We start from the raw sequence: 288,358 nt of genomic DNA, 5'->3' as shown, positions 1-288,358 counted from the left end.
AGGGATCTTGGTGTGCAGATACATAGATCCCTTAAAATGGCCACCCAAGTGGACAGGGTTGTTAAGAAAGCATATGGTGTTTTGGCTTTCATTAACAGGGGGATTGAGTTTAAGAGTCGTGAGATCTTGTTGCAGCTCTATAAAACTTTGGTTAGACCGCACTTGGAATACTGCGTCCAGTTCTGGGCGCCCTATTATAGGAAAGATGTGGATGCTTTGGAGAGGGTTCAGAGGAGGTTTACCAGGATGCTGCCTGGACTGGAGGGCTTATCTTATGAAGAGAGGTTGACTGAGCTCGGTCTCTTTTCATTGGAGAAAAGGAGGAGGAGAGGGGACCTAATTGAGGTATACAAGATAATGAGAGGCATAGATAGAGTCGATAGCCAGAGACTATTTCCCAGGGCAGAAATGGCTAGCACGAGGGGTCATAGTTTTAAGCTGGTTGGTGGAAAGTATAGAGGGGATGTCAGAGGCAGGTTCTTTACGCAGAGAGTTGTGAGAGCATGGAATGCGTTGCCAGCAGCAGTTGTGGAAGCAAGGTCATTGGGGTCATTTAAGAGACTGCTGGACATGCATATGGTCACAGAAATTTGAGGGTGCATCCATGAGGATCAATGGTCGGCACAACATTGTGGGCTGAAGGGCCTGTTCTGTGCTGTACTGCTCTATGTTCTATGTTCTATGTTCTATGTAATGAACACAGTATTAATCATCTGCTTTTATATTGCTGTATTAATAATACTGTGGCTACAAATGGCAATTAACGGGTTGCAGATCATTTCAATCTCTGCACACTAGGGATCATTGAACATCAGCTAATCTGCCATAATTTGTCTTGAAATCACCATTTCAGATGGCAAGCTTCACGTTTAGTGCCTGCACCTGATTTAAAGACACAACTTTTCCAATAATGGATATTTATAAGCAAATTCCTCACTTCACAATCTACACATTAAAGTGAATTCCAGCTGTTTTTCCTAACCCATTGTACTATGGACTGTTTAAAATTGCCTTCCATGTCACTAAACATAAAACTATATCTAATGTTGTTCTTTCTGGTTAACTAGCTAACAGTCAACAAAGTGATAGTACTAACCACCCATAGGTCAAACAGAAAAAACACACTCGAGACTAACCACCAGACCGAACACATGCAAACATCAAAATGCCCAAACTAGAACTGGAAAAATACAGTCCCTTGAGAACACTCAGTGAAGGAATGGGAGAGAAAACAAGATGGGGACAAAAGAGAGCTATGAAGAAGAAGGACGTAGGTAGTAGAAGGGGAAGAAGGAGAGACCAGGAGAGATGGGAGGTAGGGTTATGAGGGGAAGAGAGAAGAGGATGCAGGTGAAAAGGCAAAGACGGAGGGAGGAGCAAAAAGAGGGAGTGGAGGAAAATGAAAGGGGGAATGATGGGCAGAGGAAAGGCGAAGGGGATAAGCAGGAGGGGGGAAGGATGGAAGGGGGAGGAGTAAGAGGGAAAGGGACATGGAGGAAGGGTTAAAAAAAGGGTGAGGGAGAGAGTGAGAAAATAGATTTGAGGGAGGGAGCAGGTATTGGGGAGGAAGGAGAAGGAGCAGTATCGTGAGAGAGGAGGAGAGAAGGGAGATCATGATAATGATGGGTCAGGAAAGGAGGGAGTCATTGAAAGGTGAACCCCAGGATACAGTCTTAACGGAAACGAAATACATATAATATTAGTAAACAAACACATTTAGAAAAAAAAGGTAATTTTATTTTTGTATGTTGCTTTAAACTTTATCCAATTGCCTACACTTGGTGTTTTTTTTCTTATTCTCTGGATTCTGGCAACTTTTGGAGAGAACCCAGTCTAGTCGCCCTATCCCCAACAGTATAAAAACTTGCCTGCAATGTGTGAGCTGTCGTCCGGCTCTGCCTGATCAGATAGAAAGCGCTGTTCTCTGCCTGCGGCTCCTCTCGCACTGGCGGCTCATTCACTGCTAGGTCGCCCTTTTGAAGCCCAGACACACTTTTCCTCATACGTCAGGCTCTTGACACACACACAGGGGGAAAGCTTTTAAATCAGTCGGCAGTACAACCCTCTCTGTGTTTGCCCCACCGTCGCCTACCTCTGCACATTGTAAACCTAAAGGCCGATTAAAAACGCAGGGACAAATCGATGCAATTTCATGCCAATTAAAACGAAGCTTTTATGTTTCTATTATCAATGATAAATCTCCATTCTGTACTCTAGCTGAGCTTTGAAATGTATTTTCCACATCTCCCATTGTAAACTTTATTTTTGTAAAAAAAATCAACTTGATCATGGATGTTATGACACATTTCTGGAGTAAGTAGGATTTGAACTCATGTAGAGATACTGTCACTGCGCCTCAAAGTCTAAAACTTGTATTGTATTGCTGTGACATTCCAGTGAAGGCCCTTAGGTATCCTTGTTAAGGCAACTTTGCTTTTCTTCGTGCATATTAATAATCTAGACTTGGGGGTAAGGACACTTGAGAGTACGAATGTGTAGATGACACAAATTCTGAACGTGTTATGAAACTGTGAGGAGGATAGTGGGAGGTCATTTCTGTTGAGAGTTGTTGGTCTGCATTCAACTGTAATCTAGGGAAGGATGAGAGTTCTTATACTGCAGGCAAGTTTTTATACTGCTGGGATAGGGAACTAGAGCAGGCTCTCTCAAAAAGTTCCAAGAACTCAGAGAATGAGAAAAAAAATCAACAGGTTGCAAATTGGATAAAGACGAAAGCACCATACAAGAATAAAATTATGTGTTTTATTAAAATATGTTTGCTATCTCCCTAAGAATAGATAGGGTTTTTACAGCTATTCAGTGCTTTCATAGTCATTATGAATGAAATATTTTATGACAGATTTATTCTACTGAGGCAATGATGGGATCTGAACTTGTATCTTGTGTTGGCATATGTTTCAGATCTAGATTACTATCTAATAACATTACCTTTAGATTCCTCTTAAATGCAGTTAGTCTATTCACCTCAATTTGTCTATCAAGTAATCAGTTTTACATTCTATGCTCCCTCTGGTTAAAAACTGGAAGAAATTGTTAAAAGACGGGCAACCTGATTTTAAACAAAGGCAACTGAAAGATGGGATCATGCAATTAACATTTTAAATAGATGGAAATAGATACAGTCTCAATTAACTGAACAGCTTGGAGTTGGAAACAAGTTACAGAGAGAGATTGAGAAGTATTCTATTCTTTCTCTAGTTCAAGAGCATTATCTCCGTTGTCTGCAGTCAAACTTCATGAGAGACCTGAAGAAAACCAGTTCATCTTTCCTGTGACTGTTGCTGTAAACGGTAACATTTAACTGGGCAAATCAGAGACTTTTCTAAGGAAACCAACCACCTTCTACCTTTTACTTAGCAGTGGAAGCATTCTGAGAAAGATGATTGAAGTGTTGACAGAAGAAGTCATAAGGATCAATTTTCAACACAGCTTCCAATTCATTGCTGTTAACTTTGCAGAAGTTTTACCATCATTTTTTGCTGCCTCTCCTTGTCAATGGTAGCCTTTTGTGTGAGGTAGCTTCTGAAGAATGGGAAGTGCGCAACATATTCCAAGATCTCCTGTTTGATATGGGGTAGGCCATTTGGGACTGAGATGTGGAGAAATTCCTTCCTCCAGAGCGTGGTGAGCCAATGGAATTCCCTGCTGCAGAAAGCGGTTGAGGCCAGAACTTTGAATGATGGAGTTAGATGTAATTCTCAGGGCTAAAGAGGTCAAAGTCATGATCATTATGAATGGCGGAGCAGGTCCTAAGTGCTAAGTAGCCTACTCCTGCTCCTATTTTGTACATTTCTCTGTAATTTGTCCATCAAGCTGTCTCACGGCTTTCAGTTCAAATGTCCTACTGGTGAGGCAGAGCAGCAGCAGAGGAGGAAGGAAAAGGAAGCAAATCCCAAATTCCAGATCCTGGTGTGGGACATCCAGCTCACACATGCAAAGGTATACATGTTAAGAATTAGCCTGTTTGCCAATACGACAGCTCATGGCAGATATGTGCAACCTTGAGTGTGGCCATCATGCTTGAATCAAAAGATTCCTGACAATGGAGAAGGAATTCCACTCTTTCAATTTAACTCAACCAGCAAGGAGGTCAATGGACTCAGAGCCCTGATCTCAGCTCTTCAAAGCGCTGACCACAAATTAATGAATGTGTGGGTTTCCTCCGGGTGCTCCAGTTTCCTTCCACAGCCCAAAGATGTGCAGGATAGGTGGACTCGCCATGCTAAATTGCCTGTAGTGTTCAGGGATGTTTAGGTTATCTGGGTTAGACATGGGGAAATGCAGGGTTAGGGGGCTGGGTCTGTGTGGGATGCTCTTCGGAGGGGCAACGTAGACTTGTTGGGCCGAATGGCCTGTTTCCACATTGTAGGAATTCTGAATAATGTGAAAGGTTTCTAAATGTTTTATCAAATAGGTAGCTTTTAAGAGTATGTTAAGAATCAGAGTGAGGTAGACAGAAAGGACATTTAAGGAATGAAACTCAAGCCTAGATTGCTAAAGGCATGTTCACTAATAGTGGAGCATGGCATTCAAGGTCCATCTTTTAATCTTTTTTTAACTCACTCACTGGATGTGAGTCCTCCTGGCTAGGCCAGAACTTATTGCCTCACTCCCTGGCTTTAGTTGCCCTTGAGAAGGTGATGATGAACTGCCTACTTGACCTGCGGCAGTCCATGTGCTGTACGTTGACCCAGAATGCCCTTCAGGAGGGAATTCCAGGATTTTGATCCAGCAACAGTGAGGGAACAGTGATACATTTGCAAGCCAGGATGGTGAGTGGCTTGGAGTAAAATTTGCTGTTACTGGTGTTTCCATATATCTGTTGACCTTGTCCTTCTAGATGGAAGTGGTCATGGGTTTGGAAGGTATTGTCTATTTTTGTACCTACTATTTGTACCGAGGTACTTTGTACCTAAGATGGTACCATGTATTGGTGACATTGTACACTTATACTCTACTCCTGTTCTTTCTACCTTGAGTACACTTGACAAATAAACCTAGTTCTGAAGATCTTTGGTGAATTTCTGCAGCGCATCTTCTGGATTGTACACACTGATAATACTGGGCATCAGTGATGGAGAGATTGAATGTTAGTGGATGTGCCGCCAAACCGGAGGGTTGCTTTGGCCTGGATGGTGTGAACCTTCTTGAATGTTGTTGGGGCTGCACTCATCCAGGCAAGCAGGGAGTATTCCAACACACTCCCGAATTGTGTCTTGTAGATAGTGGATAGGCTTTGGAGAGTCAGGAGGTGAGTTATGTGCTGCAGGATTCCTAGCCTCTGACCTACTGTTATAACCATTGCAGTTATGTGGCGACTGCAGTTGGGTTTCTGGTCAGTGGTAACCTCATGATGTTGACAGTGAAGAATTCAGTGATGGTAATGCCATTGAATGTCAAAGGTGATAGTTAGATTGCCTCCTATTGGAGAAGGTCATTGCTTGGCATTTGCGTGGTTTGATTGTTCATAGCCATTTTTTAGCCCAAACCTGATATTGTCCAGATCTTGCTGCATTTGAAGACTGACTGCTTCAGTATCTGAGGAGTCATGAGTGGTGCTGAACATTGTGCAATCATCGGTGAACATCTGCACTTCTGACCTTATGATGGAGGGAAGGTCATTGATGAAGCAGCTGAAGATGATTGAGCCTAGGATACTATCCTGAGGAACTCCAGCAGAAATGTCAACCATCTTCTTGTGTGACAAGTATGACTCCAACCAGCAAAGAGCTTTCCCTCAATACCAGTTGATTCCAGCTTTGCTGGGGCTCCTTGATGCCACACTCGGTCAAATGCAGCCTTGATGTCAAGGGCCATCAATCTCACCTCACCACTGGAATTCAGCCCTTTTGTCCTTGTTCCTGTTTGAACCAAGGATGTAATGATGTCAGGAGCTGAGTGGCTCTGGCAAAACCCAAACTTGGTACCTGTGAATATATCAAACTCATCACTCAGATGTTTGCGTGTTCAAAGCCTGAATGAAAGCAGGACTGAGGTGGCATTACAGTGCCAGGGCAGCCATCTTTCAGATAAGATGTTAAATACCTTTAGGTTAAATCTGATCTCTTGGGTGGATTTGAAACACCCCATGGCAATGTTCAAAAGAGAGTACGGGCATTCTCCTCGGTATCCTGGTCAATAATGCTCCCTCAATCAATGTCACAAAACAGAAACAGATTTGGTGATCTTTATTATCATCTTATTGTTGGTCAGACCTTGCTAAGTGCATTAGACGTCACATTTTGTCTGTGACAACAATTCAAAGTGCATTTTTAACTGTAAAATGCTTTGGAACACTGATGAAAGGCATGTAAAATGGGTATCCATTCTATGGGTTCACTGACTAACAGGCCATAACTGGCTGTACCAGAATCCATGGTGGTTTCAATTTTACAACTTTACACCAGTTTACCCTCCACTTGCAGAGCAAGAAATAGCATTTGCATTGTGAAGGACTCTCAGTGCTCAGTCATATCACCATCTTTGATCCTACTAATGGCTCCAGGACGAGATATTAGTTTATCTTTATAGCACATGAATCAACTCACTTACTGGACTGGGAATCAATGTCCTTTCATAGCATCGATGTTTGTGATAACTGTCTGAATATATCCATATTTTGCTTCTTAATATTTGTTTACAAACTGTTTTTGCCATGATTTGCAACTATTTATGCACCTCCTTCACAAAACTGTTTAAGTCTATTAGTACAAGTAACACTTGATGATATTCATCACATGGTAATTAATCCCTTGTTAAGGCAAAAATAATATAAATATGGAGATAACCCTCGTGAATATACAGAACAAGAACTTAACATGTTTGTGTGAGTGATCCCAGATTTCTGTGTAAATGAAAATGACTTCTTTTTCAACAAAGGGTGGACTTGTATTTATATAGCACTTTACACTGCCTCCAGAAGCTCCAAGGCAGTTTACAGCCTATGAAAGACATTTAAAATTTAGTCAATGTAGGACAGTGGTTCTCAAAGTCTTATGGGTGCTCTCATCCTGAAAAACTCAAGGGTCTAAAATCTGCCAAATCCCAAGACCTGATATCTGTGTTCTCAGATTTTGAAAGTGGTAGATACAGGAAAAATGATTGCAATAGTAATGACCTTCCGCGATTCTAGAACAGTTCCAAAGATTGGAAGTTAGCAAAAGTATCACTAGTTTTCAACTAATAAGTTAGCTTAATATCAGATGTTGGAAAAATGTTAGAAGCTATTCTTAAGGAATGTTTAACAATGCAGCTAGAAAAGCATAGTATGATTACAAAAGGAAAATTTTGTTTGACAAATCTGTTATTTTTTTAAGGATGTAATTAACATTGATAAAGGGTATACAGTGAATTTACCTGGACTTCCCAAAGGTATTTAATAAGTCACCACAAAATGATCACTACAATAAGGCAGGGACATGTTGGAATTGTGAATAATTTATTAGCATGGAAAGAGGATTGGCTAATGGATGGCAAGTAGAAAACAGGGATAAATGGGGTATTTTTCAAAATGCCACGATGTAGATAATGACATCCCACAGTGCTGAGATCTTAGCTATTAGCAATCTGTATGAATAACTTAGATACAGAGACAGAGAGTGATGGCCCAGATTTTCTGTTTGCAACATCATTATTGTTGAAGACTAGATGTGAGTTACACATTGGGACCATGCAGACATCATCAAGCAGATGACTGCACAGTTACGGACCGGATGGGGCAATATTTGGAACAGTCCAAAAAAATGACCCAGTTTGAAAAGTGTCAGACACATCAGAGGTTTCCCCTGACAGAGCTTAATAGATACCCAGATCGATAAAGAGTTAAAACCTATTTAATCATTTTCCCCCTTCCCCCAAATAACTACGGAAGCCCAACCCCCACTGTGGACTCCAGAACTCTGCAGCAGACTCCTCCCACACTTGCAATCCAAACGCCCAACGCTGGCCTGACTCTTATGTGACTCCTAGGAGCAGTCAAGCATTGACTCAATCCATCCCTACATGTCAGACCCCAAATTTCACCACCAGGCTGTCACTCAGGGAGGAGGACAGAGATAGAGAGGAGGGAGTAGGGAAAGCAGGAGCATAGAACAAGCCAGAACACAGAGCGAAAGCAGAAGCACCAAGACAGCAGGGACACAGAGGGAGGAGGAACACAAAGTGAGCCAGAAGAAGAGTACAGAGAGAGAGGAGGAACAGAAAGTGAGCAGGAACACAGAGAGAGCAAGAACACAGAGACAGTCGGAGCACAGAGAGAGCTGGAACAGCACTGAGTGAACAAAAGCAGCACTGAGAGAGCAGGAGCACAGCGGGTGAACAGAAGTCCCAGCAGACACAAGAATAAAGACAGTCGAATCACTGAGATGTTATATTTTTGTCAAACAGAAGAGGAATATAACAACTACACTTAACGATTTGTGGAACAATAATGAGGACTCTTTGATTAAAGATAAAGATAGTTCCCTGGGAACTAAGTATAGTACATGTGACATCTGCCTCTGTTGCTCAAAGACTGTGTTCAAGCCATGGGACAGATAAATTATATCCTGTCACTGCATGGAAGATTGACAATAGTTTAAGATACACACGCTCAATAGTATATGCCATCTTGTCACAATATTCTCCTTTATTTTAACTGACAGTTTACTTTGAATGAATCAGCCTATTAAATAAGAACAAAGGGAAGGTGAACATTGTGTCCATTTGCTGATACAGCAATCACAAAGGAATGAGAGACAGAGTAGGAACACAGAAAGAGAGAGCAGGGTCACAGAGAAAGAGAAAGGGTGCAGGATCACAGAGAGAGAGAGAGCAGGAACAGAGAGAGATAGGGAGCAGGAACACACAGAGAGAGAGAGAGAGAGAGGAGGGTCACCGAGAAAGAGTAAGGGTGCAGGATCACAGAGAGAGATGGAGCAGGAACACACAGAGAGAGAAAAGGAGCTGGAACACAGAGAAAGAGAGCGAGAGAAAGCAGGAACACACACACACATAGAGAAAGACACGGCAGGAGCACAGAGAGAGAGAACAAGAACACACAGAGGGAGAAGGGGTTAGCAGGAACACAGAGAGAAAGGGAGCAGGAACATAGAGAGAGGGAACAGGAACACAGAAAGAGAGAGAGAGCAAGAACAGAGGGCATAGGATCACAGAGAGAGAGAGACAAAGAGAGTGCAGGGTCACAGAGAGAGAAAGAGAAGGAGGATCAAGAACACAGAGACAAAGCAGGATCATGAAGAGAGAGAGAGAGAGAGAAGATAGGCTCACAGACAGACAGAAGAAGCATGGAGAGAGAGAACAAGGAAGAACAGGATCACCAAGAGAGTGACAAAAGAAGAGGAGGAGCACAGAGAGAGAGAGAGAATGCAGCAGTATGCACCGGATCAGAGCGAAGTGGGATCAGTGCTTGGAGGGATGATAAGATCTGAGAAGAGGACATTCACAGAGAACATCTGGAGCTGGCAGTCTGTCACTCTATCCTCACCATCATATTCTGGGCATGCACCTAAATTGCTCACCTATGCTGAGCTATGGACCCCATGATAACCTAAGTTGTCTTCAGCTTGTGACCCAAGGAGCAAGTGGTCCCCAACAAACCCTGCAGCTGTACTGAGCAGGCCATCTGCTTCCCTGATGCTGAATGAAGATAAATACCAGCCAGGACATTGAGGAGAGCTCCTTTTCTCATCTTTGAAATATCATCTTGTAGAATCTTTCAGTTCCCTCCAAACGGAACTTTTGTTTTCTTGCAGTCATGTTGCTGTAATGGTTATCCAATTACAGTTATTTCTATTTGTGTTGTCAATTAATCTGTTTTGTTACAAATGATGCATGCCTTCAAATGCAGAACTTTTAGTTCTTTTTTTTAAATGATTTATCTGTTGGTACACATTGTAGGTTTGTGTACTCCACCCATTTTCTCTCATAGTCTGATAATCATTTCCCCTAGCATTGTCTTGTTCTCTTACTTTATGTTCACTACTTACATTATCATATCATCCCAAATTTGATCTCCTGCCCCTATCATTTAACTTAAAGCTCTCCCTGTGGATAGGGTGAATGGCCAAGATCTTCTCCCCAGGGTAGGGGGTCCAAAACTAGAGGGCACAGGTTTAAAGGTGTAAGGGGAAAAATTTAAAAGGGACCTGAAAGAGAAACTTTTTCACACAGAGGCTGGTGCATGTATGGAACGAGCTCGCAGAAGAAGTTGTGGAGGTGGGTACAATTACAACATTTAAAAAGCATCTAGAAGGGAACATGAATAAGAACGGTTTAGTGGGATATGGGCCAAATGCTGGCAAATGGGACGAGATTAAATTAGGATATCTGGTCAGCATGGACAAGTTGGACTGAAGGGTATGCTTCCATACTGTATAACTTTATGATTTCTGTGACCCATGACAGATGGAACTGGGCTTTATGACTGAGCCTCCATTGTGGCACTTTCCCAGTTCTACAGTCACGTGTCAGCCTAGAGTTGGTGCTCCGGTATTTGGAGTGGGCCTTGAATCCAGAACTCTTGGACTTAGAAGAGCAAAAGCTGCAGGCAAAAAAAAATTACCAGCAGTAATGGAAAGTTCTGGAGCGTAGGAGGTTGAGAGGCGGCCTTATAGAAGTTTCTAAAATAATCAGAGATAAAGATATACTTACTGGCAGTTGTCTTTTCCCAATGACGGGGGATTTCAAGACTGGGAGGCACATTTTTAAGGTGAGAGGAGAGAGATTTAAAAAATTCATGGGGGTAAATTTTTTACATTGAAAGTCATTCGCATGTGAAATGAACTTCCTGAGGATGTGGTGGATGTGGTTACAACTACAACATTTAAAAGATATTTGGATAAGTACATGAATAGGAAAGCTTTGGAGGGATATGAGCCAGGAGCAGGCAGATAGGGCCAGTTTAGTTTAGGATTATATTTGGCATGGACTGGTTGTGCCAAATGGTCTGTTTCCAAGACGATATGACTATGGCAGGAATTATTTGATAAGAAATAGGAACAGCAGTAGGCCATTCGGCCCTTCGAGCCTGCATTGCCATTCAATGCCACGATCATGGCTGATCCATTCCTAACGTCCACTTTCCTGCCTTTTCCGACAATCTCCCATGATTCCTCTATTAATCAAGAATCTATCAATCTCAGCCTTAAATATACACCGGAACTCTGCCCCCCACAGTTCTCTGCCCAAATTAGCATCTCTTTATACTATGACATGCCCTCTGGACATAGACCCTCCCAAGAGGGGAAACATCCTCTCAGCATTTACCCTGTCAAGCCCTTTAAGAATCCTAAATGTTTCAATGAGATCACCTTGCATTCTTCTAAACTCCAATGAAAAGAATCGCAACCTGTTTAGCCTTTGCATATAAGATAATCCCTCCAGACCAGGGATCATTCTAGTGAACCTTCTCTGAACTGTTTCCAATGAAATGATATCTTTCCTCAAATAATGAGACCAAAACTGCCCACAGTGCTCCAGATGTTGTCTCACCAGCATCTTGTACAGTTGCAGTAAGATTTCCCTTCTCATACTTCAACCATCTTCAAATAAGGACCAACATTCCATTAGCCTACCTGATTACCTGCTGTACCTATGTGCGAGCTTTCTTTGTTTTGTGCACAAGTACTCGCAAGTCCCTTTGCATTGCAGCTTTCTGCAGTTTTCCTGTATTTAAATCATACTCTCTTCTTTTGTTCTCCAATCCAAATTGTACAACTTCACATTTTCCCACTTTATACTCCATTTTCCCACTTTATACTCCATTTGCCAACTCCTTGCCCAATTACTTAACCAATCAATATCTATCGTTAAACTCTTGTTTCTGTCTCACTGTCTGCCTTCCCACCTACTTTTGTGTCTTCTGCAAATTTGCTACAGTATATTCGCTTCCTTCCTCCTAGTCAATAACATAGATTGTAAACAGTTGCAGTCCCAGCACAGAACCCCACTGGTCATGGGCTACCTACCTGGAAAAGAACCCTTTATTCCCCACTCGCTTTTTCCTGCCCTTTAGCTAATTCTCTATACATGCCAGTATACTACCTCCAACACCACAGGCTCTTATGCCTTAACCATTTGTGAGGAACCTTGTTGCCTGCCTTCTAGAAGTCCAAATACAGCACATCTTCTGGTTCCCCTCTATCTAGTCTGATTGAGACTTCCTTGAAAAACTCCAATAAATTAGTCAGACATGATTTCCCTTTCATGAAGCCATGGTGATTCTGCTTGATTATATTATCATTTTCCAAGTGAGCTGTTATTACTTCCTTAATAATTGACTCCAACAATAGATAACAAAGTATGAAGCTGGATGAACACAGCAGGCCAAGCAGCATCTCAGGACCACAATAGCTTTTGTGCTCCTGAGATGCTGCTTGGCCTGCTGTGTTCATCCATCTTCACACTTTGTTATCTTGGATTCTCCAGCATCTGCAGTTCCCATTATTTCCAACAATAGATGTTGGGTTAATTGGCCTATAATTAGCCACTTCTTGCCCCATCCCTTTTTGACTAGGAGTGTCACTTGGACAGTTTTCCAATTCTCCAGTACTTCCATGGATTTTTGGTAAATTACAACCAATACATTCACTATCTCTGTAGATGCATCTTTTAGCATCCCAGGATGCAAGCCATTAGGGCCAGGGAAACTTATATGCCTTCAGTCTCATTAGTCTGTGTAATCCTACTTGGTGATGGGACAGAGGATGAAGAGGAAAGGTAGATGGTGGAAGATCAAAGAATGTAACTGCAAGTTATCAAACTGAGAGAAGAAATTAACTTTGCAGGTATAAATACATTCAAGAAAATCTGCGCATCTTATAGTTTTATTATAATCTTCTGGAGCTGGACTGAACATTTGATGTTAAATAAGACACAGATTGTGACATGGGGAAAATAGTACGCCATTGCTTCTTAAGCCTGTTCTCACATTCAATTTGATCACGGCTGTTATTCTCAAGCTATTTGCTTGCCTTGGTTCTATAGCTTTAATCTCCTCACTTAAGACAAATTTCTTTTAAATCTGTTTTGACATTTTGAATTGACAATGTGGCTTCAACAGAGAAGAGAGTTCCAGATTTCTACCACACTTTGTGAGTAACAAAGGCCTTTTAGGGAATTAAACTGAAATAGAAGGGAGTAGGCACTTTATGAAAGAAGGGAGAATAGGAGCAATTTCTGACAATCATCCTTTTAATTACTTAACCCACGATTTGTGTGTTCAGTTAAGGAAATCGAGCTTGAGGGGCACTCTTCAAATTCTTTACTCCTGCATCAGATGAGCAAGGGCAGATTCTCAAGCTTTCCATATGGCTAGTAAACGTATCGAAGATTCCAATAGGATGTGTGCCTGGGCAAAATTTAACTGGGCTTTCAGCAATGTGCGCTATGGTAAGATGTGTCGGAAAATCATCAGAGAGACCTATCTCAATACCGAGAACATCTCGCCATAATGCGTTTGCTCTACTCAGGCAACGTGACAACGTACTCACTAGGCAGTATAGTGTCCCCATTAGGCACTTGTTATTGCTTATTAAATGCCTTGTTAACAGCACAAGTCACCATGGATTGCAGTCTTACCATACTTGCCTGCTGATGACACCACTGTAGTGGGTCAGATCTTAAACAATGACAAGACAGAGAACAGGAAAGAGATAGAGAGCTGTGTGTTAAAAATAGGGTGTCCTATTTAAATTGCGTAAGATTAGAGACAAAGAACTGTTAGAAATCTGAGCTAGCCATTTTGAGTGGACCGGAAGCACTGTATCACACAAAGTGTGGTAGAAATCTGGAACTCCCCTCTCTGTTGAAGCCACATTGTCAATTCAAAATATCAAAACAGATTTAAAAGAAATTTGTCTTAAGTGAGGAGATTAAAGCTATAGAACCAAGGCAAGCAAATAGCTTGAGTATAACAGCCATGATCAAATTGAATGTGAGAACAGGCTTAAGAAGCAATGGCATACTATTTTCCCCATGTGACAACCTGCGTCTTATTTAACATCAAATGTTCAGTCCAGTTCCAGAAGATTATAATAAAACTATAAGATACCGGAGCAGAATTAGGCCATTTGTCCCATCGAATCAGCTTCACCATTTGATCATGGCTGATATGTTCCTCAACCTCATTCTCCTGCCTTCTCCCTGTAACGCTTGATCTCCTTCTTAATCACAAACCTATCTGTCACTGTCTTAAGTGCACTCAATGACTTAGCCTCCACAGACCTCTGCAGCAATGAGTTCTACAGATTCACCATTCTCTGTCTGAATAATACTTGAGCATCTCAGTTTGAAGCAGTCATCCCTTCACCGAGGCTGTGCCCTCCAGTCCAAGTCTCTTCCATTGGCAGATATATTTTCTCCAAGTCCACTCTATCCAGGACTCACAGTATTTTGTCCATTTCAATAAGATCACCCCACATCCTTCTAAACTGCATTGAGTACAGACCCAGAGTCCTCAACCACTCCTTGTTTGACAAGCCCTTCGTTCTTTTGTACCTCCTCTGGACCCCCTGCAAGGCCACACATTTTTCCTTAGATACAGGGCCCAAAACTGTTCAAAATATTACAAATGCAGTCTGACCAGAGCCTTATACAGCCTCAGCAGTAGGTCTCCACTGCTGTATTCTAGACCGCTCAAAATGAATGCTAATGTTGCATTTGTCTTCCTAACTGCCAACTGAACCAGTATGTTAACCTTAAGAGAATTCTGAACCAGGGTTCCTATGTGCCTTTGTGCTTCAGATTTTCACAGACTTCCAGTATTTAGAAAACAGTCCTTCCCTCCAGTCTTCCTAACAAAGTGCGTAACCTCTCACTTTCCCACATTGTATTCTATCTGCTAGGTTTTTGCCCACTTTCCAAGCCTGCCCAAGTCTTTCTGCAACCTCCTCACTTCCTCAACACTACCTGTCCTTCCACCTATCTGTGTCATCTGCAAACTTAGCAACAATGTGCTCCAATCCTTTGTCCAGGCAGGCTGGCTATAAGTTACTCTATTGCAACTGCCTATCTGTCAGTAAGGGCAGGGGAGTTGGTGTCATGGGCAGAAAATGACTGTGATTCTTCATCCCTTGACTTGATTTAATTCCATTCTGTGGAAAATGTCTAAACTATGTTAGCCCTCAGTTAAGCCAAATAATGTTTGAAATCCACACCATCTTGTGCCTCCTCTACTCATTTTTAGTAGCTTTTTATTATGAATGAACTCCCTAACTTCTGTTTGAAAGGGAGTTCGACTGTGATCTCACGGGAAGGTTCTTGCATTTAGAATCAAACTCTTTCTGTTAAACAGCAAAAGGGAGGAAGCTTTTAATTCTCCATTCTGCAATGCATTCTGGGAAACAATGCCAATATTATGGTCAACTGACATGCAGTATTGCTTTCTTTAGTTCTGTTAATCCAGTTTTCCTCTCCCCTTTAGGGAATAATGCAAAAGCTTTGGAAGGATGAGTAGGCTGATTCATTAAACTGTTGGACCCTGTCTTGAAATGTTGATGACCAATGTGGAGTGGGATTCAAACACGCTGCCTTTTGGTTCAGAGGCAGAACTGTGAACTAGGGGACCACAAGATTACCATAGACATGTTCGCATTCCCCACATCTTCAGGGAACATGGGCCCCGCAAGCATGTCAACTCCTTTACCCATTGTTTCTCCAGTGTGGATGAAACTGGGATGATTCTGCTGAAGTACACAAGACCTTCCCTCTGCCTTTCAAGTGATCCATCAGTCAATTCTGCCAATTTTTTAAAAATTTCTTGACACACTCTGTCCTCTGTGTCAGAGGACTTTAGGTTCCAGAATAATTCCAGAGACCAACGTTTGTACCAGTGAAAAGGAAGGACTGTAGGAAAAGGGATAATTAGCCATGAACAACTAAGGAAATAAAGGAGGGTATCAAATTGAAAGCTGATGTATTCAAAGTAGCAAAGTTCGTGGGAAACTAAAGGATTGGGAAATCTTTCGAGGTCAACGGAAAGTCACGAGAAAAGCTATAAAGGAAGGTAAGCTAGATCATGAGAGTAAACTGGCTCAGAATATGCACCATAAAGATCAGTCATGAGGTTATTGAATGGTGGACCAGGCTTGATAGGTCAGATGGCCTACTCCTGCTCCAATTTCTTGTGTTCTTAGGCAAAAGCCTAGCCAGCACTTATGCTGCACTGCATGCCTGAGAGGATCAGCACCAATGAAGGTGTTGCTTTTCAGATGAGATGTCAAACTGAGACCATATCTGTACTCTATTGTTTATTATTTCATGGAACATTTATTGCCCTTTCATAATTGTTCTTCAGTTGATGAGAGGTTATAGGTTTGGAAGATGCTGTGCATAAAGGCCTGGTGAGCTGCTGCAGTACATTTTGTACATGGTACACAATGCTGCTACTGTGCATCATTGAGGGCTTGGTTAATGTTGGATGGGTGCCAATTAAACAGACTGCTTTGCCCTGGATGGTGTCAAGCTTTCTGAGTGTTACAGAATCTGTACTCATCCAGCTGTATGAGAAATATTTCATCACACTCCTGACTTGTGCCTTGTAGGTGGTGGACAGGCTTTGGGGAGTCAGGAGGTGAGTTACTTGTTGCAGGATTGATCTGATGTTGTAGCTACAATAGTTGCATGACTGGTCCAGTTCAGTTTTTGGCTAACAGTAACCTCCAGAATGTCAATACTGCAGGATTCAGTGATGGTATTCCATTGAATGTAATAAAGCATAAAAACTTAAAGTTCTAATAGTAGGCTGGGACCTTTTTGACTGGAGCATAAGGGGTTGAAGGGTGATCTTACAGTGGCTTATAAAATCAGGAGGAACATAGATAAGGTGAATAGGAAGGGACTTTTCCCGACAGTGGGGTGAGTTTAGAACTGGACAGATATTTTTAAGGTGAAAGAGTGAAATTTGAAAAAGGAAATGAGGGGCAACTCTTTTTTTACAGAGACTATGTGAAATGAACTGCCAGAGGAAGTGGTGGATGTAGGTACAGTTACAACATTTAAAATATATTTTCATAAGTACATGAATAGGAAAGATTTGGAGAAATATGGGCCAAGCGCAGGCAGGTGGGACTAGTTTAGTTTGGGAACAGGGCTGGATTGGACTGGTTAGACTGAAAGATCTATTTCCATGCTGTATAGTTCTATCACTCTAAGAAGAGCAGGGTATTTCTCTCCCAGTATCCCGATTCGTTTGTGTGCATTGATTGTCTGCCATGCTCTCTACATTAAAACATTGTTTGACCTGCCGAAGTGGCTGCATTGGTTGTCCTGAAGCTCAGATAGGTACTGCTGGATAAACTTAAGTGCTTCATTTCCACAGATAGTTGCTCCTTCGTGTAAAAGCTGGTGAGGCATTTCTAGTGATCAAGGTGTAGAATCCCTGCCTGAATTCCTTTTTTGTCTACTGATGTCTTTCCAAGAACCAGGGCTGTCTTTGCTTTGGGCCATGGTCGGGGAAGACCATTAAGACTTTTGGAAAACTGAGACAAGTGATTAAACTCCCCACAGAGGGTGAAATACCTGTGACCCCAGACCAATGAGGCGATGACAGAATAAAGGCCATGATGCAAAGGTGAAAGGTTATCAAGTTTGGCTCTCTTTAGTCAACAGTCTCCTGGGAAAATAATAGTAGGTCACCTGACTCCAACAGACCAATGAAGTTGCTCGCGTGGAATTAATGAAGATTGCCACATGCCAATTAAATTCCTGGAAGGCCATGCAGACAAAACAGGATTCAAAAGAGGAACCCTACAATATTTTGTTTAATAAGAAATGACATAAAAACATTGAAAATGAAACACTGCAATCCAAACTCAGATTCCTGAACACAAGCCTTAATTCAGAGCTCTTGACATCATGCATAATTTGTGTATGAGCTGTTAAAATGAGCAATTGGAGAAAAATATAAGGTGACATTTCACTTTAACTGTTTTGGGTGTAATGTAAATTGCAGAAAGCAAAAGACATTAGGACAGTTTAAAAGTTAAATGTGCCATTTGGCCAACACTAAATTGAAATGTCATATGAATCAGTTCATCTGCATGTTATTCAATGAATCCACCTGCTGTGGAGGAATTGAGAGAGCAAGGACAAGTAAAGTATTTCAATATCTATCAATACTTTTAGATGACTAAATATTAACGCAGTTATGCACAGGTGAATGCAGATTGTGTTTGAACAGCTGATGACATTGCATCTCAACCCTGTCAGGGCTGATAATGAAACTTCCTGGAGATGCCTTTAGTTGAGCTAACACAGGAGATTCTGGGGTCTGCAGGATGCTGCTAAAGTACCTTTCAATTCCTGAGAGCGAGAAACCGATCCAGATGTTTCTGAGTTGGGTCAGAGAGGGAGAGGAGATCTATTCTATTTCACATCCCATCCCAAAGACTTGAGCTCAGAAGCCACTCTCTGTCACAGTGCTGGGGGCACACTTCACTGTCAGAGGTGCCATCTTTGCAACATTCAACTGAAGCCCTATTTCTCCTTTCTGCTAAAGGTAAGAGATTCCACTACATGGTTTCGCAGAAGAGAGAAGGGAGTTTTCTTTGGCATCATATTTATTAATATCTCTAAAACACGATAACCCGTTGTTATCACGCTAGTTGTTTTACGAGGTTGGGGGAACCATACAGTATGGAAACAGACGCTTTGGGCCAACTTGTCCGCGGCGACCATCATCCCAATCTGACCTGGTTCCATTTGCCAGCATTTGGCCTGTATTCGTCTAAACCCAACCTATTCATAGGTGCTGTAGTGAACAGTAAAGAAAGTTACCTCAGTACAAAAGGTGGGCTAATGGGCCAAGGAGTGGCAGATGGAGTTTAATTTAGATAAATGTGAGATGTTGCATTTTGATAAATCAAACCAGGGCATAAAATTAATGGTAGTGCTCTGGGAAATGTTGCTGAAAATGACCATGTGTGACCCTTGCTGTGTGAAAACTGACTGCTGCATTTCTACAGAATGCAGTTGAGTAAACACAGGATTTAGTTGGCTGTAAGGTGCTCTAGAATGCTCAGAGGTCATGAATTGTGCTATGTCAATGCAAGCTCTTTTCTCACCGCAGCTTGAATTTGGATATTTTGTGATCTGTTTCCCAGAAATGCAAGAATGTGGGAACAGGAGTTGATCATTTAGTCTGTTCCATCATTCAATGAGATTATGAGTGATGTTATGCTCTAACTCTTCAGAATCATAGAATCCTTACAGTATGGAAGCAGGCAATTCAGCCCATTGAGTCCACACGACCCTCTAAAGAGTATCCCAGCCAGATCTAACCCTTCCTTCTCCCTGTAACCCTGCATTTCCTATGGCTAACACACCTAACCTACACATCCCTGGACACTATGGGCAATTTACCATGGCCAATCCACCTAACCTGCACATATTTGACTATGGAAGGAAATTGGAGCAAACCACTGCAGAAACAGGGAGAATATGCAAACTCCATACAGACAGTTGCCCAAAGATGGAATCAAACCTGGGTCCCTGGTGCTGTGAGGCAGCAGTGCTAACCACTGAGCTACCATGTTATCTCTATAAAACTCTATACACCTGGTTTTGGCTCACATCCCTCAATGCCATTGACTCATAAACATTTCTTTTCAAGTTCAGTTTTAAAATTAAGAATTGATCTAGTATTAATTGCCATTTGTGGAAGGGAGTTCCAAATTTTTACCATCCTTTATGTGAAGAAAAAGTCTAGCTCTAATTTTTCTGATTCGGTCTCTCTAGTCCCAGAGTCCCCAGCTCTTGCTATTAAACTGTCCCTGCCTGGCACTAATCTGGCATTGGACTGGTAACAAGAACAAGAGTTTGCATTGAAAAAGCCCCTGTCAAATTATAAACAGTCTGCAGAGTTTAAAGAAAACAGAGCACTACACCTCAGCATTCCAGATTCAGCTGGCTGCCTAGACTTCAGCATTGCTGTAGTGTTGTGGAAGAGATGTCGGACTGAAATGAAAAGAATAGATGCAAATAATTTGAAATGACCTTTTCTGAGGTGAACCTTTTACAGGCTGATGGATACCAATAACCGGGAATTGAACTCTTGGAGTCAAACAGAGTGGAAACAGACCCGCTTGCGCAACGTGTCCATGCTGATCAAGTTTCCCAAATTAAGCTAGTTCCGTTGGCCTGCTTTTGGCCCTCTAAGTGTTTTCCATTCACATACTTGCCCAAATGTCTTTTAAATATTGTAACTGTGCTCTTATCTACCACTTCCTCCGGCAGTTCATTCCGTGCACACACCACCCTGTCTGAAAGTGTCCCCTCTGGTCCCTTTTAAATCTTTCCCCTCTCACTTTAAGTCTCTGCCCTCTAGTTTTAAACACACCTACCCTCGGGAAAACACCTTCGCCATTCATCTTCACCATGACCCTCATGATTTTATACACCTTCATAAGGTCAGTATTGAACATTGCTAACTATCTGTTAGATTAAGTAGTGCAGTTCCTGTGTTCTCTGTGCTTCCCCACTGTCTACATACTATCTGGAACCTGCACGCAGCTCAGTCAGTGTCTCAGCCTATATATAGTCATAGTTACAGTCATAGAGATGTACTACATGGAAACAGACTGTTCAGACCAACATGTCAATGCTGAGCAGATATCCTTGATTAATCTAATGCCATTTGCCAGCATTTAGTCCATATCCTTCTAAACCCTTCTTATTCATGTACCCATCGAGATGCCTTTTAAATGTTGTAATTGTATCAACCTCCACCACTTCCTCTGCAGCTCATTCCACACACGCACCACACTCTGCATTAAAACATTGCCCCAAGGTCCCTTTTAAATCTTTTCCCCTCTTATGTTAAACCTATGCCCTCTAGTTATTGACTCCCTTACTCTGGGGAAAAGATCTTGACAATTCAGCATATCCATGTCCCTTATGATTTTATAAATCTCTATAAAGTCACCCTTCAGTCTCTGATGCTCCAGGGAAAATATTGAAAGCCTATTCAGCCTCTCCCTGTAGTTCAGCATGATGGCTCAGTGGTTAGCACTGTTGCCTCACAGCGCTAGAATCCAGGTTTGATTCCACCCTTGAGTGACTGTCTGAGTGGAGTTTGTACATCCTCTATGTTTCTGCCAGGTGTTGTGGTTTCCTCCCTCAGTCTAAAGATGTACAGGTTAGGTGGATTAGCCATGCTAAGTTGCCCATAGTGTCCAGGGATATGCAGGCTGGGTAGATTAGCCATGGGAAATGTAGGGTTACAGGTAACAAGTAGGGGGATGGGCAGGGGTGGGATGATCTTTGGAGGGTCAGTGTGGAGTTGTTGGGTTGAATGGCCTGTTTCCACATTAAAGGGATTCAATGATAGCCCAAATCCTCCGACTCTGGCAACATCTTTGTAAATCTTTTCTGAACCCTTTCAAGTTTCACTACATTTATGGAAGCAGAGACATGGCATGGGTTAAGGTGGGGGAATTAAACTGTTCAGGGCAGTGAGGTGGTGACCATCCTTGGAAAGTACTTAGCTTCTTCTGGTGCGTATGTGTGTGAGCCGAAGTTGTCAGTCAGTCTTGAGCGGGAAGGGGAGGGAGAGTTTAAAAAAAAAGAGGACTTGCATTTATTTTGCTCCTTTCACACTCTCAGGACATTCCAGAGGACTGTATGGAAGACAGAGCACTTTCGACATACACTCGCTGTTGCAATGTAGGGAGCACAGCAGCCAAATTTAGCGCGGCAAGATCCCACATGCAGCCATGGAATAACCGTACTGATTGCCTGTATTGGGAGTTGACTGGGGTCTAAGGCGCCAGCCGCTGTTCTTCAAAATCATACTGCCAGATCATTTGCATTCACCCGAGAGGGCAGGTGAGGCCTTAATATAATTTCGCAATCCTGAAAGACGGTGCCTCTCCCTGAACTGCACCAGCAGCATCGGCCTAGATTATAAACTCAACTCTTTTGAATAAGGCTTGAGCCTACAGTTTTGTTTTGACTTGGGAATTAGTACAACCAAGAACAAAATGATCATCGACAGTAATTTGGAAAGGGCTTTTTAATTGAAGAAAGTTGTTGCCAGTCACTTCACAACTAAGATTGGACTCCAGGGGGAATGGATGTGGGGTATCATTAGGAAAGGTACTGTAATTTGGGCAGGCTTTGAGGAATCATTTGAAAATGAGCTGGGGAATGTGGTGAGGCTGAGGGGCATAATAAAGAGGGCAGAACTCCATTCTGAAAGCTATCTGGCAGAGTGAGGACAGTGGAGCAAGGTGCAGTGTACCGGCACAGCAAGAGTGAAAAGGTAACTGGATGGATGTACTGTCAAGGAGGCCGTATGAAGTAGAGAGGAAACGGAAGAATGCTTTGTATCTGTTGAGGTAACCAGGCAGTCAGATGAAGGGTCTAGGCCCGAAACGTCAACTTTTGTGCTCCTAAGATGCTGCTTGGCCTGCTGTGTTCATCCAGCTCCACACTTTATTATCTCAGATTTTTCAGCATCTGCAGTTCCCATTATCTCTGATACACTTTCTCCCCTTTCCCACTTTCTCACCGTCACCAACACTGCAACAAAAAGAAAACAGGGCCAATGGGGAAAAATACTCTGAAAGATTCCTCTAAACCCCTATTCAATTATAGTCCAAGAGATCCCATGTTAACTGTAAGGACACTTACAATGTAGTTTCTGCCTTTCATGGGAACCACTCCAGTTCTCTCTGAAGATGGGGTGTGGAGGTGGCAATGACATAAGGGAAGGGTTTGCAATAGCTATGAAGTCAGGATATCAGCAATGTTTCCGAAGGACAGTAGCATTGTTGAGATTAAACTAAGTGTGATGCTTGAAACTTACCTCTCGTGTGTGGAGACTGAGAGTGTGCATCACCAGCTTGAATGAGTCTTTATTACATTGAATATCCAAGCATGGAATAGACCATTCAGCCATGCCAGTGGCTTCTTTCAGTGTTTTTATTCCATACAAGCTTTCCTATTTATCTGACCCTGCTTGCATATCTTCAATTCCTTTCTCCCTGGTGCTTATCTAACTTTCCCTTAAATGTATCCATGCTATATGTCTCAACTACTCCACATGGTAGCAATTTACAAATTTAAGCTACTCTCCAAATGTAATTTAACAATGACTTTAGAGTCATACAGCACAGAAACAAACCCTTTGGGTCCAACTGGTCCATGCTGAACATAATCCCAAACAAAACTAGTCCCACCTGCTTGCTCCTGACCCATATCCCTCCAAACCTTTCCTATTAATGTATTTATCCAAATGTCTTTGAGTTAATGGTTGCTGGCTTTTCCCTAGGGTGGGGGATTTCAAGACTAGAGGCATATTCTTTAAGGTGAGAGGAGAAAGATTTACAAAGGACATGAGGGGCAAATTTTGTTACACAGGGGATGTTTCACATGTGGAACGGACTTCCAGAAGAAATAGTGGATATGTGTACAATTACAAAATTTAAATCTTAAGTGACACTATATTTCATCTCCCCACAGTGGAAATATCTTCACTACACCCATCCTGATAAATCCCTTCATAATTTTAAAGCTCCATCTTGAAAGACACTGCTCAGTCTTCCCTTCGTTTTAGGGTAAAGAGCCTTAGTCTGTGAAACTTTCTGGATAGTTTTAGGCTCCCAGTTCTTGCATCATCCTCACTAAGCTTATTTGAAGAATCAGAATAGTCTTTTTCTCTTTGAACTGAAGTCAACACTGAACACAGTGAGTCTGGACATTTATGAGCATTAGGTAATTGATCAAAATACCATTTATTTATTTGGCTCGAATTGGTACAGCAAAATCCATACTGTCTGGTTTCTTTATTGACTGGTTTACATTGATCAATAAAGTTGTAAAGTTGACATTTAAGTCTGCTTTCACATAATCAATTTTTTGATTGATGCCTTTGTGTCAGCAAAGTCTTGTGGATAGATTTGAGACATTGGCCTTGAAATGTAACAATGACCTTATAGTAAGCTTTCTGATGGCGTTACTTGATGAAAGGTTTTATTCCTGAGATTAGGCACATTTATTTTAGCAGAAACTTGCAGTGTAACCTAAGACAGTGCAATTCTGAGTCCATTTTGAGTGGAATTCACCACTCTGGATGCAACAGGAACTCTAACCCTGTAAATGTAAGATACAGGGTGCAAGCTGAGTAAAACGGTGAGCAGCACTTACTATCACAGGGCCTTCTTACCTTGTTGAGGCCATTAAGTTTCTTCCAACCATGACTGCCTCATTCCAAGCAATCTGCACCATGCCTAGAGTTGGCTTCCTTACCTTGTTCCATTTTCTGGACTGTTTCTCAATATTCAATATTTAAAAATTGTTAAAGTGTCATGGAGTCATGGACATCCACAGCATGGAAAAGGCCCTTGGAGGATGAAAGAGAAATTGTCTTGCCTCAGAAAAGCTACAATGCCATTTGACCTGCGTTGACCAGTGATGCTGCCCATGCATCTTACACATCCTCCAAGAGACCTGAGAATATTTGTGAAGGCCAATGCCTTAAATGAAAGAGACTATAATTGCTGAGGGGTTTGGGACAGATGACACGAAAGAGTTAAAGGCTCATGGTTCAATGTTAAGAAGGGTAGTACGATAGAACTTGGCGAAGTGTGGAGTAAAGGGTTGACCAAATCTTTGTTCTAAGATTGGCTATTAAGCATGTGTGTAAGGAGTTATGTCATTGTGATGTCAGATCACATGGAGCCTGAGCCTGTTGGTTCTAAAAGATGGAGTCTCTTTACAATCCCTTCTCTATAGTTCTGTATAACAAAGACCGTTGATGTTCATTCATAAGCGTGCAGGCTGTAGCAGCATATGAGCTGCTCAGAAAGTGAACTGAAGAGCCTGTCAGTTGACAAAAGCTGCTAGCTGTCCTGTGAGTCCACTAATGGGCCCGTGAGTGCAATCAATGTCTCACTAGTCCTGGCTGCCCTCATCAGTAGTCAGTCTGATGCTTTACCCTCCAAATGGGTTAGGCAATGAGCCAGTGAATGTGATTTGCAGCAGAGATCTCCCACTGGCCCTTGAAAGGAACCCGAAGTATTGAAATTCATTGCATTATCATCTTTAGTGCCATAGGTGTTATTTTCCCAACTCCCTCCTCCCCAATCCCCACCCAACCCTGTGACTGTGAGAGTGTCACAAGCAGATATGACTACTTGCTTGGAGAGAAGAAGCCCCCAGGACACTGATCAGAAATGTGTAAGTAGTTTAAGTGTTACCTGTATGCCCTTTTATCGGGGTAAGCTCTGCCCCTCGGGCAAAGCTGCTTACCATCCTCTGTACACCCTCTGGCCCTTCAGCATCAGCCTGGCACTCAGTGATACCTCTGTAGTTTGCTGTTGTCGTTAGGCAGCTGCCTTGTCCCTCTCTCTTTCTCACCTCCTCTTCTCTTGAGTCTACACGGGGATGAATCACTGTTATACCTTCCTGTTGGCCTTCCCTGTAATGGTGATTCCAGGTGGCATACCATCTTCCAAATCCTCCCCTCCAAGGTGAACAGAACAGTGCTCAAAGTGAACCTAGACCAGTTCCCTCACCTGTTGTAACTGCAGACTCCAAATCTACACTGGCTTGTTCCCATTAGCCCTTCTCTCCTGCCTCTGCGCTATTCAGCCAACCATGCTATGAACCCCTCCCTCATATTTCTGTCCTTGTTTCTCTCGTTGGTTGGTCCTGCACAGGTGGGGGCAGGGGAGTATCAGCCCAGCAGCACAGATGGCATCTGAGGATAGGTGGTTTTGATGTTGATGTTGAATTAGAGGGGGTAAATTTAAAATGGAAATAAGGAGACATTTCTTCAGCCAGAGAGTGGTGGGCCTGTGGAATTCATTGCCATGGAGTGCAGTGCAGGCCAGGATATTAAATGTCTTCAAGGCAGAGATTGATAAATTCTTGATCTCACAAGGAATCAAGGGCTACGGGGAGCGTGCAGGGAAGTGGAGTTGAAATGCCCATCAGTGATAATGGGAACTGCAGATGCTGGAGAATCTGATTGAAGGGTCTAGGCCCGAAACGTCAGCTTTTGTGCTCCTGAGATGCTGCTGGGCCTGCTGTGTTCATCCAGCCTCACATTTTATTATCTTGAAATGCCCATCAGCCATGATTAAGTAGCAGAGTGGACTCGATGGGCCGAATGGCCTTACTTCCACTCCTATGTCTTATGGTCCTGTGGTGGAGTCTGATATAGATGGTGGCGAAGCAGTGGTGGAGGGATGGTGGCACTGGCATCATTGATGGTGATGAGCTGCCTCAGGACTGGTGTGGTCATAAATCACTCAGACATAGCAAGAACAGCAGATCTGGAGTCAGATACAACTCGGTAAACCTCTCCCTACAGTAAGAAATTCCTACCTGTGCATGGAAAAATAGGAGCCAATACTCTTACACTAATTGACCATGATCTTGATTTTGATTTTATTAGTTTCTGAAGAAGTGTCCCGACCCAAAACGTCAACTTTCCTGTTCCTCTGATGCTGCCTGGCCTGCTGTGTTCCTCCAGCTCCACATCGTGCTGTCTGAGGACTGGTGAACTATCTTCAAGCTTCATCTTTCTTTTTCTTTCTTATTCTTAAATTATCCGAAATGGCGCCATTTCATGGTGATAAATGAAAGCTTTTCATTGTATTTTGTTATATTCTAACTGTAAAATACATGTGACAATAAAATCAAAATCAAAATCATGGCCAATTAATAGAAATTTCTAACAGGACTAGGCAGTGTATATGCAGGAAGGACGTTCCCAATGGTGGGGGAGCCCACAACCAGGGATCATAGTTTAAGGACAAGGAGTAAGTCTTTTAAGACTGAGATGAGGAGAAATTTGTTCACCCAGAGAGTGGTGAGTCTGAGGAATTCACTACCACATAAAGTGGTTCATAGAATCCCTACAGTGTGGAAACAGGCCCCTCAGCCCAACAAGTCCACACCAAAGCTCAGAGCGCCCCACACAGAACCATTCCCCAAAAACCCATCTAATCTGCACCTCCCTGAAGACTACTGGCAATTTAGCACGGACAATCCACCTAATCAGCACATCTTTGGACTGTGGGAGGAAACCCACACAGACAGAGGGAGAATGTGCAAACTCCACACAGACAGTCACCCGAGGCTGGAATTGAACCCGGGTCCCCGGTGCTATGAGGCAGCAGGGCTAACCACTGTGCCACTATACCACCCTTGGTTGAGGCCAAAACATTTGTACATTTTCAAGGATGAGATGGAGATAGCTTGTGTGGCTAAAGGGATCAAGGGGAGGGAGGGGGGAGCAGTCTTAGAGTCTTGATTATATTGAATGGTGGAACAGGCTCAAGGAGCTAAATGGCCTACTCCCACTCCTATTCCTACATAGAACATAGAGCAATACAGCGCAGAACAGGCCCTTTGGCCCTTGATGTTGTGCCCATCTAAGCCCATCCCCCTACACTATCCCATCATTATCCATATGCTTATCCAAGGACTGTTTAAATGCTCCTAATGTGGCTGAGTTAACTACTTTGGCAGGCAGGGTGTTCCATGCCCTTACCACTCTCTGAGTAAAGAACTTGCCTCTGGCATCTGTCTTAAATCTATCACCCCTCAATTTGTGGCTATGCCCCCTCGTACAAGCTGACATCATCATCCTTGGAAAAAGACTCTCACTGTCCACCCTATCCTTCCTGTAATGGGGCGACCAGAACTGCACGCAGTATTCCAAATGAGGCCACACTAGCGTTTTGTACAGTTGCAGCATGACATCACGGCTCCGGAACTCAGTCCCTCTACCAATAAAACCTAACACACTGTAAGCCTTCTTAACAGCACTATCAACCTGGGTGGCAACTTTCAGGGATCTATGTACATGGACACCAAGATCCCTCTGCACATCCACACTACCAAGAATCTTTCCATTGACCCAGTATTCTGCCTTTATTCACATTTACCCACATTGAACTCCATTTGCCACCTTTCAGCCCAATTCTGCAGTTTATCCAAGTCTCCCTGCAACCTGCAACATTCTTCCACACTGTCCACCACTCCACTAACTTTAGTGTCATCTGCAAACTTACTAACCCATCCACCTATGCCTGCATCCAAGTCATTTATAAAAATGACAAACAGCAGTGGTCCCAAAACAGATCCTTGAGGCACACCACTAGTAACCGCACTAGAGGCTGAATATTTTCCATCAACCACCACTCGTTGCCTTCTTATAGAAAGCCAGTTTCTAATCCAAACTGCTAAATCTCCCTCAATCCCATGCCTCCATATTTTCTCTAATAGCCTACCATGTGGAACCTTAGCAAAGGCTTTACTGAAGTCTACGTACACCACGTCAACTGCCCTACCCTCATATTCTCAAAAAACTCAATGAGGTTTGTGAGACACAACCTGCCCTTGATGAATCCATGCTGACTATCTCCAATCAAATTGTCGCTTGCGAGATGATTTTGAATCCTATCTCTTACAAACTTTTCCAAAACTTTTCCTACAACAGACGTAAGGCTCACAGGTCTATAATTACCTGGGTCATCCCTACTGCCCTTCTTGAACAAGGGCACAACATTTGCAATCCTCCGGTCCTCTGGTACTAAACCTGTTTAAAATGAGGACTCAAAGATCAAGGTCAAAGGCTTCGCCACCTCCTCCCTAGCTTCCCAGAGAATCCTCGGAAAAATCCCATCCAGCCCAGCAGATTTATCTACCTTCACACCTTCTAGAATTGATAACACCTCCTCGTTACTAACCTCAATCCTTTCAATTCTAGTAGCCCGTAACTCAGTCTTCTCCTCTACAATATCTTCCTTTTCCTGAGTGAAAACAGATGAGAAACATTCATTTAGCACCTCTCCGATCTCCACAGGGTCCACACACAACTTCCCACTTCAGTCTTTGACTGGTCCATGTCAGCTGATGTCCCCTCCTTGCTCTTCTTAACTCTGTCTTTAAATCCTTCCTAGCTAATCTGTAACTCTCCATCGCCTCATCTGAGCTATCTCGTCTCATCGTCACATAAGCCTCTCTCTTCCACTTAACAAGAGTTACAATTTCTTTAGTAAACATCAGTTCCCTTACCTTATCACCTCCTCCCTGCCTGACAGGGACATACCTATCAAGGACGCGCAATATCTGTTCCTTAAACCAGCTCCACATTTTGACTGTTTCCATCCCCTGCATTTTGCTACCCCATCCTACGCCTCCTAAGTCTTGCCTAATCGCATTATAATTGCTCTTCCTTCATCTATAACTCTTGCCCTGTGGCATGTTCCTATCCCTTTCCATCGCTAAACTAAACATAAACAAATTATGGTCACTCTCTCCAACGTGCTCATCTACCACTAAATCAAACACCTGGACTGGTTCATTACCAACTACCAGATCCAGTGTGACCAGTGTGGCCTCTCCTCTTGTCGGCCCTTCGACAGACTGTGTCAGGAAACCCTCCAGCACACATTGGAACTGATCTATCTGACGTACTAGAGTTACAGCATTTCCAGTCAATGTTAGAGAAGTTAAAGTCTCCCATAATGACCACCCTGTTCCTTTCACTCCTGTCCAGAATCATTTTGCCAATCCTCTCCTCCACATCCCTGGAACTTTGCAGAGGCCTATAAAAAAACTCCCAGCAGTGTGACCTCTCCTCTCCTGTTTCTGACCTCAGCCCATACCTGTCAGTAGACAAGTCCTCATCAAAAGTTCTTTCAGCCACTGTTATACTGTCCTTGACTAACAAAGCCACACCCCACCCCCCACCTTTTAACACCTTCCCTGATCTTAATGAAAGATCCAAACCCTGGAACCTGCAACATCCATTCTTGACCCTGCTCTATAAATGTCTCTGAAATGGCCGCAACATCGAAGTCCCAGGTATGTATCCATGCTGCAAGCTCGCCTACCTTATTCCGGATACTCCTGGCGTTGAAGTAGACACACTTCAAACCAGCTTGCTGTCTGCCAATGCACTCCTGTGACAATGAGATCCTGTCCATGTCCTCCCTACTCTCTTCCTCCTGTGTACTGGAACTACACCTCAGTTTCCCATCCCCCTTCTGAGCTAGTTTAAATCCACCCGAATAGCACTAGCAAATTTCCCACCCAGGATATTAGTGCCCCTCTGGTTCAAGTGGAGACCGTCCTGTTTGTAGAGGTCCCACTTTCCCCAGAATGAGCCCCAATTGTCCATGTATTTGAAGCCCTCCCTCCTGCACCATCCCTGCAGCCACATGTTCAGCTGAAATCTCTCCCTGTTCTTTGCCTCGCTATCAGGTGACACGGGTAACAAACCAGAGATAACCACTCTGTTTGTTCTAGCTCTCAGCTTCCACCCTAGCTCCCTGAAATCCTGCCTGACATCCCGATCCCTCTTTCTGCCTATGTCGTTGGTACCTATGTGGACCATGACTTGGGGCTGGTCACCCTCACCCTTCAGGACCCCAAAGACACGATCTGAGACATCACGGACCCTGGCACCTGGGAGGCAACACACCAACCGTGAGTCTCTGTCGTTCCCAACAAACATTCTATCTGTCCCTCTATCTATTGAGTCCCTAATGACTAACACTCTCTTCCTATTCCCCCTTTCCTTCTGTGCAAGAGGGACAGACTCTGTGCCAGAGACCTGCACCCCTGTGCATGCCCCTGGTAAGTCACCCCCCCACAACAGTTTCCAAAATGGTATACTTGTTTTTCAGGGGAATGTTCCGATCTTTGAAAGAGCTCATTTGTGCGTGACCTTGGTGTAAACTTTGCTATGCAATTCTGCAGCTTAGCAGGAACACTGGCTACCAGGTGAGAGGAGGGATGTGAGGCATGCAGAGGATTTGAGCACAGGGTTGAAAATTATAAATTTGAGACCAGCTTATACTCTATGACCACACAAGGCCTAGAATATATCACCTCAAAGATTTCCTGGGCAGCCTCTAGCCCTGACCTCTGAGTCATTTTCCAGTATTTCTCCATTGTTGGGTCCTATAAACAGGCTCCTTTAGTCCCACAAGTTTTCATGGGCATAGCTTATTGGTTACGTACTATGCCAGTTCATTGCTTTCCAATGCTTGACAGGTAAAAGCCAATTAGGTTCATGGAGACCCACTTGTCAGCAGCCTTCTGGAATTTTCTCCACTGAAGGCAAAAACCAGCTAATCGAAATGGCAGTGACATCCCTTCAGCACTTGTGGGTGGGGGTGGTCGCTGCTGAGGCAGCCACAGCAGGGGGCTGGGCTGTGGAAGTTGTCCCACATATTGAACTGCCTTCTCATTCTCTTAACTACAGCAGTAGCCCCTACCTCTTCTGCCCCCAACTGACCCTCCAGCTCCGGGAGCCGGCACTGCGGCCTCAAATTAGCCACAGTTGACCGTCCTCTCAAAAGGATATCTTCCAGACCGCTATTTCTGGCCACATTTGAGCACAGCCATGGGTCCAAGACCTGGGAATGAAAATTAGGCCCATTACTATTGGTGTCTTTCTCCAATTGGATATACCAGACCTGTTGAGCGCTTTCTGGCATTTTCCTCAGGGTTTTCTTTGGTCTACTGATATCCAGTGTGCAGCACTTTTTGCATTTGTGTCAGTGGAGATGTGTCTGTGATTTTAATGTGAACAATATCAATAATAATGTACTTGTGATGCTGTTGGCATATTACATCAGAATAGGCAATTGCAGTGAGGCACTCTCTAAATGTTATCAGTCATTTCTTATTTTAGCAGCAGTTTATCATATGAGGCAACTCAATGTTCTACAGTGCTGTGAGCTGTCGGCCTGCTCACATGTGAAATATAAGAATGTAAGTAGGTTGTTCGGCCCATCTGAACTGGTTTACTTCAGTAAAATCACGGATTATCTTCTCCTTCAGGTCCACATTCCCACACTACGCAATACCTGTTAATTACCTGAGTAAAAAAAAAACGATGCCATCCGAAGGTTGCAGGAACAGAACCTCATATTTCGCTTGGGAACCCTGCAGCCCAATGGTATCAATGTGGACTTCACAAGCTTCAAAATCTCCTCTACCCCTACCGCATCCCAAAACCAGCCCAGCTTGTCCCTGCCTCCCGGACCTGTCCTTCCTCCCACCTACCCCCTACTCCCACTTCTATCTCCTACCTGCTGGCCTCATCCTGCCCCCTTGACCTGTCCATCCTCCCTGGACTGACCTAGCCCTCCCTAACTCCCCACCTACACTCACTTTTACTGGCTTCAACCCCCCCTCTTTAACCTGTCTGTCTCCTCTCCACCTATCTTCTCCTCTATCTATCTTCTATCCGCCTCCCCCTCTCTCCTGATTTATTTCAGAATCCCCTTCCCCTCCTCCATCTCTGAAGACGGCCCGAAACGTCAGCCTTCCTGCTTCTCTGATGCTGCTTGGCCTGCTGTGTTCATCCAGCTCCACACCTTGTTATCTAAAAATCTGTCAATCTCTCTCTTGAACGTACTCAATAGCTGAACATCCACGACCCTCTGGGATGGACATTCCCTTATCCCTCATTACTGGGGATCTGATTCCCCCATTATTCCTCGTCACTAGGGAGCTGACTCCCCCATTATCCCTCGTCACTGGGGATCTGATTCCCCTATTATCCCTCGTCACTAGGGAGCTGACTCCCCCATTATCCCTTGACACTGGGGAGCTGACTCCCCCATTATCCCTTGTCACTGGGGATCAGATTCCCCCATTATCCCTCGTCACTAGGGAGCTGACTCCCCCATTATCCCTTGACACTGGGGAGCTGAGTCCTCACCCCTTGCTAATGCTTGCTGCACTACTTGGGACTGTTTCTGTGCATTGCTGACTGCCACCAACTGGGGGGCTGGCAATAAGTGAAACTTTTCTGAATTGCCTGCTGTGTTTGAATGCTAACTTTCTATGATTTATACATAACCAGGATCCTCTGCCTACCAACACTTCCCTGTCTTCCATCATCTAAAATTATTCTGCCTTTTGGTATTCCTTTGAAAGTGGATAACAATATCACTCCAGAGTATATCCACCTGCTGTGTTCTTTTTCACTCCATCAATGTCTCCATATTTCTCTGCAGCTATTTGGCATCTTCTTCACAGAATACTTTCCTATCTAACCTTGTAACATTAACTTGGACACATTACACTTAAATCCCCTTATCTAACTCATTGAAGTATGGATACTGAAGAGTCCCACCCAATTGACCGACACCCACCCTCCTGTGAAATTGCCTAACCAGAGGAGAAGTTTTGCCAGAGTCAAAATGGAGAAGTGAGTTACTGACTTCCCTGATACAGCGGAATATTAATTTAAAACATTTTAAACTGGGCAGTCAGTTTGAAATGACAGGCAAATTAATATTCACAGAAGATGGACCTGCTGCAATAAGACACTACCATTTCAAACCTGGGTCCAATTTTCAAGGGGAGGGGAGAAATATTAAGGAGGCCACTTGGCCCATTGTATCCCTGATGGTATTTCACTGGAATGATCCCAAACTATCTTGTTGCAGCTCTATAAAACTTTGGTTAGACCGCACTTGGAATACTGCGTCCAGTTCTGGGCGCCCTATTATAGGAAAGATGTGGATGCTTTGGAGAGGGTTCAGAGGAGGTTTACCAGGATGCTGCCTGGACTGGAGGGCTTATCTTATGAAGAGAGGTTGACTGAGCTCGGTCTCTTTTCATTGGAGAAAAGGAGGAGGAGAGGGGACCTAATTGAGGTATACAAGATAATGAGAGGCATAGATAGAGTTGATAGCCAGAGACTATTTCCCAGGGCAGAAATGGCTAGCACGAGGGGTCATAGTTTTAAGCTGGTTGGTGGAAAGTATAGAGGGGATGTCAGAGGAGGTTCTTTACGCAGAGAGTTGTGAGAGCATGGAATGCGTTGCCAGCAGCAGTTGTGGAAGCAAGGTCATTGGGGTCATTTAAGAGACTGCTGGACATGTATATGGTCACAGAAATTTGAGGGTGCATACATGAGGATCAATGGTCGGCACAACATTGTGGGCTGAAGGGCCTGTTCTGTGCTGTACTGTTCTATGTTCTATGTTCTATGTTCTAAATGGAGCACCTTGCTCTCTTTCACCGCTGTGCATATCCAACTGTTTAAAATATATCATTGCGGTCACATGCTGGCAGATCCATGGATGATGTGAAAGGATGTGCACAATGATAACTTTAGCTCAGGCCCAGAAGGACTGTGGCTTGAGTTTATGCTTGAATCTATTAAAGCCAATACTGGAATTCTCTAAGTCAGAGCAGGTAGTCAGGATGGTTCCCGTCCTGCTCTCTCACAGCCAGCAGACAACTGGGAGATGATTGATGTCTTGCTCTGTGCAGACAGGCAGCTGGCACACATTGCTATGGATCCAGTGGGCAGGGTATGGTGAGGATGGCACACCCCACCCCCTCTACTACTGTGGAGGGCGAGGCCACCAGCTTCACACAGTTAGCCTCTCCACACAAATAGCCTCAAATCACAAAAGCTATTTAAAAAGCAGCGAGAACTCCTCTCTCCCAGTGAATCACACAAACCACAAGTGATAGAAGGTGGTCTTGTATTGCAGTGGGTAGTGTCCCTGTCCCTGGGCTCCGAAGCTCTGGGTTTCAGTCCCAAACCAGGACTGATTGGAATAGTCAACATGGCTTTGTGCATGGGAAATCATGTCTCACTAAATTGATTAAGTTTTCGGAGGAAGTAATAAAGAGGATTGATGAAGGCAGAGCAGTGGACATGATCTATCTGGACTTCAGTAAGTCATTTGACAGTGTTCCTCCTGCTTAGCAAGGTTATGTCACATGGAAAACAGGGAGAACTAGCCATTTGGATACAGAACTCACTCAAAGGTAGGAGACAGAGGGTTGGGGAAGGGCTGTTTTTCAGACTGGAGACCCGTGACCAGTGGTGTGCCACGAAGATGAGTGCTGGGTCCATTGTTTTTCATCATTTATATAGGAAGTATTGTTAGTAGGTTTGCAGATGCTTTTGCAAAATTCATGGTGTAGTGGAGAGCGAAGAAGATTATCTCAGAGTATAACGGGACCTTGATCAGTTGGGCCTATGGGCTGAGGAGTGGCCCGTGGAGTTTAGTGTAGATAAATGTGAGATCCTACATTTTGGTGGGGCAAATCAGGGCAGGACGTTTACACTTAATGGTAAGGTCCTGCGAGTTTTGCCAAACAAAACAACCTTGTAATACTAGTTCATTGTTCCTTGAAAGTGGAGTTGCAGGTAGATATGATGGTGAAGAAGGCATTTGGTGTGATTGCCTTTATTGGTCGGTGCATTGACTATAGGACTTGAGAGGTCATGTTGCGGATGTACAGGACATTGGTTAGACCACTTTTAGAATACTGGATTCAATTCTGGTGTCCCTGGCATAGGAAAGATGTTGTGAAACTTGAAAGAGTTCATAAAAGATTTATGAAGATGTTGCCAGGGTTGGAGGGTTTTTGCCTATAGGGGCAGGCTGAATAGGCTGGGGCAATTTTCTCTGGAGTGTCGGAGGCTAAGGGGCGACGTTACAGAGGTTTGTAAAATAATGAGGGGCATGATTAGGGTGAATAGCCAAGGTCTTTTCCCCTAGGTTGGGGACTCTAACACTAGTGTACATAGATTTAATGTGAGAGGAGAAAGATTTAAAAGGGACTACTTTTTCATGCAGTGGGTTAGGCATATGTGGTATGAGCTGCCAGAGGAAGTGTTGGAGGTTGGTAAAATTACAACATTTAAAAGGCATATGGATGGGTATGCAAATAGAGGTACATGGGCCAAATGCTGGTAATTGTGACTAGATTTATTTAGGAAATTTGATCAGCATGGATGATTTGGACGGAAGGGTCTGTTTCCATGATGTACATCTCTATGATTCCATGACCTGATGACCAAGGATAGTGCGTTCATAGCATAGCAAAACATGTTTTGTACCATTCTGTAATTCCATCCCATGTCTCCATGGTAAGAGCAGGATCATCTCCTGCCCATCCATCAATGATGTAGACTGGTGCGCCATAGCTATGGCCTCTGGTGATAGGCTGATGATCTAATCAAGGAAATGTGAGCAACATAAAATGGAAGCATGTGTCCATCTCCCTCATGTACTTCCAGTCACAGGAAATCTAATATCAATTAGTACAAAGCTAAGTACTGAGACTTCAACACAGCATAGAGAGAGAGAGCAAAAAGGCGAGATAGAAGGAGAGAAAGAGAGGTAGACAGCAAGAAAAAAAATATGGCCAGGTTTGGGCTCCTGCACTTCAGCTTGAATGAATGAATGATTTACTTATTGTCACTTGCATTTTACAGTCATAATACAGTAAAATACAGTGAAAAACTTCAAAATTCACTGCAATCCATTCTGAATAGCTTAAAAATAAAAAGATACAACTAAAACATAGTCTTGAGGTGGCTTATCAATGACCACTGCACTGCCATCCCTCCTCCACCACCTCGCCGCTGCCTGCACTGTCCCCAACATCAGAGTTGCCACTGGGCCCATCTTGCCAATGCCACTGCTGACGTGGGGCCTGTGCTGAGAGCACGCTCGCCCCGCAACCATCAATCCCCAGCTCTGCTGCAACCCCACCAACACTAGGAGTCTTCGCTCTGGGCCAACGGCAACTAGGAGTCTCTGACTCTCCTGCCGCCGCCACCTCGATGGCAGTCCTGCTGCAGCCGCCCTCCTCAGAGATGTTCCCTTGCCAGCACCATCTTGAAAAAGTCACTACCTCCAATCGTTGGAAGAGCTTTGCCATCACCAGGGCTGAATGCTGGGAGAACATCCCTGCTGCTGCGGCTGCCTCCAGTTACCATGCAACCCACATCCACTGCCACCTTTCCCTGCTGGAAAGAGCTGTCATTCTATGCATGGCCAGCTCTAGCTGTTACGCCAATTTTACCGACTAACCCGCTGCAAAAGCCCCCAAAGAAAGGAAAAATGAAGGAAAAAGAGAAGTAAAAAGAAAAGTGGAAAAAAAGGGAAAGCAAATATGTGGGAGCGGTTGAAGTTGGGGAAAGAGACCACACATGTCTTTGCTACTCCACTGCCATCTTGAATTGACTTCAAACCCAGCGGACAGGGGCAAGAAGTGAGAGGATATGCTGAGGCCCAGGATTGAGGAGCTCTGCATTTCAGTTTTAGCTGAATGCAACCAAATCATCGATGCAGACAATGCCATTACATAACCCTTCTATTCCTAATTCTATCTGCTTCTATTTTAATCTAAACCCCAAGATATAATACAGCAAATTTTGTTTTAGCCAGCACGCTCGCAAAAATTATATGGACCTCAAATACTGCGATCTACTGCGATGTCTGAGAATTTATGCTGCAAATAAATATAACAGTGATGTGTATGCCCCCTGCATTACATTTCTGTCACTTACTGTGATTTTACATTGACTTTAGGAGGAGTGTTGATTTTACATAGATTGTTTGAGGGACGTTGATGTCTCTGATGTCTCAAAGCCTGGTTAGGGTTTCCTGTGTTATGTGTACCTCTTGATTATCCAGGATATTGGATTAACTGGCACTGTCCTGGTTCCAAAGATATTGGTTAATGAAAAGTTTGCTTGTAATAACAGATCACATATATTTATCACACTCTCCCTCAAAGAACAATGAAAACATCTCCTTTAAGTGGGATTTCAGTTTGTCTTTATCACTCTTTCTGTTGCTTAACAGCAATTATACATTCACATTAAATAACTGTATTCTGTACAAGTCTATTTTGATCACGGCATTCTGTTGCCTTTATATTTGCTTTTGACAAAGTTTACACTATAATATTGTTTTTGCCAGCCACGTGAATGTTTATTTTTTAATTGTATGGTTGCATCCTTAAACTTCAATGCAACCATCCTAATTTTTTCGTCGCAAAACCGCTTCAGAAAAAGATTGTATAAATAACAGACTTTTCAGAGCTGATGGTTAATTTCTGGAAAGTTGTTGGTGTGTTTTTCGTTCCAAATGAAGTGACTTTTGGTTGTTTAAGTCCATCTGGTGTTATAAAAGCTGCCATTTCTTTGGTTATATCAGTCTGTGGAACTTGCTAATGCCCTTTTCACAAGTGAACACTTGTCACGAATTGCTCGTGTCCAATTTCTCAATACTAACATCCAGGTGTGGAATAGAATAAGAATGCTGTAGTTACTGCATTGACTTCCTCATAATCCATGGACGATTTTGGTGCTCTGTCCAATTTCAGCATCGTCATGACATGTGATCTCCAGACCCAGCTCAGTATTGTTATTGTCCATCATTAACTTGATTTCTTCCCTGGTTTGAGCTAACGTCTTTGGATTGAGTCAATAAGGATGTTGGTTCATGTGTAATGCATTTTCTACATTAACATAAGGTATAGTCAAAGAATTCTTTTCCTACTTAGTCACCCAAATCAATTTATGAGTCTGTAATGGCCTTTGCAAGACATTTCAATAGTTTTCTGGAATGTAGCATAATAGTTTATCTGTGATAATGGGAACTGCAGATGCTGGAGAATCCAAGATAATAAAATGTGAAGCTGGATGAACACAGCAGGCCCAGCAGCATCCCAGGAGCACAAAAGCTGACGTTTCGGGCCTAGACCCTTCATCAGAGAGGGGGATGGGGAGAGGGTTCTGGAATAAATAGGGAGAGAGGGGAAGGTGGACCGAAGATGGAGAGAAAAGAAGATAGGTGGAGAGGAGAGTATAGGTGGGGAGGTAGGGAGGGGATAGGTCAGTCCAGGGAAGATGGACAGGTCAAGGAGGTGGGATGAGGTTAGTAGGTAGGAGATGGAGGTGCAGCTTGGGGTGGGAGGAAGGGGTGGGTGAGAGGAAGAACAGGTTAGGGAGACAGAGACAGGTTGGACTGGTTTTGGGATGCAGTGGGTGGAGGGGAAGAGCCGGGCTGGTTGTGTGGTGCAGTGGGGGGAGGGGATGAACTGGGCTGGTTTTGGGATGCGGTGGGGGAAGGGGAGATTTTGAAGCTGGTGAAGTCGACATTGATACCATTGGGCTGCAGGGTTCCCAAGCGGAATATGAGTTGCTGTTCCTGCAACCTTCGGGTGGCATCATTGTGGCACTGCAGGAGGCCCATGATGGACATGTCATCTAAAGAATGGGAGGGAGAGTGGAAATGGTTTGCGACTGGGAGGTGCAGTTGTTTAGTGCGAACCGAGCGGAGGTGTTCTGCAAAGTGGTTCCCAAGCCTCCGCTTGGTTTCCCCAATGTAGAGGAAGCCACACCGGGTACAGTGGATGCAGTATACCACATTGGCAGATGTGCAGGTGAACCTCTGCTTAATATGGAAAGTCATCTTGGGGCCTGGGATAGGGGTGAGGGAGGTGGTGTGGGCACAAGTGTAGCATTTCCTGCGGTTGCAGGGGAAGGTGCCGGGTGTGGTGGGGTTGGAGGGCAGTGTGGAGCGAACAAGGGAGTCACGGAGAGAGTGCTCTCTCCGGAAAGCAGGCAATGGTGGGGATGGAAAAATGTCTTGGGTGGTGGGGTCGGATTGTAGATGGCGGAAGTGTCGGAGGATGATTTGTTGTATCCGGAGGTTGGTGGGGTGGTGTGTGAGAATGACGGGGATCCCCTTTGGGCAGTTGTGGCGGGGGCGGGGTGTGAGGGATGTGTTGCGGGAAATGCGGGAGACGCGGTCAAGGGCGTTCTCGACCACTGTGGGGGGAAAGTTGCGGTCCTTGAAGAACTTGGACATCTGGGATGTGCGCGAGTCGAATGCCTCATCGTGGGAGCAGATGCGGCGGAGGCGGAGGAATTGTGAATAGGGGATGGAATTTTTGCAGGAGGGTGGGTGGGAGGAGGTGTATTCTAGGTAGCTGTGGGAGTCGGTGGGCTTGAAATGGACATCAGTAACAAGCTGGTTGCCTGAGATGGAGACTGAGAGGTGCAGGAAGGTGAGGGATGTGGAGATGGCCCAGGTGAACTGAAGGTTGGGGTGGAAGGTGTTGGTGAAGTGAACTGCATCTACTGTACCCGGTGTGGCTTCCTCTACATTGGGGAAACCAAGCGGAGGCTTGGGGACCGCTTTGCAGAACACCTCCGCTCGGTTTGCAATAAACAACTGCACCTCCCAGTCGCAAACCATTTCCACTCCCCCTCCCAATCTTTAGATGACATGTCCATCATGGGCCTCCTGCAGTGCCACAATGATGCCACCCGAAGGTTGCAGGAACAGCAACTCATATTCTGCTTGGGAACCCTACAGCCCAATGGTATCAATGTGGACTTCACCAGCTTCAAAATCTCCCCTTCCCCCACCGCATCCCCAAACCAGCCCAGTTCATCCCCTCCCCCCACTGCACCACACAACCAGCCCAGCTCTTCCCCTCCACCCACTGCATCCCAAAACCAGTCCAACCTGTCTCTGCCTCCCTAGCCTGTTCTTCCTCTCACCCATCCCTTCCTCCCACCCCAAGCCGCACCTCCATCTCCTACCTACCAACCTCATCCCACCTCCTTGACCTGTCCATCTTCCCTGGACTGACCTATCCCCTCCCTACCTCCCCACCTATACTCTCCTCTCCACCTATCTTCTTTTCTCTCCATCTTCGGTCCACCTCCCCCTCTCTCCCTATTTATTCCAGAACCCTCACCCCATCCCCCTCTCTGATGAAGGGTCTAGGCCCAAAACGTCAGCTTTTGTGCTCCTGGGATGCTGCTGGGCCTGCTGTGTTCATCCAGCCTCACATTTTATTATAGTAGTTTATCTCACCATTTTAGTATTTGCGTATTATCGAATCTAATTACTGCAAGATCAACTATTGAATTTTCAATTTCTGATTCATCTTCCAAATGTTATTTCACTTCCTATGCGTTTCATCAATGTATATACACTTTTCTTCAGACTATCATCTTTGTCACAATACCTTTTGCATTTGATAATGTCCAATCAAGCTTACTTTTAATGTCTCCCAGAGACACCAGTAACACCCTGTCTCCAGCCAACAAATTTCTGATATTTAGCATTTTTAGTTGCTCTAGCTTTCACTGTTTGTCGAGCGTTTTGTGAATGTCTTTTCGTGAATTCACATGGTGTAGTTTGTTTATTGGAAGTGTAGTCCCTAATCCTTGGTTTCTATTATTTTATAATTAAATTGGCTTCTCACTTCATGTCCATGTAATAGTTTAAAAAGCTTCAATCCTGTGGGCTCATTTGAGGAATGCCTAGTAGCAAACAGTATCAAATGAATCCCTCTGTCCCAGTCATCGGGGCATTCCTGAAATAAGGCCTAAATCTTCAAAGTTTGATGCCTTTGTTCTAAGATTCCTTCAGACTGTGGATATAAACTAAAGATCTAAATTGGTTTACTCCCAAACTGTTTGTTATTTCTTTGCATATTTGTGTCATAATATTTGAACCTTGATCTGATTTTATTTCTTTGAGTGAGCCACAACTTAAATTTAAAAAAAGTGAACTAACCTTTCTTTTACCCTTTTTGCAGTAACAGTTTTAGTTATGGGTCCTGCACAATCCACAAAGACCCTGTTAAATGGTTCTTCAAAATCTGCTATCAGAATTAAAGATGCAGGTTTAAATGATGGTTGGGATTCACCTGACAAGCACAACTGTCTGGCAAAATGTAACCACCTATTTATATAATCCAGGAGAATAACAATGATGAAATATTTCATCCTGTGTTTTACTAACATCTAAGCAGCCTGTCAATGGAATTCTGTGAGCCACTCATAAAACTTTGTTATGATGCTCAGATGGAACTGCCACCTGAGGGGCTACTGCCTGCTCATCACTGGCTTTTGGTTTGATTTGATTGTTATTGTCACGTACCTAGGCACAGTGAAAAGTTTTGTTTTGCATGAAGTACAGGCAGATCGTAACATACTGACAGTTGAAGTGGTTTCTAGTTCCTCATTAACACTCAGATATTGGTTCTGATTCAATCAACTTCTGAGTAGACTGTTTCTTATAGCTCCCAATTTAAAATCCATTTGTTGCATTTCTACTAAAGATGAGTCAAGTTTGTCAGCAATTTTCCCTTTTCTTCATTTTTTTAATGTAAACTTACAATTGTTTTAGATAACTGATTTGAATTTTTTTCATGGATACCACCTCTTCCTATCTCACTCTACACACCTGAGATCTAGTCATAATTAGAAAACAATGTAGATGTTCCTCCTGTGATATCTCAGTTTCCTTTACCTCTACAGGTTGTTGCAGCTTCCTCAGTGAGGTCAATAACTTTGAACCAGTCAAGGCACTGCCCAAAGTGGAACCAATTTCTTCTGTTGGGATTTGTTCCACTATGTTGACCACAATTCTTCTATTTACTAATTCACTCTTTGTTCCAATTCCACACGATAAGGCAGGTTTGTAACCTCTACTTATGCCTAAAATTAATACTTTCTCTGCCATTAATCCCTCAGGAAGACAAATTGTATCATCAGCCGGTATCAATTACTGATTTGCTGCAATCTCTTTAGTATTTTTAATGGTCTACCTCTTTGATTTGAACCACAAACAAGTACTCCTCCGTTTCAAACAAAATATTTAGAACTTATCTATAATTGAGGAAGAATTTTCTATAATATCTTGAGTAATCTCTCCCTTTTCCTACTCCGATTCATTTCCCAGTCTCAGCGATCCCATCTCATTCCCAACAGAGCCAAACTATCCTATACACAACAGATACATACAAACCCAATCCCAACAGATGCAAGATCCAAACAATCTGAATTCTAGCACATCAAAGCCATCTCAATCCCAACAAATCCTGACCATTTCAATCCTAATGGCTGCAATTCAGCACACCTCAACAGGGCCAGATGCACCTATCCCTACACATCCACATCATCCCAGGTCAGCAGACGCAAGTAATGAATGGCAAATATTGAAAGTATGTCCAATCTAGAAGATTTCAATCTCCCATTCACCAATGGTATTGGCATCTTAAATGAGATGAGTGAACAGCAGGACTGTCCTGGTACGCTAATGAATTATTGTTATTGTCTGCATAAACCAAGCTCACAGATGTCTGAACAAGTCAGCAAGGAGGCATCAAGTAGCACATAGGTGCATCTAGATCACTTGTAGCAGGATGAAGATTGCTGATTTAGAATTTACATGATCGTCATGTCCTTTGGGGAAATGCGACACAGCCTTCCACTCCATTACTTTTCCCCACTTTGCACTAGGTATAACTAACATGAAATAGCAATTCAGGAGCTCGGCCTGAAAATAATCTTATAATGTGGGAGACCATATGCTCCATTACGGCTCCTTAACAAGGATGTCCGATTAGTTCGACTTTCCTACTCTTGCTTCATTAACTTTCAACACTTCTCCTTCAATTATTTAACCAGTTCCTTTTTGAAGGTGGCTATTGCATCTCATTCCCTCATCCTTTCAGACGGTATATTTCACTGGTAAAAGCTGTCAGTTATTGTAATCTTGTGCTCTGCCAGTGGAAATCATTTCTCCCTACGATTTGCACTATCATAACCATTCTTTGTACATTTTCGAATACCAATCCCATTGGTTGATATTAAAATGCCCGCTTATGCATGGATATTTCAGCTAAATGTGCGATGTGCAGTGAATTTTGCAGAGCAGCTTCTCATCAAAGTGTTATTTAATCGGTGGGAATTATAATCTGTCCGTAGAGAAACCTCACTTCATAGTTTATGATCTTGCCAAGAATGAGCTTTATAACCTATAGCTGCAGTGCAGTTCCCTTATATCCAATACTTGAGCATAAGTCAAATTTTGCTGCACTCTTGTGTATCTTAAGAGTTGTTAAAATGATGTCCTGTAACATGATGAATAACAATATTAAATATAAATTAGTCCAATCATTTTTCCTTTAGTCTGGTGACCTTTAATGAAAATAAACCTGGTGCTGACATATTAATAAAGAACTTGTAAGTCATTCCAATCATGGCATTTCATTAATAAGTAAAATTTTAAGAACAGAAGTGAACCAAGTATATTAAAAAATTTCATGATCTTCAAGTATTTAGCAGTTCATACTGTGAATTTTTCGTGTCTGTGTGTGGATAGCTGTGTGCAATGCACATTTTTGCATAGTAAATAAAAATGTAATTGTTAATCTTTTCTTTCTTTGTTTTGTTCCCATGCACATATTAGCATATTCCTGCTGAACATAATCTTGAATTTCTCAATGAACAAATCAAGCCCCATTACGTTGCTACATGCAGCATCCCAGCTATAGCCAAAGTTTTCTGTTCTCTAGAATGGCTAATGTTATATACAGTACTGAAGCAGCTGCTATTGAGTGGGTGGAGTTGGCAAGGCAGGTGTCCATTCCAGTGCCACGGTCTAGATACTATTTCCATTGACCTCAGACTGAGAAAACACATCTTCTTGAGGTTAGCAATCCACTGAGAAAGATAGTATTCCTCCAGGGTTGCGCTGGAGTTTCTAGGGATTAGAAGTTAATCTCCAGGATGAGTGCTGGGCATTAAACAGATACTTTCTCTGGCCATAAAAGTGTTGTTGGTGGTAAAGAATAGGCTGTATGAATAGATGTTTCTTCCCTGCCAATCCAATCTGCTCTCTTTCCAATGCTTGGGAGAAGGTGATGAATTTGGGGCCTGGGATGTGAGGGAATTTGGAGGGAGGCAGTCATAAAATCTCCACTTACACACACTACCACAGGTGACTGCCTGCCAGGAATATCCCAGTTCCAATGGGTGGGCTCTTTCTGGAAGATAAAATGCCAGGGCTTTCCATTGCAGGGAGCAGTTGGCTAATGCTGGCAGAAGTTGACTGTCATCACTGGGGAAGATTGCCCAGGAATGTAGACTATCTGGGAATGGTGTCTATCTCGAAATAGAGTCTCTGATGATGGGGTCTGTCTAGGAATAGAGCCTGTCTCAGAAACTTCCTAGGCTGGGGAACGACTGTGGGTAGCAACTGTCTGGCAATGGAGACTGTTTGGAGATGGAGACTGCTCATGTTGGCGGTCTTAATTTTAAAGTATGGGATTTGAGATTCTTTTGTCTGCAATTGGTGCCCATCTGGGCCGGAGATTGTCTGGGGATAGAAGAACTGAGCTTTTCCTCCTATGTTTAGTGCTGTTTCACTGAGCTGGGATATTCAGTAAGGTCAGTGCAGTGTGGAAAAGAGACAGTAAACATGTCTCACTGTCAGCCACAGGTTGCAGTTACTGATTTCTTGCCGAGATATTGAATGACATACTGCAATTAAATCCAGAAAGCCCTCATGGAAAGGGTGCTTTATTTATCATAATTTCTCACCTGTCAACTCCAGAAATAATCCCTTAAAGCTTTTCTAATTCTATGTCATGACTGTTCCTTCCACCACTGGTACACTGGGCTGTACTGTGTCTTATCAAAATAATTTACTAGAGAAACTTGTTACAACTCCTTTGACAGACCTTTCCAAACCCGTGACCTCTTCATCCTTGAGGGACAGATCAGCAAATGCTCAGGAGCAACTCCAGCAACAGACCATCCTGACTTAAAAATCCTTCAATGTCACTTGGTCAAAATCCAGCAACTGCCTTCTTAATAGTACTGTGGGCATACCTACATTCCAAGAACCGTAGTGTTTCAAGGAAACAGCTCACCACTGAATTTCTTCAGAGCTAATAGTGACAGGCAATAAATGCTGGGCTGGCCAGCAATGTTCCAATACCAATTGTGATTTTTAAAATAATTATTCTTGCAAGTTTTAAACCCCCATTTATAGTTGAAATAGAGATAGTTTTAATACCTGTAAACACTTAGAAATATCTTTTAAAAAGAAACACAGTTGATAATGTGCTGGACCAGATAATGGATATTTGTGCTGGGAAATGGAACACTTTCCAACTTGAGTGTCCAAGGTCCTTGTCAAATATTCTCAATGTCAGGTGTAATAAGCCATATTTGATGCAGAGATTGGTTCCCATTGTACTGCTTCTTCAGGGACTCCTATCAGATTGTCATTTGTAGGGTTAATCCTACTGTCTTTTGCTCTGTGAGTCATTTGCATTGCCAACAGACTTCAGGTTACAAGCAAAGCTCATTATTAAGGTGAGAGCTACTCAGATGGCGATGTGCACTAGCAGTGGATGTGTGCTCCAGAGGATTTTCTCACATTGGTGCTCCCAGAAGAATTACATCTGCAACATTCCCATGCACAGTGAACAGTCCAGAGAAGGTTAACTAGGCTGATACCAGGTATAGAGCACCTACTTTATGTGGAGAGGTTGAGTAGATTGGATTTGTACCCATTGGAATTTAGAAGAATGAGAGGTAATCTTGTTGAAACATACAAAATTCTTAAAGGATTTGACAGGGTAGATAAAGGTTGTTTCCCTTTGTGAGAACATCTAGGAGTTTGAGGGCATAATCTCAGAATAGAGGTCACATATTTAGGACAGAGATGAGAAGGATTCTTTTTCTCTGAGAGGGTAGTGATTTTGTGGAATTCTTTACAACACAGAGAGCTGTCAAAGCTGGATTATCAAATATATTCAATATTAAATATGAGATCGATTTTTAATCAGTAAGGAGATCAAAGGTCATAGGGAAAAGGCAGCAAAGTGGAGTTCAGGATTATCCAATCAGCTGCAATCTCATTGAATGGCAGAGCAGATTCTATGGACTGAATAGCCTACTTCGGCTCCTATGCTTTATGGTGTTATGCAATGTTTACACCAATGAAACAATCTGATCACTGGACAGGTCACTCTCACAGAACATTTCCAGTTTCTGGCACCTTTTCTTGAGTTGGCTATTTTAGCACCAAATTATTGGCCACCTTTTCCATCAAACTATATAGCACCCTGGGTAAAGAGCTGTGACACACAGATCAATTGGGAGAAAAAAGTAATTCATAGCCCAGGTCCCAGATAAGAAAATTCATAGAGGGACAATCTGGCAATGAGTGCAGATTGAAAGAATGTAACCCAGATAATGCAGCCCAGTGTAAACACACCTTCGACCAGTCTATAATCACTGCTCAGTGGTGGATTTGACAGACCTATCTTGTCGATGTTTAACTTTTTTGTACCCGTGCACAGGTATGCAGAGCAAGATTTTCCAAGCCAATTGTCTCAAATGTCTCAACCCATTAAGTAGAAGTTTTGTTGCCTGGCATTTTGTTCCATTTTGCAAAAACAGGAAGGTAGAGCTGAGCTGGACTGACAGAAGAAGCCACAAGCTGGCTAGGTAAGCATTCATCATCAAACATCAACACTGCAATCTCTAGTTCTCGCTGTGGGTCTGGTCTTCTCACTGTGCCAATCAGCTAATTTCTACCAGGGGCTGGACTGAACTATTCTGGCCTTCAATGGAACCCACTTAAAATTCATGGGTAATGGGTCATCTAGTGGTCAAAGCGATGAAAACTTGGCCACCAGAAGGGGCAGTTCAAAACAGAGAAGGCTGGGAATGTCTGAAAGGGAGGCAAATAAACAAAACTTCACAAAATAAAAACACCACACTTAGATATGCAACAGAAGGCGTCCTGAATATCATGGATCAAGAGCTGGAAAGTGAATTTAGCTCAACCACCATTTCCCACACACATGGTCCTCTCCTGCATTTCAAATATTATAATGTTTTGAATATTTACTTAGAATGTTCACCTGATTGCCTTGAAACACCCCTCGTATATATATAAACACAGATAGGTACAAGGTAGTGAAAGAGAAAAAAAATCAATTTGTACTTTTCCATTTTTTTTAACTGTCCCTTTTTTTGTACATCCATATATGTGATATTTTGTACAGCTTCTGCTGCTGTCATGGCTACAAACTAGAAAAAAAAATCTCTGGCAGTTCGAAGCAGATAAAACCAATGTTGAGTGGATGGACCTGAGATTGGATGAAAGTGTTGACCAGTCACGTTGCCTGTTGTTAAGGAAACATAAAGACACTCATCGAAGGGTACCATCTCTTTTCCCTGTTGAGTTTTCATTTTAAAGTTTATTTCCCATGCAGTTACCTCTGGAAGAAGAATGTCATGCCATGAGAGAGCAGTGTCTGCTTCAGGAACAACAACATAAAAATGGGAGAGGCAAACAAAATAAACGACGAATTGATGTGCAGCCAATGCCTCAGGAACGCTTGATCTTTGTCATGTGCCTCCTTCTGCATTGCAAGTGGACTTTCCATGAAGTGAGAATCCTATTGTCTTGTGTGTAGTTTTCTCCTCTCTGCTTCTATGTGGTTGAGGGTTGACTAGGCAAACCATCTCCTCCACCTCCTCAGGGTGGGGGGAAGCTGGGGAGGGGTGGGGGAGTTGAAAGATATCCTCCATGTCTTTAAGAATAACTCCACCTGCCCTTCCCCCTCCTCACTGCAAGGGGGAAGCAGAAATCTCGAGTCAATGTGACATTCTTGGGAAGCTCTGGTCTTGTTGCTCTGTCTGTCTCTTTGTGTTCCCTTCTGTGAGGAGTTGACGCTGAGCAACTGTTCCCAGAATCCACAGGTGATGAGATTGCTTCACCCCCCCCAACCCCCCCACAACCAGCCTCTTTCCCCCACCACTTCAAATTGCCCCAACCTGGCTAGGATCATATCTTCGCTTCTTGACATTTCTTGCAGTGTCCAGTAGGAAGTGGAAGTGGAGAGGAGAAAGGAAGTGGGAGAAGAAAAGATCATTAGTAACAGTATATGGGAGCTCCCTGATATGCTGCCCTTTACAGGTGAGCCCCTCATTCTAAAGCTTTGGATAACTGGCACAGTGGCAATGGCACTCCCCCAGAGAGGACACAGGGATGCCAGGCTGCAGCTTTAGGCATTCGATCTCCAATCCAACTGAAATGAATCAGCCTCGAGTCCTTTCTGCACCATGCTGCCCATCTCAGCCTCAGTTTGGCTTAAATGGCAGATAGATAGGTGCTGGGATGGGTGAACAATGCATGGGCAAAAGTCCTTCTAATTTCCTGCTCCCCCCTGCAGAGTGTGAGACAGCAGCTCACACAAGGCACATCTGGCATATCTGGCACATCTCACGGGTGCTAGATGTGAACCCATGCCCTTCATTCCCATTGGCACAACTCAGAATGTCAACAGGGTCGTGCCAGGTTGGTAGATACCTCAGCCCAACCACCCCTCGCTCCCAGTCTCAAGTCAAGCAAAGTCACTTTGCTTTTTGACAAATGGGTGCTGCCCTACTATATTCCACCTCCCAGCCTTTGATTCGTTCCAAATTAAGCTTTAGACTTGAGGGGCCCACGTAGAGTCAGAGCACAGCCAAGCAGCAGAACAGGCTAGTGGTCACACTTACACATCACACCTACTGTGACACCCTCAGAAAATGGACAGAGCCGTGACCATTGCACTTTAAGGGATTTACGGGATTCTGGAGCTAGCAATGGCTGTCGGACTAATTTTTCCCCGCTCAGACTATAATCGGCTCTTGCCAGGCACTGGGCTGTCCATTCTCCCAGGAAGAAGGGGAAGGTGGTGGAGGAGGAGATGGTGGAGGAGAGGGAGGAAATAAAGCTTATTTCTTTATGAAAAAAAACAGCAAGACATCACAAAGCAATGGATATAGGGGCGTGCTCCAAACTCCCCAAAGTCTGGCTTGATGTGGGGCATTTAAGCAAGGCCTCATGCTAAGGCATCTCAACCTATTACTGTTTTCTCTTCCTTCCAAACCATGCCCAGTACCATTAGAAATGGCATGCAAAATGAACCTAGGAGAAACCAGTGATTTTAAAGTGTGTGCGCCCACACAAACAGTATACCAGAGGTTACCAACTAAGTGGACAACTGGAAGTTAGCATTCTATTAAGGCTACTTCTTTGCATAGTGATGAAAGCTCACTACTATAATGATATCTAGAGTTGCCAACTCTCCAAGATTAAACAGGACACTCCAGGAGTTGAATACTGATCTCCAGAACACTGTTGCAAGCAACACAAGATAGAACGTGCTTGCCAAACCTACAATTGTATGCCTTTTAGCTTTTGTTTTCTTCAATCAATTTTACTCAGCAGTTACAAACAACATACAGGAGTGGGAGTCAGCGACAGGAATAGCTGATGATTGTTCATATTATTCCAATAGACCCCTGAAGAGATGGTGTGCTTCCTAGCTGAAATCAGGAAGATGGCGTCCATAAGGATGAAGATGTTGGTTAGATCAATGGAGAGGGGTTTTGAGTAGGGGCCATGGATTCCAGGAATAGATGAAAGGAGAGTTGGTCACTCTAGGTACAATAATAATTGCAGAAGATTTGTACTCAGACATTAGAGACCTATTTAGTTACTTCCCTCCATGTCTTGAGGTTTCCCTCCCAGCTAGTAGACTGTGATTGAAATGCCCTCACGTGGTTTGAGCATACAATTACATCTCCTATTCTTGCTGGGGATTTGCCAAAGATTGCTTTTTTTAAAAAAAACCAAGGTGTATCTCATCTCGCAGACATGGCAATACTTGTTCTTGATTACCATGATCAAAATACTCATCTGCTCCACAAGACACCCGAGTTGCTGCTTATAAAGTGTTCTGTAATGGTGAACACTGACTCAGATCATAGAAAAACCAAAGAAGAGAAGCCTCATTGGCAAAGACGCCAAACGCATGGACTTTGTGGGATTGTGCCAAGGTGAGGTCACCATATAAGAGTGCACAATACTACAAACGCCCAGTTACCAAACTCTCCAAACACCACCTGCCCAACCTCCATTAATACCGTCCCAATGGTGGGGAAGCAAGTCATGCTTAATCCCGAAGGATTGCCTGAGATAGGGTCTCCCAAAGTGGAGGGTTGTAACTCTGAAGGGAGGGTAGGGGGGGTGGCAGGGAGAAGATGGTTCATCAAGGCTGCAAGCTGTGAGGCTGCAATAACCACCATGGTGTTCTGATTGAGTTCTAACGTCAGTGTTTGTCCCCTAATAGATTGCTGCTGTCACAGACTACTGCGCACACAGTCTCCTCTCTCTCGGTCTCCCCTTTCATAGTCTCCCATGCTCACAGTCTCATTCCTTCAGTACCCCCACCACCCCCCCCCCCCGCCCCGCCCCAACCCCGGCCATCAATGCTTCTCTCAGTCTCCCACACTCCCAGTCTGACAAGAGAAACACAGTTACTCTGACAGACAACATCAACAATGCAGCATCCCTCATACACTGACAATATCAATGTAGATTTCATGCTTCAGTCACTAGACTGGGGTTTGAACACACAACTGTAAGATTCAGAGATGAGAGGGCTGCCCACTGAGGAACAGTTGCCATAGTTGGGGAGATGGAACCAGCTACTCCTGGTGTCTGAGCCATGGAGCAACCAGATAGAGTCACTCCATGAATCAACAACCGAAGTGTCCAAGCCCTGTGTTTAGGCTTGCAGCTGCTCTCCATGCTTTCTCTCTGGATTTTCTGACATTAGGCCCAGCTGGGGACACATCTGTGCCAATGCATAGGTGAGCAAACTACAGTACAAAGAACCTCAGTAGATTTAAAGCAAGAACTGGACAGGTCTTTGTAACAAATGCAATTAGGGAATAGCAACAAGGGAGATAGACCAAAGTTCCTCTCCTGCCCGAAAGCCTTACATTGCAACTTCAAATGAAATGCTACCAGCTCAGGCACTGATGGACACAGTGCAGGGATATGCAAACTCACTGATTCCTGGAGTATACCCAAGTGCAGGGCAGTGATTGTATGCAAACCTATTTGATTCCCTGAAAAGAACTGGGTGGGTAGTATTGCAGTGTTAATGTCACCAGGCCAAAAATTCAGAGACTGAGGCTAATACGATGGGGGAATGGCTTCAAATCCCACCACGATCGCTGGTGGAATTCAAATTTAACTCATAAATTAGGAACTGAAAGCTTAGCAATGGTCACTGACTGTTACTAAAAAAAATCATTCCCTCTATGGAAGGGAATCTGCAGTCCTTACCTAGTCTGACCTACATGTGACTCCAGAGCCACAATGTGGTGCCTCTTAACTGTCCTGTAAAATAGCTGAGTAAGTTGGTACTAGGGATGGCCAACAAATGCTGATTAGCGGTGCTCAAACCAACGAAAGACTTCTCTTAAAAAAGTAGTTATCATGTCAACAACAAAGGCAATTCACAAGATCATTATCAATCAAAAGAAAATTGACACTGAGCCTAAACAGAGGTAAGGATCACCAACATTAAGGAATGTCTTAAAGAGGGGAAAGAATTGAGAGGTGAAAAGGTTTAGGGAGAGAATCGAAGAGCTCAGGACCTGGGTAGCTGGAGGTCAATGGGTCAGGGTGTACGAGAAGTTAGAACCCTAGGTATGCAGGGACCTTAAAAGGTTGTACGGCTGGAGAAGATTGCAGAGATAGGGAGAGCTCTTGGAATGACATGCTATCAAGGATGAGAATATTAAAATTGAGGTTCTGTCTGACCAGGACCTGGCCTGGGCCAATGAGCACCAATGGGTGAACAGGCTGAGTTAGGATTCTTGATAAGCTCAAATCTATTGATCGCTTCCTCAACGTGGCGGATATGTCTTGAGGGGCTTCACAGCACGGGAAACCTTACCTTCTATTGGAAGAGGATTTCCAAACCCAGATGTTATGTGGAACTGGTGACACAACTATGTTTCAGCATGTCTCAGATGAGGTATGTGGGAATCTTTTGTACTATCCAATTGTAGAGCCTGTGGTAGTCGGTATCTCTGGCCAAAGCTCCTCAAGGATCTCTGAGACATCAACTGTTGAGATTTTCTTTCTCACCTAAGACACTTAATGACATTGCCCATTCTTTCTTTGGCACAAATTCAAAGCAAGAAATAACCAAGAATATGGAAGACTGTTCCTGGTGGTAGGTGAAGCATTTGCCCAAAAGCAAAAGCAGAAGTGGGGGGTCCAATCAGGAAAAAATAAATTAAATCCAACCTGGCTAATTACCATTACATTAGTCAACTCTCAAATGCCAACTACTTGATGGAAAGTGTCACTGATGCTGGGCAGCACTTACTCAGAAACAACTTGCTCACCGATGCTCCATTCAGGTTCTGCCCAGGCCACTCAGATTCAGACCTCAATATACGCTTGGCCCAAACACAGATAAAAGAACCTGATTTCCAAAGGAGGTGTGACAGGGACTGCCCTGGACGTCAAAACAGCATTTGACTGAGTGGCATCAAGGAGCTTGAGCAAAGCTGACATCAATGGGAATTGGGGGTAACTCTCTGCTGGCTGAAGTCGTACCCGGCAGTTAAGGAAACATTTGTGATTGTTGGAGGTCAATCACCTCAGCTCCATGACATCTCTGCAGGAACTCCTCAGGGTATTGTTCAAGGCCCAACCATCTGCAGCTGCTTCATCAATGACCTTCCCTCCCTCATAAGGACCAAAGTGGGGATGGTTGCCAATGACTGTAAGCTGCAAATCCTGGACAATATTTAAGCTTAGGGACAAGTGGGAAATAATAGCACAACACACCAATATCAGGCAATGACCACCTCTAGAGCGGCACTGTGTCTCAGTGATTAGCACTGCTGCCGCACAGCTCCAGGGACCTGGGTTCGAATTCAGCTTCAGCAACTGTGTGTGGAGTTTGCACATTATCCCCATGCCTGTGTGGGTTTGTTCAAGTTTCTTCCCACAGTCCAAAGATGTGCAGGTTAGGTGGAGCGGCCGTGCTAAATTGCCCATAGTGTCCAAAGATGGGCAGGCTAGGTTGATAAACCGTGGGAAATGTAGGGATGGTCTTTGGTGCACTGGTGTGGATTTTTTGGGCTGAATGGCTTGCTTCCACACTGAAGGAATTCTGTAATTTTTGACAAGAGGGAATCTAACCTGACATACAGTGACATTACCAGTGCTGAATTCTGCGCCCCCCACCCCCCACCCCCATTAACGTCCTAAAGATCCGTAACTATTGGTCAGAATCATATAAATACTGTGCCAACAGGAGCTGCTCAGAGACTGGGACTACTGCGGTCAGTAACTCACCTTTTCACTACCTACGAGGAAGTGAGGAGCACGATACAGTACTCCATATCTCCAGTAATTTCAACTTGTCCAGGCAGGTAGAAAGCTCCAACTACACTGAAGAAGCAATTCTCCAAAACTCTTTTAAGAGCACTTTCCAAACACATGACCTCTCCCCTCTATAAGAACAAGGGTAGTTGATACATGGAAACACCATCAGCTGCAAGATCTCCTCCAAGCCACTCACCGTCCTGACTCAGAAATATGTTGCTGTTCTTTCAATGTGACTGGACAAAAATCCTGGAACTCCCTCCCTGTACCTAAATCCCATGCACTGCAGATTACCACTACCTTCCCAATGGCTACTAGGGATGGGCAATAAATGCTGACCCAGCCAGTGATGCCCACATCCTGTCAAAGAATTTTACAAGAAATACCTCAGGTTGGCACTTTCACAACCACCAGGTATGCAGCAAATGAGGGAAGGAAATGAGATGCACTAAAAGCTATGGGGAGTAGTATGGAGAATTGAGAAGATGGGAGTTTTGTTTCTAGAGAAGACAGGGAGGTACTAGACCTTGGAAGGAAATTCTATGTTTAATGTTTTGAAGACAAAGGTAATATGAGCAAGTGGAGCTGGATGTAAAATGGGATCCAATTGAACCAGCATACAGTATTAATCTGTTACACTGTCTTCGTGAGAACAGGTACTGCCTCCCATTTCACTTAGCAACAGTTGCCAGTATCCAGCATGCCATGCCTGGCTAACCGGATCAACTTCTTTTGAAGTGCTGACCAAAGCAGTGGCCAGGTAAATGACCACATAAGAAGCTTGGAGGGGAACCTGCAAGTGGTGATGTTTCCATGTATCTGCTGCCCTTGTCCTTCCAGTGGAAGTGGTCGTGGGCTTGGAAGATGCTGTCTAAGGAGCTTTGTGAATTTCTGCAGAGCATCTTGGAGATGGTACACACTGCTGCTACTGGTGGAGGGAGTGGATGCTTGTAGATGTGGTGCCAATCAAGCAGGCTGCTTTGTCCTAGATGGTGTCAAGCTTCTTGAGTGCTGTTCGAGCTGCACTCATCCAAGCAAGTGTGGAGTATTCCATCATACTCTTGACTTGTGCCTTGCAGATGGTAGACCGACTTTGAAGAACCTGGAGGTCAGTTACTCACTGCAGGATTCCTAGCCGCTGACCTGCTCTTGTAACGACTGTCATTTACATGGCTGGTCCAGTTCAGTTTCTGGTCAATGGTAACTTGCAGGATGTTGATAGTGGGGGATTCAGCAATGGTATGGGGTAGTGGTTTGATTCTCTCTTGGTGAAGATGGTCATAGCCTTGCACTTGTGTGACATGCATATTATTTGCCACTTGCCTGGATATTGTTCAGTTCTTGCTTCATTTGTTGAATGTGATGAGACTATAGAACAGAGAGATACTGCCTTGTGTGTGTGTCATTCTATGTGGCAGCAATGATGACTGACAGTGTTCTCAAGACAGAGTTAGCAGGCTGTGGGTTCTAGTCTCATTTTGGAGGTTTGAGCACAACATGAAAACTTACATTCCAGTGTAGTACTGAGGGAACACCGCATTTTTGGGGATGCCATTTGTTGGAAGATTATAAACCAAGACCCTCGCTGTCTTCTTGAGTGGACACTGAAGGTCCCATTGGCAACATTCTGAAGAAGGGTATACTCCTCCCTCATGCAGCAATTGTGAAAGGGATTATTATCTGTTCATTAACTCATTAGAATGTGTTAGTCCTTGCAGTGTGTAATTTGCTTGCTACATTATGGTGTAGACTGTGTAGATTTGAAATGGGGAATCTCCCACAGTGATAGCAGGTGAATGCAAAATAGGTGGTATATTAGACAGTGAAGAAGGCTATCTCAGAGTACAATGGGACCTTGATCAGATGGGCCAAAGGGTCGAGGTGTGGCAGATGGAGTTTAATTTAGATAAATGTGAGGTTGCAGTTTGATAAGGTCAAACAGGGCAGGACTTATCCAGCTCATGGTAGGGCCTTGGGGAGTGTTGCCAAACAAACAGACCTAGGGGTGCAGGTGCATAGTTCCTTGAAAATGGACTTGCAGGTAGCTGGGGTGGTGAATGAGGTGTTGAGCATGTTTGCCTTCATTGGTTAGTGCACTAATTATATAAATTAGGAGGTCATATTGCAGCTGTACAGGGCATTGGTTCGACACTTTTTGGAATACTGCGTTCAATTCTTATAGTCTCCCTGCTATGAGAAAGATGTTGTGAAACTTGAAAGGGTTCTGGCAAGATTTACTAGAGTGTTGCCAGGTTTGGAGGGTTTGAGCTGTGGGGACAGGCTGAATAGGCTGGAGCTGTCTTCCCTGGACCGTCGAAGGCTGAGGGGTGAACTTATAGAGATTTCTAAAGTCATGAGGGGCATGGATAGGGTGGGTAGCCAAGGTCTTTTTCCTAGAGTAGGGGGAGTCCAAAACTACAGGGTTTAAGGAGACAGGAAAGACTTAAAAGGGATCTAAGGGGCAACTTTTCCATGCAAAGTGTGGTGCATGTATGCAATGAGCTGCCAGAGAAGGTGGCAGAAGCAAGTACATTAGTAACATTTGAAAGGCATATGGACGGGTTCATGAATAGGAAGGGGTTAGAAGGATAAGGACCAAATGCTGGCAAATTGTATTAAAGTAGTTTAGGATATCTGGTTGGCACAGACAAATTGGCCCAAAGAGTCTATTTCTGTGCTGTATAACTCTATGATGTTTCTTTGACAGCATGCAATGGAATCAGACCAGGTATCCATGTGGACATAAGAAACTTTCTCTGCTCTGCCCTCAGAGTGTAATTCAAAAGGTAAAACACTATCAAAAGCTGCACTATGTAGCAAATCTCCCTGAACAAGATCAGTGCCAGTCTGTGGTCTAATAATTGCAAATGAAGTGCACTAAACCTGTAAGGTTGTAGAGAACAGTCCAGATTGCACTTCAGTTGGCAATATCAGTAGGTATCTTGGCCAGGAATGGGCAAATATTCAGAGTTTAATCAGGAGCGTGCAGTGGTGGAAGCAGTAAACACAGTACTCCCTGAGAGTCCACACCTGTTTTAACCCCCCACCCGCCACCATTAATTCACTGAAGGACCAGAATTTGCTGATCGTGGCTCTAAAATTGGGATCCTCCACACATCTGGAGATCAAATGACTTTCATTTATATAGTGCCAGGAATGTTACAAACTGTCCCTAGGCACTTCAAAAGAGTGACATAAAACAAAGGGCAACAGTGAGTCAACTAAGGATCTATTAGAAAGTATCTTATCTGGATGCATCACAGCATGGTATGGCAACTGCTCTTCCCAAGATGGCAAGAAACTACAGACAGTCATTAACACAGCACAGTCCATCACACAAACCACCTTCCATCCACTGACTCCATCTATACTCATTGGGAAAGCAACCAACATTATCAAAGACCCCTCCCATGCTGGTTATACTCTCTTCCACCCTCTTCTGTTGAGCAGAAGAATACACATTTGAATACACATACTCAATAGATTTAAGAACAGCTTTTCTCCTGCTGTAATCAGACTTTTGAACAGACCTCTCAAAAGCTGTGGTTGGTTCGTTCACCAAGCTCATTCATTAGTTTGCAGACGTTTCATTATCCTGCAGGTAACATCATCAGTGCAGCCGCTGATGAAGCGTTGTTTTCCTGGTGGAGAACCAGGCCTCTAGAAATTCCTGTGCTTGCTTCTGTTTGGCTTGTCCTAGGATCCTGATGCCGTCTCAATCGAACTGTGTGTGTATGGAAATGAGTGAGTACGGGTTGTGTCTTTTTGTTGCTAATTGATGGCCTTCTCCACAAGGAAGGCCACCAATAGGCAGGTAGAATTAGACCCTATTTACACATCACTGCAACGAAAAACCGGAAATGAGAAAATCAATTCCAATGGAATCCAGAGTTTAACTAACAAGTGGGAAAACACAACAGCGCTTCATCGGAGGCTACACTGATGATGTTACCCAGCAGGGTAACAAAACGTCTGCAAACTAATGAACCAGCTCGGCGAGCGAACCAACCTCGGTATCCACAACACGAGCTACAAATCTACTCAAGAACCTTAGACACCTGCAGGGAAAACACGCTCAAATTGGCCCAGAAATCGGAAACCTACACCAAATGACAGAGCACTACCTACGAGCAACTCTACGTTCTACATGGATGCCTCAGGAACCAGTTATTACCACACAATGTGAGATACAAACCTCCCATCAACAACCCACATGCACATAGGATAGCATTGCACAATGGCCACAGAATGGTGAAGGTAATGAATAATGATGTGCACAATCGGCTTCACTGATATGACAGGACAGTTATACGCCAAAAATCCCTACACCTAGATGCAACCAACCTACAGTGGACAACAGACTTAGAGCGAGCCACTAACATCAGTCAGCAAACAAACCAAAACCAAGAAAAGACTAATACTACAAGAAAAACTAGCCAAACGAACCCACCAAAATAATAGCCAAAGTTCAGACACTTGGATAAGAAACCTCTCACACAGGAAACTAACAGACACAGAGAAACGGCACTAATATGAGGACTCAATTACAACCACAGAGATGCCAACATGATAGGGTTCCTAGCCACACTAGTATCCACACTGAAGACCAACGGCATCAATGAGGAAACACAACAAGCCATAATACAGACAGCGGTCCTGACACTGATCAGGAGGAACAAACTTAACACTCTCAACACATCAGAAAGAAGGCCCTAGAAGGACTGAAGAAAGACAAAAACACCATAATCCTACCAGCAGACAGAGGGTGCATGACAGTAATACTGAACAAACGAGATTACATCACTGAAGCACAGACACTACTAGCAGAAACAAATACATAACAACAGTGGAAATAGACCCTACACTGCAACTGGGAAATAAAATCATCTCTGTACTAAAGAGGCTCAAACAGACTATGTAAAAATGAAACCTTGAAGGGATGAACACCGAGATAACAAGGAGTAGAGCTGGATGAACACAACAGGCCAAGCAGCATCAGAGGAGCAGGAAAGCTGACATTTCGGGCCTAACACCCCCTGATTCTCTGCCTCCCAAAGGTACAGGAGTTCCTCAAAACCCTCAAAAGAGGTAAGAACAGAAGAGGACAAGACCATGGTGTTTTTTGACATTACCACCCTATTCCCATTGCTTGACATACCACTAGCAAGAGGAACATTATCAACACTACTGAAAGAAACAAACATAAGTAACCCCATCTCCACAGACAACATGCTGAAACTACTGGACCTATGCCTCATGACCCACTTTATCTTTAATGGCCAGATCTATGAACAAATCAACGGGACTCCTATGGGGTCACCCATCTCTGGACTAATAGCAGAATCAGTGACAAATGACTCGAAAACACAGCCTGTCCGCAGATCCAACCCAAACTACAAATCTGATATGTGGACGACATTTTTATCATCATCCAATGGAATAGGCTAGAAAAAACATACCAACTTATAAACAACACTCTCACCAGCATCAAGTTCACCAGAGACGCGCAACAGACAGCTCTTTTTCCTGGAAGTGACAGTAGAATGCAGGGCCAATGGGGAATTTCTGACTAAAGTACATAGAAAGGCCACACACATGGAGCAAGTCCTAAATTTCAACAGTAACCACCCCAACATCCACAACTGGAGTTGCATAATAACACTGTAGCAATGCAGAACCATGCCAAAATGAAGAATAACTCCACCAAGTATTTAGAGACAATGGATACTTGAACAGCTGGGTCCGACAATGCCTATCGCACAAACAACAGGAAGATACAGTACACCCCGACACACTTGTCACATTACCGTACATCACGAACATATCTGAACTGACCAGAGGACTCCTACGGCCACTGGGCATCAGAGTAGCACACAGACCTATATCAACCCTATGTTAACTGCTAACAAGACCCCTTACCCAATATGAACAGAACCAACATAATATAAAAGATTCTATGGAAGGACTGCAACAAACATCACATTGGACAGACAGGAAGGAAACTGGCTACGAGAACATCAATTAGCAACAAAAAGACACGACCTATACTGACTCTTCTCCATACACACAGACAAGGGCCGTATCAGGATACTAGGACAAGCCAAACAAAACCAAGTCAGGGAATTTCTACTAAAGACCTGATTCTCCATCAAGGCGGCCATCAATAACAAGTAGAATTAGACCCTATATACACATCACTGCAAAGAAAAACCAGAAATTAGGTAATCAACTCCAAAGGACCCCAGAGTTTAAAAAACAAGTGGGAAAACACAACACTTCACTGATGATGTTACCAAGCAGGGTAATGAACCGCCTGCAAACTAACGAACCAGCTCAGCGAGAGAACCAACCATAGCATCCACAACCCGAATTAGAAATCTGCTCAAGAAACTCAGACCTCTCAAATGTTAGTTCTGATCTCTCGCTCTGCACCTTCACTGCAGCTGTATCACTATAATCTGCACTCTGTTCTGCTACCCTGATACAATCTGCCTAAGTAGCACAAAAAACAAGTTTTGACTGTATTTCAGTACATATGGTGACAATAAAATCAATCAATCTATTAGGTTCGATGACCAAAAGGTCAAAGAGGCAGGTCTTGAAGAATGGCTTAAGATCGGAAAGTAGAAGCTGGACTTAAGCAACCACCAGCGGCACAGCAATTAAATTTGGGGAAGCATGAGAAGCCAGAATTCAAGGAGTGCGCAGAGCTCAGAAGGTTGTAGAGTTGGGAGAGATTACAGAGGTAGGAAGAGGGCTCAATGCTGGAGCGATACACAAACCACGGTGAGAATGTTAAAATCAGCCACTGCATGGCAGGGAGTATGGGGAAATGGGAAGGCGGGCCTAAGTGCGAATGAAAACGCAGGTTGAAGTTTTGGATGATCTCAGGTAGATCTCAGGAAAACCAGGCTGGAGTGTGTTGGAACAGTGGGCAGCACGGTGCCTCTCATCGCCAGGGGCCCAAGTTCAATTCCACTGCCTGTGTGGAGTTTGCACATTCTCCGCGTGTCTGCGTGGGTTTCCTCCTGGTGTTCCCACAGTCTAAACATGTGCAGGTTCGGTGGATTGGCCATGGGAAAAGTGGGGTTAAAGGGATAGGGCAGGGCTATGGGTTTGGATGGGATGCTCTTCGGGGGGGGGGGGGGGGGGGTTGATGTGGATTCAATGGGTTGAGTGGCCTGCTTCCACACCGGAGGGATTATATGATCTATGAAATTCATACAATAGTCTCTAATATTAGAGCTGTGGACAGCACGGCAGCTCAAAACTGCACGCCTAGAGCACAACTCAAGAGGCAGTCTTACCTAAAATTTGCAACGCTTGAGACGAGGCACACCATCCAGTTTTAGCCACACGGGGACAAGAAGGCAGACATCCAGAGGACAGCGAGGCTGACCCCAATGAGTCACAAGGAAATCTGCACATTTCAGCCTTGAACGGTGGGAGCTGCAAGGTAACGTCACAGTGGCGTGCAAGATAGAAACCAGAATGGAAAAGGACAGATTCGGAAGACTACATCAAAGCTGAACAGTGAGGTGGGGGCAAAGGTCAAATGGCCACAGCACATTTTGCTCACAAAAAACATAAATTATCAGAATTCCATTGGGCATCAGGCTTTGAAATCATAGGTTTACCGATCAAATCTTTCCTTCGTGGGAAATGATACAATAATGAAATATACAGAATTTACAGCACAGGAACAGGTCACACAGCCCCAATGGCCTATGCTGGCATTTATGCTCTTCACAACCCCTTTTCATCCTATCTAACTCTGCCAGCATATCCTTCTGTTCTGTGTATTTATCCCTGTGTACATTTCTAGTTCTCTCTCATGCATCGAACTAATCACCTTAAGTACTTTCTGTGCTCACAAGTTCCACAGTCTTATCACCTTCTGGGTGGAGACATTTCCTCTGAATTCCCTGTGGAACTTATCAGTGACTAGCCTGAGTCCTGCGCACACGTGAAACTACTTTCTCTGCATTTCCGTAATAAACCCATTCGTTATTTTAAAGACCTCTGTCATCCCACTCCTCAGCCCTTCCTTTACTAGATAGAAAACCTACTCAGCCTGTTCCATTACTCTGATGTACGTACTGGTATCAATCACAAACTGACATTGCAACAGGAACGTGAACGTATTCAGTCTTGCATGCAAAACTCTGAAATAATATCCACTTACTGGTGTGATATCAAAAACAGGATCAGCAAAGAAAATCAGCCTGGCTCCACGGAAACGACTCGAATGAAACAAAACTTTTTTTTCATGGGAAAGAGAAGCGAGAGACAGGGGATGAGGGATAGAATCAGATTGGATTTGTTGGGGGGGGTTGCTTTTACAATGTAAAAGGAGGGCCTAGACTTTCACAAGTCGGGCTGGGAAGCTTGAACAGGCCTCAAAGCGTCAAGAACTATGACTGTGGTCGTCCAGGGTGTTGAGCTTGCGCTGTTAACACTCAAGTGGACTGACAGATGACGTTACTGATAAACACGGCCACCTGTCTCATCTTGGAATACCGTGGGAAACTGTTCCACACACTAAACACAGCTCTCTGTGCAGGTGAAAGGGCAGAATATTGTCCATTTTACAATAAGTTTGGCAGGCATTGAAAAAGTCATTACAGAACTCAAAACAAAGAAAGAACCCTGCAGCTGCCAAACTAGCCATTCTGCACTTTGCTCTCTCTGTAAAGGTGCTGCATTCTAATATTGATAAAACAAACCGTTTAGAGTCAAGTTTACAGTCTACCTGCCAATAGTCTGAAGCGGTAATGAGGGAGTTAAATGAAAATCCTATAAACTGTTCTCTACTACATAAAAAAACAAAAGGACTGTGGATGCTGGAGGTCTGAAACTAACAGAGCAATGGCTGGATAAAGCTCAGCGGTTCTGGCAGCATCTGTTGAGGGAAATCACAGTTAACATATCAGGTCCAGTGACCTTCAGAACCTTCAGTTAAGTCTGATTTCTCTTCACAGATGCTGCTGAACCACTGAGCTTTCCCAACTATTTCTGCTTTAGTCTCTGCCTTACTACATCTGTCAGAATTTGCTGCCCTTGTTGACTCAAGGGTGGCAAATCATTGAAATCACTGTGGGGCAAGTCTCAAGAACTTGGTGTCACTGCCAGGACTAAACCAAGAACTGTTGGAAGTTATTTTGTACCATACCCTAACCGTCTAAGTAAATACTTCACCCAGCTTGGACAGTCTATTGCTCAACCAAATACCTTTGCAATTCTTGAGTGGGGTTGCTTTAAATGGTGGAAATAGTACTTAAAATAGCCCAGGTCCTGCAGCCCTCAGCCTGCTAGTGTCGCTTCTGCTCCAAAGATTGCTCTCTCTTGGAAGAGGGTTCTGCACGTAACCAAGCAACTAAATCATTCACGTGTAACCTAATGGATGAGTCAGGAGTTCAAGGTTCACTTAAGCCCATTTACTCGCTGCTGAATATCAAAGGGCTCGATTTAAAGGGGTCTGCATTCACCAAACCTTACCCAACGCAACACTAAGACTTGACAGCCCTGGAAACGCCACTAACTGCCTGGAGGTGAGACTTGTGCAGGGATTACAAACTACTCCTGAACAACAGAAGCTAATGAAAACTGGATGTCAAGATATGACATTGGTATCACCAAAGGGGCCTAGCTGGATGAACCGAGAGAAGAAGGTAGGTTTGAGGGGCTGGTGGGGTAGTTTAAAGAGAGTGACTGATCTTGTTTTGGTGGGTGGGGGGTGGGACACAGCAGGCATGCTTAAACAGGCTATTCCCTCTTGCCCAAGACCACCCTCTGCACGAAAGGCTGCCAGTCTACCTTGGTTTGGGCACCAACTTTAAACTTCAGTAAAAGAGAAGAATGGGTACACGAGGCCCATAACCTGCTCACTGACAACGCCCCCACTCCAACCATCTGTAAATTAGGAGACAGGTCCGGACTGGTTGGGAAAGTGCTGCAATTTGCAAGTCTGTCTCTACCTGTTCACCACCCCACGCCCCCTTCCCAGCAATGGCAGGGATTGGGATGTGCAAAGTCCAGCCTAAAGTGCACATAGGGCATCAAATTGAAAATTAAGTACAGTCCCTTCACTCATACAAGCTTGAAGATCATAACTGGACAGTAATGACTGGGTCAGCTTTGATGGAGAAGTGTTCTTTCTAATCATACCATTCCTTGATTGAAAATAAGCTAAAATGATCACAAGACTTTCAGAATTGTAATAATGACAACTGAAGGTAGTGTATCTTCTAAGGAAAGGGATAGTGTCCAAATACAAGCTCCTCCATGATTCCCTCTTTATCAAGTCTTATTTATGCTTGTGACCACTGCATTAAGGGGTGAAGACCAAAGAAACATTGAGATACAACTTTCCAAAAGTCAGGACAGGCAGACAGGGTCCCACCTCACTGGGAAATCACTGGAACACTGACAGAAGCGCTTGAGACAAAGAAGATTGTTGTTTGATCCAGTTCCAAATATGTTCTCCCAAAAGGTCTCTCCCAACCCATCTAAATCCAGTAGGATCATGGAAAAATCACAAACCAACCACCAACCAACCCCGATTCTTTCCCACTACTGACAATGAACCAGCATAGCAGCACAACTTAGCACATGTGCTGGTCTTGCAAATCACTGAGGAATATCAGAAAATGACACAACTTTATATATATATAGATAGATAGATAAAAATATACTTAATAAAACATGCACTTCAAGCTTTGAGCTAGGCCAGTCCAAATTGTCTGTGGTTCTGCTGCAAACTGACAAGACGGGAAAAGATCATTTCTCTCTTTTACTCAGAATTATTTTTGTCACAGAGAGAAATGGGGAATAAAAGACAGCAAATTTTTCAACAGTGCCCCATCAGATTAGGACGTGATCTTTCAACCAGAATGATTAATTTTGCTTGGACTTGCAGCAGGACCTCAAAACTTGGTGTTGTAAGCAGAGTGTAGTGCCACAGCTATTGAAGATAAGACATGCGACATTGCTTACTTAAAGCCCCATCCTGTCCCCCCAAGGACAATAGCAGCCACCAGGATGGCGCCTGCGATGGACCCTATTATAAGATTGGTTGCACTAGGACCTGTGACAAAGGATCATGGGAAGAAACAGCGTCAGAACCAATCACCAAGGTTGCACTTGAGGGAAAACAATTTTTATTCATGCTAATTAGAAATTGGTGAATAACAAACTTTTATCGATTCATTATTTAAAAACTACACCATGCAAGAAGAAAGGAATTGTTAAGTAAATGAAAACACCAAGGTCCCACTCTACAGCTTAAAGGAAGACAAAGTCGGACAATTAGGTTCTCTGACAAGTTCTCAGATGAACGCAGTGTTTAGCTAAGGTGCCCAAGACAGCCGTACGACTGTGGATATGTGGTGCCAAATCAGTTCTGGTATTTTCTACAGGGAAAGAAAGAAAAAAAAGAGAGAGAGAGAGCGCAAGGGAATGACAGAGTGGAGATGGGAGATGGGGAGATTGAGAGAGAAGAGGAGGGAACAAAAAGGACCAAGGAGAAAGGAGGAGACTGGGTAACAGGAGGTGTAGAAAGAGGGCAACCTCTTTATATGCCAATTTGATACTTCAACAGATCAGGACCGGACTTAATTTTCATTCTTAAAAGTATGCTCCTTGTTGAAGTTTTAACATGTACTAACTACCTGAGCAGGACCCAACTCAACTAATTAGAAATTTTTTTAAAAGGTGTTCATCAGTTCACTGTTAACGTGGATTCAGTAATAAATGAAAACATTTGTTAATAGAGCTAAAGCCTAGAGGATCCACGTGCTAACAGTGTTGGAATGTACACAATCACAGGCCTGGTGCAGGCAAAAATCTCCAAGTACTGATTCACCAGCATCATGACACCCTCAGAATTGGAGGTATAGTTCCTTAAATGAAGACGGGGAGACCTACTTCCACACATGCCCTGGTCTGCTGTAATAATTTATCCCTGGCAACTAACTAGCTAGAAAGAGCACTCTTCTTACTAAATCTAAAATAACAAACACAATTGCCACCATGACCATTTTGTAGCCCTCAGTGGGAATTTGCAAGTGTAGGAGGATTGGCCAAGATTTATATTTGGGTCTAGTTTGCAAGCTGCTGCAAACCGATTGGAAGTGTAGCCATTTTGACAGAAGCAACTGTTGTAGGGCTGGACCAGTGTTTCTTTTTGGCCGCCACTTCAATTGGCCGGATAGCCCAACTGGTGATTGCATTCCTCTCATCCACCATCAGTTGATGGAATTAATTCGAAGCAAATAAAATCGAGTCAGCAAGTTACCACCAAATTGGTCCCATCTTGGTCTGCAATTTTATTTCTCTGTTCTGCCGTTTGAGCGCCAGCTTTATAAAAGTGAGTGCCAAACGAGCAGACATCTTTTGCGGTGATGCCAACCCCTCTCTGATGCAACTTCTGCACCCAGTGATCACACTGCAATTACAACTGAGAGGGGAGACCGAAAGTTGGATTTGAATCTAGATCAAAAAGGTGAAAGGCAGAGCTTTGCCCCGTGCCCCCAGTTCATCCACCTTCCTCATGTAAATACAGCCTGAGTGATTCGAAGGAGGTCATCTGGATAACTGCAATGGTACAGATCAATTTTAGGGCATCCTATTTGTATCGACTGTGTGCATGTTCCTCAATGCTTCGTTTACATTGAAGCTAGCTACTTGACTCAAGTTTAAGAGAGGGTTTGAAATCCATGATATTTTAGCAATAGACTCGAACTTGTCAAGTAGGCTTCATTGAAGGGTCAGAACTGGCTTTAGAGAATCTTATTAGGCCTTCACCGTTTAAAAGCAGAATAAGAGAGACTTCTCAAATAGTATGTAACATCTCTGCTCTTTTTTTTGTGTCTTTTCCCCAATTCTTTTCTCTCTCATGCCCCACATGTCCCAGAAAGGAGAGGGTTTCAACACTACATGAGCAAAACCACAGAACACAGACACAGTCAAATCACATGACGCAGAAATACAATCGACCACACTGACACAAAGCCATTAAGACAACACACAGAAAGGCCTCAGATGCATACATATACCTCACACACTGGCACCAATACCAAAACTCTGAGACCGAGAAGGATGCTTACTCTATTCCCCACCCTGTTCCTCCAAATATCACCCCCAGAGCCAGAATGGTCCCTGCCACTGCACCTATCAGCCTGTTAGTGGCCAAGCTCACTGTGTAAAGGGAAAAATAAGGTATACTTTAAAGCAACACAGTCAACAGATAAACTCCATACAGACAAGCCAAAAATAAAGGCTACATTTTCTTTAAAACAAAACTAGTTTTTTCATTCAAACACAAATGTGTTTTTCTTGTTTTTAATGTAGATTATTAAAAAATAAATTAATACTAACCTCCTTTGAAAGAAAATTAACTGACTAAATACAACATGCGTGTAATTAACTGGGTTTCCTAAGAATGTTTTACTCCTGCTGAGTTTTTCTTAAAAAAGCTGTATGGAAAGAAAGCATTTTACAGAGACAAGTCCGCAGCTTAAATTTCTTCCACTGCGCTTTGAAGTACTATCCCAAACGACAAATTCACAGAAAGGAATTTAACTTGAGCTTGCTTACAACTAGGTGTTGTAACTCTAGGATAGAGGAGAGTCAGAGAATGGCTGAGCCCAAGCGAAGGTGAAAGTGAACAGGCAGCACACAAGACCTGCAGATAAATGTCATTTCAGAAAGAAAGAATAAAAATAATGAGTGGAGTCTATGACTTCTACTGATCAAACCCAGAAGTGTCACAGAAATATGTGTCAATGGGAACAACTGAAAATGCATGAAGACACTCAGAAAATAAAAATATGAATTGAATGGCATTTAGTGTTTCAAAGAATGACATGCGGTGATTCTTCTTCCACATCCTTTTTGTTCTCAGAAACATCACAAAGTTCAACCCAATAACCAGGATAACCCAATAAACCCATTCAGCTGCCACTTTTGGCATGAATCTCTTTGTTCCATTTTAAAGTGGCTCTTGCGTTGTGTTTAGTCATGTTGGGCTGAGGCCTTTTTTGTTATTTGTTGACTCCCAGTTTTACCACCTAACAGGTTCACCTTCACCTCAAGTCAATCATCTCATGGATCTTTCCAGGGTAAAGTTCCTACTGCTCTAATCTGTCAATGTTCCTCAAACGCACACTTTGGATGCCTTCAACCTCAAGACGGCCTCACCACCTCCTCCAAAACCATGCCAGTTCAAATAATTGAGAAGTAATAGTGACCACAAAATAACCAGCCTGTTATATAAGCCCACTCTCTCCACCCATGTCTTGCACAGAAGGGAATCTGCCGTCCTTACCTGATCTGGGTTATGTGTGACTCCAAACCCACAGCAATGGCTGTTGGCTGCCTTCTGGAGTGGCCCGGCAAGTCCCTCAATTGTACTCTAAAGAAAATATGCACCATCAAGGTTTAGGGCAATTAGGGACAGGCGATAATCCATCAACGCAGGCTGGCTTCAAGCTTACGTTCCAGAGCTTGGGAGCGCAGTGTGCAATAACAGGGGAAAGGACAATTTAGCCTCTAGGGCGCTGGGGCTAGTGAATATCTACAATTCAGCCCCACTCCTTTAGGGATTTTCCTCTGCTCTCAGTACCACGTTCTCCAGACGAAGGTGTCCAGCTGCTAAGTCACATCTCACATCGTATGGTGAGCGGGATCATTCCACTACAAGGAAGGGCTTCCCATCTGACTGATGTCCAAAGAGCAAGTTGAAAGAAAATTCTCAATATCATGACATCCTCCTGCTGAGTCAAGCTATTTGCCATCCTGACTTGGAAATACATCGCTGTTCCTGCATGGTCATTGGGTCAAAGCCTTGGAACTCCCTTCCTAAGGGCAGTGTGGGTGGACCTGTACACTGAGGACTGCAGCAGTTCAGAAATGCAGATCGCCACACCTGTCTCCTGGATAGTTATGGATGGGAAATGAATGCTGGCCCAATCAATGATGCCCACATCCTATGAACAACTGAGAAATGCTATCCCTTATCAATGTGTTTCCTGTAGCATTCTGTGTGTGTGTGTGTGTGTGTGTGTGCTTGTGTGTGTGTGTGTGTGTGCTTGTGTGTGTGTGTGTGTGTGTGTGTGCGCACATGTGCGTGTGTGTGCGAGCACATGCGATATGCAAGGTCCACTCCGGATATCTGGATAACTAAAAGCAGATGTTCTTATGTAGAGTAACACCTATTAACATTATCCCAAATTAAGACATTTAGATATTTTCCTTTATTAGGATGTGGATGTCACTGTCTCAGCCAGTACTTGTCGCCAAACCCTAACTGCGCTTGAACCATTATAGAGGGCAGTTAAGAGTGAACCACATGGTTTGGATTTCAAGTCGTGTGAAGACCAGGCCAGATAAGGATGGCAGATTTCCATCCCTAAAAGGTTCATGCAAACTAAATGGTGTTTTCATGGTTGATGAGTATTGTGTTGGTCACCAGATTAAGGTTATATTCCACATCAACGGGCCTTAAATTCAATGGTGGGATTTGAACCCATGTCACCAGAGAATGAGCCTGGTCTTTATGGATTATTAGTCCACTATGCTATGATGTCCCCATCCATGGCCTGCTCCCCTATCCAGTGTGCCACCCAAGCTCTGCCCTGCCTGGATGCTGCAGAAATACACAGCACTGCACGAGCTCTATCACTCACCCAGAATTCTGCCTCTGGCACTCCTGACAGGTCAGTGACAAAGCAGCATCAAATCAAACTTATTTACAGCAACCTGCCCCCTTCTCTCCCTCTGGTCCAGCCCACCTAGCAAACGAGTATGACTCACAGGTCTGGCTCCCCTCCCAGGGTTTTCTTGGATGTGGCCTCTACTTTGGTCTGCAACCTTCATAGAAATGTGACAAATTAGGAGTAGGCTATTTTGTCCTTGGAGCCTGGTTTACCATTAACATGACCCTGATTGATCATCCAACTTAGCCCCTGTTCCTGCTTTCTCCTTGTTCTTCCACATTCTTTCTTTCTTCCATAGGCTCACCACTCTCTAGGTGAAGAAATTGCCCCTCAGCTTAATCCTAAACAGTATTCATATCCTTAGACTGTAACCCCTTTTTTCTGGATTCCTCGGTCATCAGGAACATCCTTCCTGCATTTATCCTGGCAGGAATCATAGAAACACAGTTCGGGTGCCATTTGGCCCACATTGCCTGTGCTGGTTATTTGAAACACCTTTAAAATTAGCCATTGCTGTGTGTGACGGAGATGTCACACTGTCAATAGCTTTTCTTTACAATGTACCAATGGCTAGCCGTAATTCTATGTGATTAATCATAGCACAGTAGGTCATAGAAAAAAAAACACAAGAAGAAACTGCTCGGCAACAATTTTTAACAGAAGCCTCCTTTTTAAATTCTGAACATAAAAACAAACAGTTGAAGGAGGCCATTCAGCATCTGTACTGGATTGTGGAAGTTTAGAGTGCAGACTCTCTTTAAGGTTGATAGCACTGCTCTGTTACGAAACCCAGATTTGTCTGGATTCAGGCTCTAATGCAGACACCATGTGTCTGTAGCCCCAGGAGTCCTGGCCTATGCTCAGAGCAGTGGCATCACAGGCTGCACAAGCTTGGTGCCATATTTTAAACATTTAAAGGGCCCATACATCCATGTCATCAGGAGCGTGCCCGTGGGGTTGTGGAGTGCACAAAAAAGGACCAGGAATTGACAACGGGGCCCAAGATGACCAGAAAAGTTAAGGCAACAGACAGGTTTGTGGAGCAGCAACTACATCCCCAGTAGGGTGCTGCTGCAGTATGTTTCAGACTCAGAGAAGTACTGGGAGCTTATAGGTGAAGCTTTGTCTTCAGATCAGGGTTCAGGAAAAGCCATGGGACTCAGAAGAAGGCTATGCACTATCACTAGGTGCTGAGAGTGGGGTGAAGGAAGTCCACAAGCAGTGATTAGATTAGTGCAGTAGAGAAAGACTAGAACTTGGTGAAACCCAAGGGCAGTGCCGGCTTGGTGAAACTAGTTGAATTATGCCTGTAAGTAGGTACTGGACCGCAGTTTCCATACCCAAGCATAGAGAATCCCAGGAAAGGAGATTAAACCACAAGGACACGGGGAAATCACTGAGGCTGCCTGTGATAGATTGGTTTTGGAGGTTTGTTAAAAGGCTAGTTCTTTGCAAATGAAGAGTCATCTGGACTGGAGACAATGTTTCAACGAGATATGGTGACCCATCAACATCTGGGGGATTGCTGAGAAATCAGTTGCATCTGTCCTGACTCTATTTGATGAGGTCTGTGAGGACCACAGTTTGACTGTGATCCATACTTAACACATATCTGGGTGTTAAAATACAAATTATGCATGCTGTAACTTTGTATAGTAAAGGGTATTTTGCTTGAACTGTATAATCTAGTGGCTTTATTCTGTTAGTAGGTATCTGAAATCTCAAACGTTATCTACTTAATAAGAAACTTACTGGTCACTAGGCAGATAGCAAATTAAGTAGGTTAAAAAGGCAAGGGAAAGTTAGAATGAAAGTATAGATTGAGAGATGTTTCCATACGTTGGTCCCATTTAATTACTGTTCCTTCCCTCAGACTAAAGGTTTAAAGGTGAGACGGAAAAGGTTTAAAAGTGATCTCAGGGGCAACTTTTTCACACAGAGGTAGTGTGTGTATGGATTGAGTTGCCAGAGGAGACAGTGGGAGAGGAGTACAATAACAACATTTAAAAGGCATCTACATAAACAGGTAGGATTCAGAGGGAGATGGGCCAAATACTGGCAAATGAAACGAGATTTATTTAGGATATCTGGTCAGCACGACAAGTTGGACTGAAGGGTCCGTTTCTGTGCTGCACAACTCTATGATTCCAGGCCATCATGACTTCAGCTGCATGTAAGCTGAATCAACGTAAAACAAGATAGTATCAGGGACCAAAGCTGTGCAATTCAGGGAATCCAATATTGCACTGAGAATATTGTAAAGAGAAAACGATGAATCGTTACATTGGCCAAATGTTAACATTTAAACTTTGCATGCTTAGCAAAGGGGCTTTATGGCGCAGTGGGTAATGTCCCTGCATCTCAGCCAGAAGTTCTGGATATGAGCCAGGGCTTGTTAACCAAGGAGGTTGTGTTCATAACATGGCCAAACAGGCTCATTATTAACCTGTAAATCCTTCCAACTCTCCTCATCCCACTGACACTAACCGTAGCCAGTGACAGCAACAGAGATTCCTGCTTAGCCTGCGATGATAGCCTAGACCATCACTACCATGCACATGTATCCTGCTGTAGCCATTTGAGCTCCACGGATTGTTGGTCTGGCTAAGATTGGCTCGATTCCATTGTGATTTGAGGATCCACCTTCCCCCACTCCCTTCCCCCCAGGAGTTGGAGGCTGAACTGAAGACATTGTTTAGTAAGGAACATTGATTCTTAAATCATTATTAAGAGGCAGAGTAGCTCTCTTTGCTTGATGCATAGGATGGAGCACTCGGTTAGAAAGTACATTCAGCAGTGCCAGGCACTCAAACCAAGTTACGGAGCCACAATCCCTAGCTGTAAGAACTGAATACTGTTTAATCTGATTAAATACTACATTAAACCGAAAGGACTGCGGATGTTGGAAATAGCCGATTAACTTTTCTTCTGAGCTCAGAACTGAATTTAAACTGAGCAGCTAAAATCTGCAGGGGTCAATCACTGCGTTGTTGGAAGTACTATTCTTCATGTATAGCTAATAAAACAGTCACATTGAAATGAATTATTTCTGGGAGTAAATTGAATGAAATAAGGCTTTGAATCCAAATACACAGAAGATTGCTTTATCCGCTATTGCAATGACCCGGTTGAGATCTATTGAATTTGGGGGCTCACTAATCTACTCCTTGCCCTGAAGTTGAAATAGATTTGTTTGGTCAAAGCAGCAGGAACTGGACACTGCTTTTGTAAAGATCGTTTTGGGTTGGGCTACAAAATAACATACATGAAAATAAAACGGGGTTTACAAGAAGACTTACTTCAGCGACTCAGATTTAAAAGCAGATGTCTAATGTAAAGTAGCAGGAGGAATCTATCAATAGAATTTGTTTGACCCCAGTGGCTTCCACTGAAAGGGCATGTGGGGCTGGTTCATCATCATTCCTTTACATAGGTTTCTCATCTGTCAAGATGTGGGCAGTGGGGCAAGGAAGATGTCCATTTCAGGGATCCAGTGTTACATCAATCACACCTTAGCTGGACAGGTCACTTCCTTTTAACATGTGATAACAATGGACATTAGACCGAATAGAGAACAGCAGCCCTCTACTGAACCAGTGTGACCACCTATACCCATTACCTGGGTCAATTCTCTGATGGCAACCACTGGACCAACCTAGGGATTGTATCCAATTCTATGGACATCCCCCGTGCACAATTCAGTAAAGACTGTCAATATATACCACACATGTAGGGTCCTGTCTCCAGGCACAAGGAGATGTTTGGATTTGCCCCCAGCTCAGCGTGTCACCCAGTGACTACTCTACCTTATGGCAAACAAATTGACTTGTTCAGGACTATCATTCCTGCCATTGCTGGTGTGAGACATATACCTATCACAGTAGCTGCTGTATCTTGTATAGCAACACAATGTGAAACTGTAGTATAAAAGGGAAAGATGATGTTATTCGATGTGATCATGGGCAAAAACATGTTATTCGACATGTTATTTTTATTTAGTGCCCCAACCCATTGGGTCCTGGTTCAATCCCCAAGCATTTACCTTCAATGAACCAGTCCACTTAAACTTTTGTGAAGCTCAATGTTCTAAACTCTCCTCATTCAACGTCTCTGCCTCTCGTGCCCTCCTTTTTGTTCACTACCCTAACTCCTATCTACCTTCTAATCCATTTCTGATGGCCAGCCACAATGTTGCGAAGGCTGAACTTCTCCAATCAGCTGCAAGTGAAATAAGATGCCTCAGTCCATTCCATCCCCTCCCTCCCCAACACCCTGGCAGTTTGCCTCTATCTTCACCACGTCCCTCCAAACCAACCCACCCCAATTCCCCACTACACCCCACCTTCCAAAGCCTCAGGATTGTGCCTCTCCTCAGCTTGTCCCAGTTTTCTAAACTCCCCTTTCTTGTGTCTGCCAAACCCTAAGCTCTGGGAGACAGAAGTGCAATGGAGATTTCTGAACTGCTGGGCCAAGTCAATGCTTCCCTTCGTTGCGTGCTTTCTTTCCCACTGCCAATGAATGAGGCTATGGAGAGGCCAGGTTCAGGCCATCTAACTCCACCATAGAGAGTTCAGCCTCTGGCACAGATGAGGGAGACAGTGGGAGGGCAGCGGTCAACTGGGTGGAGAACTGTGTCAGACATCCCCCTCTGCCTCCCTTCCACCCTCCCCAGACAACAGGGCAGAGAACAACGATGGTAGCAGTCACTCAGCAGACCCTCAAAGAACCAAGGTGTATGGGCACTAAATGATAGAGGGAGCAGAAGACACAGAATGGTGCATTGAAAGTAAGAAAGAAATGCCAAAGAAACGTGGGCAGCGACCATGTCTCCTCCCAAAGCTGCTCTGCCTTTCCCACCCTCTCAAGTTCCGATCTGTGAAAGTGCCGAGTTGGAAATTCCGCGCACCCCCCTCCTGCGACAAATAAATGCAACAAGAAAAGGCAGAGAACACTGAGAACATTGCAGGAAGTGGCTGTGAGTGAAATTAAACAAACCCTTGGGGCCTTCCGGTGGCGGCTTTGCCTCATCACGTTTGGGGTCATACATGCTGCAGTCTGTTCCAGCCCAGGTACCCTCACAGATGCAGGTCGCTTCGTTACTGCAAAGCTGCAACAGATCGGAGTAAAATCAGCAGCAAATCTGTGCCCGCAACACACACACAATCCTAGCACCCACAAGGGCTCCTACCAATTTTCATACATGCGCAACAGAAAGCATCCTATCTGGATGCATCACAGTATAGTACGGCAACTGCTCTTCTTGAGACCGCAAGAAACTACAGAGAGTTGTAAACACAACGCAGTCCATCACGCAAACCAGTCTGCCATCCATTGACTCCATCTGTATTTCCTGCTGTCTTGGGAAATCGACAAACACAATCAAAGAACCCTCCTAGCCCAGGTATAGCAGCTTTGGGGCAGCACGGTGGCTCAGTGGTTAGCACTGCAGCCTCACAGCACCAGGGACCTGGGTTCGATTCCAAGACACTATCTCTCCTTATCACAGTAATTGACTCTTTAATTAATAGTGCTACACAAACACACTTTACACACCCTCCTCTGTCTCACCTCAAGATCCTATACCCCTGAATGTTGGGTGCCAGTCCAGCCCTTCCCTCAAGCATATTTCTGTGATGGCAACTATAGCATACTTACAAACATCAATCCATGTCATTAACTCAAACTTATCTATTACCTTCCTAAAGTAAAGACCATATGGCCTAGGCTTACTCTCTTGACACTCAACATAGCTGAATCTCACTGTGACTTGCGTTCTTTGCTGCAGCATGTAGTGTCTCTGTTTCATTGACAGTCGGTGTTACCTTCACCTGCCAGACTTGTCTAAACTCTTCCCAACAGTAGCAGCAAACCCTACCAGCAAGGATGTCAGCCCAATGTGGTTCAGGTAAGGACCGTCCCATTTGTACATGTCCCACATTCCCCTAAAACAGTCCCAGTGACCCAGGAATCTGAAACCCTCCCATTTGCACCAAATCTTGAGCCACGCATTCATCTGACCTATTCTCCCATTTCTAAACTTGCTAGAACATGGCACCAGGAGTAATCCAGAGATTACAACCATTGAGGTCCTGCTTTTTAATCTACTAGCCTAGCTCCTTGAATTTTTGATGCAAACCTCATTCCTCACTTTGCCCATGAAAATATTTTTTCCCAGGAGAGGCCAACTTGCATCCCATGCCTGATGGCTGTTCTGTAAGATTCTCTCACGGGGGCAGCCAAATAAGGACAGTGGATTCTGAGGAACAGCTTTGGGAATGGAGGTCAGCCTCACTGGGGCAGGTGGAGGCTGCATTGCCAGAGAGGAGAACTTGAGAACTTCAGAGGTGCCCTCTGAGCCCTGCAACAATGTTAAAAATTCTGCAGGTCAAAGCCTGCAGGCTCCTTGGGGGAAAATGGGGAGGTGAAAGGTGGATATACACCTGCTGGGAATGTCTAGGCACAAGCGTAGCCTTTAGTTGCCCACAACACCTTCAAGGGAGCATGGTGATGGCAAATCACCCTGCCACCAAGGGTGTCCCTGTCAGACCGGGCACTCAGTGAGCACCCATTACCCATCCCCCTAATCGTCGACAATAACTGGTTACACACTGCTGCCAGGCCGCTAGCCTGGTTCTCCCAGCTTTGGAGATGGCACTGCATCAGATCACCAACCTACTGTCAAAATGTCTCTCTACCCTCCTGATCCTACCTCCACAGGTCTTGTAAGACTCTGTCCCTTTTATTAAAAAACGGGTCAAATTTACTGTTAATTTATTCACAGGATGTGGGCATCGCTGGCTAGGCCAGCATTTATTGCCCATCCCTAATTACCCAGAGGGCATGTAAGAATAACCACTTTGCTGTGGGTCTGGAGTCACTTGTAGGCCAGACCAGGTGAGGATGGCACTTTCCTTCTCTAAATGACATCAGTGAAGCAGATTTTCTTTTTCTTCTCCCCCGACTATTAATTTATGGTCAACATTAGATTCTTAATTCCAGATTTTTATTGAATTCAAATTCCACCATCTGCTATGGCTCCCAGAACATTACCTGGATCTCTGGATTAACAACCGTAGGGTGACCTGTATCCGCAGCCCATGCCTGCTTACAAGACGGCAGACTGAAGCTAAGCAAGACTAAGCAACCTGTGCACCCAGTAAAATACCTCTGAAGAGAACGGCTAGAACATCAGTAAAAAAAAATGCTGTATGTTCCCATCTGAGACAGTTCTGATAAAAGGAGGCCTTACAACAGATAAATGACCAATTCCAGCTTTCTTAATGAAAGGATGATTGCCCCAGTAAATAAATAACATCGGGTGCTAGATTAGGTCCTTAAGCAGCTGCAAGGATAGCAGCTAAAGTTATTTTGTAGCAAATAGTTGCTCTTTGAAGCTACCAGTGATATTAAATCACTTCCGGCTAAAAATGCTCTAATCACAGAAGCTGGTTTCAGGACATAACCAGAAAATAATACAAGCCTCAAAAAACATTTAAGCTGAGATGTGAAGGTTAACTAGCTTTAGCAGATGCCTCCCCTTATGCCCTGAACAAGATAGATTGCTCACAGCCCATAAATTACAAAATGCTGAAAGCAGAAGTAGTCATATAGCGTTACACTTATATTTAGCTTTATAACAGAAACCAACTTTACAGCAATTAGTTAAAACTAACTAAATTTTTATTTTTACATTATGTAATTGGGATAGTGTGAAGATAAAGGAGTAACTGAATGTGATAAAAGACAGCACCAAAATACAATGGGCAATAGAATCTGCGCTGTACTTACAGATAAACAAGCCTGAGAAAGACCCGAAGGAGTAGAAGCTTTTGGAATGCGAATGAACAGGATGCATAGAAAAATCCCCAGGCCTAGAGATTACAATGTCTAGCTAATACCAGAAGATCATGGGAACCCGGAGCTCTCCACAGAAGTGCCCACTGTTGATTAGGTGTCCCACAGGATTGGGTGTTTGGATTAGAGGGAAAGATACTAAATACATTGCATTTGATTACTGTAATGTACAAAAATGCTGCATTTCTTTGTAAAGCAGAGGATGTGCCATTGATCTATCTTATGAAGCCACATTCAGGGAAGGTCCCTTGGCCCTCTCCCTGCATAAACCAGTTTCTGCTCAAATAAACATTTTCCACTTGCCTGAATCCTGCCAGCCTCCTGAGGCTTTGTCCTGTGTCGGGAAAAACGGTCCTACAACAGTCCAGCAATAATACCACTGGACCATTGCCTCCCACGGGCAATGTTAAAAGGAAGCCACAAAGCAGACTTTAATTACACTGCCTCCAAAGAGAGGTATCATGAACAAAAAGGATGGGCAACGCTTATAATTCCCTGGAGATGCCTTTCTGTGAGATCTATTCCCAGCTCTGGGACCACATAGACTGCTCAGTGTCAAGATGAACATTTGCAAACAATGAGAATCGTCTCAGCCACTAATGCCTCAAACTTTACGAATCCACGACTGGAAGGATTATTCCACACTTTGCAGAAATGTAGCCCTGACATCTCTCCGTCAAATTCAGGTGCTCCGAATTCTCAGTGACTCCTTCAATCAACTACCAGCTGATTACTTTTCAGAAAGGCGGGGAGGGGAATCTCCTTTGAGAAACTGGGCAGAACAAATGCAAGGGCCAGGGAGGAGTACATCAGCAAAGCAAAAAGGGGGAAGCAGGATTGGAGGAAGAAAGCAAAAGAAGGCAACAGGAAGTACAGCTTGAGAGACAGCGAACCTGGGCAAGGAAATGAAGAAAAATCCATTCAAACCCCTCCACGCCCGTGCCCAACACCAGACACTCTCCTTCCACCAACGTGCACTCTTCCACCTTCCTAACTCCCTGAGGGCATGTTCTACATCACATCTCTCGGTCGCTAAAGATAAATCACATGATTGGCTATCTCCCTTTACATCCTACAAAGTGCAATTACAGAAGCTTAGAGCACAGAACATGCCTCTGCCAATTATTTAAACGACCAATCTAATTGGTCCTAAATCTTGTGCTCTTCGCAGAATGGTTATGATGCAGAAGGAGGCCATTCAGCCATTCAAACTAGCAGCAGCTCTATTATCTACTGCCAATCTTCTGCCTATTCCCCATACCTCCGCATACCTTTACCATCTGATAAATCATCCATTGCCCTCTTAAATCCAATTCCCTCTTTCCTCATTTCCCCCCCCCCCCCCCCCCACTGTGGACCACTCCTGTTAAACCTGCTCCCTTTTCTCCTAATCTCTCCATGTCCCACTGCCTTCTTTCCTTCCCCTGGCAAGACATATAAACCCCTCCTGCACCCTGCCACTGGGGAGATAAATCTGCACTGAAGCAGGCACCTCTTCGCTTCGTATGACCCGCCGATCCCAATCTCAAGGCACAAATCCAGAATATCCCACATTTGCCCAGAGTTTCCTTCCACCTCCCGACATTCCAAAGCACTTCACAGCCAATGTGAAGAACTTGTTGAAGTGCCGGCATTGTTTTATAACATAATGCAGTGCGGCAGCACATTGCAATAGCGTGGCATGAACCGCACTGCAGCATCGATAATCTGAGGTTTTTGTTTCAGGTAATGTTGCTTGAGGGCTGGGTGCTGTCAAGAAGTCACCAGCTCTTCCTCACAAATAGCACCTCCCCCGAGCTGAGAGAGCATGCAGGGCCATTCTAGCTGCACCCGGGTATCAGCATACATTACATGCTGCTGAGACCCTAAGACCTATGAACGCAAGAGTCAAAAGGACTACCAACCGAGCCACTCCTGACAACTGAGTGCCCACCCCTCTTCTGGAAGAGTCACGTTGTCTCTGAGTCCGACAGGAATACATTCAGCCATGCAATGCACTCACGTACTCACCCCATGGCCGGAGCATATCTTGGTCGCCGATCCACTGGGACAGCTACTGATGTTGAAGGAATGAATGGGCTGGCACCTGCGATCCATGCACATCATGGATGGCCCACAGGGCGTTCCATCCTCGACATATCCCAGGTCTGTCCCGTCATCCATAATAACGTGACTGCCGCTGAAGGAAAAGGAGCAATGGGATGGTGAAAGAGTTCAAAACCCACCCAGTGAATGCAGAATACAGGAATTCAACGGCAGAAATATGCATAACAACAAGGCATAACAGTGAGTCTAAGGCACTTCTCTAAGTAGAGACAGCTGTAAAGATGGAGAAGCTCTAACCTAGTATGAGGAGAGTTGTGTATCGATTAAGCGGTCAATACAGAGTTCTTGCAGATAGATTCCAACAGCAGTAGCTCAGGAAATCTCAATCACAGTGCGATGTGGTTGCAGTGGTGGTCATACACAATAAAGTCCGCAGATGAGCAATGTGCATTCATATATCACCTTTAACATTGTAAGTTTGGCAGATGAGGGGACAGCATCTTAAAAACTGCACATGCATGATTTGGGAAAATTAGCACACGTAGACTACACATGCTAACATATACACTCATGCGCACATATACCCAAAACATGCATATATATATATTTATTACATTGCAGAGAAAAAAAAACCCACTAGTTTCACAACTGCCACAGTACACAAAGAATTACCCCTGCATTTTATATACAGCATATCTATTTGGGTCCTCATTTTAAAGCTCCATCATAAATAGCACAAAAGATCAGCACAGCACCTTTTCAAATGGGCCTTTTAAATACCAAGCACTCAAAGGGTCATCCATCCCAACACTATGAACCAGAACCCATAGGCACTCTGAGCACCTACCTACAGTCCACCAGCTTTCCCTGATGGTAGAAGGAGGTGGGTGTGATCTCACCGAGGAGACGACCAATCCGTGGGACTCGGCTAACACCAGAGCACAGCAGGTAGCCGCAGAAGACATCACTGCCACAGAGAAGGTCAAAGGGTGCGGGATGTCAGGGAAGGCAGCAGTGGAGAGAGAAGAGAGAGGAAAACAAGGGCAGTTGATAAGATCACTTGATTGAGGCTCTCGACAGCTTTGGAGACACTTTCATCTTCAAGGAGTTACAGCCATAACATTGCAATCCAGCGAGTGACAGCCCACTGGCTGACAGTATCACAGTCAAGGCAACATGCAAGTAAAAAATATGATTAGTGCCCCCGCTTGGAGCAAAGTGACCGCAGTTAGCCTCGTCTGTTCACATCCTGAGCTTCTACAATCCAAAATGCAGCAGTTCCCCAGGAGAATGGTTAATGTAAAAGAGAGAAGAATCTGGTCATTTACATTCATTTCTGCAAACAGCAGCAATGTGAAAATGAGACCCCGTAAACTCAAGAGCAACATACATCCAGGTAAACAATTGCTCGACACACTATACACAGGCAATAACACACTTTCCATTCCTAGTTCACCACTTCCTATTAACAAGCCACTAGGAGCTATAGAAACAAGCCCTTTCCTTGTTTGTTTTCCCCCTTTCTTGTTGCCTCACAGATCTGGAGTAATAATCCTGAGTAATAACGCAAGAAGGGCAGTATTATCTCAGCAAACTGCTTGATACCTCACAGCCACTTCTGTTCACAATGCATCTTTGACATAATGAAAGACTCAGCAGCTGTCACCTCGCTATCCAACAGTGTCAGGAGATTAAATGCTGGTCGAGGAAGCTGGTTTCACGAAGCACATTGAAGGAGGAATACAAGTCCGAGAGTGGTGCGCGGAGAGAATTTCTGAACTCGGATCCCAGGCAATTGAAGACATGACTAAAACTGGGAATGCTTAAGAGGCTGAGTGAGAGGAGTGCAGTGACCTCAGAAGGTTACAGCAAGAGAAGGGGAACGTCCTGGAGTGATTCGGAAACAAGGATGTGAATTTTAAGGTTGATGTGATAATTAACTGGGAGCCAGAGTAGGTCAGTGAGACCAGGGAGTGATGGGCAGATAGAATTTGGTGTGAGTTAGGACACGGGCAACAGGCTTCTGAGTAATTTCAAATTTACAGAGAATTGACTGCAGGAGCCTTGCTAAGTTCTGTGGAAGTAGTTTGAGTTCTATCACATAATTCTGATGACAGCAGTGAGATTGTATGTTGTGCATGGATGATATCAGGCACAAGTAGAACCTCACCAGCCTTTCATCTCACAGCTTACAGCTTGGTGTATCTGCTGTAGGTAACTAACTACTGCTAAGATGTAGTTATGGTGCCCTCTCATTTGATGTCACAACAATATCTCCCTCAGATCTGCCAGACTGGGTGACCATAGAACCATATCGTGCAGAAAAGGTCCTTTGGCCAATAAAGAGAGGTGACAGTGTTCATGAGTTCAATTTTTTGCCATGACCTAGGCTTAAGTTGATAAGGCAATCACTAACAAATTCAATTCTATCTACCATGCCTACAAGCTGGGCATAACCAATTGCTCTTGATCACTGTGGGATTCTGCTTTAACTTAGCAATTAATTTTTTTCCTGCTTTCTCCTTTAAACATAATCTAGGGAACTCATCACCATCTCAATGGTTCACAATGATCCCAGGAATGAAAGGCTTAACGTATGAGGACCATTTGAGGAATCTGAGTACATTGGAGTTTAGAAGGATGAGGAGGTTCTAATTGAAACTTATAGAATACTGAACAGCCTAGACAGAGTGGATGTTGGGAAGATGTTTCCATTTGTGGGAGAGACTAGGACCCAAGGCATTGACTTAGAGTAAACGGAAGAGCCTTTAGACCAGGGATAAGGAGAAACCTCTTCAGCCAGACAGTAGTGAGTCAATGGAATTCATTGCACAGAAGGCTATGGAGGCCAGGTCATTGAGTATATTTAAGACAGAGATAGGAGAGTTCTTGATTGTTATGGGGATCAAAGGTTAAGGGGAGGAAGCAAGAGAATGGAGTTGTGAAACTTACCAGCTGTGATTGAATGGCAGAGCTGACTCGATGGGCTGAATGGTCTAATTTCTGCTCCTATGTCTTATGGTCAAAGTTTTTGAACCTCAGAATGATGCCACTGAGCCCACTGTGTCTGCACTAGCCCTTGGAAAGATCCAGTTAGCCCATAGCTCTGTCCCCCTGCCCAGCAATATAATTCCCTCCCCAAACAGCTGTCAAATTTCTCTTTGATAGTTATAACTGGATCTGCTTCCACCGTCCGACGGATCACCACGTTAAAACGACAAAAGATATCCTGTTTCTTATCCGCGCTCATTTTGGCAAATATGTTAAGTTGATGTCCACAGGCTAATGACCCTCCTGCCCTGGAAAAGCTTTCCTTGCTGCAGACAGTTACCTTACAGCTAACGGAACAGTGGTATCAGAAGGAAGTCCTGTTCTAACACTTGAACCACCCAGCAGCATCACTGGTCATACTCAATGAGTTGTCCTAGTCCACAGCCCACAAAACTGGGCACGCTGATGAAGGGAAACCAAAGTGGACTTGCTATGAGAACACTGCAGTTACAAGAGCAGATCAGAGGCTGGGCTTCCAGCAGTGAGTAACTTGCCTCCTGATATTTCTCCATATTTCTATTCAGCTTCTGCAACGCACACGTTAGGAATGTGAGATGGAACACTCTCCAGTTGCTTTCTTTTTAAAAGCTATTATTCTCCACAGCAATCTCCATCTACGTAACATGGACAGCAGCAGTTCAAGGAGAAGGCTCCTCACCATGTGAGGTGGCACGGTGGCTCAGAGCAACCAGGAGCCTGGGTTTGATTCCAGCCTCAGGCAACTGTCTGTGTGGAGTTTACACATTCCGATTACACCCCTTTTCCTCCGGGCGCTCCAGTTTCCTCCCACTCTCCAAAGATGTGCGGGTTGGGTAGATTGGCCATGCAAAATGCAGGGTTACAGGGATGGGGTGGGTTTGGGTGGGTGGTGCTCTTCGGAGGGTCAGTGTGGACTCGATGGGCCAAACAGCCTGTTTCCGCACTGCATGGATTCTAAGATCTTCTGATTGGTGCAGGGCTCAAGCTGGTCCAGAGACTGATGTGTAGCAGAGACAGAGTGGGGCTGTACAGCTAGAGGGAATGGCTTTCAGAGGAAATGGTAGCCAAGCATCTGTCTACCTCGTACAATACCTGGCTTCAACTCCTCCCTCCACCCACTTAGTAAAGCCTTTCACTAATATAAATCAATGAGGAAGGCACGAGAATTGAATGAAAACCCTTTATTATCGAAACAACATTAAGTTCAACAGTTCAGTCGGAACAACTGCTCACATATCCCCGCCTAGTGTTGGGGTTAAGTGCCACATTATTATTGAATCTTTCGGCAACTGGCATTACATACATACAGTACATAGAACAACACAATTACCACTGGTGCTTGGGTCCTGCTACAGCAAACTACAGTTCTGAAGCAGCAACTCTCGTACGCATTCGCCAGTAGTTCAACAACGTGGGGATAAGATGCTGCGACGAACAGCAGGATTTTTCAGGCCATGCTGGATAGACTAGATAGACTCTGGGACATCCACCAGTGCCCCTCATCCACTGTCAAGTCCTCCCTGTGGGATACAAGCTGTGTTCACAGACTGCCCTACACAGGAGCCCTCTCTACACAACGGTGGCCTGGCTACTGGGTTCAGATTTTGCTTGGAAGTATAAAAGAGTTGCACATCTCCTAGTTTTGAGATCCCACCTTAATACGAAGGCAAGCTTATCATGCTGCCAGCAATGGGCTAATCTGGGGCAAATCACTGCTGGGTGACTGTTTCCCACACAGGGAGGGGCTCTGACTCCCACTTGACCCCGATGTCAGGGTGCCAGCTCAAAACCCTACCCCCAAATTACATGCTTTACCCGCACCAAGGGTGAAATGTTAGCAGTTCCTTTCCATGCAGATGCTGCCCAGCAATTGGTGGGAGGAGGTGGGGCACATTGTTGGAAAAGCACGGCCTTAGTAATGTAACCGTAAAGTACATAAATTAAAATAAACCGTAATGTAAAGGTTAATGTAAACGCAAAGGTAGAACTTGGCAAGGCCCTGCGCAGAGTGTGGGGATCCGTGCTGGACAGCCACGATCAGCCCACTAAGACACGAGTCCTGTCCCCAGTGAGTGATGCCCTTCCAGGCCTGGACCCCATAAAAGTATCGTCAAGGTCATACGCTAAGGACATGTGACGCATCTGCTCCTCCTTCAATTCACCGCAGCCATGGCCAGAGACCCATCAGCAGGCGAATCAACAGCAGTTCTGCACGAATTCCCGGCGACTGAGCACCGTCTTTCCTTACTGACAGGTTCCTACTTACTGTTTACTGCACTGCAGCCATTTCTCACCGTCCTTCCCACAGTTCCCTTTTTCAGTCCCTTCCGTGTTGAGCTTCTCGTAGCAGAGCTTGTCTGAGCCCCTGGCCTCTGTGGATGAGAAACGCTGTCATCAATTTCGCACGCCACGCATTTATAGACCAAGCCCGGATCTATTAAAGGGGACAGGGGCATGCCGTAGACCCCTCTCCACCATCACTTTGGGTGCTAATGCTTGTCAAGGTTAAATATTGTGGACGACAGTCAACTGATTGGGCTGGGAGGCTCGTGGGTAGCCATTCAGGTTGGTAGCCATTCCCCTGAGACAGTCGACCCAATCAGAAGAAGAAACAGCTCAGCAGCGCCACTGTGAATGATGGCTGTTACTGGGGCTGCACCTGGAGGTTCCCTGAAGTGTTGTCAGGGAGGTCCATGTATGGGCTGGAAGCTGAGGTGGGGTAGATGTCATTATATTTCTCAAGGGGGAGGAAGCAGCAATAGAAATGGGAGGCCCCACATAGCCTCTCACCAAACCCAATCCAAGCGTTCATGGTGGAGGCAGGGGCAAGCAGAGATTACAAAGTGGCCCGCTCAGTGACACAGTTGCAGGGAAAATAGCTTCAAATGCAGGAAGAAGCCTCTGACTGTCCAATGAAGTAGCTAAATTGCAGACAGGTAATCTGGAGCCCTCTTCTGCTCCCAGTAAAATAACATGGCAGAGAGAAGGCATTGAGCACCCCAGGTGACAAAGGGCTGAATAGCCTTACTCCTGCTCCTATCTACTACATTTTTTCATGTTTATCTGCGCAGATGATCAACAGCAAGAGTGTACTTTGACAATTCCCTAAATGAAGTGTCAGGTCAGGCGTCACCGCAGTTCAGCGAGGACCGGTGTGATTATTCTCGGCCTGTAGGTCCACTGTACTGTTTAGAAAATAACATTTTGAGCCGTGGCGTCTGTACACAACCTCCAAATAGTAATTGTGATCACTTGACTCTGTGAGACGACTATGTTTTCAAATGGTCTCTTTTAATTTGAGATAAAACAGAATGGTGTGTTGTGAAGTTGCACTGAACTCTGCCTGGAGCTAGGCCTATGCGATTTGTTAGCCATGGGAGATACAGCTCCCAGGACTAATCTCTGATGATGGTCAGGCAGTGAGCTTTAAAACCCGGTCTCAAAGGAGAAGGGAGCTGAGGGCTGATGTTGCAGAAGTTTATAAAGTCATGAGGGGCATGGGTAGGGTGAGTGGTCAAGGTGATTTTCCCCCCGGAGCCCAAAACTGGAGGGCATAGGTTTAAAGTGACAAGGAAAAAATTTTTAAAAACCTAAGGGGCAAAATTTTCATGCAGACGGTGGTATATGTGTGGGATAAGCTGCCAGAGGAAGTGATGGAGGCTGATACAATTACAACATTTAAAAGGCAGCTGGATGTGTACATGAACAGTAAGGATGTGAGTTTGCTCGCTGAGCTGGAAGGTTAGTTTTCAGACGTTTCGTCAGCATACTAGGTAACATCATCAGTGAGCCTCTGACGAAGCGCTGGTGTTATGTCCCGCTTTCTATTTATCTGGTTAGGTTTCCTTGGGTTGGTGATGTCATTTCCTGCATTGGTGATGTCATTTCCTGTTCTTTTTCTCAGGGGATGGTAGATTGGCTCCAAATCAATGTGTTTGTTGATGGAGTTCCGGTTGGATTCCATGCTTCTAGGAATTCTCGTGCGTGTCTCTGTTTGGCTTGTCCTAGGATGGATGTGTTGTCCCAATCAAAGTAGTGTCCTTCCACATCTGTATGTAAGGATACGAGTGATAGTGGGTCATGTCGTTTTGTGGCCAGTTGATGTTCATGTATTCTGGTGGCTAGCTTTCTGTCAGTTTGTCCAATGTAGTGTTTGTCACAGTTCTTGCCAGGTATTTTGTAGATGACGTTCGTTTTATTTGTTGTCTGTATAGGGTCTTTTAAGTTCATTAGCTGCTGTTTTAGTGTGTTGGTGGGTTTGTGGGCTACCCTGATGCCAAGAGGTCCGAGTAGTCTGGCAGTCATTTCGGAAATGTCTTTGATGTAGGGGAGAGTGGTTATGGTTTCTGAGCCCGTTTTGTCTGTTTGTTTGGGTTTATTGCTGAGGAATCGGCAGACTGTGTTCATAGGGTACCAATTCTTTTGAATATGCTGTATAGGTGTTTCCTGTTCTTTTTCTCAGGGGATGGTCGAGTGGCTCCAAATCAATGTGTTTGTTGATGGAGTTCCGGTTGGAATGCCATGCTTCTAGGAATTCTCGTGCGTGTCTCTGTTTGGCTTGTCCTAGGATGGATGTGTTGTCCCAATCAAAGTGGTGTCCTTCCTCATCTGTATGTAAGGATACGAAATGACATCACCAACCCAAGGAAACCTAACCAGATAAATAGAAAGCGGGACATAACACCAGCGCTTCGTTGGAGGCTCACTGATGATGTTACCTAGTATGGTGACGAAACGTCTGAAAACGAACCTTCCAGCTCAGCGAGCAAACTCACATCCAGAACCTCAACCTGAGCTACAAATCTTCTCAAAATGAACAGTAAGGGTATAGGCAGGTACAGGCCAAATGCTGGCAAACGGGACTACATTAATTTGGGATATCTGGTTAGCATGGATGAGTTGGATTGAAGGGTCTACTTCCATGCTGTACATCTCTATGACTGACTGAGAGCTGGGGAACAATACCCATGACAGGTCCTGCTATATCTAGCAGAGAAAGAGTACTGTTTTAGGGTTAACCACCAAGAGATTTCTAGGAAACAAGGATTGTAACATGCTGGAGACCACAGAGCCACAAATGGAACCTTACAAAGTTTACGCCCGAAGTGCTGAGCGAGGGCAACTTTGTTTAAAAGGATAGAGGACAGCTCTGAGTGAAGAAAACAGAGAAAATTCTGCAGAGATAACGGGAACTGCAGATGCTGGAGAATCCGAGATAACAAAGTGTGGAGCTGGATGAACACAGCAGGCCAAGCAGCATCTCAGGAGCACAAAAGCTGACGTTTCGGCCCTAGACCCTTCATCAGAAAAGGGGGATGTGGAGAGGGTTCTGGAATAAATAGGGAGAGAGGGGCCAGCGGACCGAAGATGGATCTGGAGCAGCCCTGGACATTAGCTCAGGATTATGTGTCAACTCAGAGTGTTGAGCAACATATAAACACGGCATAATGTTATTGATCAGAAGACAAGGCAGAGAATTTTATTTTGTATTTTAGTGTATTATTGATTTTGACTAATATTGATTTTGGTTGGTTTGTTGCAGTCAAAGTCTTGGAACGTGAAATCTTGTCATGTGAAACCTTGTATAGGTCAGCGGGAAATTTGAGTTTTGTTTTAAAGGCTATCAGTCTTTCTACTGAGTGAGATGGCAGGTGGAGGGGGGTAAGCACCAACACTGTACGGCATATGGTTCACTTACTTGAGCCCCAGATCAGTTTGCACTGGTTGTCCCTTGTTTTGCATTCACCACTGAAGCATCGGCCCTGCAAGATGAAAAACAGTCATGGTCAATTTAGCCCCTGAATCACAGAATCCTTAAGGCGTGGACACAGGCCATTCAGTCCACATCAGTCCTCCAAAAAGCATCCCACCCAGACCCAGCCCATCCCTGTAACCCTACATGTCCCACGGCTAACCCATCTGGCCTACATGTCCCTGGACACTATGGGACAATTTAGCATGGCCAATCCACCTAACCTGCACATCTGGTGGGAGAAAACCAGAGCACCCAGAGGAAACCCACACAGACACAGGGAGAATGTGCAAGTTCCGCATAGGCAGTCGCCCGAGGGTGGAACCAAACCTGGGTCCCTGGCGCCCTGAGGCAGCTGTGCTAACCACTGAGCCACCCCAAAAGCAGGGGACACCACCTGTTCTAGAATCACTCCCCAGCAGGAGGCTGTATGAAGGACTAACATGCACCCACCTGGTTAAGGTCGCAGGTATATCCATCCTGTTTGTGAAGGTTAGGTGGGCACTGGGGGGGAAGAAAGAAACATGATTAAACGTGGTAATTGCATCGGGGTGTATGGTACAGAAACAGGCCATGTGGCCCAACCAATCCATGCTAGCAGCTTGCACCACACTTAAGGGGCATCCCACCTGATTCTGTCAATGCTTCAGGTCCATAACCTTTCATGGGAACTGCAACAGGTGCAGAGCCAAGGATAAAGAGGGCAGGAAAAGTACAACAAGAGAGGCAGAGGGCAGGAAAAATTATAGGGATAAAGGTTCAAGGCAAATGACACAATTAAAGAAACAAAAGGTGGGCCGGGGGGGAGGTGTGAGTGTTGGCAGGAGCACAAGGACAGCATCATGAAATTCCTAAATCCTAAGATATAAAGCTGTAAGATTCAGGAACAGAATGAGGCTACTCTGCCCATCGAGTCTGCTCTGCCATTCAATCATGGCTGACACATTTCTCAACCCCATTTTCCTGACTTCCTCCTGTAACCCTCTTCCACAGCGTATTGCCGTTGGGGGGGGGGTCCCCAGAGGAATGGGACACCAAGCGCAAACCACCCCCCACCTCCATCATGTGTCAATGTGCAATCCCCTAAACCCCACTGCATTTTTCACTCCTCGCAGCTCTGGCACAGCCCCTGCCTACTGCTACGAAGTGCCAACACCAGAGAGAAGTCTGAAGTTGCTAAAGTCAACAGTCAGGCCAGACAATGTGCCCAGTGGAAAGACGCAGAGATGTTAGATTCACATGTAGACAGGATGGTGAAGAAAGCATTTGATACTCCTGCCTTTATTGGTCAGTGCATTGAGTATAGGAGTTGGGAGGTCATGTTGTGGCTGTACAGGGCATTGATTTGGCTATTTTTGGAATACTGCATTCAATTCTGGCCTCCCTCCTACAGGAAGGATGTTGTGAAACTCAAAAGGGTTCAGAAAAGATTTACAACCATTTTGCCAGGGTTGGAGGGTTTGAGCTGTAGGGAGAGTCCGAATAGGCTGGGGCTGTTTTCCCTGGAGTGTCAGAGGCTGAGGGGTAACATTATAGAGATTTATAAAATCATCAGGGCATGGATCGGGTGAATAGCCAAGGTCTTTTCCCCAGGTTACAGGGAGTCCAAAACTAGAGGCCGTAGGTTTAAGGTGATATGGAAAAGATTTAAAAGGGGCAACTTTTTCATGCAGAGGGTGGTGCGTGTATGGAGAGGAGAGAACTGCCAGAGGAAGTGGTGGAGGCTAGCACAATTATGACATTTAAAAGACATCTGGATGGGTACATAAATAGGAACGGTTTAGAGGGATATGGGCCAAACGCTAGCAAATGGGACTAGATTTATCTAGGACATCTGGTTGGAATGAACGTATGGGACCAAAGGGTCTGTTTCCATTTGTACATCTCTATGACTCTAAGACTGTATTGATTTTCAAAGGGATGGCGTAGCAGGCCGAGGGTGGAGATGGCGGAGTTGGAGCAGAACGGCAAACCGGGGCAAGCAGGCAGCTGGAAGCTCAGGGTCCCTTTTGCAGACAGATCAGGGCCATGTGAGTCACTTCTTATTGACGTTACGCCACATAAATCGGACTTGACTTTGCAGTGATCTGTCCCCAAGGTCCTTGTGAAGCACAGCAGGACCAAACAGAGTCAGGGGCCTTTCTTGTAAGATGCCACAAGAGACTGGAAGGCAAACTGGAAGCAGAATGACACCTGGATTGAAAAGGTTGAAACGTGAAGATAGCTCAACATGGGATGATGTCAGGACGAATTTCTTCACACAAAGGATGCTGGAAATCTCAAAGTCTCCCTATCGGTCAAATGGTGGGGGGCCAATTTACAATATTCTAAACCGAAAGGGGTCGCTTGGGCAAAGCAATTAAGGGAAATAGATCCAAGGCACAGTAATGAAGCAAGAATGTGAATATGGTTTGGAAAAATCGTAGATAAATGTTGAATCATCTTGTGTATACACTCCCTCCTTAATTGTTGATTGAGGCATTAAAGAGCAAAAAACTGGGATGGAGCCAGGTTTCCCCGACTTCTGGTCTCTGCAGTTTTGAACCTTCAGGAAGGCCTCAGGCCTCAGTAATTCCTAAAGGGCTCCTTTTCACCAGCTATTTAATGGGCCTGGGCAAGGTGGACCTTATTGGGGTCAGATCTTACTGAGATGGCCTCATGAAGTAACCCAGATCTCCAATCACCAGCAATTTGGGATATGGGTCTACTCTGAGGTGAGATGTCGCTAAGGGATTGGCGGCCTACCCATTGATCCCCACCCCTCAAAGAACTTTTGTGTATTTTGATAGCGCGGATTATACAAACCTGCCCGGAGTCTCCTGTGCAGTACTCCGCTATATCACAATCATTCACCGCATCCCGACAGTCGTATCCTCGTTTTAGGAACTGCGTGTAAGAACAGAGGGTGTTACTGGACTTTCACCTTTCCAGCCCTTCACTTCACTTCAAAAGGATTTGTCAGGTCATTGCTCTTTATGCAGAGCTTGCTGTACACCAACTACATATCAAACACTCTCTTCTGATTGCACACTAATTTTGTGATGCCTGAGGTCACATAAGGCTCTCTGTAAATCTAATTGGCCTGCCTGCCCATCTTTCACCATCTCAGCAGCTTTGACGGATCCATGGTATGGTCTTAGAGATTAGGGACCAGATTTTTGCAACAGGATAGGAACTCTGCTCCCTGGATCAGTTCCACGTCCCGGCGCCACATTGGATGAACTGGCACTTCACAAACTTCCCTGAACAAGGCCCCTAACTGTGCCAGAAGCAGTTCTGGTGCTGAGCTAGTATCCCATTAGGAATGGCACCTGCCTTTTTTTCAGTCAGCCTATCAATCTCTCCTTTCAGAAGCGAGTGGGATGCCAATGATCGCTCCACTCGCCCTCACTAGTAAACACACAGCACATCCCAGGGGGGCATCGGAAAATTGATATGCCAGCTGCGAATGTGAGGTTCAAACTATCGCTGAACCCAAAGAATCTCTGTCCCCACCGGGGATTGGTAATGCAGTACAGGTCCATATTTCTGTATCCTTCCATTGCATAGGGGTTCGCTGCAAACAGTTTCATCACGTATGCAGCTAGAGTTCATGCACTTGTAGTGATTGTAACCTCACAGAATATGAGTCCCCCGACTGTTAATGTGGTCCCACGAGGGAGCCCTGACTGACAGACACAGGTTACCTGACTCTGAATGAGGGAGCACTAAAGTCGAGGACTGTTCATGCGTAAATAAGGGGTGACTTGGTGACAGGGTACTGGCCTCTGTGGAGTTATCTCACGCACTGTTTCCTTGTTAACTGTCTGTTAGCAGTGCCAGTATGTTTTCAGCTGCCTGGGATCCTAAGCTGTGAAGTTCGCCTCTCTGAAAACTTTCCACCTCTTTACCTGTGCTGGCTCTTCTCAGATGCACCTGAGAAACCCACCCCCTTTTTTTCAATCGTCTCAAAATCTCCTCAGGCGGCCCCATGCCAAATTCTGCCTGGTAATGCTTTCTTGTGAAATGCTTCAGTGTGCTATGGATAATATGCAACTGTAAGCTGCTGTTGTCTGTCAATTTGCTAACTGAGTCACAATTCCCAGCTAACAATGATTTCTTACATTTAAAGGAAAGATGGTCTTGCATTAATGGAGTGTCTTTCATACCCAAAAGAGGTTCTAGAACATTCCACGACCAAGCAAAGTGAACTTAATGGGGTTATACAACAGGGAATGGCTGAATTCCTCCTGGTATAGTCCATGGTCCTGGAATTATCTAAGACTGGAAAGATCGCACGTGAAGCCACTATACCTACACTGTAAGTGGGCTGACAGACCACATCAATCATAGTTAGCAGGGTAGGCCAGGGACACAAAACAGTGATGAGTCACCATCCTGCACAGCTCCGAATTTGGCTCAGAAAACATCTTACAGTTTGAGAATGTCAGAAATTGTATGACACCAGGTTATAATCCAACTGGTTTATTTGGCAACACGGGCTTTCGGAGCCTCAGTCCTTCTTCAGCTGTTGGTGAGACAGACAATATCAGACATAGAATATATAAGTATAAGATTAAAGGTTCACACCATTGGTGAGGATGTACTGAACAAACCTAAAGATGCTGTTAAATCTTTAACCAGTTAGAAGGTTTTAACTGATTAATATGTCTACGTAAATCCCCGAATCCCTTTCAAGTAACAGTCCTGAGAGAGCTAAAGGTTTTATCAGTGCAAAGAAGAGGTGACATTTTAGGTCAGACAATGAATGTTAGGTGTGAGGCCTTGTTTCACATCTGTTTGCATTTTAGTTTGGAGTCAGACTGGTTTTATTTCTAATGTAAGAATTTATAAAAAACACTGTATTGACTGACTTTCTGTAAATTGTGTGCTTTTTGAACAAAATAAAATATATCCGCAAATATAAATTCACCCCGTATGTTCACCGGCATGTGTGTGAGGGGGTAGAGAGTGTGCGCGCATGTGTGAAGGTGGAGAAAGAGTGTGTGAGAGTGTGAGGTGGGGGTAGAGAGAGCGTGTGTGTGAGTGTGTGGGGCGGGGGGGGGGGGGGGGGGTGATGAGACAGTGTGTGTGAGAAGGGGTTCTCGCAGCAGACACAGAGGAATTTGTCAGACGAGTGAGGTTTCAGGAATTCTTCCAAGATGTCAGCTTTGAGCCCAATGAGACAACCAACGAACAGGATCAGTCGACAGAGAGATCCACGGTGAGGAGCTGTGGAAGCAGGCAAAGAGGGAATTGAGTTGAATTGGACCCCTCCAGAGGGCCACTGCCCAGGGCTTGACACGAATGCTCAAGGCAGAGAATGTGTGAACGCCAGATTTGTCAGCCACACTCAAGGTAATGCAGAATGTCACCCAGGCACAACGACCCACCACCCGTACTCTCAAGGCCAATTGCAACATCGTCGCCAAACTAGCAGAAAAAGGAGGAGCCATCATCATACAGAATGGAACAGACTACTGCAAGGAAGTCTACTGACAGCTGAACAAGCAGGAACACTACAGACAACTACCTGCTGATCCAAACAAAGAACACACCCATCAACTGAACAGACTGGTCAAGACTGTTGATCCAATCCTTCAGAGTACCCTACACACACTCATCCCACATACTTCTACATCGGGGACTTCTACTGCCTTCCAAAAATACACCAAATCTACGCACTCAGATGGGCACTGTATCAAGTAATGGGACCCTGTGTGAGGATCTCTCTGGCTATGTCAAGGGCATCTGACAAGGAACCCCCAACTTCTGTCGAAACACTACGGACTTCTTACAGAAACTCTGCATCCATGCGCCAGTTGAATGGGGACATCCCTCATCACATTGGATGTTCCAGTGCTCTGCACCAGCATCCCCCATGACAACAGCATCGCTGCAATTGCCACAGTATTCAGCACGCCCAACTACCGATTTCCAGATGCAATCCTACAACTCATCCACTTCGTTCTTGGCCACAATGTCTTCACCTTCGACAGCCAGTTCTTTATTCAGACACAAGGAACAGCCAAGGGGACCAGAGTTGCTCCACAGTATGACAATGTTTTCATGCACAGGTTCAAACAACACTTCTTTGTTGCACAGAACCTCCAAACAACATTACATAACCAGATACATTGATGACATTTTCTTCCTTTGGTCTCATGGTGAGGAATCACTGAGACAACTACATAGCGATCTCAACAAGTTTCATCCCACCATCAGACTTACCGTAGACTACTCTTCGGAATCAGCCTCATTCTTGGACAGGCATCTTCATCAAGGACAGACACCTCGGTACCTCACACTACCACATGCCTACGGATAACCTCATGATGCTGCACTTCTCTAGCTTCCACCCTAAACATATTAAAACAACGATCCCCTACGGACAAGTCCTATGCACACACAGGGTCTGTTTGGATGAGGGGGAATGCAACGGACACTTTAAGGTGAAGGACACCCTCGTAAGAACAAGATACAATGCTCAACTCATCGATCGCCAGCTCCAAAGTGTCATAGTGAAGAACCGTAATGACCTCAGAAGACAGACACGAGAAACATCCTATAGGGTACCCTTTGTCGTCTGGTATTTCCTGGGAGCGGAGAAACTATGTCATGTTCTTCACAGCCTTCAACACGCTATCAATACGATGAGCACCTCACTACGATCTTACCCACGCCTCCACTTCTCACCTTCACACAACCACCAAACCTTAAACAGACCATTGTTCGCAGCAAACTACCCAGCCTTCAGGACACCACTGACCATGACACCATACAACCCTGAGACAGTAGAAATTCTGAAGAAGGGTCCAAACCTGAAACATCAGCCTTCCTCCTCCTCTGATGCTGCTTGGCCTGCTGTGTTCATCCAGCTCTACGCCTTGTTATATACTATACAATCCTATCTAGGCAATCTCTGCAAGACATGTCAGATCTTCAACACAGATACTACCATCACACATGGGAACACCACCCACCATGTGCACGGCAGATACTCATGTGACTTGGCCAACGTTGTCCATCTCATACTCTGCAGGCAAGGACGCCCCAAGGCATGGTACATTGGTGAAACCATGCAGACACTATGACAATGGATGAACGGACACCGTGCAACAATTGCCAGACAGGAATGTTCCCTCCCAGTGGGGGAGTACTTCAGTGGTCAAGGACATTCGGCCTCAGATCTTTGGGTAAACATCCTCCAAGGCGGACTTTAGGATACACGTAACAACACAGAGTCACCAAGCAGAGGCTGATAGCCAAGTTCAGTACCCATGAGGATGGCCTCGACTGGGATCTTGGCTTCGTGTCACACTACAGATGACCCCACCACACTGTACACTCTCACACAAGCATGCGCGCGCACACAAACACGCACACACACTCCCCCCCTCCATGTCACACACACTGTCTCCCGCACAACTCTCACTCTCTTCCCCTCCCTCCGTCACACACACACGTACATACGCGTGCATCTATGGCAAATTTATATTTGCGGGTACATTTTACCTTGTTCAAAAAACACACAATTTATAGACAGCCAGTCAACATGGTGTTTTATAACTCCCACTTTAGAAATAAAGCCAGTTTGACTCCAAACTAAAACACTAACAAATTCTAAACAAGACCTCACATCTAACATGCATTGTCTGACCAAAAATGTCACCTCCTTCTTACATAGATAAAGCCTTTAGTTCTCACAGGACAGGGACTCAAAAGGAATTTGGGGATTTACATATACATATTAATCAATTAAAACCTTCTAAATGATTAAAGATTTAACAGCATCTAAGATTTGTTTAGTGCATCCTCATCAATGGTGTGAACCTTTGATCTTTTACTTATAAATTCTATGTCTGATACTATCTCTGTCTCACACCTGAAGGAGGGCTGAGGGTCCAAAAACCTATGTTTCCAAATAATCCCGTTGGGCTATAACCTGGTGTCGTGAGATTTCTGACCTTGTCCACCCGCTGTCTAACACCGGCACCTCCACATCACAGTCTGAGAATGAGCCGTGAGACTGTTGTCTTGCCCACCACAAGCTGCATTGGTGAGCAGACTGGTTTATAGAGATACCCTGTGGAAATTATAGCACTGGCCACAAGCAGAGTTATAACGAAGCCTCATGGCGCCGGCATAAGTTACCTGGCATGTGTAATTGCAGCAAGGTCCGTCACTGCAGTGGGCACCATTGGCAAGGGAACACTTCTTACAGCAGCTCCCGAAGCATTCCTGGGGAAGGAATAGAGGATCATCCACGATATTCACACACAGAAGCTACAGCATGGATACATACAGGCCATGCAGCACAGCTAGTGTTTGCGCTCCCCATGGGCCTTCTCCTAATCTAGCTCACCACATCAATATCATCTCCTGTTTTTATCTCCTTCACGGACTGGTCCAGACTCCCTTTGAACGTTATTCCTGACTGCACGCTGCCATTCGAGGGAGCTGTCCCTCCATTCCAGATGGACATTGACTCGGGGTCAGCAGTTCGTGCTGCGTATCTTCACAGGAACAAATGCATCGATTCTCGACGCACAGGTCTCTAGGCGCAGCACCGAGATGATGTCAGGGCTCAAACTGCAGCCTGTCCACAATTCTAGAACAAGACTGTCCCATGTAACCCTGAATCAGAGCATCCTCTGGCAGGGAAGCATCAACACGCTCGGCTCCATACTTTCGTTAGACTCAGAGGATGTTTGAGATTCCTTGCAGCCCACTTCCTTACGTCGCCAGGCCGAGCTAGCGTCCGGATCCTGCTCCCTTACCTTGCCCCCCCGCCCAGTGACTGTCCCACGGGACAGTTACAAGTACACACCTACCCGCTGGCTGATCACTGACCTGGCCAATTCTTTCGCTGCCGAGCCAAGGCACAGCCACACCGAACAGCGGCAGGGGTGGAGGCATGCAAAAAGCAGGCAGAGAAAGTTTACAGTCCAAGCTTACCACTCGCAGTCCGCAGTCGCACTCCTCACCAGATTCCACATATCCATTTCCACACTCCGTGGTCTCAAACAGCTGGAAAGGAACAGAGAGCGGGAGTGAGTCGCACACCAGTGAGAGGTGAGAGAAGTAAAACTGGGCCTCTAGCTCTGGTTAAAGCCTGGGGTTGAGGTGGGAGGGGTGGGGCGGCGCAGACTGAATGCCCAGAAGCTTGAAACATGGAATGCAATTCAATCCCACCCAGAGTCCCAAGTGTCCCAAGCAGATCTTTTGCATATGCTGTGTGGGTGTGACCGGGGCAGTTCCTGGGTGAGCATGGGAATTCCTGCCTTGGCATCCTCGAGACCAAGCACTGGAATACTTATCAGCTGAGAGCTGCGGCCCTGGAATTATAAGGCCACTGACTCCAGAGTAAATTGATCAGAGCAAGGCAATCAACATTGCCTCCTATTGGTGTAGAAGACTCCAATTGGTCTACTTGGGGAGGATTAGCTGCCCATCATCCAGCCTCTTGGCAAATGGATTGAGGCTAACTCAATCTAACATCTGAAGTAACGTGAAGGGAAATTAGTCCCAAAAACAACTGACCCCGGCTTTAACAGCTTGGAGGAAACAAAAGATTTCAGTAAATGGCGGAGCAGACTCGATGGCCCAATGCGGGGTGGCTGGGAACAGGCAGTGGCCTAGAGGTATTATCACTGAACTGTTAATCCAAAGACACAGATAATGTTCTGGGGACCCGCGTTCGAATCTCACCAGGGCAGATGGTAGAATTTGAATTCAATAAAAAAGAAAATATGCATTTAAGTGTCGAACCATGATGCCATTGTCAATTGTCAGAAAAGCTATCCGGTTCACTAATGTCCTTCAGGGAAGGAAACTGGCATCCTTGCCTGGTCTGGCCTACATGTGACTCCAGACTCATGGCAATATGATTGACTCTTAAATCCCCTCTGAGTAATTAGCGATGGGCAATGAACACTGGCCTAGCCAATGATGCCCTCATCCCATGAATGAATATTTCAGCAGCCTATTTCTGCTCTTACATCTTGTGCTCTTGAGACAGATTGAAACACAAGACTACCAACAAAATTCAGTGTGAGAACAAACGAATGCAATGCAGGAATCTGAAAGCTTGAGACGGGTTGTTTAGATCACTCCAGAGGCTTCCTGGCTCACGATCTTGACCCTGCATCGTGAGTGAGCGTTGGTGCCTGTGTTAAATTAAAATTCTGACGAGGACGTAAACCGATACTCACGGGCACTGACAGAGCTCTGCCCGTTTCGAAGAAGTAAGTCCTACCTTTGTCGGCCTGTTGAAGAGGCAGGCTCCTCCACCCCTCTGTAGAAACTCTTTGTATTCCATAATACTGCACTTGGAGAACGTGTGGGGATGGTAGAACCTGCAGTGGGCCGTAGTTACAGTGGAGGTGAGAACTCAGACAAACCAAGGCCAATCCAACTCAACCCAACCAAATAAATGAGACAGAGCAGTCAATCCATACCAGTTTGATGCCCCAATTCAGGAAACTAAACCTTGACCTAATTTGACCAATGTCAACTCAATGCAGTAAAACTCAGCTCCCAGCACAGAAAACCAAAGCCAACTCTAACCAATAGAGAAATAGAACTAACCAGAAATGGAGTTGGAGCCTAAAACTCACAATCCACATTTAGCTCAAAACAACATACGAGAACAGCTACACAACTGGACTGCACTCTCGCAGAGACAACTGTTCCTCTAGCGTTCAATCACCTCAACTATTGGTCACTATGTCAAAAGGCAGCCAACAGACTGGATCCTGCATTTACTTGGATGCCTACAGATCTGACAGTTAGACTGTGAAAGTCACCTTTAATGCAATAAAACTGTCCCAAGGCACTCGATCCAAACATGATAAAACAAATTATAGAATCCCTAGAGTGTGGAAGCAGGCCATTCGGCCCGAGTCCACAATGACCCTCCAAATAGCATCCCACCCAGAGTCACCTCCCTACCCTATCCCTTAGACAGAAGTCCACATTGAGACTACAGATTTCATACAAAGCTGATAGACTGCATTTTTTAAAAATTAAGAGCCATTGCAGAAATGCAAAATAATAGCAGCTGGACAAAACAAACATAAACATGCAAAAATACAAGTACATATCATGACTGGATAAATCACTGCTCGTCAAACAGATGGTGTTGAATGAAAGGGACTAACATTTGTATTGTACATTAGTAACCACAGGATTTCCCAAGTAATTCTACAACCAGGTACATTTGAAATGTGGTTGCTGCTGTAATGTAGGAAACAAGACAGCCAATTTGCACACAGCAAGATCCCACAAACAGCAAGGTGATAACGGCCAGATAACCTGATTTGGTGTCATTTGTGAACTAAATTCTCTCCAGGGCACCAAGGAGGACTCTTGTGAAAAATAACAGCATGCAATGTTTTTCATCCACCTGCGCGGGCACTCGGCCACTCAGTTTAATACTTCACCCGAAACGTTACACCTCAGATTGTGCAGCACTATCTCAGTATGACATTGTGGGGCTAGATCATGGGTTCAAAAACAACTTGCATTTTGTTTCGAATAATGCTCTTACTGCAACGAAACAGTTGGCGATACATAACAGAAGTGATAAGCAGACGTATAAACAGCCCTGAGGTACTCAAAGTGATGTTAGAACAAATAACCAATTGTTAGGTTGAAGTGAACATCATCAAGGGGAGAGAGAGATAGAAGGTTGGAGAAGTTTAAGAAGGGACTTCTAGTGTTGAGCACCTGGGACACCAAAGGCAAGCCCACCAACAGTTGAGCAATTAATATTGGAGACGTGCAACAGGATCAAATAAAGGGACCACAGAGACTTTGGCAAAGTTGGGAGAGGAGCAGGACAGTTCGGGATGAAATCAAGGTCACAGAAGATGCAAGATGGTGCTGCAATCAGGATAGCATTGAAATAATCAGGTCTCAGGAGTGAGAAAGGCTTTGGGGCAGAGCATGAACTGATGGAAAGACGCCTCATTTGAAGAAGAGTTATACCAGATTTCAAACGTCAACTCTTGTTTCTTTCCCCACAGATGCTGCCACAGAAACCTGCTGAGAAATACTCCGGCATTTTCTGTGCTTGTTTCAGATTTCCAGCAAGTGTAATGTTTTGCTTTCTTCAGAGACTGGGTTCACTGCTGTGAGTAACTCAACTCCTGACTCTCCACAGCCTGCCCAGCCTCTACGATACACAAGTCAGGAGTGCGATGGAGTACTAAATAAAAACCAAAAGAACTTCAGGTGCTGTAAATCAGGAACAAAAGCAAAGTTGCTGGAAAAGCTCAGCAGGTCTGGCAGCATCTGTGGAGGAGAAAACAGAGTTAACGTTTCAGGTCTGGTGACCCTTCCTCAGAACGCTCCCCACTTGCCTGGATGAGTGCAGCCCCAACAACATTCAAGAATCTTGACCACCATCCAGGACAAAGCAGACTGCTTGACTGGCACATCATCCACAAACATTCACTCCCTCCACCTCCGATGCTCAGTGGCAGCGGTGTGTACTATCTGAAGGATGCACTGCGGAAATTCACCAAAGATCCTCAAACACCACTATCCAAACCCACGGCCACTTCCATCTTGAAAGGCAAGGGCAGCAGACACATGGGAACACCACCGCCTGCAAGTTCCCCTCCAGGCCACTCACCATCCCGACTTGGAAATATATTGGCATTTCTTCACCGATAATGCCAGAAATATCAACAACAGCCAACGTGCCACCTGCCTTCCTGACCGCTTGCTGCATGCTCGCTTTCAGTGACCAGGGTACAAGGGCGCCTGGGTCCCTTTACACATCAATATTTCCCAACCTATCACCATTTAAACAATACTTCAGCACAAATTCAATTCTGATAATCCAGGGCAGTGCTGAGGGAATACTGTTCGAAGTGGCTGTGTTGTTGGCGGTGGGGGCTCATCAGCCTTTTCTTGCAACATAAAGGATTCTGTGATACCATTAGGGAGAAAAGCAAGGGAATTATTCCTGGCGACGTGGCCAAGTCAATGTCATGGAAACAAATCATTGGGTCGTTATCACATTGCATTTGAGGGAGCTTGCCCCTCACTGTGTGCAAACTACACCCAGCAGAAACGAAAGGTGCCATGTATAAATGTGAATCTTTTTTCTGTTTCTCCCCTCAGAACTCAGGAGACGCCCCTTTCCCCAGGCAGCAACGGGAGCGCAATGTCTGCCACCACAGCAAGTGGTTGAAGTGGAGAGCGTCAAGGCGTTCCAAAGAATTCTGGATGAATACAAAGAGATGAAAGGAAGAGCTGGTCACTTGATGGGCTGAGGGTACGAGAAGGTGGGGGCAGAGAGTTGAGTGGACAAACTGGCATGGGCAGCTGGGCCGAACAGCCTCTTCCCGTGCCGAAAATTGGGTGTACTTCTCCTACTGAAACATATGGATAGAGGAAGAGAAGAAGGTTCCTATTCTGAAGCATGACAGGCAATTGCTACTCAATAGCCAGGCTCCACTCACGAGAATAACTGAGGTTGGGTATGGGCTAGGCTAGAGGAACCTCGAGAAGCTGATCCTGAGTAAATCTCCTCTTCTTGGGAGAAGGCCTGATCAGACTGTGGAGGGGAGGTTGAGAGCGGTGGGGGGGGGGTGGTGGAGAGATGGTGGGTGTTGGGTAGCGGGGCAAGGACTTGGTAGATTTCTGGCTATTTTTGAATGCATTAGCAAACAAAAGGGTTTGCGTGGGGCATGTCTTAAAATGTAAAGTAAGCTCCTCAGAGATCGAGAGATAACACGGTGTGAAGCCGGATGAAAAAAGCAGGTCAAGCAGCATCAGAGGAGCAGGAAAGTTGACGTTTCGGGTCGAGATTTTCTTTTTCAAACGACTGTAGTTAAAGTGCACTTGTAGCCACCTCACGGACTCAGGGCCGAGTCATTAAAATAACCTGTGGAGAGCGGGCGAGATGCTTTATAATTCCAATGAATAGGCTCCGCTTGTAACAGAGGCAAAGCCGAGAGACCTAAGTGCCCACGCTGTGCTCTGAAGTGGCCCAGGGACACAAGCACACACTGTGCAATTTTGAAAGGCAAGTTCCAGCTAAACAAAAGGATTGTTTTGTCCCTGTGGAGCTAGTCACCTGAAACCCTTAATTCCCTCCGACAATTACCAGCACTGCAGACCAACCACTTTCCATCTTCCATCTGCAGCCAAGATCCTATCAAAGGGGCACGTTATGAAGGCTGCTCTGCACGGCAGCCAGCACACACAAGTGTGCTCTGCTTTCAAGATCAACTCGATCCCCTTTTGCTCCTCTACAGTTCCATAGACAACCCAGAACTCACCAGATACGTGCCCAAGGGGGGAATGGGTCATGCACCTACCCTACATCCTAATTCACCCTCAAATCTCCCACTGCAACCCCCAATCCCAAACCCGTCATGCACTCCACTCCCTTTCCCCCAATTAACGCCCATCTTTGCCCCCAACAATCTCCAGTTCATCCTCTGCAATGCCTTCCAGGTGTAGCCTCCAACATGCAATTGCTGCACAGCACCCATCCCCTCTGTCAATTCTCACCTGCTCGCACCACCACCCAACGCCCTGCCATATCAAGGAAGCGACTAACAACTCTGTTGTCTCAACAGCGCTGCATGCAGCAGTGGCCAGGGCTGGCATAACAAGCAGGTCCCAGGTTCAGAGTCTCAGGCTCGATTGCATTGCAGGTGGGGGCTCACGGTAGCAAAGGGGAGGTGAAGGACCGGGCAGAGGGATTGGGATAAGGAGACAGGGGTCTTCATGGAGAGCCCTAAGCACCGAGTGAGCTCAGAATGCCCCCACCCACTCAATGCCCAAATATTTGTCAAAATTGACGCTGGACAGGAGGGCCCGATGTGATCAATGATTGACACTGAGGGTGGTTTAGCTGCTTACTTCTTTCCCATGCCCAGGTCAAGCTTCAGACAGCTCTGGGCAGAGCAGTAGAGCAATGGGGAATTCTCTATCCGGAGAATTTTATACAATTTCGTCACTGCAGTGACTGTCATGAGGTCAGCCAGGTCAACCTCAGAGTTTGGTTTCCCCAACTGGGCTGCTAATACGGTCCGATCAGGGAGCCCTGGCTGACAGATATAAACAGGAGCGTCAGAGGTTCTGCTCACTCTGAGGGAGCTGGGTCAGCGTCAAGGACTTTCCATGTGTGAATAAAGGGTGACCTGGTGACAGGATACCAGCCTCTGTGGGAGTTACGTCCACCACCATCCCTCACTTCACCTTCCCCAACCCCCTACCGCAGTCTGCAAAACCCAACAGTGGCGCAAGCGAGCAATTCTCCCCTGGGTGCGCCCCAGTTGGAGGGTGTGGTGTTGGGGAGGGGACCGGGGGGTTGAGGGGGTGGGAGTGGAGATGTCACTTGCGGTGGTTCTGTTGCAGTTTATTGATCAATGATGACGTCCCTAGCTGTTCACATACAACCACCGCTGGACAGACAAGCCCAGGAGGGGGTCCGCTAGCCAATCTCTCAGGGAAGCGAGAGGCCAAGGTGGAAGAAGGTGTCACTGCCAGAGCTTACATGCGAGAGACCTTCTTCACCTCACTATGTTGCGTGAGAAATCCTGATTTAAGTTGCAGGCACTGCACAGATACTTTTGGGTGCATTGCCAATGGGAACCAGGAGTGATATGGAGTTTAAAATCAGCACCCGCGGTACACTTCTCCTTCGTCTGGCAGTGCGGTGTTGCCCAGTGGACAACTGTAGGAGAAACTGGTACAGGGCCATCACAGAGGGCCAGACGCCTCGGACTGCTCAGCTCTTGAAATATGAAGGCGGCTGTGGAGAAGCTGGCAATAAGGACAATGTCAGGTCAGAACTATCTGGGGAGGTGGATCAGGCTGGGGCTCTCTTCCCTTGGAGGAAGAAAACAAGGGAGGGGTCATCACAGAAGTTCTCAAACTGAAGGAGGCTTGAAACAAAGGAGAGATTTCTCACTTGTGGGGCAGATCAAGGTGAGAGGTCATAAGCGTGAGGCAGCCACTCAGACATTCAATAAGGAGCTTGGGGCTTCATAACCTGGACAGTGGTGACAATGTGGGATTCACCAGCATGGGAGATAGTTGTAGTGGATGATGTTGGTGCATTGGAGTGGAGCCTGTCGAGGTACGGCTGGGAGAAAGCTATTGAAAGTTACTGAGTTAAAGCAGAATTGGGGCGGGGGGGGCACTCATCAGAAGCATAGACATCATAGGAGACCAGTCTGTCCAAACGCCCTATCACGGCAATGTAAACTTAGCACATTCATACACACCCTGGGTCTTCCATGATGCATCCTGTCCATGAGCCTGGACACTCGCATTCTTCTGGGTGAAAGAGAGAAAAGGACATTATCAGTCTCCTGATTCAGCACGTGTACTGGTTTGAAGCTGGGCTTTAAAGGTACATACTTCACAGCCCTCCTTTTCCACCTGGGGCTGATTTGCCGCAAGTATGAAGAGTAAGGCCCAAAGCCCCAGACCAAACTGATCCCCCACCCACCGTACCCAGCATTCCTGCACTCCCACCGTCCCACCGCACCCCTGGCCCCCCACCTCCCAAATAGATGGGAACTGGCGCTCGGCATTTCAATCCAGTGTGAGCAAGAGATGGAAACCTGGGACAACGTCACGTTTCAAAACAATCTCAGTGAGAGGTAGGAGGAGGAGGAGGAAGAGGAACTCCTGAGTAATAGCTCTGCCAAGCAGCCTGGAGACACAGGCCTCGTTCCATGTTAAATACCACACACATGCGGCTGCAAAAGAATAAAATTAACGCTATGCACAACACTTCAAAGGGAACACTGGCCTTGAGTATTGGAGATTTAGAGGTGACCTCATTGAGATGTTTATGATCATGAAAGTATTTGATAGGGGTTGATGTAGGAAAACTATTTGGTCTGGTAGCCTTTAGGCTTAGAGCCAGGCCATTCTGAGTCGATGTTTTTACATAGAGGGTGGGGGAGATCTAGAACTCACTCCCAAAAGCTGTCTGCAGGTCAATTAATTGAATGGCAGGTCAAGATTGACTAGGAGAATAATGTAACATCCGTGCAACATTCTGTTTCCAATGTCACAAAGGCGGAATTAAAACTCTTACCTTATTGTGCTGGATATTTCACATATTATCTCTTGGACATTATGAAACTCTAACCTAAGGGACGGACTCTGGTCTACAGCAGCTAAACTTCTGCATCTGTGCAGGGCACAAGCTAAGACTCTAGACACACTGCTGACGCAGCACTCAGAGAGGGGTCGGGGAGCCAGTTCTCGGGTGTTGAAAAACACGCTGGATCCGAACTGACAGTCAGATACCTCCCAACTCCACGGGAACTGACAGCCTTATAACTCCCAGATAATAAAATGTGAGGCTGGATGAACACAGCAGGCCAAGCAGCATCTCAGGAGCACAAGCTTTTGTGCTCCTGAGATGCTGCTTGGCCTGCTGTGTTCATGCAGCCTCACATTTTATTATCTTGGAATTCTCCAGCATCTGCAGTTCCCATTATCTCTGATACTACAGCCTTATAACTCCCTCTCTTTTTTTTTGAAACCTCACCCTCATTGGAGCTAATTAGGGATTTGAAGGTTTTCTCAAAAGATTTTACTGCTGCAAGCCGCGAGTTCCAATGGGAGAGTTCTGAATCGATCCCACTGTTCCAGGACAACAGAATCACCGGGAGGAGAGAGTGCAGTCTGACTGCTGCAATGAGAAACCGCCTGGGCCAGGAGTCACTGGGAAAAACAGCCTTTCAGCTAAAAACAAGCCTCTGGGAATTCACTGAATAATTTTCGTTATCAATTGGCCAGGTTTTCAAGATCTGATACCCCGAACAATTTTATTGTCTTTTCTTTTGCATGCTTAGAGAAATTGCATATGTGTTGTTTAAGTAATAGTAGCCACTTTGCATGTTTTAAATCTTTCCTCACCGTGTGGGTTTCATTAATAAAACTTTTAGCTTGTTAAGAACCAAGCTGGCTCATCTTTCTACAACAAGCTGGGCATGGTCAAGCAGATATTTATCAAGTTGGTAACATCACTCCCTTTTAAATTCAAACTCTGTTGTAACCAAGTCAGGAGTAGCACAGAGACAGTCATCCACTTAAATCACAGAATCCCTACAGTGTGGCAACAGGCACTTTGGCTCAACAAGTCCCCACTGACCCTCAGAGCATCCCATCCAGGCCCATCCCCCTCTAACCCACTTAATCAACACATCCCTGAACACTATGAGTAATTTAGCATGGCCAATCCACCCACACTGCACATCTTTGTGACTGTGGGGGGGGAACCCACGCAGACATGGGGAGAACGTGCAAACTCCACACAGACAGTTGCCTGAGGGTGGAATTGAATCTGGGTCCCTGGAGCTGCGAGGCAGCAGTGCTAACCACCGAGCCACCCCTTTTTACCCCTCTGAACTACATCTTAACAGGGGAGAGGAAAAGCTCAAATATAGCATCTTTACCACATGCAGAGCTGTCCTCCACTATTTCAATTTTATAAGGGCAGATCAATCAACCAAATGATCAATGCAGCAACAACAACAACTGCATTTATACAACACCTTTAATGTAGCAGATGTCCCAAGGTCTTTCACAGAGCATCACATGACAAAATATGACGCCAGGCCACAGAAGGAGGCAGTAGTTTGGTGGCCATATGCTTGGTCGAAGAGGTAGGTTTCAATAAGCATTTTAACGGGGTTAAAACAGATGAGGAGGATAAGGAAGAAAACTCAAGGACTTAAAATAAGACAGCTGGAGATGTGACCAACAATGCAAAACAGGGCAGCGCAGGAGGCCACGACTGGAGAGATGCAGAGATCTCAAGAAGGTTCATGGCTGAAGGAGCCTGTAGAGACAAGGGTTAGCGTCTTCTGCTTTCACAAAATCCCACTTCACCCAAGCCCACAAAATTATTTACTTGTATCTTGGGTCAATCAGCGATCCTGGGATTCTGGTGTCTGTACTTCCAGCAGCTTCCCAGTGGCGCTGCTGAGTGCAGGAGCAGCTGGCTTCTGACTGGCTGGCAGTTCCCGGAGGCCATCGCTTCCTTCCCTGGGGAGAGGAGAGGTGGGGAGGCGGGGTCTCAGTCTCAAGGTAAGGTCCGCCAGGGTGACTTGCATTTGCCTGACTGGCTTGTGGGTCAAAGGGCCTTTCACGGCCTCTCAAGCCCCACTGCCCCAGGGAGGGGACAAGGTTAAGCAGAGATCTGAATATGGCAGCTTCAAATGTCACGCTATGGACAATGGTGTCACGATTAAGGTGAAGTTGGAACTCTCACCAGCTCACCTCTTGTCTCCTGCTCCCTCCCTCACCATTCTGAACCATTACTATTTAAATGGCTGACACCAACCATTGTACACATGGCTGTACATCTTTCTTACGTATGCGAACAGTGACACGAAAGAAATAGCATAGGAATCAAGGAAAAGGCAAAGCTCCGAACCATCTCAGGGATCTCCATCTTGTGCTGAGAAAATGCTAAAACAAACAGTTGTGTAACTTGCAAATTTCCATCTTAAACATTCCTATATCCAAGGTTAGGCATCTCATTGCCAAAGAATTTGTGGGGTGTGCGGAATGTGGGCAGGGGTCTCTCCCTCACGGATTGTGAACCAGTGCAATACAACATTCCCCACACTTCCATTATTACAGGCTGATGTCTGGACAATACTAATGGTACTTACTTTTCCTCTTCGATTCGGACTCCCACTGTATGCCCAAGTTCTGCGCAAGGCCCTGCCCCAGCACGACTGGCATCGACCACATGTGTCCATACTAGGAATGGAGAGAGTAAAAGAAATCGGTATACAACACGGATTAGTGAACAGCAAATAGGGATTAGGGGTCCCTTTCCAGCTCGGCAATCCATGACTGCAGGGATCAGTGCTGGGAGTGCAGCAGTTTACCGTACACATTAATGATTTGGAGGAAGGGAGCAAATGCTCTGTAGCCAAATTTGCAGATGATATAAAAACAGGCAGAAAGGCAGGTTGTGAGAGGGGTTCAAACTGTTCACAGTGACATGTTGATAGGTTTAGTAAGTGGGCAAAAGGTTGGCAAACACGGTCCAATGCGAGAAAATATGAAGTTGTTCTATTTGGAATAGATAACAAAAGAACAGGCTATTAATTAAAAGGAGAGAAACTGCAGAAAGCTGCAATACAAAGGGACTTGCAGGTACATGTGCAGGATACGCAGAAAGCTAGCACACAGGTAATCATAAGAGTCATAGAGTCATACAGCAGAGAAACAGACCCTTCAGTCCAACGAGTCCTGCCAACCATGTCCCCAAACAAAACTAGTCCTGCCTGCCTGTGTTTGGTCCATATCCCGCCAAACCTTTCCAATTCATGTACTGAACCAATGTCTTTTAAATGTTGTAACTGTGCCTGCATCAACCCCTTCCTCTGGCAGTTCATTCCACACGTGAACCACTTCTGTGTAAAAAAAGTTGCCCCTCATGTCCTTTTTAAATCTTTCCCCTTTCTCCTTCCAGCTTTGAACTCCCCTACCCTGGGGAAAAGAGCCTTGCTATTTGCTTTATCAATGCCCTTCATGATTCTATAAACCTCCACAAGGTCATCCCTCAACCTCCTAAGCTCCAGCGAAAAAAGTCTCAGCCTAAACAGCTTCTCCTTATAACTCAACCCCAATCGAGAAGGCTAATGGAACATTGGTCCTTATTTCAAGGAGTTTGGAGTATTCGAATCAGGAAGTCTTACTGAAACTGTACAAGGTGCTGGTCAGACTGCATTCGAAGTACTGTGGGTAGTTTTGATCCCCTTGTCTAAGGAAAGACATTGATTCATTGCAGGCAGTTCAGAAAAGGGTCACTAGGATGATCCCTGGTGCAGAGGGATTGTCTTATAAGCAAAGGCTGAACAGGTTGGGACTCTTTTCATTGGGGTTTAGAAGAATGCGAGGTGATCTCATTGAAACATATCGGATTCTTAAGGAGCTTGACAGATAAATGCTGAGACGATGTTTCCCCTCATGGGACAGTCTAGCACCAGAAGGCACAGTCTCAGATATAAAGGGACACCAATTTAAGATGGAGATGAGGAGGAATATATTTTTGGTGAAGTTTGAGTGTCTTTGGAACTCGTTGCCACAGGGAGCTGTGAGGGAAGAGCCCTTGTGTACACTTAAGGCTGAGATAGGTTTCCATCAGTCGAGGAATAGAGGGTTATGGGGAAAGGGCAGGAAAGTGGACGTGAGGAATATCGCATCAGCCACCATTGGACTGAATGGCAGAGAAGACCTGAGGGCTGAATGGCCTACTGCTGTTCCTATTTCTTATGACCTAAAACACTGTGTTGCTGGTTCAGTTTAACAGGGATGAGCTCCAAAGGAAGACCCAGCAAGGTCAAACTATCCAGGCTTTGAAGGAAGGCACAAGCTCACTCTGGGACACATGAAATATAACAGGATACAGCCAGTGAATAATTTCACCTGAACCCAGGTCAATGTGAAGCAACTTACGTTTGCAGCAACCTGTGATATAAATTAGTAGTATCAGGACCTACTTATAACGGGGAATGGATTTTAGCAGAGGCTGTCAGACTGGTTGCCAGGCAAAGTTTAGTGAGTTTGGATGAAAGAGCACCCAAACATAGGAAGGTTACAGCACTAAAGAAGTCCATTCAACCATCCTGACCATGCCCATTCTCCATCTCAGCAAATCAGGTAGTTCCTCTCTCCCACCTTTTCCCAATTGCTCTGCACTTTTCCTTTCAAAAAATTCACTGATGTGATTTCGAGGGTGAGGATTGAATGAGTCTTCCCCCACACTCTCGTTCCAGATGCTAACGACTCACCATGGACAATGCGTTTTCTTTAGAGGTTTTCCTGACATTGCTGTTGTTGTCTGTTGTGGCAATCACCGCAAGCTGGCGTGCTCTGGTTCCAGAATGTTCTGCCAATGGGGACAGTTTCTCTCCCCATCTGCTTTGCCCAGGCTCTTCATGATTTTAAACACTTCCATCAAATAATGATCTCCTCTCAATGTTCCCTTCCCTGAAGCGCACAGCTCCAGCTTCCCCGTTCTGTCCTCGTAGCTGGTGCCAGGTGGGTAGGGTGAGGGGCGGAGCACCAAGGTTAGGGTGCTAGATGGGTACGGGGTAGACACCAGAGGGAGTTGGTAGGATGCCTGGAGTAGCATGCCAGATAACCATAAGAGACAGGTACAGGCTAAGTAGGATTTTAGCTGACAGGAGGGAAAGTGCCAGGTGGGTTGGATGTCAACTGCATTAAGTGGCGGGTAGCAGAAATCTGGTCTACTGTGGGTCAGGAAAGTGGATTTGGCTACAGGAAGGATGCTGGGCTGAACGATGGCCACGTCAGACCTGGGGTTTGTGTGTGTGTGTGTGAGAGGAGGATGCGTTAGTCAGGATTTGGGGGGTGTTGTAAAAAGGAAAAGTGTAGATGGGTGTGTATGTGTGCCAAGTGTGGGAGCTATTGAATTGTTATTCGGGAGTTTGACGATTTAATAGTCTAACCTTTCCTGAGTAACTAACTATTTAACTTCATCAAAACCCTCCGAATTCTCCAGATTAAACAGAGACTCCAGGTGTTGAGGAATTGCCTAGTGGAATCTTCAATTTCCTGGGCAATTTCTTCAAAGTCTGCTATCTTGGGATTCCATAGAGTGCCCAAGGGCACCTCCCATCCATGCCGGAATAACAGGTGTCTGGCCAGTGGAAAATCCATTATAGCAATAACGGAGACCCGGCTCAAAGAAGGGCAGGACCGGGAGTTAAATATTCCTTGATGCAAGGTGTTTAGGAACAACAAGGAAGGATTAGAAAGGGCGTGTGGGGTGGAGAATTGTTTGTGGAGAACACCTCAGTGCTGGGAGAGAAAGGATGTACCGGAGGGTTCAAGGGCAGAAACTATTAGATTAGATTCCCTACAGTTTGCAAACAGGCCCTTCGGCCCAACAAATCCACACCGCCCCTTGGAGCATCCCACCCACACCCATACCCCTACAACCCACACACCCCTGAACACTACGGGCAATTTAGCATGGCCGATCCACCTAGCCTGCACATCTTTGCACGGCGGGAGGAAACCAGAGCACCCGGAGGAAACCCACTCAGACACCGGGAGAATGTGCAGGCTTTGCGCAGACAGTTACCCGAGGCTGGAATCGAAGTTGGGTCCCTGGTGCTGTGAGGCTGCAGTGCTAACCACTGAGCCACCGTGCCGCCCCTATTAGGCTAGAACTAAAGAACAAAAATGCTGCAATTGCTCAGTGTAGCTTATAGGCTACCAACAAGTGGAAGGGGAAAAGGTGCAAGAAAATTGCAGACAGTGGCCAAAATTAGAAAGTAGTCATAATGGGAGCTGTAATTAAACAAATACAGATTGGGATAGTTGTAATGAGAGCTGGAGAAGGGTAAGAGTTCTGATTAACGGGGATGTCCAGTACAAAAGCAGAAAGGTCACGATGAGCTTGTACACGGACACCCATTAGTCGGAGTATTGTATCTAATTCTGGCTACCACATTTTCGGGAGCATGTGAGCGCACTGGCAAAAGTGCAGCAGAAGTTGGCGCGAATGGTTACAGGGATGGGAAACTTCAGCCACGAGAGTGGATTGGAGAAGTTGGGACAGTTTTCCTTGGACAGAAGGTGGCTGAGAAGAGATCCGACAGAAGTTTTCAAACTCACAAGAAGACTGGACGCAGCAGATGGGGAGAAATTGCTCCCGCTTGCTGTGTTCATCCAGCTCCACACTTTGTTATCTCAGATTCTCCAGCGTCTGCAGTTCCCATTGTCTCTGATCACAGCATTAACTCTCGATAATGAGAGAGCACAGAATTGAAGTGTCTTACAGAGGAAGCAAATGCGTACTGAGAGAAAAGGGGCTTTTCAGAGGAAATGCTTTGCATACAATATGAGTAAATGCAGGATACCTGGGTTTCCCAGCTAAAATGATCACTCACCTCAGCACCCCTCCTTCCTTGTTTACCAAAGTCACCAAATGTAACATGGCAAAGTTTAAATCAGGAACTACCATTCAGATTGAAACTGAGCACAGAAAACAAAGTAAAAGGTACCGGAATTGAGATAAAAGGGACAGAAATCATTAAAGAAAAAGATTAATTTCTCACAGAAATTATGTTTTGAAGGACTGGGACAATGCCTTTGTAAAAATGAAGTGCAGAGGGCCAAACACTCTGCTTAGCAGGTTACCAAACAGAATACTGCAAAAACGTGTGACTGCACTCTGAAGGTACTGGTTCTAACCTTTTCTGACATGTTTAGTGGGCTATTTGTGGGTAGCTACCACAATGCCACACCCATATTTTAACGTGAGTCAGGAACCAAAGCAGGAGCTGCTGGAAAAGCTCAGCAGGTCCAGCAGCATCTGCAAAGAAGAAAAAATCAGAGTTAACGTTTCGGGTCCAGTGAGCCTTCCTCAGAAACGGATCCCTGGAAGCATTGATTCTGATAACAAAGTGTGGGGCTGGATGAACACAGCAGGACAAGCAGCATCTTAGCTTTTGTGCTCCTGAGATGCTGCTTGGCCTGCTATGTTCATCCAGCTCCACACTTTGTTATCTCAGATTCTCCAGTGTCTGCAGTTCCCATTATCTCTGATCACAGCATTAACTCTTGATTTTCTTTCTTCACAGATGCTGCCAGACCTGCTGAGCTTTTCCAGCAACTTCTGCTTGTTTTTGTCCCTGATTTGCAGCATCTGCAGTGCGTTCGTGTTTTCTTTTTATATGGGAGTCCTTTGGCGAGAGACCGTGGAAGAGCAGGGCGTCACAGATTCTGTGTTTAATGGCGGGTGTGTAGACCCCAGAGGTCAGAGTTTGATTTGCTCTGTGAGCACCAAGGGCTCACCAAAGGTTACTGAGGTCGCTAAATACAGGCCAAAGGCAGAGGGCATAATGTCTGGCCGGCTCATCTTTGAAATAAGGCTGAGAGTTATTTTTCCCCCCCGAGGGCCCATGGTACGTGCACTGAAACATCTGATCTGAAAGACAGCACCTCAAGCAGTGCAGCACTGCCCCGACATCAGCTCAAATTCTAGTCAAGGCTGTGAATCAGAAGGAAGGGGGTGCGCTAGGCATCAAGAGGTGAAATTCTTACCTCATTCACCCCGACTCCCCGCGTCAGCGAGCAAACACCTCCAAAGAACGCCATACTGCTCATGCTGCTTTTAAACGTGGTGCCCCTGGTCAACACACACACACACACACAAGGCAATCATAAATGAGGTGCCACAGAAATGGGCACAAAATGAATACAGGAGCGATGAGGAGCTGGCAGAACCGAACTCAACTCCAATCCTGTCATTCCCACTGCTACGTGATATACACAGGGCATAACATCTAACTGCACTGTTACAATGGCTGGACACAACCTCCCTAACTGTTTCACCACCTCGAATCCCTACTGCGCGGAAGCAGGCCATTTGGCCCATCGAGTCCCCGCCGCCCCTCCGAACAGCATCCCAGCTAGCCCCACCACCCTATACCCTGTAGCCCTGCATTCCCCGTGGCTCATTCAACTGGCCTGCACATCCGTGGACACCTTGGACAATTTAGCACGGCCAGTCCACCTAACCTGCCCATCTTTGGAAAACGTGGGAGGTTGCTGGAGCACCCGGAGGAAACCCACACAGACGGTGGGTGGGGGGGAGAATGTGCAAACTCCACACAGTCACCCGAGAGTGGGGGATCGACCCCACGTCCCTGGCACCGTGAGGGAGCAGTGCTGCCCATAACAGCAGCAGGAGCTTACAGCGAGCTGGGGTCCTCATCAGCTGAGAGGCAGAAAGAAATCTGGAGCCTCGGCCGTAGCCCCAGGTCACAACACGCAGGAGCAAGTGCGGGTCACCACAGAAAGCTGGACCTTCCTGGGAGGCCCAGCTGACTCAAAGCGGGTCAGAACGGTGCCACCAGCGTGGGGCTCAGTGCCATTCTGCCTGAAGCAGGTGTCCTCTTTCCCTACACCGCGCACACACCCCCCACCCCATCCCACCCCCAGCAACGACGGTCACGTACCTTTGAGCAGAAAAAGTTGCAGGTTACCACAGAGGGCTCCCTGCACCTCGCCAATACGGTGAAATGGGACTCCATTTACGTTCCCTCTCTAAGCATGCACGGCCAAGCAGGCAGATAGAGGGGGGGGCCACAGCTTATTGGCTCACGTGAAAGACAGTGCCACCGACAAAGCGGCATTCCGACCCCCACCCCAGTCCACATCAGCGCGGCGCTGGAGAGGGGCAGCATCGATTTTTGTGCCCAAGCCCCGACGAGGGTCTCAAATCCAACCCAAACCGTCTCCCCCAGCCCACCCCCTCCAACCTTGCGCCCTGGGCTGAAGCGAGGAGTCCGGTACTGCGCTGGGCGAGCGCCACGCTGTCGGATTTGCCAAAAAAAAACCCGAATGGACAGTCGAGCCGCGATGTCAGCGGTCACGGTGCCGCGGCACTGCCGCACTGGTCGGCACTTCGGCCCGCGGGGCACCGGAGCACAGCTGAGCCGAGAGCGGCAGCAGTTCCTTGAGTTTTTAAACGCGTGTGGCTAGAGCGTGGACAGTAGAGGGGGTCCAGTCGAAATAAAAGCACATGAGCAGGCTGGGAGTCAGCGCTGAGAAAGTTCAAAGGAGGCTCGAAAACGAAGAAAGCTAACTTCGGTTTCCTGACGGGTGTCTGTAGGCGAAGCGCTGATTTTTCTGCTTAAAAACAATGCCTTCTGCAACAGTCAGTCAGCGAGGACATGATGGCAGCGTTTAGTTACCCGCAAAAAAAAAATTCAGACACGGGGTGTGCACGTCACTCAGTTACAGCGCCTCCCTAAGTGCCCCCTTGACTGTCCATGTGGAGGGTGCACATTCTCTCCCCTGTCTGCCTGGGTTTCCTCCCGCTGTCCAGGTTAGGCGAATTATCCATGGGGAATGAAGGATTGCAGGGACAGGGTAGTGCGGTTGGGTCTGGGCAGGATGCCCTTCAGAGGGCTGGTGCAGACCTGATGGGCCAAACGGCCGCCTTCCACAGTGTAGGGATTCCATGGTTGTACCCGCCCTAACTTGTGACCAATCCCGTTTGTCCCACTGGGAGTGGGCCACCATCCGGCAGTTCCTTCAGTTTAACATTTGCATCCTCGTGTTGCAATCCCTAGCAGGGCCTGTTCTTTCCCCTCAATCTCAGGTCAGCACTGGCCCTTGGACCCACCAAAAACTCTCTGTGTCCCCACGCACCCCCACGCAGCGCCCCCCACCACCACCCCCCCCCCACCCGCCGCGCCCCCCCCCCTGTTCCTTGCGTGTCCCCAACTCCCTTTAGCCCACGTCCGGGAACTCTGAAGCCCACCCTCGCCCCACAACCCAATTTACTCTCTCACACCCCTCCCTGAAGTGTCTGACCTCCAGCTCCATGGCACAAGCGACAGCCACAGCGAGCGTTTTACTCACGAGAGCAGTTGCACAGAGTCAGCCTGCTCCCGGATGAACTGCTGTCGGTACTTGGAGAAAGCGCGCAGAGCCTGCATCTGGTCCTGGCCCACGTCGATCCTGTCCTTGTCTGACCACGTTTCCACAGCGACCAGAACCACCCGGGTGTTCAGCTGCTCCTTGAAGATCTGCAACACAGGAGGACAGGGGTTGGGTAAATCCCGTCCGATGAGTGGGCACACAAACGCACGTACAGCCAACGCCTTAGCTTAGCATCAACAGTGCCTCTGACAGTGCAGCTCTCCCTCACTACTGGCCTGGGAGCTGCAGCTCAGATCGTGAGCTCAGGTCTCTTGAGGTGGGGTTTGAGCCCCATCTTCGAAGTCAGAGCCGGGAAGATATTGAAAACGAGCATTCTGTCAGCAAAGCTCAGTGGCATCTCACGCTCACTCTCTTTCACAGAGCAATGGGGTTCCTAGTGGATGCACCAATCTGTGTCGGTTGGGAATATGGGGTCCAAGACGCCGGGAATTCCAGAGCAGGACTGAAACCTTCACCACTGTTTCGCCGAACTGACTAAAATCTTGAGCAGAGCCAAGGGAATCGACCCAGGCAAGAAATGGGGTTTATTCTAGTATTGTTAATAGATGGCCACAAAACGCTGCTCTTACATTCCTCCGTCGTCGGTGAACACGTTAACACAAGGTTGAAAATTCAACACAGCTCAGATACATCATTCGTTCTTTGTTTCTTTACAAATTCAATGTCAGCTTTTGTGCTCCTAAGACGCTGCTTGGCCTGTTGTGTTCATCCAGCTTCACACTTTGTTATCTCGGATTCTCCAGCATCTGCAGTTCCCATTATCTCTGAACAAGAGGCTGACCCTGTACTGTGCCATGGGGTTAAAGGACGCTGTGGCGCTAAGGTCAAAGAAAAGCTCAGGAAGCGTGCCTGAGTCCTCGCTAATGCTTATCTCCTCGGCCAACTGTGGCGGGACACGTAATCTCATTGATGGTGAGAAAGGTCTAGGCCCGAAACATCAGCATTGCTGCTCCTCTGATGCTGCTTGACCTGCTGTGTTCATCCAGCTCCATACCTTGTTATCACAATCTCATCGCTGTACGTGCGTGAGATCTCGTCTGTGGATTAATTCAGCTGGTTGTGCTACAACACTGACTAGCTTTTTTTCCAGTACTGCACTGGGGGTGGGTGGGATTGCGGCGTTGTGGAAGTACAAGTCATTTTGCCCTGCCTGACTTCTCTTCTGTCAGCAGGAGACCCAGGCTTCCCTCTCTCAAAACACAATCCCCACACTGTCCCTGAAGGGAGACTGAAACAGACAGACACCCGACCATCTCCGTATCCCGAATCCCTTAGGCCCTTCAATTCCGTTGGCCTTTCGAGCTTGAAACTGTGATGTATGACTTCTGGTGTGAAATTTACACCTGAGACCATGCTTAATCTGTTCAAAGTTATCCGGTTTAAGACGGGACAAAAACAGAAGCTTCTGGAAAAAAGCTCAGCAGGTCCGGCAGCATCTGTGGAGGAAAAATATCAGAGTTAACGCTTCGGGTCCGGTGGCCCTTCCTTAGAACTGAGGACCTGAAACGTCAACTCTGATGTTTTTTTTCCTCCACAGATGCTGCCGGACCTGCTGAGCTTTTTTCCAGAAGCTTCTGTTTTTGTTCCCGATTTACAGCAACCGCAGTTCTCTCCGTTTTTATCCAGTTTAGGATGGCGTTAACATAGCTGGTGAAGGGGTTTTACGCAGACAGCTCAACAGGGTGGGGGATATGGGGTCAGGAATTTGGTAATCTATCAGCACATTCATTATGTGGATCACGAACCAATACTTCAAGGACCAGTCAGGAAGCAAAACAATAACGGTCTTTTGCAAATACAATCTTAAACAATGAAAAATCACCCAGGCACTAAACAGCTACACTGGCCCTAAAGCCCACCTCTTCCTCCGTTACATCAAGGAATTCGAACAGTTCATCCACTTCACCAGCACCTTCCACCCCAACCTTAATTTCACCTGAACCCGTCTGACACCTCTCTCTCCCCGCCGCCCTAACCTGTCCTTCCTCCCACCTATCCCGTCCTCCCACCTCAAGCCGCACCCCCATTTCCTACCTACTAACCTCATCCCACCCCCTTGACCTGTCCCTCCTCCCTGGACTGACCTATCCCCTCCCTACCTCCCCACCTACACTCACCTTTACTGGCTCCATCCCTGCCTTTTTGACCCGTCCGTCTCCTCGCCACCTGTCTTTTCCTCTATCCCTCTTCAATCCGCCTCCCCCTCTCTCCCGATTTATTTCAGAACCCCCATCCCCTCCTCCATTTCTGAAGGAGGATCTCGGCCCGAAACGTCAGCTTTTGTGCTCCCCTGATGCTGCTTGCCCTGCTGTGTTCATCCAGCGTCACACCATGTTATCTCACATTCTCCAGCATTGGCGGTTCCTACCATCTCGACCGCTGAACATTTCTCTGGTTCGTACTCATATGTCTCTCCACTTCTTTCTCTGTAGCCCCTTCTCTTGTCCCCGTCTCTCTGAGTTCTTGTGCCTGCAATGATTGTGAATCCAGGCCAGCCTTGACATGTAAACAGCATTGTACGTAGCTCCTTCCATCCTGGAGCTGAGTTGGTTCCCATCGACCGAACGATACAGGATAATCCTTGTCAATGTGAACAGGGAGCAGTTGCATCATTACCAAGGCTGCGGTGTCCCTCGCATAAGAGGAAGTCCACTCAGAAATTAAAATCTTTCACCTCTTCAGAGAGTACAAACACGTCACGTTGAGGAAAGGCTCCAGATCTCACAGGAGTACCACAGCGTTCCTCGCGAGCATGAGGGAAGCAGCAGCACCCCCTGCTGGCTGCCAGAGCAGATGCTCAGGAAGGGCTTACTGCGCTCCCTCATTTCTCACGCCACTGTGTCCCACTCCCCAGGCTGCAGCAGGTGGGAAACTCCCGACCTGATCTCGCCCTCGCCACCTCCATCGCCCGTAAGGTACTGGCAGGAGTGGCCCAGTGCAGGCAAAGCCCCGTCTTCACTCGGAGTCCATGTTTTTTCTCCGCGGGGAGCTGCCCAAGGCGCTGCGTGGGACAGACTCAGGACCGACCCAGCAGCCCGGAGCCGCTTTATCACGAGGCGCCGCGGGCCATTAGCGCCCAGCGACCCGTCTTCAGCCACAGTCTGCAACCTCATGGCCCAGCCTGGGCACCGTCACTTGAGCGGAGAGGTCGGTTCTCGGGCAGGGCAAGGTGCAGGAGGGCACGGTGGGAGCAGCGCCAGGAATACCAGCCCACTGGGGTTCAGGGCAAGTTAGATCAAGAACTGGTTTACTGACAGAAGGCTTTTGGTAGCCGAAAGTCTGCGTCCAACACAGGGTTCGGTGCTGGGTTTCTTACAGCCTAGGTTAATGGCCCAGACACGCAGGATCTATGATCCAGAAGCTCACTGGTTTTCCCAAAAACTGGTGACAGAGTAAACAGCGAAGGGGAAAGATTTAGAATACAGGGCAATATAGGACCAGCCGGTCTGGTGGGCCGAGCAGTAGCAAATGGATTGAATCCTGAACAATGTGAGGTGACGCTTTTTGGAGAGGATTTGCAAAACCAGGGTGCGCATACTTAATGGTAGCACCTGAGGAAGTACAGAGGATCACAGGGATGTTGGCGCGCGTCCCCGCAGATCCTCGGAGACAGCAATGCACGCAGCTGAGGAATACGGGAAACTTGCCTTTACTCGTCAAGGCATCGAGCTCCAGGGCAAGGGGCCGTAACGTGACACTGAGCCGCAGCTTTCAACAGCGCCCAGAGCGGTGGGGCAACTGCATGGCTCTTGCAATGCTCGCCGGCGAATTAAAATAAACCTCGCAAACGGCAGGCACATTTCCCAAATCACGTCCTTGGGTCGAAAAGACACCATGCGAAGAACCGAGACACCCACCCACGCACCCGCGGACAGCTTGTGCCTGGGCACCGCCAGCAACTGTCCTGACCGAGGGTCGCGCCCCTAAAACCGAGCTGCCAAGAAGCCCAGCAGCTTATGCGCCGTCACTCGTGTCCGCGCTCTCACTTACAAAGTCCAACAGGTTCACCACCGACTTGGCGAAATTGTTTGTGTGGGGCCGGGAGGACCGGTGTCTCTTGTACTGCGAGGGAGAGAAGAAGGTGAAGCAGCGTCAGATTCCTGCTGAAAGCCGAGAGAGAGACACACAGCGGCAAAAAGCTCCACTGCTGCCCGAGAAAGGGAGAGAGAGAGTGTGTGTGTGTGTGTGTGAGTGTGTGTGTGTGTGTGTGTGTGTGTGTGTGTGTGTGTGTGTGTGTGTGTGTGTGTGTGTGTGTGTGTGGAGGGTGTGTGTGTGGGTGGTGTGTGTGTGGGAGGGGTGTGTGTGTGTGTGGGGTGTGTGTGTGTGTGGGGTTGTGTGTGTGTGGGGTTGTGTGTGTGTGTGTGGGGTTGTGTGTGTGTGTGTGTGTGTGTGTGTGTGTGGGGGGGTGTGTGTGTGGGGGTGTGTGTGTGTGTGTGTGTGTGTGGGGGGTGTGTGTGTGTTGTGTGGGGGGGGCGAGTGTGTTGTGTGGTGGGGGTGTGTGTGTGGGGGTGTGTGTGTGGGGGTGTGTGTGTGGGTGTGGATTGTGTGTGTGTGGGAGTGTGTGTGTGGGAGTGTGTGTGTCGGGGTGTGTGTGTGTGAGGGGTGTGTGTGTGTGTGGGGTGGCGTGTGTCTGTGTGGGGGGGGTGTGTGTGTGTGGGGTGTGTGTGTGTGGGGGGGGTGTGTGTGTGAGGGGGGGGCGTGCGTCTGTGAGGGGGTGTGTGTGTGTGTGTGTGTGTGTGGGGGGTGTGTGTGTGTGTGTGTGTGTGGGGTGTGTGTGTGGGTGTGTGTGTATGTGGGTGTGTGTGCCTGGGGGGGTGAGTGTGGGGGGGGGGTTGTGTGTGTGGGGGGGGCTGTATGTGCGGGGGGTGTGTGTGTGTGTGGGTGTGTGTGAGGGTTGTGTGTGTGAGGGGTGTGTGTGTGTGGGGGGGGGCGTGTGTCTGTGTGTGGGGTGTGTGTGTGCGGGGTGTGGTGTGTGTGTGGGGTGTGTATGTGGGTGTGTGTGTGGGTATGTGTGTGTGTCTGTCTGTGTGTGGGGTGTGTGTGTGTGCGGGGTGTGGTGTGTGTGTGGGGTGTGTGTGGGGGGGTGTGTGTGGGGGTGTGTGTGTGGGGGGGTGTGTGTGGGGGTGGGGGGGTGTGTGTGGGGGTGTGTGGGTGGGTGTGTGTGTTTGTGGGGGGTTGTGTGTTTGGGGGTGTGTGTGTGTGTGTCTGTCTGCGTGTGGGGGGTGTGTGTGTGTGGGGGGTACGTGTGTGTGTGGGGTTTGTGTGTGGGAGGGGGGTGTGTGTGGGGGGCATGTGTGTGTGTGAGACTGTGGGGTGTGTGTGTGTGTGTGTGTGTGGGGGGGGGGGGGGGTGGGGGTGGGGATCATTGCTGTGGTTTTGCCAATGCAAAAGCACGGTGTGCCCCTGCACCGGTCCGCGTCGCACTGGCTGCTCCTCTCCGAGGTGCGCTAAAGGACCTGGGCTTGCCTCCAGAGGACAGGACAGGATGCAGTAAAGGGGACAGGAGCAGACTGCAGGAAGGCACAGCGAGAAACCCAGCACACACAAGCCACGCCAAGAACTGGAAAATGGGGGGCAGCAAAATGAGCACTTGACGTTACTATTTTTAAAGAGGGCACAGAAAAACGGGGAGGTGAACAGCTGTAGGCAAATTATGTTCCGCCAATACTTGAATGGGACAGGGTGAATACGGCTGTTGAAAAAGGCACATGCAATCCTGGAAGACAAAAAGATATTTAAAACAAAATTCGTAAATCTCCAGCGGAGCCTCAATAATTACGGCCACTTTTAGGCACCACGCTTTGTAAACTATATCAAAGGTTTGACAGAGTGTGTGCCAAGGATATTTACTGGAATGATATCAGGAATGAGAAATGTTAAAACTCATGAGGGGACTGTTCCCAGCTGGGGCTGTTCTCCCCAGTGCACAGGCAATGTGGTTGGAGATTTGGTCGAGGTCTGCAAAAATTCTTTTTCCAGTTTGTTGGCAGGATATGAAGGGCACTGGCCAGTACAGCGTCTACTGTGGCCCCTAACTGCCCTGGAGAAGATGGTGGTGAGCTGCCTTTGTAAAGCGCAGCGGTCCATGAGGGGCATTGGGCTGTGACGCTAGGGAAGGAGTTCAGAATTTGGCACAGCAGCAGTGAAGGGGTCAGCGAGGAAGGGTTGGGGGGGTCAGGGAGGAAGGGTGTTGGGGGAGGGTCAGGAAGGAAGGGTGTGGGGGGAAGGGTTCAGGGAGCAAGGGTTTGGGGGCAAGGGTTCAGGGAGGAAGGGTGTGGGAGGGCTTCAGGGAGGAAGGGTGTGGGGGGGAGGGTCAGGGAGGAAAGGGGTGGGGGGGAGTTCAGGATCCCCAGGGCCCAGATTTCTGGGGATTGTTAAAAGCACCGGAGGCGACAAGCGGCAACATCTGGCTTTCACACGGCAGGATCTGCAATGTGCACTCCCTGAAAGCTGGGAAGCAAGTTCAGTGATAAACGTCGAAAGGGAATTTGCGTCAGTACCCAAAAAGGGAACGATAATTACAGAGGAGGATGCAAGGAATTGGGTCAAAGTGGTTAGCTCTTTCTAAGAGCCGACACTGGTATGATGGAACGAAAGGCCTCTGGGCATGTCCGGTTCTACTCCCCTCATCTTTTTATGGGAAAGCTACGTCTGGAATTTAATGGGAGGGGGTTGTGATCGTTTAACAGTCTGATTCAGTGGTCTTAAAACGAAAGAACAGGTTTGAAGTACACTTGGAATTTATAGCCCAAACTATCGCGGATAGAAAATTAGATCGGAATTTTAAAAGACTTGCACGTACGTATTACTGTTCAATAATTAGATTGAGAAGTTCTCACATTTAATCCATAATCACCTCCTTGTGATCTGTGTGTAAAGGCTGCCCTCTGGTGCTTTAACAGATGAACTGCCAGGCACTCGATCTAATGAAAATGAGCTTTGTTTCTTCCCTGCCTTTAATTATGAATCCAACTACACGCTACACAATTGTGGCGGTTTCCCGAGATCCGGTCATAGATCACAAAGGATTAACTTGACAAAAATTGTTGTTTTAAGACCTCAACAATAACCCCTGGCCTGCCGTTCCCAGAGATAATTAATTCACTCAAAATTAGCACAATAAATTAATGATCAGGTGCTTTGGAATAATCGGGACATCAAAGGATCATTACAGAGGCTTCAGTGTGAGTGCCAACCTCACCAGAAATGAACAACTATCAGTAAACACTACAGCTGTGATTTTCCGTTCTGCATTGAAGTGAATTAGGGCCCCTTGTGTTAAATTACTCTCGTGTCTCAGTCCCTCATTCACACCTTTTTGTTACCTCCAGAAACAACTATCCCAAAGCCCCTGGCTTGCATCCTCCAGAACATTATCTAAAACTCTGCTGGCTGTGTGCACCAGTGCCACCTCCTCCCCAAACGTGCTTGTTGAGCAATCATGTCGATTGCCCCTTCAAATTAAAATTCTCATTCCTGTGTTCGAATCCCTCCAGTACCCACAACCTGCCCTGCCTTCAGATTCTCCTCTAGTCGTACACCCTCTGAGAACACGACAGTCCTCCCCAACTCAAGCCTTTGGGACTTCCTGGAGCCAGCCATTGTCCCTAAGGCAGCCCTGCCTTCAGCTCTGTGGACACTAGGTTCTACACTTGCCCCACTCTCACCCACATCCCCCTCAGACCTCGCAGCCTTGCTCCCCTCCTTGAAGCTACTGCTCAAACACCCAGTAGCCAAGTCTTTGATCACCTGCCCTGATATGTTTGTGCGTCCCCACTGCCTGAACATGGTGTGAAGAATGGTGAGCCATTTTTATGATAATACAGCGCATTACGCGGGGTGTTGTATATGTGTGTGCAAACTGAACACAGGGTGTTGCTTCTCTAAGTGCAAATCAAAGGGCAGGAAGGGGCCGTGCAGAAAGATTAACAGTTCCCTACCATCTTGTGGTCGTTTACAATCATCAGCTCGAGGTACTTCATTTCAGAGAAGACACTTCTGCGGTGAACCTGGAGAGAGAGAATTTGATTAGATGGCCCATTAGATCACTGGAGAGAGGTTTGTCGACCGATCTTCTGAGACACTCCCATAGCCCGTGGAACGGTCTGCCAGGTGAACTGTACATAGTTAACAGGGATCTTTCCGTTTGCTTTGCACCCCATAATACGCACGAACTGGCTATTACAGAGCCCCTGGACATTATTGAAAGTGCCAAATGCTCCAGTTTTGGTGAATGATCAGTTATTTACACTGAATTCCTGCCCAGCCGGTCCACGCCGGGTGTTACACAAGCCTCTGTCCACTGTACATCATCTCGCCCTTGTAACACATCATTGGATTCCCTTCTCCATCTATCTTCCCTGTGAAAGCGTCCGTGCTGCTCACCTCCAGCTCTCAGTGCGACAAGCTACTACATTTGAAATATTGTCTGAGTAAAGGTGCTTCCTCTGAAATTCCTTGCTGCACCAGCATCAGCAGCTATCTGGGATTAATGGCTTCTACTTCTGGTGTTGTCGTTGAATGTCTCTCTTCTATCTTTCTGCTCCTTTGTTTGTTTTAGTTTTATAATTTAATGCCACATTTAAAGATCTGTGAATCTGTAATCCCAGTGCAGTCTAGTTTTCTTATACAATTTAGGCTCTAGGTCTCAACTTTAAGCTTCAGGAGGAACTGGAGATGGGCTAGTGGTAAGGTGTGGAGGTGGGATGGATGGGTGTTAATTGCTCACCTAGTGGACTTTTAAACACATTTCAAGGCCTTTGTAATACATTCTGTCCTCTCCTTCGCTTACGACCCAAGTCCAATGCCTGAGATTAACGTGAGTATCTCAGAGTCATGATGCCAGGTATGGAATGTATGAGTTGTAAAGAAAGACTGGGACATTTTTCACTGGAGCGTAGGATTTTGAGCAGTGATCTTATAGAGCCTTATAAAATCATGAGGGGTATATGTATAGTTAATGGTAGGTGACTTTTCCCTAGGGTGGGGGGATTTCAAGTCTGGGGGCACACTTTTAAGGGGAGAGGAGAGAGATTTAAAAAAGACATGAGGTTCAATTTTTATTTTACACAGAGAGTGGTTCGTACGTGGAATGTTCTTAAGGATCCTGCAAAGATTTGTAGCTCGGGCTGCAGGTCAAGTTGTTGATTTGCTCGCCGACCTGGTTTATTCTCGTTTAGACGTTTTGTCACCATGCCAGGTATCATCATCAGTGAGGCCTCCGATGAAGTGATGTTGTTCTACTCTGCTTGGAATTTATATGATCTGGACTGGTGGGGTGTTTTGTACCATTTCTGGTTCTTTTCTGCATGGGTTTGTAACAAACACCAACTAGCAGCAAAACGATATGACGAACTTTCCCTCACTTCAGTGCACACGGACAACAAAGGCCATTCATGTAACCAGGATGACATGACCATCCTAGCTCAAGCCAATCGTAGAATGCATGGGAATTCCTAGGGGCCTGGCTCTCCACCCATAATGGAATCAGTAAAAGTGTGGAATGAGATATTTTTTACAAACCCATGTAAAAAAGAACTGGAAATGACACAAAACACCCCAACAGACCGGATCATGTAAATTCTAAGCACAGTAGAACAACATCGCTTCATTGGAGGCCACACTGATGATGTTACCTAGCACGGTACAAAACGGCAAAACTATAAGCAGAGACAGTAGGAACCGCCGATGCTGGAGACTGAGATAACACGGTCTGAAGCTGGATGAACACAGCAGGCCAAGCAGCATCAGCGGAGCAGGAAAGCTGGTGTTTCGGGTCTGGACGGTGAGCAAGCCAACAACCTTATTTAAAAGACACTTAGGTAAGCACGTGAATAGGGAAGGTTTGGAGGGATATGGGCCAGGAGCAGGCAGGTGGGATTGGTTTCGTTTGGGATTATGGTTGGCACCAAGTGGTCGGACTGAAGGGTCTGTTTCTGTGCTGTATGAATCTATGACAATGATAATTTCACAGCATCTAGCCCCGGCCTACAGTCTTTGGCCAATACGATTACCTCCATGTGAGACCCTTACCCTGGTCAAGGGCAATTAGTGTCATGCTACAGTCTAGCCGATGATGCCTGCATCCCGAGGAAGTATTGTTTAAACATCAAGAAATTGCTGAAGTCTTTGGACACTGTGAAAGCTATGGGCCTTGACAATGTCCCAACAATAATGCTGCAGCTTTAGAGCCATTGAGGCTTACAGCACAGAAACAGACCCTTCAGGCCAACCAGTCCATGTCGACTATGTTCCCAAACTGAACCAGTCCCACCTGCCTGCGCCTGGCCCATAACCCTCCAAACATTTCTTATTCGTGAACTTAACCAAATGTCTTTTAGACGTTGTAACTGTACCTGCATCCACCACTTCCTCTGACAAACCATTCCACACACAAACCACTCTCTGTGTAAAGAAAGTCCTTTTCAAATCTTTTGCTTCTCACCTTAAAAATACACCCCCTGGTTTTCAGCCGAGGGAAAGGGCCCTGTCGTTCACCTTATCTGTACCCCTCATGATTTTATGGATCTCAACAAGGCCACCCCTCAACCTCCTGTGTTCCAGTGAAAAAAAGTCCCACTCTCTCCAGTCCATGTTTACATCTCAAAACCTCTATTCCTGGCAAAATCCTGGTAAATCTTTTCTGGACCCTCCCCAGTTTAATCACATCCTTCCCATAACAGGGAGACCAGAACTGCACACAGTACACCAGCAGAAGCCTCACTAATGTCCTGTACAACTTCAAGATGACATCCTAACGCCGATACTCAAAGATTTGAACAATAAATGCCTTCTTAGTTACCCTGTCTACCTGTGGTGCATATTCACACAATTATGTCCCTGAGCCCCTAGATCTCTCTGTTCTGCAACACTACCCCGGGCCCTACCATTAATTGTATAAGCCCTGACTTGTTTGTTGTACCAAAATGCAGAATGTTGTGTGTGTCCAAATTAAACTCCATCTGCCACTCCTTAGCCCTTGTGCTCCAGAAATGGCCACGCCCCCATAACCAAACTGATCCAGCGCTATCAGCAAAACGATAGAATCGGTCATCATCGATAATGATATTGAACAACACTGATGCCCAGTATGGGTTCCACCAGAAGCACTCGGCTCCTCACCTCATTTAGAGTCTTGGTCCAAACCCGACCTGGGCAAAGGAGCTCTCGACAGACCAGGTGAGAATGACTGCCCTCGACATCCAGGCATCTGACGCATTGTAGCATCGAGGAGCTCCAGCAGAATTAAGGTCGACAGGAGCCAGGCAGCAGAAGATCTGCGTGAGGGAGCTCAGCCGACGTCCCGGCAAAATGAGGCGGTTAGCCTCCCCCTGGTACAACTCCCAAATCCGGACAGGAACCCGAAACCTTGCCCACTTCACCCTCGGGGGGCGGGGGGGGGGGGGGGGGGGGGGGGGGGGGCGTGCAAACGTGACAGAGTGGAGTTTCTGAACGAGGGCGTTGGCGGGGGGTGGGGTTGCTCCGCTCTTCAGGCTGAAGCCATAAATCCAGACCCGACACCACCGCCTCCCGTATTTCTCCGCCAGCTCGCTGTCCACTCCAGCTAAATTGCCGGCAAACCAGTCAATCCACTATGCGCAGACCGATCGAGACTACGATAGAGTGATGGGGGCGGGGGGGGTTGCGGTTAAACTTACTGCTCTCCTCTTCCTGCGTACTCGGAGCCAGGGCAGGTCCAACAGCAAAGACCAGGGTGTGTAAGCCTTCCTTCGATTCCCTGCGAGAGAGCCAGTGTGAGAGATAAAGGTATTGACGGCACTCCCTTGTACCCCATCTGGCCGACACGCCGGGCCGCTGCGAGCACTCTCGTGTCATTCCAAGGAGCGGGAGTGGACGGGCTGGGGCAGTTTTAAGCCTTGGCTTGGAGGTTGCAGAGAAATGGGGATTTGTGAAGGAATTTCAGAGTTTTAGGGTCAGCACGGCCAAAGATACCGCGCCCCTCGATGGTGGGGGTGGGGGCGAGGGAACCGGCTGTGCAGAGCCCAGAGAATTCGATATGTTGTAGTGCTGGAGGAGACCGCAGAGGTAGAGAGGAGGTGGGACCATGGAGGGAGTGGAACGCAAGGATGTGGGAGTGAAAATGAAGGAATGGTTGGGCCGGCTGGGTATGGAGGACAGCGAGTGGCACAGTGATGAGCTAGACAAAGTGCATGTGCTCTGTTCGGACTTCCAGAAGGCCTCTGACAAGATGCCGCAGAATGGTGCTGCTAAATAACAGACCATAGGGGTAATGTACTGGCATGGATAGAGGATTGGCCCACTGCCACAAGGCAGCAAGTGGAGGCGTAGGGGTCTTTTTGCAGCTGGTGACAGTGTCAGGACCATGATTATTCCTGTTATACATGAATGATCCAGGTGAAGGAACTGAGAATATTGTTGCTAAGTTTGCAAATGACACAAAGACAGGTGAAAGGGGCATGTAGCGTTGAGGAAGGCTACAGAAGGACTTAGTCTGGCTAGACGAGTGGGCAAAGAAGCGGCAGATGGAATACAATGTGGGAGAATGTGAGATTACACACGTGCGCGGTAGGAAGAATAGAGGCGTGGACTTTTTTCCAAACAGGGAAAAGGCTTGAAGCACAAAGGGACTTGGGAAGTCCTAGTTCAGGATTCTCTTAAGATTCAGCTGGCAGTTAGGAAGACAAATGCAGTGTCCACATTCATCTCAAGAGGGCTAGAATGCAGGAGCGGGGATGTATTGCTCAGGCTTTATAAGGCTTTCTGGTTCGGATGTGTTTGGAATATTGTGAGCAGCTGCAGGCCCCATATCTAAGGAAGGATGTGCTGGCAACAGTGGGGGTTCAGAGGAGGTTTACAAGCATAATCTCGGCGGCGGCGGGGGGGGGGCTTGTCATATGAGGAGCGGTTGAAGGCTCTGAGTCTGTACTTGATGGAGTTTAGAAGGATGAGGGGGTATCTGGTGGAAACTTGGAGAACACTGAGAGGCCCAGATAGAGTGGACGTGGAGAAGATGTTTCCACTAGTAGGAGAGTTTAAGACCCGAGGGCACAACCTCAGAGTGAAGGGATGGCTTTTTTGAACTGGGTGTGGAGGAATTTCATGAGCCAGAGGATGGTTAATCTTCGGAATCTATTGCTGAAGAAGGATGTGCTGGCCAAGTCATTGAGTGTATTTAAGACAGAGATAGAAAGGTTTGCGACTGCCCTGATGTCTCTCCCCCTCCCCAAACCTTCACTGTCACCCACCACCCCCCGCCCACACTAAGCGCCCAAGAGCCGCCGAGGGGATTTAAAGTCACCAGACAAACCCACTTCCCCTCGCTAGGGTAACTGACCCCAACCCCTCTCCCTCCCAGGCGTCTGGGGAGGACGGCAGCCCAAAAGGTCGATGATACGGACACCAGCAAAGTCTGCAATTACCAAAGTGGAGAGATTGGTCAACCGATCCGATCGGAATGCGACGTACAATGTGGGGCCGTGCCGAGTTCTCCTGAAAAAGAACAGACAGGAAAACTTCGCTCCATCAGTCTTCACATTCCCGCACATCTGGCTGCTGTGGCCTGGGAGCTTTTGGTGTTGGAATGGACAATAGCAAAAAATGTTCTTGTTGCATTTGGGAACACTGTGTTGAAATATTATTTACTGTGTGTGTAACCGTGCTATTTTGCTGCCTGTCACCTGCAGTGTGGGCACATCACAAGTTGAAAACCCATTTACATCTTCGGTGACATATGACAATGCTATTAGTTATTCACTTTGAGGTGCTGAAAATTGAAAATACACTCTGTTAAGTAATGTCCTGCTGTTTCAATTTCATTCCAATCAAATATTATCATCATGGGACAAAACAAGTATTGGATATTTATAGATGACAAAAAAAATCACTGGAATGTACATAAGTCCAAACTGCGGTATACATAAAACAATATGGTTCATTGGCCCGGATATGCGGATTTCAAAATTGTCCTGTTCATACAAACCCGCTCTGGAAGATGGTGAATTCAATAAAATATCTGGAATTAAGAATCTAATGATGACCAGGGATCCATTGTCGATTGTGGGAAAAACCCATCTGCTTCAATAATGTCCTTTAGGGATGGAAATCTGCCATCCTTACTTGGTCTGGCCTACGTGTGACTCATGGCCCACAGCAATATGGCTGGCTCTGAACTGCGTTCTGGGAAATGAGGGGTTGGCGATTAACGCTGCCTGGCCATAGACCCCCAGTTCCACGAATAAGAAAGAAAACACAGGAGGAGCACTCATGTATGACTGAATGAGTAAGCAATCTGTGGTCCTAGGGCTTTCGACTCAGTCAAAGACTTACACAGCTCAGGCACAGTAATCAGCTCATCTGAATAGTCATCCAACTCTTACACACATTAAAACAGAAGCAATAACAGATGGATGGCTCAGGTTTGAGGACCAATTTTTATACGGACAGAACGCTAGCGTTCTGGCACCAGAGGCTGTGAGGCTTCTTGTCACTTGGAAACACAGCTTGGGATCCTATTTCTTCAAGGACCTCAGTTAAACGTGCTGGGATTTGACTATTCATATGGGGTGACATGGCGGCTTAGCCGTTAGCACTGCTGCCTCACAGTGCTGGGGACCTGGGTTTGATTCCAGCCTCAGGAACCCATCTGTGTGGAGTTTGCACGTTCTCTCTGCGTCTGTGCAGGTTTCTGCTGGGTGCTTCAGTTTCCTCTCACAGTCCAAAGATGTGAAGGTTAGGTGGATGGGCCATGCTAACTTGTTTTGAAGTGTCCAGGGATGAATAGATTAGGGGGGATGAATCAGGGTGGGTGTGGATATTTTGAGCTAAACGCCCTGTTTCCACACTGTAGGGACACTTTGAGCGTTGCCCTTACTCTCCCTCACACCTCATTACTTTGTTTCAAGCCTCCAGAAGTGCGAACCTCAGAAAGTCGCTGACGGCAGACACCAGTGAGAGCAACTTGCATTTACAAAGCGTTGGTCGCCACCATCACAAGCTTCAAATATCCAGCGAGGTACTTTTGAAGCCCAGTCACTTCATGTAACAGAGGATTACATCGATGGTGCACAGCAAACTCCCACAGAGACAAGCTTTTTTTTTTGTGTTGCCGTTTGACGCTAAACACACAACATTGGGGGTTGGGAATCTTGAAGGGACTCGCAAGCACGGAGGCAGAATTGCGCACCCACAGCTGCTCTCAACATTCTCACGGCAACTTTCAAACCTCGACATGGGGCTGCATCGGGCAAAGTGTGTACCCCATGGTTAATCCATTCGCACACTACAGGGCAACTTAGCACAGCCTTCCCACCTCACCCACACATCCTTTGGACTGTGAGAAGAAACCGGAGCAAACCCACGCAGACATGGGACCTGCCCATAGGAGGGCAACTTATCACCCATCACTTGTCAAGGGCAGGTAACAAATGCCTTGATGGTGGGCACTTACAGCCCTATCGTCAAAAGAAGTTAGTGATATGGGTAACAACCATTTGACAGCATATAGGAAATAATACGTAGCACTCACCTCTGTATGTGTCTGTGTCAGTGGTTCAATGATATACATGTAGTTACCATCATCAAACATGCCACTGGGGAGACAGATAATACAGCATTAGAAAGAGGAACAAAAACAGAAGTTGCTGGAAAAGCTCAGCAGGTCTGGCAGCGTCTGTGAAGAAATGACCAAAAATCAGAGTTAACATTTCGGGTCCAGCGACCCTTCCTCAGAACCGGGGACCCAAAACAGTGTTTTAGCTTTTATTAATAGAGGGTCATTTTGGTCATTTCTTCACAGATGCTGCCAGACCCGCTGAGCTTCTCCAGCGACTTCAGTTTTCGGTTCCTGATTTACGGCATCCGCGGTTCTTTCGGTTTTCAATTAGAAAGAGGTGGATGGTGCCAGTCTGCACCCACATGAATCTCAACAATGGCGCCGCCCTAGCACTTTAACAACTTTCACACAAGGCTCCTCGTCTCTGATCCTTTCTGTGTCTGTGGGGTTGGTGGAATTGCTGGCACTTTGAAATCCCTCACTTGTTCATGGGCACACAGCACTCCCTGACCGGGCTTGGTGTAAAGTCGAACGCAATACAAACTCACTGGAATCCAGCCTTTAAAATCACAGATATTCAATAGCTGCTTTTTTTTAAGGGAATGAAGAGCAGCCGGGGTTTTAGAAACCGAGTTCGGTCAAAGTTGTCGTCAACAAATCATAGAGCACGGGACTGTTCAACTTTACTCTTAAAAGATTCTTGAGTCAAGGGGCTTAGCCAGTTTTGTAACTGCTCGAGACTGTTGAAGTTAACTGAGACGAAAAGGGCCTGATATTGACCGCAGTCTTCAGGATCCCAATGCTGGGTGTCCCATTCCCGTAAATGCCAGCAGGGGGCACCAGCTTAGGGGACACTGTGAGATGCCCCCCACTTCAGTGTCCCCTGCTGCGGTCCACCATCCTGTGGCAAGTCAGCAATCTTGAGAGAGCACCTCATCACAGAGGCACCTGGAGCAGTGAGGAGAGAAAGTTTCAGCTCAGGAGCAGAGTGGGAGAACACAGGTACGGGGTCGGGGGGCACTGGCAAAGTTGAACTTGCCCTTTACATGTCACCAGTGCCAGCAGCCCTGGCCACCAAGTAAGGCAAGCGATGGCCTAGATGTAGTATCGCCGGAGTATTATTCCAGAAACCCAGGTTTGAATCCCGACACGGCAGATGGTAGGATTTCATAGAACATAGAACATTACAGCACAGTACAGGCCCTTCGGCCCTCGACATTGTGCCGACCTGTCATACCGATCTCAAGCCCATCTAACCTACACTATTCCATGTACGTCCTTATGCTTATCCAATGACAACTTAAATGTACCTAAAGTTGGCGAATCTACTACCGTTGCAGGCAAAACATTCCATTCCCTTACTAGTCTCTGAGTAAAGAAACTACCTCTGACATCTGTCCTATATCTTTCACCCCCAATTTAAAGCTACACCCCCTCGTGCTCGCGGTCACCATCCTAGGAAAAAGGCTCTCCCTATCCACCCTATCTAACCCTCTGATTATTTTAGATGTTTCAATTGTCACCTCTCAACCTTCTTCTCTCTAATGAAAACAGCCTCAAGTCCCTCAGCCTTTCCTCGTAAGACCTTCCCTCCATACCAGGCAACATCCTAGTAAATCTCCTCTGCAACCTTTCCAAAGCTTTCACATCCTTCTTATAATGCGGTGACCAGAACTGTACACAATACTCCAACTGCAGCCGCACCAGAGTTTTGTACAGCTTCACCCATAACCTCTTGGTTCCGGAACTCGATCCCTCTATTAATAAAAGCTAAAACACTGTATGCCTTCTTAACAGCCCTGTCAACCTGGGTGGCAACTTTCAAGGATCTGTGTACATGGTCACCGAGATCTCTCTGCTCATCTACACTGCTAAGAATCTTACCATTAGCCCTGTACTTTGCCTTCCGGTTACTCCTACCAAAGTGCATCACCTCACACTTGTCTGCATTAAACTCCATTTGCCACCTCTCAGCCCAGCTCTGCAGCTTATCTACGTCTCTCTGGAACCTACAGCATCCTTTGTCACTATCCACAACTCCACCGACCTTAGTGTTGTCTGCAAATTTACTAACCCATCCTTCTACGCCCTCATCCAGGTCATTTATAAAAATGACAAACAGCAGTGGACCCAACACCGACCCTTGCGGTACACTACTAGAAACTGGTCTCCAGGATGAATATTTCCCATCAACTACCACCCTCTGTCTTCTTTCAGCAAGCCAATTTCCAATCCAAACTGCTATATCTCCCACAATCCCATTCCTCCGCATTTTGTACAATAGCCTAATCCTCAATTAATTAAGAGTTTAATGATGACCACGAAACCATTGCCAATTGTCGGAGGGGGGCACTGAGGGAAGGGAATCTGCCGTTCTTACCTGGTCTGGCCTACGTTTGACTCCAGATCCCAAGCAAACTGGTTGAATCTTAACTTCCCTCTGGGAAATTAGGGCTGGGCAAAAAGCGCAGAAATAAAAACCACAATGCAATGGGCATCCATGGCCCAACTCTGGGAAGCCAGGATGGGAAAAGACTTCAAAGCCATCCTTAACTTCCCTATAGCCTCCATCCTTCCGGCTTGCCAGAGGTGGGATGCAATCTATGTGCCAAATCAGGCCAGCTTTCCGTCCTCCACCAATAGCTTGGTTTCTCCTTCACTTTGTCTGTCTGGACTGAACTGTTGTGCGGAGCGGTGCCAGGCCCCAGCCCGAGTTCACCCGGTGACCCACGACTTTCGCTGTTAAACCCCCAGGCAATCTTCGCGTAGAGAGCTCCCGGTCATACTCACTGTAGTCCATCGCAAGTGGACAGTGCAACTTTAGACTTGGCATTGCCTCGTATCTGGCCGTGATAGTAACAGTGCTCTCCTCCCTGAAGGGCAAAGGAATATTCATAGAGTCATAAAGTCACAGACTCACACAGTATGGAAACAGACCCATTGGTGGAACTCATCCAGGCCGACTGAACATGCCAATCTGACATGTTCCCATTTGCCAGCATTTGGCCCATGTTCTAGGCACGCATCCAGATGCTTTTTAAATGTTGTAATTGTACCAGTGTCCACCACTTCCTCTGGCAACTCACTTCATGTACGTACCACTCACTGCGTGAAAAATTTGCCCCTCAGGCCTCTTTTAAATCTTCATCCTCTCACCCTAAACCTATCACCTCTAGTTTCGGACTCCCCTACCTTGGGAAAAAGACCTAGACCATTCCCCCTTTCCAGTGCTCCTCATGATTTTATAAACCTCTGTAAAGTCTCCCCTCAGCCTCCGACACTCCAGGGAAAAACGACCCAGTATATTCAGCCTCTCCTTAGAGCTTAAACCAACTCGTCCTGCCAACATCCTTGTAAAGCTTTTGAACCCTCTCAAGTTTAACAATATCGTTACTAAAGCATTGAGACCAGAACAGAAAGGTGTATTCTGAAAGTGACCTCACCAATGTCCTGGATACTTGCAACATGACCTCCCAACTCCTGTACTCAATGCACTGATCAATGAAGGCAACCATACTAAACACCTTCGTCATTACCCTGTCTACCTGCGACTCAGCTTTCAAGGAACTATGCACCTGAGCCACCAGGTGTCTGTGTTCAGCCACACTCCCCAAGGAACTGTACATCAAGTGTATAAGTCCTGGACAACCCAGTGCGGAGCTGGAGGAACACAGCAGGGCAGGTAGCATCAGAGGAGTAGGAAAGTTGGTGTTTCAGGTCGGGACCCTTCTTCAGAAGAGTAGTCCATGGCAAATCTGAACAAGGGTCCTGGCCCGAAATGTCAACTTTCCTGCTCCTCTGATGCTGCCTGGCCTGTGGTGTTCCTCCAGCTCTGACTCCAGTATCTGGAGCTCTTGCTATCTCCTTGTAAGTCCTGCCCTGGTTTGCCTCACCAAAATGCAACACCGAACATTTATCGAGATTAAACTCCATCTGCCACACTCCTCGGCCAATGGCCCATCTGATCGAGATCCCATTGTACTCTGAGATAATCCTTTTTCACCGTCTACCACGCTGCCTATTTTGGTACCATTTTCAAACTTACTAACCAAATCTCCCATATTCACTTCCAAATCATTTACATAAATGACAAAAAGCAGTAAAACCAGCACTGATATTTGCGGCACACTGCTGGTCGCAGGCCTCCAGTCTGAACAAAACACTCTTTACCACCGCCCTCTGTCTCCTATCTTCGGACGATGTTGTATCTAATTGGCTAGCTCCCCCAGATCCCGTAAGATCTAATCTTATTAACCACATAGCATCTTGTCGGACGCCATGCTGAAGTCCATGTAGACAACATCCACCACCCTGCCTTAATCAGTCTTCTTTGTCACCTCTTCAAGATATGATTTACCATGCACATGCTGACTCTCCCTAATCAGTCCCTGCCTTTCCAAATACATGTAAATCCTGTTCCTCAGGATCCCATTTAACAAATTACCCACTACTGACGTCGGGCTCACCAATCTATACTTCCCTGGCTTTTCCTTACCATCTTTCTTAAATAACGGCACCACATTAGCCAACCTCCAGTCTTCCAGCACCTCACCTTTGACTACCAATGTTACAATTATCTCAGCAGGGGACCCAGCATTCACTTTGCTAGCTTGATGGATAATGATACAGGTCAAACATGACGCAGCTGCAACTTATGCCCAGAACACCCTTCTCTATTGGAGGACGTTTCAGTTGACCTCACAGGGCAGGGAATGCCCATGATCAGGTACAACCACACGCTGATCTCCATCCAGACTTTAAATCAGGCCCGTCCACACCCAATCATATCAACTTCCTTGTAGTGGGCAACATTACAACTGGACCCATGATAGGCAACACCTTTCACAGATAAACTAATTTTGACGTCTTATGGCAGACAGAAAAGAGAGAGACTTTTTACAGAGTTTTTATAGCACAGGTTTCAAGGAGTCATCAGGGTGAGCTCCTCATCGCAAGATTCCCTGTCTCTGACCCACTCTTGTAGCCGTAGCCGGTCCAGTTCAGTATCCGATCAATGGTGACCAGCACCACCTCACACCCCCGCCCCAGGATGTTAGGGTGGGGAGGATCTTCCTTAGCTGTTTATCAAGCAGTCACCTCACTATCAAAGCTTTCTAACTCTCGAAGAGGCATCAGCTTCCTTTTCCAATGTTCGTAGAATCCCTACAGTGTGAATGCAGGCGATTTGGCCCATCGAATCGACACCTACCCTTCTGCCACACTCCTAACAGAACCCTGCATAAGGTGCCATGGTATTATCGATTTTGGGGTGGCACGATGGCTCAGTAGTTGGTACTGCTGCCTCACAGCTCCGTGGGCCTGGGTTTGATTCCAAACTCAGACGACTGTCTGTGTGGGCTTTGCACGGTTCTCCCCGTGTCTGCGTGGGTTTAGGCCGGGTGCTCCGTGGTTTCCTCCCACAGTCCGAAAATGTGCAGGCTAGATGGATTGGCCCTGGGGAATTGCCTATAGTGTCCAAGGATGTGTAGGCTTCGAGGGTTAGCCATGGGGAATGCAGCGATAGGGGGGCGGGTCTGGGGGTGGGATGCTCATTGCAGGGTCAGTGTGGAACTGATGGGCTGAATGGCCTACTTGCAAACTGTAGGGATTCTACTGTCTGCTCTCTACCATGCTATCAAGACCAGTTCCCCACTAAAGCTGTGCTTGCTGTCTGGTCATGCTTGGATTTTAAAGTTCTCACCTTTGTTTTAAAATGCTCCATTTTCCTGTAACCGCTGTCAGCCCTAGAACCCTCTTGCAATTAAACACAAACATAGAACATTACAACACAGTACTCTGATGTTTTGTCATTTCCCAATTCCCTCCAGTCTTCGCTGGTGGGTATTTCTCTTGCAGCTGCCTCATAGCCAAGTTCTGGGATTCCTTCCTGAATCCGCTCAAACTCACTTCCTTCATTAAAATCCCTCCTGCGACTTCTTTGACCAAGTTTTTTGGGTCCCCTGCCCCGAAGGCCCTTTTATCTCACTCGGTGTCAAGTTTTGTCGCATAACAGAAAATGATAATAACATGAAAAATGCCAGTTAATGCAACGCCATTGCTCAAAGCCCGAGATGGAACCACGATTTTTATTTTTTAAAATCAGATGGGCTATTGGTCCCAAGGTGACAAACCGTACTTCGCTCCTGCTGTCAACTCTTAAAAACAGAAGGACCACGAACTGGAGCCCAATTTTGGGGGCTGGTCACGATGTGCACACTTCAACGAAAGTAAACTCTCCCAGCCAGCTCTCTCTGATTTTCCTTGCACATCAACGGTGTGGCAAAGCAGGCAGATCGACATGAAATACACACTAAATTAACACGGTCTGATACTGTTCTGCGCCGTGAGGTGACCCCGATCAGCTCACATTACGCCAAGACCAGCAGATCACAGAAGAGCAGGGTTCGGTGCGAGCGAAAGGCTGCAGGAAGGAAGTTTCGCCGAGTGCATCGCACAGGGAAATGAACGGCCCGCACTCACGCAGCGCCACCTCAGGGAAGCCCCGCGGCCAACTGAGCGACTCTGCACGTTTAGAACGGTCGCCGCTCCAATGCAGCAACACTTTGACAGGGGGTACAGCGAGATCCCATGCTCAGCAAGGTGGTGGGGGCGGCACAACGATATCCAGATGCTGGGTGGAGTGGACATGGGGGAAATCCCCCATCCCGCTCTTTTTCAAAGGAATCTTATATGCCCCATCTCAGGGGACAGACCATTGCACAATTTACCATCGAATACCAAAAGACAGCCCCTTCCAATGGCTCGGCGCTCCATCATGCATCCCCCAGCACTTTCAGTCACGCCTCCGGAAGATTGGCTTGATCCCGCAGCCTTCAGCTCAGCCACCCGCTGAGCAACAGTGAGTAACCGTTTGGAGATGGCGTGGCTTCGTGCCATGAAAGTGATTCTTAACCGAGCACTCGTGCCTCGGGACCGCAGGCAGAACTGAGAGGGGCCACCCCGGTCGCAGTCTGCCCTCCTGCAAATTCCAGTTCCTGATCGAGAGTCACAACGGCCCCCTGGGTCCCGCCAGCCCACGGCGGCCATAATCACAAACCTGCCTGCTCCTGGCCCAAATCCCTCCAAACCTTTCCTATTCATGCACTTATCCAAATGTTTTTTAGGCATCCAACACTTCCTCGGGAAGTTCATTCCACGTGCGAGCCACCCTCTTGTGTAAAAAAATTTGCCCCCGTGTCTTTTTGTGAATCGCTCTCACCTTAAAAATGCTGAAATCGCCCATCCTCCAGAAAAGACAGCTATCATTAACACCATCTATACTCCTTCTGATTTTATATGTTCTTTGATAGAACAGAAAGCCCCATCCTGTGCATTCCAACGGGTTACCTGAGCAATGGCTCTGGGACCTTTCAATGGGAAACGATCTAAATCCTGGCCTTAACATACCCTTGGGGAGCACGAAACTCAGCAAACACTTTTCTTCGATTGTAGAAAAGAAATCCTGAAAACCTGCAACAACACAGTAATCAAAGATTTTCAAGTGAACCCGCCACCATTCAATGGTGTAATTAAAATGGCAGAGTGCTTTGCTATTCAGAGGCTAAGTGAGCAGTCAGCCTTTAAGATAATTCTTTTAATTTAAAAGTTCTTCTTTTATAATGATTGATTTTTATTGATCTTGCTCTCCTCTTTCTCCCCAACCGGTTAATTGCCAATTTGGAAGCAGCTTCCCCAAAGATCTTGGCCACCACCTCAAACAGGCTCATCACCCACCGCAATAAGCTATTTTCGGATAGAGAGAGGGTACAACACATGCGGCCCAATGGTGAGACTGCCGAGGTAAGCACGAAAATTATACCGCCGGTCTTGGGAATGCAGCCACAGCCCGCAGCTGCTTGGGAATGAAGCAATGGAAGGATGCCAGCTAAAACAGCCGATCAATACGTCAGATAGGTGCATGAACCGGCAGATAGCGGCGTGAAAGGTGTCACTGCCAGACAAGGAATTATGCCCCTATCGTCAGCATCGAGCAATCGCACAGTATTAGCCCAGGGACTGCTGCATCACGCTACTGCATGAGTAACCTGGGAGCGGGTGTGCTGGACTAATGGTCTTGAGACACGAGTTTGAATCTTGTACTGGGGAATTTAGTTTGGTTAATAACCAAAGGCTGGTATTGGGTAACCAGATAACCTGGAAAATGGTGTTATGTCCCCAGTATTTGTATATCAAGATGGCTTGCTGCATCTGTGTATAAACTCGGTGAAATCGCGCCAGGAATGTTGTGTACCTTTGTGGTCCCCTTCCCCAAGCAGGGAAGTGCTTGCTAGGTGTATCCACCTAACCGCCTTATGAGGAGATGCCCCTGGGCCTGTATTGTCTAGTGGTTAGTAGAGCGAGGAGTGGTCTATTTGAAGAATACAAATTTCTTATGGGGTTCAATGGGATAAATGCAGGAGGGATGCTTCCCTTGGCTGGTGAGGTCTAAAACCAGGGGAAACCGTCTCAGAATAAGAAATTCCCTGCCCCAGAGGGCTGTGGCGCCTTAAGAGATCAACAGATTTCTACATATAAAACGTGTCAAGGGATTTCTATTAAAAAAAATTCACAGGATATGGGCATCACTGGCTGGACCAGCATTAAAGCCTGTACCTCAATGCCCAGTGAGCAATTCAAAGTGAAGACCTGAAGTCAAGATTGCAGCGGTCTGGAGTCACATGTAGGCCAGACCAGGTAATGACTGCAGTTCTCCTCTCCAAAATGGACGTTAGTGAACCACGTGGGATTTTTTTTTAAAATAACTGATGGTGGTGACATGATTACATCAGGCTAGCTTATCAATTCCTTGTTTTTTATTTCACTGAATTCAAATTTCACCCCTCGGCCCTGGTGGGGTTCGAACCCACGCCCACAAAACATCAGTGTGGTTTCTGGATTACCAGTCCGGCCACAATAACGCTAAAGCCACCGGCTCCTCCCTATGTGACAACCCTGTGGGAAAATGGTGTTGCTGAAGAGTGACCATGATCTAGTTGATTGGCGCAGGAGGCTCAAGGAGCCAAGCAGCCTACTCCTGCCTCTCATTCCTAGGATCCTTTGTAACTGCTGGATTGCGATAAAAACCTAAACTGGGTTTAGGAAAGGAAATCTGCCCGTACTTACTCGGTCCGGTCTGTAGCTGATAAAGCAATACAGTTAATTTAACCTTCCTGTGAAGTGGCCCGGCAAGAGTGAGCAATGGATACTGACCGCGTCAGAACTTCCACAGCTCATGAACGATTAAAGCAGGAGATATCATCTGTCTTTGGGATGAGACAATATAGTTAGAATTGGGCTTGTGGTTACATCTCAAAGACAGTGCCTTTGACCAAGCAGTGCTCCCTCAGAAGTGTCAGCATCAGTTACATGTTTCATTGTCACCTCTCCATCTACAGGAATGACGAGCATTTGTTTGATTGAGAGCCTGGAGTATGAGGAGACAGTTACTGAGAATTACTGGAAATAGAATCTGATTTGCCCCTGGGGCAGTAAAGTCATTCCTTATGGAAAGAATGATCATATATTCAAAGAGGAGAAAAGTATCTAGAAACAGAGAAGGGATTCGGTGAAGATTTTGGATTGTTTTCAGAGCTAGAAGGGCAATAATGGGCTGAATGGTCTGTATCCCTAGACTGACCTATAAACAACCATGCTACATGACTGGCAAGGTGTTCAGGGCAGTGACACTGATGTGAAGTCAAGGTGAGGAATTCAGCACAGGGGCAACAAGACACTGGTGAGATACTGGTCAGGCTGTGCGGCTGAGTCTGATTCACGGCACCTCGCAGCAGGGGGTAGTTGCTTGGCTGGCACATTCCTGGCCCAGCTGTAGGTCGGCATTCGTCTGTCAAGTGCCCAGGGACGGCGGACCGGTGAAGTGGTTAACCTCCCTCACTTTGCATAGCTGATGACAGATTGCAGAGTGAAACCTGGTCTAATCTGGGCAACCTGTAGGACACAGCCGGGGGGGTGGGTACCTTTATGTTGGCTCATTCTGTACAATCAGCACTTCCCCCGCTCCCGCCAACAAACGGTGCTCGCACTGCAGACTGAGCCAGTCTAACAGCAGCAGCTGGCATAGCTCAGCAGAACGTTTAACTGTGTCCGACCAGGCTCCTTCCCCTGTTCCTTTCAGAGTCAGAGATAACACAGTGTGGAGCTGGATGGCCACAGCAGGGCAAGCAGCATCAGAGGAGCGGGAAGGCTGATGCTTTGGATCTGGATCCTTCATCATAAAAATCACTATCTCTGAATCAATTATTCCCCCGCTTCCAGAGTCAATCGTTTCAACGTTCCCCAGTTCTGAAGAAGGGCCGCTGGGCTTGAGCGTTTAAATCTGCTTTCTCCCTGCCAGGACTGGCTATAAGTTTTACTGCCAATTTCTGTTGCGAATGCGATGTTCTCCTTGCACCCTCAAGCGCCTGGGAATTGTAGTTCTTTTGAATGTCATCCCAACACCATTCACCTATCACCCCTGCACTCTCGTCACATGTCCGGCAATGCCCCAGATTTCTAACTTGTCTTCCCCCACACATCCCCCCCCCAACACCGTGCCACCTATTCTCGGGAAACTCCTTGGCCCCTGCACCAACCTCTGAGACTGCACAGCGGAGACCCCTCAGCACTGCAATTCCCTCCCCGCCCCCCGAGTCTCTCCGTCTCCCGCCCGTGTCTGATCCCACACGACCCTTGGTAAAAACTGCATCTCCGATTGGCATCCAAATGCCTTTTAAATTCCCCGGGGGGTGCGCGTGTGTGTTGGGGAGGGGGTGGTCGGCTCCTGTGACATCTCCTGAGGCAGCTGGGGGTCGGAGTTTGTCGACAGCGCCTCGGGGGAGCGCTCCAGGAGGCGCTATGGGAATGCCAGCTGGAGCGCCTCCTCCTAGCACCGCACCCTTTTTTTCGGGGGAGGGGGTAATGCATCATTGAGCCGTAGGATTGCCTTGAAATCCCATTGCTGTGTCTTGCCCAATGCCAGTCAGGCATGTGCCAGGCGTTCTCTCCCTTCCCCCTGCCATGGGCCAGCAAGCACATCCCCCAGCGCTCTGCAATGACGGTGCCCAACATCTCTTGGCCGACTGAGCATTCGACAAACGCCCATCTGCTGCAGCCAGGCTCCCTGGTGCCAAGACGGTTTCACAACCTCACTGGCAGTTCGTTACTTTGCCATTTGAAACCGGGCACTGTTGGCGGGTGGGGGGGGGGGGGCAGGGTGTGGTTTGCATTAGCAGCCTAATGGACCTTGGAAACAAAAATCAATACGTTGTTCGAAAATTAAAACTTGCTGGTAAGGGATGACTTAACACTGAGCAATGCAATTCAACCACACTGCCAAGAAACCGCTCCCCCGCCTCCCCACCCCAGTGTCGTAAGCACCACACTGATTTTACAGTAAGTCCTCTTGACTTTTGGGTTTAACCCTTCGCCTGCTGCAGACGAAACCTCGTTCGCGGAAACGTGCGCTCAAGCTGCGCGATCAGAGTGACCGACTCGGGCAGCTGTGACAGCACAGGAGCGCCACCACCTTCTGAGTTCCCCTCCGAGCCACTCGCCATCCTGACTTGGAAGTATCATCGCCGTCGATGGGTCAAAACCCTGGAATTCCCTCCCTAATGGCATTACGGTGAAGCCACGGCAGGGGGGCTGCAGCGGTTCAAGGAGGCAGTTCAGCGCCACCTTCTCAAGGGCAACTAGGGATGGGCAATAAATGCTGGCGTGGCCAGTGACACCCACACCCCCATCAATGAATTAAAAAAAAGAGAAGGGTCACAACAAGAAATAGGAGCAGAAGGCTGGATCCATCAATCGCCATTCAGTAAAATCATGCTAATCTCAGCTCCACTTACCCACCGGCTCACCATCAGCCTTAATTCCTTTACTGCTCAGAAACCTATTTATCTTTGCCTTAACACCCTTTCTCTCCGTGACCCACCCTCTCTCCTGTCCACTGAGCCCCCGAGCTCTGGGGAAATCGGGAAGAAAAATCCATTTGGGAAGGAGGCCGGCGCCCGCTCCTGCTGAGAATCTGCGCGCGGCGGCTTGAGGCCATCGGATACTGGAACAGCACTCGGCCACTCGAGCCTGCCCTTCCGTTCAATAGGATCGTGGCTGAGCTGACTGACACTCCTCACGTCCGCTTTCCTGCCCCACAGCCCACTCGATTCCCCTGTTCCTGGCGTGGCTAAAGCTGCCACGGGGCTCTGGCAGGCCAGGAAACCGTCCCACCAGTCAGGAATGCCCCGAACAAGGACGTCGGAAATTTGGAAATCTCCTTCCAATAAATCACTTGAGGTTGAGGTGGGGGTGCCAGGGCGGGGGAGTCGATGAAGAATCTCAAAGCTGAGATTGATCCACTTCATTTTGATAGCGGCACAGAATGATCAAAACACGGGAAGAGGCCATTCAGCCCGTCGCTAAGGGATACAGATCCGACGTCTTCCGATAGAGTTAACAGCCAGGACAGCCACAGACTCTCAGAAGGACGGAACTGGTCGTTGTTTAGTTTCGTCCGTGGAGTCCAGCCCCCTTGGTACAGATGATAGCACCCTCCCACCCCAGTACAGATGTTAGTTTCCAGCTGCAGAGAGGGGGTCAGGATGTACTGGTAAGGTGTACAACATTGCAACATCATATCCTATGCCCCATGCCTCCTGAAAATGTACGCAATTAAAATCGGGCCTTACCTTGGAAAAGAATGTCTTTTGCTTCTCATAATGAATTTCTTTGTACTTGGATGACAGCAGGTTACTGTAGGGTACATAAAGGAAACACAAGTTGGTTAGCACAGCAGTCGGAGAACAGCTCCCCTCCCTCGACAGTGCAGACCAAACACCGAGATCCTAGCTCCCCTCACCCCAGCCTGACTCCACTCCAATGTGCAAGGTCATCTGGAAAGGTTACAAATGCAACAGTAAGTGTCATACTTGAATTGCTACTGGGATAAGGAAGCACCTTCGTAGCACATCCTCCAAACCCTCAGGACTTCCCCACAGCATTTTACAGCTAAGTAAGTACTTTCTCACCATACTCTTGCAATCAAAGTCATAAAGCGCGGAAACAGACCCTTTGGTCCAACCAGTCCACGCCAACCAGGTGCCCAAACTAAACTAGTCCCAGCTTCCTGCGCTCGGCCCATATCCCTCCAAAACTTTCCTAATCACATACTTATCCAAATGCCTTTTAAATGTTTTAGGTGTACCTGCATCCACCACTTCCCTCTGGAAATTCATTGCACACACGGTCCACTCTCTCTCTGTGAAAAAGCTGCCCCTTGTGTCCTTTTTAAGCATGTCTCACATCCCCTAGTTTTATACCCCCCCACCCTAGGGAAGAGACCCTTGTCCTTCACCTTATCTATGGCCCTCATGATTTTATAAACCTCCAGGAAGGTCACCCCTCAACCTCCTATGAAAACAGTCCCAACCTCTCCAGCCTATTTTTATAACTCAAGCCTTCCATACCCAGCAACATCCCGCTAATTTTTTTCTGAACCCACTCTGGTTTAATGTCCTTCCTGTAACAGGGCGACTAGAACTGCACGCAGCAATCCAAAGGAGGCTCTTTCCGGCTCTATCATTGGTCCCTACAATGAGATCCAAATACCCCTGCTCTTTCGCCACAGCAGCAGGGTGGGAAAAACAAATCTTATTGTCTCCACTCTCTCCGCGTGACTTCCAACAAGACACAAGCTGAGAACCATACAGGAATAGCAGGGTGTCACATCGCCCAAAAGTGCCTATAGCGTCATACTAGAACCGAAGTAACATCCAAAAACGATCCTGTGTTTGCTCTTTACTGGTCAGGCCTTCAGTTTGTTCAACAACTGGGTCGGACACCTCCAGAAACACGGCAGACAATTGGACCCTCACCAGATGCAAAGTGCAGCCTGCATTTCCTGGTCCCTCAATTACTGGAGGCAAGAAGTTTTTGCTTCAGCACAGCCCGCTGGCACACCGCCCGTCTGTCCCCTGCCAAGGATTGAGGTTCAATACCACCATGGTTACCTGCGTAGTAATGGTTTCCATTTGAGCACTGCTGTGTCAAACTGTGGGAGCTCAAGGACCACCAGAGTGCATCATGCATGCCACATTGCTAACAAAACCCTGCCTATTTCTTTTTTCATTTCATGGGCCTCCCTTCTTGATCTCGCAAACGTCTGTGCCCAAGGGTTGAAGCCTCTTCTTACTGTCCGCTCCTTAGTGGGAACCCACGGACTATGCCTAGAGTTCACAGTACCGTCCCACTCCATTTCTCAGAGATAATGGGAACTGCAGATGCTGGAGAATCCGAGATAACAAGGTGTGGAGCTGGATGAACACAGCAGGCCAAGCAGCTCTTAGGAGCAGGAAAGCTGACGTTTCTGGCCTAGACCCTTCATCAGAAAATCAGCATGTGGTTGGTTTGAGTCCCACTCCTGACACTAATCTATAAGGTGTAGGTGATGCCCCTGTTCAGGGCTGTGGGAGTGCCGCACTGCCGAGACTCTGTCTATCAGCCGAAGATCCCATCAGCTCCCTCCAGTGGATGTTAAAGACCCCCATGTCACTTTTTGAAGGGGAGAGCTTCCCAACATCCACCAATACTAATCTCGCATCAAGCCTCGCTGTGAGGGAGATTCTCTGCTCGCGATCACATTACTGTCTTGTGGGACCCTTTTGCACGCAGCATTCGCTACAAAGTTACCGAGGACGATGCTGTCGTTGGCTCCAAAATGCTTTGGAATATATCACGAAGGGTTCAAATCGTGCCCATACTGCTGCCTCAGATCGTAACTAACACTTATTCAGCTGGTTTCTCAGGATCGAGAACCAAGGGCTTTAGTCTGGGACTATCTCACAACTCGGCGGGAGGATGGTGGGTCGGAGCAGTGCATACAGAGTTCAGCAAAGAGCTGAGGGGGCACCTCTGTGAAAGGACGGTGGGTCGGAGCAGTGCATACAGAGTTCAGCAAAGAGCTGAGGGGCTTTAATTTATCCTGTGTGCTGAACACAAGAGTTATTCCAACTGTTTAGGAGGAACACATTCAGCCTGGCTACACTGAGCGATTGAGGGAAAATATTATCATTGGTGATCTGACAGAACTTTCAACTAGAAGGATGTGCATGAGAATATTTCTTGTATATTGTAACTGACCTACTATATCTCAGAGGTGCTATTATAAAGGAAAACAGCGTCGAGCAGACACTGTGCACCACTCCCTTGCTGTTTGTTGCAGCTGCTTGTGCTCAGCAGCATGTGAACGCAGCGCATGCGCCTCTCGAGTTTTAACTGCAGCCAAGTGCAGCTGGCACTGTCTCTCCACATAGCCAGAGACTTCTAAGATGTGGGCACACGCACCCCCCCCACACCACCACCACCATCCCCCCCCACCAAGGGCAGTGCTGCGCTGTCACAGATGGCAGCTTCCAGCCGAGATGTTAAATCTAAGGTGTGCTCTCAGCTGCGCGTGTTACAGATCTCCCAGGCGTGCCATTTCTAAGAAGTTTCCAGCATCGCACCCGCACATTAGCCTTCGAACGGCAGCACTGTTAATCAAAGTGCTCCTGTCTATGTGTGTGTGTGTGCGCGCGCATGTGTGTGCATGTGTGTACATTTGTGCATATGTATGTGCGTGTATGAGGGGGGACTCTTGCTTTGCAACAAAGTTGCATTGCGATAGCACCTGCACTTCAAAACGCAGCGACAGCCTCCTGAGCACTGGAGGGCTTACGGTGTCCCGAGGTCATTTTATAAGGCATCTTCTTCAGGACATCAAGCTGCATTCTGTAGCCCAAGCTTGCGGGACCCTCTGACTCAGACATGAAGGTGCTCTGCTGAACCCAGGCTGGCCCTCCGCACAGACCCTATCGTGACGGCCTGGCACAGCTCTTTCTCCATTTTCCCCACTCAAAAACAGGCCCATTTTCCCAACTCGAAAACGGATCCATTTTCCCAACTCGAAAATGGATCCATTTTCCCAACTTGGAAGCAGGTCCATTTTCCCACTCGAAAGGAGGTATTTTTGGACTGATTTCTTTTATATATATGTACATAGAACTCTTGAGATGAAGAACTAAAACAGGAACTGGTGGAATTTAAATCTCCCGAGTAGCAGGATTTGAGCCAAGGCATCTGCTAAACCTGGCAGCCATTCCAAAAGTGAAGCAACCTGCTAAAACTGAGGCATGAGTTTATGTAAATATTTCACGGCTCTCTCAAGAGCTTCACACCAACTTATTCTCAACTGCCATGTGGCTACAGTGCAGGCAAATGCAGCAGCCATGTTGAGCCAGCAGGCCCACACAGGCAGCTCGTAGGCCTACCTCCATTCCTGTTGTTACATTCGGAAATGCTCTTACAAACAACAACAACCGACAATGGTTTTTATCTTTCCCAGCACCAAACCGCCTGTCGAACTTTTCTTTCATCTATTATTAACCACCAGCGGGAAATCACCCGAATTTTCCAATCAATAAATTTACACGCTAAGCCTGTTAAGGGTAATGCAAACGATCAAGGGGGGAAAAGGGGGCTAAATCAAAATGGGAGTTGGAAAGGGTTGGGCCTAGTTCCACACCGCCTTTCATCATTTCAATCATGTGCCTGCAAAATATTTTACCATTTTGTTTTTGTCCCTTGATAACTTCATTTCATGTTTACTCTTCACCTTCCTAATTGTTCTTTTCTCTTCCTTTCTCCTAACCCCTTTGTGTCATCCCTTGTCCCTTGCCGTCCATTGGTCTAATATTTGTCCCTTGCTTTATCCTCAATTTTTTCCTTTTTATATCTTTACTCACACGCGGTACTTCATTGGTGCTGTATTTGTTCCTGTCCTTTTAAAGAATATGCTTTTTCTTGAACTCTGTTGAATGTTTCCTATTGTTGTTCTGTTTTGTGTGTTTGCCAATATTGTCATCCAGTTCATTTTCCCAATTTCTACTGTCAGTTCATCAAAATCAACTTTTCTTCAATCTGCCATTCTGGTCCTGTAATGCTTATCTCCTTCTCAATTACTATCCTCTTATTCACTTGTGGGACATGGGCATCACTGGCTGAGCCAGCCATTATCGCCATTCCCAGTTGCCCTTGATTCGGTGGCGATGCCTGCTTGAGCTGCCGCAGACCATGTGCTGTAGGTTGACAATACCACTGGAGAAGAGAATTCCAGGATTTTTCCCTAGCAACAATGAAGGAACGGCAATGTATTTTCAAGGCAGCGCAGTGAGAAGCTTGGAGGGAAACTTGCAGGTGTAAGTGTTCCCATTGTATCTGCTGCCCCTGTCCTTTTAGATGGTAGGGGTCATGGGTTTGAAAGCTACTGTCTGGGGAGCACTGGTGAGTTCCTGCAGTGCATCTTGTGGATATGCACGGTAACCGCAACGTATATTCAGTGGAGAGGGAGTGAGTGTTTGTGAATGCGGTGCCAATCGAGAGGGCTGCTTTATCCCAGATGGTGTAGGCCTTCTCTAGTATTGGTGGAGCTTCACCCATCCAGGCAAGTGGGGAGCGTTCCACCACTGTCCTGACTTGTTCTTAAAACATACATTATGATCAGTATTGCCTGCCTGTTCCTTTGCTTTTACTTGTCTTCATCTGCTCTGGTTCAGTTTCAGCACCTGTAATAATGGGTTAAAGAGGAACCCTGTGCTTACTTTAGAACCTGCATTCCCTTTGCTTTCCTTTTACTTTCCTCTCCTGGCCAATTAATTTTTGGCAGCTAAAATCCTCTATCAGTGAGCTTGCTGCCCATTCCCTAATGTGTTTGCATATTCCTTCCTACTACACTTTAGTTCCACTTTCAGTTGGTGTGTGGATTAGCCCTAAAATTCAGTTTAATCCTTCCTTATCTTAGCGTTATCCATATGAATTTGATTTCTCTCTTCCTGATGACTGTGTTACTAACTTCTTCTGTCACTACATTATCTGTGATAAGTAGTGACTGCCGAGAACAGAGACAGGTCCTGAGCCGATGGACATCCGATCAATTCCCACTGTATCTTGTTTCCAGCCCTAAGCTGTTCGGTTCCCTGAGAATCAATCACACTATAACTGGTGGGCAAAAAAGACGTTGTCACTGATAACTGGTCACTAGTTCATAAAGCGAGCAACTGCTTGTTTCCAGCTAGATCCCCATCTGAATACAAAGCTACTTAAACTAATTATCAATTACTACTTGCTCAAGCTACTATATAAATGCTTGTCATGAGTGTCAGGTAACTTGCTTTCAAATTCCATAGCAATCCTTGGTTTTAAAAACAGTCCTTTTTCACTGGAACACAATTTTGAAAAGTACAAAAATAAAAGGACACAGTCTCTTACATTACTAAAATTCCTCGTGTCTGGTAACATTCACATCGATGATGGTGTCACCATCAATGAATACCACTATCAACATTCTGGGGCTTACCATTGACCAGGAACTCCACTGGACTCCCCAGAAAAACACAATGACTACAAGGACAGGTCAGAGGTTAGGAATACTGCAGCATGTAACTCACCACCTGCCCACAAGGCAGAAGTCCAGAGTGTGATGGAACACTCCCCACTTGCCTGGATGAGTGCAGCTCCAACAGCACTCAAGAAGCTTGACACTATCTAGGACAAAGCAGCCCGCTTGATTGCCACTGCATCCACACGCATCCACTTTCTCTACCACCGACGCTCAGTAGCAGCAGTGTGTGCTATCTACAAGATGCACTGCAGAAATTCACCAAAGATCCTCAAACAGCACCTTCCAAAACCCATGACCACTTCCATCTAGAAGGACAAGGACAGCAGATACATGGGAAACCTGCAAGTTCCCCTCCAAGCCACTCACCAACCTGACTTAGAAATACAATTGCTGTTCCTTCACTGTGGCTCAGTCAAAATGCTGGAACTGCCTTCCTAAGGGCATTGTCAAGGCAGGTGGACTGCAGCGGTTCAAGAAGGCAGTTCGTCGCCACCTTTTCAAGGGCAACTAGGGATAGGCAATAAATGCTAGCCAATCTGCGAGGACAACGTTCTACAAAAAAAAGAGTTTAAAAGCACTATATTTTGCACCCTCTCTGAAGAGATAAGGGAGGTCAAAGTGGAGGGTTGGGGGGGGGAGGGGAAGCTGAAAAAGCCACGTACAAAATGAAAACGGACTTAAAAGAATTTAATTGCACCCCTGATATTAAAAGCTTTTTCCACTCTTTTGGCTCTTTATATGGAGCAAACAAAAGTCTGAAGATCACAGACACCCCTCAGAGAGAAACATCATTTGGCTGTACATAAGAATTCTACGCGGACGACTGCACCAAATTAATCCGAGACAACGTGTTTGCAGCCGGGACTCACTTCATTTCTTGCTGAGGGACTGAGATCCCCGAAGGGGTTCGATAGCCGCAATAATGAGGATCGGTGCATGGACTGCCACTTCTGAGCCTCTGTCAAAAAAACAGCAGCTTCAGAAAAAGTAATTGGTGCCCGCAGGATTGGAATTAAATTTAGCAGTTGTGCCAGTGAAGGGACACAGTCAGTGTCTCGGTATCACTCTCCCATGAATAATTCGGACAGCACTTTTGACAACTTTCGCAAGTCCAAAAGCAGTTTACAGGCTATGATATACTTTTGAAACACAATTACTGACGTAATATAGCAGCCATTATGTGCACAGCAAAATCCCACAGGCAGCTACATACTCTGCTTCTGTGATGTTTGGGGTTATGTTCTACATGGACTGGTTGGATCGAAGGGTCTCTTTCTGCGCAGTATGATTCTATGACTCTGTTGTTTAGTTGTCCCAAACATGAGGTTGGGGTCGGGGGAGGCATATCCCAACCCTTTTGCGTGTTCCACTTGAGAGAAGCAGACAGGTTCTTGATTTACATCTCAGTGCTCAATACAACACTGAGACCTACAGACTACATTTTTCACTAAGTCTCTGGAGTGGGAATTGGAGTCATAACTAGCAGACTCCGAGTGCTGTCTCCTGGGACACAGCTGGTGTCTTCCCTTTATGCTGCCAAATTGCTGTTTGCTCCTCAACCGCATGACATGCCAACCCCACTGTCTTGTGGGACAGCATGGTGAATCAGTGGTTAGCACAGCTGCCTCAATGCGCCAAGGGACACAGGAGTGTGTGTTTGTGTGTGTGTGTGTGTGTGTGTGTGTGTGTGTGTGTGTGTGTGTGTGTGTGTGTGTGTGTGTGTGTGTGTGTGTGTGTCGCGCATGTTCAGGAAGTGCTAAATGGCCATCATGCCTGGGGATGTGTGAATTAGGTGGATTACCTGTGGAAAATGCAGGGTTACAGGGATAGGTTGGAGGGGGTGGCCCGCTTCCACACTGAAGGGATTCTATGAGGAATCACAGGGACAGGAGGCACTGGTAGCAAGAGTGGGTTGCTTTTAAAGGACACCCATTCCCCTTAGCCCTGCCTCTCATTGCCTCCAGACAAGGACAAAACAGAGGCCTCATACCCACACCACAAACCCAGCAAGGCAGTCACCCTAATGCGATATTTACATAGACAGCTACTTTCCTCACTTGCCACAAAGGCAGATAGGTGGCAGGTCTGGTCCCTTAGCTGGCCACAAACTAACCACTCAAGCGTCTTACTTGGCAACAAATGGAGAGACTTCCTTTTGGAACATCTAGCCTGGCACTTAATTGGCAAACTGGGCAGTTGCATGGGGGGAAAAGTGGCCCTCCAGAGCCAACCTGCCTCACTATTTCTCCTCCTTGCCACCTCTAGCAAGAGGAACATTGCTCGCTTGCTATTGGTGCAGCTGGCCCCAAGAGTTAGAGTCAACAAGTGAGACAGCTCCCGGCATAGACCGCCCTTACAAAAGCTTCAGGAAGAGTGCATCCCAGAGCCTGAAACAAGCAAGCACAGTTCAGTGTACACTGTGCCATACACAATTGGACGCTGGTTGACGAGAGCTACATGGCAAACCATTGCACACAAAAGCCATTTGGCCCAGTGCACCACTCTTTGAGAGGTGCCATCCAAAACAGTCCCACTCTCCCTCCTTTTCTTCCCCCCCAACAGCCCTGGGAATTAACCCCTTTCTGTACAGATCGCATTCCTTTCCAGATGCTTCTATTCAATCTGGTTCCAGAAGCAGCGCATCTCAGGCCACATCTCTTCATCCTCCACCACGTGTCCTCTTCTGTTCTCTTGCCAACCACCTCAAAAAGGCGTGGTGGACTCTTCCACCTCTGAAAATGTTTAACTCACGGTAAATCATGGCAAATGGGTCTGCTCGGCCCATCAGACGACAACACCTCTCTGGCCCCAACGGACTCTGCAAATGGACGGCGTGGCCCACGTTTTCAGCCGGAAGATGAAATACTCGATTTTGCACACCACGAATGCGCTTTGGGTCCAAGGGATCAGCCGGACAACACAGATCGTGTTGCGAGGGTGCAAGACATGGTGCTCGCTGCAGCGGATGTCAGTGACGCTTCAAAATGGCAACCGCCCACGCCCACAATGTATTTTTATACTCAGGGTGTGAGTCACGCCCTGGTTTCAGGGCTTCAAATGCACTGCCATCTATGTTATTGGAACCATTCCTGCCTATCCTAAAAATTTTCATCGTCACCTTGTCCAGTTTGTGCAGAAGCAGCCCAGTAATCCCTCTCATTATTCCAGTGAATCCCCTCTCCAAGGCTTCGACTTCCTTCCCGATTCGGTGGTGTCCTGGGCTGGACCCAAGCCCCCAGTGAAATAATGCCCCTCATGAGCTTCAGCCTCCGCATTAACAGTGCCAAAGGCTGCCCCCAGTAAATGTGCACGTTAGCGGAGGCATCGGCTGCCCTCAGGACAAAAGCGAGTTTCGGGAAGAGGGCGTCTCATGCCCCAATATGCAAGCACAGTTAGTGCGCACTGCTCCAAAGGGAACTGGGATCCGCTCGAAGGCAGCTACATTGTAAATGAGTCCTGCTTTGTAAATGGTTCAAGCAGCATGTTTCAACTAAAGTTCCCTGATGCCCATTAGCAAAGCGAACTGTCTGGCTCAGCTTGGTCTGTGTGCTTTCATTAGCCATTGACGACGAGATCGAACTTTGGTTCAGCTGTGCCAGTTCAACCATCAAACCTGAGAGTTTCCGGTCAAAACTTCTCCTTTCCAGCAAATGGCTTCAGCCTGCTCAATCTTCCCTGATCGTAATTATAGTCCTCAGTTCTAGCATAAACCTTTTACATCTGGCTTCCATTACTTCCAGTGCGCCTCTATCCATTTTAGCTTTATTAAGTCAGGTTAACAACAGCAACGTAACTACTCTGAAGACCGTACCATGTTATTTTTCAGCATTTTTTATTGTGGAATGGAATGGAAAAAAAGACTGCTTCAAAAACCTAAGGATTGTTGAAGTGTTGCTACACTTTTCCAGACCAAATTACCTTAAAGCAGTGCGGCAAAACCTAGTTACAGAAAGGCTGGAGCAAGGTGGGGTTGTGTATGAATGTACATTCGGACAGCAACGGGTAGCTGAATGGTCTGTGGTATGGTGAACAGTTACCAATGATAAAAGCCTCACTATGTGACCAGTTCCCAGGTTGCTGACAACTCTGAACTCTTGAGGAGCAGCCATCAAGCCTCAAGAAGGAAAGAAGCTGCTCTTTGCTCTGTGCTAAGAAGCAACCCAAGCCTGAAGTTAGCCATTTTATCCCCTTTTCATTGCTGCAAGCCGTGATTTCTAATTAATAAATCAGAGACCTTTATAAACATGAACCAGTCACCCTGTGCCTCCTGTTATTAATTGAAAGGAGACCGAGAAGCAAGGCTCTGATTAGCAAAAAGGATCATCTTACCAAAGTCTATGGACAGAAAACATTCTCTCTCTCTATCCTTAACACCTATACTTTTCTACAGTTTTTATATGTGTGCAATGGAGGATGTATAAGGCACTTCAAATCTTAACTTGTGTTATACGCCGACAGTTCATAATTGTTTACCTGTTGCTAAAATCTATTTATTTGTAACACACGAGAATAATTGCTAAGTACAAAAACCTGGTCAAATAAAAACCAAAAGAATTGCTGTAAATCAGGAGCAAAAACAAAAGTTGCTGGAAAAATAATCAGAGTTAACGTTTCAGGTCCGGTGACCCTTCCTCAGAACAAATAAATAAGGAAGAAACAGCAAGACGCTTAGAAAAGGTTAAAAGCTGGAAGAAATGCGGATGCTCAGAAATGCAGAAGGGTCACCGGACCTGAAACGTGAACTCTGATATTTTCTTAACAGATGCTGCCAGACCTGCAGTGCTTTCACAGAAGCCTGGTCCATGCTTTCCGTCAACCTGGGTCTAAAAGACAGGTATATTGGGATATTCTGCACATTTTTGATACCTTCAGTGACAATTCCGGGAACAGTGATTTTTAGCATGATGTCCCAGTGGGGTGTGATGCTGCACATGTCACATTCTTCCAGCAGAGGAAGGGTCAGCGTGTAATGGTATATTCTGGATCGATTCAGCAAGGTTTAGTCAGCAGGACTGCTGTGTAGCTGCGCAAGCTCTAATCTGTTCGGCAGCACAAGGGTTGTCGTTATGATTAGATTCCCTACAGTGTGGAAACAGGCCCTTTGGCCCAACAAGTCCACACCGCCCCTTGGAGCATCCCACCCAGACCTTGCCCCCTATAAATCACACACCCCTGAACACTACGGGCAATTTAGCATGGCCAATCCACCTAGCCTGCACGTCTTTGGACTGTGGGAGGAAACCGGAGCACCCGGAGGAAACCCACACAGGCACGGGGAGAATGTGCAAACTCCACACAGACAGTCACCCGAGGTGAGAATCGAACCTGGGTCCCTGGCGCTGTGAGGCTGCAGTGCTAACCACTGAGCCACCATGCCGCCCAAAATTATGTTGCACCAAGCCACAGATCTTATCACAACCAAGCAGTAAAGCTGGCTAGGGCATTTTTAATGTCACTTGTGTTTCTCCAAAACAGCCTCGGGGGGTGACTGTCCTTTCAATCTCAATTTGCGTCCTCTGTGAAATCCTCTACGGCAGTGAGATTTGGACAGCACACCAGCAAGAAGCAGGAGTAAGCTGCTGGCCCACCAGGTTTGCTCTGCCATTCAATAAAATCATGGCTGATTTGATTGTAAACTCAAATGACATCCCTGCCTACTGCTGTCAGCTCCTCACCCGCCATCCCTTGATTAACAGCAATGTAGATGCTTCTGCCTTAAAAATATTCAAAGATGCAGCTTCCGCCACCTTTTTGGGAAGAGAGTGGCAAAAAAAAACCTGGACATGCTGTGAGAAAATATTTCACTCCTCCACTGTTTTAAATGGACAACATGATCCCATGAGGGGAAATATTCCTTCCACACCCATCTCGTTCGGCCCCCTTAGGAGCTTAACGTTTCAATCCTGGTCTACAAACCTAGTTTGCCCAACCTTCTCAGGTAAGACAGCACACCAATTCCAGGTATTAGTTCAGTACAGTTTCTCTTGAATGTATACAAGGCAGGAGCAAAGACAGCGCACCATCAACGGTAGCTATGAAAAGGGAAATTGGAACAAAGAGAAACTTGTTGGGCTGTGGGGCAAGCACAGGACAGAAGCGAATGGCTCTCCGAAGCTGCCAACACAGCATAATGGGCCAAAGACTCTCATTCTGGCCTATGAAATGACTGCACACATCAGAATACCCCTGCACCATCAGTACCACTGGAGCCACTAGCCTCCGCCCACCCACTCTCCCCCTCACTGAGTGCCAAAATCTGGGGACAGAGATAGGTGGAGTCAGTATGATTATGTCATACACTCAAGAGTTTAAATAACTGTTTATATCAGTATCTGCTCTGTAGGTCATAGGCTTGAGGACATTTAAAAATGGTGTAGAAATAAACAACACCTTCGAAAAACTGTCTACACGTGATGTTCAACATTTCCTTAGCGTCAGTCATTCTTCAAACCTGTTCCTGCACATTATGTACTAATAGCTTGATGCAGAAATAATGAGTCTAAAATACACAATCCAAAACAAAGCGTTGATGAATTCCAGGTACAATATGCCCTTGACAGGAAACCTTTGCAGTGCTGAATAATGTGTTAAATGTAACAAAATGTCCCAAAGTGTTCCACAGGCATGTTATAAAACAAAATGTTGGGGCAAGGCGGTGATCGGTCAAGTGATCGAAAGCTTAGTCAAAATAAGGTTTTAAGGAGATCTTAAAAGAGGGTGGGCAGATGGATAGTTTGGGGAAGGAGTTCTATCAATGGTAGAGCAAGGGTGTCTTGCTGCTGTTGGTCAGAAATCACACGACACCAGATTATAGTCCAATGAGTTTATTTGCAAACACAAGCTTTCGGAGCCTCAGTACTTGTTCAGCTGTTAGTGAGAGAGGTAGAATCAGGCACCGAATTTGGAAATAAAAGATCAACAGGTCACACCATTGATGGGGATGTACTAAACAAACATAAGGTGCTGTTAAATCTTTAATCGGTTAGAAGGTTTTAACTGATTAATATGTCTACGTAAATCCCCAAATCCCCTTCAAGTCACGGTCCTGACAGAACTAAAAGTTTTATCAGTGTAAAGAAGAGGTGACACCTAACACGCACTGTCTGACCTAAAATGTCAGTTCTGAGGACAGGTCACCGGACTTGATACGTTAACTCTGTTCTTTTCTTCACTGATGCTGTCAGACCTGCTGAGCTTTTCCAGCAACTTCTGTTTTTGTCCCTAAAGTGTCACCCCTTCTTTACACTGATAAAACCTTTAGCTCTCTCAGGGCCATGACTTGAAAGGGATTGGGGGATTTACATATACGTATCAGTCAATTAAAACCTTCTAACCGATTAACGATTTAACAGCATCTTAGGTTTGTTTAGTACATCAAGAACGGAGTGACCGCTTGATCTTTTACTTATGATTTCTGTGTCTGATGCTACCTCTCTCACTAACACCCAAAGGAGGATTGAGGGTCTGAAAGCTTGCGTTTCCAAATAAACCGGTTGGACTATAACCTGGTATTGTGCGATTTCTGACCTTGTCCAACCCAGTACAACACCAGCATCTCTATATCATTGCTGCAATTGTACAGAGTCTTGGCAAGATCATCCCCAGGGTATTGTGTTTAGTTTTGGTCTCCTTATCAAAGGAACAACATACTGGCTCTGGTGGGGCTGCAATAAAGATTTACCAGACTGATTCCCGGGCTGGCAGGACTGAGTTATGAAGGGAGGCTGGATCAGTTAGGACCATATTGACTGGAGTTTACAAGAATGACTGGGGTCTCATAGAAACCTATAAAATTCTGAAAAGGTAAATGCAGGAAGAATGTTCTTGATGGCTGGGGAATCCACAATAAGAGGTCACAATTTAAGAAGAGGGGTAGGACACTTAAGGCTGATGTGAGGAGAACTTTCTCCTCACCTAGAGAGTGGTGAGCCTGTGGCATTCTCTACCACAGAAAGTATTTGCAGCCTAAACATTGAACGTTCTAAAGATGGGGGTCAAACATATTCTTAATGCTAAGGGAAACATAGGGTTTGGGGAGAAAGAGGGGTCAGGAATGGTCAGCCAATGAGTGGTAAAGCAGGCCTGAAGGGCTGAATGGCCGACTCCTGATCCTACATTTTGATGTTTCTAGCAGGAACTGGGGTTGTAGAAGAAGTCACTGTGGCGCATTGGAGGTGGGGGAACAGACCTAAGGGTTTCAGAGCTGCAGGAGATTCTAGAGATGAGGAGGGGGTGAGGCCATGAAGAGATGATCATGTGTGACATGAAGGAACAGAGGAAACCCATCAGCATGGTTCACTAACTATCCCAGTGGTTCTGCAGCTGTATATACCACTTACTAATGCAAGGCAGCATGCCGTGGGGAGAATCCAGCTTCCGCTCTCATTTCATGCTAGGGCGAGTGCATTTGCAAAAAAAAATCCAGCGCATTTGCCCTCCCGTGACAAAATGACGTTAAGGCCAATCCTGAGAACTGCATCTCATCCAGATTAAGGCCAGAACACTGAGTGACTGCTAAAACCCTTACATCAACAACTGAGAAACCAGATCGCACTTAGCATGTGGTACCACATGTGGAAAAGGTTGGTTTTGCCAGATTTTGCAACTGGTGAGGAGCAGTGGCCAGCATGTTCATCCAAGACAGAAAATAAGGAAACTAAATGTAGCTCCTCTACATTCATATGATTCAGTATTGAGCGATTCTCTACTTTCTTTGTTCTTATGGGTTGTTGGAATAACATGTGCACTTGTCATATTCAACATCACAATAGGCTTTTACTTGACGATTAGTTCCTACTTATTGGCATAATACCTAGAAAGACCTTAATTAATGAAAACCTGTTGATAAATGGAGATGAACTGCTGTGAACAGACCCACCACTCTCCCAAATCAGCCACTCTAGTTAATATATAGGTGTCTTCAGAAGCAAATTGGTACCGAAAACTAAAAAATTGCCAGAGATCACAAGGGGTCAGGCTGCATCCATGGAGACAGCAGAGCAAGCTAACGTTGAGTCTAGATGTCTTTGCACAGATTCACAGTGGCTACATCTAATACTTAGCCCTGTCCTTAATTGCTCACACTCTCTGAATCTGAGTCACTTACTAACTTCTCTCTCTAGGCTTTTCCTTTGGGTTCCTGAGCAGACGAGACACAAGGTGACAGACCTGTTCGTGGTGAGCTGAGTGATAACAGACTAAGTCAAGGTGGGCTCCATTCACCGGGCCTCATACACCACACCAGTACAGAAGCCCCAAGTGTAAAGCCTGTTGGACATGACAGTGAGACAGCTTTGCAGCGGCGCGGTGCCTCAGTGCTGATAACCGGGACTGTCCGCTCTGAGTGTACCACACCAATACCGCGTTAGCTGCCACCTCACCCTCACGGTTGAACTTGGGCTTTTCTTCAGTCGGAAAATGATGGAGTTCATGATGGGAGTGAATCCCGGGAGTCAGCATGCTTTGTTAACCTAAAAACTGGCTGGGATCAGTTCCGTGGAATAATGGGCCTTCTGTCCCACCTTTCCATATACGCACGAAATCCCACCTTGGCTTTTATTCTACGCCACAAACAAAGGACAGAACTAACTCGCCCTGTCCATCAAGGCATCTCCACTGCTGGAGGTTGGAACAAGAGTTGATATTGGCACGGGATTCAGTGCTGAGGAAATTCCCCGGCCTCCGGGAAAGCATGCCATTTTTGTTGGAATTTGGTTTCCTTTTCGTTCCTCCTGGGATGCTGCTGTGTTACTAAGCACTTTCCCATGTTGTATGTAGTATGTATGTAGTTGGTGGCGAGGGGGGGGGGGGGGGGGGGGGGGGTGCCACTGCAGTCCATCTGGTGTAGGTCATTACAAAATGCTACTGAGGAGGAATCCAGTGACCATGAAGGATTAACAAAAGGCTTCCAAGTCCGGGTGGGGTGTGAACAGAAGCGAATCCCAGGGTGGTATTTTCACCTCCCCACTGCCCTTGGTTTTTCTAGATGGCGGAGGTCCGGGAGGAGTTGGCGCGGTGAATGGGTGCACATAGTCTAGGTGGCAGCCATGGTGCGTTGGGAGTGGAGGACGGGAGCGGTGAATGGACTGCCCGTTATGCACGGTGCTTTCTTCTGGATAGTGTCAAGCTCCTGGCACCTCGTTGCAGCTGCACTCATCCAGGCAAGTGGGGAGTATTCAACCACAGTCCTGACGACACACTGTAGCACACACTGCCTCAGGCCTGTGGTAATAGCCAGGGTATATGTGCGGCTGCTGCAGATGAGTACATGGGGCAACGAGGTCACCCCCGAGCCGACCCTGATATCCCTCAGGACCTTAGTGACATTTACCCACAATTTTGTCCATATAGAGATTTGCTGTTCAGCTTACAATTCTGTGCGAATTAAAGAGGTCAGCCCAAGTCACGTGGGCCTATTAGAAATAGGGAATGTTAATCACGCATTCCCTCTTTAAGTCTGAAAATTAAGAGTTACAAAGCTATCTATCTCAGCATTACTCATGCAGAATAAGCTCTGCATGTTTAACAACAGGCAACTGGGAAGCTCGTCAATTTTTAATGTGACTCACACTGATGCTGTCAGAATACATTCCAAGGGAAAAAAACAAGGTAGAGAACGGGCTTCACGCAAAAAAAAACAAATATATTCTCAAAGTGGGTCAGCAGTCAAAAACAAAACAAACACAAGGCCCTGGGAACAGAAGTGGCTGCTACACCTCCACTTAATAAGAGCTTAAGAAGAGGAGCAGGCCATCTGTCTGTGTGGAGTTTGCACGTTCTCCCCGTGTCAGCATGGATTTCCTCTGGGGTACTCCAGTTTCCTCCCACAGTCCAAAGGAATATGCTGGTTAGGTAGACCGGCTTGTGGGAAATTGCCCCATAGTATCCAGAGACGTGCAAGCTAAGTAGGGTTAACCACGGGGAGTGCAGGGTTACAAGGCTACGGTTAGCAGGGCTGGATTCGGGTGGGATCTTTGGAGGGTCAGTGGGCAGAATGGCCTGCTTCCATGCTGTAGGGTTCTACGACTGCATGCTTCAGTGAGTCCATTCAACAATTCATGCATTACCTTCCACCTCAGGCCCACACCCCAACCCGTTGATCCGCAGTGCAGCCACAAGTCGATCTCTGTCTTCAGTATAACCAATGACTAAGCGCTCACAGTCCTCTGGGGCAGAAATTTCCAAAGACTCACAACCCTCTGAATAAAGACATTTCTCCTCCTTCGAAATGTAACAGGGTCAATGCTTTACCCTCTCAGATAATGCCCCTGATTTAAACGCTCTGCAGTCAGAGCAAACAGTCTTTCAGCATCAACACTGTCGAGCCCTCAGGATAACGAACACATCACCTCTCATTCTCCTAAAAGCCAGAAACATTTAGGTCTGCTCCATTCAATTGGTTCTCTACAGTGGCTCAGTGGTTAGCACTGCAGCCTCACAGCGCCAGGGACCCAGGTTCAATTCGAGCCTCGGGTAACTGTCTGTGCAGAGTTTGCACATTCTCCCTGCGTCTGCGCGGAGTTTCCTCCAGGTGCTCCGGTTTCCTTCCACAGTCCAAAGATGTGCAGGTTAGGTGGATTGGCCATGCTAAATTGCCCGTAGTGTTCAGGAGTGTGTGGGTTATGGGGGGATGAGTCTGGGTGGGATGCTCCAAGGGGCAGTGTGGACTTGTTGGGCCAAAGAGCCTGTTTCCACACTGTAGGGAATCTAATCTAAGGCAGCCCCATCATCCCTGGAATTGATCTGGCAAACGTTCTATTCCATTCCCCCAACACAGGTTTTTTTCCGGGTAAGGAGGTCAAAATTGCTGTGGTGGTCTCTGAACAGCTCCTCACTGTCATCCTCTTTCCAACCTCCTGGCAATAAAGGATAGCATCCTGAGATAACAAGGTGTAGAGCTAGATAAACACAGCAGACCAAGCAGCATCAGAGGAGCAGGAAGGCTGTTCTAACCATTTACTATGCCTTGCATGTTAGCTTTCTCTGCTCGTGTACAAAGATCTCGAGTCCGTCCCAAAAACTCATTTTCTTGTCTCTCACTCAAAGAAAATCTTGTTTTTTTTTTCCTCTTTTTCCCACTTCTCGGAGCGAAGTGGATCATTTCATGAGTCACCGCATGGACTGTTTTCCCGCTTGACCCATTTCTAACACTTTGCAACTCTTCACATCCTCCTTCCAGTTTCCCTTCCCACCGGGCTTTGCATTGTCCAAAAAGCTGCATACACTCCACCCAGCCCTCTTCTCTAAGTCACAAACGTAGTCAAGATTGAGCTGAGGTCTGTCGCTGACCCTTACGGATACTTCACCAATTGCCGGCTACCAGTCCAAACATGACCACTTCCTCTGGTTCTGACCATTACCAACACTCGATTCATGCTAACCCTGATAGTTCTAATCTTGCACAGCAACTTTGTTTTGTGCTTTATCAAGTGCTTTTTGGATATCCTGATTCATGCTGACTACACTCTCAACAAACAGATTTGCCATTTTTTTCTGAAGAAGGGCCTACACCCGAAACGTCAGCCTTCCTGCTCCTCTGATGCTGCTTGGCCTGCCGTGTTCATCCAGCTCTACACTTTGTTACGCCAAAAACGATTTCCCTTTCTTGACTCTGCCTAACTATGTTACAACTTCCTAAGCATCGTATTCTTGTGGCCTTTTCCCCATTGACCGACATCAGGCTAACTGGCCTATAGTTCCCCTGGTTTCTCTCTCCTCTCTCAGGTTTTCAGTAGTGTGGTTTTATGTGCTACTTTCCCATTAGGGGCAACAGTGACAAGGGCCAAACACACTGAAACATTCAATATTCTTTGGGAACTTGACAGGGTCAATGTGTAAAAGGTTATTTCTCCTTGTGGGAGAGTCTGGGTCCAGGAGGCATAACATCAGAATAATGAGCCACACATTCAAGACAGATACGAGGAGGAATTCCTTCTCTCACAGGGTAGTGAACCTGTGGAATTTTGACGGCTGTCGAGGCTGGCTCATTAAGTACATTCAGGGCTCCGACAGATTTTTAAATCAGTGAGGGGTTACGGGAAAATGCCAGCAAAGTGCAGTCGAGGATCGACAGGTCAGCCATGATCTCCATGAACAGGGAAGCGGACTTAATGAGCTGAATGACAGACGGACTCATAGGCCAGAGGGCCGGACCAGTGATTCAGAGACAAAAGCCTGGTTCTTCATTCAGCCAGGGCGCCAGAACCAGAGGACAGCACGACTGCAGTAATTCTGCACACGCTCACTGCAGGCCCTCTTGTGGGAGGAGGTGAGCAACGTCCTCGCCTGACCTGATTGGCAACAGGCTGTCAACCCGCAGGCCAATTAAAGCGCCAATTCAGGGCACTAATGACATGCAAGCCGTCTAGAATTTCCCAGACGGCAAGTGGGCCCTCTCACTTCAACCAAAGCCCATGGGAAGGACAGAGAGGCAAGCTCCTGGCAATCAGCCTTTACACTTTTAACATCTCCCTTTCACGGCTCTGCCTAATCACATTATTTCTAAGGACCATTTCTGCTGAAATCAGCTGTAACACCCTTAAACGTTAAGCACTGCCACTTTAACAACGCCAGCTTGATCCCTGGCCAACAGATCCGCCTCAAGCTTGCCGCTGTACTCCAGCGAAGCTCAGGGTGAGCTGGAAATACAACACCTCATTTTCCACTTGGGAACTCTGCAGCCTTCCAAACTCAATGTCAAGCTCGACCACTTGTGAGGGAAACTAGGGTTTAGGAAATAGGGGACAGGCACTGACAAATCCAAATGGAGAATTCAGGAGACCCTGCTTTCCCTACAGAATTATTGGGTCGTGTACTTTGTTATTACGTGGTCTGGTTGAGGAGGATGCCATTGATCCAACTGAGGGAGTGCATTCGGGAGAAAGAAAAGGAGGTGGGAATTGGGCAAAATGGAGTAAAGGACTGGAACGCTCATGGAAGGGCATGAACACTGACAAACAGGCAAATGGCCAGTCTCACTGCGGTACATAACACAGTGTGGAACTGGAGGAACACAGCAGGCGAGGCAGCATCGGAGGAACAGGAAAGTTGACGTTTCGGGTCGGGATCCTTCTTCAGGAATGGGGACGGGGTAGGAGAGACAGGAGGGGTAGGGCTGGTAAAGGTAGGTGGGATGGCAATAAATGAGTGCAGGCAGACAGTGGTGGGGGTTGTTCAGTGACCCCCATTTCTGAAGAAGAGTCCCAACCCAAAACGTCAACTTTCCTGCTCCTCTGATGCTGCCTGTCCTGCTGCGTTCCTCCAGCTCCACACTGTGTTATCTCTGACTCCAGCATCAGCAGTTCTTACTAGCTGTGTGCGGCACATTCTGTGTCGCTCCATGTGCGAGCTCAGGCTGAACAACAATGTGGCCTTTCTGTCACCTGCTCCACCATCAAAAGGTCTATCCTCTCAGCCATGTCACTCCTGCCCTCTCATCCAAATGCCACCTATTACTTTCCCTGTCCTAAACACTTCCTAAAGCCTCCCTACGCTCTCCCCCAGACAAATTTCTTCACTCTCTACCTAACATAGAGTCCCTCCCTTTGTGAAGTGCCGGAGATGCTCATCACCAGGAGACGATTGACATAAGCACAGCCTCTAGCTCCCAGCAGTTGGACCTATGACAGCCTGTGGGATCAACCTAACATTTCCGATTTTCCCTCAACAGCCATCAATTTCTGACTGAAGCTTTCGATCAAGGCACCGACTGCTAGGGTGGCACAAGGAAACTGCCAGGCTCACTTCACGTCAGGCCTGGTAGGTATATGCAGAGTAGCATCTCCCACCTCCGCATCGGAAAATTGGTGGGGGGGGGTTCAAGTCCCAAACCGGGAACAGTGCCCTTGCTGACGCTCCGGTGCAGTACTCAGGGGGTGCTACACGGCTGCAGGTGACATCTTTGAGGCGAGATTTTAAACCATGGTTTGGTTGTTTGTGGACCATGCGTTTATTAAGGATTCCACATAATGTGCGTATGTACAGTGTTGTGACGCAGCCTGCCAATTAGTCTGCTTTGTGTTTGTAAACCACACACACACACCAAGTACTGCCTGCTTCATAACTTAGAATGTGTTTTACTGTTTTAAATAAGCTAACTTACACAGTTAATCAATCCCTGAGTAGTGACTGATTATTAGATCATTATCATTTACATCACACAGTGGCTCTGGCCTCTGAGTCAGGCAAGGTATAAGTTTCTGTGGATTAAATCAATGAAGGGTTGGCGTGGTCAAATTTATCCCTCAACCGATGTCATTAAAATAGGTGACCTGACCATTATGGCTCTTGTAATGGGGGCTCGCTCTGCACAAATCTGGCTGCCGTGTTCCCAACACAGCCAAATGTACACATATCATCAAATATAATTTAGATCAATATACCATAAACCAAATTTGGGACATCGTGAATGGCATCAGACAAAAAAAAACTGACACCAAAGCCAAGAGGCGCACATGTTAGTACAGGAGTCCAAAATCCCAGACAAAAAAAAAGTAGGATTAAGTCTCAAGTGGGTGGGTGGGAGAAGAGATAAATAGTAAAACACTCTCCCCCTTGAGGCCTAGTAAGAAACACTGTAACTGTAAGGCCAGAGTGGACTGCAAATTCAAAGTTCTTGTTGAAGTCAGGTGGGAAGGAAGTGAGAGACTGTCCTGGGTCTTCTTTCCTTCTCACCATCACCTTCAGCCCTTGACCAATCAGGAAAAGCAGGATCTCTGATGGTGGCTCAGTGAAGAGCCTCTAATGAGAGCAGCAGGTAGTCTGAGTGGAAAGGTTTTAGCAGGAAAGGGCCAAGAACCAAAACAAGGAACTAAGAGTCTAACGGTGATCATGAATCCACCGTCAGAAAAAAAACCCATCTGGTTCATTGAGGGAAGGAAACTGCCATCTCTACCTGGTCTGGCCTACACACGACTCCGGACCCACAGTTAAGTTGTCACTTTACCATCCACTGGGTAAACAGGGGTGGGCAATAAATGCAGGCCTAGCCAGCGATGCTCTCATTCAATAAATGAATCAAAGAAAAACTCATCCAAGGTTTTTGCTCCAAGCATTGTCCAATAGAAAGAGAAAGCAATGCACTTGGGATGCAGGAGAACAGTTCAAATTATGGGACAGTGCTTTAAATTCACAGTAAAATCTGATCTTTCTCCAAGGCTCGACCTCACAAGCATCACTCTCAAAAGCAGGAGCTCATTAATCTTCGAACCTCTTCAGGTCAGAACGTGCAGCTGTTGAGTTCTCTCTCCTCCCATTCTGTTTCCACAGCTGGTGACGAACAGAGAGGCAATCTGTTGCACGGCAGGTCATCAAGGAACCTGAGTGGACAGTTTTATTTTAAAAAGAAATTCGGACTCAGCGCTTTTAGAGCAGAGCAGAGCCGAGATGGGATGCTGAACGCTGCAGATTACAGTGAGGAAGCAGTCCACTCTTGATCTCTTCTGGGGCTTGGCTTGCACGCTCAGCTAAAATATTGAGCGGTGGAGTGGTTGCTGTGAAAAAAGTAATTACATCAGCGAAGTCAAGCAAAACTGCTGCGGTTGAGGGTCGATGGTTCTGCCCCTCTGCCACTGACAACTGGGCAGCAGGCCGCTCCAGTGGGATTAAAAAGCCTCATGCTCTGGCCGTTTCAAAGAGGGCCAGTCAGGCAAAAAATGCGCATCCTACTGGACCCGGGTCGGCACAAGACGTGGGAAAGGAACCGGTTAAGAACGTGCACGGTCCCTCGGCAAGGCCTCCAGGTGACTGTTACTTCTGCTTTGAATGTAGATCTCCCCCCCCCCCCCCCCCCCCCCCCAACAAGATGGTGGCTGCAGACTCGTAGCTTTCATGCCTGGGGCCTAAGCTTGCCGATAATCTGTCTCCTACTGCCTCTCTCTTTTACTTTTGCTCTCCCTTTTTCCTCTTCCTCCCCCAAATTTTGTCAATGGCATTGGTCCCCTTCCCAGAACATCTGGAGCAAGTGGGTTCCTTTGCTGAAATAGCCGTCCCAGGATGCAACAGTGGCAACATAAGCCCGAACAAAGTTGCTTCAGGTTAGTGGGCCCAGCATCGAGTTTGAGCACATGGTGGGGATATCTGGACATGTCCATTTCTTTTGGCTGTTTTATTTATTTCTGCCTCTGTATTTAATCCTGTCTTTTGTTTACTAAGACAGCACGGAAAAGTGACTTCATTGTACATTTTTCCCTATATTCCTGAACTTGACTGCACGTGACAATAAAATCTAAGTATAAAATGCAAGTGAGCAATGGGCATTTATATAAAATGTTACACAAACTCTGAATTCAAAGCACTTTAACATCCGATGAAATACATTTTAACAGTCACTGTTCTAATGGAGGAGATGCAATAATGCAATAGATAATCTATTCTTTTTAAGATGCCAGTTGAAATACAGTTAATGGCCAGGACACTGGGAATAATTCTCCTGCTTTTTCCCCTCCTCCAAATATTGCTTTTAATGTTCATCCAAGGGGAGGAGTGGGGCCTCAGTTTAATATCTTGTCCTAAAAAAGTACAGCACTCCCTCAGTACCATAGAGAGTATTAGCCTTGACTGTGCTCAGGTCCCTATGGTGGGAGTTGAACCCATAGACTCAGGTCATAAAGCAAAGGCTGGTCATGAAGATTAAAAAGAGCATGGCATTCCTTACCGTCAGGTGCTGAAGGATCGAGGCTAGGTGACCATTCCTCCAGCCGAAGGCCTGGTCGTAATGGCTGGACCTACACGCATCCTGCCCACCAGCTGGAAACCACAGAGTGGGGGATCTGGGTAGGCCCACGGCCTGAATTCAGTGTAGTCCACTTCTGAAGTAATCACAGTTGACAAGAACAAGAAAAGGCCTTTCAGCCCCTCTCACACTCTTCATGGTCAATCCTTAACTCTGTATCTTAGCTCAGCTGAATGTCCTTGGCTCTTGGGTTCAATTCAGCTGAAGTTACCCTGGGGGAACTTCTCCATCTCAGCGTTTCCCTTCACATAAGGAGTGACGACCCTCCCGTCAAACCACCACTAGTCCTCTCTCTGTAATGAGGGAGCAGCCCTATGGGTCCTGCGGGACAATGGCGACTTTACCTTTTAATAACCTTACCCAACAAGACAAGAAACATTGTCAGTCAGTCAGTCTCAGTTTTGGAATTTTCGACCGCCTCCCCCAAGCACTTCGTCTCAACGGCATTTTGGTGGGATCTTGTGCGGAATTTCCACTGACCTGTGTCTGAAGAGGATCTTCCTGACACCCCTCCCAGATGGTTCACAGATAATTTGAAGCCACCCAGCCAGGTTGGAAATCGCCAGGAACAATTGGTCGATTTACACGCGCTACAAACAACGTTCCCTTCTCAGCCCGCCTGTCACTTCTTTAAAAGAAGCTGCTGCGTTTGTACATTAACCTCACCACAGAAAGTCAAGGCTTGCAATTAAAGAGCGCAAGGACATTTTTAACTTGATCGTCGGGAATACAATTCCAGCAAAGTCTTACGGCGCAGAATGGGAAAGAGGCGAAATGGCCTCAACCCCAAACCCAACTTGGCAACAATCATGGGCACTGTCAGGAAACTGGAGTGCCAGGTGGTGCCAGTATCACTGGGGCCCATCACCTCTCTCTCTCTGCACCCGATTAGATTCTAGTCCAACCTTTCCCCCACCCAGTCGTTGCTGGCTTTCTTCAGCAATCTGCCAGGTTCCAGTGAGACACACAACCAGTCCCGCCATTCGGTGAACTCCCAGATGTTCCATGCAGTTACCAGCTCAAATTCCCAGTAGGTTGCCGGGTAAATAGTTTGAGCTGAAGGGTGCAGGGGGAAAATCCAGCCCTCAGAATGCTCCAGTGAGATGCAACCCACTCCTGAGATAACACCGGTGTGCAGCTGGATGAACACAGCAGGCCAAGCGGCATCAGAGGAGCAGGAAAGTTTGACGGTTCGGGTCAAGACCCTTCTTCAGAAAAGGGGGAGGGGAAGGGGATTCTGAAATAAATAGGGAGACAGGGGGAAGCGGATTGAAGATGGATAAAGGAGAAGATAGGGTGAGTGGAGACAGACAGGTCAAAGAGGCAGGGTTAGAGCCAGTGAAGGTGAACGTGGGTGGAGAGTTGGGGGGATAGGTCAGTCCAGGGAGGAATGGACAGGTCAGGGGGACGGGATGAGGTTAGTAGGCAGGGGATGGGGGTGGGTCTTGAGGTGGGAGGAATGGTTAGGGAGGCGGGGATTAGCTGGGCTGGTTTTTGGGATGTGGTGAACCAGCCCAACTATTCCGTCTTCCTAACCATTCCTCCCACCTTAAGCCTCACCCCCATCTCCTACCCACTAACCTCATCCCACTCTCTTGACCTGTCCGTCCTCCCTGGACTGACCTATCCCCTCCCTAACTGCCCATCTACATTCACCTTCACTGGCTCTAACCCCGCCTCTTTGACCAGTCTGTCTCCTCTCACCCTATCTTCTCCTTTATCCATCTTCTATCCGCTTCCCCCTCTCCCTATTTATTTCAGAATCCCCTTCCCCCCCCCTTCTCTGAAGAAGGGTCCCGACCCGAAACGTCAAGCCTTCCTGCTCCTCTGCTGCTGCTTGGCCTGCTGTGTTCATCCAGCTTCACGCCGGTGTTATCTCAGATTCTCCAGCATCGGCAGTTCCTGCTACCTCTGCAACCCATTCCTGTTCCTTTCCAAAATGCTGTGTCTGGGCATGTTCCATGATTTGACCCTTCAACATTAGGATGTGCTTAAGGTTTTCCTGCATCTCACGTTGTCCCTGGTTCTGTCTTCTGACATGAAACTGGCTGTCACTTTCTGAACGTGTTCACAGCCATCAGCAGTGCCCTTCAGTGATGGTCTTGATCTTACACTATTGAGAGCGTTGGCTCAGCAACACAGATGCAATGAATTGCATGTCTCACCTTGCCTTCATGCAGGCACTGAGCAGAGCTCTCCCTTTAAAATTTTCTCTAAGCCGTGGCGAGTTCCCCATATCAGCCAGCCTGGGCACGCAAGGTGCAAGATGTTGATCAAGCAGCTCTGTCAGGTCCAGCAGGGGAATTCAAAGAGTAAGTCTGTCACAACACTGGTAATAAACCCATTCACTTTGCTACAATCCTCTCCAACTATGATACAGCAGCCAAGCAAAAATACAAACAAAGGCACCATGTTCCAAATTGCAAATTCACAAACTATTCAATAACAACGGAGTTATAGAGTCACAGAGTCCTCCAGCACAGAGGACTCATCTCTTGTGTCTTTTTTTAAAATCTCTGTCTCCTCTCACCTTAAAAAACAGGTCCCCTAGTCCTGAAATTCACTATCTTAGGGAAAAGATAACTGTCATCAATTTACCTACACCCCTCACTATTTTATAAACTTCTGTCAGGTCACTCCTCAACATCCTACGCTCCAGTGAAGAGAGTCCCAGCCTATCCAGCCTTCCCTAATAACTCTAACCTCCCATACCCAGCAACATCCTGATTAATCTCTTCTGAGCTCTCTGCAGTTTGATAATATCCTTTCTATAACAACAGGGCAACCAGAACTGGACGCAGTATTCCAGAAGAGGCCTCACCAATGTCCTGTACATCATCAAAATGACAGCCCAACTCCTTTACTCAAAGGACTGAGCAATGAAGGCAAGCCTGCCAAACGCCTTTTTAACCAGTCTGCCTGTGTGACACAAACTTCAAAGCATTATGTACTTGCACCCCTAGGTTCCTCTGTTCTACAACATGACCCAAGGCCCTACCATTAATTGTGAAAGCTCTATTCTTGTTTGCTGTACCAAAATGCAACACTTCGCATGTATCCATACTGAGCTCCATCTGCCATTTTTCAGCCCATTGACCTATTAGGTCAAGATCCCTTTGTAATCTTAGAAAAACTTCTTCACTGACTGCTATGCCACAAGTACAGTGAAAAGTTTACAGTTGCCACAATTCAGCACCATCTTAATGTTTCCAGGTAAAGATATTTAAGGTAAACTGCTTAGGAACCAAAGAAAAATTGGAAAAAGCAAAGAAATGAATAGTCCAACATTACTGGAGCATGTATTAGAGAATGTTGCAAACTGACTTTTTGAAGGTAATTCTTCATTAAACATACATTTCTTCAAACACAAATTCACTGCCAGATAATTTAGAACAAGCCACACAGATAGGGAAAGGGGAAGGAAGGGAGTGCAGGATCCGTATTTCTCAACCACCTTTCACAACCTCAGGGAAGTAAGTGTCAGCAAACATGCAGGTCATATTTTAAAAAGCCAGGAAAAAAATTGTAATTTCTAAGCAGAGCTGAGCAGTATCATATCATGCATAGAGTCAGAGATACACAGCACAGAAACAGGCCCTTCAGTCCAACCCCTCCATGCTAACCGGATATCCTAAATAGATTTAGTCCCATTTGTCAGTAATTGGCCAATATCCCTCTAAACCCTTCCTATTCATATACCCAGCCAGATGACTTTTAAATATTGTAATCGTACCACTCCACCACTTTGACAGTTCATTCCATGCTAACTTGCCCGTAGTGCCCAGAGATTAGTTTAGATTCCCTACAGTGTGGAAACAGGCCCTTCAGCCCAACAAGTCCACACCGCCCCTTGTAGCATCCCACCCAGACCCACACCCCTATAACCCACACACCCCTGAACACTATGGGACAATTTAGCATGGCCGATCTACCTAGCCTGCACATCTTTGGACTGTGGGAGGAAACCGGAGCACCCGGAGGAAACCCACACAGACAGGGGGAGAATGTGCAAACTCCATACAGACAGTTGCCCAAGGCTGGAATCAAATCCAGGTCCCTGGTGCTGTGAGGCTGCAGTGCTAACCACTGAGCCACCGTGCCGCCCAAAGATGTTCAGCTTTGGTATGTTATAGGGGGATGGTTCTGGGTGGGATACTCTAAGGGTCAGTGTGGACTTGTTGGGCCGAAGGGCCTGTTTCCACACTGTAGGAATTCTACAATTCTATAATTCTGGTTCATTCCATACACGCACCCACCCTCTGTGTGAAAAAGTTGCCATACTGTTGCCTTTTGAATATTTCTCCTCTCACCTTAAGCCTATGTCCCTCTAGTTTTGGACTCACCCATCCTCGGAAAAAGATCTTAGCTATTCACCCTATGCATGTTCTTCACAATGTCATAAACCTCTACAAGGTCACCCTTCAGCTTTGATGCCCAGGGAAAACAGCCCCAGCCTATCCAGCCTCTCCATATAGCTCAAACCCAAACCCTCTAACCCTGGCAACATCCTCAAATCTTTTGAGCCCTTTCCAGTTTCACAACATCTTTCCTATAGGATGGAGACCAGAATTGCACGCAATATTCCAGAAGTGTCCGAGCTCATGTCCTGCACAGCCACAACATGATCTCCCAACTCCTATGCTCAATGCATTGACCAATAAAAAGGTAAGCATACCAAACGCATTCTTCACTAACTTATCTACTTGCGACTCCACTTTTCAAGGAACTATGAACCTGTACTCCAAGGTCTCTCACTCTATATATTACACCATTTTAGATGCCTAAAGGTTGTAGCACACAGAAGGCCATTCGATTTGAGGATCTCATACTCTCAGCACCGATGGTATTATGCAGTTCATTACCTTATTTGACAAATTCTATTGAATGCTGCTCCATATAGTCCACCCATTTATAATTGGCTGTTTGACAAACTCTTTCTATTAAAGGTACTAATTGACTCTTGTCTGCCACACCCCTTTATGCATGCAACTCTGAAAGATAAAGACCGTCCTTGTTGCGTAAGGGCATTCAGACCCAGGAGCAACCTTGCAATGATGTCACGGAGCTGCAGATCACTGAATATAAATATAATGGAATTAGAACGTATCTGAAGGAATTTCCTAGAATGTGGAACTCTGCACAAAGTAGTCTGCCATGTGGACATGAGCACATAATGATTTGTCCTTACCTAATGTTACTACAAGATCAGAGCTTTGTATGTAAAGCATTACCATGTCCAGCAGTGTTTAGTATGAATATAATAAAGTATAATTCTGAAGTTTAAGCCTGAAACTAACCCTTAACCTTTCACTGACCAGTCTGTAAAGAACTAATTTCATAGTGTGACATCAATCCATACGGTAATTGAGTCCCTAACTGCAATTAGCTAAGAGAACTATGCCTCAAGATTCCCAAGTTTTAACAAAATCAAATATTACTGTACATGTGAAGAAAAATTAAACAAAGAAATCACCACTAATTTAACACTATTGTTTATAAGTAGGCTTATACTGTAAACCCAACACCATTTTCTTCCCATGGGTTCCTGTAGTTTATAAAATTTTGACAGTTCACTCACTTTCTTTTCAACTAGCCCAAAAGGTACTGCATGCCACAGCCCCTCAGAATTCACTTCAACTCTCCATAGTATTTCACTATTCCTCAAATGTAGCAATTATGTGCAAGTTCTTCCATTAGCTTTTGCTTAAGCAATCTTCCAATTTTCCTTACAGAATTCACAACTGCGGACTTAAATTCCTGTCCTGGCTTTGGAAATGCTAGATCGTTTTACCCAGTTTGCTACTGTAAAACTCTAAGCTCACCAACTAAGCTAATTGTTTTTTGCCACCATGGATCTAGGAGGAGAAACTTCGATTTCTTCCACTCACTGCAAATTACAGTACCTGATTCTTCTCACAAAATCCAGAAGGATCTGAATGACCTACTTCGGTCAGCAAACACAGACAGATAAATGAAACAAAGAAGTCTTCTGTCCAAGGCTCAATCCTGATTCACTATTTCTGCAGCACTATGACAGGATTCTGGCTGATTGAGACAGAAATTGCAAAGAAATAATTTTACTTCCATCTCAACACATTGATTCTGAAAGCCGTAGGAATAATCCATATTTTTAATGGATACAATAGCTCAGTCTGTCTGTCTGTCTCTCTCTCTACACTACAGGACCAGACAGGATCATTTGTTGTTCCAGTATCTCTCACTATTAAGTCTGACTTTGCAGCAAAACTAATATTGAATTGTAATAAATGGCACAGCCAATCACACACAGCCATCTATGAGATGAAAGGCTGAGTAATCTGTCTGAGTGGTACTGGTTAGTGGATAAATAATGGCCAGTATGAGCAGGACAATGCTCCCGCCCTTCTGCAAATTAGCATCATGAGATCCTTTAAGGTCACCAGAGAGAGCAGACAGAGTATCGATTTAATATCTCATCCCAAATAGTGTGAAATAATGCAGCACTCCCTCAGCAGCATACTGGAAATGTCGGTGTAGATTTTCTGCTTGCATTTCTTGAGTAGGCCCCAAACCCATGTGTGACTGCAATTCAGAAGTCAGTCATTGACTACAAAGCAGTTTGGGGCATTGTGGGTATTATAGCTGACTGATTGCATGTTGCACTACGACCATTTGGTTTTAACATTAGGAAATGCACTCTAACTGCAGATCAACATGAACCACTGCTGTACTGCAGCCCCAGTGGTGGGACATTGCCTCTTCCAAGGCATCTCAGACATGGGGTAGAATCTTCCCAGGCCCTGAACAACTGGGCAACAGCGGGAATGTTGGGGGGGAAAAAAAAAAAATCACTGGAGATTGCCAGCAAGGAGGCTTGACTTAAAGTCCAGAAGGTCTCATTTTTCCTACCATGTGTTGATCAGTGAGATGAGATTCTCACCAAGGAGCAGTGAGAGGTCAACTTGCAGCATTAGCATGTGTTAACGTCTCCTTATCATCTCATCTCAGCTCATTTGCATGGCATTTTCCCAGTCTCCCACCCTCTGGCTCGAAAACAGACGAGGCAACTCCTGACAGGACAGTCAGAGTCTCCATGTCGCTGCTGGCTCCTCCAGGCTTCCATCTTGGACACCACTCACTGACATCTCAGAGTGCAGCTCGCGGGCAGTGCCCCGCGCACACCCTCCGTCCATGGACCTTAGCATCAGGTCCAGCCTCACATCTCCCATCCACGTATAGTACAGTAATGTACTTCCAAACTCCACTTTGGAGTGCACTGGCACTCTCCCTGGCATGTTGCTACCCACAGGGACAGGCATCCAACTCATGGATTTGACCAAGGAGCATCTTACAGCTCACCTGCTTTCTTAACATTTACTCACTTTATGTGTCCTTCAATCCTCACAGCATCCCTGCCTTGCCTGGTCTTATGGTTCTTTCACCCCCTCTGCCTGTCATTGCAGGCTGACAGTATTTTGGTTTTGCGTGGCTGCTTAGCGTAGACACAGAACTGGGAAGCTTGTGGTCAGCCATGATCTGTTAAGGGGGCAGACATGTCACTGTTATGTCAATATTAGTCATACAGCACAGACCAGCAGTGCGCACAACAAACACAATGCACGTGCATGTGCTTCAACTGATTGGACATGTCTCAATGTCTCGGGGAGGAGTTCTCAGTCAGGTCACAGCAGGAAGTCGAGGGGAGGTGGCTACTGTCAGTCAAGAACATTGTGCGATCTCAGTCCAGGGCTCGGGCACAGTCAGGGTCAAGGGCTCCATCTTGAACCTGGAGCTTTGAGAGGAAGGTGCTCCCAACAAAGCCACCACCTGAACATCTGAGTGTTGACAGCACTGTAAACAGAATTTTTGTTGATTTGAGAGACCAACTGAACACTTGTCATTCTAAAACAAATTCTAGGGGACAGGCAGTAAGTCGATTACAGCTATTTTAAGGAGACACCAGAGCCAAAATTAGGCCATTCAGCCTATCAAGTCTGCTCTGTCATTCAACCATGGCTGGTAAGTTTCTCAACTTACTCCCCATACTTACTCAGAGATAATAGCATCTGCCGATGCTGGCGAATCCGAGATAACGATGTGTGGAGCTGGATGAACACAGCAGGCCAAGCAGCACCCTGCTCCTAAGATGCTGCTTGGCCTGCTGTGTTCATCCAACTCCACACCTTGTCATCCCCCATACTTACTCTCCCACTTTCTCCCCATAACCCTTGATCCCCTTGACATTTAAGAACATATCTATCTATCTCAGTCTTAAAATGTAATCAATGGCCTGGTCTTCACAGCCTTCTGCAACAATGAATTCCATAGATTCACCACCTCAATAGCCAAAGATGTAACTCTTTATCTCCGCTCTAAAGGGTCTTCCCTTTACTCTTAAGCTGTTCCCTCCAGTCCTAGTCTCTCCTACCAATGGAGAGATCTTCCCAACGTCCACTCTGTCCAGACCGTTCAGTATTCTGCAAGTTCCACTTAGATCCCCCCCAATCCATCACAGTGGACCCCAAAATTTAAAAGCCAGATGGGAAAACACACCAATGCTTCATCGGAGGCTGCGCTAAGGATGTTACCAAGCATGGTAACAAAACATGTGCGGGACAACAAACCAGCTCGGTGAGCCAACCAGCCTCAACACCCACAACCCAAGCCACAGATCTACTCCAAAACCTTCTAAACTCCATCGATGGAGACCCAGAGTCCTCAAACATTTCACTCCTGGGATCATTCTTGTGAACCTCCTCTGGACCCACTCCAGAGCCAGTACATCCTTCTTGAGATATGGGGCCCAAAATTGATCACAATACTCTAAATGTGGCCTGATCTCATAAAGCCTCAGAAATACATTCCTGATTTGTTATTCAAGTCCTCTCAAAATAAATGCCAACATTGCACTTGCCTTCCTAACTACTGACTCAACCTGCAAGTTTACCTTGAGAGAATCCTGGACCAGAACCCAAGTTCCTTTGCACTTTGAATTTTCTCCCCATTTAGAAAATAGTCCATACCCCTATCCTTCCTACCAAAGTGCATGACCTCACACTTTCCCACGTTGTATTCCATCTGCCACTTCTTTGCCCACTCTCCTGACCTGTCTAAATTCTCCTGCAGCCTCCCTGCCTTGTCAATACTACCTGTTCCTCACTTATCTTTGTATCATCTGCAAACTTCGCAAGAATGCCTTCAGTTCCTTCATCTATATCATTAATGTATAACATGAAAAGTTGTGGTCCACCTCACCCTGCAAACCCCCACAACCGACTCTTGAATATTTGGGATATTAATTGTGTCTTCGACCATAAAAGTTGATGCAAAGTACTTACTCAGTTCCTCAGCCATTTCCTTGTTCCCCACTACTACTTCTCCAGCGACCTAAAGTCCACTTTTGCCTCTCTTTTTCCCTTATACATAATCAAAAGAAACTCCTGCGATCTTCTTTTATATTACTGGCTAGCTTGCCCTCATGTTTAATCTCCTCCCTCCTTATTTCCTTTTTCATTGTCCTCTGTTTGTCTTTGTAACTTCCCAATCCTCTGGCTTCCTGCTGACCTTCGCCACATTATATGCCTTCTCTTTTATGCTATCCCTGACTTCCCTTTCTACCATGGTTGCCTCATCTTCCCTTTAGTATGTTTCTTTTTCCCCTCGGGATGGATTTTTGTGTCTCCCAAATTACTCCCAGAAACTCTTGCCATTGACGTTCTACTGTCCTTCCTGCTAGGCTCCTCTCCCAGTCAATTCTGATCAGCTCCTGCCTCATGCCTCTGTAGTTGCCTTTATTCAACTATAAGACCGTGACATCTAATTCCATCTTCTCCCTCTCAAATTGCAAACTAAGTTCTATCGTATTATGGTCATTGCCTCCTTAGAGTTCCTTCACCTTGAGTTCCCTTAGAGTCTGCCCTGTTGCACAGCACTAAATCCAGTGTTGCCCATTCCCACATGGGCTCCAACACAAGCTGCTCCAAAATGCCATCTACTAGGCATTGCATAAATTCCTTTTATTGTGATCCATTACCAACCTGATTTTCCCAGTCCATCTGCATATTGAAATCCCCCATGATCACTTTAACCTTGCCATTCTTACATACCTTTTCTATCTCCTGGTGTATCCCGTGCCCCAAATCCTGACAATTGTCCGGAGGCCCGTACATTTCTTCCATTATGATTTTTTTTTACCTTTGCAGTTCCTCAACTCTACATCATCTGACCCTACTTCATTTCTTGTTCCTGATTTAATTTCACTTCTTACTAAGAAGGCAACCCCACTCCTTATGCCCACCTGCCATTGATGGAATGTATATCTTTGGATGTTTAGCTCCCAGTCCTGAGCCCCTTGCAGCTGCGTCTCCGTGATGCCCGCCACATCATAACCTGCCAATTTTGATCTGCACCACAAGCTTGTTTATGTTATTTTGTTTGCGGCATACATTCAGAAACAACACCTTCAGTCCCTGTATTAACTGTCTGTATTCTCAAAGTCATTTGTTTATCCTGTGTGCTTGAAGTTTGATTTCTAACCCTTTCCAAACACCTGGTTCTATTTTGTGCGCTGGAGACTTTAATAACTTCTTCCAAGTCCTCCTTTCTTTTCATATCTTTTTTCCTTCCCCCACACCTTTCCGCATAATTGAATCCACCTCCACAGATGTTAACCTGCTATGTTGTTACCCCACTGGCCATTATATTCCGTAGACTTTTACCTTCCCTTTCCACCCCCAGACGCCCAGACACCCACCCCACCCACTTTCAAGTTTAATGATCAACTACAGTAATTGGCCAATAGTACAACAGGTGATTCTTACCCAAAGCATGTGATCAATCGAGTGTTGCATGTGTCTGATCCCTATTCATATGTCACCACGCACCCCCATCCCGTAAAGGAAATTTTTATCCCTCCACAACTCCCTAGTGATCATAACAGGCATCCGTTCTCAGCACTGGTACTCTAACTACTGTTTCTGGTTTTTTCTCCCCAGTCTTCTCATTGGCTTTTCACAGACATAAATTAGGCAAATCCGTAATGGCACAGAAAAACAATTGGTTATGCTCGGTTTCTGTAACTTTGTGCCCTATTGAGCTGTTACCTGGCTTCCACTGAGCCATTCTGGGCACCAATGCCATACAGCGGCTCCGCTCTACTTTGCGTTGGCATTGGACATCAGTTTGAAAGCAGAGAAGTGCTTTTGACAGCACACACCGCTGCTACTTAGCGTCTGTGGCGGAGGGCGTGAATACTTGTGGTTGTGGAGCCAAATCGGGCAGGCTGCTTTGTCCTGGATGGTGTCAAGCTTCTTGAGTGTTGCTGGAGCTGCACTCGTCCAGTCAAGTGGAGAGTATTCTGTCGCGCTCCTGACTTGCACCTAGTAGATGGTGGACTTTGGGAAGGCAGGAGGGGAGCTACTCGTTGCAGGATTCCTAACTTTGGAGCTACCCTTGTTGCCACAGTGTTTATATGGCTAGGGCTCTCCTCAACCTCTCCCCTCACATGAGGCATGGTGACCCTCCACCACCAGTCATCTCACTTTCTGGTAAGACTTTTGTCCATATAGCTAGTCCGGTTCAGCTTCTGGTCAATGGTATCCAAAAACCCCTTCACGAGGAACAAGAATTACAGTTCTGCCTTGAAGAGCTTTCTAGTAACAACTCCACACAAACCCATAACCAGTAAACTTCATCCATAAGTGAAGGGAAAGAGCATCTACCAACAACCAGTGCATCCCAGACAGACAATTTCCATGTGCAAATTGATACTTACTGGTTCAGTGTAACATCGAGGATAAAGGTGGAGCCATAGGCATCGATCTGGAAGCTTGCATGGGTGAGGTGGACGGCCTGCAGGAGTGAGCAAGACAGAATAATATTAATCATGTTGAAGCTGATAAGTCACAAGCCAAACCCTCTGCAGTTCTGGGAGGTGCAATTTAGAAAGGATGTCTACACTTGGAGAGAGTGCACAGCAGAATGGTAACATTGAAGAGGGGACCTTATTACACAGAGTGAATGGAGAAATTGGGGTTGCTCTCTCTCTCAAGCGGAGGCGGCTAAGGGGAGATTTAATCGAGCTGTTCAACATTCTGAAGGTGGTAGATTATGTCAATAAGGAGAAAATGTTTCCACCAGTCAAAGGCCAGCGTACATTAATTTTAAGGTGATGAGTAAATAAAATAGTTCAATGAGGAATCATCACTGGATTACAATGACAGAGTACGCTACCCGAAAATCTGTTGAGGGCAGATTCAAAAGGGTTTTAGAGAAAAAGGGAAGAGTTGCAGGGCATGGAGAATAATGAGACTGCGACTAAGTCTAAAGTTCTTTTAAACCACTGTCTTTTCTGTCATTCAATGAGTCACATGACTGATATGACAAACCCCAACTCCACTTTCCAAATCATAGACACCTACAGCATGGAAACAGGCCCTACAGCCCAAACCAAATCTGAGAGCATCCCACCCAGACCCATCCCCCTAATCTGAACACAATGGGCAATTAGGCACGGCCAATCCACCTAATCTGCACATCTTCAGACTGTGGGAGGAAACCACAGCACCCAGAGGAATCCCATGCAGACACAGGGAGAATGTGTCTGTGTGGAGTTTGCACAGTCACCCAGGTCTCTGGCACTGAGAGACAGCAATGCTAACCACTAAGCCACCATGGCACCCTACATCTTTTAGTGATTCTCTTTACTGATTTAAAGTCTGAGTCTATAGTCTCAAATATCCTGAACGACCCAGCCTCGGCAGCCCTCTGTGGTGAAGAGCTACAAAGATTTGCCACGGTCTGAGAGAAAGAATTCATCCTCATCTCTGTGTTCTCTCACCTAATGCTGTCTAAACACTTTCTCCAAGTGGCTCCTTCAACCAACGCACTCCAAACCAAATTAAAAAAGGAAAAAGAAATTATTGCAAGCAACTTTTTTTCGCCTTGACAGAATAGATGCGTGAAGGTGTAAAGCTCCTGATGAAATTTACCCTGACAATGTACTCTCACTGGAGAAATGAAGCACTTCCAAATTTATATCAAAGAACATTATTCAGATAAAGGAACACCACCACCTACAAGTTCAACCCCTACCTGCTCAAATCAGACCTCATCTTGATTTAAAATTAATTCACCATTTCTTCAGAGGTGCTGGGTCAAGATCCTAGAACTCCCTTCCAAACAATGCTGCGGGTCTCCCAATACCAACACTGCAGCTGTTCACGAAAACAGCTCACCACCACTTCTCAATGGCAACTAGGGATGGGCAGTCGTAGTCGTATAGCATGGAATCAGACCCTTAAGTCCACCAATCCATACCAACCATAATCCCAAATTCACCTAGTCCCACCTGCCTGCTCCTAGCCCATATCCCTCCAAGCCTTTCCTATCCCTGTACTTAAAGTGTCTTTTAAACATTATAACTGTGTCCACATTCACCACTTTCTCTGGAAGTTCATGCCATACGTGAACCACTCTCTACAAAACAGCTGGCCTTGATTATTTTCTTAAAACTCTCCCTCACCTTAAAAATATGCCCCCTAGTCTTGAAATTCCCCACACTGGGGAAAAGATGCCTACCATTAACCCCAGCTATACCCCTCAAAATTTTATGAGCCTCGAGAAGGTCACTCCTCAACCTCCTGTGCTCCAGGGAAATAGGTCCCAGCCTTTCTTTATAACTCAAGCCTTCCATACCTCTCAACATCCTGGTAAAGTTCTTGTGAGCCCTTTCTAGCTTAGTAATACCCTTCCTGTAACAGGGTGACCACAACTGGACAGAGTATTCCGGAAGAGGCCACATCAACATCTTGCACAACCTCAACATAAACGTACCAACTCCTACACTCAAAAGGTCTGAGCAATGACGGCAAGTGTGCTAAATGCCTTCTTAACCACCCTGTCTACATGCGCCGCAAACTTCAAAGAATGACACACCTGAACCTCTAGGTCCCTCTGCTTGACACCACCCAGGGCCCTACCATCAAATGCATTGGCCCACTTTGTGACACTTACATTCTACGATCGATTTGTTTCTTGTTTCTTTTTTTAAAAAAAAGGGCTCCCAGGATCTGCATCGAGTCAACACCTCAGTGAAGATGCGGTTTGCTCTCTCTGATGTGGAAGCAATACTGCAGCTCTTTTCGTGTCTTGTGGGGCGAGAGGTCATTTTCGTGGCCGAACAACATGAAGAATGAGCTGCAAAAAAAAATGCTGCAAGGAAAGCTGTCTGCACTTTGTGTGGAAAGTGATAAACCTTGATGCTTATCATTTGAGGGCATCCTCAGTGGCTTTGTTGTCCAAAAATCAAGTGTTTTTTTGTTAATTTTATTCTGCTGTCTCATTGTTTCCATTTACTAAATGCTGATCTGTGCAATTACTTACATTGCTGTAGATTTTAAAAGATTTGTATACGCTAAATTAAGAAATCATAAAAGTATTTAATTTGAAAATATTTCACAATGCAAACAGGTTTATGGCATAATCTAATTTTAGTTATGTGTTTAGTTTTAGTTGTACCCTCGCATAAGTGCTAAAATGCGTTGATGTTTTTATATAATCAGGGAAATTTATTTTTGTACACCTAGGGAGGTGATGGCCTCATGGTATCATTATTAGACTATTAATTCGGAGACCCAGACAACATCCTAGGATCCCAGGTTCGTAATCCTGCCACGGCAGACGGTGGAATTTGAATTCAATAAAAACATCTGGAAATTAAAAATCTAACGATGATCACAAATCCATTGTCAATTGTCGAGGGAAAACCCCACCTGGTTCACTACTGTCCTTTAGGGAAGGAAGCTGCCATTCTTACCTGGTCTGGCCTACATGTGACTCCAGAACCCACAGCAATATGGTTGACTCTCAGTTGCCCTCTGCGCAATTACAGATGGGCGAGAAATGCTGCCTGCTCAGCGATGCCCTCATCCTGTTAATGCATAAAGGACTTCCGTTGCCCTCTCTGCTGGGTTAATACACCTTTCTCGGTTATGCTATGGATCTATGAAGGGCTATAGGTAAGATGAACGGCAGATGTCTTTTCCCTCGATTGGGGGAGTTCAGGACCGGGGACATATTGTTAAAGGTGACAGGAGAAAGGTATTAAAAAGAAAGGCATGAGGAGCAATTTTTTTAAAAAAATAGAGTGATTCATGTGTGAAATATGCTTCCAGAGGAAGTGGAGGAGGGGGTACATCTACAATGTTTGAAAGACATTTGGATAAGTACATGAATAAGAAAGGTTTGGTGCGATATGGGCCAAACACAGAGGCATGTGCAACTAATTTAGTTTGGGGCTATGGTCAGCATGGACTGGTTGGACCAAAGGGTCTGTTTCCGTGTTGTATGACTCGATGACTACGCCAATCCAACTCCATTAGATTTCTCCTCAACTGGTTATATCAAGCATGTCTGCTAAATGAACCTTTATAGCCCTGGTACTGTTGGAGCTGATGTTAAGTTGCATCCATCCGCCACCACCAACATCCTCCAACCACCACACCTCCAACCACTTCCCAGAGGAAAAAAGCCAACTTTTCCCTTCCTGAAGTGCAGTACCCAAAAATCCCAACTCTCTGATGTGGTTACCCTGAGCACAGTCTGAGAGTGTTGGGGATAAAATGGCAGTGTCCGTAAGCAAACCAACATCCACAAGGAGCTCTTATATGCCAATGTTCTGTGGTTTTATTCTCCTCTTCTACTGCATGCTCTCTCAGTGTAGTCACATTAAGCCCCACACACACTGTCCTCTCCAGCCCCCATTATTCATTGCTCTAATGGTCCCCAAAGGGTGCGAAGAGAAAACGAGGAACAAGGTACCACGCTGGACAATCAGCCACAATCATAAGGGATGGCAGAACAGGGTCAAAGGGCTGAATGGCCTTCTCCTGCTCCTTTTTGGCTACTTCTAGGTTTCTGAAGCAATACCTCCCAAAAGTGCTGCGGATTAATGGGTCTCTCTCTCAGCAGATAGATCAGCCAATACCTCTGCAGGCCCTCGCATTCAATGTCCCCGTGCCCGGTCTCACAGTCCCTATGACCCAGAGACTCTCCAAATCAAAGCTGCATCTGTTTTCTCCTCCCTCGGGCCTGAAGAGATTCTTCTGCCAGGTTTCTTTGATTTGCTGTTGGAATTTGCACACTGTGGATTGATTTCTCCCTTTCAATTAGCCAGAAATATTGAGAGAAACGCAAAGCCTCTGCTGATCAGATCATTGTGGGCAAACGAGGTCAAGTGCAAAATTTGGCAGAAACGGTTTTGCTCTGTATAAATCAAAAGGTTTGCAAACCTACAGTGACTGATGAACACAAATCTGTCCTCACTTTGATCAAAAGGGTCGTGCAATCTTGTTTGTGAAAACCCCAATGGTGGATTTTCAAAATGAATTTTTGAAAGCCAAAATAAAAGTGAAAAAATATTGAGAAGCAGAGGCTGCATTCAACAACAGTAAAGGGGCAAGAGAATCTGGTGCTGGAATATATAAAGGTTCGCATTGTTAACTAAAAAGCTGTGAGCTAACCTCTCACAGTTAACAATCACATATCGGTTTTAAACTGCCACATCTGACAACATGGAGGAGATTTTCACTTATGCCCTCATATCATGTGGTTCTCTGTCACCACCACTTGGCTGCCTCCAATTTGTCACATTGCCGGGTCTGACAAAAAAAAATGCCCTTCAAATCAAACAAACATTAAAAAGTCTGAAGCCGTTTCCCCACAGACTGCTTCCTGGTCACCAATTGTAGGCCTGTCTGTGGCCACTGTCTCAAACCGAACCAGACTTATTGCAGCATTAGCATTCTGGCTAGGTGCAAGTAGCATTCCTGACCCCCATATCCTCTCCATCACCAAAACCCTTTACTCTGCGATATCAACGTGTCATGGCTCAGAAAGGGAGGTGATGGCCGAGTGCTGTTATTGCTGGACTGTTACTCCAGAAGACTCACGTCATGTTCTGGGGCTTGGATTTGAATCCTGCCACAGAAGAGGGTCAAATTTAATTTCCGGCCTTACAACACTAAAATCCCTGCATTCCTCCAACGTTACCTTCCTGTGCCTTCCCTCACTCCTTTTAAATTTACCCCAGATGACTTTAAGGTCTAGAAATCCCTGCCAAAAACCTCTCTGCCTCGATCTCAGCCATTCCTTAAAGCTTTAATTCTTTGACAAAGTTTATGGTCATCTGTACCGATGTCTCCTCTTTTGTTCCAGTGCTCATTTTTATTGTAGCGCACCCTTGAAATGCCTTAGAACGTGTGCAATCATCCACAAGGAGGATAGCGTTGTGGCACAAGCATTCATTCCCCCAACACCAGCCTCCTCTGTCACCTCTCCAGGTTCAGTGTTCCAATTGGCAAATGTGGATTTACACCTTCTTGGTGTGAAGTTGAAACCATGCAGATGCTCCATTAGCCTCACAGTCAGAGACAGAGGCCTTCAAAGCAACGTCACAGGCCTAAAACAGTTAAAATTTGCTATATTATTTTCAATAAAGGCCAAAAGATCCAGTGTGCGATTCAGTAACTGCAAAGCTGATCATGCATTTCGTCATCTTGATATCTCCTATTATAATGTTACTGTTACTCAGTTCCTTCGGTGCACTTTCTGCTGACATTGACAAAACATGTTCATGGATATCCCACAGAGGTTACAGCTATTATAATCAATAATTTCACACTCCGCTCCAAACAATAACGGACTCAGCGATTTGGATTTTTTTTTGACCTTCGAATGCCAACTGCCTATTTTAAGCATAAGCCAGGCTAAATTTCACTTTTACACTCCACTCAAGATGAACCTCTTCCTACAGGATGCTTGGAATCTAAGAACGGAGCAATTTTTTTTGCCCGAAGTGCCCGGATTGTGTCGTGGCAGGAGAAAGCAGCAGAAGTGGTGCCCTTGCTCTGTCGCGCTCCCATGTTGGTTTTCTGCTTCAAAATGGCTGCCTGGAGAAAGGGCAGAAAATGTATGTCATCTCTGTGCGCCTGCAGATCGCCTCGCCTCTGCTGCATCACCACCGAGGGCCGTACTTCTCAGCTGTCAGTTTGATTGGTCCTGTCAATTCAGTGCTACCGCGGTCAGGAGCTGGGGTGCGGTGGGGCAAAACGGTTAAGTGCGGCCCTTCAGCAGACAGCAAACCGTCTCTGATTGCCAGCTGACTGCCTCTGCAGCAGCTAAAGAGGGCGTGCAAGTCTGCAGGGTGGCGGGAGTACGGGCCCCTCACTGCAGACTCCTCACTCCACTACCTCCCTAATCCACCTGCACATTTACTCAAACATGCGGTTCTGTTCCCGTCCTTTCGGCAGCCAACGGATCGAAGGGGCATGGCTTTCCGGAGAAATCAGATTCCACAGGAAGCCGGAACAGGAGAATAACTTGACTTAAAGTAAAATTGTACTGGTGCAGCACCGTGTGTGGCCTCAGGGCATTCAACAGCTCATCACAACCACAGAAGGATAACAAAGTGTGGAGCTGGATGAACACAGCAGGCAAAGCTCATCTTTGGAGCACAAAAGCTGACGTTTCGGGCCTCGACCCTTCATCAGTAAAAGGGGGATGGGGAGAGGATTCTGAAATAAATAGGGAGAGAGGGGGAAGCGGACTGAAGATAAATAGAGAAGAAAGGTGCAGAGGAGAGTATGGGTGGCAAGGTAGGGACGGGATAGGTCAGTCCAGGGAGGATGGACAGGTCAACGGGGCAGGATGAGTTTAGTAGGCTTGAGAAGGGAGGAGGGGATAAGTGAGAGGAAGAACAGGTTAGGGAGGCAGGGACGAGCTAGTCTGGTTTTGTGATGCAGTAGTGGGGGTGGGGGGGGGAAAAAAAGAGGAGATTTTGAAGCTTGTGAAATCCACATAGATACCATGGGGCTGCAGGGTTCCCAAGTGGAATGAGAGTTGCTGTTCCTGCAACCTTCGGGTGGCATCATTATGGCACTGCAGGAGGCCCAGGATGGATATGTCTCCTGTGGAATGGGAGGAGGAATTAAAATGGTTCGCGACGGGGAAGTGCAGTTGTTTATTGCGAGCCGAGCGGAGGTGTTCTGCAAAGCAGTCCCCAAGCCTCCGCTTGGTTTCCCCAATGTAGAGGAAGCCACACCAGGTACAGTGGATACAGTATACCACATTGGGAGATGTGCAGGTGAACATCTGCTTGATGCGGAAAGTCATCTTGGGGCCTGGGATGGGGGTGAGGGAGGAGGTGTGGAGACAAGTGTAGCACTTCCTGCGGTTGCAGGGGAAGGTGCCGGGTGTGGTGGGGTTGGAGGGGAGTGTGGAGCTGACAAGGGAGTCATGGAGAGAGTGAACTATGTCAAGAACACTACCCAGGACAAATTGGCCTACTTGCTTGACACCTGTTCCACAAGCATCCATTCCCGCCACCATCGACACTCAGTACTATCTACAGGATGCACTGCAGGATATTCAAGAAAAATGTCTTGGATGGTGGAGTCGGACTGTAGATGGCGGAAGTGTTGTTGGATGATGCGTTGTATCCGGAGGTTGGTGGGGTGGTGTGTGAGGGCGAGGGGGATTCTCTTAGGGCGGTTATTGCAGGGGCGGGGTGAGAGGGATGAGTTGCAGGAAATGCAGGAGACACGGTCGAGGGCGTTCTCGACCACTGCACGGGGTGGTGGTGGTGGGGGGGAGAGTTGCGGTCCTTGAAGAACGAGGATATCTGGGATGTACATGAGTGGAAAGCCTCATCCTGGGAGCAGATGCGGCGGAGGTGAAGGAATTGGGGACGGCATTCCAGGTGAACTTGAGGTTGGGGTGGAAGGTGTTGGTGAAGTGGATGAACTGTTTGAGTTCCTATTGGGAGCACGAGGTGGCGCCGATACAGTCATCAATGTAATGGAGGAAGAGGTGGGGTTCAGGGCCAGTGCAGGTGCAGAAGAGGGACTGTTCCACGTAACCTACTAAGAGACAGGCATCGCCTGGGCCTGTGCAGGTACCTGTGGCCATCTCCTTTGTCTGTAGGAAGTGGGAGGAATCTTGTGCTCCTGAGATGCTGCTTGGCCTGCTGTGTTCATCCAGCTCCACACTTTGTTATCTTGGATTCTCCAGCATCTGCAGTTCCCATTATCTCCTCTCTCACCCAGAAGGATCATCGCTGTTATGTGAAACAGACAGTAGGCACAGCAAGATCCCGCAAACAGAATAGGATAATTTTTTTCTGAAGAAAAGCAACATCTGAAATGTTGACTGGCCAGCATTTCTTGCGCGTCTCTCACTGCCATTCCGAAGGTGGTGGTGAGCCACTTTCTTGAACCACTGCACTCCGTGTGCTGTGGGGTTGACCCACGATGCCCGCGAGGACAGAACTCCAGAATTTTGACTCAGTGAAGAGTGAAGGAATGCCAATATATTTCCAAGTCGGGGCAGTGAGTGACTTGGAGGGGAACGTGTTCCCATGTATCTGTTGCCCTTGTCCTTCTGGGTGGAAGTGGTCAGGGGATCGGAAGGTAGTGTCTAAGGATTTTTGGTGAATTCCTGCAGTGCATCCTGTAGATAATACTGAGCGTCGATGGTGGCGGGAATGGATGCTTATGGAACAGGTGCCAAGCAAGTAGGCCAATTTGTCCTGGGTAGTGTTCTTGACATATAAATATTGGACATTATAAATAAATATTATAGCACCCCCTCAATGCTATGCTACATCCTTGGTTTTGTACACAGGAATCTAGTGTGGGCTCAAACACAATAACGAGAGCTGCCAGCGAGTCACAGCTCACCTTTGCTCTGCACTGTGCCTTCACTCAAGGGATAAGCAGGAGTGTTTAGTACATCGATCGAAAGGCACCTGAAATCTTTCACTTCGCCGTGAGGGTGTTTGTCAAGACAGACACAGACAGAGAGAGGGATTGCTGCTGCCTGCCAATTTATGTCAGTACTCCAGCCAGATAACTGCACACTATGGGCGCACTGTATAGTTTTAACACTTGGCTAATACCTTTCAGAGGAAATGCTAAACCACAGCCCACGTGGAGGCCTAATGCATCCCACTCTCCTCACGTCTGCAAAGATTTTATTCTCCCTCATCCTGGCAAATCCCCTGGTGGTGGTGGTGGGAAAAGAGGTGAGGGCTGCCCCATGAAATCCAAGGTGGTATTGGATGCAGCTGGCTGATCCATCGACCATCAGATCCAGTGGATCCCAACGAAGTGCTGCTGGGGCCAGTCCCTGGCTGCGCAAGACGCTTAACATTCCGGAATGCTGGCATTGACACTAACTTCTTTTCCCGCCTCCAACAATCAGTTGGAATGCTCCACCCCCAAAGTTGAGACTGTCCAATAAGGTGTCTCTGCCACATCCCTCCTTCCCTCCCAGACGGCACTCAACTCACTCTAGCCTCGAAACTGCTCAACCAATGTCCTCAAGCAAACCAGGTACCACAGCCACCTCCCTACGGAACCAGGTCATCCCCATGGACTACAGTCCACATTCAAGCCTTCCCAATTTTGCCCCAACCGTGACCAGCTTTTCCTGATGAAGGGTCTAGGCCCGAAACATCAGCTTTTGTGCTCTTGAGATGCTGCTTGGCCTGCTGTGTTCATCCAGCTCCACACTTTGTTATACAGGAAGGTGCCGTCAGCTGCCAAATCCACTTGGATCTTTCCCGGGAAAGAGGAGGATTCCACGCTTGGACCGGAGCGGCTCTTATCAACGTTTGAAAACTGTATGGATCTGACTGTAACGGGATTAAACTGTCTCCCCTCAAACCATCTGCAGGCCTTGACAGGACTTACTGACCCACACTCCCCTCCACACCCCCACAAAACCAACCCACTGTCGCCCAGCAGCAAGGGTCTGTACTCAATCACGGCCAGGGAACCCGCACAGACATAAACACAAGTGCATTTGGAGTGGGGCTAGGCCACTCAGCCCCTTTGGGCCTACTCTCCTATTCACTAAGATGATGGTTCATTCAACTGATCCACATTCCCACCTACTCCATCAGATCTTGCTTATCAAGGATCGGTATAAGTCTACTGACAAGAGAAAAACTCAAAGCCTCTAACTCCATCGCCTATTAAGCAGAAGCCTTCCAACTGCCTTGATCAGTAATGCCATAGATTACAAGAGCAGGAAGGTTGTTTTGTGGCTGTACAAAAAAAAATTTGGTTGGCCAACAGCTGGAGTACTGCGAGCAGTTCAGAACACTGCACTAAAGGCAGGATGTGATTGCACTGGAGAGTGTGCAGAGGCTGTTGCCTGGGATGGAGTAATTCAGCCGTGAAGAGAGGCTGGATAAGCTCGGGATGTCGTCTTCGAAGCAGAGAAGGATGAAGGGTGACTTATATGAGGTGTGTTAGATTATGAGGAGCATGGACTGGGTGAATAGAAAGCAGCTGTTCCCCCTTGGTCAAAGTTTCAGTAAGTTGGGGGCATCAATTTAAGGTGAAAGGTGGGAGGTTTTAGGGGGAATTGGAGGAGAAATGTTTTCACCCAGAGGGTGGTGGAGGTCGGGAATGCCCTGCCCAGTGGGTAGTTGAGGTGGGAAGCCTCACAACCTTTTAAAAAGAGAAAGTACCTGGATGAGTACTTCATGTACTAACATTCAGGGTATGGTCCTGGTGCTGGAAAGTGGGATTGGTGTAGGTTTGGCATTGCTTTGATGGTACAGGCTTGATGGGCTGAAGGGCATCTTCTGTACTGTATGATTCTATGAAAACTCACGACCGTCTGAGAGATGGAAAAGTTTCTTGCCTGATGTAAAAACCTTCTGCTGCCGCTCTGTTGCTTCTGGTGACCCGTACCTACTGCGGTCCTCTGAAAATAACACAAAAATTCTCTACTTTCAGCTCTGTAATATCACATGGCCCTGTCACTGCCTGAGCTCCTCTGCTACTGAGGTCCTCCTGGGGCCTCTTACCTCTAGCCCTGAATATTCCAATACAGTCCTGACTTGTCGCCTTCATTCTGTCCTCTAAATTTGAGGTCATCCCGAAGCCCTGCTGCCTCCTCACGTTCACCCATCACTACTGTATACAGGCCTACGCTGGCTGCTGGTTACGCAGAGCATAACTTTGCAAAGGCTCACCTTTGTTTCTAAAAAAATCTGTCACCTCACACATCTATTTCTGAAATGTCTCCTCCAGCCCCAGCATCATTTGAAAAATCTGAGCTCACTTAATTCCAGCCTCTAGTGCATCCTCGATATTAATGGTGCTGCTGCTGGTCATTGTGACCCAGCCTTAACGATAGAACATCCTCCGGAAGACCTGAAGGGGCTCCTTAGATCTACTTCTCTGGCTAGGCTTTCAGCCTTTTGCCTTAAGGAGACAGACACATGGCTCAGGGTCATTGATCACTTTTTGCAATGCTTCTGAGCAGCCCATTGAAGTAGTTTCTTACTTTAAACAGGTGCTATACAAATACAAGCTGTTGTTACACTGCACCCTGGCCAATAGTTACCCCTTGATCAGCATCACAGAAACAGGTCATCTGGTAATTTATTGCTTTGCCGCTGGGTGGGATCTTCCTGCATAGAAACTGCACATTGCACTTCCAACAACATGGCAGCGACTGGACTGTGGAACTACTTCATTGGCAATGATGTACTTTGGACTTTCCTGGCATCCTCAAACAGCAATATGTTAAAGCAAGCGCAGATGCATGGCACAAGTATAATGTGGATAAATGTGAGGTTATTCACTTTGGTGACAAAACACCAAGGCAGATTATAATCTGAATGGCAGTAGGAACCTAACACGAGCAGAGAGGGGGAAAACGCAGAAGGGATGTTCCCAATGACCAGGGAGATCAGAACCAAGGATCAGAGTCCAAGAACTTGGGGTAGGCCATTTAGGACTCAGACAAGGAGAAATTTCTTCACCCAGAGAGTAGTGAGCCTGTGGAATGCTCTGTCACAGAATGTGGTTGAGGCCAAAGCATCAAATAGTTTCAAGGCATTAGTTATAGTTTGTAGAAGGGATCAAAGGGAGGGGGAAGGAGGAACAAGGTACTGAGTTGGGTGATCACGAATGGCAAAGCAGGCTCAAAGGGCTGAATGGCCTACTCCAACTCATTTTCCATTTTTCTATGTTTTTCCATCTTTAAGTACAATCTAGCATTCTATGACCAGATATCAACTCTGTTGTAAATCTATACACTATTCCTGGCACAAATATTCATCCCAAGCGCAAGGAACGTTCCTCCTCATCCTCGGCTTTCACTCCCACTTGTAAATCGCTAGGTCACACCGCAATAAACATGCAGAATAGCTGCCTAGAAACTGTTCCCAAGCACAGTCATCAGTGAGTCAGCTCAGACAGTAGTCATGAGAAATCTGTTCAGCTACATCAACCAAGTCTGACCCTAGCATCACCCGAATGTCACTTTTTCCAACAGCACAAAGCAAGGAGAGGACTACTACCTACCTCCCTAACCCAAGGCAGGGAAGTGGGAGTTGGGAAGAACTGCAGCAAACCTCTCAGCCCTTCCCTTGATCACGAGATTGTTCAACATGGATGCAGCTCATCTGCTGGCTCACTGTCATCCAATGATACAGTGAGGCAATGTTAGCTCCAGTAATTGTACCAAACCTCTTCACTCACTGGCATCTCAACACTCCTTTCTGGGCGTCGCACGTTAGGAGGTACATCAGAGACTTGAAGTGGGAGCAGAGGAGATTTACCAGAATAGTTACAGAAACGAGTAAAAAAAGGAGGTTGAAGGGAGACACAATGGAGTCAAGCAAGAGGTGGCACAGCGGTTACCAGGGACCCAGGTTTGACCCCACCTGCAGGGGCACTATGTAGAGTTTGCACATTCTCCGCCCTATCTGTGGGCTTGCTCTGGTTTCCTCCCACAATCCAAATCTCTGCAGGTTAGGTAGACTAGCTGTGCTAAATTGCCCATAGTGTCTGGGGATAGATGGATTAGCCAAGGGTGGGAGGGTTGGAGGAATGCTCTTTGGAGGTGCAGTGTGAACTCGAAGGGCCGAATGGTCTACTTCCACACTGAAGGGATCCTCAAAAAAAAAATTAGGCCAGGACTCAATAAGGTAGACAAAGCAAAACTGATGGAAACAGAGATTTTAGGACATGGAATGATGCAAGAAGAGCTTCTTTGAGGCAGTAAGTGGTAAAGCCTTGGAATTTGAGGTTGCCAATAATGGTGGAAGCAAAGACGGCAAAGGATTTCAGAAACGAAAGTGGAGCCACACAGTTGAGGCAAAGGATCTTTCAGCTCAGCTGGGAAATAGTGAGGGGTAGTTGGGAATGGGGCAAGCTGGGTTGATTTACAGCATGGGCTCACTGGGCTGAATGGCACCACTCTGCAGTCCAATGGCTCTATGAGTAGGACAGCACTAGGGAGGAGGGACATCAGCTATTTGGAAACAGTGGATCACCCAGGGCCTCTCTCATCCGGGCTGGGAAATCTAAAGGAAGATTTGGAGGAGGTTTTCAAAATTAGGAGTGGTTTCAATACACTGCTTTGAACTGTAGGCGCAGTGTTGAAAAGTAGATGGCACGGATTTAAGGCATTTGACTGAAGATCAAGAAAGTAAAAAGACAGAAATTGTGCGTTAAAGTGAACTGTGCATTCCTGACTGGAACAACAATCTCATTGGATAGTGGAAGCAGCTTTGATAGTGACTTTCAAAACGCTGCTGGAATTGTCTTAAGCAAAAAGGAGAAATTTACAGGACAAAGGAAAACAGTAGCGGACATCTTCAAAGAGATGGCACAGTTACAATGGGCTGACTGGCCTCATTCTGGGCTGCAAGATACTAATCTATCAAAAAAAACAAAGTTAAGTAATTGAAAAGCTGTTGATCCTTTAATCAGGATTTGGGTTTGATGGATGGAGAGTTCTACAGAAGTGACCTGAGCCGGAGATGGTTTGATCCTTTGAAATCTCATATGATCGGAAAAAAGGGTCATCAGATGGACTCCTGACATTACAGAATCGTGCACAGTCGAAGCAACTCAGGCATTATGGAGGTTAAATTCCAACTCGGAATCTTTGATTTCCTATCATGTCAAAAGGGGCAGCAAAGTGGATTTCAGGGTTATCAGACCATCTCATTGAATGGTGGAGCAGGCTCGCTGGGCTGAATGGCCTCCTTCTGCTCCTACATCTTACGGCTGAAGCCACATCTTTCTGATCAACGCTGGGAAAGCCATTCCTTCATGAGACAAAGCCTGGGACTTCCCAATCAACATTACCAATGAAAGCTCAAGTGGAGAAAAATCAGACCGACAAGTCAGCCCATGCATTTGTAAGTGACGGCACAAAATGGGGAAGTGTTTTCTACACGTTGGGAATACCCAAGATCTGACTGTTTTAGTCAGTGGGGAAAAACAAGAGAAAACGGGACTTGGCTCAAAGCTTTGGGTCTGGATCTATATGGGAGTAAACAGGAACCAATACAGCCCGTTGGAATTGGATCCAATAGACAGAAAAGCAAGTACAATTTAATACTTCATACAACAGGGATGAAAAGGAAGCCATGTGGTCAGCAATGGGATCGAGCCGATTGTGCATAAGAATACAAATATTGCATGTAAGTAACTGCCTATAATATAAATAACTCACATGAACACTTCTAAATAACATTCACCAAATTATGAAAATTATAATTGGGCAATGTGGTGTGCTAACACACTAACTGCAACATTGCAGTAAACTATTGATGTAATTGCTACAAATATCACTATAGGCATACTGCGCCATGAACATAGCGGATAGTCACAATTCTTGCAGCAAGAGGTAAAAGACAATAGGGTTTTAGGATCTAGAGGAGGCTCCTCAGTCACCACTTAAGTGGATCATAGCAAACCTGCATCTCCATTTCACCTATGTTCCTTTGATTCCATCATTTTTAAACAGTGGTACCCCAGCAAAAATTTATTCTCAACATGAAAAATTCCATTCAATATTCAGATTCACTTTAGTACAAAACACAAAGCCTCTGACTTGCAATGTCCTTCTCAATAGCCTCATGAATAGGATTTGTCCAGCACTGGCAACAGTCAGCAGAAATGGTAAAATAAACACACAAGGGACTGCACTAGACTGAACAGGGTGAGACTGTTCCCATTAGTAAGAAGCTTAGTAAGCATCTGGGGTGGCACACTGGCACAGTGTTTAGCACCACAGCCTCACAGTGCCACGGACCCAGGTCAATCCCACTCTCAGGCAACCATCAGCGTTGAGTTTTCACATTCTCCCTGTGGCTTTCCTCCCACAGTCCAAGAATAGCGTGCAGGCTATGTGAGTCAGCCAAGGGAAATGCTGGGATAAGGTAGACGATGGTGGGATGCTGTTCAGAGGGGTGTTATGGGTTAAATGGCCTGCTTCCAATCTGTCAGGATTCTATGATCTGAAGGACAGAGATTTAAGACAACTGAATAAAGAAAAAGACAGATGATATTTTCTTTTTGCTCTGTAATCCATTGCTACCTGGTCTGCACTCCGAAAGGGTGATGGAAGTTGATTCCACGGTGAATGTGAAAAGGGAACTGAATATATACTTGAAGCAGTAAATAAGGCTATGGAGGAAGCACAGGAATGAGATTACTGGATAAATCTCCTGGAGCCAACACAGACACTGTGGGCTGAATGTCCTCCTTTTGTGCCGCAAGGCTCCATGACAGGCCCAAATCTAGACAGTGGTCCAGCACTGTACAAAGGGAAAGCTACAGTGCTGAAGGTGTCAACTTTCAAACTTGACATGAAAAGGTGGTCCCTTCTGCCTCTGAGGTGGAAGATCCCAAAGCTTTAAATCAAAGAATTGGGGTTGTTAGCCCAGTGCCCTGACTAATATTTATCCCTCAGCCCACATCATTACAAACAGATGATCGAACCATCATCTGCGTACTGCTGTTTGTGCGAGCTTCCCAGAACTGGGTTCTCCATAACACCACGGCCAACACTTCAGAAGTGTTTCGTGGATGGTAAATTGCTGCATGATGTCCTGCGATCAAGAAAGGCACTTTATAAGTTCAAACCCATCTTGCAATCACAACCATCCCCTCGCCAGAACGTCATACACAGCCATTTTGCAGGAGGGTCATTGGATGGTAATATACAGCAGAAAATGTAGTTAATTTTCTTCCTCCAGATGCCACTGACACCAAATTCAGCTACAGCATTTTAGCTGTGTGGCCTTTCTGACTTACTCCAACTAAGTACTTGGGTCAGTCTTGGTCCTTATTACACCAGAGCCAGGTTAGCTCCCCAAATCCTGTTCAGCCCATTGCTTGCTGGCAATAATCTGACTCCCGTTCTGACAAACTCCATATTTTACAAGTTCCCATCCACGTACTTAAATCCCACTAGTTCACCACCTCTCTATCTCTGCAAGCCCGACAACTGTGGTTGAGCTTCTGGATATCTAATGTTGGCATTATGTATCCTGATTCCCTTCACTTCACCAGCAGCCGCCAGCTGTTAAAGTCCTGCATAATGGAACTCAATCCCAAACTGCACCACTTTCTCCCCTCTCCCTTTATAAAGAGATACAGCACAAAAACAGGCCCTTTGTTCCAACTAGTCCACACTGACGTGTTCCTAAATTAAGCTAGTCCCGTCTGCTTGCTCCTGGCCCATATTTCTCCAAACCTTTCCTATTCACGTACTTGTCCAAACGTCTTTTAAACTTTGTACCAGCCTCCGCCACTTCCTATGGCAGTTCATTCCACACATTAACCACTGTCTGGTGTAAAACAAAAAAGTGCCCCCCCATGCCCTTTTTATATCTTTCTCCTCTCAATTTAAAACTATGCCACCTAGTTCTGAACTTCACAAACTCCTGGGGAAAATACCCTTGTCATTCACTTTACCTATGCTCCTCATGATTTTATAAACCACAATAAAGTCACTCCTCAGCCTCCGACGCTCCAGAAAAATAAAGGGATCACCCATCCAACCAGGTGCCTCCATGACTCAGTGCCGTACACATGTGACATTTTACCACTGTACCTCTGTTCCTTCCTGGGATGCGGGCATCATCATTAAGACCAGCATTTGTTGTCCATCTCTACTTGCCCTTGAATCAAGTGGTTTGCTCAAGTCTTTGCTGAGGGAAGTTGGCAGTCAATCACTTTGCTGTGGGCCTGCAGTCACATGCACTCCATATATGGCATGGGCAGCAGATTACCTTCCCTACAGGATGGGTTTTACAATCATCAGTTATAGAGTTATAGCGCATGGAAACAGACCCTTCGGTCCAACCAGTCCACGTCGAACACAATTCGAAACTAAACTAGTCCAACCTGCCTACTCCTGGCCCATATCCATCCAAACCTTTCCTATTTGTGTACTTTGTAGTTATTAAGACTGGCTTTCATTGAATCACAATCATACAGTAGAGGCCCTTCAGTGTGCACCAACAAAAGTCTACACTAGCCCCATTTTCTAGTACCAGGCCCATAGGCTTAATGTTATTTCATTTCAAGTGTTTATCCAAGTACTTTTTAAAGGTTCCCTGAGATTAAGTGAGATTTCCTGCCACGACTACCCTCCCAGGCTGTACATTCCAAACCAACACCACTCTGTTTGAAAGAGAACTCCTCAAATCCCCTCTAAACCTCCTATCCTAGAATCATAGAGTTATACAGCACGGCTTTCACCTTAAAAAGGAATTCCTTCGTAATTGACTTTGGGGGCAAACTCCTTGAATTTGCTTTCCGATTTCAGAGTTTTTAATTAATTAAATTGATCAAAAAAAACTGGGATTTTAAATTCCACCAGCATTGCCATGGCGAGATCCCGTCGCCCCCTGGATGTCTAGATTAGAGTCCAGCGATGTTACACCTACAGCGCCTCAGGCGCGATATAACATGCAAGGGATCAGTGCACCTAAGCAAGAGTTCGGTAAGTCGGTGTTACAATGCCGGAGCAAACAAAAAACATGTGCTGTTTTCACAAAGGGAGGCATTGCATTTCTGGTGAAGGGCTAAAGAGTCAGAGTGTAATGCCAGAAGTTAGAACAGAACAGCAAGACATAAACGCTGCACATGCCGTGGGGTGGGGAGGGTTCTTGAGCCCAAGTACAACTGCACTGATGGGAATCCTGCTCTGGAAGCACTTTTGCTCCAGTTGGTTGCTGGGAGCCCTACCGCGCCCAGCGAGGGTCTGGGTAAATCCGGGACACTCTCTCTCTCTCTCATGCTCTCCTTACCTGATGGTGTTTCTGCTGGTTCCTGGCTTTGGTATCCAGGATGTGGTAAGTGCTCTCGTTGTCGTCGTGAACGTAATAGATCAAGCGTAAAGGCCACGTTATCTCTTGCTGGCTCGGGCTGCTGCTCTGGTTCAACGCCGCATCAGCATCGGCTGCTAATGGCTCTCCGTCAGCACCGCTCAACTGCAGACCTGCTCGCAACAACCAGGAGAGATGAAAGAAGAACGGGGGGGGGGGGTGAAGAGAAAGCAAAAAAAAGGCGTTTTCAATTCGCATGGTCACGCAATTGCAGAGAGAGAGAAATGCTGAATAAACACTTGCTTCTGTTATGCGATAAATCAGTTGCAGCGAGAGAACCGGGGATTGGGAATAAAAAAAACAAGCCCTCATGTTTACGGTGCAATTTCAGAGCGTGTTGCTAAGGGGACCCATTCCCCTTGTTTTTTTTTAAAAGCAATGACTGCAATGATTTGTCTCAAATGATTCTATTTGAACCGTCATCGCCCCCCATTCCCCTCCAACCTCAAGTAGCCCAAAATGCTGCAAACAGAAAAAGCTGCACTTGACGGTGAATTACATTTGAAACACTTCTCCCCGCACGTTCTGCGTCTGAGCCCCAGTCTTGTCTATCTGCAATGCTCTCGCTCTGACCGAGTACAACACTCAGCCATAGCATTGCACACACACAGCTCCAACATTAGTCATTCCGCGTTGCATTCCCTGTCGCTATTCCAACGGAAAAACGCATTCGCACAAGATTTCTCCTTCCATCCCTTCCTTACATACCCGCTGCACCAAAAGGCTGGAAACTGGAGCACAGGATCAGGGACAAAACACAGCAGCACCCGGGGAGATTCATGATTCATATTTGTCTCTTTTCTGGCTCTGGCTGGTTAATTCCTTCCTCTGCCGTCTGCTTCCTTCTTTCCCTACTCGAGGAGGTATCGATGCGTGGAATCGGATGCCATCTCTCTCCCTAATTCCCTCCTTTCTTCTCTCTCTCTGTCTCAGGCATGCCTGGCTGCGGACATCTTCACTGGTACTGCTAAGGCAGGTGCCGCACCTGCGCACTCCGGATCCCTCCCCGTTCCCACCAGCTTAGTCAGTCAAGCCTGGCCTCCACCGATGCACCAGCACATGCTGTGCTGTCATTTTTATGCTGAATTGTCACCGAGCGGATCAAGCTAATTCGCTTATTTATAACTGATTGCAGAAAATATTATCAGGCAGTATGCATTATTGAGACTTTAATTATGCTACCCTCTTTTGGAGGGGTGCATACTTTCGGCATGCATTGGAAAAGCAAGAACGTGTAATAATTACAGCGCGCTGGTTGGCAATCGAGTGTTTTTGAATTGCAGTCAAAGTGGATTTTTCAGTCAATTCCCAAATAAGCTGCAGCACCCCTTGTCTGTCATAAATATCCCCATGTCTCCCTCCCAATTTCAGAATGGTACCCAATTTGTCATGGAATAATATCGGAGATAATGGGAACTGCAGATGCTGGAGATTCCAAGATAATAAAATGTGAGGCTGGATGAACACAGCAGGCCAAGCAGCATCTCAGGAGCACAAAAGCTGACGTTTCGGGCCTAGACCCTTCATCAGAGAGGGGGATGGGGGGAGGGAACTGGAATAAATAGGGAGAGAGGGGGAGGCGGACCGAAGATGGAGAGCAAAGAAGATAGGTGGAGAGGGTGTAGGTGGGGAGGTAGGGAGGGGATAGGTCAGTCCAGGGAAGACGGACAGGTCAAGGAGGTGGGATGAGGTTAGTAGGTAGCTGGGGGTGCGGCTGGGGGTGGGAGGAAGGGATGGGTGAGAGGAAGAACCGGTTAGGGAGGCAGAGACAGGTTGGACTGGTTTTGGGATGCAGTGGGTGGGGGGGAAGAGCTGGGCTGGTTGTGTGGTGCAGTGGGGGGAGGGGATGAACTGGGCTGGTTTAGGGATGCAGTGGGGGAAGGGGAGATTTTGAAACTGGTGAAGTCCACAAGTCAATGTGGACTTCACCAGTTTCAAAATCTCCCCTTCCCCCACTGCATCCCTAAACCAGCCCAGTTCATCCCCTCCCCCCACTGCACCACACAACCAGCCCAGCTCTTCCCCCCCACCCATTGCATCCCAAAACCAGTCCAACCTGTCTCTGCCTCCCTAACCGGTTCTTCCTCTCACCCATCCCTTCCTCCCACCCCCAGCCGCACCCCCAGCTACCTACTAACCTCATCCCACCTCCTTGACCTGTCCGTCTTCCCTGGACTGACCTATCCCCTCCCTACCTCCCCACCTACACCCTCTCCACCTATCTTCTTTGCTCTCCATCTTCGGTCCGCCTCCCCCTCTCTCCCTATTTATTCCAGTTCCCTCCCCCCATCCCCCTCTCTGATGAAGGGTCTAGGCCCGAAACGTCAGCTTTTGTGCTCCTGAGATGCTGCTTGGCCTGCTGTGTTCATCCAGCCTCACATTTTATTATCTTGTCATGGAATAATACTGGTTTGAACATGCCCTCATCAGATGGACATGGACAGGATTTCAGCAAATATTGCCCATCCCTTAATGAAGGGCTGGTGGGCCTTCTTGAATTGCTGTATTGGTGAAGAGGTTTTGACAGTGTGACAAATAGGGAGCTGAGGGATTTGTGACCCATTAACCATGAGGGAGTGGCCAGTACGTGTCCAAGGCAGGGTGGTGTGTGACTCTAAACTAAATGTGATCCCATACAACTCCTGCTTGTAATCTTGGTAGTGGCTGGTTTGGCTGTTCGTGTAAGAGAGACGTGAAGAGCAACAGCAATGCATCCTGTAGACAGTGCACCCTGTAGCCACTGTTCACCAGATCATAGAATCCATCCAGAGTGGAAGCAGGCCATTCAGTCCGTCGACTCCACTCCAACCTTCCATAGTTCATCCCACCCTCCCTTACTCTATCTCTGTAACCCTGTATTTCCCAGGCCGATACACCCAATCTGCACACCTCTTGACCGTGGGAGGAAACCGGAGCACCCAGAGGAAACCCATGCAGACAAGGGGAGAACATGCAAACTCCACACTGCCAGTTGCAAAGATGGAATGGAACCTGGGTCCCTGGCTCTGTGAGGCAGCAGTGCTAACCACTGAGCCACCATGCTGTCCCAAGTGTATAGCTAGTACATGTCACAACTAGTAATAATCAAGGGGACTGTTTTGTTCAACATAATCTTATGCAGCTGTATCTATCTAGTCAAATGGAGATTACTCAATCACACAAATGATTTGTGTCTTGTAAAGGCTTTTGTTAGGCAGGAGGCAAGCCACACACATGGTATATCTAGCCTCTGACCTACTCTAATAGCCAGAACATTGATGTGGCTGGTCCAGTTCAGTTTCTGATCACTGTCCCCACGATGTTGATTGTGAAGGATTCAGCAATGATGCTATCATCCAATGCCACAGGGAACTGGTTATGCTGTCTCTCTCCTGTTGGAAATGCACATTGCCTTGATGTTTGCAAATGTTACTTAATACATCAGGTCAAGTTTTCTTGATTGATTGCAATAGAGATAGTTCAGTCCTGTTTTCATCTGGTCAAATGCCACGCTGTATTGACTAAATGTGGCAACAACAACAATATGCTTTTGTATAACTTCTTTATCGTGCTAAAATCTCCTAAGTCACTTCAGAGGAACATTATAAAGCAAAATTGACATACAGACATATAAGGCAATAGGAGTGCGGATGGTCAAAAAGAAATGGTGAAGGTCTAAGGTTTTAAAGGAAAACAGAGAGGTGCAGTGATTTAGAGTTTGGAATTCCAAAGGTCGGGCCACGCTACTAGAGTCATTCATGGTAGAGAATCTAAAATTGAGAACACTCAAGAAGGTAGAATTAGAGGTGCACACCGATTTTGGAGGTGGGAGGAGATTGCAAAGATTGGTTGGGAGCAGGGCCATAGGGGGACTTCAAAACAATGCTGAGAATTTAAACAAGGTATTGTTTGACTGTGTCAGCAACAGAGAGATGGTGGCCATGTGACACATCAAGTGAAGAAGGAAAGGGACAGCAGAGTTTTGATGACCTCCTGTTAATAGAGTGTAGAACGTGACAGGTCAGTCAACAGGGCAATTAAGGGAACTACGCCTGCAAGTCTGAGCTTTCTATCACTCTCATTTTTCAACCAATCCTTCAACAGATTCAACAACAATTGATTCACTTAAATGTCCCAAGTATTTAGCCCAATTTAAAACACTTTGGGGGTTTTACCTCAGCTGAATATTACGTGCCATAGTTTTAAGCGTACTCCTGCGGTTCCCCAGAAACTTTGTAAGTTCAACGGTCTTCAATACTTGCCTCTCCCAACTAAGTGTGAGATGCAAATTTTGGAAATGTGCATTGCTTTTCTGAAAGCAGTTTATTCACAGGGTTAGAATTGAAATTGATCTCCCAGCACCGATGGATGAGTACACAGCCAAGTCCATCAAAGAAGCCAACCTCTCATTCATTGACTCGATTTACACTACTTGTTGCCACAGACTGGCAGCCAATATAATCAAAGATCCCTCTTAACCTGGTTGTAATCTTTTCCAACCTCTTCCGTCAGGCAGAAGATACAAAAGCTAAAGACATGTGCCAACATATTCCAAAAAACTTCTCACCCGCTGTTATTAGACTTTTGAATGGACCTCTTTAATTTGAAATTGAAGTTCGATCTTGCTTTTTGTGCTCCTTCTTTGCAGCCGCAACTTTGTGTTCCCCGCTCTGTTCTAATCACCCTATGATCTTTGTATGGTACAATCTGCCTGCACTACACGCAAAACAAAACTTTTCACTGTACCTAGGAACACGTGACAATAATAAATCAAATCAAATCAAATCAGACCAAACTACTTCTAAATGTAACGTCATTCCCCTAACTAATATTCATGGCTGCCGTTCTATCGTACAGTTCTTTACTCCATGTCCATGGCATGCACTCTCATCCTGAAGCCAAAAAAAGCCTGAGGTTCAGGTCAAAATCCACAGACTAGAGCACATCGTCCAAGCCAATATACCTAGTGCGGTGCTGACAGAGTGTTACACAGCCAAAGATACCACTCTTCAGTTGCAACATTAAGCTGACTGGCCATCTCAGGTGGAATCCCGTGTGAGATCTAAAATAGAGTTGGGGGGGCAGTGGGGAAGGGTTTTTTTTGTTCTCACCAGCCACTGTCAGCCAACCCTCACCTCAACCAACACAACTCCAAAGCCATTGCTTGCCAGTTTTTGTGCTGAGTTATCACTGAATGATTCAAGCTAATTTGCTTATTTATAATTGATTGTTTAAAGTAATATCAGGTAGTGTGAATTATTAAGATTTAACTTGCACTGAGCCCATTGGAGAGTTTTTTATTCATGGTCGGGATAACAAAAACAAGGTCGTGCTTTTATATCACACCTTGCATGACCTGAGAGTGATCCAAAGTGCTTTAAACCATCAGATTCCTTCTGAATTAGTATCTAAAGTGGAGAAGAGGAATAGCCATTCAGAGCCTCAAACCTATTCTGCAATTGAATGAGGTTGTAGCTGACCACTCACTTCAATGCCCCTTTCCCGCACCATCTCCTTATCCCTAGATGTTGCTAGTCTCCAGAAACTTATCACTTTCTGTCTTCAACAGGCTCATTAATCGAACATCTGCAGCCCTCTGGAGCAGAGAATTCCAAAGATTCACTGAAAAAAAAAGGAAGTGGTTAGAGAGGAGACAAGTTGCCGCACAGAGCCTGTCCTCACTGGGAAGTGGAGTAAGAGGTCCATCTCAGCTGGTACACACCTCAAGAAGATATGTGAAAACAAAAGTGTTTCAGATTTTGCCTGACAAGATTGCGCCCATTCATGTAATATCAAGGGGCTAGGGTGTTAATGAGTATTCATGACATGCTCATGAGTGCAAAAGAGGTCAGGAAAGTTGACCTACTTCCAAGTTCTGGGAACGTCTTTCAAATCTGAAGTTCCCCGTCATCGGGTAACTAAATGTTTACTTCCTGCCCAATTAAGTTCTGATTTCCTGCCTATCTAAAAGCTCTGCGTGGACCAAGAAGATTCCACTCAATGTTTCTGATTTATATAACTATACGGTGTGCTTACGTTTGCCATGCAGAATCCCTGAAACCTATTTTAGAATTCTGTCACTGGACTTGGGAATCATTGGATTTATTGTCCATTGCTGGCTATCTTTAAGGAGATGGGCGTGCCCTTCGAGTGCCACAGTTTGTGTTTCTTTTTATTTGTTCATGGGATGTGGGCATCGCTGGCTGGGCCAGCATTTATTGCCCATCCCTAGTGGGCGCTCGAGAAGGTGGTGGTGAGTTGCCTTCTTGAACCGCTGCAGTCTATCCACTGTGGGTTGACCCACAATGCCTTTAGGTAGAGAATTCCAGGATTTTAACCCAGCCACAGTGAAGGAATGGCGGTATATTTCCAAGTCAGGATGGTGGCAGATTTGAAGGGGCACTTGCAGGTGATGCTATTCTTATGTATCTGTTGCCTTTGCCCTTCTAGATGGAAGTGGTCAGGGTCTGGGAGGTGCTGCCTGAGGAGTCTTGATGAATTTCTGCTGTTGTAAGTGGTACACACCGATGTTGCTAAGCGTCACTGGTGGACAAACTGAATATTTGCGGATGCAGTGCATATCAAGTGAGTCACTTAGTACTGGATGGTGTCAAACATCATGAGTGCTGTTGGAGCTGCACCCATCCAGACAGATGAGTATCCCATCACACTTCTGTCTTGTGCCTTGCAGAACGTGGACAGGCTTTTGGGAGTCAGGAGGTGAGTTAGTCACCATCTAAACCTAACCAATAAACGTCACACCACGATTTAACAAGGCCTTAAAAGTAGCAAAGTAGACACTGTGTTTTATTTTTGCTGGAGGGATAGAACGCAAAAGTTGAGAAATGATGGTAAACCAGTACAAAACCTTCATTAGACCACACTTACATGCTGCAGGCTGTTCTGGTCGTGATTTTTCAAATAGAATGAAAAAGCACTGGAGACTATGTGGAGAAGATTCACAAGGATTATTGCAGAGATCCATCTAAGAAAGGAGAAGCAGGCTGGGTCTGTTAATTGTTACAAAAAGCACTATGAGACCTTGAAGAGATCTTTAAAGTTCTAGAAGGTTTTAATGGAGTGGACGCAGAAAGGATGTTTTTTTCTGGTGGTTAAAAGGATAACCACGAATTAATGTAAGATAGTCATCAATGAATCCAGCAGGAATTCAGAAAAACCATCTTTAGCCAAACAGTGGTGCTAATGCAGAACTTATGACATAAATAGTATCGATGCATTTCTGTGGGAACTAGGTAGACCTTTGAGGGAGAAAAGCAGACAGGGTAATGATGATGGGTTTGAATAAGAAAAGATGGGAAGAGACTCAATTGGACCATAAATACAGTCCCAGTTGTTAGGTTGAACAGGCTGTTCCTTGAACAGTATGTAAACCAGTGTTTGGGTGATGTTATTTCAGATGACGTAGCTTTGACCATTCAGTCCTAGTGGACAGTGTTCTTTCACATTCCTGTCTTGTGTTTTATAGGTGGTTAGAGAGACCTTGGAGAATAAGGAGGTGAGTTTCTCACTGCAGTATGCACAGCTTCTGAGCTGCTGCATGGCAGTAATGTGGCTGGTCCAGTCAAACTGTAAACATCCCTCAGAATACTGAGAGTGGGGGGTTAAGGGCCTGAATCTTGAGGAGGTGATAGAGGTCTCAAATACCAGTTGGAGAGCCAGAAAATGCCCTTTGCCAGCTCCTGTGGCACTCAGGCACTCAAGAAGCCAGGGCTGCCCTTCCCTCCTGGCATCAAGGACAGTGATGGCAGAAGGTCTGCCCACCCAGAGATACAGGACTGCCGTATTGAACTGGCAGCACCACTGGGGGACAATGCCAGTAGGACACCACTCTCCCATTCCTTCCAGGCCCCAGGACTGTTGCTGAATGCCAGGCCAGAGGAGAGTGAAGATGGGAGATGGGATCATGTGAAGAGGAGTGAAGGAAGGGAATCAGTGGGAGGCATAAGGATGTGACATTCAGTGGGCCTTTCAACCCAAAGGGGGTGCACTGAGCGCCTTTGAAGGAGAGGCCTCTCCTGAGCCCACACGCTACAGCACACGGGTATGAATGTCATCCACCTGATTAAATGTCCCTTGCCACCAAAGCTGCCACACGGGAATTCACAAGATTTCATCCTTGGTGTTGGCAATGCCATTTAATGTCATTAGGATTTGGTTACAGTTTCTCTTGTGTGACATGGTCATTTCCTTAATCATTGCCTTGTCTCCATAAACAACGTAATGCACACTGTGCTGGTTCAGTAATCTCGCTGAGTATTCTGTTTGTCATTTCCAATCCTGCCCTGTAATGACTAGATTCAGCAATGTCTGTGTAGGTTATCATACCCACTTCACTGCTTATTGTTTAACAAGTTCAAAACCAATTCATTAAGTAAGAGTGTCCTCGTAATTTATCCCGACACAAAACACTTTAGCTTTATCTCTACTGAATTTTGCCTGATATCAATCTGTAATTCCTTGGCAATTTCAGAAACTCAGCTGTAATTTCTGTCTTGTTCCAGTTTAGTCTCGTCTATTGCTTTTCTGAATGCAGTTTATCTGTGCAGATCCGAATTAGTAGGAGATTGACTACAAATTATTTAATACATCTCCCAACCTGACATTATGCCTTTAACTAGTGCCTATTTCCTCTATTTCAGACAATTCCTTCCATGTTTGAGAAGCTCTGTCGGCCCTCTCAGGTGGGTGTACAGGCATTACTGGAAATATTTGAGTTCGCACTCTCCACTGGTCTAACCAGGCTCTACCAACGCATCACATCAGCCATGTTCCTCAGTTTTACTGCTGAATTGTCACTGAATAAATTAATTTACTTGTTTATAGTTGATGTCTCAAAGCAATAAGCGGCCATGTAAATTATTAAGGGCCACATACTCATGGCAGGCAATAAAAAGCAAGGTTAAGCTTTTAGATGGCGCATTTCATGACATAAGGTCTTTACGAAGAGCTTTGTCAAGCGTTATCTAAAGAAGGGCTTCGGCCTATTCAAAGAATCTGGAGCACAGGCTGGGTCAGTCATATTATTTCCGGCATTTTCTGCAATGGCGGAATGTTCTCCCAGTGGAGTAACGCTGCATCAGATGTCTTTAATCTCATCCCTGGGACAGGAGCATTGCCAACAATGTCTTCATTCATTGTACAGGCCCAGTTTCTCTTGACAGTATGGCACTGTGTCGTTGAACTGCTGTCGAAGGTACTCCGCAGTTGAAGCGGAGTGTTTCAAATATGTTTCAAAATCAGCATATCATGTGAGGGGACTGTGGAGGTGCTAGTGTTCTCCTGCATTTGCTGTTCCTATCCTTCACAGGGAATGGCCTGGTTTTGAAACCACTTTTGCTAGTTGCTACAGTGCGTCTTTGGATATGACAGTACGCTCTGTAGCTCTGCCAAGCTGAGAGTGGGATTAACAGATGTTTAAGGCAGTGCAGCAGAATGCATTGCTAAGGATAACATTAATACAGCTGCTTTAACAGTCAAACAGAGAGATTTTCATCTCACTTTTGGTGCATGTTTTCTAAATGATGAACAGATTCCAGGGAATCAGGAAGTGAGCATTACTCATTGCAGTATGTCCATTTAAATTGTAAATCAGTCACAGGATGAGGGTCTCACCGGCTAGACCAGCATTTATTGCCTATCCCAAAGTGGCTAGACAGTAGTTAAGAGCCAACCACATGTAGGCCAGACAGTATGAGGAAGGCAGACTTCCTTCCCTCAAGGAACCAGATGGGTTTTATTTTTTGGACAATGAACAATGGTTTTATGGTGACCAGTAGATCCTCTAATTCCAGACTTTGTGAATTTAAATCCCATCATCTGGTGTGGCGGGATTTGAACCCAGGTCCCTGGGACATTAGCTGAGTTTCCTGAATTAATAGTCTCACGATAACACCACTAGGCCATCACCTCTAACATGTTTTTATAGCCACAGGCTACAATTAAGTGGCTGGTCCAGAAACAGCAGTCACTGGAAAAACTCAGCAGGTCTAGCAGCATGCGCAGGAAGAAAGCAGAGCTAACGTTTGGAGTCTTGGTGACTCTGGAACACAACTGTTGGTAGTTAGGGAAAACTGGGATTTATGCTGAAGCCACGGTGGGGTGATTTGGGGTGGGAGGTGGGTGAGGTGAGTTGATAGGAGGAGAAGGAGCCCAGAGCGAGAGACAGATATGAAAGAGTTAGGTAAACAAGAAGATAGCAGGCCAACAAAGAAGAAAAGCTGAACAAAATAAGAGCTAAAAGTGAGAAAATGGGTCGGCTGAATGCAGTCCATATGATGTGATAGTGAAGCCAGAAGTGCAAGGGAATGCGTGACTGTGCTAAAAGCACATGATTTGGCTTGTATCCCTCTAAACCCTTCCTGTACATATACAGATCCAGATGCCTTTTAAATGTTGCAATTGTACCAGCCCCCACCACTTCCCCTGGCAACTCATTCCATTCACGCACCACCCTCCACAAGAAAAAGTTACCCCTCAGGAGCTTTTCAAGTCTTTCCCCTCTCACCTCTAGTTTTGGACTCCCCCACCCTCGAAAAAAGTCTTTGGCCATTCACCCTATCCATGGCCGGCGTGATTTCACAACCCTCTATAAGGCCACCCTCAGTTTCTGACGCTTGGAGACGATGATCCCCAGTCTTACTGTGTCGGCGTGGGGTTTCGTCCGGGCACTCCAGTTCCCTCCTACAGCCCAAAGATGTGCAAGTTAGGTGGACCAGCCATCGGAAATGCAAGATTACAGGGAAAGGGTAGGCACGTAAGATGCTCTTTGGAAGGACGGTGTGAACTTGATGGGTCGAGTGGCCTGCTTCCACACATTCGGGATTCTATGATTCTATAATTTACTTCCCAAGAGAGCTGGCTATTCCCAAACCTATTGGAAATGACTATTGCTGTGATGTTTATGAAAGTTAATTAACGCACAATGCCAGCCTTTGTTGATTGATTGAGCAACATAGCTCAGCACTCTGTTTATTTTAATTACAGCTCTATAATGACTAGATGTAGCAAATTGTGAATCTCTCTCACTCTCTTCCCAGGGCTAACATCCATATCTCTGAGCAGGAAATTCAGGTTCAGGTCTCCCCTATTCCAGAGATGAGTAATAATATCTCTGAACAGGTTGATTAGGAAAAACATATATTTTTATTCCAAAAATATGCTTCATTTTAAAAATATGCTTTATTCACAATATATAATAGGAAAAACATTTTATTTCATAAATATACTTTATTCATATATATATATATATATATATATACACACACACAAAGTCACTAGAGCAGCTCAGTTCTGTACAGTAGAATATGAAAAAAATGAACATTGGAGTTTGACTCTGTTCAACAAACAAAACCAAAGGCATCTCTTACCTGCCCATGATTATATTTACATATTTTGGAGGCACTAGGAGGGTCTGATAACTGAACAGACCCCCATTTAACTTCAGCAGCAAGATCTCAGACAGTGGTCTTTCCCCACTGCATGATGGTGGTGGCTGCTCCAAGCTTTAGTGCTGTCGCTCAGCACGTAGTCCTGGGCCTTGGAATGTGCCAGTCTACAACATTCGGTCCTCGGCCTGGAAGACCCAACCAAGTTTTGGGCAAGAACCGAAGAGTGTCTTTCACTGAACTGATGGTCCCCCAGATGTTTGTCTCAATGTGTGTCCCAGGGAACAGACCATTGAGCACAGAGTCCGGTGTCATGGAGCTACATGGGAAGAACCTCGACGCAAACTACCACATCTTTCTCCAGTGATAGTGGGAACTGCAGATGCTGGAGAATCCAAGATAACAAAGTGTGGAGCTGGATGAACACAGCAGGCCAAGCAGCATCTCAGGAGCACAAAAGCTGACGTTTTGGGCCTAGACTCTTCATCAGAGACCTAGACTGAAATGTCAGCTTTTGTGCTCCTGAGATGCTGCTTGGCCTGCTGTGTTCATCCAGCTCCACACTTTGGCATGTTTCTCCAGATTTCCTTTGCAAAGGGACATTCCAGAAGGAGGTGTGTGGCAGTCTCTGCCTGCACCACCCCCCATCCCACCCGGAGCTACCTGGAGGACTTCTCAGTGTAACCTTAACAAGTTCATGACCAACGCACTAAGAAAGGATAGTTTTATCCCAACGTGAAATCCTTTGGTCTGACATTGACTGAATTTCTCCTGCAGCCTGCCACCTTCAAATCCTTCTATAGTTCAATGGCTGCTTTGTAAGTGCAATGCCTCCTCTTCTCAATGACTTATACACTTCAGCAATGTGCGTTGCTCTCAGACTGCACCGACTTGACGTCGATTCAATTCAACAAGGACCACAGGGGCCAATCATTCACTGCGTTTCCAGCCCTGACAGTTCCCCTGACTCAGTCCAGTTGCTTTCCCTCTTTCAGGCAATTCCTCACCACCTCCCGCACCCCCAACTTTATATTTTGTCTGGGTAACACGCTAATCTCGTTGTCAAAATATTGCGGGCTCACAATCCTAGCCTAGGTTGGCACTCACAGTACAGGACCAAGGGAAAGCTGCATGGTCAGTGGTGCCACCTTTCTTTGGCGGCACTCCCAGCCTCTCAGGTGAAGATAAATGACCCAGTGGCATCATGCCAGCTCAGCAATAATCGCCATCAATCGGCAACTCAGCGCCAGTCCGCTCAGACCCCAACCAGATCCTGTCTGAATACCAAGCGGTTTTCCCTCAATACTTGTAGTGGACTCTACCAACAGGACATATAATACGTGCCAATCATTTTTGTGCTGAATTGACACTGAGTGAACTAAGCTGATTTGCTTATTTATAATTTATTGCAGAAAATAACATCGAGCCGTGCGCATTACCGAGACTTAAATTGCGTTACATTCCTTTGGACAGCCACATACTTAGAGCGTGCAATAAAAAAGCAAGGCCGTACATTTATATAAACCTTTCATGATACACGAACATTTCGTAGAGCTTTACAGACAGCGCCGCGTTTTTAAGGTGTGTTCAGAAGTTAAGTTTTCAGACAATGTAACGAGTTTGGAACACACACAGCATCGGTGTTATCATTTCACTCTGGCTCTTCACCTTGTCTTTGGGAAGATAGCTGCCATCTTCCAAATTGCAGTCCATGTACTCACAGGCTGTTAGGTAAGAAATCTCAGGATCTTTGCCCATAATGAAGAGTATATGTCCACGTCAAAACAGTGCATGACAAAGAGGTGGAAATGTTCCCATACGCCTACAGCTCATGTCTTTCTAGTGTTCAGTCATGGAGTCACAACGCACAGAAACAGATCCTTCGCTCCAACCAATTCACACCAACCGTGTTCCCAAACTAAACTAGTCGCCTACTTGCCTGGGCTCGGTCCATAGCCCTCCAAAAAATTCCTAGTCATGTCCTCATCAAAATGTCTTTTAAACCTAGTAATTTGCCCAGATCCATCTCTTCCTCTGGAAGTGCATTCCGTACACGAACCACTCTCTGTGTACAATAATTGTCCCTCACGTCTTTTTAGAAACTTTCTTTCCCCTCTCACCTTAAACATATGCACCCCAGTCCTGAAATTTAGACTGGGCTGTCAAAGAAGCCTTGATGATATGTTGTGGCAGTGCACCCTGTAGATAGCCCAGCCTTCAGCTGTGATGTACCAATAGTTCAGTTAGTGGATGTTTAAACTAGGTATGGGGATTAAATAAACAGCCTTGGCTTGTACCATGTCGATGGAGCTGTGAAGAGGTGATAATTCCACAAATCAGACCCCCAGCATTGTTGGTGGAAATCAGTGCTGCTAAGCAGAGTAGAGTATCCTCTCTATCACGGTTATCAAAGATGACCATAGCACTGCTGGTTGCTCAACAGACAATGTCAAGTTTTTCTTCCATTTAACCAGCAAGTTAACTCAATAGTCAGTTTGTTTGATCAATTATCACTCTGTAATGATCACATCTGCTAAACTGTGAGTTTGCTATCGCTGTCTATTTTCAGCTTAACTTTTAAAAATGTTTAACCCTCATTCATTCAGTAAGAGTATGCTCATAATGTTGAAGCCCATATGAAAGATCTTGGGCTTTTCCTGATTCAGTTTCACCATGATTCTGCCACTTGCGTGCCCTTCCTGAGGTTTTGTGCCTATTCATACATTCAACTTCTCCTTTTCCCACTCCCCAAACCCCTCAGCAATGTGCACTGATTTTCTGGATGCAGTTTGTTTGGGTTAATTAGAATTGGAGCGGCACCGTGGATCAGTGGTTAGCTCTGCTGCCTCACAGTGCCAGGGGCTTCAGTTTGATTCTGGCCTCGAGCGACTGTCTGTGTGGAGTTTGCACATTCCCCCCGTGGATGCGTGGGTTTCCGCCAGGTGCTCCGGTTTCCTTCCACAGTCCAAGGATGTACAGGCTGGTTGGATTAGCCATGGGAAGTGCAGGGTTGCAGGCATAGTGTAGGGGGGTGGGTCTAGTTGAGTTGCACTTTGGAGGGCCGGTGTGGACGTGATGGGCCAAATGGCCAGCTTGCACACTGTAAGGATTCTATGAATCACTTAGTAAGTTTCCAAACCTGATGTCACTCACCTTTCCAGTGTATATGCTGCTTCTTTTCTTCCATGTAATTCCTGACCCAACTCTGCATTTTATGTGTGGGTTATTCTGTAGAAACCACTCTTGCCTCAGAACCGGAAGGTTGTTGGTCTGAGCCCTAAACCAAAGCTTTGTGCACAGATTCAACACTGATTGTCTGACTGAAGTACTGAGGAAGAGCTGCGTTGTGAAGCATATCGGATAGGATCTTGTGGGGTCTGAGCTTTGGCAGTGAGTTGCCAACTGACTGAGATCATTGCTGGGTAAAACAGCTTGCCTCATTAATGTTCAGCTCTCCATCTTCCAAATGCACAGAACAAGTTAGACTTTGAGAAGTGTCGACCAGGTGCCTGGCCAGTCTTGTCACTGCCAACATGTTGGATATGGGTACCAACAACCAGTCGTGGGCCCCAGGCACGGACATTAACATTTGGCATGCGCCAGCATCTAAGAACACTCATGACATGTAAGATTTGGCCTTTCGTCTCTTAGATAAAGTTCAAAACCAATATCCATCTACCCTGTCAGGACAAGCATCTCTGACTACAATGTGAAGTAGATAAGGTGGAGTTTCTGCTCGCTACACCAGTCTAACCACTCAATCTTGATCCCCACCAATGAAACACCTAAGCTGTGCCTGTTTATATTGAATTGTCACTGGATAAGTATTAAGTTATTTGGAAAGTAACTGCAGAAAGTAATACTGAGCAGTGTGCATTCCTGAGTCATACATTATCCTACATTGCTCTGAAGGATCACGTGCACGACAGGCAGAAAAAAAATCAAGGACATGCATTAGATAGCCTTTCACAAACTAAGGACATTCCCAAGTGCTTTATAGTCAATGAAACTCATAAAAGTGGAGGTTTGAATCAATTCAAAGAGTCTGGAGCATGAACTGTGTCAGCTCTTTATTTCGGATCTCGACCCTGATTACAAAAGGCTTCCTTTTTCAACATAGGCTGACATTGACTTTTTTATGTTCACTCTCCTATTTGGCAACGTTGGCATTTATTGCCATTCTTATGTGCAGGCTTGGTGCTGATTGGCCCTTCAAACTTGAATCTCTGAATTCCACGTGGTTGAGGTCCATTCACAATGCTTGGAGCGAAGGATATAGCAGTGGAAGTAGGCCATTCAGCCCAGTGAGCTAGCACTGTCATTCATCTAGATTATATCTAAGCTTCTACCTCAATCCCATTTTCCCGCATTGTCGCCACATCCCTTGATATCTTTAAGTCTAGAAATGTACAGAGCTCTGTTTTGGACATATTCAATAACTGAGCCTCCACGGTGTTCAAGGGAAGAGAATTCCCAGACTCACCACCCTCTGTGTGAAGAAATACCTCTTCAACTCAACTTTAAATGGTCTACATCATATATCTAGATGATCCATCTAGGGGAAACATCCTTTTCTGCTTCCACCCTGTCAAATCCTGGAAGAATTTTCCATTCTTCAATTGGATCACCTTTCTTTCTTCCAAACTCTAGAGAATACAGAACCAGCCTCCTCAATCTCTCCTTATTAGATAGCCTGTTCATCTGGCTCTGGTGAATCTTCATTGTATTCACCCTATGGCAATTATATCTTTCCCTGGGTATTGGGACTAAAACTGTGCTCTATGCACCAGTTGCAGTCTCACCAAGGCTCTTTACAATTGCAGCAAGAAATCTTTTACTCCTACACTCCAGCAGTAAAACCCAACATATCATTTGCCTGCCTAATTATTTGCTGCAACTGTTTGTAAGCTTTCAATGATTCATGACAAGCCCACCCTGGTCACTTTGATACCAATATATTCCAATTACTCATCTAGTTTGTTGGCTGTGCATCTACGTCAATGCCATTTTCTCACATTATCTCCATATCCCTTGATATCTCTAATTCTAGAAATGCAGAGACTCCAAATTGCCATTTTTCCAAACAAAATGGGTAACGTCACATTTTTACCTACTGTGTAATTTGCTATTTCTGTTAGGAAACACACTACTGGACTTTGACCCTCTAACAATGAAGCAATGGCAATATATTTCTAAGGTAGGTTCAAGCTTGAAAGTGATTGTGTTCCCATTGCAGTGTTCTTGTCCATTGGGTGATGATAGCCATGGTCTTTGGTGGATCTGCTGAAAAATCCTTGGTGAGTTACTGCAGTGTATCATGTAAATATGACATACCCAAGGAATTGTGCATTGATGGTGGCAGTACTAGAAGTTTAACCTAGAGGATGGCGTACCAATCAAGCTTTGTCCCGGATAATATAGTGGCTACCCATCCTGACCAGGACATCTGGAAGAATAGACAGGGTTTAGAGGGATACAAGCCAAACGCTGGCAAATGGGACTAGATTAATTTAGGATATCTGGTCAGCATGGACAAGTAGGACTCAATGGTAGCATCCAAGCTGTACAGCTCGATGACTCTACCCAGGTAAAAGAATATTCCATCAGATAGTTGGCAGGCTTTGGGAAGTCAGGAGATAAGGTAGTTCTACGGTACCTCTTGCCTCCGATCTGCAGTTGTAGGCACAGATTTTATGTGGTTGGTTCAGTTCGGTTTTTGATGACCCACTCAGTGTGTAGACGATGGGGCACCAGTAATGACAATACCATTTAATACCAAGGGAAGCTGCTTATGCTGTCCCTTGCTGGAAATGGTCATTATCTTGAAACCCGTAAACTTTACTTAGTACATAATGTCAAGTTAGTTATAATCTACTGACTTAGCAACGTCACTCTGTACTCTGTTAGTTTGACCAATTACACATCTGTAGTGACTAGACTCAGCAAGTCCTCACTTGAAGTTGCAGTTCTATTCTTGGAAGTTGTGACTTTAAGTGAAGTTACTTTAAGCTGAATGACTGAGTGTGAATCGTAAGTTTCCAGGAAATCAACGTTAAAATTGGGCTTGGTCTCCTTCAGACATGTCTTGTTCAGAAAACAGCAACGTTGAGGGATTTTTTTAATTTTTAATTTTTTTTAAGGTAGCAAGTGTCTTTGGCTATACCAGCATTTATCGCCCATCCCTAATTGCCCAGAAGGCAGTTGAGAGTCAACCACATTGCTGTGGGTCTGGAGTCACATGTAGGCCAGACCAGGTAAGGACAGTAAATTTCCTTTCCTAAAAGACATTAGTGAGCCAGATGGGCTTTTCCTGACAATCGACAACAGCTCCATTGGTACCATTAGACTCTTATTTCCAGATTTTTTATTTAATCCAAAAGCCACCATCTGCCACGAAAGCATTCCAACTCAGGTCTCCAGAATATTACCTGGGTCTCTGGATTAATAGTCTAGCAATAATAGCCCTGGGCCATCCCCTCCCCTTGTCAAGCTATTCATTACACATGCAGTACAGTGTGGTCCTAGCTGAAATAACCCATTAAATAAAGTAAGTCGCTAAATATAAAAGGAAACACTGTTCACTTAGGCACATCAGGATCTCTCTCAGCAGGAAACAACTTATAAACATTGCTAATTTGAAATGGTGTACTTTCCTAAATGCTGACATTCATAAATAAAATGACCCATAAAATGAAATGGATTTAAAAACAGAAGAAATACAATATAAATGTAAGTGCAGTAAGTAAGTCCGAAGATTACATTCACTTGATACAAGTATTATTTGGCCAGGCTCCATCTATCACAGACATAGTAAGAACTGCCGATGCTGGAGTCAGAGATAACATGGTGTGGAGCTGGAGGAGCACAGCAGGCCAGGAAGCATCAGAGGAGCAGGAAAGTTGACGTTTTCGGTCGGGGCCATTCTTCAGATGGTGGAATTTCGGGTCCCGACCGGAAACGTCAACTTTCCTGCTCCGCTAATGCTGCCTGGCCTGCTGTGCTCTTCCAGCTCCACACTGTTGTCTCCTTCAATTGGCTCAAGCTTTTTGGTGCCATTGCAGCTGAAGTCCAGAATTACCTGCAATAACTAACATCTGCCATAAGGAGGCACCAAATGCAGAGGCAATGGCCTAGTGGTACTGCCATTGGTCTGGTAATCCAGACACCCAGGAATTTTTTGGAGACTGGGGCTTTGATTCTTGCCACACCAGGTGGTGGAATTTAAATGCAATTTTAAAATACCTGGAATTAAGAGTCTAATGATTACCATGAATCCGCTGTTGATTGTTAAGGGGGGAAAAAAATCCTGCTCACTAAATGCCCTTTAAGGAAGGAAATTACCAACCTTACCTGGTCTTGCCTGAATGTGACACCAGACTCACAGCAGTGTGTTTGATTCTTGAGTGCCCTGTGGGCATTAAATGCCAGGGAAGTCTTTGTACTGTGAATTCACTGTTAAAAAAGTTCAGAATAGGATCCAAGTGATTAAAGACTTTAAACATAAGGACAAAGAACAAGAATGGGAATTGGGGAAAATGAGGGCCTGAAGGCGGGGCCAGAGCAGGGGGAAAGCCATTAGAATCTCGGGACTGAGTGCGGAATCGGAAGTATGCGGGAAAGGCCTCGCGAGCAAGTAGGTGACAGAACAGGAAGGCTGTGGAAAACAACACTAAAAAGAAACTCACAATGGTAAACAGATAAGTGTTACTACTTGATTAACAATCTGAAAATGGAGCAATGTTAACTGGGTCAGCTTAACGCAGTGTGGTAAATTCTTTCCTATCACTTTTCAGTCTGCCCTCCCAACAAGTTTAACACGGATTATTTGAGCAAAGATGCCCTTGGGGCGTTATCCCAATGTGACACACATTCGGCTCATCTCCACGGAATCTCACCCTGCAGTAACTCTGCCAGTGGCAAGTCCATCTGTGGTTCTGTGGTTGCTGCGTAAACTCAACTGCTCTCCTTTCCTTTCCACTCTTTAGTTTTTGCCTGAAGATTTCAGCAATGCGCTCTGTGATTCCCGATGCACCTTATTCATTTAGATTAGAACCAGGAGGGCACCGATGCCAGTTGCTTCATGAGCCTTTAAGCTGAATAACCAACAATGCTTTTGCACCTTCAGCCAACTAATTCTGCATTTCAGCTGAGATAGTTAATCAATACTCCTTCTCCCCCCAGGTAAATGAGCCCTGGCGCAATTTTAAATGGAGGGAACAAAAACAGAAGTTGCTGGAAAGGCAACTTCTGAGGAAGGGTCACCAGACCTGAAACGTTGACTCTGATTTTTTTTCTTCGCAGACACTGCTCAACCTGCTGAGCTAATCCAGCAACTTTTGTTTTTCTTCCTGTTTTTAACCTTATCTGCAATTGTTTGCAAAATGTATTGTTGGCAGTATGCATGACTGAAAGTTAGATCATAGTATGTTCCTCGGTATGCCTGCATAGTCATGGCAGGAAATCCAACTCAAGGGCCTGCATTTATATAGTGCCTTTTGTAAACTAAGTCTATCCCAAAGCAACACACAGTGAATAAAGTACTTCTGAAGAACAGTCAAATGAGGACTTTTTGATCAATCCAACTGAGCATAGGTTTCTGATCTACATGCCAATAGCAGAATAGTTCCGTTGTTCCGGAAAGAACACAGTCCTAGAATCACAAATGTGGTAAAAATCAATTTTAAAATGTACAGAGTCATAGAATCGTACAGCGTGGAAATGGAGCCTTTGGTCCAAATCATCCACTAAATTAATCTAGTTCCATTTGCCAGCCCCGCCCCACCCCTACTCACACACACACACACACACACACACACACACACAGGCTCAGTGGTTAACACTGCAGCCTCACAGCACCCTTGGGTGACTGTCTGTGTGAAGTTTCCATTTGCCAGCATTTGGCCCATATCCCTGTAAACCCTTCCTATCCATGTACCCATCCAGATGCCTTTTAAACGTTGTGATTGTACCAGCCTCCACCACTTCCTGTGGCAGCTCAATCCATACACACACCACCTGGTCCGTTTTAAATCTTTCACCTCTCACCTCAAAGCATGGCCTCTACATTTGGACTCTCCCTGCCCGTGGCAAAAACACCTTGGCTATTCACCTGTCCATGTCCCTCATGATTTTGCAAGGTCGGCCCTCAGCCTCCTACACTCCAAGGAAAATAGCCCCAGCCTATTCAACCTCTCCCTACAGCTCAGACCCTCCAACCCTGGCAACACTCTTGTAAATCTTTCCTGCACCCTTTCAAGTTTAACAAGATCTTTCCTATAGCAGGAAGACCAGAATTGAACACAATATTCCAAAAATAGCCTAAACAATGTCCTGTACAGCTGCAACATGACCTCCCAACTCCTAAACTCAATGCACTGACCAATAAAGGCAAGCACACCGAACACCTTCTTTACTATCCTGTCTACTCTGACTCCGCTTTCAATCCATAGATATCTGTGTTTCAATATATTCACTGACTGTTTTTAAAAGAATTTTAAACACCCTCACAAAGTTAGCTGCTATAATTACATGATTGGACTTTACAATAACCTTCCTGGAGCTTCATGGAATCATTGAATCCCTACAGTGTGGAAGTAGGCCGTTTGATCAAATAAGCCCACATCGACCCTCCAAAGCAGCATCCCATTTCGACCCATTCCCCTGACTCTATCCCATCCCTGCAACCCTGCACTTCCCATGGCTAGCCCACCTAGCCTGCACATCTTCAGACTGTGGGAGGAAACCAGAGCATCCGGAGGAAGCCCACGCAGACACAAGGAAAATATAGAAACTTCTCAGAAGTCAACATCAGCCAGGTGATCAACACCTCACATACTTCCTGTTGGGTCAGGAATGTTAACTATTGGGTTACAGGCTGCTACAGTCATGATCATCTCTAAGAAAGGCCCCTACGCCAATAGGATTTTAAATTCTGCCCAACTTATAAGATGTATTTATGACTATGCACTGGAACATTTCACCGACAGTTGGTTACCTCTAATGCAAGCCTATGTCTCAATGGTAACTGCCTCATGTGAGGCTCAGTCAAATGATTCTCACAACACTGAATCCAAGCTCATTTTAACATTTTGAGATAGCAGTCAGTTTTAGGGTTCCATAAAACATCTACAAAGGCAAAACCCAGGCAGCCAACAAGGTGTATTTGTGCTCTCTGCCAGTAATAGCGTTATTCAAAACAGAGAAGTACTAGTTACACTTCAGGAAAAACGCTGCCAAAGGCTTTCTAAGAGAATTTTAAAGAGTGGAAACTGTTTGAAACTGCTCAACTGCAATAGCCAAACAAAGACCTCCCCCCCGCCCCACCCCTACACACACACACACACACACACACACACACACACACACAGGCTCAGTGGTTAACACTGCAGCCTCACAGCACCCTTGGGTAACTGTCTGTGTGAAGTTTCCATGTTCTCCTTGTATCTCTCTGCTGTCCTACACTGACACTTTCATCTGGTGGCATCTTATACTGGCAACCCATTAACTGGAAGGACAGTGCCAGTTTTGTGGGAATGCCACCACACTGACGGGCCATGTTCTCCCTGTGCTTGTGTGGGTTTCCTCTCACAGTCCAAAGATGTACAGGTCAGATGGATCGGCCATGCTGTAGTGTCCAAGGATGTGCAGCTTAGGAAAATTAGTCATGGCGGATGACTAATGGTGGGATGCTTTTTTGGAGGGTCAGTGTGGACTCAATGGGCTGCTTCCACACTGTAGGCATTCTATAATTCCACAAAGGAGTTCAAGTTTGCCCATTCCATTTTTGGATGTTTGGATTCCAACTTAAAAGCAAGGATACGAACAATGTATCTCAATTGTGATTTTTACTTCAGTTGTTACTACTTGAGTGATTGCTATCTCCTTCCTGGTTCGATATTTCTGCGTGCAACTGTAAGTGTGCCTGTGCAGCAAAGGATTCCTCAGTATCTAAGAGTGTGTGAAATATCCCACCTTTGGTTTAACTCTGTTTTTTCCGCAGTCTCTACAAAGTCAGAGTCCACCAACAGAGTGAGAGGGAGAAATGGGGAAAAGAAAACAAGAGGAAAATTAAAGCACAATCTGCTTTCAGACCACTGGAGAAAACGTGGAGACAGACTTGCTTCTAAAGTCACAATTTGTAACACCCAGATCTACTCCTAATTCAGTTTTGGGATTAGGACACCATTGGAAAGCTTTCTTGTCTACCCATAATTGCCCTTGAGAAGGTAATTTTGAGTTTAGTTCCTGAATTTCTCACCCACGTTGCACAGGCCTAACCACAAGCCTCTTATGGAAGGAGTTTCAAGATTTTGATGAAGAAACAATGAACTAATGGCAGTGTATTTGTGGATCAGGCTAGAGTGGCCCGTCAGTGTGGTGGCATTCCCACAAAACTGGCACTGTCCTTCCAGTTAATGGGTTGCCAGTATAAGTGGCAGTATAAGATGAAAGTGTCAGTGTAGGACAGTAGAGAGATACAAGTAACGCAAGAATTCATCCTAATCTGTGGCACACGCTAATCAATTTTCCGTCTTGAGTTCCAAAGAGGGATAATTAATGGGAATGCAGTAAGAATCAAACCCCTGGTACCATAGGAGACTTGACTGTGTACAGACAATTGAGGGAAAGTTGAAATACATAGCCACAGGAGATTCGATAGTTAGGGACATAGTTCAGCGTTTCTGGCATGGTAAACCTGGTTCCAGAATTGCATATCGTTTCTAATGCCAGAATAAAGCAGGCATGGGACATCTTATTCAGAGTTGGAGGCCAGACAGAACTTATAGAACATAGAACAGTACAGCACAAGAACAGGCCCTTCAGCCCACCATATCCATGCCAACCATGATGCCATGATGCCATTCTAAACTAATCCCATTGCCTGTTCATCGTTTGTATCCCTCTATTGCCTGTCTGTAGATGTATTTGTCCAATGCCTCTTAAACATTCCTATTGTATCTGCCTCTACCACCTCCCCAGCTGCCACCCACTAGGTAAAAAACTTGCTTTACACATCTCCTTTAAACATGCCCCCTCTTACCTTAACCCTCTAGTATTTGATATTTTCACCTCAGGACAAAGACTCTGACTATTCGCACTATCCAAGACTCTCATAATTTTATATAATTTTATCAAGCCCTGACCCCAAGCCTCTGAAACTCTAAAAAAAATGATCTGAACTCTCCTTATAGATAATGCACTCCAATCCAGGCAAGATCCTGGTAAACCTCTTTTACACCTTCTCCAAAGCCTCCAGATTCTTCCTATAGTGTTGCAACCGGAACTGCGCACAATAACTCTAAAGGTGGCCCGACTAAAGTTTCATACAGCTGCAACATGACTGGCCAATGTTTACACTCAAATATACCGACTGATGTACGCAAGCATGCCTTGCGCCTTCTTTAACCACCTTACCCACTTGTGTGGCCACTCTCAGGTAACTGAGAACATTGGATCCAGTGGAGTATGTCAGGAAAGGGCAGCCATCCTTCATGCAGAGTTTCATTGAGCTATGAGAAAGATGAAAAACAGGGATTCAAAGTCAGTGATCTCCATCCTACTCCCAAGGCCACATACCGATGAGTACAGAAAAAGGAAGGTCATCCAGTCAAATGCCTAGCTAGAGAACTGGCTCAGGAGAGGGAGAGAGAGTCGCGGACTCCTGTGACATTGGGGCAGGAATAATGAGCCGAATGGTCTCCTTCTGTGCTGTAAGAGTAGTTCGGTCCTGTGGCCCTGAGGACGGTGCACTTGTAGAAGATGGATGGGTTGTATCCTTGCTATCCCAGTAACAGTGCTGAGCCCCATACTGTCACTGGGAGTTTAACCCATATCATTGATATCACAGCGCCAGGGACCTGGGTTCGATTCCAGCCTGGGCTAACTGTCTGTGCAGAGTTAGCACGTTCTCCCCGTGACTGCGTTGGTTTTCTCACGGTGCTCCGGTTTCCCCCACAGTCCAAAGATGTGCAGGCCAGGTGGATTGGCCATGCTAAATTGCCCGTAGTGTTTAGGGGTGTGTGGGTTATAGGGGATGGGTCTGGGTGGGATGCTCCAAGGGGTGGTGTGGACTTGTTTGGACAAAGGGCCTGTTTCCACACTGTAGGGCATCTAATCTAATCTAATCTTGTAATTGATGAGGGCTGAAACTAATTTGTTAAGGAGAAAGAAACTAGAAAATCACAGTGAACCACAGCTATGAAATTACAGGAAAGAGATCCACAAACAGCTGTGATGTTAGAAATAGCTCAAAAATAGCAAGAAGCAGGTTGAGCAAAACAGCACGAGATGTGAAGGGGGTATTAAAATTGTTAATTCTCCAATGTTTGTGGTTTAATGAATAAGATTGATGAGTCGTAGGCACAAGTTATCACATGGAATTATGGCAGACATGACTCAAGCAGGATCCTGAATAGAATATAGGAGTGGTGTTGTAGGGCTGGGAAGCTGCTAATGTTATGAAAGTGCCGCTATTCCTGAAAAATGGAGAGGATAAACTAGCAAACTGCAGCCAGTCAGCCCAATGTCAGTGCTGGGGAAGTCACTGGAAACCATGAACAAGGACAAAATAAACTATCACTTGGAAAGGTTTCATCAAGGAGACAGGAATTTGTTAGAGGCAAACCCAGTCTGACAAAGTCAGTTATTTGATGAGATATCTTAGATGGCAGAGCAAGACGATGCAGTCACTATTGTCATCTTTTATTTATTTTTGGTTAATTGGATATGAGCAGTGCTTACAAACCAGTATTTATTACCAAGCCTGAAATGGCCTGGAGGAGGTGGCTATGGGTTGTCTTCTTGAAGCCCCTCCAAGCCCTTGAGTGGAGGGGCACCCAGGATGCTGCTAGACATGGAGTTCCTGGGTTTTGACCCAGAAACAGCGAAGGAATGGTAACGTATTTCCAAATCAGGACAATGAGTGGCCTGTCGGGGAACCTACAGGGCGGTGGTGTTCCCATGTATTTGCTGCCCTCGTCCTTCTGGATGGAAATGGTCATGGGTTTGGAAGATGATGTCTGAGTCAGTAACCATGGCGCATCTTGCAGACAGTATACACACTATTGCTGCTGCTGAGTGGCAGTGGAGGAAGGAAGTGAATGTTGAACATGCTGGTTGGAATGCAGTCAAGCAGGTTAAGTTGCTGTGGATGGTGTCGCGCTTCTTGAGTGCTGTCGGAGCTGCATTCACCCAGGCAAGTGAGGAGTATTCCATCGCACTCCTGACTTGCGTCGTAGATGGTGGACAGGCACTGTAGCTGCAGGAAATGAGTTACTCATCTTGATAATCTGTTCTGGTAGCCACAATATTTATGTGGCTTGTCCGTTTATGTTCTGGTCAATGGTAACCCCCAGTGTGTTGATAGTGGGTGATTCTGCAAGGTGATGCCATAGAATATCAAGGGAATATCGTGGAATATCAATGTCTCATTTGAACTGTCACAGGAACGTCATTTACCACACATTTCATCAAACCTGGGCACGTCCAGATTTTGCAATACGGATTGCTTCAGCATTTGAGGAGTTGTGAATGATGTTGAACATTGTGAAGTCATCAGCCAACAGTCCCAGTTCTGAACTTACATTGGTCATTGGTGAAGCAACCTGGAGATGGTTGGGCCTCAGACTCTACACTGAGGAACTGCCGCCAAGGTATCATTGGAATCAGTCTATTAGTCTTCATCAACTACCACCATCTGCCTCCCTACTAGATTAGGTAGACCTCTGGAAGGCATTCAACAAAATATAACAGGGATGTTTTATTAAGGAGGTGAAAGACCATGGAGTTAAGGTGAAATTGACAGGGTGGATCCTATCAAAGGAAGCAAAGTGTGGTGGGTGGGTTTCCGTCTGGAACGTTCCCTAAGGATTAGCTTAGAATCCTTCAGTCTCTCATTTTTATAAACAACATGGATTTGGGTGTGAGGAGAAGCAATGTAACATTTGCAAATTATGCAGAAACTAAATTAGGTCTTGATGAGGGTATTTTGAAGCTTTCAGATGGCACAGACAGGATGATAATTTGGCAACTGGGGTTCAAGTGCAGAAATGTGAAGTGAGCATGTCGCATTGTGTTATGGACCAGAACAAATGCCCTCAAAATATGTTAAGAAGATAGCCTAAACTAACCTTTTCTTATTTTAAAAGTAGGTGTGAGGCATTGCATTCCAGATGCAATTTGATTGGCCAAACTACTCAAACACACTTTATGTTATGCTACAGTTAAATACAGGCAAAATAAGGAGAAATGGCTTAACCATAACTCTATTGAAATGCTTAACAAAATAATAAATATGTATATTAACCACTACTAATTAACCATTCCAATATAGTAACATGCTGTAAATATATCCTTGGCAAAGGCAAATTCAGTAAAACAGATTGTCTCACGTGCAATTCTAGCAGTGGGAAGAGACCACGGCTTTTAGTTGTAACAGACAGAGGAATAAGAGCTTCCACATCTAGCTTCTAGTGCTGAAAGTAAAACTAAAATAATCCTGGTTCTGTGGAAGCTTGATTCCACCCATTCAGGCTACTTCTATTGTTCCAAATTTGAAGAAAAACCCGAGGCCTCACAAGCTGTTTATTGGCTTCTGTCTCAAACTTACTTCATAAGGATAGGGCAAAATACACCTCTTAATGATGTATTATTGTCACAAATAGGCAGAGAAAGTGGTCACAAGGTTCAGCTCCATTGCACCCAATAATCTCAGCACCACTTCAGATCCAAAATGGTACATGTGCCTAACTTTGGCATGACCACTGCCTGATGCCAATCTGGTGAAGTCAGGAATATGGCTGTTAGGACAGTGCACTGCATTGAGCTATATGGATCAGAACAGATCATGTAAAGGATAGGACCATGTGAGAAGGAAAACGTAGATACAAATTTACTGAACATTGGATAGACCAGATCAGAAGTACCATGTCCAGATTTGGTCCCATATCTAGGGAAAAAAAAAGTGTTTAACAAGTGGTTAAACAATGATTCATACAGGCAACAGAGGGGTGTGCTTCTTGGGATGTATGGCTAATCCTGCTCCTGTTTCTGAAGTTTTTTTAATTCTAATGTCAGGGAGAGACAGAGGATAAAGAGGTCTTGAAAGAGGGAGGAGAAATGGAAAAATGTCAGCACTCCCTCTCTTAGCCTTGCTGTTCCAGCTCATACTTACTTTTAAATTTGTATAAATTAAAATGCATTCATCGGCAGTTTTAATCATAAAAAACATAAAACAGGCCCAGCTTAGACGCTGAATCATTTATACGGTCTCTGTCTGAATTTTCAATAAGCCTTTGGTGATTTCCACACCTGTTTTACGTTGGTTTCCACAAGTCCAGGGAGAGTGTATAGAGGAAGTCTTGGTTCTGACTTCAAATGCTGTGGCCAGACCATCTGCTCCCACTCATAGTTGTAGAGGTTTTTAACCCCCAATATGCAATGGGAAGGGGACCAAGCAGAGGCAGCGCAGAGAGGGACAAAAACAAAAACAAACTAAAAGAGCCATGGATGCTGTAAATCGGAGCAAAAACAGAAGTTGCTGTAAAAGCTCAGTAGGTCCAGCAGCATCTGTGAAGTGAAAATTAGAGTTAATGTTTCGGGTCCGGTCACCCTTCCTCAGAACTGTGGAAGGACAAGCTGGTCACGGGCAGAGCAAGGGAGCGGTGGAGAATGGATCTGAACAGGAGGGCTTAATAAAACAGCAAATTCCATGAGCATCTCTGACCTCAACCTACGCCAGGAGTAATGTGTGCACAACTGCTGTTTAATAAGGGAATTTGCCATAAGGCCTTAAGAAATAGGAACAGGAGTAGGCCGTTCGGCCCCTCAAGCTTACATTTAATGGGATCATGCCTCATCTGACATTCCTCGCATTCACTTTCCTTCCCATTCCCAGTAACACTTGATTCCCCTATTGATCAAGAATCTACCTCAGCCTTATGCATACTCAAGGACTCTGCCTCCCACGGCTGTCTGTGGCAAGGCGTTTCAAAGACTCACGCCCCTAAAAGAGAAGAAATTCCTCCTCATCTCAGTCTTAAATTTGCCTCCCATTATCCTGAGCCTGTTCCTTCCGGTGCTGGACTCTCCCATGAGGGGAAGCATCCTCCCAGCATTTACCCTGTCAATCCCCTTAAGAATTTGACATGTTTCAATGAGATCACCTCATATTCTTCTAAATTCCATCTCTTGCACGCCCCGGAGCAGGGCATGGACAGCACGGCCAGTGGCAGCGAACGTGACCATCTGCATGGACCTCCTCCACATCCAGGTGCTTCCAAGCCAGGGCAGCTGGAATCTGCCAGTTCTCGCAGGCGCGGAAGACGCGACTGGCACTCTTTCCGACGGAAGAGGGGAGCCCAATGCCCTTTTCCTGAACGGAAAAGGAGCAGGTGCTTGGCCAGGAGAGGGGCATTCCCCACGGTGCTGGGCATTGTGAACTCGACCCACACGGCTTCCCGATGCTGGGACACTGCCCCAATCCTGACAGTCGACCCACACGGCTTCCCGATGCAGAGACACTGCCCCAACCCTGACGGTCGACCCACACGGCTTCCCAATGCTGGGACACCTCCCCAACCCTGACGGTCGGCCCACACGGCTTCCCGATGCTGAGACACTGCCCCAACCCTGACGGTCGACCCACACGGCTTCCCAATGCTGGGACACCTCCCCAACCCTGACGGTCGGCCCACACGGCTTCCCGATGCTGAGACACTGCCCCAACCCTGACGGTCGACCCACACGGCTTCCCAATGCTGGGACACCTCCCCAACCCTGACGGTCGGCCCACACGGCTTCCCGATGCTGAGACACTGCCCCAACCCTGACGGTCGACCCACACAGCTTCCCAATGCTGAGACACTGCCCCCCCCCCAAACCTTGATGGTCGGCCCACACGGCTTCCCAATGCTGAGACACCACCCACCCCCCCCAACCCCTGCAACCCTGATGGTTACCGCTCACTCAATAATGCGCACTTAGTGTGCGACCATTCCTCAGTAGATCATGTCAGTGAATTCCCCAGAAAACTGTTAGTGGACATGATGCCCGTGTTCTGTGCCAGCCCACTATTCCCTCAGTATTTAATTCAAGATTTCACCACTGCTTTCGTAACCAGCGCTGGGCTATTAATGTGGGCCTAGCCAGACAAACCAATACGATATGGGTGTTTTAGAGTAAAAATCGGAGACACCGCATTAAATCAGGACATGATTGAATTGTACGAAAGACCATTAGCTGACCTTATGGTCCACCACATTGGTACTTGATCCAATCACATTTGGTCAGTGTATCTATTTGAGATACAGTTTATGATAGTGTTGGATAAAAGAGAGAGTGAATTGATAAGCTTTCCGGTGGGTTAGTAACTAAAAGTCATGGAATCCAAAACATTAGCAAAATACCTAGTGGATTTCTGAGGAGATCATTTTTTGACTCTGAGATTATCAGGATCCGAAGTGGCGTTGGAGGCTTATTCAATAAATAATAGTAATAGTGAGCTGGGCGGATATTTGAGGATGAGGAACTGAGAGAGCTACAGCCAAATGACACCAGTGTGGGAATAGGCAGATGCCTGTTCTTTCAAAGAGCCAGGAAAAAGTCAAAAGGCCGAAAGACCACTCTCTGTGGTGCTATAGCTCCATGAGACATGGTCTTCCTCTCCTGACAAGAGGTGGGGGGGGCAGGTAGTGGGATGGGTAAATAATGGGGTGGATTGGCACCAGAGAGAGATACGTATCCATACCCGCCACCTCACCAATCAAATCCTGGGTGGTATGTATCCTTGGTTCTCCTCATGAGTGGCCACCATTCAAAGCCTTGAAATGGTCAATCAGTGGCCATTTAGGCGTCTCAACGCTGATAAACAAGGAAGATGGACACTTTCCTGACAGGGATTGGGTGGAGCACCCATGGGCCCCATTTGGGGGTTGCAGGGTGGAGGCAGGGGGGTATAGGGGGCCCAGATTGGAGCTGGAGGATGATCCCTGAAAACCACATCCCTGCCCTTGCCTCTGACCATGACGCCCGCCACGTGTCTACCCCCTCAATCCCAAAAAAATCCCGCTCCCAGTCTTCATGGCTGCATAGCCCAAGCCTACAGCAAACTTCAACCATTCCAAGTGAATGCTGACATCTGATTGGACAGAAGCTCCAGTCAGGGTGGGATCACTTTGACAAAACTTTTGATCTTGTGCCTTTTTATTTCAAAAATCTACTTTATTCAGAGAACAAAATCATCTCAAAGTTGATACAAGGATCCTGAATCAGATCTGTGCAGTCTTTGCAGAGAAAAAGAAATAAAACTGCTGTCCCCGATGTGGCATCCTCTACATCGGTGAGACCAAGCAGCGGCTCGGAGACCCCGCTTTGTAGAGCACCTGCACTCGGTTCGCGACAAATGACAACGCCTTCCAGTCACGAGCCACTTCAACACCCCCTCCCACTCCCTGGGCGACATGTCCATCCTGGGCCTCCTCCAGTGTCACAACGACACCACCCAGAAACTGGAGGAGCAGCACCTCATATTCAGCCTTGGGAGCCTGCAACCCAATGGTTGCAATGTGGACTTTACAACCTTCAAAATCTCCCCACCCTCAGCCTCATCCCGAGACCAACCCTCCCTCTCATCCCCGGTTCATTGACCTGTCCGTCTTCTCTCCCATCTATCTGTTTCTCCCACCTCACTGACCAATCGCCATCCCACCTACCTTCCCCAGCCTAACACCCCCCCCTCTCTATTTGTTTCAGAACTCCCTTCCCCTCCCCGATTTCTGAAGAAAGGTCCCGAGCTGAAACATCAGCCTTCCTGCTCTTCTGATGCTGCCTGGCCTGTTGTGTTCCTCCAGCTCCTCACCGTGTTACCTTAAACAAAACTTTGGATTTGTTTTCGTTTCTCAGGTCTCTCCAGGAAACTATTTATGCTCGTTTAGAGGCACTGAGAGGATCCAATAACTGACTGGACCTTGTTACGCTTTGGCAGAAAGACCACAGACAGTGGTCTTTCCCCACTGCACCTTGGCAGCAGCTGCCCCAAGCATTAGTGCTGTCCCTCAGCACGCAGCCCTAGACCTTGGAATGTGCCAGTCTGCAACTCTCAATCAAGGTCAGCTCTTTGTACTGGAAGACCAACAAGATTCAGCTGGACAGAAGAACCTGTTTCTCTGAGTTGATAGTCCTCCAGGCACAGTCGGTGTTTGTATCGGTGTTGTGTTCAGGGGAACCAACCGTAGAGCACAGAGTCCACTGTGCTGCTTCGGACGAAACTCGACAAGAACCATTCCATCTCTCTCCAGACCTACTTTGCAAAAGCACATTCCAGCTGGAGACGTGTGTCATTCTCTTCACCGCCTGAGCTGCTTTGAGGGCAGCGGGAGGTGGTGCACAGAAACTGGGCGTACATGGACAATCTAATTAGCAGTGTCCTGCTCAACACCAGCCAAGCTATTTCCTGCTGCCTGTTGGAAAGTAATGGCAATGAGGCACTCTGCCAAATGACTTTGACAGTCTGCTCAGGTAACAACCCAACAGGATCTACCCTCTCCTTTCCCCCACATGGTCCTGAGGACACTATATGCTCAGCGCTTCCTGATGGCCTTATGTGGGGTCGAAGGTGTTTCTCTTTACAAATTTCCCCATGAAGGACAGGTGATACGGTACAGTCCAACTGCCATCAATCTTAATATTGTGTCCTTCAGTGTCGTGTCCTGCAAGTGAATGTTAAAAAAAAACTTGACGAACTAGCCCCTTTAAGCTGGTCAAAACGGAAAGAACTGTGGGTACTCTCAATCAATAACACGAGCAGAAACTTGCTGGAGAGCTGCTGGCCTTTTCCAGCAGAGATAATGGGAACTGCAGATGCTGGAGAATCCAAGATAATAAAATGTGAGGCTGGATGAACACAGCAGGCCAAGCAGCATCTCAGGAGCACAAAAGCTGACGTTTCGGGCCTAGATGAAGGGTCTAGGCCCAAAACGTCAGCTTTTATGCTCCTGAGATGCTGCTTGGCCTGCTGTGTTCATCCAGCCTCACATTTTATTATCTTGGCCTTTTCCAGCAACTGTTTTTTGTTGCTTTAAGCTGCTACTTTTCAGTAAACCTGCAGGGGGCAGCATGCTGCCACCAAGCCAAAAGGAACATCTGCTAAACAAACAGTGAAACATGTGTTAGATGAGTTTCAGTGCCTGCGAGATGCCCAAGTATGGAAACTGTACGTCCCAATGAGTAGTAAGCTCCATAAAACCACAGAACCTGTTCACCCAGCCTGCCATCCCTGCTTGCAACATTCAGGACACCATATCCAACTTTAGATGTAATTATGCTACTGTACGATATTTACCAAATATTCCCAGCTGCGCTAAGACTTACATTGGCAAAACAATTTAACAGACAGGCTTGCAGAGAGATTCATTTTAATATGACAGAATCTATTCACACAAGTGGCCCTTTATTTTGCAGGCAAGATGGGTAATATCCATTTGTTGCACTGAGGATAAGACAATGGAGATTTCCACTTCCTGCTACATCCCCTTGGCGATACTCTGACCATTCAGAGTCAGGTTTGAATTTAATTGGTGAGCTAAGGTTGATAGTTCACCATTCCTGCTGCATCTTCACACCAACCATAGTCCAAAAGATCCGCACCCTCTTTTCACGCTGAATAAATCCACATTCCCTTTTTAACAATGGCTTTCTTGTGTTTGAGTCCTGATGGGAGCAAGACAAAAATAAACTTTGATATCCTGTTTGGCATTAAAGTTCTTGGGGGGGGAGCTGCCAGTTGTCAACAAACTAAAGCATGCCATCAGTTCTGTGCTTATTCTCCACCTGTATTGTTGACATACTTCCATCACAGTGCCTCATAAACCTTGTTGTCTACATTTCTAACACCACTTTCCTTAAAGAGTTGACACCACCTTTCACAAGCGTCAATGTCCACAAGACTGGGGAACTAATTGGATAGATCTTTTAAAGAGACAGCATGGATAGGTTGGGATAAATGGCCTCCTGCTAGTTTCTATCATTCTATAATTGTGGTCATAATAGGGATCTCTGGAATTGAGTTAATACGGGGTCCCGTGAGTATGTTGAGATTTGTATAATGCTCCTGAAAATATATTAACATATGCATGCAGAACACAAGAGTGCGTCGGTATTTGCACAGAATCCCAGGTAAATGTTAATATTTGCTCATAGAGATACATGTGAGTTGATATTTGCAGGAAATCCATTGGTGCTTGTTAATGGTTACAGGAGTTCACCACGAGTGTGTTAAGATTTCAATGGGTTCTGCAGGTGGTAATATTTACTGACTTCCCAAGGTGCATATTAATACCTGCGTTGAGCTTCAAGGTGTTTCAATATTTACATAGACTCTCTGGGAGCGTTTGCAAACGGCCTCCAGGAACATGCCAGCATTGGCGTGGGATCCCCAGGAGTATGTCTAAGTTATTATTAAATATGAATTGGAGTACCTGGAGGTTACATTGATATTTATAGAGGGTCATTGTAACGAGGTCAGCCAGTTGGCCCTCATAGAATATGAGTTCCCTGATTGGGGCTGTTAATCTAGTCCAATCAGGGAGCCCTGGCTGACAGGCTGAGTGTCAGAAATACTGACACTGTGGTGCCTCACTCAGTGAAGGGTGATTGGTGATGGGATATAGGCCTCTAAAAAGTTGTTTCTGTCACTACAGGGTAACACTTGAGGCAATGTCCTGCAAATAATTTTTGGGCAGTCTTCTTAGCAGTTCCATCATTGGCTTGGTGTACATTTTGGAGTCACAACAACCTCATTCATTTAAATAGCACTTCTAACATAATAAAACTAGCTAAGGAGAATTCTCAGACAAACTTTGACAGCAAGCGAGAGTGAGGGGTGTTGGACAGGTCGTAGAAACTAGAATCCCTATAGCGTGGAAGCAGGCCATTCAGCCCATTGAGTCCACTCTGACCTTCCAAAGAGCACCTCACCCATATCCGGCCCCCTACCCAATGCCAGGGACTCTGCATTTCCCACGGCTAACCCACCTGGCCTGGCTCATCCCTGGGCACTATGCGGCAATTTAGCGTGGCCAATCCACCCTAACCTGCGCATCTTGGGACTGTGGAAGGAAACTAACCCACGCAGACACGTGAAAACTCCACACAGACAGTCGCCCGAGGCTGTAAACGAGCCTGGGTCCCTGGCGCCATGACGCAGCAGTGCTAACCACCGTGCCTTACGACCAATAACGTGGCGAGGAGCATGAGATGCAGAACATAAGTTTGTGACATCTGGCTGCATTTCAAGCTCCTTCCAAGCCGTGCTCAGTGCTGCAATGACCAACACCCAATGCACATTGATCATGGGTCTCTCTGGTGATCGGCCTGGTCAGGCTCCCCCTGTAGGCCTCGTTAACTGCTGCTGCTGCCTTGAACTCCCACTGAAACCATCTAGATGCAGCTAAGGCTAAATTTAGAAACCTATTCCATTTGTTCAGCACAATTTGAACAAATCAAATAAATTATGATCAGCTGACTTGATCTGTTGAGAGACCTTGGGCGAATGTCAAATCAGCATTAAACATTGCAAACGCACGAACCAACAGACCGCAGCGCTACTCAAGGACCAAAAATCTGCTGTTTTCTCTTTATTTTGGCATCTTTAATGCCAGTATGAAAGCGCCCTCTGCTATAAAGTGGCTTTTAAAAGTCCTTGACCTCCCTTTCTGCTTTTGTTCTGAATTCCACTGACCTGCCTATTACCAACCAATAATTTACTTTTGAAACACAGCCAGTGGGTCTTCCTGAGTCCTACTTTATTAGAAATGTCACTATCCTTCAATAGTCTCCAGAAAGGGCTGACTCACACTGTATCAGCGCTCCTCCAACACTCGCTCTGTTTCTGCCTGCCTTTCATGTGGGAGGATGCATTGTAACTGCTGGCTGCCTCCTTGGCACAAGAGGGAGGCCTTTCTCCCCATCGTAGCCCTGCCGGCTCTTTTGGTAATCGGTCACATTCCCCGTCCTCCGCCCATAGCCCTGTGAGTTTATTTTCTGTCCTTCAGCATTTATCCAAACCTCCTTTTGAACTATTTGCTCAGTCTGTACCTTCCAGATCAGAACAAAACTTACTGTAAAAATAAACGCTTCCCCATTTTGCCCTTGCTTGGCCTGACAGCGCCTCCCACTGCTTGACATCGCCAACATCCACAGGCATGCAAAGTCCCAAAGGGATTCACTGGCAAAATGAGACAAAGGAGATAGATTGGCTGAATGTAGCTTGCCCATCCCCATCAGCAATGCTGGCCATTGAAAGACCTTCGACTCCTTGGACCATTGGTGGGCCTACTGCTGACAATGCAATGCAGCATAGAGACAGACCTTGAATGAGCCGCTGCTTACTTTTCTGGAGTCGGCACAGGCCTGCTGTCGGCGGCCGCTACATTGGCAGAGGCGACAAAGGCAAGCCGTCCCGGCTGCAAAAGGTGGCTCTCGAAGACTGGTGGTTGGGCCTGGTGCTGGCAGCAGCGAAGCGGTGAGCGGAAGGGCATCAGGGTAACAATGATGAGGTGGGCCCGGCATCAAAGACACCCAACTCTGACTTCAGTTATGGGTGGTGGTGGAGGAGTATCAGCCTGGCAGAAGAGATGGCGCCTGAGGATGGGCGATTTCGATGTTCTTTGGGGTACGATGTGGACGGGGATGAAGCGGCAGCGAAAGGATGGTGGGGCAGACGTTGCTTTTTCTTCCTTTTCATTTGTGAGATGTGGGCATCGCTGGCTGGGCCAGCATTTATTTACCGTCCCTAGTTGCCCTTGAGAAGGTGGTGGTGAGCTGCCTTCTTGAAGCGCTGCAGTCCTCCTGCTGTGGGTTGACCTGCAACACCATTAGGGAGGGAATTCCAGGATTTTGACCCAGCCACAGTGAAGGAACAGCGATATATTTCCAAGTCAGGATGCTGAGTGACTCGGAGGGAAACTTGGAGGAGTTCCCACGTAACTGCAGCCCTGTCGTTCTAGATGGAAGTGGTCGTGGGTTTGGAAGATACTGTCTGAGGATCTTTGGTGAATTTCTGCAGTGCATCTTGTAAATGGTACACACTGCTGCGACTGAGTGTCGGTGGTGGAGGGAGTGAATGCTTGTGGATGTGGTGCCAATCAAGCGGGCTGCTTTGTCCTGGATAGTTTTGAGCTTCTGGAGTGTTGTTGGAGTTTCACCCATCCAGGCAAGTGGAGAGCGTTCCATCGCACTCCGTGTGCCTTTTAAATGGTGGACAGCCTTTGGGGAGTCAGGAGCTAAGTTACTCGCCACAGCATTCTTAGCTTCTGGCCTGCTTTTGCCGCCACAGTGTTTACATGGTGAGTCCAGTTGAGTTTCTGTTCAATGATAACCCCCATGTTGATAATGAGGGATTCAGTGAAGGTGACACCATTGAATGTCAAGGGACGTTGCTTAGATTGTTGACGGTGATGAGCTGGCTCGGGAATGATGGGCTGTCCTCAAGCTATGTCTTGCTGTTTTACCTTATTCTTAAATTATTCAAAATGGTAGTGGTTCGTGGTTACAAATGAAGCTTTCGCCTTGTATTTTGTTGTATCCTGATGTAAAATACATGTGACAATATCGAATGAAAGAAATCAAATCCCCTCCACAAATTTTCATGTTGTCAGCACTGCCGAAAAGCTTTCAACGTACGGAATCTTTATGAATGTAAGAAACACGGCTGCTAAACTCGCACAAAATCTCCCCCAGCGAGATCAGGATGACAATGATGGACTTTGAGAGGATGTAGGCAGATTGGTGGAATGGACAGACATGCGGTGCATGAGATTTAATTCAGAGGAATGCGAAGTGATTACTTTGGGTCAGAGTGTTGCGGAGATGCCGGAGGAGGTAGAGGGTAAAGTTCTAAACTGGGCACCGAAACAGGCAGACCTAAGGGATGAAGCGCACAAATGATTCAACACCTTGGGGAAGGTTAAGAAAAAGGTTAAAAAGGCAATGGGGGGCTTTACAGAGCAAGGCATGTATTCAAAAGGAATGGAACTATGATGAGCCTTTAAAATCATGAGGAGTCTGGACAAAGTAGATAGAGAGAAAGTATTCACTTAGTGGACAGAATGAGAACCAGAGGACCAAGGAAAAAGGTGATAGACAAAAAAAAACACCTTCTCCTCACTATCAGTGGTTACGATCTGGAAAGTGCTGCCCCAGAACATGTTGGAAGCAGATTCAGCAGCGACTTTCAAATACCTGAAGAGAAAAAGAAACGTGCAGGATTACGGGGAAGGACTGGGGTTGGAACTGGCTGAATTGCTCCAGCAGAGGGCTGGCACTGGCCTTGCAGGCTGAATGGACTGTGGTGTGCTATAACCATTTTTAGGATTAGAAGCAGATTGAAAGATTTTAATGTGAGAGTGGTGACCTTGAGTAAGATCTTGCTATGGTAGGCTTCAAGAGGACATGTCCTCGACAATGACCTTCTGGCATCTGGCTACTCTCAACTCACGTACTCACAGAAACCCTGCAGTGTGGATAGAGGCCATTCAGCCTATCCAGTCTGCACTGACCCACCGAAGTGCATCCCACCCAGTTCCATAACCCTGCATTTGCCAATAGCTAACCCATCTAGCCTGCACAACACTGCACAATTTCCCATGGCCAATCCACCTAGCCTGTACATCTTTGGACTGTGCGAAGAAACCGGAGCACCCGGAGGAGTCCCACACAGACACCGTGAGAATGTGCAAACTCCGCACAGACAGTCACCTGAGGCTGGAATCTAGCCGCATCTTTAAAGCTGTGAGACAGCAGTGCTAACCATTGTGCCAACGTGCCACCCTTAGCATTCATTCTGCATTATTAACTAATCAGCAGCAAGAATCGTAAGACATTCCAATCTATTACACACTCAGTAATGTGACCAATCAGCAGTACAGTCCCACCCATATCCCCAGTCTTCATTATATAGAACCATCATACATCCTTTCCCCGAGCAAGTCATTCCTTCAGTAAGTGGATAAACTCTACTGTCTGAAACATTAGGCCCTATCTTCCAACAAATTCTTTCAAGTTAACAACAGCTCTTCTCAGAGCAAGTTTCACATGGCGTGCTTATTCATTGTCAGCATTCTCCTCCAGCCTCACCTCCCCGACACCGCATCACAGACTTCACTATCACCCAATCAGCCAACTCTACTGCATTCCTGCCTTCTCTTAACCCCCCTAGCCGAAGCCTCCTCCTGACCTCCTGCTCACCTTCCATCTTTCTTTTGTCTCTCTCCTATCTCCCCTCATGCCCACACCAAGCTCGTCTCGAGGACGGGACCTACCTCCTGCTCACTCTTCACCTCACCTCACCTGATCACCTAACACCCCTTTCTTTGGCCCGCATTTGATCCTGATGCTGTCGGTGATGCCCTCTCCTCGGGCACTGCTTCTCTCAACTCCTGACTCCCCTCATTACCCCACTCCTCTAAAGAAAACCTTTGACTCCTCCATCTTGGCAAACAGTGCCCGCATCAACAATCTCCCTTTCCTCTCCAGGGCTTTGTCAAATTATTTCCTGCCTTTCATAAAACGCCATGACAGATGTCCATAATCAGGTTTCCACCCCTGCCACAGGACTGAAGTGGTTCTTCTCAATTGTCACTGTTCTGTGGCAAATGTTCCCTCCTCCCCATTCTTGTGGGCTTGCTTTCTTACGGTTGACTACATCATCCTCCTTTTCCAACAGCCAGCTTAGTGAAATATCCAATTGTGCCAGGGCACTTCCTCCAATAGCTTTTCCTCCTGCTTGCTTTACCACTTTCTCCAGACGTTCCCTCAGAAAAAGGAGGATATTATAGAGGAGAAGACTGAGCTACGGGCTACTAGAATTGAAAGGATTGAGGTTAGTAAGGAGGAGATGTTATCAATTCTAGAAGGTGTGAAGGTAGATAAATCCCCTGGGCCAGATGGGATTTTTCTGAGGATTCTCTGGGAAGCTAGAGAGGAGATGGCAGAGCCTTTGGCCTTGATCTTTGAGTCCTCATTGTCTACAGGTTTAGTACCAGAGGACTGGAGGATTGCAAATGTTGTGCCTTTGTTCAAGAAGGGCAGTAGGGATGACCCAGGTAATTATAGACCTGTGAGCCTTACGTCTGTTGTATGAAAAGTTTTGGAAAGGATTGTAAGAGATAGGATTTATAATCATCTAGCAAGCAACAATTTGATTGGAGAAGGTCAACATGGATTCGTTAAGGGCAAGTCGTGTCTCACAAACCTCATTGAATTTTTTGAGAAAGTGACCAGGCATTTGGATGAGGGTAGGGCAGTTGATGTGGTGTACATGGACTTCCGTAAAGCCTTTGATAAAGTTCCACATGGTAGGCTATTGGAGAAAATACAGAGGCACGGTGTTGAGGGAGATTTAGCAGTTCTGATTAGAAACTGGCTTTTGGTGGACAGTTGGGAAGGATGTTGCAGGTTGCAGGGAGACTTGGATAAACTGCAGAATTGGGCTGAAAGGTGGCAAATGGAGTTCAATGCGGATAAACGTGAGGTGATTCACTTTGGGAAGAATAATAGGAAGGTGGAATACCGGGTCAATGGAAAGATTCTTGGTAGTGTGGATGTGCAGAGGGATCTTGGTGTCCATGTACATAGATCCCTGAAAGTTGCCACCCATGTTGATAGTGCTGTTAGGAAGGCTTACGTTGTCTTAGGTTTTATTGGTAGAGGGATTGAGTTCCAGAGCCGTGATGTCACGCTGCAACTGTACAAAACGCTAGTGTGGCCTCATTTGGAATATTGCATGCAGTTCTGGTCGTCCCATTACAGGAAGGATGTGGAAGCATTGGAAATGGTGCAGAGGAGATTTACCAGGATGTTACCTGGTCTGGAGCAAAGGCCTTATGAAGAAAGGCTGAGGAACTTGGGTCTGTTCTCATTGTAGAGAAGGAGGCTTAGAGGGGATTTAATAGAGACATACAAGATGATCAGAGGATTAGACAGGGTGGACAGTGAGAGTCTTTTTCCGAGGGTGATAACGTCAGCTTATACGAGGGGGCATAGCTACAAATTGAGGGGCAATAGATTTAAGACAGATGTCAGAGGCAGGTTCTTTACTCAGAGAGTGGTAAGGGAGTGGAATGCCCTGCCTGCCAATGTAGTGAACTCAGCCACTTTAGAGGCATTTAAACAGTCCTTGTATAAGCATATGGATAATGATGGGATAGTGTAGGGGGATGGGCTTAGATTAGTTCACAGGTCGGCGCAACATCGAGGGCCGAAGGGCCTGTTCTGCTGTGTATTGTTCTATGTGCTATGTTCTATGTTCCCTAGGGATCAGTCCTTGCCCCCATCTCCTGTTTCCCATCTACAGGCCACCCCTCGGTGACATTATCCAAAAGCATGGCGCCAGAGTTCATTGATCACACCTACCTCAACGTGACCTTCTCACTCCTCTGCTGCCTCTTATCTGACATGCTGTTCTCAGAATATCAGGTGTTGGATAAGCTGAAGTTTCCTTTAATGAAACATTAGAAGCACAAAAACAGTAGCCTTCCGTCTCAGCTAGCAACCCAATTCTCCTGTCAGTGGTTCCACACCATTTCAGGGACTGGATGAGGGTTAAAGTTTGGCCAGAGAACTGGGGAAAACACCCCTAACCTTCATCATGTTCGTTCCATGGGATCCCTAAAATATGGCACCTCCGACAGTGCAGCACTCCCTTAGCACTGCGATAAGGGGGAATGAGCCATGTTATGTCTTTGTTTCGCATTTCCAGTGGCAGTCCTCAAGTTTTGATGAGTGATCATAGGTGGCCTGCTACCACCGCTTGATACCAATTTTTTTTGCACAACAACATGCCTTCACTGAATAGTCAGGCTCTTCTGTACCTCCAGTTTGTGCCACATCCCATGCGGGTACCAATGGACAAGTGTGTGGTCATTAGGTTCAGTAAGGTTCCTCTTGCTTTCACTTCACTTCCCTTATTCCACTCTTTAACTGTGGACTAGAGGTTCACCAGCATCCTCACTAACTGGGCAAATAACCAAATTACAAGCATTATCAAATGGATTGTATCAAGCTCCCTCTCCCAACCTCCCAAAACCCTTATACACACACACACACACACACACACACACACACACAAACCCATCTTCGGTATTTATTATTTTAATTCCTGCTTATCAGCTGCAGAAACCCTCACCCGTGCCTGTGAAATCCTCTCCTACTTTTCTGGCCATCATCCACCCACTTGGGACCAACCAGAATTCTGCTGTTCACAAACTATCTCATGTCCCAGTCCTACTCATCCATCCCCCCCGTATCTGTCAGTGTACATTGGTTCCTTGTCTGGCAAGAGCGAGGTTTTAAATTTTTCATCCTCATTTTCAAATCCCTGTCCATGGCCTTGCTCCTCCGAATCTCTAAAAACCATGAAACCATTCAAAATCTCTGCACCCTCCCCTACTTCTGGCTGATTGCACATCCGCAATCCTATCACTTCACCCATGATGACCATACGCAGCTCCTAAGCTCTTCTATTCCCTCCCCAAATCTCTCTGTCTCTCAATCTTCTCAAAATCATCTGGACATCTGCCCTGACAGATCCTTAAGTGACTCATTATCAAATTTCTCCTTCCACGGGATGTGGGTGTCACGAGCAAATGAAGCATTTCTTGACCATCTCACCAAAATCTTTGTCATCCCAGAGTCCTGTCTCCACAATGGCTTTCAGACTGTATTCACTTCTCAACGAGCTCTATCAATGCACCCTGTTTTTAATTCATATTTAAATGTTGGACTGTACTCAGATACAGAGACTTCAGTTTTGGAGATAGCAAGAACTGCAGATGCTGGAGTCAGAGACAACGCAGTGTGGAGCTGGAGGAACACAGCAGGCCGGGCAGTTTTAGTGATAATGGGAACTGCAGATGCTGGAGAATCCAAGATAACAAAGTGTGGAGCTGGATGAACACAGCAGGCCAAGCAGCATCTCAGGAGCACAAAAGCTGATGTTTCCGGCCTAGACCCTTCATCAGAGATGTCAGCTTTTGTGCTCCTGAGATGCTGCTTGGCCTGCTGTGTTCATCCAGCTCCACACTTTGTTAGGCCGGGCAGTTTTGTCGTTTTGCTACCCTTGTAGTATTCAGTCTTGACTACCAGGATGTTCTTAGAATTTCTTTCTGGTTATAAATATTAAGGCCTAGACCCTTCATCTCTGTACTGCAAGCAAAACAAAACTTTTCACAGTACCTAGGTACATGTGACAATAATAAATCAAATCAAACCTCTAACAGAGTTGCACATGCTCAGTACTGCACTAGAAGTGTCAGCTTGGACTTGTCAGGTGTCAAAACATGATCCAGAGAAATACATCTAACATCTTGCACTAATCCTCCAGGAATGCCCTTGAACCCAGTGGGAAACTACCACAGTGTCTCACATTTCCCTGGGCCCAATCAGGAAAGTATGACAATGCTTTGTTTTTGAGCAAGTGCATATGTGTGTGTGTGTGTGTGTGTGTGTGTGTGTGTGTGTGTGTGTGTGTGTGTGTGTGAGAGACCATATGTGTATGTGTGTGTGTAGTGTGTGAGAGGTGTGTGCGTGTGTGTGTTTGCACATCTGTGTGCATGTGAGAGAGTGTGTGCATGTCTATGTGTTTGTGTGTGAAAGAAAATATGTTTGTGTGTGTGAGACCGTGGTTTCCTTTATGTTTGCATGTGTGTGTTTGTGAGAAAGGGTGTGTGAGTGTGTGTGTGTGTATATGTGTGAGTGAGAGAGTATGTGTATGTGTTAGGGAGTGTGCGTCTGAGAGAGTGTATGTGTGAGAGGGTGTGGGTGTGTGCAGGTGTGTGTGCATGTGAGAGTGTGTGTGTGTATATGTGTGAGTGAGAGACTATGTATGTATGTAAAAGAGTGTGTGCATGTGTGTGTTTACATATGAGAGAGTGTGCGCGAGTATGTGTGTGTGAGAAAGTATATGTGTGAGAGAGCGTGAGCGTGTGTGTGTAAATGAGAAAGCATGTGCATGTCTGTGTGTGCATGCGTTGGTGTGAGAGAGTGTGTGTGAGAGAGAGCGTGTGTGCATGTTTGTGTGTGTGAAAGAGAATATGCTTGTGTGTGTATGTTTGCATGTGTGTGTGAGAGAAACTGTTTGAGGGTGTGTCTGTGTGTGTGTATGTGTGAGAGAGTGTGTGTGTGTGTGTGACAGAATGTGTGTATGAGTGTGTGAGAGTGTGCGTGTGAGAGAGTGTGTGTGTGTGTGTGTGTGTGTGTGTGTGTGTGTCTGGACTGGGAAATCTTTCCATAATTACAACAAGATAAACTTTAATATGGCTGGTGTTTCAAACACAAGGCTACTTGTAAATTCTAAAACTTCATTAAAGGCTTGAGCCAGATTAATGTCGAGGGATCAAACCCTTGGAGAAGTGCAACCACGGTTTAATTGGTGCAGGCTGCATGCATCTTTTCCAGTCATAAATTTATGCAAGAATTCTTACTCAACCGAATGCATTACATTCTGTGTCCTAATTCATGGTTGAACTGTTGGGCTGTTACTTTAAGAGCAATGGGATTAATTCACATCACCCAACACAGCTCGAGTCAGCTGGGGCTCACTTGGCAGCACTCTCAGGGCTGAGTCAGAGGCTTACAGGTTCACATCCCACTCCAGAGATTTGAGTTCCAGGCAGGCAGTAATTGCAGGAGTGCCATGTTGTTGGTCGGGTGCTGAGCTTTGGGGAAGGCCCTATTCTGTCTTTTCAGGTGCAAGCAAAGAAACAGAGCAATTGTCCATAGTGCCGAAGTGGGCCCGCACCGGCAAGCCCTATTGTGCTCCTGACATTACCCCTCCTTCGCCCTGTAGCCCACGTACACCTCCCGCTCACTGTTGGCTCTCTCTAGCCCCCAGGGAGTGGCGGCTCCAAATGGAGCCACATGTGCTCAGTGTGCCACCTAGAGGTGGAGTTTGTAACCTGGGTAAAAAAATACCCAAAGCATTGCTTTGAAGACAGGCCAGGGATTTCCCCTGATGTACTGCTCACTGATTAATAAATTACCCTGATACTATCACACTGCTTGCTGCAAGCAGAATTAGCTGTGTGTCAACTGGCCGCAGTGTTTCCTTACACAACAATGCTGGCTATGTTTTTAAAGTTGTCTGAAAAACACGTGGGGTATCCTGGTTAACAAAGTGTGGAGCTGGATGAACACAGCAGGCCCAGCAGCATCTCAGGAGCACAAAAGCTGACGTTTCGGGCCTAGACCCTTCATCAGAGAGGGGGATGGTGTGAGGGTTCTGGAATAAATAGGGAGAGAGGGGGAAGCGGACTGAAGATGGTGAGAAAACAAGATAGGTAGAGAGGAGAGTATAAGTGGGGAGGTAGGGAGGGGATAGGTCAGTCCAGGGAAGATGGACAGGTCAAGGAGGTGGGATGAGGTTGGTAGGTAGGAAATGGAGGTGTGGCTTGAGGTGGGAGGAAGGGATGGGTGAGAGGAAGAACAGGTTAGGGAAGCAGAGACAGGCTGGGCTGGTTTTGGGATGCAGTGGGGGGAGGGGAAGAACTGGGCTGTTTTGGGATGCAGTGGGGGAAGGGGAGATTTTGAAGCTTGTGAAGTCCACATTGATACCATTGGGCTGCAGGGTTCCCAAACGGAATATGAGTTGCTGTTCCTGCAACCTTCGAGTGGCATCATTGTGGCACTGCAGGAGGCCCATGATGGACATGTTGTCTAAGGAATTGGAGGGGGAGTTGAAATGGTTTGCGACTGGGAGGTGGAGTTGTTTATTGCGAACTGAGCGGAGGTGTTCTGCAAAGCGGTCCCCAAGCCTCCGCTTGGTTTCCCCAATGTAGAGGAAGCCACACCAGGTGTATTGGATACAATATACCACATTGGCAGATGTGCAGGTGAACATCTGTTTGATATGGAAGGTCATCCTGGGGCCTGGGATGGGGGTAAGGGAGGAGGTGTGGGGGCAAGTGTAGCACTTCCTGCGGTTGCAGGGGAAGGTGCCGGGTGTGGTGGGGTTGGAGGGGAGTGTGGAGTGGACAAGGGAGTCGCGGAGAGAGTGGTCTCTCCAGAAGGCAGACAAGGGTGGGGATGGAAAAATGGCTTGTGTGGTGGGGTTGGATTGTAGATGGCGGAAGTGTCGGAGGATGATGTGTTGTATCCGGAGGTTGGCGGGGTGGTATGTGAGGACGAAGGGGATCCTCTGGGGGCAGTTGTGGCGGGGGCGAGGTGTGAGGGATGTGTTGCGGGAAATGCAGGAGACACGGTCAAGGGCGTTCTCGACCACCGCGGGGGGAAAGTTGCGGTCCTGGAAGAATATGGACATCTGGGATGTGCGGGAGTGAAATGCCTCATTCTGTGAGCAGATGTGGTGGAGGCGGAGGAATTGGGAATAGGGGATGGAATTTTTGCAGGAGGGTGGGTGGGAGGAGGTGTATTCTAGGTAGCTGCAGGAGTCAGTGGGCTTGAAATGGACATCAGTTTCTAGCTGGTTGCCTGAGATGGAGACTGAGAGGTCCAGGAACGTGAGGGATGTGTTGGAGATGGCCCAGGTCCTGGTGTTGTGAAAGGTGCTACATAAATGCAAACCTTTGTTCTCATGGTAACCAGACCCAAACAGAGATATTGTAACGGATGCCACCAACACACTTCAGAATATCCTATCCGTACCTTAATCAAGAAAGAAAACAAGGGAAGAAATTCTATTTCGATGGAGTCATTATATTCTATGTGATCATTAAGTGCCTTTTATATTAGTCATTCAATGCTCCCATTTGGAACTAGAGCTAATTCAAATCAATTACAATGATTTGCATTTATAGACACTTTTCAATATAGTAAAATGACCCAAGGTGCTTTGGAGGACCAGTAACACCTAAAATGTAATGCCATGTCATTCAAGGAGATAATAGCACAGGTGACCAAAAGTTTAATCTGTGTGGTAGTGTTCTAAGGAATATCTTAAAGCAGGGCAGCAAGGTAGGAAAGGGGAATGGTTCAGGTAGGGAAATTCAGGCCAAGCCATCTGAAAACATGGCTGCCAATAATAGCCTGGCACTTTCCAAGGTCCAGAACTACTGACGGACTCACTAAAGCTTAGGGTGGCTGCCGCCAAGGCGCAGTGGGGGAAATACCACTGTCTAAGGTTTTTCTGCGTAAGTTAAATTGGGGTTCTGTTGAGTTATCAGACCCTCGGTGCCTCAAATGCATGCAAGTGCAATCTTGTCCTCTTAAGAGAAGTCTTTGGTTTGCTTGTTGTATAGTCAAGCTCCAATGTTTGCTTGTTTCCTTAATATGCTGTTATACAGAACTGAAGTTTGCGAATGTATAACAGTATTTTTTATGAATAAAGTATATTTTTGAAATTAAAAGAAGTGTGATTAAAAACTGCCATGGCAAAAAAGAAAATTAGTGGGGGTGGTAGGTAGCAGAGATCTCTGAGTGTTGCAGGAGCGGAGTCGGCTGCAGATATAGGAGGGGGCGAAACAATGGAGTGATTTGGGTGTAAAGATGCGACTTGAGGAAACCATGAGTTAGCAGGGTGACCGGGCAAACGGGACTTGGCACAAATTATGATCTGGGCAGCAAAAAACAGCTAAGGAAAATATTTTATGCCGCATTGCTTTTTGTTTCGTACGCGTCACACACAGTCATAGGCTCACTGTTCCTGCTGAGTGCTGGTTCACCAAATGACACCAGCATGCATCACAAAGCAGCAGCTGCTGCAGTGATACATTGTATTTTCCATTCCTTGTCAGCATTATCTCAACTATTGATGCTTCGCTCTTATCCACCCTGCCTTCAGAGGGCTCCTTACGCCAGATTTTCTTCAAAGCAAATCTGCGACTGATTCAGCACAACTCTGAGACACAGCAGCAGCTGTTCCAGCTTCTGCTTTTTTGTTCGGTTTTCACTTCTTTTGATCTGAAGCTGCCGACAGACCTCAGGGCAGATACATCCATGATACAATCCAATGAGAATTGATACTTTTGAGGGCTTCTTTGCACATTGGCCCATTCTGCCTTACAGTATTGGCAGATTTTTTGGATACAGTTTCGTGATCACTGATATATCCTGGGATACAGTCCTGTGGGTATTGATTAATTGATTGTGGTCACATGTACCAAGGTAGAGTGAAAAGTGTTATCCAGGTAAGAGTGTACCATACAGAGTGAATCAGGCAGAACAGAGTGCAAAATACAGTGTGACAATTGCAGAGAAGGTGCAGAGAGAGAGAGAGAGATCAGAATTAACATTTGAGAGATCCATTCAAAAGTCTGATAACAGCAGAGTCTAGGCCCGAAACATCAGCTTTTGTGCTCCTAAGATGCTGCTTGGCCTGCTGTGTTCATCAAGCTCCACACTTTAGATTCTCCAGCGTCTGCAGTTCCCATTATCTCTGACCAGCAGGGAAGAAGCTGTTCTTAAATCTATTTGCACGTGTATTCAAACCGATATACCTTCTGCTCGACAGAAGAGGATAGAAGTGAGTATAACTGGGCTGGGAGGGTTTTTTGATAATGTTGGTTGCTTTCCCAAAGAAGTACAGATGGAGTCAATAGATGGAAGGCTGGTTTGTGTGTGTGTTCACAACTCTCTGCAGTCCCTTGCAGTCTTGGGAAGGACAGTTGCCATACCATGCTGTGATGCATCTGGACAGGATGCTTGCTATGGTGCATGAACAAAAGTTGGTAAGAGTCCTTGTGGACATGCTGAATTTCCTTAGCCTCCTGAGGAAGTAGAGACGTTGCTGTGCTCTCTTGACCGTCGCATTGACATGGCATGGGCCAGGACAGATTGTTGGTGACCATCGCTCCCAGGAATTTGATGCTCTTGACCATCTCCACCTCAGCACCATTGATGCAGACAGGGGCATGCCCTCCACTGAAGTCAATGACCAGCGCCTTCATTTTGCTGGCACTGGTGGAGAGTTTGTTGTCTTTACGCAATATCGCTAAGTGCTCAATCTCTTCCATTGGATCCTACAGTATAGAGGCAGGCCATTCAGCCCATTGAGTCCACACCTACCCTCCATTGGGTATCCCACCCAGACCAATGATCCCATATTCTATCCCATCATTGGTTGGAATCTGAACTACGACGGTGGTGTCATCAGCAAACTTGCAAATGAAGTTGGGGCAGAATTGGGCCATACAATCATGAGTGTATAAGGAGGAAAGTAAGGGGATGGGGGCGGGTGCTGAGTATATATCCTTGCGGGGCACCGATGTAGAGCATTATGTTTGTCACTTATTCTTACTGATTGCGGTCAATGGGTTGGGAAGTCGAGGATCCAGTTACAGAGTTGGGGGTGGGGGGGAGCCAAGATCTAGGTCTCAAGCGCTTAGAGATAAGTTAGTTTGGAAATATAATGTTGATGGTGTAGCTGTAGTTGATAGGTAGGAGCCTGAAGCAAGTATCCTCATTGTCCAGATGTTCCAGGGATGAGTGTAGGGCCAGGGAGATGGTATCTGCCATGGACCTGTTGGTCAAAGGTAATCTGGGAGGCTGGCATTGAAGTGAGCCATGGTCAACCTCTCAATGATGGAGGTCACAGTCACCAGGCATTAGTCATTAAGGCTATTTTACCTTGGGACTGGAATGATGGCAGTCTTCTTGAAGCAGTTGGGGACTTCAGATTGTAGTAAGGAGAAGCTAAAAGTGTCAGTGAATACTCCCTAGTTGGTCCATGCAGGACCTGAGGTTCCCTGAATTCACCTAGATTTCCTATACAGGTCATGGTCGCCTGACCTGAATGCCCTAAACCCGGACTTCAGTGGGGAGCGGATCTCTTGCTTCATCCATGGTTTCTGTTTGGGGAGCATTCAGATGAAGTCTGTAGTGGCATACGTGTTAGGTTGGCTGCTAAGTTCTTGAGTGGGTGAGTCCCTTTCCAGTGACTTTAAGCCCCATAGAAAGGGCCTCAGACCAACACTGTGTTGCTTTCTGTACTGGGTCCTTGTTCTTCAGTTTGTGGTGTCAGCCAGGAGAAGGGGCATCGTACTGTGATCTGATTTTCCAAAACGCAGACAGGGAATGGAGCTGATGGCATCGTTGACGGTTGCACAGCGATGGTGAAGGATCTTCAGACCTCTGTGGGACAGGAGACATGTCAGTGGTAATAAAATGTGAGGCTGGATGAACACAGCAGGCCAAGCAGCATCTCAGGAGCACAAAAGCTGACGTTTCGGGCCTAGACCCTTCATCAGAGAGGGGGATGGGGAGAGAGAACTGGAATAAATAGGGAGAGGGGAGGCGGACCAAAGATGGAGAGTAAAGAAGATAGGTGGAGAGAGTATAGGTGGGGAGGTAGGGAGGGGATAGGTCAGTCCAGGGAAGACGGACAGGTCAAGGAGGTGGGATGAGGTTAGTAGGTAGATGGGGGTGCGGCTTGGGGTGGGAGGAAGGGATGGGTGAGAGGAAGAACCGGTTAGGGAGGCAGAGACAGGTTGGACTGGTTTTGGGATGCAGTGGGTGGGGGGAAGAGCTGGGCTGGTTGTGTGGTGCAGTGGGGGGAGGGGACGAACTGGGCTGGTTTAGGGATGCAGTTGGGGAAGGGGAGATTTTGAAACTGGTGAAGTCCACATTGATACCATTAGGCTGCAGGGTTCCCAGGCGGAATATGAGTTGCTGTTCCTGCAACCTTCGGGTGGCATCATTGTGGCACTGCAGGAGGCCCATGATGGACATGTCATCTAAAGAATGGGAGGGGGAGTGGAAATGGTTTGCGACTGGGAGGTGCAGTTGTTTATTGCGAACCGAGCGGAGGTGTTCTGCAAAGCGGTCTCCAAGCCTCCGCTTGGTTTCCCCAATGTAGAGGAAGCCACACCGGGTACAGTGGACGCAGTATGCCACCTCATCCCACCTCCTTGACCTGTCCGTCTTCCCTGGACTGACCTATCCCCTCCTTACCTCCCCACCTATACTCTCTCCATCTATCTTCTTTACTCTCCATCTTCGGTCCGCCTCCCCCTCTCTCCCTATTTATTCCAGTTCCCTCTCCCCATCCCCCTCTCTAATGAAGGGTCTAGGCCCGAAACGTCAGCTTTTGTGCTCCTGAGATGCTGCTTGGCCTGCTGTGTTCATCCAGCCTCACATTTTATTATCTTGGAATTCTTCAGCATCTGCAGTTCCCATTATCTCTGACATGTCAGTGGTATTTTGGCGGTACATTCTTGCGGTGGGCCTGGCTGAAGTCACCGGCTACAATGAACAATCCCCCAGGGGTGTTCTGCCTTAATCCATGGCGTTGCATACTTTGTCAAGCGTGCTGTTCACTTCCGCATGGGGTGGATGTGGATCGCCGTCAGGGCAGCGGAGGTGAACTCGTACAGAGGGTAGTATGGATGGAATTTCACTGTTAAATACTCTGGGTGTGAGGACCAGTGACTGGCCAGGGTCACCTCAAAGGGCACCAGGAGGTGCTGATCAGGAGGCAGACCCTCAGCCCATTGCCTTACCCGAAGACATTGAGTGGTCCTTTCAGTGAATTGAGAAGCCGTCAGGTTTTGCGGCAGAGGTGTAGCAGGGGTCAACCTTATCTCTGTGAAACAGAGCAGATGGCATGTCCCCCAATTCTCTTTGGAAGGTGAGTCCAGCTTTAAGGTCATCCAGTCTGGATATCCTTTGGGTATTGATAGTCTTCTGGATGCAGACTTGTGGCATTGATACATTTCTGGGATAGAGTCTTGTGGGTATTGATACATTTCTGGCACACAACCCTGTAGGTAGTGACATATCCCAGGAAATGTCCATGAATCATTACCCATTTCAGGATACATTCCTGCGTGCATTTACCCGATTTTACTCACTGCAAACCCACTGTATAATTGAACCTGTAGTTGGAGGGGATCTTGAAACCACCAATGCCTCTGCCCAAGACATTGTAATGCCCCAGCAGGTGGGAGGTGGGAGAGAATGCGGTCAGAGGTTTATTCAGTGAACATGTATATATACCTCTTGGTTGTAATTGAGACATTCAGGCTGATATTTGGAATTTCGTTTAAATATTTCATTCCTCACCAATTGTCTCTACTGAAGAAAGCCTACTTTTAGGGAGTGTCAGAGGATGCCTTTCTGTTAAAGTGACTGGAGATGTCAACTGGGTCCTACCGGCAGCTACTCTCAGTTCTGAGTGTGAAGGTTGTGGGTTCGAGTCCAACCCTACAGTCTTGAGCACAAAATCAAAACTGTTGTTCTGCTGCAACGCTGAGGGAGTGCTGCTCCATCTTTCAAACAAGATGTTAAATCAAGGTCCTCTCTGGTGTGCACATACAAACTTCTGAGTGAAGATCGGTTTAGTTCGAAACCAAACATTTGTTCATCAACCAATATCTAAGACAATGCAAATTTTCTGGTCTTTATTTCATGATTGTTTGTGTGAGATTCCCATGCACAAATTGCTTTCCGCAATTCCCACACCGCAACAGCAATTAAACCTCAACAAGTGTTTAATTGGCTGTAAAACAAATTGAGGCGCCGTGAGGTAGTCAATGGTATTGTGTAATTGTGGGTTTGTTCTTTCTCTAAATCTATGACTTGTGTGTTCTTTTTTTGCCGCATGGTGGTGCTATCCACAAAGGATAGAATAGAATAGGAATTACAATAGAAATTTATTCGATTAGAATCAGAGAATCCCTCCAGTGTGGAAACAGGCTCTTCAGTCCAACAAATCCACACCAACCCGCATAGCATCCCATCCAGTCTCATCCCCCTAATCCACACATCCCTGGACACAATGGGACAATTTATCATAGGCAGTCCACCTAGCCTGCACATCTTTGGACTGTGGAAGGAAACTGGAGCACCCGGAGGAAACCCATGCAGACACAGGGAGAGTGTGCAAACTCCACACAGTCACCCGAGGGTGCATGTATACTTTAACATGAAAATTACAATGAGAAGATTTATAAGACGCCCTGCCAAGGCGCCTGTATTATTGACAGAAGTCATACATAATAAATTTTTAAAAGTCAAATTAAGACAAAGTTCATCATAATTCAGTTAACAGCCCCTGGGCTCGGAGAAACCTGATTAAGGAACGATGGAAAGCCAGGAAGGTACAGCCAAAGCAAGACCATCATTTTTAGACAAGACAATCACTCTGGGACATGACCATCACTCTGGGACGTGACCATCACTCTGGGATGAGACCATCACTCTGGGACATGACCATCACTCTGGGACGGGAACATCACTCTGGGATGAGACCATCACTCTGAGACGGGAACATCGCTCTGGGATGAGACCATCACTCTGGGACATGACCATCACACTGGTACGACCATCACTCTGGAATGAAAACATCACTCTGGGACATGGCCATCACTCTGGAACGTGACCATCACTCTGGGATGAGACCATCACTCTGGGACATGACCATCACTCTGGGACGGGAACACCACTCTGGGATGAGGCCATCACTCTGGGACGGGAACATCACTCTGGGACGGGAACATCACTCTGGGATGAGACCATCACTCTGGGACATGACCATCACTCTGGGGCGGGAACATCACTCTGGGACGTGACCATCACTCTGGGACAGGAACATCACTCTGGGACATGACCATCACTCTGGGACGGGAACATCACTCTGGGATGAGACCATCACTCTGGGACGGGAACATCACTCTGGGATGAGACCATCACTCTGGGGCGGGAACACCACTCTGGGATGAGACCATCACTCTGGGACGGGAACATCACTCTGGGATGGGAACATCACTCTGGGACATGACCATCACTCTGGGACGAGAACATCATTTTGAGATGAGACCATCATTCCAGAACAAGACTGCCACTCTGGGACAAGGCCACAACACCAGGACAAACCAGAATGAGACCACTGTGCCACGTGGGCTCCTTGGCCAAGTCCAGCCCAAAAGTTCCCCCTTTTAGCACCTCAACCAAGCTTCTGTCATCCCTTGACACGTGACAACTGGGACTGAGCTGCAGGCTGAATGATATAACAAGCTGGTTAATGAGGATTACTGACATGACTTTTAGCCTAGAATGCAGCCATGTGGCAAAAACAGCGAAACCCTGTCCAATACTGGACTACAAAGGATTCAGGATTTTAAGAAGAGCCTTAAACAAGGGAGGAGGGGTTCAGGGAGGGATTTACAGAGCTTAAGGCCGTGAATTGTGGAGCGAAGCGAATTGGGGATGCTCAAAGAGCAGATCTGGAGAAGCACAGAGGGAACAGCAACAACTGTTGAAGACAACTGCAGTTGAAGACAAGGCTGACATTTTAAAATCAAGGCTTGACTGCATTGCGAGCAGAGGAGGAAGGCAACAGCTCGGCACTGGTTTCTCTTGGGTAAGGCAGGCATATGCTGTGTTGAGACGTAAGCCCAGATGTTGCGATGAGCAGCACTCCTTTGAGATCCCTTATAAACGTCTTGATGTCAGCTTTTGCACCACAGCCCCTCACATCTGCTGTGTAAACCTGGACGGTACGATTTCAGCTCGTGGTTGAAGTGACCATTGAGCAGCTCCTGGCAGAAGCACAGGGTGGGATTTATATTCAGACGGCAAGTCAAAAACCAACCACACCTACAATCTCAGTAACATGGTGTGAAGGGATTGTCTCATTCATACGTGAATGAACCCCATTGCAAACGCACATCTTGCACACCTTTGACCCTTAGTAATTCTCCATTCCCTCTTCCACGCGATTGACATTTTTGCATTCGCACTGCGTGTGGTATTTGTGTGAGGGTGTAGCCTGCGCTTAACAGGGGGGCCCAGGCCAGGCAGCTGGTGACAGGCATACCTCACCCGCTTTGAAGGGGCGGGTGGGGCAACTGGACACTCAACTGGGCAAAGACATTTAGACGGGTACGTGAGCGGGAAGGGTTCAGAGGGATATGGGGCAAACACAGGCAAATGAGACGAGTTCAGTCTCCACTCCCCGCCCCCATGTTCAAACAGGGGCTACATTGCTGGGCATTGCCCGCTGGAAAAGCTACAGCTGTTATATATCGGAGGGACCCAGGCTGTGGGTGTGCGTCGGCAGGATGGGCCTGGCAGGAGTGCACGATCAGGCAAGGGATGGAAGGTTGTGTGCCCCCAGGGTGCCCTTCCTGCATCCCAGTCTCCGGCTATGTTTTGGTGGGGGGGGGGGGGGTGCGGTGGGTATGGGGTCTCGCGGGATGACCTTCCTGCCCTGATGTACACTGAGGCCCTCACGTGGGCTGTACACGCACAGATTTAAGGGCCCAGCATGGGCCTTGCCACGCAGGAAAGCTGGTAAACAAAACGCTGAGGTGGTTGCACGCGGGGTTTCCAAAGGCAGGGATAGCAGCCACCTCCGTCAAAAGCGCGCGGGTGCCTGATTGAGGAACACTGCGCCGGGAAGGGGCAGGGGGGGTGTTGGGGTAAAGGTTGCCAACCCTGCACTTCCCCTTTGCTGCTTGACAGCCCTCTGCAGTGCCCATCTCGCCATCGCTCAGCTGCGTGTCCCAGCTCCTGCGCTGAAACCAGGCCTTGGACAGGGTATGATACTATTTCCAGCTGCTGCCACCTCTTGGTGCTGGCACTGCCTAGTTAAAGTGCCTTACTGGTGCTTCATCTGGTGGCGAGTTGCATTCAAAGAAGAGGCGACACACAGCCCCTACCAACAAGATCCCAAATGTCCTCCCATAAACGTTAGTGGCATGGTGCTGGGGGGTGGTTAGCTGCCTCACGGCGCCAGGGACTCAGGTTTGATTCCACCCTCGGGCCAATGTGTTTGCATATTCTCCCCGCGTCTGCGCGGGTTTCCTCCCACAGTCGTCCGAGGATGTGCGGGATAGGGTGGATTAACCGTGCTAAATTGCCCCATAGTGTCCAGGGATGTGCAGGCCAGGTGGATCAGCCATGGGAAATGCAGGGTTACAGGGACAGGGTTGCGGGGGGGCGAGGCCCTTCGGAGGGGTCAGTGTGGACTTGATGGGCCAAATGGCCTGCTCTCATGTTGCAATGGTTCTTCGTACCACCTTTGGTGCCTGTTTGTGCAGGGCTCTGCTGCAAAGGCATGTGGCCCATTCGCTTTGGCCGTGAGTTCAGTGGGAGGTTAGGTTCTATCATTTATAACATTGGCCGGGATCACGGAGCTCACCACATTCTCTGTGGTAAGAGCCAGTGCTTGAGAAGGTTGTTAAAGTTATCTCAATATATAACCTCACAATTACGTTCCAAGATCGTGACCTCAGTGAAGAGAACTTCAGGTCCCTGAGGTTAACCAAGGAAGGGAAGGTGCCATGCTCTCGTGCCACTGTGCCCAATATATATACCCCTCGCTTTCATTAGAGTCGAGGCACATCGCTGGGCTTAAGGAAACACGATGCAGCAAAGTCCCAGTGCCATGACGTTTTATTCCAACCAATGCATTCAGGAACAAGCTTAGCTTCCAAAATAATAGTGCCTTACAAGGACTGCTGTGGACCAACACCCCCAAAATGCTAAAGGTAACTCCTGAGAGCCCACCTCTCGAATCAGCCGAGTTAGGGACTCAGGGTTGAGCAATGGGGAACAGAAACACATTGCATCTGGTGGAAGTGACCACAGCGCAGGAACAGTCCCTCCAGAATGAGACCAAATCCCGGGCCAGCCCTAGAGAGAAGAAGATTGCATTGGGAACTCAAAGAGTCTTTCACTGATCAGTCCTGAGCTTTACCCTAATCCCCTTCTGTTTGTGCACTGTTCAAATCTGCAAAGTTAGCTGGTGTTCCTGGAGTTTATCTTACTTCTTTGCTGGAAGGGTGTGGGGCCTGAGTTTCAAACATTTGGTTACCTCCCCTCGCTGGCAGATGTGGAGACAGAGCTTGGGGTATTTAGCTGCGGCTCAGTAAAGCAGCCCTTCCAGCCTCTGAGCCTGGTGGCTTGAGTCCTGGTGGCTTCTGAAATGAGGGTCAATACTGACACTCCGTTGCCAGTACAGGGAGATTGCTGCACTCTCAGCGGTGACATCTTTCAGGGGAGGTGAAACTGTTGCATTTGTATAGGTCCTGACACAACCTTAGACTGCCCTAATGCCAATGAAGATACATGGTCGCTCTTGAAATCTTGGGAACGCGACATGAACCTGAGGTCCTCTTGAGTGCCTGTGAAGGATGGCTTTTTGGTTGAAGATTTGGGAAGATCTCCCTGGTTTCCTGTTGCATTTCGCCAATTTAGAACAGAGACTGTGGTATTTCATCGCCTGTAACGTCCTTTGGGACTTCTTTAAGCCACTGTCTGAAAGCAAGTTCTTTTCTCTCGATAGTTGGGGTACAGGTTCAGCAGCTTCCATAGTCCACAACACTTGGGTAATCAGCTGGACTATTTCTGTCTGTTGGATGGATTCGGTCAGTATTATCTTGCCTTATAAGCCTTAAGAGTTGTTGCATTCCTCATTCACACGGCTGCGAGAATGGGGAGGATTGGAAAGGATTGAGAAGCTATCGGGCTCCTTCCCCACAGTATGGACAAGTGTGATGGCCCCAGATCGCTACCCACCACTAGCTTTTACAATCTACGTGATATTACTGCACTTTACGGATGCTGGCCCAATTGGACTCTTCAGCCAGAACTCGTCTGCTCTATACTTTTATCTTTTAGTCCCCGCTTTTGTGTTTTCTTTCCTTCCTTCCTTCACGGCGATGTCCTGAGCTCCCAGCACAGATCCAGTATGTCTGTCTCTGGGCCCCAGTGTGACTATCTCTCAGCCTAGTGTGTGTTTGTCTCTCAGCCTGGTGTGACTGTCTCTCAGCCCAGTGTGTGACTGTCTCTCGGCCCAGAGTGTGACTGTCTCTCAGCCCGGTGTGTGTCTCTCGGCCCAATGTGTGATTGTCTCTCGGCCTGGTGTGACTGTCTCTCGGCCCGGTGTGACTATCTTTCGGCCCGGTGTGTGACTGTCCCTTGGCCCGGTGTGACTGTCTCTCGGCCCGGTGTGTGACTGTCTCTCGGCCCGGTGTGTGGCTACCTCTCGTCCCGGTGTGCCTATCTCTCGGCCTGGTGTGTGACTGTCCCTCGGCCCGGTGTGACTGTCTCTCAGCCTGGTGTGTGACTGTCTCTCGGCCCGGTGTGTGACTGTCTCTCAGCCTGGCATGTGACTGTCTCTCGGCCCGGTGTAGCAGTGTCTTGGTCTGGTATGGCCCCAGCATAGACCCCTGGCTCAAGGTGGAGGTCAGTTGGGTCTGGGGCCTAGGAGACCAGGACTAATTTGGCAGGACAGTTATTCTGAACTTTTATTTCTTTATTTTTATAATTCTTTTCCCCTAAGCAGTTGTACTGAAGAATCTGTACCTAGATACGTTGTACCTAAGATAGCACCGTAAGTTTTGATTTGTAAACTTTCCACTTACTCATGTGAGTGCATGTGACAATAAAGATAATTCTAATTCTGATTCCAACTTGATACAACACCATCCAAGAACCTACGTCACACATTTAATGCCGAAGAAATGTTTAAAGGTTTCCCTGGATTAGCCAAATGAACAGGTCCTTCCTCTCTGTATTAGTCTATAACAGGCTCATGCATGATGCCAGGAACAACCCATTGGCAGAGAGCTCTGGAAGCAAAAGCTGACTCTTAAATGTGCTTCAGGATCTGAAAAGTTAAAGAATGCACTTTGAGCCCAAAGTGAGGAGCTATCAGCTGGAATGACCACACGCTCAGTCCGAGACCTGTGTTTTGAGGAAGCGAGGCGTTCGGAGAGGTCAGAAGGGTTTATGGAGCAAAGGCATCGAACGCTGAAGGCACAGCGCCACCAAATGGGCAAAGGGGAGGCGGAGACTGGGTGGGCAAAAGGTCAGAGTCATGAGAATGGAGAGTGGAGAGGGGCGGGAGGTCGTTGCAGGGTTTTGAGAAATGTGTATTATGAGAGATCAATTAAAACTGGGTTAAATTCCTTGTGGTTGAGAGAGTTGAAACTGGCCAAAGGCAACAGAACAAGCAGCCACTGGTAAACTGGCTTTATATCCCACCTGATAGTCTATTCCATCAGGGTTAACAAATTAAGAGGGGGTGGGGTGTCAGTTTTGCCCAAGCACCAAGCACTAATCACACTCCCAAGCACCGAGTACGAATCTCACTCCCAAGCATCAAGCACAAATTTTACTCCCAAGCACCAAGTACTAATCTCACTCCCAAACACCAAGTACTAATCTCATTCCCAAGCACCAAGTACTAATGTCACTCCCAAACAGTTTAATGATCCGAAGCTTTTAACACAATGAAGACAATTCACAAAGTACTTGGGAAACGCTGCCAATCCTTTCCCCTCCAGACTGATGTTAAAAACAATAAGGGGGGGGGGGGGGGGGGTGGGAAGAGAACGGCAAGAGTTGGTCATTCAGCCCATTGCTCTGTCATTCAGCATGTCCTGATCATGCCTTATTTCTTCATACATATCCCTTTGTAGTACTGGCATTTGGAAATCTGTCACTCTCTACCCAAAGACTGAGCTTCCACTTCCCTCTGGGGTAGGGAATTCCAAAAAACGCACAGCCCTCCCAGCATAAAGAAATACTGGCAATTTTGGTCTTGAGTGGCTTCTCTTTTATTTTGAAGAATATCCCTTGTTTCTAGATTCCGCAACCACAGGAAATATCTCACCTGCATCAACGCCATTTACCTCTTTTAAGTATTTTGTAGATTTCAATTCTCAGTCAATTTCACCCTTCCTTCGAGAGAATACAGGCCCAGTTTCCCCAGTCTCTCTTCACAGGACAGTCGCACCATCCCTGGACAAGTCTGATGAACTTTCGGTGCATTCCCTCAATTGAACCAGTACCTTTCCTGAGATAAGGAACAATATCCTTACTGACGTAAGAGGATCAAAACTGCATGCAGTACTCCAGCTAATGTCTAATCATTCCCCCGTATAATTGAAGCACACACAGATGTGTAGAATTCAACCTGCACTGGCGAGCGACAAATTCAGGAATATTTCTGCACTCGGGAGTCAGATATATGTGGTGTTTACATCATGGAAGACTGTGGCATCTTAAATGGAGCAGAGATGGTTATTGAATACATCTTAGCGGGTTGGGAAAAAGAAGTTAGTGTTGGCAAGATAAACCACGGGTAATATCACTAATAAAATGGGATCAGTGGGCTCAATGACTTTCTCCCTTTTCCTATGCATCAATGGTTGGTCACAGGAAAATCCCTGGTTGGTATTTCAAAATTCAAGATGGTGGCAGAGTTGCAGGGCCCAGTGCGCAGGCTCCTGCTTGGTGCTCATCTGTTCCGCCTGCTTGTACTTTACTTTTTCTTCTTCCACCGTGCTGCTCTTTTTTTCTTACTTTAACCTGCTCACCTTGTATGGAGAGCGGGTTTGCGCAGCACGGAGGAGACCGAGCCAGCGCGACAGTGAAAGAGGTCCCCTAGCATATGTGGCCGTGTCGAGTGAGTTGGGGGGGGCGTGTGGAGATCGAGCCAGCATTGGGGGAGGGAGCCCACTGTGGTAGAGGGGCCTAGTGCGGAGGAGATCGAGCCCTTGTGGGGATTGGAGTCCTTCTTGAAGTCCTTGGCCATGCTAGCCTCACAATGATAAACTTGTACCTTTATTTCTTTATTTTTCTACTTTTTATGGGCTGCAATGTTGAATTTGTAACTTTTTTTTCTACTTTGTATCTAAGATGGTGCCAAGAATGATGATATTGCAGACTTTTTACTGTGCTCCTGTATCCCTGTACTTGAGCACATATGACAATGAAACTTCACTCTAATTCTAATGCTATACTTGAACCCCTGCTCTGAGTGGTATCATGTGAGGACTGATTTATGCACGAAAGGAGCTAAGAAAACAAAAAAAAATGCTGAAAATGTTCAGCTGTCCGTGGAGAAAGAAATGACGTTAACGTTTCAGGCTGATGACCTTCAGTTGGAATGAGAAGAAGCTTGAGATGTAAGTTTTTTTAGGAAAGTGCACAGGCAGAGAAAAAGGGCAGATGATGGTGGGGAGTGGGAAGAACAAAAAGAGTCGGTCTGTGATGCACCAGAAGGTAGGAGAGATTCAATGACAAACACGATGAGGGGACGAGGTGAAAGGGGACAGTAAAGGAAAAGAAGAGAAAAGGAAAAGGCAGATGTTTGAAATGAAGAAAGAAAAGGAGAGATGGAAATGCAAGATCTTGGTCTTGAACTCAAAACAGCAAAAAATAACAAGAAAACGCCTCACATTTCATACCGAAAGAGGGAGAGGAGGAGGAACTACATGGGCCAAATTAGAAAAGGGGTTAGAACTCAGCAGAGGAAGACTTTAATTACATGGACTGGAGATGACAGGAAACTTGAGGGCTCAGATTTGACTCTTGGTTTCGATTTGGCAAGAACTTTCTTTTAATTCCTAAATTCCTTTATCTTTCATTTGTTTGACTGAGCTTGTATCCACTGGAATTTAGAAGAGTGAGGGAGGATCTCATAGAAACATACAAAATCCTGAGGGTACTGGTGAGCCTAGACGCAGGAAGAATGTTACCGATGTTAGGGAAGTCCAGAACTAGGGGTCACAGTCTAAGAATAAAGGGTAAGCCTCTGAGGATTGAGATGAGGAAGAATTTCTTTACGCAGAGAGTTGTGAACCTGCGGAATTCTGAACCTCAGAAAGCAGTTGGGGCCAGTTTGTTAGATATATTCAGGAGGGAGGTGGACATGGCCCTTGTGGATAAAGGGATCAAGAGGTACAGGGAGAGGGCAGGAACGGGATACTGAGATTGCAGTATCAGCCATGATCTTTTTGAGTTGTGGTGCAGGTTTAAAGGGCCAAATGGCCTACTCCTGCGTCCATTTTTGACGTTTCTATGTTTCGTTTGATGTGGGTGTCATTGGCTAAGCCAGTATTTAATACTCATCCTTAATAGGCCTTGGGTAGATGGTGGTGAGCTGTATTCCTGAAGTGCTGCACTCCACTGGGGTGTTGATACAGTGTGGCCTGGAAGAAAACTCCAGGAATTTGACCCAGCAGCAGCAAAGCAGCAACGATATACTTCCAAGTGAGGATGGCATGTGGTTTGGCGGGGAATTTGCAAATGGTGGTGTTCCCTTGTCTCTGCTGATGTCATCCTTCTGAAAGGTGAAGTGAAGGGAGTCTGAATGAGGTGCTAGAGGGCATCGTCTAGCTGCCACTGCGCTTCGGCAGTGTAAATGGGGCCACTGATCAAGTGCTGTGATGGGTCCTGGAGGGTGCCCAGCTTTCTGAGTTTTGTTGAGGCTGTGTTCAACTCGACAAGTGGGACCTTTCAGCACGGTAAGTCAAGTACATTGCCTGGCCTCAGCCCAGAGGGCTTGGACACAGTCAATTGTGTCACAGTCACTTGGGATCTTCAAGGATGGGAGTTTGTCTCATTTCAGAACAGAGAATGGGCTACATCGGTCCTGCGGGTCCCGTTCAGCCAGTCTGGAGATTAGTGGAAAAACCATTGGGGAGATGTACATGGACCAGTCGGGGCCCTGATCACTCATAGAGTCACAGAGTCATATAGTACAGAAGCGGACCCTTCGGTCCAAACAGTCCATGCTGACCATAATCCCAAACCAAACTAGTTCCACCTGCCTGCACTTGGCTTGTGTCCTTCAAACCTTTCCTATTTGAGTACTTATCCAAATGTCTTCTAAACATTGTAACTGTGCCTGCATCCATCACTTCCTCTGGAAGGTCATTACATGCACAGACCAGTTTCTGTGTAAAAACATTGCTCCTTATGTCTTTCTCAAATCTTTCTCCTCTCACCTTAAAAATACACCCCTTAGTTATGAAATCCCCCATCCTTGGGAAAAGACAGCTGCCATTCACCTCATCTATACCCCTCATGATATTATAAAGCTCAATAAGGTCACCCTCCTGCGCTCCGGTGTAAAAAAGTCTATCCAGCCTCTCCTTGTAACTCAAACCCTCCATTCCCAGCAACATCCTGGTAAATCTCTTCTGAACCCACTCCAGCTTAATGATATCCTTCCTATAACAGGGCGACCATCAGTTTGAGACTCATTCGTCCCACGCTGTCTCCTTGAGAGGGGTTTGAGCTCCCTTGCTGTTGGCGCTGACTCCTGAAGTGATGGGCTCCAGATCTATGTGTATTTCTGGTACACACTGACCGTGCTGAGCCTGGCTGTCAATGGCAGCTGGCATGCCAGAGACGGTAATGGGAACATCGTTGGACACCCCTCCGAGCTTGGATTCCATTTTTCTGGCTGCCTCCACCACACCTGCCAGCCACTGCTGTGTCTTTGGCTGCGGCTGAGCAAGTGACTGGCCTCTGACATTCCTCCCCTCAGCCAGTTGTAGAGCTGTCACAGTGAGGTGCTCAGCAGAGTGCCATCCCAAGTCTAGCGAGAGAGCAGTACAGCACTCTACGACAAAGCTCACTCAGTTGTCATTTCGTGGCAGTCTCAGCATTGATGAGCAGCGAAGGTCCTCTCCCTCAGGTCCTCTCCTCCGAGGGAGTGAGGTGATGAAGGTTAGGAACCCCTCCACATATAGATGTCATAGACCCGTGCAGCATGGAAACAGACCCTTTGGCCCAACTCATCCATGCTGACCAGATATCCTAAATTAATCTACTCCCATTTGTCAGCATTTGGCCCATGTCCCTCTAAACCCTTCCTAATCATGTACCCATCCAGCTGCCTCTTATGTGTTGGGACTGTACCAGCTTCCACCACTTTCTCTGGCAGCTCATTCCATACACGCACCACCCTCTTCAAGAATATGTTGCCCCTTAGCTCCCTTTTATTTCCTTCCCCTCTCACCTTAAACCTACCTCTTCTAGTTTTGGACTCCTCTACCCAGGGAAAAGACCTGGACTACTCACCCTATCCATGCGCCCTCATGATTTTATAAACCTCTCTAAGGTCACCCCCCTCAGTCTCCGATGCTCCAGGGAAAACAGCCCCAGCCTATTCAGCATCTCAGACCCTCCCAGCCCTGGCAACATCCTTGCAAATCTTTTCTGCTCCCTTTCACGTTTAACAATACCTTTTCCTAAAGCAGGGAGACCAGAGTCCAACGCAGTGGTCCAAAAGTGGCCTCACCAATATCTTATACAGCTGCAACGTGACCACCCAACTCATATACTCAATGCACCGACCAATCTTGCCTCTGTATGCCATATTATGAGATCCTTTCTCCTGGAATGAGACAAAGGGAGGGATTGGCTGAGCCCAATGTGGCTGGGCCAGCTGTTAGTGCTGGTGCAGGTGAGGGAAAGCTGTTGAGGTCTTCCTTGTCAGCGAGTAGGTAACAGAGAGGGAATGCAGGGTTAATTGTCTGGGAAGGGTGGGGAGAGGTGAGAGTGATGGAGGGAAGGTGAAAATAGTAGGTCCGGAGCCTTAGCGGAAGGCGTGAGAAGTGACAGACTTAGGGTGAGTGTGAGGCAGCTGATGGAGAATGGTGGCATTACCCTCATGGAGTGTAAATAGTCATTAACATGTCAACAGAGCCAGGCATTCCTCTGGGCACCTCACTGACCCCGGTGGCAGCTTCAGACCAGGCTAGTAGGGTCTGGTGTCACGGCCTCCACTTGCGGTTTGGTAGAAAGACAGCATTCCTTCTCCATGGCCCACCATCCGCCAGGACCTCCAGATCCCTGCGGACAAATTGAGATGCCTACCTGTGTCTGTCTGCCGTCTCTGGGGCAATTCTTCCATGAATGTGAAGTGTGGTTCCTGGCATGCTGGTGCCCACCTAGGGTTTATGTATGGCTCTGGCACTGGGCATCCCAGAATGTCCTAACAGTGACGGGCTCACGATAGTGTGGGAAGTGTTGCCATAGAGATGTGGGACATACAAAATGAGGTGGGCAGCGTAAGATTGTGCAAGGAAACTCGCAATGGCCCACTAGAGAGAAACCCACCAGGAAACACCTCCGGACTGACACTTAGCCAATTTTGGTGCAATTCAACCCGGTCTTATCCGCCACAATGTTAGCCAGAGCAAAACGACTGTATATTTTGCAAACCAAGGACATGTAACATTTGTAAAAGATGCACCAGAACCAGAAAGGTGATTTGTTGCAGCAGCTAACTGGAAATGACGCTACGATTTGCAAAGTGAATTCTCAGGTGCAAATGAGTTGGAACTCTCAGAACTAATGCAAATTGAACTTTAAATCCAAATTGTCACACACAGTTAGTTGTTACAAGTTTAACCTTGTAGTGTATAATGATGGGATATGACAGGAGAGGGAGAGTATCATTTTGTACCATATTGCATCGTAGTGTAGAAAACTTATTATTGTGGCTTTTCTTTTCACTTTTTTGAAAAGATGATGTTTTATGACCAAGGTGGTGATACTTTACCCGTTTCTTTTAATACAAAATAAAACGGAGCAGAGTGGGGCATGGTGGTAATCCAACACGAGCCTGGTTATCATCTAGGCACAGGGCGCAGGGCCAGTCCTATTGGAACCCAAGTGCCAACTTTCACAGAAATGTTGGCTTTGTCGTGGGCAAACTTGCAGACTTACTGGCTCGGAGATGTGGACAGAGATACAGGGAAACAGCAGTGAATGGTAGGGAGAAAGGCTGCACTTGCTTCGTCTTCTGGCGGGATCCTTGGGAAACGTGTTCTCTGGCAAAGAGTTAGAGTGTGTGGAGATTTAAGGAAGGCTGCTAGATTTGCCATGTGTGACCTGGAGCAAGTCACTGTAAGTATTGTTGCTCGATTGGGGAAGTTTGAGGAAAACAACATTTGATGGACATTGTGTCAGAGAAAATGGGAACTGCAGATGCTGGAGAATCCGAGATAACAAAGTGTGGAGCTGGATGAACACAGCAGGCCAAGCAGCATCTCAGGAGCACAAAAGCTGATGTTTCGGGTCTGGAGGAATACCTTTTTTACTGTGCAGCATATCATGCTACTTACTAAGTAATGTTTAACCAATGGTAATTTTAGCTGGCTTGTTACAATAAATATCTTAAAATGTCAAGGCTGAGGTATGGGGTAAAGGCACGAAAGTGAAGTTGAGTTTTATTAGATGAGCCATGATCCCATTGAATGATGGAGCAGTTTTGATGGGCCAAATGGCCTACTTCTGCTCCAAGTCTTAAGGCTTTGCAGCGTGTGCAGTCCTTGGAGTAGGTCCCTGGGAAATTCACATCTCCTTTCAAACATAATTGGTCTCAAAGGGAATGATGATAAGATGAATCCCTGTTTCCGACATTTTAGGCACTTACACCTTAGCTATATATCTAAGTTCATGCATTAAACAGTAATTTCTGGGTTAGCACTCATGCTTATGTAGCGGCTTATCACAATTCTCAGGCATTCCAGCTGCTTTGTGCACAATGATTGAGTCTGACATTCAGTCACCTTTGGCATGTGGGCAGCCATTTTGTGCACATTATCCCAAGCCCAAGTCATCCCAAGGACGAAACCGTCAACAAAGCAACTGACCCAGCCCTACATTGAAGGTTTTGTGTGTGTGTTTTTTTTTGAACCCCACCCCCAGCCACTTCAAAACTGAATAGGCGACCAGCCAAGCCAAGTCCACAACACAATTGTTTACCACTTCGAGCATAGTGTTTACTACGAGAATGGACAGAACAAAAAGAGAGCTCAATCACTCTGAAGCTTTAATCTCTGATGTCTTACCTATAGTCAGCCAAGCAATTATATACATTTTATCATTGTCAAATATAACATATCTTTCTATTTGTATCTCATTAGGTGGGTTGTTTTTGTGCGTTATTGTTTCAAACAATAGCAAGGCTTTTTCGATTGGATGATTACCATGGCAACTGTTGTCACCGAAGGCAGCTGCCAGGTAACAGACACATGACCAAACCAGAGGCCTCAACGAACAATGAATGAAAGGTCAGCTCTCTGTAATATCAGGCCCTTCCGCACGTCAACATATTCATAAATTCACCGCGGAATAAACCAATAAAGGGAAAGAAAAAAAATCAAAGAGTTACTTACCATGCACCTAAAAGCTTCTTGACTTCAAATAGGAAATGTATTTCTGTTTCAAATGGACTTGCAAATAACGAGGCCTAGTTCTTATCAACCAGGCAAAGAAAGCTCAAGGCACCGCTGTGATGTTAAAGTTTGCTAACAAAGTATCAGTGAGGTAGGTTGGAGCAAAATCAAGCTCCAAACGGTGTATTCTAAAAAGAAGTTTTAGGTTCCAGAATTTTATGGTTGCCAACTCTGGTTGGTCACAGTACACGACTGCCATATTTCCCGGCTATTAAGTCAAATTAGTTTCACCTCCATCGATATTTTTTAAAAACCAATGAGTCAAATTTTTCAAATAAGTAAAACCAAAATTCACCGGTTTCTATGTTCCTAAAATATCTTGCACCAGGCTTGCTCAGAACAGTGTCTTCAGGGTTAGTCTTTAGTTCCTGGTGACAATCCATGTTTTACCCAACAGATAGAATGACAGAATTTTTTTTTGACTCACTTGAAGGCCACCATCATATAAGAGAAGAGTCTTTGGGGAACCTTTTGGAAAACCTTCGCATAATTCTAGATCACTTCTGTTTTATTTATTTGTTCCAAGGCTGAAAACACTGCTGGCAAAGCCAACGTTTATTGCCTATCTATCCTTGGTTGCCCTAGAGAAGGTGGCAGTGAGCTGCCCCCTCAAACCACTGCAGCGCTTGAACTGTAGGAACATCTGCAGCACTGTTAGGGAGGGAGCTCCAGCATTTTGATGCAGTGACGGAGGGGAAACAGCAGTATATCCCAAGTCAGGAGTGTGTGTAGCTTAAAGGGAAATTTTTGGCTGATGGTGTGGTCTGGCACTTCTGCCGTCCTCAACCTTCCAGGTGGTAAGTTGCTGACCACAGGACCATAAGAAACAGGAACAGGAGTAAGCTGTTTGGCTCCTCGCGCCTGCTCCATCATCCAATAGGATCATGGCATTCCTCACGTCCGCTTTACTGCCTATTCCCATAGTCCTTGTTTTCTCCCACTGGCTCAAGAATTTATCTATCTCAGCCTCACTTAAATATATTCTGCCCCTGCAGCTGTCTGCAGCAATTCCAAAGCACCTGCGGGCTAGCTTTCTGTGTTTCGTGTACAAGTACCCTCCAAGTCCCTTTGTGTTGCAGCTTTCTGCAGTTGTTCTCCATTTAATTAAGACTGTTCTTTTGATTCCCCCTTCCAAAATAAACAACCTCACGTTTTCCTGCGTTATACTCCATTTGCCAACCCCCTTAACCCATCAATATCTCTCCGTAAACTGTTTGTATCCCTCTTGCAATGATTAGATTAGATTCCCTACAGTGTGGAAACAGGCCCTTTGGCCCAACAAGTCCACACCACCTTTTGGAACATCCCACCCAGACCCATCCCCCTATAACCCAAACACCCCTAAACACTACGGGCAATTTAGCATAGCCGATCCACCTGGCCTGCACATCTTTGGACTGTGTGAGGAAACCGGAGCACCTGGAAGAAACCCACGGGGACACGGGGAGAATGTGCAAACTCCACACAGACAGTTACCCGAGGCTGGGATCGAACCCGGGTCCCTGGTGCTGTGAGGCTGCGGTGCTAACCACTGAGACACCGTGCCGCCCTGCATTTCCACCTTTTATGTTGTCTCCTGCAAATTTGGCTACAGTACATTCGCTTCCTTCCTGCAAATCATTAATATATAATATATAGGCACTGATCCCCACTGATAACAGGTCGCCAATCTGGAAAGGATACATTATCCCCACTCGCTGTTCCCTGCCTATTAGTCAATTCTCTATCTGTGGCAACACCATGGGCTCTTGTCTTATGATTTAACCTTTTGTGAGGTACCTTGCTGAATGCCTTCTGGGAGTCCAAACATAATACAAAATCTGGTTCCTCTTATCCAATCTGGTTGAGACTTCCTCGAAAAACTCTAATAAATTAGTCAGACATGATTTCCCTTTCCTGAAGCCCTGCTGATTCTGCTTGATTAGATCATGATCTTCCGAATGTTCTCCGATTATTTCCTTAATAACTAATTCCAATACTTTTCCAACAGTAGGTATAAGGCTAATCAGCCTAGAGTTACCCATTTTTTTGTCTCCCTCCCTTTTTGGATAAGGGCGACGCCACATTGGCAGTTTTCCAACTCTCTGGTACTTCTCCAGGTTCCTGAGATTTTTGAAAAATTACAAAAAAAATGCATCCACTATCTCTGTAGTTACCTCTATTAGGATCCTAGGATGCAAACCACCAGAGCCAGGGCATTTATCTCCATAAGCTTTGAAAGGGGTTGTCAAAAGATCTTGGGTGAGCTTTGCCGCAATCAAACCCATTTGTGGTACACACTGCTGCCACTGTGTGCCGGGAGTATAATTCGGAGAATTTTTAATGTGGTGAGTGCCAATCAGGCAGATTGCTCTCATCTTGAACAATGAGTGTTTTTGGAGCTGCACCCATCCAGGCAAGTGGGGAGCATTCCATCACACTCCTGAGTTGCACCTTGCAGATGGTGGACTGGTGTTTTGGACAGAGGGGTGGTGTCTCCCTACAAAATTCCCAGCCCCCGGCCTACTCTCGGAGCCTGTATGGCAAGACCAATTCAGTTTCTGGTTAATGGTAACCACCACGATATTGATAATGGAAGATTCAGCAATGGTAGTGCCATTGAATATCAAGGGTAGCTAGTTAGATTCTGCTCTTATCGGAGATGATCACTGTCTGGCTTTTTTGTTATGAGTGTTTCTTGCCAATCATCAGCGAAAGCCTGAATGTTGTCCAGCTCCTGCTATGTTTGGACATGGACCGCTTCTGTATGCAAACGGCACCAAATACAATGCAAACATCTCCATTTCTAACCTCATGAAGGTGCTTGAAACAGCTGAAGGTGGTTTGGCTTAGGACATTAGCCTGAGGAGTGCCTGTGGGGACACGCTGGGACTGAGAATATTAGCTCTAAACAATCACAATCATCTACCTTTGAACAATACAGCGCAGAACAGGTCCTTCGGCCCTCGATGACTTTGTGTAAGGTATGACTCCAACCAGTGCTGAGTTTTGCTACCTGATTCTCGTTGTCAATGACTTTGTCAGGGTCCCCTGATGCCAAACGTAGTAAAATGTGCCCCGATACCAAGCTTATGTCACTGCTGTAATAATCCAGACCACAGGCCAATGTCCTGGCATCATGGAAATGAAACGCATCTTGGCAGAGGGTGAAATTTTAATTCATTAACTGTCTGGAATTAAGAATGCTAAATTAATGCTGACCGAGTAACCACTGTCAGTTGTCATAAAAACCCATCTGGTTCACGACTGTCCTTCAGGGACAGAAATCTGTCACCCTTACCTGGTCTGGCCTAGGTGTGACTCCAAACCCACAGCAATGTGATTGACTCTAACTGCCCTCTGGAACAGCCTAGCAAGCTACTCACATATAGGGGTTGGAAAATAATTATTGGCCAACCATCAGCACCCACATCCCGTGAATGAATTAAAAAGAAAAGGGCAGTCACTCTCACCTAATTTCTTGACATTGTCACTTATTTCTGTGTTTGGGCCAAGGTTCCAATGAGGTCAAGGAGCAGAGAGGTCCTTGTGGAGCTCAAATTGATCACCTGTGAGCATGCTGTCTCTATGCAAGTGCCATTTGATTGCACTGTCGATGGCTTCTTCCATCACTTTGCTTTTGTTTGAGAGTAGACCATGGGGTAGTTTTTGAATTGTGTACAGACCACTGGGCAATGTTCCAAATTGTTAGGTAGCTGCCAGGGTTATAAGTGTACTGGAAGAACGTAGCTATGGGTGCAGCTAGTTCTGGAGCACAAGTCTTCAGTATTAGCATCAGGTGTTGTCAGGGCCCTTGGTCCTTATAGTATCCAGACCCTCCAACCGTTTCTTGACGTCACGTAGAGTGAATTAAATTGGCTGAAGACTGGCATCCGTGGCTTAAGGTGGATCATCTACTTGGCTTTTCTGGCTGTAGATGGATGAAAATAAGGACAAACGAACATAAGAAATAGAAAGAAGAGTAGGCCATTTGGCACCTCAAGTCTGTTCTGCCATTCAAAAGGGCCACTCCTTTGGCAAGTAGTATTGCATCTTTACCAAGTTGACACCTCATTTTTAGGTATGCCTGGTACTGCCCCTGGCATGGCATCCTGCACTGAACCAGCGTGGATCCCCTGGCTTGATGGTAATAGTAGAGTGGGGGATATGCTGGGCCATGAGATTACAGATTGTGATTCTCTAAAGTAAGTACAATGGGATAGAATTGGTCTTCACAAGTTTGGATACTCCAACAAAAACATGCTACTTAATTGGAGTGATAATAATTGTGTTAGCAGACCAGCTGATGGACCTCCGCGCTCCTTTATGTTGATATGAATGTTGGTCCTTCAAGAAATTTCCAAAAAGTGATGCTTGCATTGATACTGTTGATGTTCAGGTTTCTCTCTGCTATCTACAGTTCTTAAGTGGCTCTGTTTACAGGATGCAAAAGGTTTACAAGTTTGATAAACATCAGAAGTTTACCATGCTTGAACACTTTTTCACACCAATCTCGACAACTACATCCTAAACCTCTGCAATGCCAACATGCATTTGTATACAGCCTTTAACTCAACATTTCCACACGCTTTACAGGAACACTATCAGACGAAACCTGATGCTGAGACACAGAAGGTGACATTAGGAAAGGTGCCTGATCAAAGGGGAAGTTTTTAAGGAACATCTTCAAGGAGGAAGAGAGAGAGAGAGGTGAGGGAGTGGAGAGGTTTCGGGAGGGAACACCAGATGTTAGAATCTGTGCAGTTAAGGGCCATGTTGATGCCACACACCTCAACCATACACTTATCCTAAATAAGGTGAAAATAAAATTGACAGCCAGGTTGCTCAATGTTTCTAGGTGGGAGGAGAAATTGTGATATATGTGGTTCTAGTTAACCTGTTCAGAGCTGTGATGACTTATCTCTGGGGCAGGCAGGACTTGAACCCAGGGTTCTAGATCAAGAGGTAGGGAAACTACCAGAGGACCACAGGGGCCTAGATTGTAAAGTGTACTTGCTGTTAAACTGTAACACTGCAGCATCCTTGCTTATTTCCCTTTTGGTTTTCATCACTTAGTTGCTCCTCCTGCTTCTCAGGAAGAGAATAATGGGAACTTCCCTATACCTTTACAAAAGAGGAGCAGAAAGGGAGAGAAAGGTCAAAAGTTTGGGGGTTGTGGCACACAGCTATGAGTAACTTTACTCCTCGTCTGCAACATCACACACAAATATCTCTGATTTTACAAAACTACTTCCCGACCTGAGAGCATCCCAAGCGGAATGTTTTTTACATTGGAAAAATATACTTTATTCATAAAAAAGTCTTTATTTACATACACAAGGTGTAAAAGCAGTTCTCTACCGACTTCGCTTATAAAGAACAAATAAACAAGGGAATTTGATGTTCTCTGCAGTTTCATAAAAAAAAACCAAAGGTGTCTCCTACTGATGCAGGAAACTGTTTGCATACATTGAGGTAAAGAGGGGGTCTGATAACTGAACAGACCTTTCATGTATTTTGGCAGAAAGACTTTGGACAGCACAGCCTTTCTCCACTTGGTAGCAGCTGCTCCAGGCTTTAGAGGGTCCCTCAGCACATAGTCCTGTTCCTTGGAATGTGTCAGTCTGCAGCACTCAATGAATACCAACTTTTTACACCAGAAGACCAACTAATTCCAAACAGGCTCAAAGAGCGTCTTTCATCCCAAACAGCATTACAACAACAGAGAGTGACAAACAAATGTGTGCACAGCAAGCTCTCACAAATAGTTGGTTAAACAAGCTTTAGAGAAGTTAGTTGCAGGATGAGGTGTTGCATTTTGGTAAGGCAAATCACGGCAGGACTTTTCCATTTAATGGTAGTGTCCTGGGGAGTGTTGCTGAACAAAAAGGCCTTGAGGTGCAGGTTTGTAGTTCCTTGAAAGCAAAGCTGCAGGTAGACAGGGTGGTAAAGAAGGTGTTTGGTACGCTTGCCTGTTTGGTCAGTGCATTGAGTTTTGGAGTTGGGAGGTCATGTTGTGGCTGTACAGGAAATTAGTTAGGCCACTTTCAGAATACTGTATTCAATCCTGGTCTCCCTGCCATAGGAAAGATGTTGTGAAACTTGAAAGGGCTCAGAAAAGATTTACAAGGGTGTTGCTGGGGTTGGAGGAGGGTTTGAGCTATAGGGAGACTTTGAACAGATTAGTACAGTTTTCCCTGGAGCCTTGGGGTGACCTTATAGAGATTTACCAAATCACAAGGGGCATGGATAGAGTGAATAGCTAGGGTTTTTACCCCTAGTGTAGGGGAGTCCAAAACTGGGGGGCATAGTTTTAAGTTGAGAGGGGAAAGATTTAGAAAGGACCTGAGGGGCAACCTTTTCACACAGAGGGTGGTACATGTGTGGAATGAGTTGCCAGAGGAAGTGGTGGAGGCTGGTACTACAACAACATTTAAAAGACACCTGGATGGGTAAATGAATAGGAAGGGTTTACAGGGATATGGGCCAAATGGAACTCGATTAACTTAGGATATCTGGTCAGCATGGACAAGTTGGACCGAAGGGTCCATCTCCATGTTATACATCTCTGTGACTCTTTGCCTCTATGGCTCTAACTTCCCTGCTCTTCTATATGTTACAAGGATAGATTTTAACCTTAGCTGTCTAGGTTCTAGTCTGGTGGAACAGATTCCACCTCCTCTGTGGAACTCACTCTATTTTCATTCAGATTGGAGGAGTCATGCCACCAGGATGAAAAAAAACAGGCAACGAACGGATGAAAATCATTTACCCTGTTACATCACTACACACCTGACAGTTTTGTACTTACGTGGATATTTTGGAAACCATCAATGCCCTGACCACGTTTTGTAGCAACTTTGAAGGAAATTGCTCATTTGATCAGATGAAGTGAGATTGTCTGTTCCCAGGTTTCTTGCGAACCATTTTCACAACACATATACACTACTGGATGGCAGGACTATAGAAGCCTTCAGTCTCATAGGACTGACTAAAATATGGGCAATAGAAATTGATAAAATTATCACTCAGTGCACATCAATCACCTGGCATTATATATGCAAGTTGGGAGTGAGCAGGCTGACATCATGCTGGTTCCTGTTACCTCAATTGTGTTCCCTGCACAAATGACCAACATTGACACTAATGCACCTGGTATGTCAAATGAAGTCTTTTCCCATTCTTCCTCCACATGCATGCCTCATTCAAATCTGAACAACACATTGTATTTTCTTAAGCAATTCATGAATGCTGTCAAACAAAAATTGACACTGAACCAAATGTGATGACATTAGGATTGAGGTCAAAAGGGTTTAAGGAGCATCTTAAAGGAGCAAAGAGAGATAATGAGATACATAGAATCGTACCAATGTCACGTCACAGAAGGAGGCCATTCAGCCCATTGTATTTGTGCATGATGGACTTGGGAGATGTTTTATGTAAGCCCTGAAATAAGCTTATGGAGGAGAAGCGGAGAGGCCACCGGCATGAGAGTGGGAATACCGAAGTCTAGATGAAACAAGTAAGTGAATGAGGTTTTCAGCAGCTGATGGACTGACATGAGGCAGAGACAGGTGATGTTAAGAAATTGGAAATAGGCTTCCAATTACGTGGTGATGTTCCCATTCAAAGCATCTTGTGCAGTACCATTGCAATGTAGAAGCCAATTTGCTCATAGTAAGATGCCACAATAGCTCAGCAATTAGCTTTTAATGATGGTGATAAATGGGTAAACATTGCCCAAGGGAAGTATTTGAGCACTTCTTTGAAATGGCACCACAGGGTCTTTTACACCAGACTTCAAGGCCTTGATTTAATATTTTGTCTGAAAAATGCCACTTCTGAGACTGCAGCACTCCCTCTGTACTGTGCTGGGAACATGAGCTGAGGTTTTAAATTCAAATGTCCTGAACATGATTTGAATACACTAAGTTCTGACCCAAGGCAACCGTGGTATATATATATATACACCACTGATCCAAGCATAGCACAGCTTAGATAGAGTTGATTGGGTTTGAGGGTTGCAAGTGCAGATAAGCGTCAGAACCAGAGACTGGTTGCCAGCGATAGCAGTCCAGTGCTCTCAACTTAGCAAGGACTGAGGTGTTAACAAAACAGAGAACTATGGATACTGGAGATCTGAAATGAAAACACAAGTTGCTGGAGAAACTCAGCATGTCTGCCAACATCTGTGGAGAGAAAAAGCAGAGTTAACGTTTTGAATCCAGTGACCCTTCCTCAGACATTGAAAGGTTAACTTACTCTCCACAGAGGCTGCCAGACCTATTGAGTAGCTCTAGCAGTTTCTGTTTTTGTTTCTGGAGTGCCAATACATCGCTAGGCTATTTAGATAGTGCAGCAAGTAAACAGTAAATAAGTAAAGTTAGGATCTTTCTCCTCTGTTTTTGATAAGTCTTGGCCATCCCTAGTGATTGACACATCTGCAGCCGGCATTTTTACTCTTGTCTGTCTTTTGAGGCTCCTCTCTGGCAGGGGACATGCATTTCAAGGACAATGGCACATGAGTACCTAAATTTGCAGAGCGAGGGGAGCACTTAGAGAAATACACAGGTCCGCCATCAAAAGGAGCCTGAAGAGGCTCCAGTCCCTTTTGTAATGAAGCAAACAAGGACAGATGAAAGGACTGAGCACATCGCAGTGCTGGACCACTTAGCAATCAGTGAGATATGTGTACAATCACAGCCACAACAAAGAGCGGACAAGGACGGTGAGACCAGCTGTTTCTTCAGGATAACAGAATGCCAAGAGCCTCCCAGGCAATCTTGTCTTATTTTCACTTCTCCATGCTTTCTATCTATTACAGTAAATGAACGCTGCAGCTCTCATTGTGTTCCCAGCTCTTTGTTTCCATGTGCAATTCATTGGAAAATTGCCGGATTTGTCACAAGCAACAGCTGATTAAAAGCAGAGTGTATGAAAGGGTATTCCACAGACCTCGACGAACCAGCGACATCTGAGCCCCCAGTGGGAGGTGTTCATGGGATGAGCAGCAGCTCAGTGACTGGCATTCTTACCTCTAAACTAGAAACACAGGGCTCAAGCCCTACCTTTGGTGGACTTTGAAAGGGGATATTGAACCAAGGCTCGGTCTGGATTTTTGGGTAGGGAATGAAGAGTGGGGGAGCTCCTGGACACCACTTACCCCACAGGCAATTCATTAAAATATCTTACTTGGTCATCATCACATCGCTGATTGTGGGATCTTGCTGTGTGGCAATTAGCTGCAGCGCGTCCCACAGCTTAACACCTCAGAGAATACTCCATTAGCCATGAAATACCTTCAAACATCCTGAGGACATGAAGAGGGCCCAATAAATACAAGATTCTTAAATTGTAACAAGGCATGTGACTAATCCGGGCTTTTCATCTATTGATGTTCGGAAAGGTTTTCTGGGAAGGCAAAATGCTTTATTAAAAATTTGTGTTGACTCATTAGGATACTTATCTCCACAATGGAAATGCCACTGTTTGGAGGTTGCAGAATTTTATATGCATTGCAAATATCTAGTTCAAGGCTCCCGTTTTGATATAATTATTTTAGTTTTGACATTAACGTTAAACAATAGAAAATGGGATAAAGTAATTGAAGCACCTGGAAGTCTCATCTATTTAAAAGGTGAGGGTCCTGTGGCTTTTAGGAGGTCAACAGCCAGGAAAGTGAGGTAATTAAAGTATTGTTCTTTACTGATTGCCACATTACCTGAAGCAAACAACTGTTCAGAAGGTTATTTATCTTAAAGTAAGGGAATATTTAAGATCTTAAAGTAAGGGAACACTTAGGAGGCAGTGATCATAATATGGTAGAGTTCAGTCTGCAGTTTGAAAGAGAGAAGGCAAAATCTGATGTAATGGTGTTACAGTTAAATAAAGGTAATTACAGGGGCAAGAGAGAGGAATTGACGAAAATCGACTGGAAGCAGAGCCTAGCGGGAAGACAGTAGAGCTACAATGGCAGGAGATTCTGGGTGTAATTGAGGACACAGTACAGAGGTTCATCCCAAAGAAAAGAAAGATTATCCGGGGTGGGATTAGACAGCCATGGCTGACAAAGGAGGTCAGGAAATGTATCAAAGAAAAAGAGACAGCCTATAAAGTGGCCAAGAGCACTGGGAAATCAGAAGATTGGGAAGGCTACAAAAACAGAGGATAACAAAGAGGAAAGTAAGGAAGGAGAGGATCAAATATGAAGGTAGGCTGGCCAGTAATATTAGAAACAATAGTAAAAGCTTCTTTCAATGCGTAAGAAACAAACGAGAGGTAAAAGTAGACATTGGGCCGCTCCAAATTGATGCCTGAAGGCTAGTGATGGGAGATAAGGAAATACCTGAAGAGCTTAATAAGTACTTTGCGTCAGTCTTCACAGTGGAAGACATGAGTAGTATGCCAACAATTAGGGAGCGCCAGGGGGCAGAGTTGAGTACGGTTGGCATTACAAAAGAGAAAGTGCTAGAAAAGCTTAAAAGTTCTAAAAATTGATAAATCTCCTGGCCCCGCTGGGCTACATCCTCGAGTTCTGAGGGAGGTGGCTGTGGAAATAGCGGAAGCTTTGGTTGTGATCTTTCAAAAGTCACTGGAGTCAGGGAAAGTCCCAGATGATTGGAAAATCACTGTTGTAACCCCCTTGTTTAAGAAAAGATCAAGACAAAAGATGGAAAATTATAGGCCGATTAGCCTAATCTTTTTTATTGGTAAAATTTTAGAATCCATCATTAAGGATGAGATTTCTAAACTCTTGGAAGTGCAGGGTCGGATTAGAACAAGTCAGTATGGATTTAGTAAGGGGAGGTCGTGACTGACAAACTTATTAGAATTCTTTGAAGAGATAACAAATAGGTTAGACCAGGGAAACCCAGTGGATGTTATCTATCTAGGCTTCCCCAAAAGGCCTTTGATAATGTGCCTCACGGGAGGCTGCTGAGCAAGGTGAGGGCCCATGGTGTTCGAGGTGAGCTACTGGCATGGATTGAGGATTCGCTGTCTGACAGAAGGCAGAGAGTTGGGATAAAAGGCTCTTTTTCGGAATGGCAACTGGTAACAAGTGGTGTCCCGCAGGGTTCAGTGGTGGGGCCGCAGCTGTTTACTTTATATATTAATGATCTGGATGAAAGGACTGGGGACATTCTGGTGAAGTTTGCCAGTGATACAAAGTTAGATGGACAGGCAGGTAGTACTGAGGAGGTGGGGAGGCTGCAGAAAGATTTAGACAGTTTAGGAGAGTGGTCCAGGAAATGGCTGATGAAATTCAACGTGAGCAAATGTGAGGCCTTTCACTTTGCAAAAAGGAATACAGGCATGGACTATTTTCTAAACAGTGAGAAAATTCATAAAGCCAAAGTACAAAGGGATCTGGGAGTGTTGTTCGGGATTCTGTCAAGTTAACTTGCAGGTAGAGTCCGTAATTAAGAAAGCAAATGTAATGTTGTCATTTATCTCAAGAGGGTTGGAATATAAAAGCAGTGATGTGCTTCTGAAACTTTATAAAGCTCTAGTTAGGCTCCATTTAGAATACTGTGTCCAATTTTGGGCCCCACACCTCAGGAAGGACATACTGGCCCTGGAGCGTGTCCAGCAGAGATTCACACGGATGATCCCTGGAATGGTGGGCCTAACGTACGATGAATGGCTGAGGATCCTGGGATTATATTCATTAGAATTTAGAAGGTTGAGGGGCGATCTAATAGAAACTTACAAGATAATGTATGGCTTAGAAAGGGTGGATGCTGGGAAGTTGTTTCATTAGGCGGGGAGACTAGGATCCATGGGCACAGCCTTAAAATTAGAGGGGGTAAATTTAGAATGGAAATGAGGAGACATTTCTTCAGCCAGTGTGTGGTGGGCCTGTGGAATTCACTGCCACGGAGCGCAGTGGAGGCCGGGACATTAAATGTCTTCAAGGCAGAGATTGATAACTTCTTGATCTCGCAAGGAATTAAGGGCTATGGGGAGAGTGTGGGTAAGTGGAGTTGAAATGCCTATCAGCCATGATTAAATGGCGGAGTGGACTCGATGGGCCGAACGGCCTTACTTCTACTCCTATGTCTTATGTCTTATGGTCTTATGTTTGTTTAACAGAATCACAGTAGAAGAGGTGTAGCTATAGAGCATCATGTTGGCTTGCTACCAAAACACTGGATGTTGTTTCAAGGCTAGATCTTTGAAAGTGATGAATTGGAAATTTTAGCAAATATGCCAGAGTTATGTTAAATATTTGATGACCCACTGTGCCATTAGCATCTGGGTGAGATCTGCCTTGAATAATCCAGCTACTTAAGGTGAACTGTGTGGGATATTCTACCACAGTTTGACTGTGAAGTCGCATTTACCTCATGTTAATTTTGGATACTACAGTACAGATTGTTTTACTTTTCTAATCTTGTGGAATAAAGTTTTTAGTTAGACACAAAAATAACTACAGATGCTAGAATCCAAGGAAGACCAAACAGGATGCTAGCAGGAAAGGGTCAGTCAATGTTTCAGGATATTAGTGATAATGGGGGAACTGCAGATGCTGGAGAATCCGAGATAACAAAGTGTGAAGCTGGATGAACACAGCAGGCCAAGCAGCATCTTAGGAGCACAAAAGCTGACGTTTCGGGCCTAGACCCTTCATCAGAGAGCTTCATCAGGATATTACCCTTCTTCAGGACTGGATGTAGGAGTAGGAGAGCTGCAGATAAAGATGGTGGGGAGGGGTGAAGGCAGAATGGTGGTGATAGGTGGACACTGGTGGTAGTTATGACCTGGTTGGTTGATGGGAGGGATGAATATGGTTGGTGGCTGGATGGGAGGGTCAGAAGGTGGAACGGAAGGGAGGAGGTGGGGCTGAAAGCAAAACCAGGGGGACGGGTGAGAAAGTTATTTGAAATTGGAGAACGCAATGTTGAGTCCTGCGGGCTGTAGGATGCCCAGGCAGAAGATAAGGTGTTGCTTGCAGATTTGTGTTCTGAATCGCTGTGACACTGGAGGAGGCTGAGGACGGACATGTGGGAGGGGAAGTGGGACAAGGAATTGAAATGGGCAGTGACCAGGAGGTTAGGTCAGCTGTTACAGACCAGTTGGAGATGCTCGGCGAAACAGTCACCTAATCTATGTTCGGTCTCATCGACGTAGAGAAGACCACATTGGGACCACTGGATGCAATGAATTAGATTGGAGGAGATGCAAGTGAAGCTCTGTCTCACTTAGAAGGGATATTTAGAGCCCTGAATGGAGGTGAGGGAGATGGTGTGTGGGCAGGTGTTGCATCTTTTACTTTTACAGGGGAAGGTACCGGGAGGGTTGGTGTTTTTGTTGGTGGGGGATACAGCACAAACTAAGGAGTGGCAAAGGGAATGGTCCTTGCGGAAGACAGAGAGGGATGGCGAGTGGAAGATATTCCAGGTGCTGGGGTCTAATTGAAGTTGGCAGACTTGTTTGAGGATGATATGTTGGATGCTGATGCTGGTGGAGTGGCAAGTGTCAAATCCATGCAATCATGCGGGTGTATTCTCTTAGTAAGTACCTGAGATCTTGAACTTTGTCTATGTTAAGTTAAAAAGAAATGGCACTGGAGTCTAACTAGATTGTAACATAATTTGTGGTTTTATTTGGGTTCATAACATGTGCACAGCTAGATAACATTGTCCAGCTCCAGCTCTTTAACGCATTCCTTCTCTACATGGCTTCATTCCATCTGCTCCTGAAACTTTTCGTTGGTATCTCTGGGCCTGACTATTCCAACACTATCCTAGCTGGCCAGCCATCACCATCTTTTACACACTAGAACTCATGCAAATCTCCGCTGTCATGCATCCTAACTCACAAAAATTCCATTCAACGATCACCTAAACTCTGGAATGTCCTCCCTAAACCTCCTAACCCTAACCCTCTATTTGCTCCTTTAACATTCATCCCATTAGCCAAGGTCATTTGTTCCAAGTCTTTCGATGTGATCTGAAGTCAAATTATGTCAGTAACATTGCTGTGAAGTACCTTGCAACATTTCACCACATAAAGGTACTATATTGATGCGAGTTACTTTTATACTTTTGTACGGTAATTATTTAATGTGAGCTCATATGAGTGGGTATTTACCCACATTAGGTCATGCCAAGGCTCAGATATTGGAGGGAACATGTTTTCTGGACTATCATTGTAAAGCTGCAGCAACGACATTGTGCACTCAGGGACATGCACCCAGCTCAGGGACTGGAACGGGCTGCGTCTCCCAGCTGCTCGCTTGCTCGCTTAGTGTTCACTCACTTTGAAACTACCTGGACGCTCACAGTGACCCTGCCAACGATACCAGGCTCATTATGGTGCTGTATCACCATGCTGTCAGGTGTAGATGCAAGCCAGGAAGCTTGTCATGGTTGCCCAGTCAGAGGAGCAAGCCACTGGTCGGGGGTCCCAGCACCAAAAGTCGAGGGCACCTCCAATACCCCAGTCCAGGGCCTTGGACACGGTCAGTCAGCCACTTGAGATGGTCAGGGATATAACCTATTCCTCATAAGATGTGAAGAGCCAAAGATCAAGAGGCCCACCGGCTGTCTTGGCTCTTTCTGCCCAGTGGTAAGGGGGTGGGGTGCTGTTTTCATCCTAGAATGAGAGCAAGGCGGATGGCAGATAATTAAGAGGGAGGTTAAGTAGTTACATTGGCAGAGATAGAGCAAATGTGAGGTACGCGGGAGAAGATGGTGGCACCTAGGCTGGCAGAGTGGAGAAGGTCTTTGACCTTCTTCCTGCAGCGACAGGTGTGTCTTCAGGATGTCAGACCGTATTGACACGGACGGCAACCTCAGGCCAGGCTGGCATGGTCTGATGTCATGGCGTCGACCTGCCGGTCCTGCAGGAGGGGACTGTCCCATCTCTTCACCACCCTATCCAACAGGGCCTCTCTATCGACAAAGCAGGGGAACAATGTTCTCTTCCCTGTCACATCCAGGGTAAATGTCAGGAACTGTGCAGGCCAGCTCCAGTCTGGCACTGTACAATGCGCTTTCAATGTTGATACCTGTGCCTGAGGCGCAGGTCCAATCTGGTATTACCCAGCTGATGGCAAGTTCTTCCAGGTACCGCGAGCAATAGAATGGGGGCTAGAATTGGGCAAGGGGAGCACCGTTTTGGTGGTGGTGGGGGTGGGGTGTTGGGATAATGGGATGGTAAGATATTGCAGGATTCTAGCCAGATATCCCAATGAGAAACCACCCCTCCCCTGAAACTGAACAAAACTGTCGCTTAGCCTAAAGATTCAACAAGAGGGCTTTAAAGATGGGGGCTGCTTCTGTATTGCACTAAAACTTTGCACTGGATCTTGGCCAGTTGCATGCCATGAACAGCTATCGGTGGATCTTACGCATTGTAAAAGCTAACAAGCAACAGAACCACGAGTCCTACATTGAAAAGCTGCATTGGTGCATTGCTTATTTGCCTCATGAGCCTGCATGTCCTTTCATTTTGTTCAAACATAGGCAACCTTATTCTTTTATCTACAGACCCTTTATTTTTAAAGAATACCTAACATAAAAACAGCAAGGATCCACGAGGATCAGTGCTGGGTCCAGTGCTTTTTGTCATTTATATGGGGGTGAATATAGGAGGTACGGCTACTAAGTTAGCAGATGACACCAAAACTGGAGGTGTAGTGGACAATTAAAAAGGCTAGCTCAGAGTGCAATAGGGCCTTGATCAGGTGGGCAATGGGCTGAGGAATAGCAGATGGAGTTCAATTTAGATAAACGTGAGGTGTTGCATTTTGGTAAGGTAAACCAGGGCAGGGCTTATACACTTAATGGTAGGCTCCTAGCGATTCTTGCCTAACAAGAGACACTTTCATGCAGGTTCACAGTTCTTTGAAATCGCAGTTGCAGGCAGACAGGGTCGTGGAAGTGGCATTGGATACGCCTGCCTTTATTGGTCAGTGCAGTGACTATCCGAGTTGAGATGTCATGTTACGGCTGTACAGGAGGTTGCTTAAGCCATTTTCCGAATGCCACATTCAATCCTGGTTCCCAGGAAAGATGTTGTTAAACTTGAAAGTGTTCAGAAAAGATTTACAACGATGTTGCTAGGGTTGGAGGGCCTGAGCCTTAGGAGAGGCTGGGACCATTTTTCCTGGAGAATCAGAGGCTGAGACAATGATAGGATAAATAGCCAAGATCTTTTTCCCAGGGCAGGGGAGTCCAAAACTATAAGGCATAGGTTTAAGGTGAGAGGGGAAAGATTTAAAAGCGACTTAAGGGGCAAATTTTTCAGGCACAGAGTGATATATGTACAGAATGAGCTGCCAGAGGAGGTGTTGGATGGGGGCACAATTACAACATTTAAGAGGCATTTGGATGGGTACATGAATAGGAAGGGTTTAGAGGGATATGCGCCAAATACTGGCAAATGGGACTGGATGAATTTGTTACCTGTTCAGTGTGGACAAGTTGGACTGAAGGGTCTGTTTCTGTGCTGTATAACTCTATAAGCTGGAAATCTCAAGGTGAACCTTCAACATTTCGAACCAAATTCTTGCTAGATTGCTAAGTGCACGATGCATAATTTGCTCGTAAAATAAACAAAAGAGATGTACTGACTTTGTGAACAAATTGGAAACAAATCAAAATTAAATTAGGTGCAACCCTGAAGTATCACATTTTTCGTCTTGACTTTTTTTAAAAGCTGTAATTTTAACGCCTATGAACCAAACTTGAAAGCAAAGTAAGATGTATAGAATTGAGAGATAATGGGAACTGCAGATGCTGGAGATTCCAAGATAATAAAATGTGAGGCTGGATGAACACAGCAGGCCAAGCAGCATCTCAGGGTGAACAGCCTCTGGCATGTTGGAACAATGTAGGTAAGGGAAGTCGGCAAGTCAGATCCGTAACTTCGGGATAAGGATTGGCTCTAAGGGCTGGGTCAGTCGGGCTGGGGGGCGAAGCGGGGCTGGGCACGTGCCGCGGCTGGACGAGGCGCCGCCCCCTCCCGGGGGCCGGTGGCGACTCTGGACGCGCGCCGGGCCCTTCCTGTGGATCGCCCCAGCTGCGGTGCCCGTCGTCTTTCCACGGCAGGCGGGTGGCCTCGGCCGGCGCCTAGCAGCTGACTTAGAACTGGTGCGGACCAGGGGAATCCGACTGTTTAATTAAAACAAAGCATCGCGAAGGCCGCAGGCGGGTGTTGACGCGATGTGATTTCTGCCCAGTGCTCTGAATGTCAAAGTGAAGAAATTCAATGAAGCGCGGGTAAACGGCGGGAGTAACTATGACTCTCTTAAGGGGCTCTCTTCGGAGGGACATAGTTGCCCACTATGACGTTTTGACGTATTTTTGGCGCATAGTGTGAGTCGTGCCTCCTCGTTGGCCTCGCCGGTAAGCCCAGCAATCCTGGTTGCTGGGTGACTAAACGACCAGAAAAAGTACGAGACGGCCCTGGTCTGCGTAGACCAATCCAAAAAACCACAATGAGTCTTCCAGAATCTCTGGAGCAGTCCGGCTGGGGAGCGTCCCGGATAAACAACCCCCCCGCAGCCTCGTCCACAACCGCGAGCTGTGATAAGTCGCTAGGTTGTACATGCTCAAAACCCGCAACAAGGTCCATCTCGGTCCAGACCGAGACAGCGACCTTGAGACGTTACCTCCTGCCTTACATGGAGTTGAGACCGGTTATCCCTCCCAGAGGGCCGGCTCACCCAGTAATGGATGACTTTGATAACGTTGCAGAAGGCACCGGAAGGGCGGCCCACCCTCCGGTAGAGATAAGCATAACCACCCAAACCTTCTACAACAAAAGTTATCGAGAAACGAAGGTGGGCACAGACCAAAATACCACAACTGAGACTGGCAAAGAAACAACTGATGCAACTGCCTTCATGGAAGGAGTTGTAATCGAGCCGGTATGCGACAGAACGTCCGTGTCAGAGGTAACAATCCACTACCCCGTCGACGGGCTGTTTTGCAAGGACTGCGACACCCTCTTCCCCACAGTGAGCCTATTCAAAATCCATATGACTAAAGTGCACGGTGTAAAGAGCATCCGAACAAGATGTTCTCGCTGCGAAAAGGCAGGGGAATACCACTCAATAGCCTGCCACTAACCTAAATGCAAAGGTAAGATACAACCCCCAACCGGAAACTTTGCATGTAGCGCGTGTGACCAACGGTTTTCAACACAGTCAGGCCTTGGTCAGCACGAGAGGCACAGACACCCGGTTCTGCGTAACGAGAAACGCCTCAAACCGGCACCAAAAGTCAAAGGCAAACCTGGGAGAAGTGACCGTGTGTGGTCACAGGAGGAGGTTGCACTCCTGAGGGAACTAGAGGTGAGATTTGCAGGATGCAAATTTATAAACAAATCAATCGCAGGCATCCTTAAAACGAAAACACCCAAGCAAATCTCGGACAAACGCAGACTCCTGGCAAACACCCCGACGGAGGCCCAAACGATCTGCGAGTCGGCGGCAGACTCGAACGATTCTGAGGCAGAGGGCGTCCGGGAGAATTCCAATGATGAAGCCCAACGCCCAAGAGCTAGCCGAAAAACACCAGCCTCGATCCCTAAACATCGAGGCGTAGACGACCAGCTAACACAAGCTGAAGAGCTCTTGGGTGCAAGGAAGGATCCGGACACACTTGCCCTCGGAATCGGACTAGTGGAAAGCATTACCGACCTACTTTTAAACAGTAGGAAAAGACAGGACAAAAACAAAAGGCCCCGAAAAGACCGGGCCAAGAAAGACAAAAAACCCGGTAGCAATACCGGAGCTAAAAAACGATGGGCAGCAAGCAAAGCACTGTTCAGAACAACACAGTTGCTATACAAAACCAATCGGCGCCAGCTGGCTCGCGAGATCATGGGGGCGCCGACCTCATCCGCTTGTCCTCTAGCAAAAGAGGAATTAGAGACATGTTTCCGTGAGAAGCTGTCTAAAGCAAACGAGAAATCCAACATCAACAAGTATGCTCCATGCTCAGGCAAGGTCGATGACGGGTCCTTGATGAAACCCATAGAGGTAGAGGAGGTCGAGGCAGCCATCAAGGGGATAGACGAGAACAGTGCCGCCGGGCCTGACGGCCTGAAACTGCAGGATATCAGAGCACTACACGAGGAGGAGGAAACTCGTCTACCCCGCCTCTTCTCCCTATGGCTAAAGTCAAGTACAATCCCCGATTCACTAAAAAAGAGTCGAACGGTCCTGATTCCTAAGTGGGAGGATAAGGAACGCCTGAAAAACATTGACAACTGGCGACCAATAACCATCGGTCCAATGCTGCTCCGGCTATTCACGAAAATAATGGCAAAACGCCTAAGTGAAACAGTCGAAATTAACCCCAGGCAAAAAGGGTTTCTAGCAGCCACTCCCGGATGCAATGAGAACATTGTTATCCTCGAAAATATCATCAAGGGAGCGAAACACAACCGCAAGGACCTCGCAGTTGTCTTTGTTGATCTGGCAAAAGCTTTCGACTCGGTTGGGCACAAATTATTAATAAAATCTCTGCAAAGAATGTTACTACCAAAAGCCTTTGTACGTCTTATCAAAGACCTATACACTGGCAACACAACAGTGGTGGAAGGGAACGGTAACTTAACCACCCCAATAACCATAGAGAGGGGCGTGAAGCAAGGCGACCCACTCTCACCAATTCTATTTAACATTGCTCTGGATCCGTTGGTGTGCTCTCTGGAGAGGGCCAACTCAGGGGTCTCCATGCCCCTGGGCGGCAGAAGAGTCAACTGCTCGACTTTGGCCTTCGCGGATGACATCACCCTTCTAAGTGACTCACACACCGGTATGGCTAGGAACCTGAAGCTGCTCCAGACATACTGTGACCATACGGGCCTCAGTATTAACATAGCGAAAACGAAGGGATTCCACTTCACCTTTAAAAGGAAGACCTTCATATACAACCATTTCGCAAACTGGAAGCTAAGGGATGAATCCATAGCCTACATACCCCCAGGCGACACCGAGAAATACCTGGGTGCCCGCATCAATCCATGGGCAGGTGTGGCAGAAGGGCAGTGGGAGGAGAAGCTTAAGTCCTGGGTTCAGGGAATACAGGCAGCGTCCCTCCGACCACGACAACGGTTGGAAATCCTAAAGGTGCATGTCATCCCCAGATTGTACTTCCATCTGATCCTAACAGAAGCATCACAAACTACTCTTGTAAAGCTGGACCAAATCATCCATAACGCCACGAAAGAATTCCTACACCTACCACCTCATACCGCAGATGGAATACTATATTCGAGCTACAGGAACGGTGGTCTCGGCGTCCCAAAACTCGAAGTGCAAATACCATCCGCGATAATCCGCAAACGCGAAGCACTAGACATGTCAAGCGATGTAGTCATTCGGGCCTCCTTTCAATATAAAGGAGAGAGCAACACAGAGACAGTTGCGGGACTGCGTGAACTCAAAGTCCTAAAGGAAATTGAAAATTTCCAACCCAACAGCCGCGGCAACGGTGAGGGGGAGATAGACCTGATGGCTGACATCCAAGACATGATGCCGGTAGCACAAAAGGCAAACGCGGGGCGACCGAAACCACCCAATAGGTATGCAGGCTGGAGGGAGTGGGAATTCGAGAAGTGGCAAAAGCTGGAATGTCAGGGAACTGGCATCCAGTACTTTAGAGATGACAAGATCTCTAACTCTTGGATTAAGGCTGGAGTACAACAAAAATCCTCTAGATTCATTAACAGCGTGCTCTTGCGGTGTAACCTATACCCGACAAGAACCACAATATCTAGAGGTAGGCCGTACAGAAACAAACTATGCCGTAGATGTGAGATGGCAAATGAGACCCTACCACACATCTCAGGATACTGCCCATTCGTTAAGAACGCTCGAATCAAACGCCATAATAAGATCGCTGACCAGTTGCAGAAACACGTCAGTAAGTACGGCTGGACATTGTACGTAGAGCCCAGACTATTCGATTAACACGGCTCACTATGGAAACCCGATCTCATATTTAAGAAAGACAAGAAGATCGCGGTCGTAGATGTCACAGTGCGGTACGAAAATGACAATAAAGCACTGGAAACAGCATGGCGAGAAAAAGTGGAAAAATATAAACACCTAAATGCCGAGATCACGAAACTGACAGGAGGCGAGGTGCCCAGCTATTTTGGCTTTGTGATGGGCGCACGAGGCAAGTGGTCGGATATGAATAACCGCCTCATGACATTCCTCGGCATCGAGAGATATGACACTTTCGCCCAAAAGACCTCGAGACTCACTCTGTCACTGACACTCGAACTTCTGCAACTCTTCAGTGACAAGTGAGGAAAAACCGCAAACGGTGAATTAAGTCCCTTCACCGAGACATAAGAACATCAAATTTGCACATAACATCTGTCTCCGTTAATGACAATAACAACATGCCTCATATAACATCAGTATCACCCGGGCCCTTGGTCTACGGTGACGCTAAAGAGTACAACAACATCGACGAGCGATGTAAAGACTCGGAAAAGGCACTTCCCCGAGTGTTCCTAAATAGCCAAATGCCTCGTCATCTAATTAGTGGCTCCTGAGATGCTGCTTGGCCTGCTGTGTTCATCCAGCCTCACATTTTATTGTATAGAATTGATACTGTTTTTGCCTACTGATTCCCATGTTAGCAAATAGCTTCTTATTGCACATTCAGACCAGTTTATCATCGAGGCTATATTAAAAACAATAGCGCTCGAAACCACAAAACGTGTTTCTTGAACCAAAGGCATTATCAATAACCAATGATGTAGCTATACTACACAGACTTGCTTTTTCTCAGTATGATAATCTATTTTGTTAAAATAATTATGTGAAAGCATAATGTGCAGCCTTTTATCCCCTGAATGAACAAAAACACAGCTTTTACTTCTCATGCATTAATTTTTTTAGGCTTTTTTCATGTTAATGTGATCTAACCGGAAAAGCTTAGATGCCGTAAGTAAATGCGATATTAAAGAGCTGCATTAGCTCTAGAGCCGCAGTTCGCACGCCCCTCATTTAGTCCACGGATGGTCTGTATCTCAACTCCGTTTACCAGCCTGGGTCCCTTAACCCTTGCCTAACGGTAACCCATCAATCTCAGGTTTGAAATTCCCAGCAGCTTTCAGAGTGAAAAGTCCCAGATTTCCAGCCACGTGTACGGAGAGTGCTTCCCGCTGTTCCTCCTCAACGGCTTTTCTCTCATTTTGAGGATTATTCCCTCAGCTTGGACTGAAACCCCCCACCCCACAACCGGAAGAAACGGTTCCTGTTTTGTGCAGCTCACTAAAGCCTTTAATATTCTTTATATTCAAGAAGAGGTGGATAGGTTTTTCTTTAAAGGGGGATAATGGGGGAGTGCTGTGCTGAGGAAGGAGGTCAACCATGATCCCGGTGAACGATGGAGCGGACTTGAAGGGCCGAGTGGCCCACTCCTGTTCCAGTTTCCTATGTTCAGTCTCTGTGATTGGGTTATCCCCCAGACTTCGATGCTAAGACCGTCCGACACAGCAGCAGAAGCAGGCCATTCAGCCCCTTGAGCCCGCTCTGCCATCCAGTGAGATCGTGGCTGATCTGATAACCCGAGGAGCTGAACTGATCTGAAATGCTCAAGAGAATACAGACCTCATCTCTGCGTGTATGCAGCCTGTCATCATAAGTGAGCACCCTTTAGCTCCAGCATCTGGGCGAATTTGTTCTGCATCATCTATAAAGTGGAGTGAACTGAACAGAGTGGATGACTCTACGCGAGATCTCGTCAGAGCGCCCCCCGCCCCCCATAAACAGCTGTAATTGTACAGACAAACGCAGAAAGAAACAAGATTCGATCGCGTTGCTAACAAAAAAGTCTCAAGGGTTGAACACTGGGCTTCAGTGGCAGCCTTAAACCAAGCAAGCAGTTCTGAAAGCTTGCTACTTACTCCAGAAAGGCCCCAAGTCCCAACTGTGGAAACCAAATAGCTTATTTAGATCCATTAGTTAAGCCCCCATTAGTAGTCTCATTGAAACAAGTGCAGACAATGGAGAGAGATGTACTTGTCATCGGGGCTGTGATAATTGCTCTCCCTCCTCTGTGAGGTATGAATAATGTTTCTCTTTCTGTGGGGCTCAGACAATGCTCTGCAGAGCCAGCATCAGTGGTGCCAATCCCATTAGGAGAGAATGCCTGTGCTTTGGCTTCACTGGGAATTTGGGCCTGAACATCGCCCAAGCCTGCATTCACTGTGTGCTTGGGTAAACGTCCACTTCAATCACAATCGCTCCATTGAAGTGACTCAGGACCGAGTGGCTTGAGAGCATTTGCAGAATCGGTGGAGCATGTCGTAATGGGCTCTTAGTCCATTTAACATTCACAGTAAGAGAAACAAGTAAACAAGCAGTGTGGTGATGGGAGTGGATGGTGGGGGTGGTGTGAGAGGGAGAAATTATGTGCCATCATTAACCCTTTGCAAGGATCCTCTGCAACATATTTTTAAATCACCACTTTGTTCCTCAGTGTTTTGAGTGCGTTTTCATCTCACAGCCAAGGGATGACTCTCGCACGTCTGGACAGAATGATTCAGAAGCCGCTGCAAAAACCTAACGTGGTACTGAGGAAATATGGCATTGTTGGTGATAATGGGAACTGCAGATGCTGGAGAATCCAAGGTAACAAACTGTGGAGCTGGATGAACACAGCAGGCCAAGCAGCATCGCAGGAGCACAAAAGCTGACGTTTCAGGCCTAGACCCTTCATCGAAGAGGGGGATGGGGTGAGGGTTCTGGAATAAATAGGGAGAGAGGGGGAAGCGGACCGAAGGTGGAGAGAAAACAAGATAGGTGGAGAGGAGAGTATAGGTGAGGAGGTAGGGAGGGGATAGGTCAGTCCAGGGAAGATGGACAGGTCAAGGAGGCGGGATGAGGTGGAAGGTAGGAAATGGAGGTGCAGCTTGAGGTGGGAGGAAGGGATGGGTGAGAGGAAGAACAGGTTAGGGAAGCAGAGACAGGCTGGGCTGGTTTTGGGATGCAGTGGGGGGAGGAGAGATTTTGAAGCTTGTGAAGTCCACGTTGATACCATTGGGCTGCAGGGTTCCCAAGCAGAATATGAGTTGCTGTTCTTGCAACCTTCGGGTGGCATCATTGTGGCACTACAGGAGGCCCATGATGGACATGTCGTCTGAGGAATGGGAGGAGGAGCTGAAATGGTTTGCAACTGGGAGGTACAGCTGCGAACCATTTCAGCTCCCCCTCCCATTCCTCAGATGACATGTCCATCATGGGCCTCCTGCAGTGCCACAATGATGCCACCCAAAGGTTGCAAGAACAGCAACTCATATTCCGCTTGGGAACCCTGCAGCCCAATGGTATCAGTGTGGACTTCACAAGCTTCAAAATCTCCCCTTCCCCCACCGCATCCCAAAACCAGCCCAGTTTTTCCCCTCCCCCCACTGCATCACACAACCAGCCCAGCTCGACCCCTCCCCCCACTGCATCCCAAAACCAGT

The 288,358-nt window shown here is 46.3% G+C and overlaps 1 protein-coding gene across 7 annotated transcripts; it reads right to left on the bottom strand.

The window, feature by feature from the left end:
- Positions 1-45,121: 45,121 nt before the first annotated feature.
- LOC125454098 (disintegrin and metalloproteinase domain-containing protein 23-like) lies at positions 45,122-198,585 on the bottom strand. Of its 7 annotated transcripts, none has more exons than XM_048534439.2 (26): positions 198,319-198,585; positions 197,533-197,723; positions 179,170-179,246; positions 143,940-144,003; positions 134,047-134,129; positions 131,230-131,293; positions 129,125-129,194; positions 127,382-127,461; positions 123,665-123,733; positions 119,715-119,786; positions 115,644-115,810; positions 113,316-113,400; positions 107,897-107,987; positions 104,480-104,531; positions 98,482-98,581; positions 97,182-97,253; positions 96,378-96,464; positions 91,050-91,130; positions 88,698-88,748; positions 88,191-88,254; positions 84,759-84,864; positions 80,310-80,429; positions 79,427-79,595; positions 74,558-74,669; positions 64,842-64,932; positions 48,391-48,467 (listed from the first exon to the last, which is right to left on the bottom strand). In XM_048534439.2, the coding sequence occupies exons 1-26, from the start codon at positions 198,389-198,391 to the stop codon at positions 48,419-48,421; spliced, it is 2,340 nt and encodes a 779-aa protein (XP_048390396.2). In that variant the 5' UTR covers positions 198,392-198,585; the 3' UTR covers positions 48,391-48,418. The 7 variants fall into 7 exon arrangements, 6 of the variants coding, with proteins under 6 accessions (XP_048390401.2, XP_048390396.2, XP_048390398.2 ...); XM_048534441.2 differs by having other exon boundaries at positions 104,480-104,528; XM_048534440.2 differs by lacking the exon at positions 64,842-64,932 and adding an exon at positions 66,953-67,043 and having other exon boundaries at positions 48,411-48,467.
- Positions 198,586-288,358: the final 89,773 nt, after the last annotated feature.

The sequence above is a fragment of the Stegostoma tigrinum genome, chromosome 7, assembly GCF_030684315.1.
Source record: "Stegostoma tigrinum isolate sSteTig4 chromosome 7, sSteTig4.hap1, whole genome shotgun sequence".
Classification (NCBI taxonomy): Eukaryota; Metazoa; Chordata; class Chondrichthyes; order Orectolobiformes; family Stegostomatidae; genus Stegostoma; species Stegostoma tigrinum.
The sequence above is the reverse complement of the archived record's forward strand: the minus strand, read 5'-3'. Positions and strand labels throughout refer to the sequence as shown.

Coding starts and splice junctions, on each gene's coding strand:
- LOC125454098 (XM_048534439.2), bottom strand. CDS start 198,391: ATGAATCTCCCCGGGTGCTGCTGTGTTTTGTCCCTGATCCTGTGCTCC. Junction 123,734..127,381: donor TACGCAGGAAGAGGAGAGCA/GTAAGTTTAACC, acceptor CTCTCTCTCCAG/GTTCACCGCAGAAGTGTCTT. Junction 97,254..98,481: donor TCTTCAACAGGCCGACAAAG/GTAGGACTTACT, acceptor GTTCCTTTCCAG/CTGTTTGAGACCACGGAGTG.